This window comes from Rhea pennata, chromosome 12 (assembly GCF_028389875.1).
Source record: "Rhea pennata isolate bPtePen1 chromosome 12, bPtePen1.pri, whole genome shotgun sequence".
Lineage (NCBI taxonomy): Eukaryota > Metazoa > Chordata > Aves > Rheiformes > Rheidae > Rhea > Rhea pennata.
This window is the reverse complement of record NC_084674.1, coordinates 12,813,060-13,030,572: the sequence shown is the minus strand read 5'-3', so window position 1 is coordinate 13,030,572 and position 217,513 is coordinate 12,813,060. Positions and strand designations below refer to the sequence as shown.

The following is a 217,513-nucleotide window of genomic DNA, read 5'->3' as shown; positions in this document are numbered from 1 at the left end:
ATGTTTTTGGTGTAACAAGGGCTTGTTTTACTTGGATTTTATCTTTTCTGAAGCAGCTGCCCTTTTCTGAGAGCTCTGTGCTAGGAGTTTCCCGGTTTATTGCCCATGAAGGAGTATTCATGACTGGCTGTTGGATGGTCATGAGAAGGGGACCTGGTGAACAGCACTTGAAGGGGTTGTCCCTGATCCAGTGGGATACTTAGCGCAGACAAGTCAGGTGCTGTATCAGACACTGTTCGTACTTGTCTCTGGTCAGTAGTGACCTGCATTGGTTTGACCTGCTGGGTGACAGAAGTTGGAAGCTCTCTGTGTCCGCGTGCGCTTAGGCTGTGCCCTCTGTGTGTGCGTCCATAATGAAACAGCCGCTCTTGTGTCTCTGGGTGGGCAACTGCTCTGTGAGTGCTGGGCAGTGCTGCTGGAGCCCTCCAGAGAGAGGGTGGCCCTCAAGTCACTGGGCACTGACTAGGCAAACTGAAAGGCTGCTGTTAGCTTTCTTAGGTCTGAGATTGATCTTGCTCTTTGATGCGTTATGACTCAGTTGCACATTAACCTGGATACAGACTGAGGAGTGTGTGAATGGATGGTTTAAACATTATGAGTTTGCAGGTAATGAGAATATCCACCGCTGAATTTAGGGAGTGACAGTCCACGGGGATGTGGGATCTCTCTGTTCTGGTGTGGGATGGAAAGGTGTCTCTATGTTCTGGTAAGTGGTGCTGGGCACTCAGGGGCTGCTGGAGTTGCAATGGCTCTGGTGTGGCAGTGTGCTGCTTCTTATTTTTCTTTTTTTTTCTTTTTTTTTTCCCCCCTTCCCCCTTTACAAGTTGGGATCAGTTTTGTGTTATTTAGATCTTGGAACTACCTGAGCTAGTTTCTGTAATGGACAGCAGCTGAGGGATGTGAGTGACACTTCCTCAGAAGGCATCAAAAGGATGTTATTTTTTGCTTCCTGTGACCTCTTTTATCTATTGTCTTGGTAATAGAATCCATTGTCAGAGTTTGATGTTTATTTTCTTCAAAGGGGGAGTGCCACTGTAAGTCAAGATTAGCTAAACATTGCATTAAAAATAAAGCACGGCTATTAATTTAATGGGTTCCTCATTGCAACCATCGTAAAACAAGTAAACAGGAACTCTGCCAGTGCTGCCATGCATTCCCCCTCTGAGCAGCTGAACCAAGGGAGAGATTTGAGTTTTTGCCATTTGATAAAGCAGAGTGCAAGCGCGGCTTTTTAAAAATTCATTATTTCCTTTTCCTTCAGTAGCCTTTTTAACTTCTGAGGAAGGCTAGCTGGTTACTGCAACCAAACTTCATGGTTTTTAATGAGCTGGGGGGGGGAGGGATGCCAGTTCGGGATTTAGTTTAAATTGTATCAGCCAAAATGAAAGCTTACAAAAGGCAGAGAAACTGCTCTTTATGGGCTGCTTCAATGAAATAGCCTTCATAGCCCCTTTAATCCTTATTTACTTATTTTTCTTTTGCAAGCCTTCTTTGTGTTGAAGGCTTTTCACTGTACTCCTTAGCTTCCAGTTTGCAGTTTTCAACTAACAATAACTTCCATGGATTGCAGTTTATTGGATTGAATGGATCAGTGCTGTACATCTGTGATGGCTGGCATTGCACATAGACTAAGCCTGGCGTCCACACGCATTGCAGGTTTCCGAAGCCACCTTTTGCTGTGTGATTTATGCTTGTTCCCAAGCATGGCTCTGCAATGTCATCTCTGAACCTTTGGTGGGAAGGGGCACAGCAGAAGGCTGTGGCAGTTGGCAGGCAGGCTTGCCCAAATGTGGGGCACAAGCTGTGACCAGTAGACTTATGTGTGTAATAGGCTTCTTCCAAACTTGACTCAGGTGCTTGTACAGCGCCACAGGATCTTTAAGTGAAAGAAAGTACAAAAGGACAAAATGCTCATTTGTTATTTCACTACTACAGTCTAATTGTTTTATGTAGCTCCTTTTGGTGCCCTGAGTATACATTCCAGACTTGGGGACAATTTAGAAAATGGAATACCCACAGTAATATATTTGAAATGCTGCATGGCTGCTTTCCCTAACATCCTAATGAAACCCAGCTATGACATCTGTGTGCCAACAGTTGGTTCCACCCAGCCACTGTTTGGCCAGACTTCCCCACCACCAAGAAAAATTAATTTTGCAGTCTAAGGAAAGGCTCACCGATTTAGCCTGTTGCTGAACAGAGAAGAGAAATTACACTTCCAAGTCTAAGCTGACAATCTTTTGGAAACAACCTCAGACAACAGGGTCTGGTTCTCCTCCTCAAAGACCAAAATGTAAGTCCTTTTCAGAGCATGCATTGCTTAATCCTGATGTAAAAAGTTCTAGTAGTATTGTTCAAAGTGATTTTCAGCTAATGGTTGGAGTACACCTATATAGGTTGTAGGAATCTGATCTCAAGGGGACAGTGTCTGAGGTAAGCATGGCATGGTCTGCGTCAGAGGAAAGGGCTACATTTGCTTTCTTTGTGAGAGACTGGCCAGGTGTTTCAAAATACAATTCTGCTGCTGCTAGGTAAAAGCCTCTGCTAAATAGTGCAAGGAACTGCATTAAAAAAATGAGAGCTGTGTGCATACCACAATTTAAAACCAATTTATATCATCTTTCTGGCCTCTGTGGTTCCTTACCACCAGTGTTTTCCATGAGGTCCAGACTCTCACAGCTCTCTGCAAGAACCCATCGCCACTATCAACAAGGGAGGTTTTAATAAGCTGTACTTGAGAATTGTGCTCTAGATCTATTCCTAGTCACACCTGGGACTTGCCTTAATGCTGCTACAGACTTTGTGGCATTCCTGGGCAAGTAGATCACAGTTTAATAGCAACTGTTCACAGGAAATCATACTGCCATACTCAACCTGAAAGAAAATTAGATCTTAATAAGGACTAAAGGGGGGTTAAAAAAAAGACAAAAACAAACAAAAAAACCTCTGAAACCTGGATGCCTTTAGCATTAATTGAGAATTAATGCAACAAAAAGCATGATACATGGCTCATCCTTGCTACCTGTCAGTAGCGCCCACTGAGCCAGCCTGTGAGTCAAGATTCCCAAGGGACAGGGGAACAGGTAGCACCCTACCTCCCCCTGGCTCCTCCAGCTGCTCTGAACATGGTCCTTGGAAGAAGCTAAGGTGCTCTGGAAAATAGGGCACATCTGGAAGGGTAGAGTAGCTTTGAGATATATGGTCAGGGAGCCTGGAGGGAGCAAAATGATGGGGACTTGTTATGAGAGGAATGAAGGGATGGAAAGGAAGGGGCAGAAAAGAGGGAGGGAAGCATCCTGACAACTGGCCCAGGGCACTCTTCTTTCTGCTCCTGCCTCTCCTTGCTTTGGCTGGTCCAAATCAGTTATTTTCATTCAGCCTTGTAATCTTAGGTTGAGTCATTTATGAGGTAAACTGTAATCTTCTCTTTTGTAGCCTCACACCCCCACACATCCTCCCCCCAAAAGCTTTCCAGATTTTCAATTGATATCAAAGCCTACCTAAGGACTGCAAGAGAAGAGCCTTTAATCTCATTATGTCTGTGTCTAAAAAAAGGTATCCTGGCCCGGTGTTGAGTATTGCCCATGCTGAGTTTAAGGGTAGAATAGTTTATGAGAGAGCAGGGGAAGTGCTGATGAAAAAGGAGTAGTGGAAATGTACCTTTGGTTGTTAATTTGGAGAAAAATAACAGCCTTGTTTCTGGTTTCCTAAAACTCCTCCAGGTCCCAAGAACTTGGATTAGCGAATAATGGCAGGTGAGCATGTCAGAGTTACACAGCAAATTAATTTACCACATGGACTTTTCTTCCATACTCATGGCACTGTGTGCAGTGAATTAATTAATGTGAAGGTGCCCTTAATTAGACTAAGAAGTTCTTAATTGCAAAGCCATTGACGATTTTATTGGCCCTTACTGCTGACAATTGGCGGAGATACTCCATTACTCCGGGAGTCGGACGTGGACTTTTGGAGAAGGCTCATGTAGTTTCTCCCTTTCCTAAAAATGCTTTGTAGAGTATTGAGTCTGAATTCCTGTGGTCCAAAGACTGGTATCAGTTAAGTGACTACTAGAGGAATAGAGTTTCTGAGCGCATCTGTGCAAACTGAAAAGCAAAGTGGTTCTCCTATTTCAGCCTCCTTTTCTTTTTTTGTCTGAGTGATTGTTTGCATTTTATTAATGCCAATAACATTCTAGTTTGTGCAGTTAGTATACACTTTGATATTTATACTTATTTATTTGTAATATCCAGACTTTGTACTGTCTGGATTAATCCTCAAGCTAATCTGATGCTGAGCTATTATTGCAACAATTAAATATACAATTTGACATTCATGCTATACCTTATGTTGCTAATTTATGTAACTCAATTTATAAATTACATAAACTAGTTACATAATTTACCAATTGTAATTTAAACAATCCTTATACTGGGAATAATTTACGCTGAAGACTCTTGAATAATTTTGCAATCTATTCCTAAACAGCAAGTTTAAGTAAATGCTTGCTGGTGTTGCGTTTAACTTATTAATCACTCAGTTCCCAGATAATCTTTGGGGCCTGTGTGTCCTCAACTGGGCCATGCAAGCAGGGTCAGATCAGCTCCGAGCTCTGTGTTCAGTTTTTGCCTTTCCTAAACCACCCGCCTGGGAATGATGAATTTGCCCCGGTGCCCCATGGAAGCTGGGCTGTAACAGGATAGGCCTGCCTGGAAATCCCTGAGATCTGGTCTCATGAGAAAAGCGTGAAGACCTGCTGTGTGCAGCCTCCTCCAGCTGATCGGTTGAGGTCAGAGCACTATAAAGAGTTTATTTCCAGGACATGCAGCCTCGACGGTGGTTTGGATGGACACTAAGAGCTGCCACTTGGCTCTGGGCGTCCCACTGAGGGCAGCTGCTGGTCTTCCCAAGAGCCAGCCTAGTGGTGAAGGACCTCTTCATGGGTGGTGACTGAAGAATGTTAAGTGGGACAAATCCTCAGGAAACCTCTGCTTCCTGACTGATCCAGGCTGTTGGTTAAAGGGAAGCAGGTTGCCATCTTAACCTCACAGCACCAATGTGTTGAAAAGATGTAGTGAAAGGTCAAAGAAAACCCTGCATGTTGGTTCAGAGGCTGTGCAGTAACTGAGCAAGCATCTTGCAGGGCTTCCCCCAGGAGCAGGCTCCCCCTAGGGCAAGTCCAGCTGCTGAGACCCAGAGGAGGGTGGCAGTGTTTGTTGCTGATGACCCAGTGGGCCATGGACCAATAACAGGTGATTTCTGTCATTCCGGGTTGCATAAGCCTGGATGTAAGGCAGTGCAGTTTGTCCAGGGGGAGCACTGCATGGAGCTGAATCTGATGGATTGGCCTGCTGCGAAAGTCACTAGAGCTGCTGCTGTTCAGACCAACTTTCTCATCTTCTGTTTCAGCAAACCCCAAAGTCCGCTTTGTGGCCTAAGCAGCTCCTGTGGCTGGGGTGTGGTGGCCATCACTCACTCGTGCAGTGCTCTTTCCTTGCTCTGCAAGAGCACCTAGTAGGGCTGATGGTGGAGAAGATGGTGACAGCAAACTAAAGGGGCATCAGGGTAAAGAGAGCGAAAACAGAAAGTGCTTGGCATGCAGGCGGGAAGGCTCATGGGGAAAGCTGAGCTGCCGGGCAGGAGCAGAGAAAGGAGCCACTGGGAGAGAAAGAGCTTTGGAGGTGTGTGGAGTTGGTGGGGCAGAGATCATACCACTGCAAAGATACCGGGATCTGGTCCTGCTTCTCAGAGGGGCTCTCAGAGGTCCTGAGGTTGTGCCACTGGATTCTGTGGCTATGCAGGAGAGATGTCTGGGTGAGGAGACCAGCCCTTCCCAGGGTTTTGAGAATGAAACCTCAAAAAGCATTACCGGATCCCTGCAACATGCCTGGATCCCCACTGCCCAGCTCGGAGCAGGTCTAGCCCCATCTGACTTAGCCCAGAGAGCACCTTCCTCTTCAGCAGCTTCTGCTTTGCCCCTGGCAGCCCCTGTGAGACACTCAGGAAGGAGAAGAGTAGGTCAGAGTTATATTTGTCAAGGTGACCTCAATGTCTCAAGCCTTAATAAACTTGCTTTGCACACTGTATTTTCACCCTGCCAGGACCTGACCTAGCTGGTGGAGAGCAGAGAGGTTGGGCCTTGGAAGCAGCTCACTGTCACACAGAGAAGGTGTTGAGATAAAGAGACTCTGGCATCAGGATATGGAAAATCAGTGCAGCCCCTCTGTAGGGTGACAGCGAGGCTCTCCAGGTGTCTGGGCTGCTCTGAAAACCTGTACGACCCCTGAGCCATCACCCAGTGATGATGCCCCGAGCACCACAGGTGCCAAACGTACAAATGAGATGTTGGGCAGCACGTGGATGGCGGAGATCGTGCAGCCGTCCCAGCTCCCGTGCCACTGCCGTCCCCTGCCCTTAGCTCCGGGACATCCTGCGGCTTCCGGTACCCGCTAACGCGGCCGCAAGGGACCATCTCCCTCTTTGCTGGGCCTGAGGCCCCTGCTCGCAGGGCGACCGCAGCTCATCCCAGCTCTGCCGTGGCCCCTCCTGGGCTACCTACCAATTAGGCCTGACAAATGAGTTATTTATATGCAAACACTTCTGCCACGCGCACGAGCCAGGACCGCACGCGTGCCGCGAACGTGCGCCGGCGGACCCAGGACGGCACCGGCGCCCGTAATCATCTGCTGCGAGCCAAAACAATTAGGAGGCTTTGCTCTGCCGTCCTTCCCTCCCCCCTTCCTCTTCATTGTGCTTGGCAAAAAAAGGTTAATTAAACTCAGAAAATATCCTTTTTCTACCCCTCCTAAGCATGAGACTGTTAATTTTCTCTTTATATTTGTATTTAATTAATTCCTGCAAAGGCTCCAACTATATTTTTTTGGTATAATTTCTTCCTTTGTCTCTCCCTCGCTTTCTCGCATTGTTAATCCTTGCATATTCAGTTTTTTCCCCTCCCTTTTCCCCTAGATTTGAAATTCTATTACCATTTCAGACGGCAGGCGTTTGAAGAGAAAATTGAATACCCATCCAGCCTTGATAAGAAGGGACATTTGGTGCTAGCGGTAATTTCTGAAGCAGATTTTCTCCCTCCCCCCCTCCCCCGGTACAGTGGGTTTTACCCCCCTTCCCTCGCCCGTCAGCCTGGCGCCCCGGGCCCGGAGCGCGGCCGGGCCCTGCCGCAGCGCCGCACGCGGCCCGGGTCCCTTGGCCGCCGGCGGGGGCCTCTCGGCCGGGCCGCGGCCCCCAACCTTTCTGGCAGGCGGCGCGAGATGGCACTGTGGGGCCGCGCGCGAGCCCGCGCCGCTTTTCCTCGGCTCCCGGCTCAGCTTCGGGCCAGAAGCCCCGGGCGAGAGGGCCCCGTCGCCTCCGCCCGCGGGGGAAGGCGAAGGATGGCCGGGCCGCGCCGCGGCCCTCGGCCCGGGCGCCTCGCTTCGCCCGAGGCCCGGCCCGGCGCGTCTCGCTCGTGCCCCGCGTGGCACGCGAACCTGGGTCACGTCCCCACGCGCCGGCTGAGGGTTTAATCTCTGCGATTTTATTCTTATCGAGCAAATGTTTAAAATGCAATAAAGAGAAAATGAAAAAGCAGGCGGCGGGCGCCTTCGCGGGCTGGCGAGCGTGCGAGGGGCGGCCGTGGGGAGCCGGGCGGCCAGAGGGCACGGGGGGCTCGCGTGGGGTGTCCGGCTGGGGCCGGGGAGCGGCTGGCGCCCTGCGGAGGTGGCAGTGACGGGGCCACGGAGGAAGAATGGTGCACCCACGCGGCGGGGGGCGAACGCGCCCACACGGCGGGGATGGCGGGGGGCGAACGCGCCCACGCGGCGGGGATGGCGGGGGGCGAACGCGCCCACGTGGCGGGGGGATGGCGGGGGGCGAACGCGCCCACGCGGCGGGGGGATGGCGGGGGGCGAACGCGCCCACGCGGCGGGGATGGCGGGGGGCGAACGCGCCCACGCGGCGGGGGGATGGCGGGGGGCGAACGCGCCCACGCGGCGGCGGATGGCGGGGGGCGAACGCGCCCACGCGGCGGGGATGGCGGGGGGCGAACGCGGCCCCGCGGCGGGGGGATGGCGGGGGGCGAACGCGCCCACGCGGCGGGGATGGCGGGGGGCGAACGCGCCCTCGCCGTGGGGGATGGCGGGGGGCGAACGCGCCCACGCGGCGGGGATGGCGGGGGGCGAACGCACCCTCGCCGTGGGGGATGGCGGGGGGCGAACGCGCCCACGCGGCGGGGGATGGCGGGGGGCGAACGCGCCCACGCGGCGGGGGGATGGCGGGGGGCGAACGCGCCCACGCGGCGGGGATGGCGGGGGGCGAACGCGCCCCCGCGGCGGGGGGATGGCGGGGGGCGAACGCGGCCCCGCGGCGGGGGGATGGCGGGGGGCGAACGCGCCCACGCGGCGGGGATGGCGGGGGGCGAACGCGCCCTCGCCGTGGGGGATGGCGGGGGGCGAACGCGCCCACGCGGCGGGGATGGCGGGGGGCGAACGCGCCCACGCGGTGGGGGATGGCGGGGGGCGAACGCGCCCACGCGGCGGGGGGATGGCGGGGGGCGAACGCGCCCACGCGGCGGGGGATGGCGGGGGGCGAACGCGCCCTCGCCGTGGGGGATGGCGGGGGGCGAACGCGCCCACGCGGCGGGGATGGCGGGGGGCGAACGCACCCTCGCCGTGGGGGATGGCGGGGGGCGAACGCGCCCATGCGGCGGGGATGGCGGGGGGCGAACGCGCCCACGCGGCGGGGATGGCGGGGGGCGAACGCGCCCACGCGGCGGGGGGATGGCGGGGGGCGAACGCGCCCACGCGGCGGGGGGATGGCGGGGGGCGAACGCGCCCTCGCCGTGGGGGATGGCGGGGGGCGAACGCGCCCTCGCCGTGGGGGATGGCGGGGGGCGAACGCGCCCACGCGGCGGGGGATGGCGGGGGGCGAACGCGGCCCCGCGGCGGGGGGATGGCGGGGGGCGAACGCGGCCCCGCGGCGGGGGGATGGCGGGGGGCGAACGCGCCCTCGCCGTGGGGGATGGCGGGGGGCGAACGCGCCCACGCGGCGGGGATGGCGGGGGGCGAACGCGGCCCCGCGGCGGGGGGATGGCGGGGGGCGAACGCGCCCACGCGGCGGGGATGGCGGGGGGCGAACGCGCCCTCGCCGTGGGGGATGGCGGGGGGCGAACGCGCCCACGCGGCGGGGATGGCGGGGGGCGAACGCGCCCACGCGGTGGGGGATGGCGGGGGGCGAACGCGCCCACGCGGCGGGGATGGCGGGGGGCGAACGCGCCCACGCGGCGGGGGGATGGCGGGGGGCGAACGCGCCCACGCGGCGGGGGATGGCGGGGGGCGAACGCGCCCTCGCCGTGGGGGATGGCGGGGGGCGAACGCGCCCACGCGGCGGGGATGGCGGGGGGCGAACGCACCCTCGCCGTGGGGGATGGCGGGGGGCGAACGCGCCCACGCGGCGGGGATGGCGGGGGGCGAACGCACCCTCGCCGTGGGGGATGGCGGGGGGCGAACGCGCCCCCGCGGCGGGGGATGGCGGGGGGCGAACGCGCCCACCCAGCAGAGGTTTCTTCCCTATTTGCGAGGGTTTTGCAGCCCGGGGCCCGGCTGGGTGGCAGCGCGCAGCCGCCTGTGGCCTTTCTCGCAGGCGGGTTAATGACTCTTTCCTGGGTGGATTATTGAAGGGGTCAGTTTGCCCTGGGTATTTGCTGATGGCTACAAGGCTCGTTGAGGCGACGCTGGGCCGGGTCTTTTCTGTCTTTTGGCCACTAGCGACATTTGCCCGTTGGCCTTGCGCCCGCAGCCGCCGGACGGAGCGGGATGAGCCGGTGTCCCGGCGCGGAGGGGGCAGGCCCCCGGGTGGGTGCCCACGGGCAGCGCCCCCCTCCTGCACCCCAGCGCTGTCCTGGCGGCCCCCTGCTCCCGGCCACGAGCAGCCCGGGACCCCCGTTCCTGCGGGCACCAGCGAGGCTCCGGCCCCTCCAGCAGCAGCGGGGCGGCACCGCTCCTTGCACGCGCACGCCACGTTAGGAACCAGCTTTGGAAACACATATTGACATTAAAAAAGGCCCCTCTGTACCTATTAATTGAAGTCATTAAATTTAATGGGATGGTTATTGCATGTTAAATAAATACTGGCTAATTATGAAAAACATATTTGCCAAGGTTTAACTATAGAAAAGATGCCTCAATTACATGGTTATTAAACCTCAAAAAATATACACTTTTAATAATGAAGTGACATTTAAATAACATACATTAACTGTCTTATTAAATGTTGATTCTCTTCATATTTGAGGACTTTAATTTAGAGCATTTTCCCTGGCACTAACTGTACTATGCATCATTAACTGTCTTTCACTCATCATTTTGTAAACTTTGTTTTTTTTTTACAAACAGGCTGAAGTGTTTGTATTTGCTTCGGTCCTTCCAGCTCCCAGCGCTCCCCTCGGGCAGCAGGGATTTGCCAGGGAAGTGTGCACGAGAAAGGGATCTTCTAGACTTGTTCTTCCAATTGCTAAACCCCTTCTTAAGGGTGGGAACCCTCCTCCTGAACCTGCCGTGCTGCAAAAGCCCAGGCAGCCGAGCTCCTCAGGATTTCTGGCACGTCTCTGTTGAAATGATCACTCCTCCTCTCTCTTGTTTTTCCAGATTAAATAAGTTTGATGGGAGTAGCCAGGAGACAGAGACCAGGAGAAGGAGCATGATTTTGCAGTGGAAGTGCCCGAGTGGTGCTGGAGAAGGAGGCAGGTTTCTGTGTGTGCTTCTGAACCACGGCGTGACCTTGAAAAGCCCCATTTCTGGGTGCTGGCACCTCTGCCGGGGCCGGTGCCTGCTCGTGGGGAGGCTCCTCCGCGGGGCGCCGGGCGCCCGCCAGCCCCGCTGCTCTCCAGGGCTCCCTCCGTGGCCCCGGCGGGGGCGCAGAGCGGGGCGGCGGCAAGTAACGCAACTGAAGGGCTTGCAGCCAGGCTTCTGCTTTAATGCAGTTATTGATCGCGTTGTACACGTCAGGATATGATTTAGAAATCACTCTCTGAATCAATTAACAGTCCTGCTAGTACCATAAGCACCTCTTTTAGTTAAAAGCACCCCTCTCCGTCACTTCCCTCAGATGCACACCGCTGCCATCCCTGCTCTGCCTTTCGGGGGATTTGCTCTCCTTCCTGACGGAATTTGGGTCTCTCCGTGGCTGGCACGGACCGTTTCGGGATCTCCCGCAGGCAGCTCTGCTGGGTTTTCTGGGAATCGGTGCTGCCCCGGCTGCCTCCCGAATGAGCCATCATTTACAGGATGTCAGCGAGCCAAGGCGCATCGTCTCCCGGACCCACTTGTAATGTTTCCTGCGTCCGCGCCGCGGTGGATGATCTGCGTTTGGGAGGCCCCGGTGGGCAGCAGCGTGCACGGAAGCACTTCATTAATAATGAAGGAGTTTGGTGGCCGGGGCTGGCAGCGCCGGGGCTCTCCGGCTTCCCGCGGGAGCGGGAGCGGGGCCGTGGGCCGGGCTGGGGCAGGGTGAGGGGCAAGCTCGGGGGGGTGCCCCTTGCGGGGTCACCACGGCGAAATGGCTCGTGGCCGGTGCACCCGGACGCCCCTGTTGCGCCGAGGCTCCTGTTGCAGCACTGACACCCAGAGCTCCCGGGGCTTCTTGCAAACGCCGGCCCCGCTCTGTGCCTCGGTTTCCCTGCCTGCGTGGAGCAGGACGGGGACAGGGCGGTGTGGTGCCTGGGAGCTTTGCCCCGCCGCGGGGGCCAAGGTCTCTTGGCCAGCGGTGCCACTGTCTTGCAGCGCCGGCTGTCCCACTAGTCACGGGAAAACCAGGATTTGGCACGCGCGGGAAGGAAGGGAGGACCGAGGGGCCCACGCGGCATCGGCTCTGCGGGCGCCTGCGCGGACCCGCTTGGCTCGGCCCGCCGCGGAGGCTGCGGAGTGCTGCCAGGAGCGCGGCGCAGGCGGCAGCGGAGCCAGCGGGCGCGCGCGCCAAGGCGGCCGCTCTCCCCTGGCTAGCTGGAGCGCGCGGCAATTGCCACCGCCGGGTGGGGACGAGCCGGCCGGTTGAGGTGGCTCCTGGAGGGACGAACGGACAAGAGGGGCCTTCAGTTGCCTGTGGCCGACGCTGGCTCCTGCTTGGAGCAAACACTGCGCGCAGGGTGCGGGCCAGCTCGGCGCGGCACGGGCGACGGGGGCCCTTGGGTGGCTTAAAGGGACGCGGCTCCTCCAGCTGGGCAATGCGGGGCTGCATTGGTCGTTTCAGGGGAGAATCGGTGCTTTTGAAAAGTTTCTTGCTCTGCAGCAGGGTGATGCGTTCGCTTAAATGTCCCATGTGACAAAATACAGGTCGGTCAAAGCGGTCTGTTCTGGTAACCGTGAACCTCTCTATTCCAATTTTGACTTGTTCAATGTTGTGGAATTTACTTGAAAAAGGGAAATGAAACATCCTTTTAAAATGGAGATATCAGGCACTGCTCTTCCGAGCCACAGTTCTTCAACTATGTCAGAACAATTTCCATATCCTTCTTATTGTTTATTGTAACGATGAACTTTCTTCAAAAAGGGGTGTGTTTTTTTTTTTTTTACTGTAAACCCTTTAGCAAATCAACATTTGCTGATGGAAAAAAGTTGAGGGGAAAGAAAAAAAAAACCCTCTGAGTAGTTCAAGGCTGAACAGCTTTGGATTTTTTAAAAAATCTTTTTAGGTTTTTTTTTTTTTTTTTTTTTTTTAGCTTTTCAGTCATCTTTTTGTTCTTTCTGAATTCCTAATGACAGGCGCAGGTGTATGGAGGGAAGTCCGAGGCAGAGTGACATGTTGCGCAGGGATCACGGGCTCCTTGTGTTGCCAGGAGGCCGAAGGAAGATGTGGGAATAAACACAGCTCAGCTCATCGTGGGCGCAAAACTGAAGCCTCGACGCCATGGGGCCGAGCGCCGCTGCGGGGCATCGAAGGGGGGCCGCTGCCGCCGTGCCCGCTCCCGGCCCGGGGAAGGGGAGCCGCGGGCTGGCAGCGGCCGCCGGCGCGAGGCGAGGCTTGCAGGAGCTCCTGGGGTGTATTTTGTGCAGCCGAACATTTCTGCCTCGTCAAGGATCGTGATGCTTCCCAGGGGAACTCAGGGCTGCAGTATATGCAATATAACATCCCTGTATAGGGAAATTGTCTTAAGTAATGGTTTCTGTTTTTTTTTTTTTTTTTTTTTTTTTTTAATGGTATATTTATCGTATCTTTTATTGGAATAGAATTAAAACAAAATTAGAAACTAAAATAACTTTAATTACGAAGTTCGTGATTCAGTATGTTGTAAATCCTTCAGCATAATATTGTGCCATAAAAATGCTATTTTGTGATAATTATTATTATTATAATTAATGTTCCTTAATTGCTAATGTCGCAGGCATGTGTTATCTCCCAGGTTTTCGTGCAGTGTCTCTGAAGAGCTGCTCCACGGGGGGATGCCGGGGTGGATTCCCGGGCGGACAGGGGCTGCGGGTACGCGGGGACGTGGCAGGCGCCCGCGCGGCGTGCAGCAGCTGCCAGGTTTTCCACCATGGGAGTTTCCATCCCGTCGGTCAGCGGCGCAAGGGCTTCCTGGGTAGGAGAAGGCGGTGTGCAGCAAAAGGGATAAATATTACAAGCGATTAATAATGCTTCTCTCCCAGACCTGCCTGGGGCCTCACACGCCCTCGTGGCTTTTTGTGTGCGCTCCCTCTTGCACAGCGCGAGGATATTTTGGCTGGGGAGGTGAATTCGGTGGATAGCTCTGCCTCCCGATGGGGTCGGGGTGCAGCCAGCCACCTTTCTCTCTGGAGCGAGTCCCCCCCTTGAAGGCAGTGCTGCTGTGGCTGTCTCGGCTGCAAGTTGTGGCCCTGCTGAGGGGATTTGGAGGGGGGCAGTACTGGTTGGGGCTGGAAATCACCCTGATTTCCCCAGCTCCCTGCAGAGCCGCTGTTAAGCCCAGGCAGGCTGGGGAGCACCTGGCCATGCCCACGCAGGGAGGATGAGCCCGCTCCCCGGAGCCCCGTGCCGGCCCCCAGGAGCTGGGAAGGGGCTGTGCACCGCCTGCCAGTGAACTGGCAGTTCCAGCCCTGCCCAGAGCACGAGCAATGCTCCGCCGCTCGCTCCGTCTGTGGCCACGGTCACCTCCCTTCGCTGCCTGCTGCCTCCGGTTCCTCTTCTTTCAAGGTCTTTGCAGGATCCAAGATGGTGCAGGAGTTGCACCCAGTCCTTGCAGTATCACTGGCCGTGTGGCAGCCCTATCCGGCTTAGGGACAAGGGGTTGTCACCAACAGGCTGGTGGGGGACAGGATGGAGACAAACATCCCACAGCAGGGAGAGACCGTGTGCACTGAAGTAGCTGCCATGGACGGGTTTGGGTGCAGGGAGCAGCCACAGGACCTCGAAAGAGGAAGACAGCTTTCATCGGTACCGCTGACCTCTTCTAATTCAGCGGTATGTTTCTGCTCCTGTTTAATCTGGATCACCTGGCAGAACGGGAGCACCGCTGGCCCTGCCTTGGCCTCCCTGGAGAAACGAGCGCTGCCAATTAGCGCGGCCCGGACACCCGCTGCCGCAGACACCCCGGCGGGACCGGAGCCCCGGCAGGTCCCGCTCTGCCCCATGCCGGTGCCGTGCAGGGCAGGTGGCCTCACCATTTCAGGAGCTGCTGAGGCTGCTTGCGGCTGCCCTGCTCCGGCAGGGAAGTGTCACACAGCTGCTCCCGTGTATCGCCTGCGGCATGTGGCCATTGGAGCTCAGGTACCAACAGCCATGGGATCCTGTAACCACCTTTTCCCACAGGCTGTAGGATCTCTGAGGGTTTGTGGGATCCTATAAACTCCTTCCCGTGGTGCTGGCAACTGTGGAGCTCAGGCTGCGTTTGCACGACGGCTGAACGGAGGCGTCCTGTGCAGCGTGATGCTTCTTTATGGGGGGGTCCCTTCACTGCCCCATGCACGGCCCTGCTCCTGCCTCCGGGCCTCCGCTCAGCCTGTGAGTGGCATTTGCTCATCATAAATCAGCCAGCGTTGCTTTGGACGTGTGTGATTTGAAGCGCTGCCTCTCTAAAGAGGCATTTGGGCTTGTAGCTGCCTGGTCTTTGAACGACCTGTGGCCAATTTCAACCAGGCACTGGGAGACTTCACCCGGCTCTCCTCAACCCCTAACCTTGTATGCAATCCCACTTCCTCTCTCAGCCCCAGCCACTGTTTCCAGATAACCAAGGGTGAATTAAATTCCCTCATGGCACCAGCCGAGAGCAGTGCAATATGCCAGCCTCGGGAGCTGCATCTCTGGAATGAAAATGAAGAGCAAATAGGATGTGGTAGCCTGTGCTTTCCTAAGGGGCCTGGCTCCTTGCTGCTGTCTCCAGCAAGGCAGGAAGATGCTGGAGGGAAACAGCCTCCCTTTGGGTCCAGTTCCCTTCAGCTTTTAACACCAGAGCCTGCAAAAAAGCAGCAAACACTGCAGCCCGCAGGGCTGTTCTTGGGGAGAGATGCAGGGCGCGAGCGAGGGGAATGTGCAGGGGAGAAATGAGCCCACCTGCAGGGAGAAGGGGGAGAGGCAAGGGCACTCCAGTGCTGACCACTGCTTCTGGCCCTTTGTAGCCCTGAGCATAAGAAATAAGAAAGCAAAGCTCCTTTTCCACTGCTAGGAGCTCAGCCAGGCAGAGAGCATCCAGCGCTGGCTGCCTGCGTGGAGCCAGCCTGGGGAGCGTTGTGCCAGGAGGTGGTGCTCTTTCTATTGACTAAGCCCCAGCACCTCAAAGCACTGAAGTACTCTTACAAGTGGGATGTGAAAGTGGTGGGATTTATGCTTTGAGCAGATTTGGGCTTAACAGCTCTCGTTAACATCATTTATCAGATTGGAGGATGCTGGGAGAGGAGTGGCGCTGCTGGTGCCTTGCAACCAGTGGATGGAGCGACAGAAAGCAAGCCTGGGTCCCCATGTCGCCTCAGGCCCAGGTGCAAGGGAGGAGTAGTGAGCGGAAGGATGGAAAATGCTTGATGCCAAGTGTGTGAATTTTTTATGTGACCCAAAGGCCTCACTCATACCAGCATGAGGCTGCCTCAGACCAGCTGAGAGCGGGAAGGCATGAAAACAGCCACCAAGCCACCTGCTTCACAGTGGTGAGTATATATGGGATGAAGCTGAAACCAGGATACATTTTTAATGATGCAGCCAGGGCTGAGTTTCTTTAAATAAGACTATACAATGACTATGTGCTCTGTAAGCTGTGTAGTGCACCACAAATGCATTATTTACAGCAGCTTCTTCCTTGTCCGTTTTAATTTTACATAGGCACTGGCAAAAGCAAAGGGACTCCTCGGCGTCTCGTGGCCACTCGCCTGTCCCGTATGACAGAGATGCGTTTCTGAATGGCCAAGGGGTTTGGTGCTGATCCTTCCACTGACTTGAATCCTAGAGGAAACAGCCAGCCCTGGAGATGGGGCATGATACCTAGAACTAGAGACAACTACAGCAGCTTTGAATACACAGGGCTATGATCCAATGCCATACTTTTCCTGATGCAAAGCACAGCTGGAAAAAGGCAATAGGGAGAACAAGGCCCTTTTGGTGCTGCTGATGCATCATCTGATCTTTACAGAGTCATTGTATCTCTTCTCTCCATGGATGAAATGATGGGGAATGCTCTTAGACCATTCCAAGTGTCCCTTGCCCATAGAGCACAGCACCTCTCTTCCTGACACTTGTGGAGGACCAGGAAGCCTTTGTGAAGAAGGAATTTACACATCTTATCCTGAAGGTGAAGGAAAAGGTGAATCTGCTCTATAAAAAGAGTCTGTAGCTGGACCTGGCAAGAAAAGAAATAGAGTAGGTGGGAAGGAACAGCACCGTGGTGGGCTACAGCATCAGGGAAAATGGAGGGTGGCTCTGAAGAATGTGGCACGTCCCTCTGAGCACCTCCAGACCAGGAAATGGAGATGATTCCAACCTCCTGGAGGCTCAGCCGAGGCAGTGAGCCATGACTTTACCTTGCTGTTCAAACCTCATTAATTTCAGTCAATATGTGTGGTGCAATTAACACGGGTCACTTTATACCTCTCTTAAAACTGTTGGTCAAACTGTCCTGCATCTTGCTATCTCCGCAAGACTTACGGTGAAATTCTGTCCACCTAAGGTAAATTGCCACAGAAGCTAATACAGGTAGCCATGATGTCCAGCAGCATTGCTAAATGCCACCAGCATAAAACATGCTTACGATTGCACTGCACCCTTCTGGAAGCTGCAATCAATCAAAGCAGCTGCATAGTCTCCATTGGTTTATCTTAGCACAGCTACTGCTGAATCTCCTGGTGGGGTAGGAGTTCTGGAGCAGCGGAGGCTGAGGCGGTGATACTATGTCCACAGTCTTTGGAGGGTGAAGGAGGTCTGTGTCTGCACAGACTCTCTGCAGAGCTGCAGAGTCGGTAAGTGACTTTCTCTCTTACCTTCAAAGTTGCCCTGATTTGAAGTCAGGCCTGTCTGCTTTTGGTTCATGCTGTGCAGGGAAGCCTGGATTTAATTCATCAAGGGATGTCTGATTTACTTAGCAGGGAGCCCTCAGACTGCTGGGTGGAAGCACGAAGTGGCTCGAATGTTTGTGAGCAGCGGCAAAGGTGGGATCGGAGTCCAGGAGCTGACGGACATGAGGCTGCTCTCCCTGGCGCTGCTGGGCCTGGGAGGGTTGAGATGGCAGCTTGATGGCTTGGAAAATAGGCTGAGATGAAGGAATATCAATACGGAGAGAGAGCTGTTCTTGCCGAACAGCCCCAGGGCAGCTAACGTGAAATGCTGGTTGTCTCAGAGGAGTTGACAGGTGTCTACATCAGGCTTCCTGCTAATTAAGCGCTGCTCTGAGTCACAGGCTAAGGGATGAACGAGCTGGGAAGAAGGCTCAGCCTGTGCAGGTATGTCCAGAGGGGATCTCTGCAGGTTTCCCCCCTGCACAAGGGAAGGTGTGTGGAAACGGCTGCATGCACTTGTCAGCTGGCAGATAAACCTTCATTGGGACAACCAGGTCTCTTGTGAGCTTGAAATCATTTTTTAGAAGAGCGGAGTGAGCTCTCAACCACTGTCTCAAACATTGCCTAAGAAGTGTCTTCCCCCAGCCCTGCAGCAGGGTCCTAGTCATCCTTCTCTGGGTCCCACCTGTCAGTACTAACTCCCAGACCTCTCGCTGTGGACTTAGAGGATCTTACAGGAATCCTGCAGAGCATTTCACAGAAATACAGCTCCCAGTAGCCATCCCACCAAACCACCCTGAGGAAGGACCCTGCCCCTGGTCAGAGGGCTCACTGCTGCCAGCCTGACATGGCCACTGAAACCAGGGTCCTCTCTGGCCTCTCTTTCTCCTGATACTCCTCCCTCTTTTGCAGCGTCCTGTTTCACTTGGTAAAACTCTTGCTTCACGATCCGACACAGAAAGGGGAGCTTCTTGCTGTAATTAATGGCAGCGCTGCCTGCCCACCGAGGCCCCTAATAGAAAATTCCCCATTTCAAGGAACATAAGCACAGCAGGTGTGGAGGAAGGGCCGCTCCATCAGCGACACTTTGCAGGTGCCTGCCGATCCAGAGGGCATCCATAGCAGCAGGCGCAAGATAAAAGTCACACTGGCAGACAGCGAAGTGCCTTTCCTATCAGCCAGGCACGGGAGAAGGAGGAGCACGTGCTTGCCTGGTGACAGCCCCCCTGCTATCCCAGGTCCCTTCCGCATGTGCCTCTTCAGTGCCTTTTGCCTACTGGCCTACTTGCATTTGCAGCTGCAATCTCTTGAAAAATGGCTCTATTCATTACCCGTTTTAATTTCACTCTGGATCCCCAGAGCTCTGCAGACACGTTGTGTTATCCTGGCTGTCAAGGAGCTTAAAGAGCTGCTGACGCCTCCTGGAAAACTTTGACAAACCCTCTGTTTGGACACCGCGCTGCCTCCCCAGCCTGTCTGCCCAGGCTTTCCATTCCCTGGTTCTTTATTAGTAAAGATGTCGGTGAGGACAGGAGGAGAAAAAAAAAAAAAAAAAAAAAAAAAAAAAAAAACCCACCCGTCACTGATGTTTGTGCAGAACTCATCTGCTTTTGAAGCCTCTTCTCTTCCAGTGAATGCCTTGGGATTTCAGTGGACAGAGCTGAGCTCTGAGAGTTTGGGTGTGAATGTCCCCAAAGCCCAAATATTTGTTGCAGGCTGTTCTCTGGGCATGTTAGATTATGCAGAGGTAAAGGCCTCTGGGATGAGATCATTGAATTTCTCTCTTCCATAAGCATTACTGCTCAGAGCAGAGCGTTTAAACCTGGAGTTGCAGATTCTAGGGATCCATTTTTAGATGGTCCATGAGACATAACCCAAAGAGATGCCTTGTGTGTGAAGACCTGTATGCACTGTGCAGGAATCTGCATTCCCAAGGGGAAATTTTTAGCAGTCAGAAATTGAAAACAGTTGAAAATTGTGAATTTAGCTGCTTATTTTTAGTCCCTCTGCACTCAGTTGGACTGGATTAACCCAGTGAGCTGAGTGGAACAGCTTCCTCATCTATTCTGGCTCTCTACCGCGATCTAATCCTCTCCCAATTAGTTTCTTTTTACAAAGTAGTTGTCAGGCTGCTTTTAGAGAACAAAATGCCCCTTGGTCTTTTTGGTAACATAGGAAAGTGCACCAGACACATCGAGAACAGATTGTCTCTAAATGTAATTTTGGTCAAAGTTCTGCGTAAGAAGTGCAGAGTCAGCCACATGCTTTCAGCATAATGAGAATGAGCCAGCCGAACTTGTAACCTCTGAGGTTTTGGTCCAACTGAGAACAGAGTCATCTTCTGCTACAAATCCTTCCTCCCAGCACCCTGTGGAGCTCTGAAATTTTGAGTGCCTTTGAGGTGCCACTCAAGCCAGCTGTCTCCAGGGCATGCAGGAGCACGGCTGAGTCTGTCAGTCCTAGGTAGTTTGTCAGTTAAAGAGGGATGAGTATGCACAAGGAAAGGGGAAAACAGAGCAATTAAGGCTCCATCAGAGGCAGGACAAAAAGGCCAGGCTTTCCAGGCTAATGAGGGCCCCTTTGTAGGAATGAGGTGCCCAGATCCTGGGAGAAGCCAGGTGAGTGACAAGTGTGTCCCCTTATTCTCAAGTGTTCCTGCTCCTGGGGCATGGTGTAGGATGAGCCCTTACACTGGTTGCATGAGCTTTGCAGACTGCTGCAAGCCTGAGGCTCCTTCCCACCTCATATGAACCCAGGAAAATTCCCTGCCATGCACCCGATCCCTCCCCAACTCCTGCGCTGGGCTCCTGGTGCGGAGGCTGCTTGTTTTTTCTCGCAGTCTTTTTTTATTCCTCTCTCTCTAGGGCAGCCCCTCCTCAGAGGATTCAGGAGGGGGCTGCTAACTGGCTGGAGGTGTGATGGGGAGCCAGGACGCCTGGGTGCTTTTCTTAGCTCCACCACCTTGGTTTTGCTCGTCAGTGTTTTGACAATCCATCACTCTTTCTTCAGCAAGAATAAATTGTTCTGACTTCCTTCCCACTGGTGCTGAGCAGAGGAGAAACAGGGAACTGTCTCATGCAGTTCTCACAGTGGTGGCCCGGCAGCTGGTGCCTGCCGGGTTGCTGCCTGGCCAAGGGCTGGATGATCCTGCCCTGTGCACAAAGCAGGGAATCCCAATGAGAGGAATAATTTATTGCCTCTCCTCTTGTGCCTGCAGCACAAGATAGTAGCCATGAGACCAAGGTGCCCGTGGAGCACTCCTGAGAGATAGCAGACTTAAAAGTGGTGGTGGGAGATTGCTTGAATATCTTTTCCTTCTCTATATGTTTAAGAGGTTTCACTGTCTCAGTAACTCCCCCAAGAGACCCTCTTTGGATGTGAATACCTGACAAGTTTTTAATGTGAAAGGAATTCACTAAATTTAGTCTCTTGAAGGAAAAAAAAAAAAAAAAAGGAAAAGGAGAACTGTTCCTATCTGGGGGAAGTAATCCAAACCCCAGCCACTTCCCTGCAGTCACAGCTAACTGATTTGTTCTTTTCTCCTCTGTCTCAAAAGCTTTTATGTCTGGGCCCCATGTGTGTCTCTGTGCACAAATAAGAGGTGGGAGAAAGGCAAGCATCGATGCTGGCATCTTGAAGGGAACGTGCCAATTCCCAGTTTCTCCCAGCCTCCACAAGGCAGATGATGACGAAATTAGGGCAAGGGGAAATATGAAGGAAGATCAAATCCAAGGATACGGACCCTATTTAGGTGGGTAGGGACCCGCTATCTGAACAACAGAGATGTTGTCTGTGCTTTTGAGTGGGTTCAAGCAAGGTCAGTCTCTCACACAAGCAGTGTCAATGTCCTAATAACTGAGGACAGGATGTAAAGAGCACCTTTACTGTGACACTTACCTGAGTTACCTACTTTCCACTACATCTGCTCTTTCTAGCCCTGCTGGAGCCTCCTAGGACCCCTTTCCTTCTCCACTCTGGCTGCTTGAGGGTCACTAGGGGCTTCCAGCAACCTTTGGCTTTCCTTCCTTGCTTTCTCCCCAAAACTGGCAGCAGGCTGTGCTCTCCTTGATGGAAGAGGTGTCCTGATCTCCATGGCTTCATGCATTAGTTATTCACTTCAACCAGGGTATTGAGCTGTGTACAGGTTCTTATCTATTGGTGCATGTGGAGGCAAGCATGCTTGCTCAAACATCGGTGAAAGAGGTCCCTGTGAGCATATTTGCTTGTCTGTGCAAGGTGAGTACATGTGTTAGGGCAGTGCAGCTGATATGTGGTGATGACTCCTAAACTTCAATGGTAGGTCTGAGCTGGAAGGGCAAAGTGTGTCCCAGCAGCGTGGCTACTGATCTGGCTGGGTGGCTGCACCAAAGGCAACCAAGACCAGGCTGAACCAACCATCTCTATTTATTGTTCCAGTGCCTGGAAACCCTCACTGCCAGTGCTCTGCAATCTGGCCCCGTTATGTTGGGAGCTGTAGGTTTCTGTGCCTGCAAGGTCACGTGTGTGGCCAGCAGCTCGTGGCCTCGGCCCAGGAAGAACTCACCCGTGTGGCTCCCCCCATGCTTCAGCGAACCAGCTGGGGTCCTGGTGAGGTGCAAGTGCCTGCGACTCCGTTTCCTGGCAGACAGATCTGGACAGAGCAGCTCCGTGCCGTTTATATCCCAAACACCACTGATGAAATCAGTGGGGGTGTAGTCCTGATTATAAACACTTTATTTATTTTTATTTGTCTATAAAAAGGTCACTTCCCATCTAAGAAATGACAGAGCAGCAGAAACACAATCGCTCATCGCCGTAGGACTACAAACCCATGCCGGACCCTGTCTGTACGCTGGGGTGCAGAGGGGGGCTGGGAGGGAGACGGGCAGGTCTCCGGGATGGGGAGGAAAGGTGGGAAAAGGGGGCACCGCTGCTGCACGGGAAGGGAAGTCGTTTCCAGGCTTGATAAGAGGGAAAAGCAAGGGAGAGAGAATAAAGGGGGACAGAAATGAAACTGATAAAAGTGGCTGGCCTGGACTCTGTTTTAAAAAGACAAATAATCAACTTAGACTATCAATTGATCTTTTTTTTGGCTTTTATTATTTCTTCCCTTTGTAATTTTATTTTTTAAGCTCAGCTGATGCGGTGCCAGCAGAAAGATGCTGAACTGACAACTCTGGAGGGTAAAGTCCTGCTGGAGGGAGGCTGGGAGAGGAGGGCGGCCCTCTGCGCTGCCCAGGCAGAGGTGATTGCTGCTCCCTACCACCCTCCCTGCAAGGGGCTGCCCCAGGCCACTGGTCTGTCTGTCTGTCTGTCCTCATGGAGGACAGGAGGGGGCAGGAGGCTGCAGCCCAGAGCAGGGCCCGAATGGCCACAGGGTGTGAAGGGGCGTCGGGACCTAAAATGGCCGCAGGGCCTGAAGGGGCCTCGGGGCCCAAAATGGCTGCAGGACGCCGTGGCATGGGACTGCTGCCTGGTGAGGCGCAACGGTGAATATTTCATCCCAAATCCTCCCTCTCACCCCCACAACTGTTCTGAGGGGCAGGAACGTTGCTGCTGCTGTTGTTTTACAGGGGCCATGTTCCCAGAGCTGCCTCAGCGCCCCAGCATTGCCGCTCCGGCGCGCACGGCAGCAGGCCGGGGACCCTGCTGGACCTGTGGGGTGAGGAACCGGGGCACCGCTGCCCCTCTGCTCCGGTGTCCCCAGTGCTGTGGAGATTCAGCACGGGTAAGGTCCCACGTGCGCACCGTGGTGGCGGTGGGAGTAGTGGTAGGACTGGTGGTGGTGGGGACACCCCGCTGCTACTGGGATTTACTCTCTCCCACCGCGGCAGCGCAGCCCCACCCGCGCCGTGGCCGCTTTTAAACCGCCTCCCCTCGCGCATCGCCCTTTTAAGGGGGGGGGAGGACAGGGCGCCTCCCCCGCCTTCCCTCTCCCTCCGCCTCCGCGGCGCAGCGGCGCGGCCGAGCCGCGGCGCCCCCTGGAGGCGCGCACGGGCGCCGCCGCCCCCTCCCTCCCTCCGCGCCCCCGCGGCGGGGCGGCGTGCGCGTGCGCGGGCCGCGGGGGCGCGCGCGGCGGGCGGGCGTTCCGTCGGGGCCCCGCGCCGCCGTCCCATTCATGCGGGGCAGCGGCGGCGGCGGCGGCGCGAGCGAGGCGGGCGCGGAGCCCCGGGCGGCGGCGGCGGCGGCGCGGGGGGGAGGGCGGGGAGGAAGAGGAGGAGGAAGACGAAGACGAAGAGGAGAAGGAGGAGAGGAGAGGAGAGGAAGGGGGGCGGCGGCGGCGGCGGGCGGCTCGGTGTGGAATGCAATTATGGCTGGCACGGCTGCGGCGAGCGGCGATCCAAGGCGTGAGTAACCCGATTGCAACTTTCCTCCGCGGGCGCGGTGCGCGCATCTGCTTTTTGTGCGTGCTCGGGGCGTGGAGAAGGGGGAGGGGGTCGGGATTGCGTTTTCCCCGCACCCTCTTTAGAAAAAGGGGAAAATAAATAAAAATCAGGCGAAGCGGGGCTTGCCCGGGCAGGGCAGTGCCGGCCCGTCGGGCTGCGCCGGGCCGAACCGGGCTGGCGGGGCCGCCGCGCTGCGGGAGCGCGGGGCGGGCCGCGGCTGCGGGGCTGGGGCGAGCCCGCATTGCGCTCCGAGCGGGGCGTTCGCGGGGCGCCGTCGGGGGGCTCCTGGCCCTGGGGCAGCGCCGGCTCGGAGCGCCGCGGGCTGCAGCCGGCGGTGATTTTGGGGCAGGCGAAGGCGTGCGGGCGGAGCAGCCCCCGCGGGCTGGCGGGTGCCTCCGCGCGGGGCGCAGCCGTGGGGCCGCCCGCCGTGGGGCTCCGCGGGGTTTGCTTCGCGCAGCCGCTGCCGCATCGCCCGGAGCCCGCCGGTACGTGTCCCCGCTGCGTGAGCGGGCGCCGGCGGCCGCGGGGCAGGACGCCCCGGCTGGGGCTGGCGGCGAAGCCCGCGGAGCCTCCGCGGTCGCGCGGGGATGCTCCGCCGGGGCGGCTCGCCGCGCGGGCTGTCAGCCGCGCCGCGAAGCCTTCCCGGTGCGGCGCTCGCTGTGTACTTCGGCGGAGGTGCGCGGCGCCTCGCGTACCGCGGGTGCGGTGCCTGTGCCCGGGGCTGCGTGCCGGTGCGCGTCCCGTGCCTCGAATGGTAACGGTGCCGTCTGTCTGTCTGCCCGCCTTCTGTCCCTCGCCCCTTTCCCTTTCGTATATCCGCCCTGCTGATGCCTGCAAACGCACACGGGCGGCTCCAGTGTGCTAGCGAGGAGGGATTTGCAAAATCTCTGTGGCACGCTGAAATAAATCCCGAAATCCTTTCTTTTACCGTGTCCTTCTTGCGGGGAAATTCTTGTTTCTGCCCCGGTGGAGTGCTGGTGTGTGTGGGAGCCCGGGGAGGAGGGGTGGTGTGTAAACAGGACTTAACATGAAGGTCACTGGTTAAAGAGGAGATGGATGGGAAAGAAAAGACAGGCATTAACCTCACTTGTTAGCTCCCCCCTTCCCCGTGCTTTAGGGAGGACAAAACAAAAGCAGAACCTGCTAACGCGCAGATGAATATTCATGATCCTTCTCCTGTGCTCTGGGACGTGGAGGGGAGAAAAGTTGGGGACACGAGCCGCGTTTTTGAAGCTGCTTTTTCCTTGGGCTTGAGGTAAAATCCATTCTGGCAGAGCGAGGTCTGTATCGGAGTGAATTATTAGCCTTTTTCTTGATTTTTTTTTTCTTTCGTGAGAGGCTGCAAAAAAAAAAAAAAAAAAATAAAAAGGAAAAGGAGACAAGGCTATTGACTACATCAAAGGTTATCCATTTGAAAACACCATTTTCCTCTGAACAGCGGCTAATTGCTTCCTGAACAATCTCAGGGTCTTTTGTATATACTCAGTGGGTAAAATGAGTGACTTGATGTATCTCTCTCAAGACACTGGAGACCGAATGCGGTAGAAACATAGAGAAGCTGGGGAAATTCAGTGGGGCAGAAGACTCTGGGATGATGTGCAGATAATGTCTTAAGTGGTTACCGAGAGGGAAGGTTTTTGCTTCTGCCTGTTTGCCTCGTCTCAGTCTTCTGATATTAGTAAATTATAGTGCTGGCAGCAGCGAGACAATACCGGGCTGTGTGGGTGGTGAGGAAGTTTAAATTCAGAATATGCGATCGTACGGCAGGGTGAAATACAGGCAAAAAGGGACGAGGATACAGCGCTTCCCAGTCCCGATCCATGTGTGCCTTGGAAAGTCCCCATGCCGACCCTTAGGGAGAAGCCGTCCGCTCGGATTAAGTGCGGGTGGACGTGCATGGGGATGGATGTTCTTCCCTGATGGAGTTGTAGGGAAGCAGCAGCTGGGGGCGGGTTGGGTCTTGCACCATTTGGGGCTGGGCTTTCTGTGCTGCGTTTGGTACTCCGAAGATTAGTTTCGATGGCATTTTTCTTTTGTTAGCACAGCAGTATTGGTACTTGTATCACTTGTAGCTGGAGCTCTTTGGGGGGGAGGATGGAGGCAGGCCTGAAGTTTACCCTTTTGGCCTTTTTTTTTCCCACAAATTGGAAAGATTTGGAGTCGAGCACCGGAGTGGACCTTTGTGCATGTTTGGGCTGTGCATGTAGCCACAGAAAACAGCCCCGTGCCCCTGTCTGTAAAACAAAGCGCTTTTCCTGTCGGAGGCAGAGGGCCCTGAAAAAGATAAACAAACTCCTCCTAACTGTATCAGGGATGGGACAGAGGGACATGCAGGCTGTTTAGCGAGAGCGCTGCACTGCTGGAATGGAAGAGGGTAATAAAAGCCGTGCTGGCAGGCAGGGCTGCCTCCCCTCCTCCATCCCGAGCCGCGCCAGCCGCAGCCCCCGCTGGGAGCCGCTGGGGCCGGCCCCTGCTCTGCTCGTGGGGTGAAAACGGCAGGCTGGGCAATGCATTTCAGTAGCATTACTGCGTGTTGCACGTCCGTTGAGCAAAGAGAAGAGTGTGGCCCTGGGATTGGTCTTAATGAAGGAAACCTGTAGGTATTTATTCTCCAGGCTCGGAGCAGGTCGGGGCCTTTGTTGCCATCTGACTTGCTCCCGGCTGTAGCGTTACCCGCCGGCGGGAGCTTGGCTCAGCCCCGAGCTGCGAATTTCCAAACCGAGGAGCCTGGTGCTGCAGTGCTCGTGCTGTCAGGCTCTCTGCAAAGTCGGGGGAGTCTTGCCTTTGGGAGCAGACCTCTGCTGCGTGCTGTGGTGTTTTTATTTTGGCCACCTTTGCGTCTCCAACTGAAGCGTTCAGTGCTGCAGTTGCTTGCGTTGGTGAGTGAGTTGGTCAGTCGTGCCTTTTGGCACACTGGAAGAAGATGGACCTTGGGGAAGGCAAGGCAGCAAGGGTGCTGCTGTCGCTCTGTGCAGCAGTGGGAAGGTGGGCATGGGCTCCCTGCAATCTCAGGTTTTGCACTAACTTGGGACCTGGACTGGTAGGACATATGTGTGCAGAGCTCTGTGATCCATTAGCGTTTGCTCCAAATTGCGTCATTAGGTATTTCTGAGCTTTATAGAAAAAACTAGTGTTCAGAGTGCTTCTGACTGGTTTTTGACTAGTGACCTGCCTTGTGGTGTGCCACACATGCGGAGGAAAGCCCGCTGTGCTGGGAAACCCAAGTGATTGGGTGTTCAGTTCAACGTGGCCCTGGGTTCCTGCCCTGTCCCAGTTTTGGGCAGGGGCCCGTTTCCCCTGCAAGGTGCTGTGTGCCTGTGACTCCATAGGAAATTAGGAGGAACAGGCGTTTGCCAGCTTTTGGTGCTGGGGTGTCTGGTTGTTTCTTCTAGGGCTGTAGCTGTAAAATGTTCTAGGCTGTACTATAAAAAAATTCCCACTACAAATATGATCTCTAGGGAAGGTGTTGGTGTGTTTTGATGCCATATCTGGCACACAGCCTCAGCCCATGCCTTGTCTTAGTTCTGGCAGAGCAGAACAGCGCGTGTAAACGCCACAACGTGTTCCTCCAGCTCTACTTGGAAGTTAGGTTTGAGCAAATGTCATGTGTATCATGGAGGAGAAAGCTCGAGTCAGTAAATAAATTCTGATGGCGTCTGTGCCAGGTACGGGCAGATATGGCTCATCTTCCCTGCTCTCGGTGTGTTGTGTAGCCAAAACACACGTCTTCGAACCTGCTGGTGGGAGCACATCCAGGAACCCAGACGGTGTCTGTGTTGCTCTTCAGAGCATCCATTCCTACGGTTGTCTCCAGCCTTTGTTCCAGGGGGAAGTCACCATTTAAAACCTGAATTAAAAACACTCATAAGTTTATTTTCCCTTCGGCAAAGGCTTGGCACGCCTTCTTGTTGCCTATGTGCTGAGATGTTTGAGTCTGTAGAACAAACTCCATGTCCTGACTGTCAAGCTTGCCCTCGAATATAAAGGCTTCTGCTCCTTTCTCCTCTTAAACCTCCTTGAGTGACAAGTGTGACATAAGGCAGACTAATTCGGATGAACCCTCTCTCCTGAGGGTGAACGTATTCTGGAGTGGCCTGGCCTTTGCAGCAAAGGGAGCTGCGTGCCCCCTGCTCCGTGGGTTGGTGCTTGGTCGTCTCTGGGGTAGGTTTTGGGTCCTGGTACTGAGATGCAACATGCTGCAAGTGGGACAGGTCCTTGCTGCATCCAGCTGTCTTCTCCGCTTGTTGAGCGAAGCGTTGCAAGGGCTTTAGCTGGAGAAAGTGCCTGGAGGTGAGAGCATTGCAGCAATACGGGTGACAGGCTGCGTGCTCCGGGGAGCCCGCTGTGCGGGGACCGTCTCCTCTGCGTCCGTGGGGCTGAGCAGCCGCCCGGCTATCTGCTGTCTCGTCTCCTCCCCAGCCTCTCCTGCGTCTCCCTGCCGGCAGCTCACAGATCGGCCTCGGGGCACTGGGAGCGTGCGCTGTCTCGAGTATCCCGCAATCTGCCGGTCAACTTGGCATGGAGACCGAGCTGTAGTAGTAATCCAATTTGGGCAGTTTAGCTGCACTTTGCTATCGGTGCTGCTGGCCGGAGCTCGGGAACTTTAATCTGGCTAATGACCCCGGCTTTGGGGGCCCAGCATCCGATGACCATTTGCTTGATTGGGTTTTCCTTCTCTTGGGCTGCGGAGGATGGAGGCAGGCGCTGGGGCACAGGGGATACTTCCAGGACCTGCCCGTGGTGTCAGGGGCGCTTCCCACGTGTGGCTGCACGTAGTGACAGGCAAGTGAGAACGGCATAGATGGACTTTGCAATTTTGCTTTCCTTTCAGCAGTTCTCTTGTTCCGCCCTTCTGTTTTCTGAGTCCTTCCCCCACCACCCCGCTTTCTCTTGTAGAGATAAAACCTTTCTACCAAAGCTGTTTTGCAGTGTACTATTATTTTCAGAAATGCTCAGCCAAGAAAAATAAAGTCTCTCTCTTCCTTTGGTTGCCTACTGTTTAATGTACAAAATACAGGGGTGGTAATTGCATTAAAATGTATATAATTATACTGGAGGGAAAAAAAATCTTGTTAATTGCACGGGTGTTTTGAACTGATAAATGTTGAGTGATTCATGTTTTCTTAAGAGTTCAGTGAAGCAGAGCTGCAGTCCAGCGTACGAGGGGTTAGGAGAGAGGCTTGTTTTAATACCATTAACAGGAAGTCGGCTTAGATCCTTGCTGTCTGAACTGACTCCAGTGTCTCTCTATGCCTTGCGCTTTCTCCCCGCTTGTATCCGGGGCCTGATCCTCTGCGATGTGGGGCCTCTGGCCCCAATCCAGGCAAATCTTGAAGCGTTTGTGTAATTGTAGAAGCTCTGAGAGTCCCTTTGCCTTATGTGCTTAGTTAAGCAACTGCTTGTGTGTCAAAATATTCAGGCTCTTGCAGAACCAAATCCCTTGCGAGCGGAGAGGCGGATGCCGGTCGGTGCCGATGTTCAGGGAAGAAGTTTCCCATGCGATGTAGGTGCCCAGATGCCTGCTGGCTTCTTTCATCTTGTCTGCGGCCGCTGGTGGGAGCGGGTGCTGCTGGTGGCCGGCTCTTCTGGCAGGGATGGGAGGAGGGATTATCTCGTGTTTCAAATGACTCTGTGCAATGCAATGCGAAAGCCACATTTCCTTCTGCAAATGCCGACCCTGTTAGAGCTGCAGATAACATCTAAGGTAATTATAATGGCAATAAGTTGTTTGCTTTGTGCATTCAGCAGTGCTTTATATATAGGCCGTTGTTCCAGTCTTCCTGTGCAGACTGTTAGTTTCAACAGGGGAAAAGGAAAACCCAAAAATATTTTAGGAGTTTAAAAATAGTCTTGGAGCTTGGCTGGTGCACAGGGGACACTTTGCCGAATAATTTTCCCCGTTAGTCAGAATCCGGCGTTGCAGCCCTCTGAAGGCTTTGCTGGGTGGTGTTTGGACCTGCCGTCTTGTTCTGGCCTTGCTGCAGATTTGCTGTCTGACTCTGGGAAGCAGGAGAGCCCGCGAGCTGGCCTGGGTTTTCGGCTTTTGTGTCTCGCTCGGTGGATCGGGCTGCCTCGTGCCTGAGTGTTGATGGAGCCAAGGCAGGAGCTCAAGCTTGGGAGATTGTGTATTTTGCAGGGATTCGTCCTGGGCCAACTGACCCTCCCTTTCTCGTTTGTAAAACCGGGGTAGTGGTGCTTAACCAGATCTCAGGCAGACTGTGAGGCTAAGCTGCACGGACAGCCTTGTGAGAGCCTGTGGCAAGGGCAGGAGGGAAGGCCGGAGATTATTCCCGCTGCAGAAGGGAGAGCGTAATTCCCTCGGCACGTGGCGCTCTGGTAAGGTGAGCTCTGGCGTTTGTAGCTGGGAAGCTCAGAGCTGCCGAGGCCTTCATAAAACGTTTAAAATTCATTCTCCCGTGCAGCAGTGTCACACTCCTTCCACCCCCGTCTCCTGCTCAGTCATTTTTATTCCTAGAAGTGCTGGCATGCAAACAGGATCACGGGCTGTTACGCGTCAGCCCGCGGCCGCTTATCGCTGGGTCCTGCTCCTCCAGGACTACATCATTTCCATCGACGGTGCGGGGGGCTTTGCTCGCTTTAGCAGGACAATAAACTGTCTGATGAGCTCTTCAGAAGTCAAGAACCTGTTTTTCAGGCTGATGTCATTGGGAAGAAATGGGGGAGGAGAGACGCAGGAAGGCAGGCGGGTGAGAGATCAGCTCCGCTTCCCAAGCAGAGCCTGCGCTGAGCCACCCGTGTGTGTCGGCGAGCCCGTAAAGCCTCCGGCAGGCCTGGCTTAAATCCGCACGAGCTGCTGATTTTTATTATTTGTGTGGCAGCGGTGCCCCTGGGCTGGCTGGCTGGCGCACACGGGAGAAGTCCTGCCCCGCACGGTGTAGCACGGGGAGGGGTGGTGGGATGCACGCGGGACTCGTGTGAGCTTGCACGGGGCCGTGCAGGTGCTGCAAGTGCCCCGGCTGCCAGGCCGGAGCTGGGGCTTGGTGCCACGGGGCGTCTCACCCCTCGCTCGTGCCGTGCCGCGGTGCAGAGCCGAGCTGCTCCCTGGCTGTCTGCAGGGTGACGTCACTTGCTGAAGGCACCTTTCAGCCGCTTCCATTAGCAGAAAGTGAGTTTTTGGCAGGGGATTGGCAGGCAGCAGAAAATGCACACGTCCCCTCTGGCCAGGACAGCTCGCTAAGCGCGGGGAGGCAGCTGGGTCCTGGACGTGTTGCATCCACGCTTCAGAGTTTGCTTTGGCCAGGTGTGCTGGGGTTAAACCCCCCCCCCCCCGGTCCCAGGCAGACACGCTCTCGGGTGGAAGCGTCCTGGCGCGCCGTGTCCGCGTGCGGGGCTGCGCTGCCGCTCGGGGCTCGCGCCTCTTTGCAGCGCTGCCGGCAGGAGCGCGGAGGGCAGGCGCAGCCTTTGACTCTGTGCATGCGTGCGCCTCGCTGTTTTTATTGGATACTCGCGGCCCATCCTGTGTTCGAATGAAGCCTCTGTTAGTCGCTCAAAGCAGAGTTTCCCCTCTGTTTTGTTGCTGTTGGATCGCTTTCAGGCGCTTCTCCCTCTCCGTTTCCTTCGCTGTCCGTCTCGCTGTTGAGCGAGACGCTGCTAGCTCTTGGGCTGTCTCACTGCTCCCAGGTCAGCTCCACCTTGGGCAAACAAAACTCGGAGCTGTGCAGAGCCAGGACCTTTGAAATGGAAGCAGCTTTGAGATCTGGCTTGCCTTCCTAGGGCCCTTCTCCGTTGGTTTGCCCAGCGCTTCGGGAGCAGTGAGCCGGGCTGGGACAGAGCCTGCTGCAAAGCGATTGCTTAAAGGAGGAGGGGGGCGAACGCGGGGTCTCGAGGAAAGGAAAATCGGATTCAGCTTGAGGGTTAGCTAGGGGTGGGGAGATCGCTTTTGGGGGAGAGGAGAAGTTGGTGGACCCCTAGCTGTTCTAACTGGGCTGAAGCGGGCTCTGCGCGCCGGCGGCAGCGCTCCGCTCGCCACGTGACTGCAGGAACGCTGGTGTCAGCGCGGGGCTGGGCAAAGGAGCGGGAGGCTCGGCAGCAGCCCGGACTCGTGCTGAATTAAAACAACGCCGGAGCCGCGTCGCCCTGTCAGGAGCAGGGCAGATCCAGCAAACGGAAAGCCTCCGGTCCAAGCCCTTCGTTGGGAGGCTGCTCGGATTGGCTCTGAGGTTTGGGGAAGGCAGAGCTCTCCCGCTGGCTTTGCGGAGGCTGGGATCGCTGTGTACCGGGTAGGTTACAAAGTGGGGAGGCACGTGCATGTGTTCAAGAGAGAGAGAGAAAAGGCCTCCCCGGAGAACCAAGCTGCAAGAGGTGTATCGATCCGAGGAGGGGAGAGCCGTCGGCTCGTGCCTGTGGCTGCCCTGGCTTGGTAGAGGCTGCAAAGCAGCAGAGTTGGGGAGCGGGGAGCATGTTAGCGTGTGCCTGGCAGCGCGGTCCCCTGGGCCTGCGACGGAGCCCGGGCGGTGGGGCCGCAGCTGGGCTGAGGGTGCTTGGTGGTAGCAGCCCGAGGGGCTGCGCTGCTCCCACAGCTTCTCCCCGAAGCTGATCTTGGTTGACATGAGGGGCTGGTCAGATCTAGGGGAGGGCAAAGCTATATGCAGGGCAAAGCCTGCCCCCAGCTAGGCTTTAAGGAGTAGAGCAATACAAAATAATAAAAAAAAAAATCCTACGTTGGGGGGGGGGGGAAATGGCATGTGATATTGGAGCCACAAGGCAAGAGCTGCAGAAGCAAAAGACGGGTTGCGATTGCGGCTTTGTGCATGTTCCTTGGGTGCTGCTTTTGCCTCCTGACCTTTCCAAAATGAGGCTGTTGAGGGAGCCGAACCGTTAATGAGCTAAGCTCAAAATAGCTGGGGCCTCTGGGAAGCACGCTCTGCTCCTTGGAGAGGTTTGCCATGGCAGGGAGCAGGCCTGCTGCAGAGTGGTGGGACAGGGAGCCAGGGAAGGGGTGCAGAGCCCAGGAGGCTGCAGCCAACCCCAGCTGCAGATGTACTTTTGGGGAGGCAATGTGCATTCAGTGTGTCCGTGAGCTGTTTGGAAGCTAGGTCAGCTAAGGGAAGGAAACTGGTGGCAAGAGGACCTCTCTTGTTGAACTTCTCTGCAGGCTGTTGGGAGATCTGGCTTGCAGGTCTCCTTCTGGCTCTCTGTGGGTCTAGTGGGACTTGAGGTGACCTGCCAGCAGGGCTAGCTTTCAGGACACTTGCACAGTGCAACAGCCTGGTAGGATGTGTGAGGTGCACATAGTTTGCCCCATGTGTGTTGATACTTTCCATGAAATCCTGCACCCTCTCGCAATATTCTTTGCTTTGCTCGATTTGGGGCTGGGCTTTATCACCCCAAATCCTTCTGATCCGGAAGCAGGAGCCAACGCTGTTCTGCTGCGTATCTTAATTCAGGTCATTCTGAGCCCCCTGTTTTCTGCGGGCTCCTTTCCCCTCGAGCCGAGCGCTCAGCCTGCCGCGCGTGGCCTGGCTGCCTTGTTAGCTCCCCGCTGCCTGATCCGCGCGCAGGGCTGCGGCGAGCGCTGCGCGGGGTTTGGCTGGTTTGGGCTTTGCAAGCAGCGGGCTGCAGAGATCGTACCTCCCCGCGTGGATTGCGCCGACGGGCTCCGATCGGCCCTCAGTCGAGATGAGATGTTGTGCGCGCAGCCCTGGCTGCTGGCGAGCGTCGTGGCCTCACGAAGCGGGAGGGGAGGCAGCTGGCTGTGCCGTGGGCGGCTGGTTGGCCGTGGGCTGCGTGTTGGTTTCCATCTCGAGTATCAGACAGTCCTGGTCTTCATGGCTTGGCTACAGATGCTCAAGGGAAAAATGGGATGCAGTTTCCTGATGGGAAATACTTATCCAGCTTGTGGGCTGTATGAAGCAAACCTCTTGGCAGTCCTTCTGGAGCCCAGATCTGCCTGTTCTTTGATACCTAGGCGTGACCTGAAGATAACGGAAGGGGCAGCCACTGAGATGTGAACATAATTGGGGGGGGAATATGAGTAAGAGTGTGCCTGGTTTCCATGGAAAGGATAAGTGCTGCTGGCTGGACTTGCTGAAACTGTCCTTGCTCTTTGCTCTGCCTTGTAATGTTGTGGTGTGGGGAAGGCCGTGTTTCTATCTCAGAAATGCTCATGGCCCTGCTTGGGAATGGTTTTCTGCAGGGCAGTGTACAGTCTCTTAAATGTGAGAGCAAGTGGTAGCCTCTAGATCAGTTTTTCTTGGTACGATATGACTTCTTGTGGAGAGCTGGAGAGGGGGAATTGCGTGCTTGAGAAAATGCCTTCCCCCCCCCCCCCCTCCTTGCTGCTAATTCTGTTATGCCCCTTTGGCTGAAGGCTCAAACCTCTTCATGAGGTCCCCTTGAGCAACAGATGACTGCTTCTCCATGTTGTGTTTCTCAGACAGGACAGAAGAGGTTCAATTACTTGCCCAAGGCTGCGTAGGAAATCCTGCCAGAGCTGGAGCGGAAGCCGCTGTGTCCACATGCGATGGCTCGGCAGGACTGCTGCCCTCACCCATGCCCGTGGGATAGCAGGAGACCCAGGAGGAAATGAGAGCTCTGAAGACCCTAGAGATTTTCCTGATACATGTGATTGTAATTGAGATTGGAGTCGGGCTGCTTCAGAGCTTGCCATTGATTTCATCAGGGTTTGGTTTGAGCCAGGGATGAGATTTGTAATGATTTCACTCACTTGCTAGCTGGGGAACAGGAGAGAGTTCCCTAAGCAATTGTTTTAAATTAATGTGTGTGGCGAAGGAAGGAGTTAAAGTTTAGCCTTGTTGCAGATGATTGCATATGTAGTACAGCTCCTAGCTCTGTAACACCACCAGCCTTTTCTTATTGTTGCAAGGCTTTTCCCAGGCAGGCAAACCTAAAAATATACCAAATGTATTGTGAGACTGACTCTCCTGTGGCCTGGGGCTTTTCTCTTCTCCATATAATCACCCCCCTCTCTTTCTCTCCCTTTTGCTAATTATTGGCAGCCAGGCAGCTCGTGCGTTTGAAGATGGAGCTGGTTCCTTCTCAGACCGTTTCCTATCGCTGAAAGCAGCAAGTGACTCAGAGTGATTATAGATAAAGACCCATTAGATCCCATTTCTCCTGTCCTTCAGGGGGTCACTTATGAGGATTTTCATTCCCATCGGTTCTGTCTTCCAGGCTTTCTTCCAAAGCGCTCCTCTTTAGCGAGACTGTAAAACTGTTGGGGCAGTTTACAGTCATATCTCAGCTCCTCGAGAGCAGTTTCTCCTGGAGCAGAAGGATGTTTTCCCAGTGCTAGCGCTGTAGGTCTGCCTGCGGCTCCAGTAGTCATCCAGGGCTCACCCAGGTGTGTGCCGTTGCTGATGGAGTGGATGCTGCGATGTGAGCCCGCCAAGTGAGGGGGTCTCTAATGATGTTCAGCTCATCCGCCTGCAGCCGTGACAGTGGGAGAGCGAGCTGAGCGCATGCACGAGGTGGATCTGCGCTGTTGCGATCATCAGTGTGCTTCAAACTGTGGCTTCAGTTGTTCTGGTGGAGATTGCTGTTTTGTAGCATTGTCACTGTTGCTGGCTCTGGACTCGCTCCCCGAATGAGTGGAGAGCTGGTCCTTAATGCTCAGTCCGGTCTTTGCCTTTTAAGGTTAAGTTTTTTTCCATCCCAGTTGTCCTGCTTTGTGCTATCAAAAGTGATGACTGTTTCCCCAAAGCTTAATCTCCCGTCTCAAACCCAGGTTTCTGGCTGCACAGCAGGATTGGGAAGCCACAACCTCAGGGGAAGGATGGTGCAACCCATTTCCATCTCTTTACTAGCAAGCAAGTGGGATGCCGGCATTTGCAGGGCAAGGCAATGGCTTTTTGATGAAAGGCTCTTTTGAAGTTGGTGTGTGTGTGAGCGTTGGCCGCAGCGAGGCCGGCAGAAGTTCCTGCCCAATCCAGTTCACAGAGCAGCTGTGACCGGCGTCTAAAACAATGTAGGCCTCTTCCTCACTTTTGAGGTGAAAGCACTAGCAAATTTCCTTCCCAGCATGGGATAAAAGGGACTGGGGTGGATTTGGTGGTTGTGCAATTGCATTGTCAGCTTTGCTTCTGACAGCAGGTTTCCCGAGATTTTATATGTATATACGTACATATATGTATATGCATATATATATGTATACACACACACACATACATATGTATTCTACATATGTATGTGTGTATGTGTATATATATGTATACATGTGTGTGAGAGAAAACCCTTTGTGTACATGCGAAATAAGTACAAGCCTGCCGTGCTGTGCCGCGGGCAGCGCTGCCCGTGTGCGCTGGCCGCTCCGGGTTGCATGGCCGCGGGCTGAACCGGCCGTGCACAGGGCTGCTCCCTGCTGCAGGATGTTCTGTGCCGTTTAGTTTGCTGCCCAGGCGGCATAATGGGATGTATTTTTAGGTCTGTTTGCGTTGCTCTTCGAGCTGGCATTCGTGCACAGCCCAGGCTGAGATCTATTATTTTAATGCAACCCGTTTCAGGCCTGGGCTTGGCTCCAGCATGTCTGTTCGGAGATTTCCATGAGTTTTGGTGGCCGTGTTTCCAGCGCGGGATCTCACTTCCTGTAGGCGAACTCATGCAGTGGGGAGCTGGGAAATCAGTCCTCGAAGAAGACAGCAAGATGTTAATCCCAGTGGCCTGTGACATGCTGGCGTGCGGCCAGAGGAGAGCTGATGCTGCCCTGGGACCAGGGTTGCCCTGGTGTCTCTGCCTCAGGATGAGATGCAGCTTGGGTGCAGCTCTGCCATGATTGAAGTGTGGACCTTGCTGCATGCCAGCCCTGCCATTAGTTGTGCTGGGACTTCTACACGGAGCTGGAAGCAGTGTAGGAGAAGGGAAGTGGCCTTTGGCCAGCGTGACTCACCTCCCTGGCCACCCTCGCAGATACTGCTGGGGCAAAATGGGGCTGTGCAGGTCTGTGCTCTGCAGGGCTGCCTTCTGCCTTCATTGGCTGTGGGGGTGACCCCTGCTTTAATTTGACCCAGGTCTCAGGAACCCAAATCATTTCATACAGAGCAACGCAAACAAACCAACCTTACATTTTTTTTTTTTTTTTTTTTTTTTTTTAACACTGATTGCTTTCAGCAGATCTTACTGGGCAAAGCCACTACTGGTGTCAGGGCACTGGGACAAGATCTTGCTGCTAAAATATATTTAGGACCAGAAGTCTCTGTGGAGTTCTGCAGACTATCATCCGTCTGCTCTCCGCTCACCCCAGTTCTGCCTCGCTTTGCTTTTGTTCCAGCCCCTGCGTAATAGTTCCCTAAATTAATTTGGGAATCTCCTGTTGTGCTTTCTAACCCTGTTTTGTCACAGCAGTCTGACCTTTGGCTCTCCTACCAGCTCCCAGAAATAGAAGCGATGAATAATTAGAAATGCACTGAGAAAATGATTTCCCTGTCCTGCTCCCTTGTCCCAGCAGAGCAATGCTCTGGTTTGGTGTTCCCACACTATAACTGTGCTCCTGCTTCTGCCTCTGCTGCCTTTCCCTATTTCTTTTCCTCTCTCTGTGGTGTGTTGCTGGTGCATAAATCAAGTTTCATTTAGATGGTAATCTCCTTGCGACAGTGTTTGCTGTATTGTTTCTCTCCCCACGCGGTGCAGATAGCGCTGTGGTTGTGCTGTGGTTTGCTTTTGGTTTGAGTCACGTAAGCCTCATACCGCTCTTGGTTGCTTGTCTGTCTGTCACTCTGGGGTCATGGGCTTTGTGCAGCCCTGTCCCTTGTGGCTGCTTTGCCAAGGGAGTGAGACCTCACCATCCCGTTGTGCTTCACCTGCCTGGGCTAGTTGCAGAAAATCACTGCTACGGGGGGCTGGGTTAGATCACTTGGTGTATGGGCATGGCTGTCATCCCTCAGCTGATCCTTTCTACCAGAGTATCCTTCCTGTGTGCACAGAGAGCTGCTCTTGGGGCTGGGCAAAAGGGCTGGCGAGAGACTGATTATGTTTCCGGGCAGTTTCCTGCCCAGCTCTGGGCTGGGGCTGGTTTGGATTCGCAGCCTTTTCCCAGAAGGGTAAAGGCTGCTCTCACTCTGTCTCCAAAGCTATCGTGACCTATTCCCATTCCTGGAATCCTTTTTTTTATGAGACCTGGCTGCCTCCCTGCTCCTTGAGCAGAGCTCTTCAAGGTCTACTCAGCGGCCTCAGGATCTGTCTGGCAAGTCCAATAGCACAGTTAAAAGCTGGCTGCCCTGCTCTGCTCAGCTTTCTGCTGTGCTGGCCATCAATGGTGCCCTCAAGTGAGGTGCAACCCTGCCTTTTTCATGTGCAGAGCTGATGGTGTGATGTTGGCTGTCTTTTTAGTGATTTGCCTGGTGAATTGCCCAGTCACCAGGTCCTGGCAGAGCCAAGCAGTCAGTCACCAGGGGCCATATTTCCTACCTGTGCCACTCCCTGGTGGGAATCAGCCTTATTGTGTTGAGCCAGGAGCAGATTATCCCTGTATGGATTAAGTCAGAGATCAGTGATAAGGAGAGGGAGGCTCTTCCCCCCCCCCTGTTTTTTGAGTATCTTTTGTTTCCCATCCTAGGTTTGACAGATAAAAGGCTGAATTAGTTTCCTGGCTGCAAACCTTTGGAGTGATGGTGTCCACCCCTGGGTTGATGGGCCAAGATATGGTTGTTAGGAAGAGCTGTTGACCAGAAGGGCAGGTTGCACAGTCATGCTCCCCAAATCAAACATCAGCCCAAGAGATGTGTTTGAAGGTGCTGGTGTGTGAAGGTATCTGTGGTGCCAGTGGACACCCTGTGAGCCCATTTCCTCTCTGATGCCTGTGGTGCATGGATGTGTACCAGGGCACTCAATGCTCTCAGCTCCCAGCACCTTTCAAAGATGCCTTGAGATCCTCTTCTGTGCAGTGGCTTGAGCTGTGTTTCCTACACCCAGTCTGGGCAATGGAGATGCAAAGGATGGAGCAACATGCTGGTGTCCATGGTGGACTGGTGGGCGCAGCCTGCTTGGGCTCGAGTCTCAGTTCCCCTCTGCAGACTCAATTTGTTTGAATAGTAAATTGATGCCATTTATGTCTAATGAAAAATCAAGCTTTTTCTTACTTTTCCTGGTTCTTGCCCCCCAGTCCCCACCCCTCTAGCCTTTAGTAAAAGCAGTGTCATCTCAGTGGCCAGCCGTTCGGTGCGCTGAGCTGCAGTTAAGCTAATGGTGGAACAGGATGTGGGCTGCATGCTGGGGGAGACCTGGAAGTGCCCTTGCTTCAGGGCATGGTCACTGCTGCACTTGAGGGGCTGGACACAGATTGCCAAGGAGATCCGCTGGCTTGGTGAGAGGGCTGAGTACCCCTCGGTCTGGGGAAATGTCTCTGCAGGTGGAAGAGGGCGTTCTGCAGTAACTGTGTGGGTTCTCGTGTGCTTCAAAGCTGGGAGCAAACCAGGTTTTTGCATGTGCTCCTGGTGGCGTGATGAAATGGGGCAGGGGCAGCCAGCTTGCGTCGCAGCTAACGGCTTGTTAGCAGCTGATCCCTGGGTAATGTTTCAGAGCTGCCAACGGTCTTAAAAGCAGGCCTGGCGTGCAGGGTCAGGGCCGGCTACGCTCCGCGGAGACATTTGTATGCAGTCAGCGTGCCGGAGCGAGTCGCGAGGCCACTGTCTGCCGGGGATGTGTCAGCACGGTCCAGCTAGCATCTGCAGGGATGTTCATAGCGGCTGCTGCTCCTCCCAGGGGGGTTGGTGGAGCGGAGAGCAGGGTATGGCCCTCTTTGGAGAGGGAGTTGTGCTAGAGGTCAGGATGGTGAAACAAAGCAAATGGCAACTTTCTGGTTGATGATATCAGGAATATGCTGTGTGTAGGAGTGTGTGCGCATGCGTGTGCAACCAGCTGGAGTTGTTAGCATCTCACAGGTTCCCCTGGTCCCTGCATCTCTGGGTTTCCTTTTCTGGGATAGAGGATAGTGGGGGCATTTTGTTATATTGCCTAGAAGAAAAGCATGAAGCAGCACAGTCTCTGCTGGCTGGGTGGGAACAAGCTTAATACCGTGGCAGGAGTTGCAGGAAAGCCTTCTAATCTCTGTTTTGTCTTTTTCTCTCTAGGGTTGACCAGATTGGCAGTGCCCATGATGTCCTGAATGCAGAGCCAGTGGAAGCAGAGGAGACTGTGTCCTGTTAGCTCCTCCTAATTCCCCCATCCCTTTAGTTTGGATTTGTTTCTATTTATTTTGTGGCTGGGTTTGGACACGGCCTTGGCCGGATGTGACACTGCTGCAATGTGGCTTCTTTGGCTCAAGCACCACTTGTCTGTCAACATTTGGACCCTGCTGCTCTTGGGGAGCACCTGGCTACCGCTGGCGGAAGGCAGCCCCAAGTCTCCCTTTAGGACTTTCCCAGTTACAGACTGGAGCTTGACACACTTGGTGGTCCATAACAAAACTGGGGAGGTCTATGTGGGAGCTGTCAATCGGATCTATAAGCTCTCCAATAACCTGACGCTCTTGCGGACCCATGTGACAGGGCCCGTGGAGGACAATGAGAAGTGTTACCCTCCGCCCAGTGTTCAGTCCTGCCCACATGGTCTGGTCACCACCAACAATGTTAATAAACTGCTGCTGGTGGACTATTCTGGGAATCGGCTGATCGCTTGCGGCAGTGCCTCCCAGGGTATATGCCAGTTCCTGCGGCTGGATGACCTCTTCAAGTTGGGCGAGCCTCACCACCGCAAGGAACACTACCTCTCCAGTGTCAATGAGTCAGGCACCATGTCAGGGGTTATCATTGAGGTACTGAATGGGCAGAACAAGCTCTTCATTGGGACGCCCATTGATGGCAAGTCGGAGTACTTCCCCACGCTCTCCAGCCGCAAGCTGATGGCCAATGAGGAGAATGCGGAAATGTTTGGCTTCGTCTACCAGGATGAGTTTGTCTCCTCCCAGCTCAAGATCCCCTCAGACACACTCTCCAAGTTTCCCACCTTTGACATCTACTACATCTACAGCTTCAGCAGTGAGCAGTTTGTTTACTACCTGACCTTACAGCTGGACACCCAGCTCACCTCGCCTGACTCCACTGGAGAGCAATTTTTCACCTCCAAGATCGTCCGCCTCTGTGTGGATGACCCCAAGTTCTACTCGTACGTGGAGTTCCCCATTGGCTGTGTGCAGGATGGCATCGAATACCGCCTGATCCAGGACGCTTACCTGACCAAACCTGGCAAGACTTTGGCCAAGTACCTGGGCATCTCAGAGCAGGAGGATATCCTCTTCACCATCTTCTCCCAGGGCCAGAAAAACAGGGTTAAGCCTCCCAAGGAGTCTGTGCTCTGCCTCTTCACGTTGAAGAAGATCAAGGATAAGATCAAGGAGCGTATCCAGTCATGCTACAGAGGGGAAGGGAAACTCTCACTGCCCTGGCTCTTGAATAAGGAATTGGGCTGTATCAACTCAGTGAGTTCATGCTTGTCTCTACCCCAGCCAGTCTGTCTTCAGTCCCTGGCTTCCAGACCTCAGACCCCAGACCCTTCCAAGTTACCCCTCACAGATCTGTGTGTTGAAGGGCTTTGCTGTAAGATGTGGTTGGTGTGTGTGTGTTGGCAGTGTCTGAGGGAGGTACTGCTGATTCCTATCCCTGGTATCACCAATGTCTTCCCAGCCTTGGTTTGTGGCCCTTGACTATCATTAAGTACCCTGCCTGAGTGCCCACACAGGTTGATCTTTGCAGATTTGAGGAGACGAGGGTACTGTGCTCCTTCCCGTGTCCTTTTCTGGGTTTTGGGTGCCTGGTGGTGGGTCGCAGGTGCTGTGAGCATGTGTCCTGCCTTCCCTGCCTCCCTCCTCTCTGCAGTTCCGGAGGAGACAGCTAACAGCTGCCTGACAAAGTAAAGGGTTTGCTATCAAGAGCACTGGGCTCACAAATCTGATTTTGGCTTTGAACTAATTCAATTTTGGTGGAAAATGATGAAATCGTTACACTGCTGCCTGTTGGGTTGCACAGCTGCTGACTCAGGGAGAGAAGTTGCCTCCTCCCACGCTCTAGATGTTCTCCTGGCTTGTCTGCCGCTGCTTCCCTTGGCAGTACTGTGTTTGGGGAGGGGGCTCTGGCCCTGCTGCAGCCACCTGAACAGGGAGTGAGCTCAGGGCCTGGCTGTTTCTCTATCTAATGTGAGGAAGGCTGCATCCCTGGCAGGCTGTGTTCTGTGCTGCAGTGAGAGGCTGCTAGGAGGTACTGGTGGGTGCTTGGTGGCGTCTTGGTAAATCTCAGGAAAGTTCTTGTTTTGCAGGCAAACATCGTGGGATGGAGGGAAAAACAGTGGCTGCTTTGGCATCCATGCTGGATGCAGTGTCACATGCACAGAGAGGTCGTCTCTCTGCTGCTCTGTGGCACAGGCCATGAAATCCTGTGGGGTTTGCACATCCTATGCTTGCACTTCCATTCCAGATAACTATTTCCTTGGCAGCCCAAGCTAAGAAACATCTAATTCAGCAGCTGAACTGACTTTTTTTTCCCTTGGGTTCATCTCTCCCTGGCTGTTCCTTTCTCAGGGTGCTTTGCTTGCATGCCTTTCCCCTGCCATGACTGGAGTTGAAAGGGGAGGAAGAGGAAGGACTGTGCAAGTGGAGATTCATCTGCTAGGAGAGTAGGAATGGGCACTGGAAGTTGCTGCTCAGGAGCTCTGATCGCATCGCACTTCAGAAAGATTGGAGCAGGGCTGTGTGTGGCCTGGACCCGAGGTGCAGGTCTCGAGCTGTGCCACATAGATCGGTGACCCAGTAGGTAGTGCTTGTCTCCTTGAGGCAGTACTGGGAAGCACGTGCCTCTTCCCAATTGCTTCATTGCTGAAGGTGCTCTGGTAGCGCGCTATTTAAGACTGATGGCCTGGCCCTGTTGTGCTCTTTAAGCATACTTTAATAAGAGAGAGGACAAACTTGTTTCCTGGCCAAAACCCAGCTCTGCAGCTCTTGGTCCCCAGTGCAGCTTTGCCCAACGTTGTATTTCTTCTGCCTTTCCTGTCTTGAAGAGTTATGTTTTGCTGTGCACCACTACACAGCTCCCTTGTTCATCCCAGAGGTAGCTGCCTTTTCACAGTGGCTGCATTACCCCATGCACACAGCGTAGGAGCCGCTTGGCAGGCACCTCCTGAGGATCTCACAGCGTCAAACATCTGTCATGCTCATGCTCTGTACTGGAAGCACCAGTTCAGCCAGGTATCGCCTTTGTGGGGAGAGTCTAATTTCCATGTACGAGTAACCCTGAGTGCCCTCTATTTCCTGTAGATCCTGAAGCTTGTACGGTCACAACTGCTGCAGTCAAGGCTGCAGGTTGAATTAGAGACCTCCAGAGGTGGTGTCGTAAGTCTTTAGCTGGCTCATTCTGGGAGCGCCTGGCTGATGTCTAGGTCTTGGAGAAGTTGTGGTGGGGACAGCTTGTGTGAGAGAGAGGTTTAGGTAGAGCCGTCCCCAGTCTGCCCTGGGAGATGGGCATGGGGGGAGGAGCAGTCCAATTCTCATGGTCCTGGGGATTTACCTGGACAGTGTGGCTATTCCTATTGCAGGGTGTGTGTGTCCTAAGTGGCTGTTGGGGCCACTGCGCCAGTCCCTGTTTGTGGGGTCCATCTGCTTCTGTTTTGGAGGTGGTTTCATGTTAGTAGGGGCCTACAATGGTTACCTGTCGGCCCAGGTGGCCAGTTCCTCATGAGTAATTGAATATCAAGGTGCTCTTTGAATCCAATAGAAGTGGGTCTTGCAGGGTTACCATGTTGCAAGGCAGAGGGAGAGCAGGTGATGAAGGGCATATGTCTGTCTTGCAATGGCTTCTGTGGGTGGGGAGCTGCAGATACCGAAGTTGCAGTGGTCGAGTTCACACAGGTGGTGGTTCTTGCTGTTGAGTTGTGCTGCCAGCTAGACTGAACTGGGGAGGTGCTGCTTTCTGCCAGGTACCAGGCCTGCCTTGGGGGCCAGGTAACATTTGCTATCCCAGCACCGTCCTGCGTGCCAAGCACAGCAGGGAGAGGATGGCCCCTTGCTGTGCTGAGAGCAAGCCAAATCGGATCCCACAGAGTGTGTAACCTCTTTCTGGCAGGAATCTCTGTGCCCCCAGTAAAATGCAGCCACCTCTGGGATGGGTAATGGCAGCTGACAGATCTCACAGTGATGAATGCTGGTCAGAAAGTAAAGGGCATGTTGTTTTCTAAGGAGGTATATAATGTGAATTGCGAAAGTCAGTAGTTTGGGATTTACACCTGAGCCATATGGAAAATGTCCCAGGAGCTCTCTTGCTCCTGATCACAATTTATGGTTTAAAGTCTCCTTTGGAAAGTCAAATAATGCTAAAGCCTTATTGCTTTAGCTCAGCAGTGGTCAGGGGGAGGGATTTCTCGGTGCTGTAAAGTCAAACTCTTGAGGACTGGTCCTCCTGTGTTGGCATGAGTGGATGAAGGTGAGTTTTGGGAAGTCGTTCCTCCTTGGTTGTAGTCTGTGCTGACGGTACGTAGGGGTCGCCTTCATCGTGTGTTCTAGCCTCTCCTCTGGACAAAAGCTTCAAGGCGGCAAGGGTTGAAACATCTTGGGGAGTGAGGGAGGCCTTTTGGTTGTGCTGCTAGGACCCTTCTTCCTCTGTTCTTATCCCCATACCTCCTAAGCAGAGCACCAACCCCCGAGGCTGGCCACAGCTGCCATGACAGCGAGGTGAACTTTGGGATGCTAATCCCAGAGTGCTGCAGGGCAGCTTGGATTTTCTGGAGCTTGTGTCAGAGCCAGGAGGAGAGGCCGCCAGACTTGGCAGAGCACTCAGGAGATGTTAGCAGTTCCTCTCCGGCACTGGTGAGCCGAACAAACTTGGTGGGGGGACCTCATTCCAATCTCTTGTTTCTCTCTTCCCTTCTGGGAACCAGCAATCCTTCAGCTGGAAAGAAAGTGAGCAAACTCTGGAAGGAGGCACTTTCTGAGCAGGCTCCTGGCATCCTAGCCTGGGTATCCAAGAACTTTCCCTACCTCTTTTGGGCCGGGGAGAAGGTAGCAATACCTACTCTATAAGGCTGAGAGGGGGTCAGCTTACTGCCTGGGCTAGAAATCCCCCCAAAATTGAGGCAGAGCCCTCCAAACCCTGTTTGATTGCCCAGTGGTTTTGGCAGGGAGTGCTTGCAGAGATTGTCTGTTAACCCCTTTGGTGCTGAGACTCCTCATTCAGGTTTGTTCAGACCTATGCACAGGTCTCTGTCCGTATGCAGAATGGGTCACATGCACACAAGGGCAATGATGGGATCTTATGGGACCATCTAGTCCATTCCCTCTACCCCAGCTGCACTTCCTAAATTGTTCCTGAGGCCATGTGGAGGTTTTGCTGTTCCTGGAATTTCACTGAGCGTGGAGAGAACAGGTATTTGATCTTGTGTAGCCCAGATCTTTGCTTTATTTGTGTAATGTAGAGACCAGAGGAATGCATGGCCTTGGCCAGATGTGCTCAGGTCTCCCCATCATGCCCTTATGTCAGAGGTAGGGAAGCAAGGTTCTGATCTGGCAGTGCGAGGAAAGTGCAATGATTTTGGTGAGTTGGAGCCAGAGCAACTTTTTTCAGGGTCAAGTGGAAATTTGCAGCAAGGGTGGGGTTGAGGATTCCCAGAGTACTTGAATTGCCAGAGCAACTATCCTGTGGCTGGCAAACAAAGCTGGGAGCAAGCACGGGCTCAGCCCCTGGAGATGCCCCTTTGGCGGGGCAGTGCCACTGGATGCCAGGCTCTGGCTTTCAGCATCGGTTTTGCCACAAAGCGGCCCCTGGCAGATAGGTGAAAATTTCCCCTGAGAAGACAGTGGGAAGGCAGGTGGTGAATGACAGGCACAGGAGGAGGGGGAATATATAATAATATTAACTGGCAAATTACTGACCAATTAATAACGCTAAATGGCATGAATCTCGCCTCTCCTGTCTGCTCCCTCATTGCTTCTGTAAGTGGGCTTGAAGGGAGGCAATGAGACAAGGCATGTCAAGGAGACAGCCCGCGTCTGGCCAGCACTGCTTCTGCTCTGAGTGTCTGAGGCGCCTGGTTTCCTTGCTCCTTCAGCCTGATTCCCGGAAGAAATCTGAGTTTTCTGACCCTCTTTCGGAGAGGTGGTTTGATGCGGGTAGAAAAGGTAGGAGGTGGGGTCCTTGGGGTATCTTGTGGCTAGGGACAGCTGACACTGGTATCGGCAGCTCCTTGCTGCGTCAGATTAATGCACTGAAATTAAAAAAGCAAAACCCAACCAAACAGGAAAACCTCCTGGCAGTGGTGTGAAACTCTCATCCCTGCAGAGCTGCGCGCAAGCTGAAGGACACAGCTCCCAGGGTGGTTTCTGTAGTATGTCCCCACGGTGGGGTGAATTGGGAGGGTCAGCCTCTGGTTGCTTAGCTGAGGGACCAGTGAATGCCTCGGCGCTGCTAACCCCAGTGTGTTCCTTACCTGGCCTCCCCGAGGGCCTACAGCGTGAGGTGACAGCAGAGGTGACAACTTTGCCTGTCCCTCCCTCTCGCATTTTGCCATGGCCGGTTCGGTACTGTAACCCTCCTGCTGCCTCCCTCGGCCCAGCCTTGCAGTGGTGCCTGCCTGCACTTCCCTAACGAGGCAGTTTTCTGTTAATGAGCTAATTGTTGGCGTAATAATTTATCGAGGTAGTGCTGCATCTTGGTGGTGGGCGGGTGCTCCGTGTGGCCCTGGAGTGCAGCTGTATTTGTCATTTCCCAGAGAGTTTGTTGAGACAAAGCAGAGTGAAGTAAACACATAAACATTTATCCTTGTGCATATTCAGCAGCTGATGAGATTGGGGAAGCTGCGGAGTGTGGAGAGAACAGAAATTGCATTGGCTGGGATGGGCTGCTGGGGCTTAAATACCTTCGCTGGCCACGCTCTGGCCCCCCTGGGGCTCAAGCTTGCCATGAACCCCTTTGCTGCTGCTCTTCTCCTCGGGGCGGTGGTGCAGGGGGGACCCTGCTGAGATGGGTGACGTGCAGAGCAGAGCCATGCTGGGAGCGGAAGTGGGCACCTTGCCTTCAGGGTTGTCAGCGCCTGGGCATGTGAGCCTGGGTCAGCAGGACTCCTTGAGCTTCACTGGGGCTACTGAGTTGTTTTCTTGGGGCTGAGACTGGTGCATTTTTCTTTCTTTCTCTTTTTGGATCTTATCTGAGGAAGTGGTTTTCACGTGTCTGTGCTGGAAGGTGCAACCTCCTCTCTAATGTAAGGCAATAGCTCACCAGCTATTAGTGCTCTCTAGTTTAGCTGATTTAGCCTGACTCTGGAAGCATGATGAAACATATGCCAGTAAACAGAGACTTTTCTCTCTCACCTCACCTTAAGGGCTAAGCCTTTTTCAGCAAAATGCCTGAAGAATCACAGAGATGCAGCTGTGTTATCAGCTCATACATTTCTTCATTCTTGCTTCATGTTGGGGATTATGAATTAGCTTTTGGTCACATGCCGCTTCCTGAGCAGAGTCGTCTTAGTGATTGAACTGGGAGCTCTTGTGCCAGGGAGCTGGCGTGCTTTGGGAGCTCTGGGGGGTTAATCTGTAAGTCTTTGGCTACCCTAAGAGTGGTGCATTCTGAGGAGGCAGAAGGGAGTAATTACAGGCTGCTAAAGTTAACTCAGTTTGTTGCTGGAAAGATGAATTTTATTGGATCTGCTGTTCTGAAGTTTCCAACCTCACAATGCAGAGGAAGATCCATAGCAAGCCGGCTGGTGGATATGTTGGCGAGGACTCTGAAAACCTCAGGATTCAGACTTGAGAGATGCTAATTTCCTTTCCCCCCCTCTTTCTGCAAACTGATGTAGATTCTTCCAGTTGGAAGGATCTGCCCCCTTCTCCCCACTCTTGGTGCATGCTGCCCCCTTCTCCCTGCTCTTAGTGTATATCTTGCACAGTATATCTTGTGTGCTTGGCTTTACCCAAAGGCATCTGAGTTTAGGCAAGGAGGTGAAAAAGGTCATACAAGGAAAGGAATTACTCTTTGGCCATATTCTAAATTGGGTGTCCCCCCAAAAAAGGAAGTTAGAATAACTGAGCAAGCAGAACAGCACTTCTGCTGCTAAGAGGACAGCATATGGCTAATTCTTGATTGCCGCTGTGAGCGGGACTGTTGGCCTTTGGGTTAGCCCCACGGCATGACAAGGAGGCAGAGGCAGCCTGTAGCTGTAGCAAGTGGTGTCAAACTGAACCAGTGCTGGCTGTGAATGCGTTGGGCTTGGACATAAAAAGGCTTGCTTTTCGTTCTTTTTATTACCCCCCTCTGTGTGCAGGATGCTCAATTGCTGTGCACCCAGCTCTGGGGGATGAAGCTGCACATGCTGACCTCCCCTAGCAGAGCCTGCAAGTGCCGGTTCCTGTGCTTGCGCAGAGCTCCTACTCAGTTTTGCAGTGCTGCAGAGGGAAGTTGGTGTGAGCAAATCTACCCACCTGGAGACTCCGCTCTTCCTGTGTCATCCGTCATGTAGTCTGTTTTCATTTTGATACCTGTTGGGTTTAATTGATGATGTCCACAGCCCTTTGAAAGGGTAACCTTCCCCTCCTTTTTTGCCCCTCCAAGCAAGCCTCTACTATGCTCCTGCTCTTCTTCCATGTGGGCACTTGCTCTATTTTGGTGCAGTCAGGTGGCTTTTTAGCCTTTTCTGAACCTGCTACTCCCAGAATTCAGCATTTGGATGTGTGATGGAGTCCTGCTGGCTCAGCAAGTGATGTTGCTAGTTGTGCACGTGGGGTAAAGCATGCTGCTCTAAACCTTTGTGGGGGAGGCTTGCCATCATGCACTTTTCCACTTTAACTGTGTGATACCAACTGGTATGCACCTGGGGAGCCTTGCCAGCACTGAGCCTGTTGCGAGATATCTCAGCATGCCTTGGTGCAGCAGCTGAGTGGCCAAGTCCTTGTTTAACAGCTAGCTGCAGGGGCAGCTTTTCTCAGAGCTTTCTCCTGGGGTGTTAAGTGGTCCTGGCTGTGCTGACCTTCAGTTTCTGGGGAATGGTTTCCCTTGCCTGGACCTGTGCCAGGGGGTAAAGTCATGGGGTTGTTGCTTTCAGCAGTTGGAGCCATTTAGTGCATATGTGTATGTGGAGCTTAGGAGTTTGACATTTTCCCATATGTTACATGCACATGCTGTATGGATTTAAAGCCCCTTGGGGACAGGAATGTATTTAGAGGCAGTTGCTTGCCAAAAACCTCTCCCCTTTAAATTCAGAATTACATAAGGAATCTCTTGAAGCGGAAAATCCCATGGCCCAAGCAGGCTGCCTATCCTAGCGCCTGTGCTTTGCGGTGCCTCCCTTGCAGCGCTAACCTCATGCCGTCACTGAGGCCATCAGGGTTTTTGCCAGAGCTGCTCCTCATCTGGGACAGGTTGTGGGCTTCTCGGGGTGGATTTTGCTGGTTCTGATGGTGTCCAGCAGCATGCAGCTGTCTTCTGGTGTGGGACCTCCAGAGAGGCTAAGCTCTCCCACCTGATGTAGCTTAGACCTTGGGCTGCCTTGGAGTTTGTGTCCAAAGGCGCCACTTCTGCTCAGTGGGTCAGAGTAGCGCAGCAAGGGTGTCAGGCCTGGCCTCGGATGGAGAGACTCAGACTGAGAGTGTGCCATGGAGAAAGGTCATGAGCTATGATGTTTCACTTGAGCCATCCGAGCTCTCAGCTGTTCTGGTCCTGTCCCTCCTGCCTCCCTTCCCACTGTTGCAGGTACCTGTGGGCTCCCTCCCCTGCTTTGCCTTGCCCTGTAGAAGCCTGAGCTACAAACCTCATCCTGAGCACCTCTGTCTGGCCTGAGAATGATGCCTTTGAATCCCCAAACTCTCTAGCAGGGATAGTGCAGCCCCTCTTTGGCAGCGCTCAGGGGAAAGGAGCGTTTGGGAAAATTGCCCTACGTTTGTCTCTGCCAATTCCGGGCACTGCCTGAACCGCAATGGCTTTTGGCTGCTGTTCCAGCGCTTTTGTAAAAAGCTTCTCCCGGATCCGCCAATGCAGGAAAGTGTTTAACCAACACGAGCTGATGCTGGCAGGGGAGCCGCAGTCCAGTGGTGACTGCCAAGCCCATCCAGGTGCTGCAACTGGGTGAGCCCAGGAGTAGATGCTCTCTTTGGGGTGCAGTGGGAAAGGGGCAAGGCAGTGCAAAAATATGCATTGACGTCCCCAAAATTTTCCTGTGGGAGGAGGAAGAATTAATTGGTTTGGTAGGTAATGTGCTTGCTGGAGGCTTTGCTCTGTGAAGTGAACCTCTTTGAGGAGCCGTGCTTAGTTTGTCTTGGCACCTTCTTGGCTGGGAAGTGTTTTGTCCCTGGGGGAGGGCTGGGACGTGGTGTTTAGCCACTCCCGCCTTGTTACAGACCATCTTGCTTTGAAGGTAGCACCAGGGTGAGGAGGGAGAGAGATGTGTATGCTCACAGAGAATTTGTACTAGCCTAGCATATTTCCAAGACCACAGCAACGCCGCTGTCGGACGTGGGCTGTGATGGGTGCGACCGGGGATGGAGTAGGGATGGTGTGCTGGCTCCCTGCACCCAGGGCTGAGGACAGAGAACAGCTGCGGCTCCGCTTTTGGATGGAGAACAGGTTGTTTTGCTGCTGCTTTGTGGCTGAGGGGAGCCAGTCTGACTAGTGCCTAGGGGGTTTGTGCCCAATCCTGCAAACATTACTTTGCAAATAGTTGCAGCTGTGTGTGTGTCACTGAGGGCTGAGATCTGGGGAGTTGCTGCCCCTTTCCTTGTTCAGTAGCCTGCTCACGTGAAGCAACCCAGATGAGTAAACCCTTGCATAGACATTTGCCTTGCTGAGAGGGCAAGCAATGAAGACCTGGGAGTAGCTGCATGCCCGGAGAGAGCTGAAGGGCTGGCTCTGCTCACCAGCTGCCCCATTTGCCCATGGCGCCAGGGGATTAACACACAGGATGTTGAATTGAATTGGTGGCTGCTCTTCCCTTCTGCTGAAAGCTGATGTTTCCTCAAGTTCTACTTGAAGCAAGGCCTGCCAGCTGTTTCAAAGTACTTTCTTCCCCTGTGTAGGGAATTGCCAAGGGTGAAGTCAGGGTGGATTTGCCCTGTTCTTCTCCACTGCACTCTCAAAGCAGTGTGCTCTGTGCAGTCCTGAATGCAATGGCAGAGAACATGTCAGAGAGCAAGCCAGTATGATATGGGGGATGGCTGATGCTGTCCCCAACTTCCCAAGAGCAATCCTCCTTCCTTTCTCTAGCACCTTCCCTGCTCAGTGCCCTTGCTGAGCTCTCTGCAGGGAGCAGTGTCGCCCCTGCTGAAACGTGATTGCTGCTGGGGGAGAGGCAAGGAGTTGTGCTGAATTTCCTGTGTGCACATCTGTGTGAAATGGTGCAGTGAGTGCCTGGGATGAGGATAAAAGCTGGCAGGGAGAGTTTCCAGACTGGTGCTACGCTGTGCATGAGGAGGCCTGGATGAGTTTAGCACAGGGCACTGGTGCGCTGCAGCGGGCTGACAGGGCCTCTGGCCGTGTGTGATGCCTCTCATCCCAGGGCTGAGATGCGAAGGGGGCAGCTGAGCTCTAGTTAGGCTGAAGTCCTTTCTGAAGGTGTCTTGTTGGCAAAGTGAGATGTTAAATTTTCACCTGGGGCTATCTGGACAGCCCTGCTGGGGTGTATAATTAGATTCAGCAGTGATTTGAGCTTAGGCTTTTTTAGCCTTGCAGGTTTGGCCTATTTTATAAAACCCTAAAACAATCTCATGGGGGGGGGGGGGCGGGACCAGCACTCGACTTTCTGCAGCGGCTGCCTGGCAGGCAGCAGCTCTGAGCCTGGCTCTCCAGCTTTGCCTGGAGCATGCTCCTGCTGGGATGTGCCCGCTGCCCAGAAGCTTCCCACGAATGCCTCTGCACCTTGCTGTGCTCTCAGCTCTCTGTGGATAGAGTTAGTGAGCTTGGCAGCCTACGGGGCATTCAACCATGGCTCCCCCCAGCTCTGCTAGTGCTCAGATTGAGCTGGAGGCCCACTACCTTCATCCTTCTCCATCCCTTTGCCTGCCCTGTATTGTGCCTGCTTCATAGGCCTTCAGATCCTCTTCGCAGACCTTCTCTGTTTTCTGTAGTATCCATATAATGCCTTGCACTTAGGGAGGAAAGTCTTGGCTGACACAAATGGCACTGGATAGTGGGAGAGCTCTTGCAACCTCTCCTGAGGAACATTGGGGGCAAGGAGAGGTTTCAGGCCTCTTTTGCCTCTTGGCCATCTGCACTGAGTTTAGAAAGTTTAGCCCTTAAGACCAAATCTTCTGCTGCTCACTATCAATGCTGCTTGGGTGTGTCCAGAGTGCTTTGCATCAGTGCACAGGGAATTTTGAGGAATCGCAGTTCATGCCTTGTCCCATCCTTTTATCTGTGAGCTGGATGCAAGGGGCGGGGGGAGTGGGAGCAGGCAGACTCTCATATCTTTTGGAAAACTACTGACAACCTCCTTTCTGGCCTCAGGCTGAGAGCTGCTAGGGTAATTGAATCCACAGGATGCAAAGAGTATTGAAGAACTGGAGATACAGAATTGGGGCAGTGGCTGTTCTCTAAACCAGCCAGATCAGCAATCAGCTCCAGCCCTGTCAGGAAGTCTGGAGAGCAGGTTGCTGAGCTGCTGGGATGGCTGGGTGGGCAGGATGAGGGAGGGATGGGGGAACACATCAGGGCTGGGGAGGGAGGTGGAGGCATTGCAAGCTAGGGATGTTTCAGGGGACATAGGACCTTGGTGGAGCTCTGTGTGTAGATAGCAGCTAATGGGATGGTGGTGGGAGACAGCTGACAGGCACTGGGGAGTTCAGGCCACTGTTACCTTTCCTCCTGCCCTACTTTTTGTAGCTTTTCCTGCAACTGTATCCAAAGGGAACGGGCCAAGCCTGGTGACTAAGGTGGCCTCTCTGCAGGCACTTACTGCCTGCAACATCCCCATCTCCCCAGAAGTGCCTTCTGGGCACTTGGCTGGCCATACCTGCAGTTAATAGGCAGCTGGCTTTTCCTGGTGCCAGGCTGCTGTTTGCAAAGCCTTCGTGGCCCCCTGCCCTATCACCCTGTGGGAAGGGAAGCCTGTGTGGGCTGCAGCTGGCTGTGTTGTTTTGGCTGATGCCTCGTGCTGCGCAGCAAGGTGATGGAAACCTCCCTGGGGCTGGCCTGAACTGGAGGCTGCAGTGAGTCCTTGGGGGCTCCCATCACTTCCTCTCTTCATCGTCGATCTAAATCAACGTCCCAGTCACCCCCTTGGTGCCTCCATGCTTTATGTAGTGTGTCAGCATATTGACAAAAAGCTCATCTCTCCTCTGTTCTCTTCCAACAGCCGCTGCAGATCGACGACAATTTCTGCGGCCAGGATTTTAACCAGCCGCTGGGTGGAACGGTCACCATTGAGGGAACTCCGCTCTTTGTGGATAAGGAGGATGGCATGACCTCGGTGGCTGCCTACGATTACAGAGGACAAACCGTTGTCTTTGCAGGCACACGAAGCGGGAAGATCAAAAAGGTAGGACGCCTTGAGCGATACCGATGGGTGGGATGCTGTGCTGTGGTGACAGAGGGATGTGTGGTTGGCTAGCTGGCCCCTCATAGATAGGACTGTGCTTCCTTCATAGCAGGACTTGATGTGTTGTGGGTAGTGAGCAAAAGTGCTGGTGAGTGAGAGTTTCCCATTGCTCTTTTCTGCTAGTCAGATTTACTAAACCTCTGTCTTCTGAAAGGGTTATAACATAGGGAAATCGAGTCCTGACTGGTGCTACATCAGTGTGCATCTCGTCTCTCGGGGTGCTGGTTCATGCTGCAAGTGTCACGGGACAGGTTCTGTCTGTCCGGGGCCAGAGTGCTTTGCCATTGACCTGGAAAGGGTCAGCAAAGGTGGGTGCTCATGACTTCATGCTCTTGATGTTGATGGAAGTTTCTAGCCCAGTGGCAGTGTTGGCTTGTCTGAAATGGGCAAGATGGAGCTTTTCTTGGTTCTTCTTGGGCTCAGAGTTTCCTCATCTGCTACCCTCGGGTCCTGAATTTGGTTGAAATGGAGGAAGTAGAGTCTAAATTTGGATGTCTGACCCCAGTTGCAGGAGAGTGGTGCTCTTGGCTGAGGTCAGGGTGAGCTGTGCTCTACTACAGCTGGGATTTTTCTGATCCAGTTAGGTTTTGTCCTGGGCTTCCCCATTCCATTTGAGCTGGCTGTGAAGTGCCATGGCTTTGGAGGCCTGGATATGTTTCTTGAGAGGCAGCTGGATGGGGAAGGCTGTCTCTCCTCTGCTCTTGCCCATACTGGTAGCATCCTTGTGTTCCCGTTGCCGTGCCAGGTTACGGCTGCCTAGACAGCCCGTGGTCGAGGAGAGCCCAAGGGCAGACAACCTTGTGCCACAAACAGGAGCCTAGCTAGTCTGATCCTTTCCCTTGGCAGGAGAGCTCTCTTGGGTGGAGCGAGGTGATGCAGCCCACTTGCCCTGAGCCATCTTGTGACGTGGGGGAGACTCCTCTTCCATTACCCCACTGCTGCACAAAAGGCTTCTTTGTTGGTGGCAATTAGCAAATAGCTCTGTGTGTGTGTTTCTCTCTCACTATCTCCACGGGGCATGGATTTCCTGTTATCATAACATCGTTCCTATAATTACAGCTGTACATGCCCTGTATAAACACAGCTTGCATTAACTGCATCCTCAACCAGGCAAAGGCATATCGAAGGTCCTGGCATAATCCCTGCCAGAGGCAGGAAGATCAGGGCTTAGCTGGAGAGTTGGGCCCATTTACTCCTGCTGGAAGAAAAGGTGGCTTATGGGGCTCTCCAGCACCCCATCATGGGCAGAATGCCCTGAATTTTAAACTCTTTTGTGTCTTAAACTTTTTTTTTTCCCCTCCTAATCCTAGCTTTTAAAAATACCCGTGCTCTTGGGTATTCAGGTGTTATATTAGGAAAGTCCTAAGCTGTCCTGGAGGCTTTCAGTCTCTGAGTGAGTGAGTATGGACATGATCCATGGTTATTGATTATTCCTTCAGCCTATTTGCTCCATGAGAGATGTCAGCATGGCTCTCTCTTTTTACTTGGGAACCCCAAATCACCGGGGTGTCTGGCAGCAATCAAGAGCAGGACACAGCTCTTGGCTCCTGCGCCTCTGCTGTGCTGGGTCGCCCCGGTATGTCCAGCTCCCCTTGCTGTGTTTAACCTGGGCCACTGGCCTGCGAGCAGCCCTTTCCGTCTGACACTCCCCTTCGTCCCCAGCAGAAAAGGCGGAGGAGAGGAAGCGCCTCTCTGCCGAGGTGCTGGTTTCTGGTTCAGTGGGTGAGGAATGCAGCGGCTGGCCCCAAGCCAGCCCAGCACCGGCCAGGGAGAGTTTTTAATTCATTATATTGGTGTCAGGCTGTGAGGGGCCAGTGTGGGGAGGAGGGGGCAGCTGGGCTGTGGGGAGGTCAGACCAATGTCCCCGCAGGGTCTCGGTCCTTCCGGCAGCACGCACACGTGCGCTGAGCTCAGCAGGGCTGACAGAGGCCCCGTCATCGCCAGCCCCCCTCCCTGTGTGCTGACAGCCAGAAACAGGCGTTGGACACAGCATCCCGGCTTGATGTCTCTGGGCAGTGGCTGGGAAGGGGAGGTTGTTTTGAATGTCTTCGATGAAGTTTGGAGCATTGGCCTGTAGCCTTTGAGAGGAAGGGAGCAGCCCCCTTGCCTTGCCTTGGGGCCAGGAGCAGGGACCAAGTGCCTATTCTCCAGCAGAGCAGCTCCTATTTCAGTCTGAACTGCACACGCTCCTTGGCCGTATCTCTTCCCTTCCTCAAGACAAGAGCTTGTGAAACACCTTCGAAGGGGAAAAAAAGGATCCTCTCTGAGCAGGGATACTGTTGTTTTAGTCTGTAAATGGAAAACTGCAGCAATGGGGCCTAAAGTTGTCAGATTTGGGTCTTGAGCGCAGGACTCCTGCCTAGCTGCCCCGTGCTCAATGCAAGGCAATGTTGCTTTTGGAAGATCATCTTTGCAGCGGGGTTTCTGAATCCGAGGTTTGCTCTCCATCCTGAATCCTCTGCTTTGCTTTCTCTCCTTTTACTTCTTGCAGTCTCCAGGGTGCAAGGGAGCTTGCAGCTGGCAGGAGCACCGCTGATGGCTGGCTTGAGTGCATGTGGAAGGCAGGGAGCTGACGGAGGCAACTTGTCCTCCCTTCCTGATTGATAAAGGATGTGAAGGGACTGGTTTTGTGTTTCTGGCTGTCTCTCCTGCTATTGAGCTCCAAACTGGAGGTTTTAAATAGCCTGTGCCAGCATAAAGGATGGGGATGGGAGGGAAGGAGCATGTGTAGGAGGAGGGTTCACAAAGCCATGGGGACAGTGTTACACTTCCAGTTCCTTATTTATCTAGAGATGCTGGCAGTTCCTTTTTGCATGGCAGATTTGATCTTTCTCTCCTTCCTTTTTTGCCTCCTTTCTTTCACTTTTTTTTTCCCCTGGCCTTTGCAGCTTCAGAGCTGCTTCCAAGGGGGTTGTATAGGGTAAGTGCATACTCTGGGACTACACTGTTGCCTAGGTACAAGGCCAAGTCAAGACTGAGGTTAGAACATTGAGCCCATGGGCTTGAGTGGCCCATCTCCCAGAGACCTTTTCCTAACTTTGTTTTTGCTGATTTCTGTCCATCACCAGTATGTCTTAGTTCTGTAGGGTCTCTTAGTGGCTACAAGGCATGTGCTGTAGGGCACAAAGAAATGAAGCAGGAGCTTGTTGGGGAACAAAGCAATAGATCTCAACCCTGTCTTAGCCGAGGGACTCCAGGCAAGCTTTGTAGGTTTGCCCCTTACAGGTGCCAGGGTCTTGCTTTGTGGGCCAGCTTGGTACATGTATCACAGCTTGCGTAGGTCCCTTACTTCAGACAGAGAGAAACCTTGACCCTGATACTCGTGAGGAGGGTGGATTCTAGTTGAACTTTGAATCTGAGAGGAGGAAGACCAAGAGAGAGATGAGCCTTTAGTCCTGCAGGGACCTGGGGCAGTGTATATCTGTTTAGCAGAGGATACCAAATCTGGCTTTAGGGAGACCCATTTCCCATGTCTCTGAGGATACCCAACCGTAGCAGCCTGGATCCACTGGGTTGTGCATGGGAGCTGGCCCTCAGGGATGTCATCTCTTGGTGCTGTCTTTAGGCCCAATCTGAGAGGGAGGACCCAGAGAACTTCCATTTACTGTCCTGCAAGGATTTGTACAGTCTGTGATGCTGAGTGAGGCAAGGAGGCTGTGCAGGATGGAGGTGTCTGCAGCCCCTTTTTGCAGGGCATGGGATAAAGTGCTCCTGGAGCAGCATGGATGCTCTCTGCCTTATATCTCAGATCATCAGGACACAGTCTTCCTGTGCCCACACTTGTCATGGTCATCTTAGCCGTGTCAGGAGCAGAGCCCATGTCAAGATGCTGCTCCTGGCCGAAGCATTTGGGGTGACCAAGTCTCCCATAGGGAGATGGGCATGGAGATGCTCCATGCGCCAGCTGGAGATGGGAGCACGGTGGCCTGGTCCACAGTGACTGGCAGTGCTGTTGTGTCCATACTACCCTGACGTGTACCTTTACTGGCTTTGATGTTGAGGGACAGTGCTGTCTTGTCCTGCTTACTGTACCGCCATTGCCTTTCCCCTCTGGTGGGGAAGGAGAGAGTCATGCACTTCTGGGACGGGATGTCAGGGCCTTTCAGAGGGCTTTCAGTTTCCAGCCGTGGGGTGTTTTGGGGAACAGTGACATTGAGTGGCCTGGAGGTGGTGCATGGGATGGAGATGGCTAGAAACCTTCGTCACTGGCAGAAGTGAGCTGCCAGAGCAGTGCAGGCTCTCTCTGCACCTCGTTTCAGAGAAATGGGAGCTGGGGCAGTACCTGCTGGCAGAGAGCGGTAGCTAGGTGGTGCTGCTGGTGTCTGGAGCACTAGAAGAAGGCACAGTGCTTTGGGAGGGCTTCAGCAGGTTTTGGGATGGGTTTGGAGGCAAATCTACTTCCACATAGCTTCAAGTGGCTTAGAAGGCCCCGAGAGGAGAGCAGAGCTCTGCGATGGTGGGATGATGACATGGGAACACTTTACCAGCTCCGAGTGCTGGGCTGGTGGCTGCTGTCACCCAGAGGCTGAGGGGGCTGGAACTGTCCACTGTTGTGACCTTGCGGGAGGCTGCCTGCTTGGGCCTGGAGGGCAGGCAAAGCGCTGCCTCGGCAGTTACCTGATCTTCCCCGGGAGCCCTTGCAATCAGAGCCTGCCCTGGCGGTCTACGCTATGGGAAGGGAAAGGCCCTCCAGTGTGGGGACAGAGCAGGTTCTGCCCTGGGAGAGCCTTGCGGATGAGTGAGCTTCAGCTGGCAGGGGAGCACAAGAAAGGGCTGCTAATGTGTCCCCAGCTGGAGTTGGGATACCTGGTATAGGTTCAGCAGGAAGGAGAGTGCAAAGTTACAAGAGGGGTTGGAGGTATGGGGAAAAGGGATGCAAAACCAGAGTTTAGCCCTGACTGATACCTGTGCAAGTCCAGTTTGGAACCCCAGGCTGGTAGGGAAATGCCCCTCTTAGACGTCTGTGGAGCTGGAGATATTTCAAAGATGTCTAAATGGGTAGAAGCCCAACCCAAGGTTTTCATTTGAGAGGCACAGCCAGGAGCTGGTCCTTGAGTTGGCTTCAGCGAATGTTTGTAGGTGGTAGGTGAAGAAACCTCTTCTTGCTGCCTTACTGCAATGCGTTTGGGCCCTGGTGTTGGGAACAGCGCAGCACAACAGTGACAGTTCAGAGAGTGTTGCTGTGTCTGTGCAGTGTTGGGGGTGAAGGTGAGCACTGAGGACACAGGGCTGTGTGGTGGTCTACCTCCTTGCCGTGGGACTCCCAGTTCTTCCTGACATCATGAAAAGCCGAGTGGGCAGCAAGTCTCCTATGGCAGGACAGAAGGGTGCTGGCAGGGCTGGCTGAGAGGCTTTCCAACTGCCTGCCCATCTTTTGGCAGTGATCATAATCCCCTCACTTATGAACGATCAGCCTTTCCCACTGTCCCCTTGGCAAGTGCCTGCATTTGGCTTGGCACCACTGGGTGGTTTTGCTCCCCTCTTAGGTTTCTCTGCCCTCCTGCTGGTCATCAATGCCTTTGCATGCAGGTGGAAGGGCGGCTGTGCCAGGGCCCAGCAGGCTGCCTGCCTCATACCACTGCATGTTTGACAGGCAGCTTTGGGGGTGAGCTCTGTGTTCTCACCCTCAGGGCTTCTCTTCTGGGGTTGGGTTAGACTCTACAATAAAGGAGCATTCTGCGAGCGATGGTGTCTCTGTGCAAGTCCAGGAGCCATTGCAGGGGACAGATGGGTGCTCTGTCCTCCCCATCCCCAGGAGCCCTGTAATGGATGCTGATGTGACAAGGGGCACTGGTTTCCCCAGCTGGGCTGGGGTAAGGTCAGGGCAGAGTCACTGCTCTGTCTGGATTTTCCTTGGATGGCAGCTCCCCTGCCCAGCATTTGTCCAGGCTGCTGCATACAGACAGAGCCTTCCTTTGTCCCCCGAAAAAGCTACACGAGCCTGGTTTCCTTACCATATCTCCCCAGCCAAGCTACAAACAGTTGCTGCTATGAGGCTGGGGCGTGGGGCAGCACCTGCTGCTGTCACAGCTGGAGCCCGTCGCCTCTCCTTGGCGTCCCCGACCTGCCCTCCTGGCCGTCTCCCTGCACCCTGGGGCCTCTCTTTCTGGTGCTGTGCATGCAAGAAGATTGACCAAAGTGCACTTGTTACTGACCCATCCTCCCACACAGGAGCCTGTCTGCTCTGCCACAGGAGCTGGCTTCAAGGACAGTTTGGTTAACAGGTATTATGTGAAGCATCAATGATGCAAAAAGTTCTGTCCCGTAGGGTGTTGAGGGTAAAGCTGAGTTTGGAGGAGTCTAGGGAAGGGAGACTGTAATTTGGGAGAAAAAGTCATTGTAAGCCCCAGCCAGCTGGGAAAACAGGGGACCCAGTGTAAGGGTAAAGGTACATTTGCAGAATTGGGGATAGGCTGCTGCAGCATGGCAGCAGAAGGGAGCTGTGGGCTGGGACAGGGAGGAGGCATTGGGTGGGATGGAGATCTAGGACCACAGAGATGCTGAGTGGGTTATAGCACTGGAAGATGTGGCAGTCTGCTTTGTGCTTGTTCTCTGCCTGCGTACTAGGCATGCGGTTATCTTTGGATGGCCTGAAGTTATGCAAAGAGGCCAGGCTCGGAGGGCCCTCTGCTCCTCGTGCTGGCTGCCCTCTGCCAACAGTCACAGGACTCTGTTGTCTAGGGAATTCCTGCCACTGCCAGGGTGAGTAATGTGGGGATGACTTCTAGCACACTGCCAATTTTGGATGTGAGCCATTTCCTATCAGTTCTCTAGCCTCTGCTATCTGATGGGGTGTCCGGGACATGTTCTTGCACGCTGTGGTATAAAGGTTGTTAGGAATGTGGAAGTGACAAGAGGATATGAGCTGTAAGCATGTTGCTGTGGGGACTTCCAGAAGAAATCTGTGCAGGGGAAGCAAGGCTGGATTCCTAATGGCTGACTCGTACTTGGAAATCACCAGTCCTCACTTGACATGTCATCTTTTTATTGGGCAGTCGGTTTCCCCTGGGTTGTCTTTCCCATTAAGGTCCAATGAACAAAAAGCTGCTTGTATAATTGCAAATCAGAGTGCTCAGTCATGTGTTTGAAAGGCACATTCAAAACTGCACCTGTAGTTGCATCTTAATGTGTATGTGCCAAGGACTTGGTTTCGTATATGCGCAGTGTTGCAGGGAGAGAGGGAAGAAGGAACACATGGGAAAGCATGTGCTGGTCAGTGCAACAGCCCCCATCCCAGTAATTGCTCCGTTGCTGTAGCATGCACCTTGGAGCCTGAGGGACCAGGCTTCCTGGGAGCTATAGTCTGGAGTCCATGCTGGCCATGGCCTGGTTAGCCTGCCATCTGCTCCTTGTGCAAATTAGGCACTGCCTTAGGGCCTTTGCTAAGCTCTGGTATGGCCCTTGTGGGTTGTCCCAATTTTGGGTGCTGCCTGGTTATTTTTGAGGAGCAAAATGAGCTTCTCTCAAAAGCTGCCAGCTGGGCCTAATCTCTCCGTGGTTCTTGGGTTGCTGCGGTCCCCTGCGATATAAATGAGGGAAAGGAGCCTGCTTTGTGGGGCTGATCCCAGCCATCTTTGTGCCTCTGGCAAGGTTGCTGCCCCTGCTGAGGGGGATTAAACAAGAGAATTAGTCAGGGCTTTGGGTGGTAATTTGGGCCCATTGTGGTGGGACTTCAAGTGACCTCTCTGGGGCCAGTGGTGCAGAAGTGGGTTGGGAAGGGTCTCTGTGGGCTTGTGCCTGCTCCTTTGCAAACAGCTACTTCATATGATGCCCTGCATAGAGGAGAGGGGGATTGACCTTGGCAATAAATGAAGGAAAAGGAGTGATTTTTGGGTGGGGGTGGTGAAGAGACATGCAGAGAAGGGAGGATGTGAGCTCATGGACTTGGAGAGCATTGCATAGTTCAGCTCTTGGTGTGTTGGGGTGATGTGTGCTGGGGAGACAGGATGAAAAGAGCCTGCCATGACCCTTGCCATCCATGTCTACTCCTCTGAAATAGGTTTGTGCCTCTGTGACTTGTGATCTTGCTTGCTTTAATAATGACATGGAAAAATAGGATGGCACCTCTGAGCCTTCCCTGTCCCCCACATTAACTTTGCTCTTGCTGCTTCTGGGCTGCTCATGGGCTGGAAGAGCAGCGCTGGGGTGGCTGAAGCCTAGTGGCTGCAGCTACCTCAGGCAGCAACAGGGTCCTGCTCAGGGACTCATTCCTCGCTGGGGAATGACTTGGAACCAGGCATACTTTTTATTGTTTTTGAAATGAGAGCTGGGATGTAGTGGAGAAATTCTGTTTACTCACAGCTGCCTTGTTCAGTGGGGACAGTGTCAATCTGTTTTCATGACCATGCAAAGTTTTTTTTTTTTTTTTTTTTTTTTTTTTTTTTTTTTTTTTTTTAAGCCAGACTGAGTTTCTGGCAGCGTGGCTAGGGAGAGGTGTATCATGTGGATGTGGTGGGCATATCTCATTCTTTGTGGGATGAAGAGTTTGTTTTATTTTTATTATTATTAAACTCTTACAACCATTTGCTATGAGGTTGTGGCAACACTTATGGCGAGCACTGCTCTCACTTCCCTGGCAGTGGGCTGGCATTTTGCCCCTGCTGTCAGGTTGCTCTGGGTGCTCTGTTGTGCTATTGTGAAAAACAGGACCATATTATCTTTCTGTTAATGGGATCTTGCCTGCATACAAAGCCTGGTCCCACAGGGGGTTAAATCCAGGTGTTGGAGGATCCCTTCGGCAGGCCCAGGGATGAGGCAGTGTGACCAGTACATCCTGGCTGAGGTGGTGTCAGATCGAAAGTCTCTTACGTGGCCAGCTGAGCTCTGATTTTTGGAGGATGTTTCTTTGTCTAGATCTGGCTGTCCGGTCGCCGCTGTAATCCCTTTAGCTCTCTTACTTGTTCTGAAACCAGATGGCCTTGGGTGCTAACGCATTAGGGAGCGTCTGTGTCGGGAATCTGTTCCCCCCTGGAGCTCTGCTCTCTGCAGCTTGTTTATTCTCTCCCACAGAAGGCACAGCTGAGCTGGCCCCGTGTCTGATTTCTTTGGCTTCTCTGCTTTAATAATAATAAAAATAAAACAAATAAACTCTTCAAGCTAAGTGGGTCATCCCTGTCCCTACACAAACATAGGACGGTGTTCCTCTCCTGTCCTGGCGAGGATCAAAGCACTCCCTTGCAGCCCCTTGTCCTGCAGAGGGAAGCCCTGGGTGGGGAGGGAGCTGCGTGAGTGCTGTACTTTGGGGATCCAGAGGTGCAGCCTGTAGAAGTGCTCCCACTGTGTGGAGTTATCTGCACCTTAAAAATCTGGAGAAGGCCGCTGAGGTATACCCGCAACCCTTGTCCTGTCTGGCAGCATGACCGCAAAATCAATGCTGTGAAGTTTAGCAAGAAGCTGGGGGGAGCTGAGCTCCAGGGCAGGGTGGAGGGATCAGTTTGGAAGGAGGAAGCTGCTGGTCCTGTGCTTTGCAGGGATTTCCTTTGTTGCTGCTAGACTCCTGTCTGGTTTTCCCTTGCTGCCTGGGGCAGGACTAATGTTTTTCTCCACTGCTTTGTTTGCTTCCAAGAAATGATTTTTTTTTTCTTCTAGTGTTCTAAAAGCAAAATATTTTCCTATCATGAATGGCCCCACTTTCTTCTTCCCCCTTTTTCTAGCTGTGCAATGAGTCAGTAATTATCCCCTCCGGGTTGGTGGGGCATCTGCTAGTCATGTGCTGGGTATCTTGGCCGCTGGTTCCTTTGCTGGCTGCGGGATTAACGTTGAGGGCTTCTGAGCAGGAGATGGAGCTGTGCCCTTCTGCTCACCCTGTCTTCAGCAGGGCTGCATCCCCCCCAGGGAGGCTGCCTGCTGGCTTTGGGAGCGTCTAGTGACCTTAATTTGTCTTGTCTGAGCTCAGTGGTCGTATAGGTCCCTATGAGTTTGCATAGGTACACGGTGAGGGCAAGACCTCCCCCAAAGACTGTGTGCTGGTGTAGGCATGTCCAGACTGATGCCTCGGAGTGAAGTAGTAGTGAGTTGAAACTGGATTACTAGTTTCAAACTGGATGCCTTGCTCTTGGGCAGGCATAGCAAGGGAGGGGCTCCTGGAGGTGAGGATAGATCTGCTGGTACTTGTGTGGAGATCATATTGCTGTCTTTGGGGAGGCTTTGCAGCTCTTCGACTGCAGGGGTCTGGTATCCACCACCCTGGTGGTCCCCAGGGCAGTAGGGTGGGGCTAGCATCAGACATATGAATACAGACCTTGCCAAAACCAGCTCTTCTGGGCCACAGATGTGCGTGTCACTCTCATAGGTACAAGGCAGTGTTTGGTAGGCATGACCTGGTGAGGATTACAGTCTGTGTGGGCCTGGAAGTACAAGCCAGAAGGCTCCCTGCCCGCTGTGGGCACCATTCCTTGTCCCCACCAGCCACGCGGGTCCTTCCCCATCACCCTGTACTTAGCGCTAATGCAGCTTAAGGGGCTCCTGGCTGAAAATGGGCTCGTTGTCTCTCAGCGCGTGAAGTCCGGCTCGCAGAGTGTGTGCGGAAAGGCTTAACTCCCCTTGTGACCCTGCTTTCTGCTGTCCTGCAAGGAGCCGCCCCTTGCAAAGGCGGCTTTTGGCAGGGGCAGCTTTTGGGCCAAGGGTCTGTTAAGCCTGCAGGGTGAACCTGTGACCATTTAGGGCTCCTTGAGCATCTCATTTTTTCCACCACATCCAACTGCCTTGCCTGCCTGCATTGCTGCCTCTCCCCGGCCCCAGGGCATGTTTGTGGGGTTCCTGCTGTGCTTTGCTGCCCCAGTTGAAGGCACCAGTCCTGCTGAATGCATAGTGCGAGGGTTAAATGTCTGATGCTGTACCTGGGGTAGGTGCTGCTGAAACATGTTTGCAACAGCCTGGCTGGACACTGCACTGTACGTGGGCCAGGGCTCACCATAGCTCTGGCAGCGTAGCCTGCTTGCACTGCCAGGATAGCCCTCCTGCAAGAGGGTGGCCTTAGTGTCTCCCCTTTGTGCCCCTGTGCTCACCCTGGGGGCACAGATGTGCTTGGCCCCGGGGATGCTGCTTGCCTGGCCCTGCCGGCTGTGTCTTACAGCGCTCATGTGGCAGGAGCCTCGCTGCGTGGCTCTTGCTCCTTCTGCGTGGTGGAGGGCCCCGAGGTGGAGCCCAGGAAGCCAGCTGTCCCTGTTGCACAAGGCCCTTTTGTTCCTTCTGCCTCGTCCCTCTGCCCTTTCCTGCTCTGTCCCCTCCCTAGGAACCCTCCTCTCCCCCTCCCCACAGTGCAGGCAGCTCCTTTGGGCTTCTGCAAAGTCGCTCCAGCGCCGGGAGGGAGATCTGGGCTGTGGAGCATGCATCTGCCTTTCTCTCCAATCAATAGCAATAATTTTATTGGCATGACAAGGTAGCCAACGGTTGCCAAAGTGAATCCATCAAATACCTCTTGGCGGCTCCCCACCCCCCTGAGAGCTCTTGCTGGAGTCTTTTTAAGTGCTGGCTGTTTTAATCAAGGTGGAGGCTCACGGAGTTGGTGTGTTAAGTCGATGGGGTTGGGAGGAGGGAAGCAGAGCCTCCCTTGCCCGGTCCGTGGCGAGGAGCGCGAGGGCCGCTTGCTTGCGCGTTGCCTGGTTCCTGCTAAGGAGGAAGAGGCCCCGTTTGCCGCTCGTCGGCGTCTGGCTTTGTTGAGCCGCCTGGCTCCGAACAGGATGTTTCATTGTTGGAGGAAACAATTAGAAATTCATCGTGAACCGTTGGCCTCTGGGATCGCTGATGGGCAGCAGGGCTGGGGCTGGGAGCGGCTGCTGGCTCCCGTCCTCAAGCGTCTCCTTGGGAGAGACCCCGCGAGGGTTTGGGCTCCTGCCTTGTCTGGGATGGGGCTGTCCCCACTTCTGCTGTCTTTCATGCTTCTGGCTTTGCGAGGGCTGCGCCGGCTGCTTGTGCAGCCCTGAACCCCGCTCCCTCCTCCCGATGCCCCAGGCCTGTCGACTCGCGGGCTGTAGCTTTTCTTCCCATCTGCTCTGTGCTCAGCACAAAGCCGGCAGGTGAAGAAATGAGGGAAAGAGGGCTCCGAGCCTGGCTCCCTGCCTGGCGGGGATGCAGCAGCAAGCCCTGCGAAAACCTCCTTTGCAGAAAGTGCTGATGGTGCAGGTCTCCCCGGCTCCCGCGCCGGGGCGGCTGGAGGCAGCGCGCCGCGTCACCTCCATCCATCAGCCCGTGCCGGCTGCCGTGGGAGCTGGGGATGTGTAAGGTAACGTCGCCACCGGGCTTCACCCAGACACCCTCCGTGAGTGTCAGGGCAAGGTGACTTTTGTCAGGGGCAGGGATGAGCTGAGCCCTTGAGAAGCTGCCGCAGGCTCCTCTGGCCAGAGCAGTGTCTCGGTTCGGGGACCAGGGAAGGGCTGAGGCAGCTGGTGGGACCTGGGCGGGCAGAAGGCAAGGTGGGTGCTGCGCTGGGAGGCTCGGGTGGTGGTTGGTGCCGAGCCCTGCTGAGCGAACGCACCAGGCCCTCGCCTCCCAAATGCACCCTTTTTCCATGTGTCCCCGGAGGGATGCTTGTGCCACTGGGGAAGGGCGGATGCAGTGGAGGGAGCTGAGCAGCGCATGACAAAAATAGCACGAGGGGTCTAACGAGAGTGAGGGATGTGGGAGGGTAGGATGACGTGTGCCCTGCGTGAGTGATGAGGTGACATGAGATGGTGCTAGGAAGGGCCTAGACTGACTCCTGTCTCACCAAGGGGTATGTGTGGCTGCGGGGTAGCAGCAGGACTGGAATAAAAAATGATCTTTTTTGCTAGATGAACAAGGTGCTGGGTGAAAAGGTGGGTCTGTCCTTCCTGGGGATGGAGGGAAATGGCAAAGACCCCTCATCTTTAACTGAGCTGCTGTGTGTGAACTTGGCTTTTGAAACCCCCCAAAAAAGGGGATCTTAGGACAAACACCACTTCGGCAACCCTGCGAGCATCCTCGCACCCGAGGCCATGTAAGCCGGAGCAGAGCCTGGTCCACGGGGCCGCTCGGGAGCATGAACGGCATTGGCAGGAATGCAGCAGCGTTGCCTTCACGGCCTGCCCCGGCGCATCGCCCCATGCCCTGGAGCCCCTCCAGCCTGGCAGGGGCCGTTGCCCTGTTTCAGTGGAAGTATGGCTGGGAAAGAGAAGAAAGAGCCTGCGGGTGCGTGCCCCCGTGCGCCGTCGCTGTTACTGCTGCCGTTGCTGTGGGACTGTTTGCAGCGGTCAGAGGCAGGGCTATAAATCAGAGGTGGCCTCGGTTCACTAGCGCCGGGGGAAGGAAGGAGCCAGGCAGAAGAGCTCCGCGTGCCCTCGGGTCCTAGCGTCCCACCCTGCACCCGCTCTTCAGCGGGCCCCTTTTAGGCCATGCTTTGGGGTCACCAGTAGGGATGCTGAGCCCTCCCTGCCCCCCAAACCTTTTGCAGAGGTTCATTGGGCTGAGTATTGGGCTCTGTCTGGAAAGGGGATATGCGGTTTTGTGGGATGCAGAGGACTGACTGCTGGGAAGTGTGACCTATAGCAAGGCAGGAGCCAGGGGAAGGACAGTGGTGGGAATAGGTTGAGGGGAGAAAATGGCAAGAAGATCCAAGTGTCTTAAAATCAGGATTTGAAAAACGGGATTCCCCAAAGTCTTTTGGGGCTGCTGCAAGACAGAGGGCCTGGTGGACTGAGCTGAGGACGCTTTTCCCATCTTCTGGCAACCTGGGACCATACAGCTATGGGCAGGGGTCTGTCTTAGAGTTGGGACTTACCGTCACTGGAACAGAGAGCTTTGGGACTGAAACACTGTCCCTTCCACATTGACCTTAGCTGAAACCTGGCAAAGGGAGGTCGGGACAGGGTGGGGAAGAGGTGTGGCTTGGAGACTGGGGTCTGGGGCAAGCTCTCGAGCTTTGTGCTGCGAGCAAGCTCTGTGGTTTCCCTTCCAGACGGAGGGGTTAGCTTGACTGGCAAAGCATGAAGCTGCTCAGCATTTATCTTCTGCATCGGGGTACCAGGACAGGGGCAGAACGATACTGTGGCTGTGGTCTCCTGCCTCTGACCCCTGTTCCACTCTTGAGAAATGGGAGCACATCTCCTGCTGGAGACCTCTGAGGTGGCCCCAGGGGGATGGATGGGGTGGGATGAAAAGCCACCCCATTGAGATGGAAATGAGGGAGGAGGCCCCAGTTCTGTCAAGTCCCTCCTGTTAGAGGCATTGTGTCTATTCACAGGCTTGAAAGCAGACTAATTTTGGCTTTTCAGGTGGGAGAATAGCTCCTACCTCCCACTAAAGGGACCAGAGAAAAGGGAGGACGCAGGGGAGCCCCACAGCTCATCAGGAAGGCAGCAATTTCTGAGGCAGGGGTTTCGGCTATTCCCGGGGTGGAAAGGGCCAGTGTTGGTATCCAGCCTTGCCTTTGTGCAGCCCCATTAGCCCAGATTAATGGTGCCTGAGGAATTTGCCCTGATCCATGGCTCGCTGGAGGGAGGAAATCTGCGCTCCGCTGGAGCAGGGAAGCCGCCTGCTCTGCCCCAGCTCTCGGCTTCCAGGGGCAGTGCTGCTGTCAGCCCTGTCCATTTTTATTTAGCTTGGGCTGCCCCACTGGGAGCCTGGGGAGGTGGGTGATCTCGAGGACTGAGGGTGGAAAAAGCAGTGAATTGAGAGCTGGGGGATGCGCAGGAGGTGCTGGAGCGCGAAGCGCTGTGGGTCTGCACTGCCGTATCTGCGTCTCCACGCTGCAGGTGAGCTGTTCCACCATCCCGCTGGGCTGCAGAATGATCCATACTGGGAAGACTGGGAAGCTCGCTGGAGGGTGGCCGGCCGCCGTGGTGGCGGGGAAGGAAGGAGGCCTGGCTTGGCACCGCGATGCCCTGCTGTGGTGGAGAAAGCCTGGCTTCCTGCAATTTGTGGCTAATCCAGACCTTTGCCAGCAAGTTGGTCAGGGCTGAGCTGATTTTGGTGTTAGCTGGGTCTGCGTGTGTCCCAGCGCTGCCTCAGGTAGAGATAGCGAGGGCTGGGTAAGTCAGCTGGCCCTAATCCCCTGTGGCCTGACTGCTGTGATCCTTGTGGCAGGTGGCTCGGGGGCCTCCAGGAAAAATTGTCATAAATCAAGAGTAAGACAGTAGGAATGAGGGATGCTGGTCTCAGCTGCCACTTGGCGGTCTTGGCGGCCGCTGGAGCCCATCATCTGTCCCTGTGGTTTGGGCATGTGCAGGGGTCGTTCGTTTCTGTTGCACGAGTACAAATGGGGGGCAGGTGCTGGGCACATGTGCTTGGCCCCAGAGAGCTCGGGATGAACTGAAGTTTGGCCTCCTTTATCTCCTTTCCTCGTTTAAGTACAAGTTGCGCTTCTCTGAAACAGAGCGGGGAAAAGATGTTAATGACTGGGACTGGTAGGAACAGCCAAGGCGTCAGGATAGGTGCCCCGTAGGATCACCAGTGTGGGATGAACTGTGAAATTGGAGGAGCTGGGGTGTGTGGTCAAATGCGTATAATGGTCCAGGCCAGCGCCAGGCCCCTGGAATTGCGGTTCGAGACATGGCCCCTCTGTTTCGCCTGGGGACTGCAGGATGGAGGCACAGGAGCTCAGCCTCGGCCTGCTGGGAACTGGCAAAACGCGTGTGGCATGCTGTGATTACAGTCCACAGGGCCACATTGCTCAGCCTTGATCTTGTCTGGGTCAGACTTAACCTGCGCAGTACAATGCAAACAAACATGCGGATCAGGGCTGCGCTGGTAATCCTGGTGTGCCTCTCATGCGCGCAAATACCCGAGAGCCCCATTCGTCAAAGGGCAGCAGAGCTGGGGACGTGGCACCAGGGTTTAGACATGCTGCCCGCATAAGGAAAGGAGTCTTCCAGCCTTAGGAGACATGGGTGCTAATCCTGGCTTAGGCCACAATAAGGATAATACTTAGCATTTTATATGATGGTGATTCATGGTGAAATGACTTTGATGGGTTCTCGCTGTAATCCCTTGATTGGACGCCGTTGCATGGCTGAGTGTAGATTGGAGCAGGCTAAGAGACCTGGGATTGTGCTGGCAGGGGAGAACATCTCAGATAGAAGAGGTGAGGGTGTAAATGCCCCAGAGTTCAGAGGATAGACCACAGGAACAGTGTCCACCTTCCAATCCCTTTTTACTCAGAATGGAATCGTTTCAGATTCTTACTATTTTCCCTCATTTTTTCTCTTCTCTTGTGTTTCCCCACATTCTAAAGCTCAGAATACTTCATGTTTTTGTGCCCCAGCTCCACATCCTTCCTCTGCTGTCCTGCCCTTTTGTGGGTCCTTGAGGTTCATGTATCTCATCTCCGGCTGACTGGAGAAGCTGACTTTGTGCGGTGCGCTGACTATACCTTCCTGCCTTCTGCAGCATCACTGTTTGCTTCTTAGGTGAGAAGAAATACGAAGATGCAGGCACAATTCCAAGTGCTTTCAAGCTGTGAAATTCCCCTGTAAAACCCCACTTAGCTTTCAAGGAGGTCGAGATGGGAAAGGGAGAAGGGAAAGGGCCTTTGGTTGTGTGGAGGAGAGCCAGGGCTGCAGTGAGACACGCAGCAGCGGGTGTGAAGGGTGGTGGGAGTGCTATTGTTTGGGGTTTGACGTGGACTTTGCAGCCCCCAGGCCCTTTCCCTGGGTGGCCCATGTAACAGAGCTGTTCTTGGCACCTCTCCTGCTCTTTGTGTGCCCGTGGACCAGCCACTGTCACAAAACACCCCCCTGGCAGCTAGAGCAATTGTCTACATGGGAGGCAATAGTGGGAAAGTTTTACTTAATGGATACTTAGTTCTTTTAATGCAATTTAGCAGCTGGATATAAGGAAGAGAGCCAGCATCATGTGACAAGCTGGGTCTCTGCAGATTGAGAGTTTGAGAAAGAGAATAGACGATGGGCAGCAACCCTGTGGTCTCACGAAGCACGGCTGGATAATCTGGTAGTGCTTTAATTTTGTCACACTTCGTGCTCTTGAGGGCAGTGTCTGTCAATTGCTCTGCGCAGGGCCAGGCCTGATGAGACAGAGCTGGAGCACTGCGTAAGGTCCCGAAGAGCTAGTGGAGTAGAAATATAATAGGGCAAGGTAGCGCTGAGAGAGCTAGTGTTGGGGGAAGTGTCGTCTTCCTGGAATAATCTGTGTAAAAATGAAGGAAACGATGCCAGGCTGAAAGAGCCCGTGTGTTTTTTATTAGCTTCAACCACAATGATGTATTTCGGATTACTCTCCTAACATTGATAAAATTACCAGACCTTGAACAAAGAAAAGTCTCCCTGACCTTGAAGCTGTTCGTTCACTCTTCTTCATTTCATTCCCCTCAGCTGAGGATATGGGTCACTTTTGGGTGCTATTTATAGTCCACTTCACTCGAAAGGCTTTTTTAACGAAGCGAAAGGTTGTCACCTTTGTTTCTGATACTGCAGAGAGGAGCTGCTCAAGGGAAAAAGAATAAATGAGAAATTTTTTGAGAGAGTTCCTGTTCACAGCAAAGCTTTGTAATCTGGAAAGATCAAAAAGCCTTGGATTGCTGAACAGAATTCCTCATGTGAATGTAATTACAGGTTTTGGCTGCCTGGAAGGATTATTGCCTGGTGCTCTGCGGTGCTGGTCCAGTGGATGAGTAGGACAGTGTATCTGATCCAAAATGGCAATGCTGGTACTTGCTGGGCAGCTTGGCTTGCTTCTCCCACGTCTGGCATGATTGGCTCCTGTGAAAATAGTGCAAAGTTGCTAATTGCTCCCCCCCACCCCCCAAAAAGGAAGATGTGGCCACACTGCCCACCTTTGCTGGGACAGCCAGCCCAGAGAAGTGACTGCTGAAGTGGCATCACCTGCCTCCCGGTGCATCGCCCTTCTCCGGCCTCATTTGTAATTGACAGACTTGTTGAAACAACAAATGTTGCTGTAATTTAATTTTCAGACAAACAATAGTCCGGGGACAATGCTAAATTCATGAAACTGGCTTAATGTGATGAAATTTAATGAAGCAATTTGTGTGCGATCGTGGGCGCTGGCAATGCGCGGGGCTTGTGGCTGTACGAGGCTCCCCCCAGCCCTCCCGGCTTTCCTGCGGTGCTGTGTGCATCTCTTGACTTCCCCCTTTGCCGACGGCGAGTGTGCTGGCTTTGTGCAGGATGGCTCAGTTTGGGGGCACCCAGGGGGTTACCCCGTCCCATCTTGCCTGTCTAAACTCCTTGGTTTGGCCGGGAGGGGAAGGGTTAATGAGACTTTCCTGGGGACCATCTGGGGTTGAATGGGAGGGGGTTTGCTCTCTGCAGGTTCTGCCTTTCCTGATCATTGCTTCCCCTTATACTCTTTGCGCCAAGCCCCAGGGCATGGTGTTTCCTCCCTCCTCCCCTGCCAGCAGATATGCTGCCTGCTGCCAGAGCCAGTAGTTCAGGGCAGGGCCAGGGAATTGCCTTCCTTGGGACTGAGGCATGGGACTGGCCGTGAAAGGAGGGTTTTGCAATTAATGGCAACCAGTAAATGGCTTGTGGAGATTTTGTTGCTAGTCTCCCACTCCTTCACCCCTTCTGCTCTAGGGCGGACCCCTTGTCCTACCTGGGGAGGTAGGTGTTCAGTACCACTCAGCAAGGAGGGCAGCAGGCAGAGCATTGGGGCAAGGGGGGAGCATTTTGTTGTGCTGGCTTTGGGGTGGAGGCAGGTGTCTGCAGAGCTCTGCTGCAGCAGGGCTGAGAGCCTCCTCCTTGGGGAAGAGGAGACCCATGCTGAGACTGTCTCCTTTATGCCCCAGCCCCTGCTTTGGGGTGCCAGGCCAAAGCCCCAGACCCTCTCTGTGCCCAGCTCTGCCGGGGCTCGCTCTCTCTCCTGTGCACATGGCACTGGCTCTTTCCAGCAAGGGTTGCTTCTGGGGACACCCTGGGGGTTTACTGTTGTTCACGGGGCTATTAACTTTCCACACTTCCTTTGTACCAAGGGGTAATGCTTCTCTCAGGTCAAAGAGGAGAGCGGAGAGGGCATCAAGGCAGGGCTGTGGCCTGAGGGCAGTCCAGGATGGGAGAGAGCCAGTGTGGTGGGGTTGCTGGTCATGCACTGCAATGTTGGTGCTTGTGCTGAGATCCAGCTCCCAGGAGTGTGAGGGAGCAGGGGACACAGTGCCGTGATGGGTGGCTGGTTGAGGGGAAGGTACTCTGGGCTCCAACAAGATACGTTCTGTGGGACTGATGGTCAAGGAGCTGTGCATGCTATCAGAGGGAGGAGATGATCTTTAATGCTGTTTCCTCCTTGGGGTGGGTGATGGGGCAAGTTTTGAGGCTTGAGGAGGAGGGTGAGGAGAGCACAGTCTTGTCTTTGGGAGGGTTATGGTTCACAAAGCAATCGAGAAGAGGCAGTTGGAAGGCAGAGAGCCCGCTTCTTCTTCCAGAGGCAGCTTGGATTTGTGCTACCTAGCTGGAGTCCCTCAGGCACCTTGGGACCAGTAATGCATAGACTTCTGCCAAGTCCCAAGAGAGATTTTCCTGCTGTTTCTTTCCCCTTGGTGATTGACAGAGCCCTGTAGATCTTAATTACATTTCTGCATCCACAGAGCAAACCTTTTGCTGCTGGTAGCTGGAGGCTTAATGCTTGCAAAGCTGCTCGCTCAGTTGGTTAGCTACTGAGGCAAGACGCTTTAGAGGCTTTGTCTACACTCACATTTTTGGGGAGAACTCGATGTCCTCTATGGCTGCAACAGCAGGGGTGCAGCGAGGCCGAGCAGAGCCCAGCAGCCGCGATGTCCGGAGTGCTGGAGGCGTGCGGGTGGGAGCTGGAGAAGGGGCGTTATTAAACGGATGAGTGTGTGATTTTGCTGCGGGCTCTTCTCAGATGTTGCTCAGAGAGGAGGGAGAAGGAGACACAAGGATGCAGTCTCCTTCAGTGTGAGAAACCAGGCTAGGGGAGCACTGGCCCTTTTCTTACCTGCAGAGATCCTCTCCAGCTCTCTTGCTTCCTCCCAGAAATGACCTCTGCCAAAAACTGGGCTCCGCCAAACTCGCGTCATCGGTGGCGCCCTTCCTGAACAGGATTTAAACTTAAATTCCATGGAAAGACACTGCTGCAAAATCCTTCCGAGGGCTGTTCTGGGGTGGGGGTGGGGGTTCAGCCAAGCTCGCAGCCTGTAAAGTGCTTTGCAGTGGAAAGTGTGATGCAGCAGCTTTCCTGGTGGGTGGCATGGGCGCCTCGGCGGCTGGGCAAGCGCCTGGCTTTGCCTCAGCTCATCGGGTTTTTTGGGTTCCATTGATGCTGATCAAAAGGCAACTGGCAGCTGTTACATGAATCACAACTGAAAAATTTCATGGAGGAGAAATGCAATGCAGTCCTGGTGGGTTTTTTATATATGAATATATATGTGCGTGTGTGTATATTTTTTCCCTTTAAAAGCTTCCAAAAATAGGTCTGTGTCTTAGTCAGGGTGAGTATATCTGTAATTAGCTGTGGAAAATGGCTGTCTTAGCAAGGCTTGCACATGTATGCTGCTGTTCAGAAAAGCTCTGCTGGGCGAGGAGGTCAAGGTTTCTGCCTTGTCACTCGTGGAAGCAGGGTCAGGACGGAGAGGACATCACCTGGCACGGGGAGCGTGCGGGTGCTGCGTGCCCCCAGGGCTGGCCGCCTGGTGGGTAGGCTGTGGGGCAGAGTGGCGTGATGGAGCAACAGCAGCGGAGGGGACAAGGGAGGCTCACGTGGGGTAGCGAAGCTGCCGAGGGGCAGACTTGTAGGGGAGAGTCGTTTGGCTGCGTGATGCTCTGTCCGGGCCTCTTGCTGTATCCTGGTCGTGGTGCTTGCCCAGCGTGGGAGTTTGGTAAGCGTGGTGTCAGAGCGCTCTCGGTTCGATGTGCTGGGGTTTCGCGTGGCTATGGGACCTCCAACGAGGCTTGTTTCAAAGTGGTTTCCAGACAGTGGCAACCTAGGGTGTAAAAGTTGTAAAAAAGCCCTAGAAATATCAGAACAAGCTTGAGTACTGCCAGTTTGATGGGCCTGGCTGCACTGCCCAGGCCGGGGTGAGCTGAGAGACCAGCTGCTTGCTCTTTCCCGTAGCCTGTGGATGCCCAGGCTGCTGGGATTGGGGAGCACACGAGCAGGGAAGGAGGCATGGGGCCTTGAGTCATTCCCGTGGCTGGGGAGGCAGCTGGTGCTCACACACACCCTGAGAAGCACCACGTTTCCTGCATGTAGAAGAGCAACCGGGCACATCCAGCCCGGGGATGGCCCATGCTTGCGTGGTGGTGTCCCTGGATCCTGCTGGGTGCTCACCTCTTCCTGGGGCGAGTTCACATGCTGCAGGTTGGTCTGAGTTGGATCAGTACTTCAGCTGCACGCATCCAGCAAGGTTAACTCTTTTTCCTGCAACTTTTTCCTCCTTTTCTTGCTTAGTACTTACCTCTGAGCCTGCCCCCGCTTCCTGCAGCCCCAGGTTGGGCCGCCGCACGGGACTGCCCATGCTGGAGCAACACTCTGCTGCTGCGTGAACGCTACTGCCAAAACGCTGCCTCCGTCCTCTCTCCGCAGGGGGAGAGGGGTCCAGTCAGCTCGGCTTGCAGAGCCGGATCAGGTGCGCCGCAATTACCCGCTCCGAAGGGAGCAGGGGGTGCTAATCGCTGCCGGCAGGCAGGCGGCAGCGCTGCCAGCGTCCCGGCTGCGCCTGGAGCCGGCGCGTTGCCCGGCGAGCCGGTGGCAGCCTCGGAAGAAGCTGCTGCTTCTGCTCCGCAGCCCGCGCCAACCGAGGCGCCGCAGGGGACGATTTCCACCCAGCTCGAGGGATGGGAACTTCCCAAATTGAATTCTCTGCTTATTTCCCCAGGGTTTGTCTCTGTTACTCTCCCTCTCTTACTGGTATGTTTATGAGCCTCAAGGGATATGTTTTTACGCTCAACATTTAAAATTAAAGATGTGTTTCTCTTTAGCAGGTGAGATAAACACTCCATGTCTTAGCTCAGGGTTTCCTTCCTGCCTCTCCTTCCCCCTCTTAAATCTGTGTAAGAGAAACTCAAGGACTGTGAGTTCGTAGTTAGAGCAAATAATCTGGGAAATGACGTGCCTGGGCTTTCTTCCCAGCTGAGAGGAGAGTTTGGTTCGGTGTTAAGAGCAGGCGCTCGGGAAGCAGGATGCCTGGGCTCTTTGTTGTGTGATCTTTGGCGTCTTTGTCCAGTGGTGGCTTATTTCAAAAGAGGTCAAAAATTACAACCTTTTGCATGGGGGTAGAGGAGCAGGGATTGGAGATATTGTGGCAAACACCAAGGAGAATCTGCTTGCCTAAACTTCAAAATAAAAGTTGAGTCCATCTTGGTTATTCAGAGTGCCCACAGGATCCAGCAGCATGGCTCATCTAATGCGGGAGGATTCATTAAATTGCAGTAACTCAATCATACATGTGAGTACCAAGGCTCAGCATTACTGACTGGAGTTTAGCAGAATCCTTTTCAGGGACAAAAATAGGATTCTTTGGCCCCTATGTTTGAGAGGCTCTTTCTGGGCTGGTGCTTATGAGCCCGTGGTTCCCAGGAGAGGACTGCAGCCACGTGCACCCTGCGCTCTGTGCGATGTGCTCGTCAAGCACAACCTCCTATGCCTTGTCTGTTCCTCAGCCCTGGATCCTGGATGTGGAGACCACCAGTGTCTCAGGTGAGAGGTGTTAAACCCTGGAGGGGACTTGCTTTAGGCTCCTTCACGAGCCGGAGTCAACATCTGTTGCATCCATTTCCGATGTCCTTTCTCTCCTGTGTCCCCTCTTTTATCCAGCCTTGTCCTTTTGAGCCTGACATCTGCTAGCACAGGCTGTTGAAACAAGACCTATACTTCATTTTTGGAAATGGAAGTCATTTAAAAGCATCCTCCAATCCTCCTCGGTACTGTATCTGTCCAGATGGCTTTTGGTGCCTCTCTCTAGCTCTCTCCAGGGGAACAGAACTGCTCTGCTTACCTCTACTTATTTTCCTTTCCCAGTTGTCCTGTGTGCTGACATGTGTGAGCCATGTCTTGCTGCATTGCTGCAAAAGGCTTGGATATAAATTGCGCCCAAATCACTGAGAATATTGTTTAATAGAGTTGGTTCTGTTTTCTTTTCTTTTTTCTTTTTTTTTTTTTCTTCCCTGACTCAACCCTACATTTGCAGCTGGAGATAGGTACCATGTACCTGTAAAGCAGTTGTATTTTTGTGAGCTGAACAACTGGTACAAATCTAGTGAGGTCTAAATTAAGTTCTGTGCTCCTGCCAGAGCTGCTGCTCTATGCAGTAGTGCTGAGAACTGGTGACTCTCTTAGGGCAAAGCTTTGGGGTCAAAAATGTTGTTTCTGACCCTTTAACCTCCCTAACTCTTGTTTGTGCTTGTGAATGGAGGAGAGAGAAATAGAGTGAGAGAGAGAGAGAGTGTTTTTTAACAGTTTGAATTTTTGATGAAGTTTTTCATTGAGAAAATGATACTTTTATAGAAAAAATAAATTGCAGGAAAAGTTTGTGTTGTTAAATGTCAGGAGAGTTTCATGGGTGGTTTGAGTGAAGCCCATTTTTAAAGGTTCCCAGCAAAAATGAAAACTTTGGCCTATTTTGACCCTCACCAAATAGAAAAACTTCAAAATTTCTGTGTGTGTGTGTGTGTGTGTAATGTTTAAAGGTTTTTCTCCTCAGTCTAAGCTGGTTAAACAAAAGCATGTGTTTCCTTGGCATGGTTCCACCAAGGCAGCTATGGTGGCGTGCAGGGCTGAGGAGGTGGCAGAGGCGCCTAAGTCCAGGCAGGTGTCTCTTTTTTGGCAGGGCTGAGCTTGATCCCACCGTCTTTGGGAGGGTGACTGTAGTCAACTTACTTCTGCCTGGGCCTCGAGTGTCTCCTCTGTGCAACCTACAGATGGTGATGCCCCCAGCCAAAAGGAGGAACAAGTGCTAAATGTTTGCAGAGTGCTCTGATATCCTCAGGCAGAAGGTGATAAAGAAAGGGAATGGAATTAATGCCTGGAAGTTACGTTATCACCTTGGCTGCCTCCTCCTATGCCTGTCTTCTGCAGCTCTTGCTCTGCGACCTGTTTGTAACCCTGCTATGCCTCTTGCTTGCGAGAGGGTCAGAAGCAAGAGGTTGCAAGGGAGGTTGGTATGAAAAATATGAGATTTTATGGGAGAGGACTGTGTTATGTTTTTCGGGGGAGGATTTCTATCCCCATGTGTGGCCTGAAACTTTCCTGGGAAGCTGAGACCGTGTGGCCGTCCCGGAGCTCTGTGCACCCGAGGAAGCCAATTCCTTTTGTTTTCCGCCTTCCTGGCGCAGTGGTACCTTCAGCCCCCGCTGGAGTGCTTGGTGCTGGTGTGTTTTTCATAAAACCTCTTAATCACATACAGGATGTTTCTGTTTATTCAAGAAATGAAATCACACAAACAACCCACCCCCAATTTGGCTTTTGCGGAGTATCAGCTGCTTGACCCCAGTTCTAGGCAGAGCTGGAGAAATCCTCCCAGCTCCTCCTCCTCCAGCTTTCGGCGCAGGAGCCAGGGGAGGCCTGTTTGACAAGAGCGTGCGTTTCATGTTTTGGACATGCCCTGGAAAGGAGCCCGGCACCGGGGATGGTTCCTTGGTCAGGATTAGATTAGGGCTTGGATCTGGGCTTGAATCATCACTGGGGTTTGTGTTTGGCCGAGGCAGCGTCTCGCAAGAGCTCGGGGAAGAGCAGCCCTCAGCATTGCCGCAAGGCTTGGAAGCCTCAATAATGTTATTGTAGCCTTGAGCCGTGGCCGGACGGGATCCAAACCTGATTTCTTTGGGGACTTGGCTCTAGGGAGACTTGAGTGTGACAGGAGGTGCTGGCTCAGGCCCTCTTCTCACAAGAGTACGATTGTTTTTGAGCTGAGCTGGCTCTGCATGAGGCTTGGAGGTGATTTGGAGACATCATTTCATTCCTGGGCACTGAGGTTGTGTGTTTTTGTGTTCAGGATCACAAACGAGTTAACCCCAGGGCTCCCAGCCTTAGATAGGCGGCTTGTAGACTTGCTGCTGGAGTTGGTACCCTGTCACTGTCTTTTGCTTCGGGCTTCATCCTTTGGGGTATTAAGCGGAACAGGAGCAGGAATGTGCCAGAATGGCTTGAAATAAAACCCTGACTTCCCCTGTGCCTGTTGCGCACATCAGTCCCATTGCTGTGGTTACCATGGCAAACCAGCGGGCCCGTAACCCAGCAAGAATGGAGTCTGCATCGTGCTCCTCAGAGTTTGGAGGAGCACAATCCTCGGAGACGATTAGAATAATTTAACAAGCCATTAACGAGAGCAGGGAAAACATTGGAGGAGTTGGAGAAGGGTCAGGGAGGGGGCGCAGGGAAGCAGGGCTGGTTTTTGGCAGGGAGTGGGTCACACTCGCAATCTGCTTTCCTTGCCTTAGATGTGTTACGAAGTTTTTGAGGTTGCTTGAAAAGTGTCTGGGGATCGATGGCAAGCCAGGCAGGCTCTGGGCCAACTCTCAGCTAAACATGTTGTTGTGTAAAATTGTAGTCAATTAATTTAAGACCTGCCAATTTCAACTGCAAAGCGCTAGGAGGTTCTGTCAAGTTTTCAATGGGATAAAAAGGGAAAGGGGGGATTAGTTTTCAGCGCTTGGAAGGGCAAATAGTGATCCTCCACCCAATCCTGCAAAATATCTCTCTGCTCCTTTTGGTTTTGGTGAACTTGCTGCCACTGACATTAGAAGTTGTTTTTTAATGTCTGTAGCAGTGATGATGTTGTTGTAGCTGGGGTTGGCTTAAAGACAGCAGTGAGAGCAGTAGTGCAAGATGCTTATTTTCATTTCAGGATGGTGCCTGTTGCCTGAGGAGACGTTTGCCTGCCGTGGTCCCCTTTGCCGTTGCCGTGTCCCTCTCCCTGGCGTGGCGGGGCACATCCCCTGGCTGGCACGCCGAGGCGATCTGCCCCGTAAGGACTGGTCCTGCCAGGCTGGCCTGGCCCTGTGCTGCAATCCCGGGGAGATGCTCCAGCTCCCCGGCTCCCCATCCTGAAGGGTGGAATAATCTTTCGCGACAGGGTGCGGCACTGCGGCGCCTCGTCCCCCCGAGATGGGCACGTTGCCCCCTCGGGCGGAGGAGCCCTCCTTTCTGCACTTGCAGAACTAAACCTGGGGTCTGTGCGCCAGCAGTTCCCTGCCCTGAGGAGGGTCTGGGCTCACGTTTTTTCTGGTCTTGCCCTCCATAACGGCGCCCTTGCTGTGGCTTCACTCTGGATTTCTCTCCACCGGGGCATTGCTGTAGGGTGTAGAAGGAGGCAAGGAGGAGGCAAGGAAGCCTGTGAGCACCAGGTTGTATTGAAGCTAGCAGAAACTCCAGCTGTTGTTTTAATGTGTTTGCAGAAGGCTTTATTATGAACTTGTTTCTTCTTTTTTTCTTTTCTCTTTTCTTTTGCAAGGGTGCATTTGTGTACAACTGTGAATTAGCTCTTTATTGTTATTTTTGTGTTTTACAACTTAGCGAGACTTCTGAGAAGCCTCAGCTCTGAGTAACAGTCATGAGACTTGTGAACGGAGCGGGGTTTGGTTGGCTCCTGCGGGCCGCCCGCAGCAGGGCTGAGCTCCCAGCCCCGCGGCAAAGGAAAGGGAATTTGTCCTGCCCAGGACTTGTGCCTCTCCGGCTCTTGGCTCTGCTCTCCTCTTTGGCTTCTCCTGGTTTGTTTTTCCATCTTTGCAAACGCTTTAGATTTACGTGGGTGAGTGTGCTTGCGCCTGTCCGTCCATGATCTCATCCCTGGGTTTCTGCTGTAGCTGTTGCAATGGTGCTCTGCGCACTTGGGACCTCCTCTCTGTGCAGTGGCTGTTGCCTTAAAACTAGCTATTGAAGGGTGCAAAACCATCTCTCTAGTTACAATAAAACATGTAGCTTTGCCCTTTGAATCAGATGCATATTTCAGCCCCGAGGTGGCTGCAGCTCTGTTTTGCTGGTGCTTTCTGCACCAGGGCTTTGCTCTAGCTTCTGTGCTGCAGAGATGTGAGACGGAGCTCCTTACTGTCCCCCAGGGACTGAGAACTTACTGCCCGTCTCTTCTGCTGCAAGAAGTGAGTTTGAAGATAAGTATCTCTGGAGCAAGCTCTGCAGCTTGTCACCATGCTCTGGGTCTTGCATAGTCACCACCTTTTACATACTTCCCCAGAATATATTAAGGGTAATTTCCTCTTACTTCATTGGGAGCTTGTTAATATTTCACTGGGACTCAGGAGCAGCCTGCAAAGCCCTCACTTCAAAGGAGGGCAGCTTTCAGCAGCTTTTCGTTTAGCTTTTGGTTTCACCAGCTTTCGCTATAACTTGTTCTGTGGTTTAAAAATATGTTAAAAAAAAAAAAAAAAAAGTATCCAGCAGCTGAGAAAGCTGAGGCAAAGCCTGTCCCCTGGTTGAGCTGGCGTGCCGAGTCAGCTGCGGGGCTTGGGCAGGTGGGGAGCTCAGGCTGGCCGAGCCGGGCCTCGGGCAGATGCTCAGGAAAGTGCCAAGCCGGCATCTTTGGCTCTGTGGGCCAGAAGATGAATCAGCTGTTTGCTTCGGAAGGGCATAGCTTTCCCCAGCAGGGCCTTGGGCTTTTTAACCCCTTGCAGTATTGCAAGAGCTGAGATGTCATGCACATGCTTGTGGTTGCTGCAAGTGTGGAGGAGGCTGGTAGGAAGAGCTGGAGTGTGACTCTGGGAAGAAAATGTCCACTTTTCCTGCACTGGCGTTTGGGGAAAAAGTCAGTGTAGTAGAAGGAGTAGGAGTACCTGGATTCCTTGCAAGCCAGGCTGGGTTTGAAATGACCTGGCCAAACTGAGCACAGCCCTGCTCAGAGCAGAGGCTCTATCCTATTGCTGCCACTGGTACATTTAGGAAGGACTTGCAGCTAGTTTTGAGATGGGTTTTTCCTTCTAAATGACAAGAGCATCACACTTTTGGGGAATGACTTTAGGAGGTTTTGGGGGAATTATATTTGCATGATCATGGACTCCACAAATCGGAGCTTCTGAAAGGACCAGAATTGGGCCTCCAGGAGCAATAACAGAATTACTGCATTGCATGGGCGTCTTTATGTGTTTTTTAAACCGTGCCTCCTAATTATAAATAATGGCTGTGATATGAGATATGATTATGATGAATGGTGATTCTGTATTCTGCGTGCATTAGCGGCTTTAACCTTGCCGAGGTAATTATGTCTCATTTCAAATTCTGATACTATTTATTTGAGGTTGGGGACTGGGAATTTAATTTCTACCGCTTTGTCTTTTAGTATTATTATTATTTGAGAAGGATACCTTTGCAAAATTGTTTTTTAATAATTCCCTCCAGTGGCAGCACAAGTTTATTAATATTTTAGGGGCCTATGTGGAGATATTTTAAAGATGTTTCTAAAGGTAGGGAGAGATTGGGGTGTGTAAAACAAGGGCTAAGATGTAGGAGAGGAAGTCTGTTGGAAGGAGGGTTCGCAGCTTCGTCTCACTCCTTTTTGAGGACGGCACGTGGTGGTGTGACCATCCTGCTGCGACGTCCCTTATGCTCCTCTCGCGGTGCAAAACCGCTTCTGCTTGAAGAGCCTGCTAGAGCTATGAGCTAATTCAGATGTTTGCTGCCTTCCTTTTGTGCGTGGCTTTCCCTGCCCCAGGCTGACCCTCCTGTTGTCCAGCACCTGCCAAACTGCTGCCCTCCAAGCACTCAAGTCGCATGTTTTCCCGCAGCGCGAATCCTGCTCGCTTGCCTGTCTCAGAGCAAAGGGAAGGTGGCAGAGCTGTCATCACTTGTCCCAGGAGCTGCGTCCGGTTTGTCCCGTTGCCCTGGCTGGTGCGAAAGGCTGGGAACGATGCTGTGTCCGTAGGGAGCCAGCAACCAGGGCAGGGGGGCCTTTGCATTGCCCTGGCGTGCAGGGACAAGATGGGGCTGGCAAGCAGAAGCTGGCTGCAGAGATTTTCAGGCTTTAAGGCGGTTTGTTAAACTTACCGGCTCCTAGAGGAGCAAGGACTGCTTTCTTTGGCCATCTTTCCTCCCGTGCAAGGTCTCCGGGCAGCAAGGCAGGAGCAGGCAGGGCTGCACCGTCATCCTGCCCGTCCCTCGCCATCTTTGACGGCACATTTAATTAAAAATCAAATCAACCTAAAGATTGCGCACGTGACGCTTAATCAGTTTGAAGTCTCTGTGAGAATAAAGTAATTATACTACTCGTTTGGTTACAGTAATTAAAACTTTAATTAACATCATTTCCCACCCCTTGGCCTCCCTCTACAGTGCCGATATGCAGGCGCGTGGTGGGCGCACCCTTAAGCCTTGCGAGGGTTTGGTCTCGGGACGAAGTGTGCTGTTCGCTGGGAGTTGTGGTGGTCCCATCTCCTTGTCTCTGCTCCATCTCTTTCCAGCTCTATCTCACCAAGCAGCTTGGTGCGATTTCAGTTTTCTCCCCACCTTGGGTCACCACGCGTGTTAACCCGGTGCTGCCTTGCTGAGCGAGAGCTCGCCAGCGCCTTGTTTGGGAGGGACCTGCCGGTCCCTTTTGCGTTCCTGTCTGGCCCGTCTTCCCATCCAGGGAGGGTGGCCGGTGCCTGCTGGCATGCCGCACGCAGGGACGAGTGATTGACAAGGGAGAAGCCGTCAGGAGAGCCCGCTCGGGACGTCGAAGTGCAAGTGTTGAAAGCATGTGAAGGAGAGTTTCCACCAGCGCTTCAGGCCAGCAAGGGCTGATCATGCTTCATGTTTGCACGTCTCTCGCCAGTGCCAAGCTGTCAGGTGCCAATCTGCATTTCTGGTGTCTTATTGAAAGCAGCTCCTTGGACATCGTGCCGGGAAGTAGCAGTGCCTGGCAGCCTCCGCATGAGATCCCCTGGCAGCCTTTGCCGTTATGGGGAGATGGAGATGGTGGCAGGTGTTTCTCAAAGCTGTTCTGAGAATTTGTTTCTGAGCGTGGCATGTGCTCCGCTCTTGTTTGACGGGAGCCACGCTTGCACAAAGCAGTCCTCGAGCCCTCGTGCGGGGGCGCTGGCTGTGCGCGCAGCGGTTGTGCGTGCCGGAGACGTCGGAGGAAGTTAGCCGGGCTCTTAATTTTCCATCTCGCCCTTGCGTTAACACTAATGGCAGGGGTTATTACCTAAATAACACAAGTATTCGCGGGCAGTCTGTCTGAGCTGGGTGCTAACCACGGCCTTGCTGTGCCGATTTGGCCGGTCTGTCGCGCTGGTGAGCCTGGGTCAGCTCCAGCCCCTCGGCACCCGAGTTTGTTCCCCCCACCCCGGGGCCGTGCGGGCGAGTGCGCCCCGCGTTAGCCCATGTGTTCTGCGTTATCCGATGTTGTCCCGCTTCCCCGTTAGGCTGAATACGGGAGGGCTGTCGGGAGAAGCGGAGTGGGGGGTTTTGCATTAGTGCTGAAGGAAATCTGTACGACTGCTGTGCAGAGAATATCCGTGCTATGTAAAAGCTGAGCTCTTAAATATCTCAAGCAATATCCTTAGGGAAAGCAATCTCTATATTTAAATCTTCTCAATCTTCTCAATCTCTCCTTCGAAATTGCTCCTATCCACAGACTGAAGAGGCTAATTTTCATCCTGTTTTAGAATGGAGAGCCCACTGCAGAGAAGTGTTTCTCATCGCTTCCGAGTTCTGCGCGATGGGGAGCTGTAGCCCCGTGGCCCCACATCTTTTCATCGGCTTTGTAGGGCTGGGGAGAAGGGTATAATCTAGTGAAAGATGCGGCTCTACGGAGCATGCTTTGGGTTAGAGACGCTGCTGAAGGCCAGAGGTTTTGAGTGTGAGAACAAAGCCTTAAAATGCAAACGAAATGTCAGAGCAGGGAATTTAACAAACAATTTAAGAGCTCAAGTTGGAGAGACGAGAGGGGTCTGAGTGTCTGTTGGCGGGGTTCGTTTTGAAGCAAAATATTTGCACGCGCGCTCTTTTGCTCTCAGCCTGAAGCCAGATTTAGCTAGATCTTATCATCAGGAACACCTACCATGGTGCAGTGAAAGATATTTTCCTCTAATCTTGGAGGTGCTTATGTCTGAGGGCAGGGGCTCTTTTGGGAGGAAATGGAGACCCTGGAATTCTGATCTTGGCATGTCAATAGCAGAAATGTTGATTTAAAGGGGGGGGGGGGGGAAGTGTGGCTGTAACTTTCCAACTCTCTCCTCATGTAATAGATTACTTTCCCATGAAAGTGGAGTATACATTATGCAACCTATAATTTTGTCTTTGAAGTCGTAAGAGATTCGGTATGTCCAGTTCTGCTGCCTGTGCTACATATTAATATTTAATTTTGTCAGTGTGCCATGTGTTATTTAGACCCTGATCATTTATTGCTTAACGGCGTCTCCTGCACCGTTAAATGTGATTTGTCCACTGAGATAAAAAGCCGAGACAGCATAGATCTGCAGCAAGAAGAGAGCTGATCTGTAGGACGGGATCAAAGCCTGCGTTAAATAGGTGAAGCTGAATCTGCCTTGCACAGTCAGGGTTGTCCTTCTCCACATGGGTGGATGTGAATGGGCAGTGGATTTAGTTCACATTATATACATTTACTGAAATGTATTACTGCAGCAAATGGCTTTTGGATTGTACCCTGTGGAAATAATGGTTGTTGCACTTACGTGGCAGGAACTGAATGAATTGGGAGCTGCTGAGACAGGGTTGTGGAAGGTTTCAGAGTTCACAGGGTTATGCTGCCTGAACGTAGGGCTCCAGAGAGAAATCTGACGGATGAATAAATCTCGACTGCAGCCCATGGTGCCTTGTGCAGCATTCCTCCCTGCAGCTTACAAACCCGCTCTGTCTGTTCAAGGTGATGGGGAAACAATCCCAGGAAGGCGGCTGTTTGGGATGATCTGTGGCTATCACTGGACATACTGGTTATTTACCATTTAGTTGTGTCTTCTCTAGACATAGAGTTATGCTAAATAAAACAAAAAGAAAAGCCCAGAGGAAGTGAAACTCAGAGCCAGCACAACAGGGGATGTACCTTTTTCCCTGTGTGACTACTTCACGTGGGCCATGCGAGCTTCACGTGGTCGCCTCTGCCAGAGCAAAGCTGTGCCTTTCGCCCTGGGAGGGAGGTTTGGGCTGCAAGGAGTTAAGCAGGAGGCTCTTGGTGGGAAGCAGCTCAGGAGGAGTGGCACATCTGGCGCATCTGTCCAGTGCTGCCCACCTGGTTGCAATTAGAGAGGTGCTGGGATTCGGGTGCCACATCCTCAGCGTGGGCTGCTCTGGGATCCTGGGTGCACTCCTCTCCTCAGCAAGGTCAGGATGCAGGAGATGTGGGATGTGGGAAGCCAGGAGTGGGGGTTAAAGAGGGATGACTAGTCCCGCTCCCCACTACGGCTGTGGCAAGTGCACTGGGAACCACGGGAGTAGGCCACTTCGGAGATGGCCCTTCTGAAATGCAGGCTTAGCATTCAATCTCTACGTGGCACTAGTTTTGCAAAGCGCAAGGATCAGGGGCTGCAGGAGGGCTCTGGCCCCATCCTTTGGCAGATGAGCAGGGCCTGTACCCACCGGCGATCCCCTGGCTGCCCAGAGCCGAGCCGCGAAGCAGGCGCTTCCGGAGGTCTGTCGCTCTGTAACCTCGGGGATGCTGCGGGGGCTTTTCTGTTTACTAGCTCCTCTCTGCGGAGGGTGGGTGGCCCCTTCCCAGTCCCCAGGAAGCTTCTCTCTTGCTGCCTTGTTGTTGCAGGAATCAGGAAGGAAATAGCTATTTTCCTGAAGTTGAAGGGGGAGGAAAGATCAGCTGATCGCCGGCAGTGTTCCAGCGCGGGGAGCCTGTCCTTCCCCCATCCTGTTGCCGCTGGGTACTGAATCCTTAACATGAGAGCTTTCTTCCCAGAGACTCCCTTGGTCCTTGAGGTGTTAACTATGAGCTTTCAGGAGCCACATGTTGGTCACGCGCAGTCCGACTCCTGTGGGATCTGATGTCGCATTGTCGTAGCTTCAGTAAAGCCGGAGTCCTCTGGAAAACAGGGCAGCAAAACTTTGAATTCCTACAACAATAGATAAACAGAAGAAAAACGATCTTTATTTTTGTGATGTGCTCTGTCCTTCACCGCTGTCACCCGGGGCACCTTCCTACCTAGAGAGGAACAAATGAAAGTAGCAAAAAAGTCCCAATCTGTTTTGCCATGTACTATATCTGTGTTTTGCAAGGCCAAACTTCCTTCTCTGTGTATTACCTGGACCGTACACATCCCTCCTGCCTTGCTGTGGCTCAGGAAATGATGTGACATGTTCACTCTGTGTGCACTGCTCTGCTGGGAAAGCACCGTGTGTGCAGTGGAGTGTCTAGAGCCAAGGAGGAGTTTCTGTTGGATGTGCATTGGGATAGTTATTTCTCTGACGATGCTGGAGTGGACACGCTAGGTATGAGTGCAGCGCTCCTGGAGAGGTGGGTTTGTGCTGATCCTTGCCCCCTCTGCAGGGCTTTGGCTTTCCAGCCACTGCTGTGCCCTGGGGACATCCTTGCCCTTGTGCAGCTGAGCATCACCCTTGCTGGAGAGACCCATCATGCTGGAGTGAAGCTGTTAACTAGGGTCTTTTATCCAGGAGCCCAAGTTGGTTTTCTTTAGCTGTGAAGTGCCTTAGAGATAAAGCCCTTGAATCATACCCAAGGTGCCACAGGAAGCTAGTGAGATGTGCGGGGCTGGGTGCTGCGCGATGTGCAGGCTTCATGCCCAGGTGCATCACGTTGCTGTCACTTGGCCAAGCGATGGAGGCTGAAAAACATCCGAGGCGGGGGAGTTGCGTGCCTGCCTGGGCTGTGGTGCTGGTACTGAGGAGGCATCCTTCTTCTCTGCCCACCCTTCCCTGTGCCACACGGTGGTTCCTGTTGGGTCCCTGGCAGCCCCAAGGGTGAGGGCTGTACATTGATTTGCTTGTCAGAGCCCCCCTACCTCCTCTGACTGAATCAGCTCTGAGCGATGTTGATTGGGAAATAATTGCAATGATAATAGAGATATTTTGCTCCTGAGTAACTAGACAATACAAACCAGGCACCGAGCCAGGAGAGTTTTGAAGGGCAAAGCTGAGAAATCAATGGCTCGAGACCGCGGGATTAGCTGTTGGGCTGGGGAGGAGCGGGGGACGGAAGTGGGGTGGCTAACGGGGCAGCGGCGTGTGGGTTGCTCTGCCACCACCCTGGCAGTTCCCATGAGTGAGGGCCATGAGCAGTGCTGCTGGCAAGCATCCCGGCAAGGAGGTGTCTGGAGAGCGGCTCGGTTGGCACCTCTGTCCTGGGACCCTCGTCTTGGAGAGCCGGGGAACTGGACTGCTCTAATAACAATTCCCACCAACCTTTTATTTCTGCCAAGGGCAGTTAAGATCTGTGTTGGGCAGTGCTTCTCTGTCCTACTGCTCATGGAGCAGTTTTGGCTGGCCTGGTCGGTCCCCGGCCCTTGCTCCCCTCGATAGGCTGCTGTGCAGGGGTCTGATCAAGGTGACAGCTCTCTTGGTTGCTCTGATGTTTGAGGACTTCCCCCAAGTGGGTAAACTGTGTTATAATCCCTCTCTCCCCATTCAGTCACAGACAAGGGAAGTGACTGGTTTGCTCCCTTAGATGTTAGGAGGAAGCCCAGCAGAAGCAGATTCCCCTTTCTATCTGTAGTGTCACCCCAGGGAAAAGAGATTTTTTTTTTCTTTCAATTGCTTGTTCAAAGTGCAGAAACTTGGGTGTCTTGGCAGCTGGCACCCATCATATGCCCCAATCCATGCCCTCCTTCCCTCCTTAGTGTTGAAGCGAGCTGAGGCACGGGCTGAGGTTCAAGGTCCAGGCTGATGTTGTGGGGCTGCAGATGTTGAGGTGCTGTGTGCACGTTGTTGCTGTGGCACACGGAACCGTTGGTGCTGGGGCAGCACCGGGTTACTCCTTGGCCGCCGTGCAGATAAAACAGCAGAGACCCTTAATAACGTGTGCTTCAAAACCAGTTAGATTAACCAGCATCACGTCTGTCAGCGTTGGTGAGTCGTTAGAATTTGTTGCTGTTATAAGCATTGATTTAGATTGAGTATCTCCCTGTTTTTTTGCTTTATTATACTGATATAATTAAAATTCCAATATTCTCCGGCTGACGGCAATGTAGGGCCTGGGACGAAAACCTTGCTTATATTAATCTTTATGAAATGAACGAGTTTCCCTGAATGAAAGTAGATGGCTTATCTCACCCCCTTTTCCTCGGTGTATTATTGATGAGGAAAGAGCATCCCAGCCCTGCGCGAAGGGCGGATGCCGAGGTCTGCTCTGGTCTGGGCCTCCTGCCTGGAGATCTTTGCTCCTCTGTGAGCAGCCTGGAGGGGCAAATCAGCACCTCCTCGCTCCGCTGGACAGCCTTCTCCTGCAGGAGTATGTGTTAAATACCCCCAAATACCAACTTTCAACCTCAGAGCTGTTGGCTTCCTAAGGCGTAGGTGATTTGGCAGACCAATTTTGCAGTCCTTTTTTTTGCCCTGTGCTGTATCTGGTCAGGGTGTAGCAGGAGATGGCATCTGAGACCTTCACCAAAGTGCTGTTGTGAGTAAGTGGGGGGGGGACACCACCAAGCCCCAGGCACATGTGCCGGGTGAGAGACCGGGACGGCTCCGGCCGCCTGTCGGGGCGGATGCATTCCTGTGCGGAGCAGCTGTCGGAGCCGGCGCCGGAGAGGGCTGCCGGTCCAGGGTGGGGGGAGCGAGGTAGCCTGGCTCCCGCGGCGCAGCCGGCTCCCTGCCCGCTCCGCATAGCTGGGATGTTTGCGTCGGGATGCAGGGGCTGGTGGCGAGCCCGGCTCAGGCTCATCCGGGGAGCGGGGCTGCAGGAAGGGCTCTCCCGGCCCCTAACCGCTCGGGTCGCCGGAGCGCCTTTGGGACGATCCTGCCATCGCCACCCGGGAGCGAGCCCTTAGGAGAGGCATCTTAAAAGCTTTCTCCCCTGGTGTCACCGCCTGGGCTCCGCTGTCCCCGCGGCCCCCTGAGGACAGCTGGCGCAGCCCCGGTGGCCCCGCAGCTGCTTGCCGACCCCGTGCCACTCGACAGCCGGCCGGCAGCGCTGGCTTTGGCCCCCTTGGCCGTGGCCCCACGCCACTTCCCTCCCTCCCTCCCCGCCGGGCCGGTGCTCGCTGAGCGGAGCGGGGAAGGGGCATCTCCATCTGCCTTCTCCAGTCGGCCTGACGTCAGTATGGCAAGAGGAAGAGGAGGCTGGGGAAGGGGAGCTGCTGTGGCCGGTGAATGGGAGAGGAGCTGGCTCCCTCCATCACCCCACGGGGAGCCCCTGAAGCAGGAACCTTGTTTTAAAGCTCTCGGCCCCATTTAGATACCGGAGATGGCTGCAAGGATGGCAGCTGCCACTCTCCTGGGGACCTTGGCTGGGCCCTGGAGCCCCTTCTCCAGCCACGGGGAGTGACCCAGGGCTGGCTGGCCCCACTGCGGGGTCTGCTCCCCCTGCCTGGCTGCATGATGGATCCTGTGGTGCGCAGGGCATTGGATCCGCTGGGTCCGGTTTGTGTCCCCCAGCTCCATGCATCAGCACTCAACTGAGTTGGCCCAGGCCAAGTTTCACTGTAGAGAGGGAAAAGCTTCAGTCCAGGTGCTGGATTCTGCCCTACATAGGTCCATATGTGCTCTGATATGGAGGAGATACACCTACAGCACTCGTTGGTCCCCTCCTCCCATTTGTGAGTGCTGAAGCTGGAACTGGTGATTGCAAAGGAGGTGGAGATACTTTTCATCTCAAGGGACAGCTGTTCAGATCGGTAGCGACCAAAGCTTGTTCTTTGTCCCGGCTAGGGCCGGGCTGCAGGGCTGCTGTTGCTGATGGCTGGGAAGAGGATATGGGCAGGAGGGAGCTGGGATGTTGGCTAGGATGGTGGGACAGGGAGAGCCCTGTCTCTGGACAGGGAGAGTCCAGCACTCTTTCCTTGCAGCCTGTTTTGTGAGCCCTGTTTCATCCCTCTGACCAGCCTACATCCCTGGACGTCTGCTGGGGCTCGGTTGCAGCAGCAGTGCTGGGTTGTCTGTTGAAGGTTTGCAAGGGACTTGTGACTCGCTGTCTCCTCCAGCAAGTGTCGGTGCTGAGTGTGGCCAAATGGGAGCTTTGGGGGAGAGAAGGGGGAAAGCTTTGAAATGCATTCCCATAAATAAGCCCTTCTTTCGTGTTGCTTGTCAATGTGATGCGAGCCCCGTGGAACTGGAAAGGGTCCCCGTGAAAAGGCTGCAAAGTGTGTTTCAGGCAGATAAGTCCTTGCCTTTGAAGTGTGGAAGGCGGGTGAAAGCGCCCTCCTCTTGTAGCTACTGCCAGCCACTGAGAATTAATCACAGCCATGTGCAGATAAGAGTACAAAGCCTCGCTGAGCACTTCTTGTGCCAAGAGGAGGAGTCTGCGGGGTACTGCTGGGGACCAAGGATATGGGCTTGAAAGCCTGGATGGTGAGGGAGATAGCCTGGGGTGGAAGAGCCCCACAGAGGGATGGTTGGGTAAGGAGATGCATCTTCCTGGTGGGGGACTTGCAAGAATGTAGGAATGTGGATGGCACCAGATCATCCCATGATGACAGTCACTGTGCACCCTGAGCACTTGCTGCCAGCAACGCTTCCTTGCAAGGAGCCTGGACCCCAGCGAGGCTCCTGCCAGTGCATTCTAAATGCAAAAACGGCTTTGGCGTGTTTGCAGCCACTTTGCCTCCCTGGCTGTGGTTTCCCCTTCTCCACCTGGCGTGTCTTTGCCTGGGCTGAGCTGTAAAGCCCTGTCCTCCGCCACGTTCCTCCTCCAGATCCACTGCCAGCGTTGGGTGGCCGCCAGCTGACGGCAACTAGGGCTTGGCTGGTTGTGGCTGCTGCTGCTCATTCATCTTGGGATGCGCCTTTCCAAAGCGCAGGCCTGGACAAGTTCTCACTTCCAATTTGTGCCCGTTGCTGCTGCCTGTAAGTATGTTGATAGGTTTTTCCCCTTATCGGTTTGACAAACGACTGTCAGTTTAAAGCTAACAAAGCTGATTATGAGCATGTCCTGAAATGGGGAGTGTCTTTGCACCTGGGCCAGCCTGGAAGGCATCTTGCTGAGGGGGAAAGTACACTGCAATGGAGGGAACTGTCTCTCTGTTTTCTTTGCCCTCTGATGCTTTCACTTCCCCTTGTGTCTCAAGCTAATTTGAGGTCTCTTGGAGTCTTGTAGGATGGGGAACAAGTCTTGTGGGCTGGGCGGCGGAAGTGTCTAGAAACAGATGAGAAAGTTAAGGTCAGCTAAGTGAAGTAAATTTTGCGTTTGAAATGCATCTGATTAGCCTTTCTTCCTCCCACAATTGAATTTTCATCCGTGATTGACGTCTTGTCTTGTGTCAAGTTGTAAGCTCTTAAGGGCAGAAGTTGTTCACTAGTGCTTACTTGGAGATGCCCAGGTCCTAACAGAAGCTTTCGCATGCTCTGGCAACATGCTTTGTAAAGGAAGGCTGAGATCTGCAGGGGAGCGTCTTGACTCAAGGCAGAACATAGCTAAACTGGTCTGTGCTGCTGACCTACTGTGGCCCTACATCGCTGCATGATTCTGAGCAAGGTGACGTGATTTTTGTTGTTCGCCTCCAAATTAGCAATAGCTGTGTGGCATGGAAAACTCTCTTTTCTGGCTAGGAAAGGAACATCCTCAAGAACTGCAGTTCTGCCAGGCAACTCTTAAGACACTCTTGTATTTTGTCCTGAAGACTTAAGAAACCTCTGCAAAGCTCATAGACTCTTTCTGATAATCCTATGCCTGAATATTTTTGCAACAGTGCTTGGACATATGTCATTGGGTTGAGTTGGCTGCAGGGTAGAAACATCAGCAGTTTCAACTGCATGTCCCAGGGATGTCTCCAGTGTAAGGAATGGTCTTTTTTTCTGTAGAGTCACAACTAGGCTCCTCCTGCTGTGGTTCTTCAGACTGTGGACTCCCTAAGTGCTCCAGCTGTGCTGTGCCTGTGTTGCACCCCTCAGTGCACCTTGACATGGCCCTCATGTTACTTCAGGGAAGCTTTGAACTGGGAAAGTGCTTGGTGTCAAACGACAGGAGCCAAACCTTAAGCCTGTTGTCCAGTTGCGAGCAGCTTGTAGCTCTACTCCCCATCTTCCCTAATTCATTACTTTCTCTGGGACACGTGTCACCGGCTGTATGGAGTCAGTTATGCTGTCACCTGGATGCGCAGCAAATGCAAGCGGCTGGGAAGCTGTGGATTTGCATTGAAGGACTGGCGGCTAGGGGTCTTTCTTCCTTAGCTTTCTCAGCAATTATGTGAATATGGTCTGTCCTGGAGCCTGAAAAGTATAAATGGGCTGTAATCAAAGAGTCAACACAGGATGCAGGAACTGCTGTAGTACGACACCAGGGCATATCAGTCCCCTGGGCCCTCTCGTCCCATATCCCACCTCCTTTCCCTGCTTCTCCTGTGGTTGCTGTGAGCATAATCCCACACTAGAGTGCTCTGAGAGAAGGCGTTTCCTCCCATATGTAGCATATGCACCATGCAAGGAGAGATCTGGTTACCCAGAGAAACTCCAGCTGCAAATGCTATCAGGATTGCAGGATATCCATTTCTGTCTCCCCTCTAGCACTCCTTACAGTCCTCATCTTTGCCAGGAGTAAAGCAGCTGGCTTAGCACTGCCCATGTGGATTTGTCTCTCCCCCAAGGGTCATTTTACTTGCAGGAGCCACCTGCACTCTTATGCTGGGCTGCAGTTGTTGCTTGGTTGTGCTTTCACTGGCTGGATCCTGCTGCCTTTTCCTGCCTCAGTAGTAAAAGTTCCTGGTTCCTGTGGGGCTCACGGAAGGGGAAGGGCCGTGAGCTGATGCAAGGAGTGAATGTGTGTGGGGTGAGGGAAAGTAGGGCCGTGAGAATATACCGTGATCTGTGTATTAGGTTTCAGGGATGTCTCTGTCTCTTAAACTCTGGTCCTTCTGCCTCGAGGTAGCCTTGCCAGATGCAGCTTCTCGCACAGAGCCGGCTCTGCTCACACCTGCCTTGCTCCCTCCCTGGGGAGAGCAGGAAGCACGCTTCTGGTGCGGTTGGGGCATGGTGTGGGGAGCTGGGAGCATTTCTGTCCTAACCTCTCTCTGGGCCTCCTTTCCCTGGGCTGGAAAAGCTGAGGGAAAGTGGAGGAATTTGGCGATGGTGTGCTGTGTGCAGTGTATGCTGGGTTGCCCAGAGGGAGAGTGCACAGGGAGGGCAAAGGGTTTATCGCCTCGGGGCCATGTCCACCTGTGGTCATTTCCCTGATCATTTGCAGAGGTTCTCCATGGCTGAACTGGGAGGGGGGAACTTTTTGCAAAGCTGAGAAAGCAGAGATGCCTGTGCACCTCGTGGCATTGCACTCCCTCCACGAGGCTGCTCAGCTTCTTAGGGATCAGTTTTTCAAACTCTCTCATTTCAAAGTGAAATTTTGCTCTGTGCTCCCCCAAATTAAGCTTTCACAGAAGGTGGGACGGGTTCTCATTGCTTCTGCCAGTGTGGGGACAGCATGCCACCTGTGACAGCTTTGTTTTAAGGTGATTCCCTTAAGCAACTAACTTGTAATTTCTTACCTCTAGTCTCCTCCATTTGCATGATGAGACAGCAACCCAACTTCTGTGGCAAGGAGGGGTGCTCTTCTCATTTCTGTAGGGTGCCACTGCACCATGTTGGCAAGTGGACTGGAAAAATCCCAGCCTTGATTAAGTGCCCAGCCTGCCAGGGTTGTTGCAGAGAAAGGGGAGAGCTGGGAGAACAGAGGAGGAGCTCTGCTCATGGCCTTGGTTGGAAGAAGGCAGAGGTTGCATTGATAAGGTCTGCGCCCAGACTAAACCGCGTGGGCGTGATTTGTTCCCATCCAGTTTTGTCTCTTAAGTGTGTGAATCGCTCGTGCCAATGACTGAGTGACCATGATGGTTCTGATACCCGTTCCCCCTAGCACAGATCATTGCTGAGCAAAGGTGACTGCTGGCTTCTTCCTCGGGATGGGAGGCATTTCTTCTGCACCTCTCCTCACCCAGGAGCAAACCAACCCACTTGGGGGGAGGGGAGTGTAACTTGGAAAGAGTTATTGCACTGGATGGGGAGCCCATGTGTGCGGCTAAAAGGGTCTTACTGGGCTCTAGGTCAGCTCAGTTTGTTGCCCCAGACGCCTTGTGCAAGAGGTCTTGCAGCTCCTCACACATATCCTGTGACGCATAGGTGAACGTTTGTGTGACAGAAGGAGGGTGTCCTCTGCCTCCTTCCTCCTGCTCCCCGCACAATGACCCTTTCCTTCTCCTCTGCACCTTGCTTTTACTGTGCCAGGTAGAACTTACCCCTTTCCTGAGGATTTATCACACAGCTGCTGCTGCCCGCAGTGAGGAATGGGGCTGGAAGGGGATAGCATACATTGCTCCTGCTTCCTCCATCTCAGCCTAGCCCGGAGGAGCGCGGAGGCCTGACCTCTCTCCCTTGGGGCTGCTTCCAGCCCCCTCGCAGGAAGGAGCGTATTAAAGCTGCTGCCTGCAGCCTGCTTGCAGCCGGCTCGACTGAACTCGCACGAGGCAGGCAGAACGAGGGCAGGAATTCTGAGCGAGAAATTAGTGCGAGTAATTATTAGTATTGGGTAATTATATCAGCGTCAGGATGAGGAGAAAGGTTAATAGATTTTTTTTTTCTTTCTTTCTTTCTTTTTTTTTGGTAATGTCTTTTCCCTTGGGTGGGAAGGGAGTGGGGAGTGGGCAGGAAGAAGCACATTTCCGAGAGGGGCTGCTCTGATTAAATTACATCCTCTCCCCCTTCCCCTACCCGCTAAATACCCCCATTCCCAGCAGGTGGAAAGCGTATGTGTGGGGAGAGGGTGGAGGGAAGTGCATCTCTCTGAGCTGTTGTGGAGAGAGCAGTGGCATGTTCTGCATAGGATGCATGGGCTTGGAGGAAACCACCGTGTTACAGCCCCCAACAGTCCATCCCATTTATGAGACTTGGGGTGGGCAAGTTCCCATCAGGCTGATCCTGTTGGAAAGCCCGTAATTGCAGGGGTTTGCACCTCTGCCCGCAGGGATACAGTCCCTGCAATAGTTTGGCACAAGGAGCTGGACCTGGCCGTCCTGTGAGGCCAGGGAGGAACAGCTTGGGAGGTTTGTCTACAACGAACAAACTTCTCGACCTCTAAAGCTCTCTCCTTGTCCTGCATATTGGCCAACCAAGAAGCAACTTAATTTTCAGATCTTTCAAATTTCATTACCCTAGACCTCAGCTGCTGCTTATCTACTGTCTCTAGAGTGTCCTTTTGGGGAGAAGAGGTGCCAGGTGCTGGAGAGGAGACTTCATATGTGTGCACATCTGGGGGTAGCCCTTTACCCCCTCTTAGCTTACCCTGATGTTTTACGGTTTGGCTCCAGCCCTCTTGACTACAATGATTATTTTTAGGTTCTTCCTGGAGCCTCAAATTAACTGGAAGTGCTTTGTATCTGTTGTTTTTTTAATACATCTCTTTCCCAGCACTGCGCGGTGCAATAATGTAATGGGGAAATTACCCCGCTAGTTAAAAATTACTGCCAAGTGTGACATCCACCCATAGATCTATTTTAAAACCAGGGTAGAACTATATTGATCCTCTGTGCCGCAGCTATGGCCCATAAAAGGGTTGGAAAGGTGCGTTTGTCACGTTGCCATAGCAAGGGAGGGAGCTGGTTCCGCGTTGGTGGGAGGGTGGGCGTTCCTGAGCTGGGATGGTGTGCAGCCGAACTGGACTCCTGCCCCGGCCAGGGGAACCACGTGTATGACCGCCGCAGAGGCTGGTGTGCTCTCAGGTGCTGGGAGTGCATTGCAGCAGCCTCCCCTGTCCCTGGGCTGTGCCGTGGACCTCAAAGAGTTATACCTGGCCCTGCAACCCCAGTCCTTGGGTCCCGCTGGGAGAGGGCGGCTCCTTTGCTCGCTGCTGCCAAGGGCTCATCGCTCTCTGGTTGCTCAGGGGTCTCTTTCTTAATTAAATACATTTGTTTTGTAAAACGGCCTAAAAATAATCCAGGGCTGGTGCATGCAGGAGGCTGGCGGTGAATCAAAGGCGCCGCTCTAATTAAACGGGCCCCGGTTTGTTTGTGAGCCGCATACATTTCCATGCTAATCAGCTGCACACCGGGATCCTGCTTTCCCAGCCCCGTATCCTCCTGATTGGGAACTATGCAAATGCTGGTGTCTGTTTATTGCAGAAGGGGAACCAGGCTGCTGAGGGGCTGGGGGAGGTGGCTCAGGAGGGCAGAAGGGGTTTGGTAAGGCTGTGAGGTGCTGGGCCCTGGGAGCGTGTGGGTGGATGAGGGCAGCGCTCTACTTCTTGAGCTGGTCTGACCTGCTTCTCGGGCACTGTATTCCTCAAGGCCACCCCATGTCGGAGGCTGCCCGAGTCCAGGGGCTTCACGTGTGATTGCATGACTGGGAAGCATCTTGCTGGCGATCAGGTTACGGCAGGTAGTGCTTCTGAGTTTGGCCCCTCCTTGGGGGGGTGACTCCAGCCCCGTGGTGCCTCATAACACGGTTATTGCCGATAGTGCGAAAACAGTATACTTGGAAAGAGCTTGAACATAATTATGAGCCATAAGGGGATTAGAGCATTTGCCACGTTCCTGCTCAGGAAATGAAGGCACTTTCTGAATCTCTGTTGACCCTCAGCTTCCTTGAAATGCTCTTGACTTCCCCAGTTATGAGCCCAAGTGTTTCCTTTGGTGGACGGGGAGACACGAGCCCTGCCTGCGTGCGCTGCGGTGTCCTGCTTGGACAGGACTCTGCACGTGTGCTGTACAAGCTGCTTTCCTTACAGCCATGGCAAAATTGGATTTGCTGTTTTGCTGCAAGTTTTGGGCTCCTCCATGCCACATTGATAGTTGGAGGGACTTTGGAAATGAGTAATGGAAAATGTAGGGTAGCTGTGGGGGGGAATCCAGGGCAGCACAGAGCGCAGCATGGGTGGGCGCAGTGCCCACGACCAAACGTGAACATGGTGGGAACGGAGGGGACAAATGCGTGCAGGGGAGCGTGAGCGATGGAGAAGAAAGTATTGCAACTGAGGTTTTCTGCAGAGCGTCAGGATGTTTACAAAGTCACTGCTGCTTTAGTGTCTTGTGGTGGTTGTGACATTGCCCCACCAGTGAGCGGTAGCAGGACAGCATCCTTGATGGGGCACGGGGCAAGCTGCAAGTCTGTGCTAACCCCCTCTCCTCTCTACGCAGATCCTTGTGGACTTGCTGGCTGACAGGAAGCACCAAGCGCTGCAGTATGAAAACGTCGTGGCCCATGAGGGCAGCTCCATCCTGCGAGACCTGGTACTGAGCCCTGACCGCCAGCACATCTACGCCATGACAGAGAAACAGGTAAGGGATGGGCCTGGGGGCCAGACCTGAGGCACCCAAGCGTGGGGATGCAGTCGGGCTTCGAGCAGCGCCGCTGAATGAGCGAGGTGACATGGGAGTGACGTTGGGCTCTCCTAGCTTGGTGCCTAGATTGTGGTCCCAGCTGTGCCTGTCCTGTCCTGTGCACTATGCACATTTTTTGGGCAGTTCCCTAGAGGGCATCTGGCCGTTTCTTTCCGAGGTCAGCAGCTGCCTGGGAGCTAGTGGAAGCAGCCGGCCTGGCTGGGCAGCCCAGACAAGAGCACTCTTAGCCTGGGCACTTCGTACTGTGGCTTGATGTGAGGACTTGGCACTGCACAAGCCTGTGTGTCTGTGTGCATCACGTCTGGGAGTGCGCGTGAGCATTTATGTTCACATGCTTTCCCCATGCGTGCTTCCTGCCCCCCGGGCTATTCCTCGCACTGCAGGGGCAGGGAGAGTGGCCCGCCTTCCCTGCTGTGAACTGGACTGGCAGGCAATGAGTCTGTCAGTTCTCAGCCCCAGGCCTGCATTGCAGCACGACTCTCCAGCCCCTCTTTTCTATGGAAGGGGGGAGACAAAGCGACCATCAGAGCTGGGACGTGCTAGCTCGCTAGGCAGGGCCTGGCTTGTCTGTGGCAGGGTCCCTGACTTGGGGCTGAAAGCACCATCCTCCTGAGCTTTGCTGCAGTTTGTGTGAGGAGGGCACTATGCAGGGATTCACAGAGGTGGGTGCTGTCCCCAAGGCCACCCCCTCACCCCATGTTCTGTCACTTGCCCACCATCAGCCACCTATTTCCAGCTGAGCTGCTGGAGTTTGCTGCTACCCAGATGCACTGCCTGTCTCTCCCCAGCACTGCCTTCACCCTGTTGTCAGTCCCTGCAGGGGCTGCTCTTTCCCTCTGATCCATCGGTGTTTCTCCTGGGGCCCCGTCCGTCCTGCTAGAAGGTCACTCGCCTGCCGTTCCCGAATGGCTGTGAAGGGCAGGCGAGATGCTGATGTGGCTCCCTAGGCTGCTGCTCCGTGCAGCTCTTCCAGCTGGCCGTGATGAGCTGCACGGCACTGAAAACCCTCTGCCCTGGCCCCTCACCCCAGCCATATGTGCCTGGGGCTGCGTTTCCCCAGGAGCCATCTGCAGCTTTGGGGCAGGTTGTTCCAGTTCCCTTGTGCAGAAATCCTGCCTGGAGGCACCAGCTCGGAGACGGGGCACCGCTGCTGCTCTCCTTGCTGTGGTCCTGTGCCCCAGGCGTTAATTGTTAGCAGCAGCTGCTTGAAATCCCCATTCCTCTGGGACCAAGGGCTGTCTGACCCTTCTTCCAGTTAACTGCTGTGGAGAGCTGGTTTCCTGCTGCGAAGGGGGGCTGGAGGAGTCGAGCTGGCTGTAAACCACCTCCCCGCTCCGGCCGTGCCCTCCCGTTGGTGGCTGAGCAGGCCTCTTGCAGATTAGCAGGATCCCCTCGCTCTGAACGTCTTTTTCTCTTCCGGGGCGGATGCTTGTCTGCCTTGGGAGAGGAGGGGACGTGGCATTTCTCCAGGCAGGCTGGAGTCGGCACGCCTGGCATTTTGAGTGGGGCTCGTGACGAGCGGATGGGAGAGCAGCCTGAGCTGCTTGGTGCAGGGCAAGGAATGAGATGGCTTAAAGAACCGGGAGCAGCTCGCGAGCAAGTGGAGAGGCTAAAGTGGCTGAGGTGCCCCCAAATTGCTGCGTGCACACCTCGGCCCCTGCCTCCAACCGGAGGTACAAATCTGATCCAGATCAGGCCCAGGTACACAATTGCCATTCTGGCTTACAATAAGAAGCTCAGCCAGGACTCACAATAAGAAGTTTTAGATGGTTTTATGTGAGGATGCATGATCCCGGACCTGCCGGAGAGCCTGCTGGTACGAGTTAATCCATCAAAGGGTTGTGAACACGTTGGAACGGGTGAAGCGGGTTCACACTGTGCCTGAGCTTTGTGGTAAGAGGCAGTGGTGTTTTTTTGCATCCAGTATTAGGAGTTGTCACGCTGGATTGACTGTGTGGTCAAACCCTGGGCTCAATCTGGTCGTGTTGTTAGAGACAATGATGTTGTCTTCTCACATCCCTCCTGTTTGCAGAGGAGGAGGAAGCCAGAGACTGACCATGGCAGGTCCCCACGTGTTCTCCAGGGAGCAGAGGACCCAATAGTGTGTTTCCATGCTCCCATCACCAGTTCTTCAGTTTATAATAACCCCAGCTCCCCTGTCTGTCTTTTTGGGCAGCTTTGCTGTGGGTGAATTATTCTTGTCCAGGAAACTTTGAGAGTGCCTGTGTAGCTCACTTGCAGTCACAGTCAGATTGCTCATCTCTGCCCCTGACATTTGCAGCACAGCGTTGCCTGCGTCGACAGCGTGCTTCACCTGCCCAGCCTGCTGTGGGAACTGCACCCAGGGGCAGTGGGGTGGCCAGGGCATGATGGACTCCAGAGCCAGTCGTGTTTTGAGGCAGCGGTGCTTAAACCAACTGTCTCTGCCTGGGACAACACATCCAGGCTGTGTGCAAGTGCGCCTTCATCTCGCAGTGTCTCCGTTCATCTGTCTCCTTGGGTGAGGTGTGTGTGGGTGGGACTGTGGTTGAACCTGGAGTGCAAGACATCTCTTGGCCGCTGGCCCAGGGGTTTGGAAGGGAGAAGGATGCTGGAACAGAGCTTTTGATTTGTCTAGACAACCCCAAGGGGAGAGCAGAACCTTTTCCTTCCTCCTCCCAGTTCCTGTTTCTGGTGTGCTAAAGGAAACCTGATGCTTTCCAGGTGAGGCAGAAACTCGGTTTGGATTTGAGAGGCTCTGAAGTTCGTTAGTATGGTAATGCTGTGCTGCCCAGCTCAGAGCGAGGTCTCCCAGCACTGTGTCCACTGCTTTCCCACTCTTCTTTGGTCCTCTTCAGTAGCTAACAGCATGGGGTTTGGAGTGCATTGCAGCTGAACCCTCCCTGAAACGACCCTTCCTGTGCCTGGTGCTCTGCCAAAGCTGGCCAGGACCTCTTAGATTTGAGCATCTTGCTCAGCGGGCAAGCTGGGTTGGGCACAGGTCTCTGGCTGTTAAAATGAGGGAGGTTCCCCAGAAAGAGGCTGAGGTTGGGAACATGTAGATAGGAAGGAGCTAGGTGAAATCTGGGAGGCTGTGGCTGGCTAATCTGCCTTCTGTATAGCTGTCCTGGGCTGTTTGTCCTGGCCAGGCCAGCTGAGCCTTCTCTCCATGGGAGAGACGTTGAGCATAAAAATTTGTTCCAGAGAGGGGATTATGCCAAACTGGATTTTTTTTTTTCCCACCAAAAGGTGCTTCAGGAGCTGAGACCCAGCAGTTCCTTGTGCGAGGTCTGCTGGGAAGGATCTGCTCCAGACCCCTACCTCCTCCCCTTGTCACCGTTTGCTTGTGGGCCTGCAGCAGTGTGAGACAAACACATGGGAAAACTACAGGTGTTCTCGTTAGTATGCAAACTGGAGGGTACTGATTGGGCGGCTTTATCTGAGCCCTGTAGACATCGTGCTGAGCCCGTCTCCTGCTGAGCTGGCAGGAGGGAGGGTGGGTGCCCCGGGCTGAGAGCAGGCCCCTTTTCTCTGGCTGCAGTGATCGTTTTAGCTTTTGGAAGAGAAGTTTGTGGATGTTAACGAGTGATTCCTGCCCTCTCTGCACCTGTCATGTGGGAGCAATGGGGAAACTGAGTCACAGAGCGAGGGCCCTGCCTGGGCAGTCGCACTGGCTGAGCAGGGGGCTCTTTCCTGGGCTTTTATCCTCCCTGTACCCTGTTCTGCTCTCTAACTCCAGGCTCTGCAGCTGTCTGCTGTGGGAAACAGCTGGGTTTGGGACCCGCGGCTGCACGGAGCCTGCGTGTTAGCACAGCCAGGACGGCGTGTGCTGCGGTGCTTTGCTCCGTGTGATGCTGATGCGAGCTCCTGGGCACCAGACTGGCTGTGTCCCTTTGGTCCGAGCCCGGCAGTGGGCTGCGAGCCCGGCTGTGCGTACTGGGCAGGGCGAGCATCACGGTGGTGCTCGGAGCTGCACGCGCCGGCGGAGGGGTGGCGTCTGGCACTCCTGGTGGCCTCCTCTCTCCCTTGCCCTTCCGATGATGCTGGTGGCCTCCTCTCTCCCTTGCCCTTCCGATGATGCAGACCACTTCCCAGCTTTGTAAAACCCCCCTCTTCTCCTCCCCTCTCCTTAAAAAAAGCAGCTCTCCTGTACGATGGTTTGGTGTTATCAGAGTGCTGGTGGAAAGTAATTAAATGAACAGTTGTAACGGAGCTTGAAGGGCTGGAGGAATGAGGGGATTTTAATCAAATCTGGAGGAGCAATTAATAAAGAAATTGTAACCCTTTCAGAGCTGGGCTGGCTGTTAGCTGCGGGGGCACGTAGCAGGCGAGGCGTCGGGAGCTGGTGCAGGGGCTGCACCATTGCAGCCTGTTTGCTGAGCTCCACGAAACTGTGAAGATCCAGTGACCGAAAGAGCTTTATCGGGGCAAAATTCAGCTTGGGATTCGGGCATCATAAGGCCTTTGTGTGCAGAGGCCTGGGAGGTCCCTGCCAGTGGCAGAGCTGCTGGCACCCAGGTCCAGGGCACCTACAGGGCTCTGGGGAGAGCAGGCGGTGCCCTTGCCTCATGGTGGAGCTGGGGCAGGATGTCCCTGGGCACGTGCCCTGCTGCGATGCCGGGTGCCCCACGTTGACTTCGCCCCATGTCCATCCTCCGTCCATGTTCGAGGCCCATCCTTTTTGCACCGCTCTCCTCAGTCCCGTTCGACTCCCTCTAGGGCTGTGGGAGCTGCAGCAAGCCGACGCGTCCCACCGCTCGCTCCCCGTTTTCCCGCAGGTGACGCGAGTGCCGGTGGAGAGCTGCGAGCAGTACGAGAGCTGCGAGCTGTGCCTGGGCTCCCGGGACCCCCACTGCGGCTGGTGTGTCCTCCACAACGTGTAAGTACCGCCGGCTCGGCCGCCGGGGCTTGCTGTGGGCCCCCCAGCCCCGCTGGCGGCCTTGGGGAGATCCGCCCCGGATGTGGCTCCGGGCCCTCGGGCGAGTCGCGGGGATGGAGCCGTCCGGGGAGTTTCTGCCTGCTTCCCCCCTGCTCCGCCGAAACGGCGATTTCTGCGTCGGGCTGGAAACCGCGGCGGCGATGAGGGCTGGGCGCGCAGCCTGCCGCCGGCGCCTGTGGTTAAGCTGCGGGGCCAGCGCGCCCGCCGGGATCGAGGGGGTGGCTGAACCGCAGGGGCCTGAGCCCCCCGGGCCGGGACCGAAGTCACCGTGTCGCTTCAGAGGGGAAGCGCAGGCAGCCCGTGCTCGCCGCCGGCGCCTGCCGCGGCGCCCGGGCTCTGCTAACGGCCTCTGAGGCGCTGCGAAGCTGCGAGCAAAGGGCCCCTAATCCCCCGGGCGAGCTCCCGCGCCCGGCATCCTCGTGCGAAGAAGGAAGACTGAAGGTGAAGGACCCAGAAGGACCCGGCGGCAGAGGGACTTCTCGGGTGGGACAGGAGCAAGGAGCCTTTGCGGGAGCGCGTCCCTCCCCGGCTGTTGAAGCGCGTGGAGGCGCTTCAGCTAAGTCCGCTGGCTCCCGCGCACCTTTTGGGACCCGGGCGAGGGCTGGCAGCCATCTCTGCTCCTTCCTGGGAGAGAAATTGCTCCTGTTTCAGCCCGGCCCACGAGGTGCATGCGTTGTTTGCTCTCCCTCTCTGTTTTGCCCACGATTTAATTGAAGCGCTTCCCGTAGCGAAGTACTGTTACCGCAGAAGGTGTGAGGAGCTGTTTGCTCGTGCGGGGCAAGCGGTGCGCTGCAAGGCGCTGCCGGCCCGGCTGGGGAGACGCTGGAGCATCGCGGGCTGCCCTCCAGAGGGACGGGGAGGAGGCGCGTGCGCTTGGGAGGGACGGATGCTGCAGGGAAAGATGAGAAGGACGTCGGCGTTGGGCTCGGGGCAGTGATTTGGGAGCCCAGCATGGGTTAAGGGCAGCGGCGGAGAGGCTGGGGAGGTGCCTGGGGTTGGCTTCCTGGACGTGCTGCGGTGTGGGGCGATGACGCTCGATGGCAAACGGGCGCAGGTAGGGACGGCCAGAGCTGCGCCGCTGCCCCACGGGGGCTCGGGGTCCTGCAGCGCGGGGACTCCCTGCCCGGGGAGGCTGCCGCCCTCTCTCGCCCCTCTGAAACCCAGCCCAGGACTGAGGGGGTCCTCCTCACCATGGGGCTTTCCTCCCCTTCCAGATGCTCGCGCAAGGACCGCTGTGAACGGGCGGATGAGCCCCAGCGCTTCGCCTCCGACCTGCGGCAGTGCGTCCAGCTCACCGTCCAGCCGAAGAATATATCGGTCACCATGTCCAAGGTCCCGGTAAGCTGCTTCTCCTGCTCGCTTGCCTGGCCCAGGTACGTCCTGACCCTGTGGAGGCAGGTGACTGGGAAGGTGGTAATTAAAAATAAGTGAGGAATATTCAATGAAAGAGAGGTCTGATACAAAGAAAATGTAATAAAGTGCAGGGGACTGATGAAGGCTGGCCTGTTGCTGGAGGGAGGTAATAGAGTGGTTAATTACTGTTCAGAAAAGACATAACTGAGCAATAAATATTTCTGCATAATATAAATAATGACATAAGGATTGCCATACTTAGGCCAGAGATCCATCTAGCTCGATATCCTGTCTCTGACAGTGGCCACTAGTAGATATTTTGGGATGAGTCGAGGATGCATAACTTTTTGTTTTGCCTGTGCAAACAGAAAGGATGTACTTGCATGGAGTATTTTCCAGACCATTAGCGATGTAAAGAGAATATGAAACTGCATATACTAGCAATAAACTTTTGAAAACTGCCAGGTCTACATGTCTAGCACTTAGGAGTCCTGAAAGAGTTGGCCAAGGAGCCCTCTGGCCTGCCTGTAGATGCAACTTTGTAATAAATAAGAGAATATTGAGAAAAGTTCAGTAAGCAGAAAATGTGCTCATTTTTTGTCCATATGCAGAAAGGGCAAATGAGACAACCCAGTGGTTAGAGATTGCTTATTTTGGCATTAATTTTAGGAAAACTAATGGAAAAAAACTGATACAGGATACAACTGATGAAGAATTAAGGATATGAGTATAATTAATGCTATTCGATGTGATTTTATGTCCAAAAACTGTATTTTGTTCTTCGATGAAATTATGACTTGAGTTACAAGAGAGACTGCAGGGATGTGATGTCTCTAGACTTTTACAAGGCATTTGACTTGGTACAACACAACATTCTGATTAAAAATTAGCATTATACAATATTGATAAAGCATGTCTTAAGTGGATTAAGACCTGGCTCTGTGACAGATCTCAAAAAGTAGTTGTCAGAGGGGAATTGTCACTGAATAGAAATATTTTGAAAGTGCTTCTGCAGGGACTGGAGTGCAGTGCAACTTCCCCTTAACATTTTCATTGGTAATATGGAAATAAATGTGAAATTGCTGCTGCTGAGATATGCAGAGGATGCTGAGACTGGCGGGGTGGCACATAGCTGTGAGGATGAGATTGCTATATGGAGCAATTGGGTTCGAGTGGGACTAGTTTACCAGAGAGCGAGTCTTAATATTGCCAAGCATGGAGTTAAACATCTGGGAAGAAGACAGGCTCCCAGATGCTCTAGGAAGTGGTGGCTCTGGAAGAGCTCCCTGGCTGTAACTGGGGCACGAGCCCTCCATTTGATGCCCTGTCTGTCCGAAAGGGCTCCTAATGCTCTTTGGGTGGAGCTGTGAGTTGGGAGGCTTTTTTTTCTCTATCTGTGATTATTTGCATGACTGATAGCAGGGTATGGCACAGAGGTCTGATATGATTGACGCTGGGACACTGCACTCGGGCTTGGAGTCCACCTTTTAAAGGAGGAGGCGGCAAACCTCCTGTAAACATCATGTAAATGAGTTGAAGGCTGGAGAAAATGCTTTCCAGTGAGAGACTTCCAGAGCTCAATCTGCTTAGCTTATCAAAAAGAAGATTAAGGGGTGACTTGATTACAGAGTATAAGTGCCTTTACAAGGAGCAAATATCAGGGACTAAAGGGCTTTTTAATCTCTCAAGGAAAGGCATAACAAGAACTAATGGCTGGAAGCTGAGACAAATTCAAATTAGAAATAAGGCACGCATTTTGTAAAGGGAGAACTGCTGACCCTTAGAATGAATTTGCAAAGGAAGAGGTGAATTCCTCCCCTCTCGATGTCTGCAGAAGTGGATGCCTTTCTCTAAAATATTCCCTCACCAAACACTGTGCTTGCTCTTTGTAGAGAGGTGAGATGTAATGGTTTGTGGTGCAGGAGAGGGCAGAGGATGTAAGGTAGTGATTCATTTGGTGTTTAACCTGTTTAAATCTGTATTCCCTCCTTGAGCTGGGAGTTCATGGATGTGGATGGTGCTTGCTTTTAGCCTGCAGCAGGTCCCCCTTGCTAGGTATGGGTGATGGAGGTAGAATGTAGCCCTGAGCTTCTCTCCTCGCTGGAGTGGCTCCTGTTGGACGCTAAGAAGTCTCTGCTGTTTGCTGGTTCCCTCTGTGATGCTTTTGCCTCTCTCCCCAGCTGGTTCTGGAGGCCTGGAATGTCCCAGACCTCTCAGCCGGAGTTAACTGCTCCTTTGAGGACTTCACTGAGTCGGAGAGTCGCATCGAAGATGGGAAGATCTACTGCAGCTCTCCCTCTGCCAAGGACGTCATCCCCATCACCAGGGGCCGTGGTGAGCCTGCGTTGTTTGTGCCCTGGGAGCTAAACAGAGCCCAAGGCAAACCTTGCCCTGATTGTTGCCCCAATTGTTGCCCCAGTAGCCAGACGCAGAGGAGGACTGGGAGAGGGATCTGACAGTCTTTCTGTGACAGCAGCAACCCTCAGCTTCAGAGCAAAAATGAAGACAGGTTCTTGGGATATGGGAGGAAAACCATGCTGCTGCTCGTTGGGGACTGATGCTTGTCTTTGATCTGCCCTCGCCCTCTCCCATGCTGTCAGTGCAGTTTCTTGCTAATGGTCCATGTGCTGGTCCTGTACACCCTGAGGCACCTGACCTTGTTTCCCACCTACAGACCATTGCCAGGTAGATGTAGGTTTTTCGAGGGGCTCTAGGGTACTCTGCTGTCCCCAAAACTGTTCAGCTCCCTTCAATGCTGCTAGCACAACCTGAAGCACCTACCTCCCTGTCAGCACATTGTAGTAGGCAAAAGGGGCATAGTGCTGTGCCTGGGCTCTGCTGACCTGTTCGGCAGCTGGATCGGTATGGGACCCTCGCTCTTTTCGTTCCTTGATCTGGGGGATTTTGTTAGTTAACTGGGGTGGATGGAGTTTGTTGCCCAGCTGCCTCCAGCCCATAATGGGCTGTGGGCTAAGTGCTGGGCTGAACATTGTGCCCATTTTGATGCCTGTTTCTGCCTTGCTGTCTCCCAGGGGACAAGCGGGTGGTGAAACTCTATCTGAAATCCAAGGAGACGGGGAAGAAGTTTGCCTCTGTGGATTTTGTTTTCTACAACTGCAGCGTCCATCAGTCGTAAGTGCCCTGGGCTTCATGAGCACGCTCTGGGGAGAGGTTGGTTGGGCTACATGAGACTTGGAGAGAGAGATCTCAGCTTCGAAGCTGTTGATACTGTAAGAGGAAAGCAGAGTCCAGATAGTGGGGTTTGCAGTGAGAAACCTCCTCCTTTTACTCTGTAAACTGGGACAGTGATCAGAGAGACCACAGCTGCATTTGGGCACATGGGAACATGTAACATCAAGGCAGAGTCTCACTTGTAATGGACTTTGTTTGGAAAAGCTTTGGAAGAAACAGGGAATTTACTGCATTGCAGACTCTAGCAATCCATGTAACTGAAAATGCTGAGCATCTTATTCCTGGAAACTTGTTAAGAGGAGTGACTTGGCTATGCAAAAGTAAGGAGAGCTTGTGTTTTCCTATGAAGGTACTCACTTCCCAAGCTTGCTGGAGTGCAAGCTGGAAAATTATAGCAACACCGAATGGAACATACTGCATGTTGTGGGGCATATACCCAAGAATTTCCTAAGCAGAAGTAATTATAAATTTGCTTTCTTGTCAGACTGCCTTGAAATCTACCTATGGGTTTTTAGGCAGCTTAAGATATGAACATGGTAAAAATAGAAGAGGTATGGATTATTGATGTGCTGTCTTACGCACAATGTCTAAAGCCCCTAGTAGCTAGCTCCAGATTAGGGGCTGTGGACAGTGGGTTTGAACAGCAAAGAGACAGATACAGTGTGGAAACTTTAGAGGAGATGCCGGGGTGTGTTTGGGCAAAGACACTTTAGCTCAGGAATGTGAGCGATTCTGTGACCCTGCCAGAAGCCTCCCACGGATGGTGACGCTCTGGCTAATCAGTAATTTCAGATAAGCAAATGTAGAATGATCTCTTTTGGGCAGCTTCTTACAAAGAATCTAGCTTGGCTCAGGGGGTTTGCTGGGGCTCTGCTACAGATGGCTTCTTCAAAGCATGTTCAGCGAACAAGCTGTATTTAGTGCTTTGATCAGGGAACAGCTTGGGCACCTGCAGCCAACACTCTGCCTGCAGTGCCGAAGGGGATGCGTCCAAGGAGAGCCCAAAGGGCTTTCGTTCGCGTGCCTGACGAGGAGCAGTCTGCCTGCAAAAGGCAGACTTGGGAATGTGAAGCCTGGAGAGCAGGCAGGCCTCCAATGGCTTAAGGAAGGAATGGCCCCTGCAGACTGTTTGCACCAGGGGGCATCCCTCCCAGCCCTGGGATGTCTGCTCTGCCTGCTCCTTGTGCAGGGGGCAGATCTTTGCTCTGGGGAGATCTGTGAGGGCGAGGAGAGAGGGAAGGAGTTTGCAAACTTGACTTTCTCACTCACCTTGACTCACAAGATGAGCTTTGTCTCCCTTCACGTTGTGTGGTTTTGATAACACCAGCTCAGCTTTGGCTTGGGAAGGCTGCATGTCATTGCTTTGCAAATCAAAAAGCCAGTGTGACTTCTATTTTTCTAAATGAAAGAAACAAGACTTTTAAGTACAAATAGCGTCAGGTATAGTCCAATCAGGGCCACATCATTTGGGTCCAGCGGGAAGAGCTGGTGAGGGATTTGGCATTTTATTTTACGTGCTTCATATATGAGCACCCCCCCCCCACCCCAAACAAACCTACAACAAAGAGCCCTGACTGATTTATTACTGCGTTGATGTTTAATTTTGGATGCATTATTTAAAAAGGCTAATTATGGATGCATTAATATTTATGGGCTCCGGTTGGAGCTGATAGAAAAGTCCATGTTCTAGGCTGTTGAACATTATTATTATTTTCTTTACGTCAAGGATTTTAATATTTGGAGGCAGTTTTAACTTTGTGACCTGCAATCAATTCATAGCCAAAGAATATGACAATATCTGGTATGATGCAATACTTCTAAATACCATTTGCAGGCAGGCGTCTTTAATGGATCTCTTTGGAGTTAATAGCCTTTCAGATCCAGGTTTCATATTTTGCGGAAGAAAATCTATAAGTCAGCCTGATAAATTCTGTATTAGGAACAATACGCTTTTCCACGAGGCTAATGTTTTTCCTGTGGAGTTCTCCGATCGCCATGCATAATGCTTTGTTTTTATATTTGGGCAGCTTTGTTTAGGTTGGGAGCAAGGGGCCTGTGTATTAAATCATTTCTCAGCTGAAGACAAAATGTTTAGGAGAGATTTTCAAGTCATTATGGAAAGATAAAAGAATCGTAAACCAACTCTTCCATTGGTGTAAGCTGGAGTAACTCCAGGGAACGCAAGACAGCTCTACCATTTACATAGTGTATAAAGAGAGTTGCATTGCCCATATGCTTGGCTTCTGAAGGTAATATGGGGGAGCAGGCCAAGGGAGTATCTTACAGGTAAATCCCTTAAATCCCTCTTTTTTTCCCTTCTGTTATTGCAGTGCTCTGCATTGCCACCCAGCGTGATGGGACATGGCCTCTCACTCGTCACAAAGCAACGTGGCCCTTTGTGACCGTGGCTGATATGTCTCCATAGGTGATCTGTAGGTGACACAGAAAAGGTGCAATGCCTCTGCAAATGACGTAGCAACACGGAGAGGGTGTGCTAAGGTTTGGTGGCATGGAGAAAACTAGTGCATCTGAAAACCAGTGCTGCAGAGCAGCCCCGAGGCTGCCTGGGAACTGCTGGACAGCAGAGCTACCAGGAGTGCTGCTCTAGCAGCTCTGGATGACCAAGTGAAATGAAGCAGTGCCTTGCTTCTAGCTTTACTGGATTAAAAGAGTGAGCAGAGAGGCAGAGCTTGCCATGATTGAAAAATGAGCGAGATTTGTTTATGATGAAAACAAATCACTTTCTGTTAACTGTAGAGAGGACGTGCCTTGCACCTGATTCCTGCTGCAGCCTGTAGGAAGGCAGAGATACAGAGAAGGAGACAGGTGGGGAATATGTGTAATAGCACCTTTTTTGGAAGCAATGTGTCACCTTGTTCCAGTTAGCAGACAGGAATTTCAAAAGACTTCAGAGGCCTGCTAGTAAACACAAGATGGTTTGAGGATGGAGTTAAAACGGTGTTTTATAAAAGCCCAGTGAGTTAAGCTGTTTAGACCTTGTCAATATTGGCCATGCTGCTTTAAGAAGGAAAAACTGTAACAGAGTCTCAGAGTGACTCTGTTCTTCGTTCTGCTTTTTGGAGAGGAGTCACTGTAATACTAAATACCAGAGCCCTTTTTGCATGTCTCAGTACAGATTAGCTAGTTCTGGCCAAACTGGTGTTGACTGTTGACAAGGTTGTCCCACAGCTTATTTTTCAAGGTCAGGCCTGTGGTGTCTAGTAGACTGGCTGGGAAAAAGCTGCTCTATTCTTTGAAAAAGTTGCAGCAAGATAAACTGGGTGGCCGCTCGCTAAACCGAGAGGAGCGCAAGGGGTTGAGGGAGACCAGCGCAAATGCTTGGTCTGTATGCTGTGGATGTGCACAGGTCAGCAGGGACTGACCAGGAAGGGATCAGGTACATCTGAATTTCTTAGCAGGGGACTTTTTGTTAAGGGCAGGCAGGTCAATATGAAGCAGTGTGTGTTGGAGCTGCCCTGAGACCACTGTTAACAACTCATTAACTAAGGAGTGTTTGATGCAACACCACGGCCTCTTGGAGATGTTAGTAGCGTGTGCACCCACATGGTGTGCAGAAGGAAGACCAGCCGCTTGTGTGGCAGCAGTTTTCCTTCTGCTCCAAGTCACTTGGATAGCTTTCTAGGGGTTGCATCCAAGTACCACGTCCCTGTCAGCCTCAAGACTCTTGTGGGGCTCAAGTGGACATTTGCAGGCTGTGCTTTCTGGCATCTTTCTCCTGAAGGTTTGTGTACTGGGGAGGAGGTGTTTCTGGGAGAGCCATCCAAGGTGCATTGAACAAAGGAGTGAAAACCTGGAGTTTGATGCAGAATAATGGATCCCTTGCAGAGAAGGACATGGGTGTTGAGTGGCCAAGGAAAACTGTGAGCCCCTGGGGCTGGGAGCAGAGCTGGAAGTGTGGGCTGGTCATCAGATCCGGGATGTAGGCTCTGCTTTCTGTGATGGAGGACATAATAGGAAACCCCATGGCAGAGACCAGTATGGATTCCCTTGGGGGTTGCCTATGGCGCATTGATCAAGCACACGCTTTTAAAGACCACTCTGAGGCTTTGATAACCTAATGAATCAGCCTGTGTCCAGAAGCTGCATGAGCAGATGTTGAAGTCATTTTTGTAAGCATTAAACTCCCTCTTCAAAGCATTCTCTAGGAAATAAGTACCCTTTAAAGATAAAGACATAATGCCGGGCTCCCTGAGTGACTCTGGTAGAGCCTGCGATTGCTGGCAAGGTAGATGAGTGCAAAATCAGCCTTGCAAACAAGCCAGGAAATCCAGAGAGAGATGGAGAGCCTGGAAGCGGAGGCTGGAGGAGTGCTTCAGGAAGGGGAATTCCTTGGGACTGGAACATCACAGCTCTGTTGCAGGGGTGGGGATACCAGCTGTGAAAGCTGGAGGATCTTGGAGGGAGTGCGCACTGAGATGTGGAAATAGTTCAGAGCGTCCTTGTCCAGCCTGCTGTCTCCAGCAGAGACTGACACCAGCTGTTTCCAAGGACAACCATAGCGTATTTGTTCCCGGTAATTCCATGTTTGCTGTCTGGATTTCCCCTCTGGAAACTCTGCCTAACTCCTGTTGTAGTCTATCTTTTTGGTTTTATGCCAATATGGAAAGACTCCTGGGAAGGGGCTGGAGAGGGGTGAGGAGGAGACCTTGTAGTTCTGCCTCACCCCAGTGACAGTTGTGACACCCAGGTTCCATCAGCGATGGGATGTTGAATTTCTTGAGGGTGCTGTAAAGACCAGAGCAATGGGGAAGAATGCCAGTGGCTCTCACCCTGACTGAAGAGATGTGAGCACAGCTATGTTTGAATAGAGCAGCCCTGTCTCACAGGCTTTTGGTATAAGTCTCCATTAGGCAAATGGGATTTTAATGCATTGCCCAGGGGCTGGGGGAGCAGTGTGGCTGTGTGAAGGAAGATGGGTCCGGGCTCCTCGCTGGTGTGTGAATCACTGCAGAGCCTGCTGGCTGCAGTGCTCCCAGCGTTCAGAGAGTGTGTCTCAAGGCCTCCTTGAAGGCGGTGGGACAGTACCAGTCCTCACTCCGCACTGCTTCTCACTGAAGACTTGCAGCCTTGCTGGCTAGCTGTGTCTATGCCTCTGCATGCTGCCTGCGGTGGGATCAGCAGCTGATTACACACAGCCTGGTTGCTTCTCTGCAGGCCCAGTGTTACTAATTTCCTGATTCTTACAGATGTGCTTGGTGCTTTCTTTTTGAAGGCGTGGACAGATGGCTGCAAGCAGTTGAGTAAGTGCATCTGAGTAGCCACCTCTGAGCTGTGAGGCAGTAGCAGATCTGTGCATACTCCTAGGCTAGGGCAGGCAGAAAATCCTGTAGGACAGCAACAGAGATCACTCAGGATAACCAGTTTTGTGTCACATTTGTTATCTGCTGGGAGAGCTGATACAGTCTGGTTTTGTGTTTCACTCAGCTTCGGATGTGCAAGGGGAATTATTTGTTCCTGGAGATCTTAAAAATCAGGGACTGATTCTGCACCTTCTAATCAGAATGTGACGTTGGGCTACCCTGAACCCACCCTGCAGTGGCTCTAGCATGCCCCACACATACTTCTGGGAGAAAGGCCGTTGGTGAAGGTCAGCACAACACAGATGGAAAATCTTTGGGCTAGCAGGAAAGGGAGCGCAGAAACTTGGTGGCTTGAGATGGGCAGAGAGGGTGGGATGAAAGGAGATGACAGCTGGTCTCCCACTGTGATAGCTTTCCTAGATTTGGGGTCCACCTCATGTCCTGCTCAGGAGGAGCAGGGTTGCCACCAGCATGTGGCTGTGGTCTGCCTGTAGATGTGTGTGTGTGTGGGGCACTGGCTGCCCATTGCTGTCACCCTTCAGGATTTCTGCCTCCTTTTATCCCCCTTTTCAGGGTCAAATAGATTGATATAAAGCCTAAATTGCTGCCATTCAGCCTTTCACCCCTTCCAGCTGCTGTTCCAGATGCAGGCTATGACGGAGCAGAATATTCACTAAGGATGTCTCTTCCTTGCCAAGAGAAGGTCTGAGGAGCAGTTTGGGAGCTTTTAGGCTGTCTGTGGTGTGTGTACGCAGATGCTGTTTCCATCAGCATTGTTTATAAATTCCCTTCTCAATGAGCTTCCCTTGTTCTGCACTTGATGCCGATGAACTTGCCCCCTTTTCTCCTCCCTGTGGTTTACTCTGTGTCCTTCCTCCAGAAAGGCATTGCTCCAGGCTAAGAGCCCCAGCGTGCGTGTGTGTGTGCATGCGCGTACAACGCTCACATTTCCATGTCCCAGCCCACAGTAGTTATGTTGAATACATAGATTATTCTCCTACCTTGTTTGTTCTTCGAAGGCAGCTTAGGGAGAGGATGGAGGCAGTGGGAGCTCACCTTTAGTCACCCACTCCTCTCTTTCCCCTCTCTCCCTCCCTCTCTTGTTTGCTTGCTCAGGCTTATCTCACCCCTGTGGATGCCTGTTTTGCTTTCTGCCTTCCCCTCTCTGCGCTCCAAGCGCTGAAGAGCTCTCAGCTCTTTCAAGCCGGAGATAAGAGAAGCGAACTGACTTGTTTTCCAGACCGTGCGAATGCCGATGTAATAGCAAGGCATGCATGGCATGCCTGAGGCTAAGAGCAAGGGAAGGTGAATGAGGAATGAGCTTGGATGTGGAGTCCTACTAGCTTCCCATGCTTTGGATCAGACATGGAAATAGTAGCAATATTACTGGGGTTATTAGAGTTGTCTTCTGCTCACCTGCCTAAGGGTACTTTGAGGAAAAGGTCCTCTGAAGCCACCCCGGCAGGTCTGGGCTTATTCTGCAGTGACCAGCCTGTTAACCAGATACCAGAGATGTTCTTAATGTGCTGCTAAATGCCCCTCTGTTGTCTTGTCTCCCCCTTTCTACTGTTGGTTTTGTGCATCTGTGTTAGGTGTTCATCTAGGAGGACCTCAGCTGTGAGCAAGTTTGTAATTGGTTTTGAAATGAAGGAAGCAGCACTAAGCTTGTAGTGGCTTTGGGGGGCAACTGTGGAAGGTGTGGGGAGGTTCTAATGTTGTCCCCATGCTACTCAGTGGTTGCCCGTGCCCCTTCCAGCTGAGTGGGGAGCTGCTGCTGTGGCCTGCAGGACTATCTGCTCTTTTTAGGTGAGGTTCCAGCAAGCGTGGGCTTGATGTGGTATGGACAACTCTGTGCAGAGTGATGAAATCCTTGTCTGAGGCTCTCATCACTCTTGTACACATATAGCTGGTGGATCTAATGCTTCCTTTTGCCCAGCCTGAACTCCTTGCTGGCTTAGTGTCTGGTTGTGTGGCACCTGGAAGGGCTCACGGTGGAGAAGGCAATAGAGATGTCTGGGGAGCAAGTTATGGGTTCATGTCTGCACTGCACCTCCAGTATCAGGTTTTTTTGCCTGGCTGGGCTCCTTGCATTCCCAGTATGTTTCAGGGAGGGGGACTTCAACACATGAAGGAGAGACTCCCTCTAATCATCAGGAGTGATGAAAGCTGCTTAGGCAAGAAGTGATGAGGGAAAAGTGCCTGACCGTGGGAAGGAGAGAGACAGCACAGATGGCATCATGCTGCCGAGCAACCTGCTCCTGTGTTGGGAACAGACAGCAATGACAAATGGACACGCTGGGGATACAACCCCAACCACTCCATAGAGCCTGACCTTGAGCAGACGTGCCTGGCTCTGAAGCATGCCGGAGAGCTCTGCCTCTTCTTTTTCAGCAGGGATCCGATTAGACCTATTTGCAGGAACTTGTTCAACCCGATGCCTCTTGCTGGAAGATGTGTCTCCTGATCAAATCAGTTTTCCGTTCCCTTAAACAAGACAGTCAGTTTGCCTGCTTCTTGAAGCTATAAAGCAAAACTTGCAGACCACAAAGTGAGGTGGCTGTAGAAAGAGCCTTAAGAGAGTCTCGAAGCTCCTGTGCTCCTGGGAGAGGGGGTGTTAGCTTAGAGCCTAATCAGCAATATTTACATTTCAGAGCTGTTTGCTCCTCCACTAGTAAGGATGGCACATAGAGAGGGGGCACAATTGCAATCACGTGTCTGTGTTTGGCATGGTGCATGATAGCACTGCTTCATCACAGTCTGGTGCCTTTAGGGAAAGAGTTGCTGGCTGGGAACAAAGGGAAGAGCTCCTGTCTTTTTCTCCAGGACTCCTGAGTTTTGACAGTCCTTCAGGGAGCTCACAGGGGGAGCAATGTTAAATCACCCATGCCCAAGGCAGCAGGACCAAAGCACATTAGAACTGGGGTTTAACCATTTTATTAACACCTAGGTACTAACTTCCTTGGTACTTTACAGAGTCTTTAGCCAGCTGGGTTGTGCTCACTGAGACACACTTTAAATGCAGAAAAGATGCTGTGGCGTGAGACTTGTGTGGCAGTGAGTGTACTTACAATTACATTTGACAACCTTACGGCAGATGGAAGGCTTAGGCTGAAATGAGAGTGTGAAAACTATCTCCAAGGACTATAGCTTCAAAAATGACTTGGTTAAGTTAGAAGCAACATGAAGGGGAATTAAGATGTGGAGATCCATACACTTAGCATGGTGGATACTTGAAGGATAACCTAAGAGACATTAGGAATATGCATCTCGTTCGGTAAGTGAAGAGGCTGCCAAGAGACCAGCAAGAAAGTACAGAAGCTGATTGGCAAAGCAGACCCTCAGAAATGCTGGAGGCTCACCTGGCAGCATGAGTGGAGCACCTCTTTTACAGAGCTGACCATTGGCTTGCAATCACACCCTTATCCAGCACCCTTCTTCTCCATTTAGGACAGCCCTGAAAGCCAAATATGATTTGTCTTTGACCTCAAAAAACTGCAGGGCTGAGGTGCATGGGCTGGTGAGTGGCCTGGGCAAAGGCAAGGCTGAAGTCAGATTCTTCATCTGAACTGCTTTGAAATGCCTCAAGTGATGGCAGAGGAGAGATTCAGGAGTCTTTTTTTTTTTAAAAGCCTGAAAGACCCTGTGGCTAGAAAATAACTCCTGAGGTGCAGCGCTTGCTGAGGGTTGATTTTATGTGAGGATTTCTGGTTATACCATGATGAGTGACTTGCATCGCAGCGACGGCACTTCTCTGGGGACTTACCCTGCTGAGACTTGTACGTGTTCCTCTTTTGAATGACCTTTCTGTGGTTACCGTACTTCCGCTAGGATTAACCTATGCTTTCACTGCCGTATTGCCTCAATATCCTGGATTTGTCTGCCTCCCCATTGCTGCTTGAGCCCTTGCCATGAGGATAGGGGGTAGGAACAATCCTGCTGCTTTGTTTGTGTCCTTGCTTCCCCCCACCCTCCACACCTCCCTCCATCAAAGCAACCAGAGATAGGAGGCTATGGCTGTGCTTTTAAGTTGAATCTCTGCAGCTGAAATAAAATCGCATATATTTGCATAAGGAGCATCTCAATTAACATATTTGTGGGTAAAGCTAAAAGGGCTGTTCATTTGGAAGTGAAAATGTGAGCGAAACATGGAAATGACTTCCAGCCCCCTTTGCAAGCAGCTTAATTAAATATTTCCTTAGTGTGTGCACATGGATTTAAGAAGCTATTGCTGTATATGTAATGGTGTGTGAAACTCCAGGGCAGGGAGCTGTGGCCCTGCAAAGCCCCAGGTGTGCATTTGCACTCAAAGCTGTCTGCACCTTGAGCTGACTGCCGCGGCGGCTTGCTCCTGTGCCTTCCCCACACCTCTGAAGTGACAAGTCTGCTGCCGGGCGAGGGATTCAGCATGCTAGGTCCCTCCATCTGATGAAATCACTTTTCAGGAAGGTTGTCTTTCTGGTGCTTTATATTGTGATACTGTGTTTCCCTTGTCATTTCTCATGAAGGTAAAGGCAAAACGGTAGTGTGGTGATTTAGAAGAGGGTTCTGGCCGAACAGGGCTTCCTGCCTCCCACAGGTGCTGTGTTTAGGAGAAGGCCTTGTCTTTAAATATAATTGCTTTGGGCCCAGTTCTGGTCCTAGTAAAATCAGTGAGAGCAGGAAGAAGCCTTTTAGGGAGATGAGCAGTGCTGATGTGGTTTTTTGGTCTTGTTTTTAAGCTAAGGTAGTTGTTTCTCTTGCCTTGCAGCTCCTGCATCAGTAGCTCTTCCTGTGTCCTAATCAGGAGGACAGGCTTGGTTTCACAGGACACGCTGCCTTTTGCAGGCTTGCCCCTTGAAGCCTGGCTGCATTAATTCTGGGCTTTGCTATCTTGGGACAATGTCGGGAAAGGATTCAGTCCTCCTTGGCAGTAGCTCTTCTGGTGTCGCAGTTCAGTCAGTCCCTTCTGCAGAGGGTGAGGGCCTCCGAAGCTGCATGCCCGACTTGGCGCTTGGGCTCCATGGTGATGGGGCTGGATGATCTGCCCTTGCTGACAGAGATACCTCCTGGGGCTTGGGCTAAGGTGGCCTTTGAGAGCATTTGGTGAGTTCATGTGACCCTGCCTGGAGGAGGGAGGACATTCTTTGGCAGGTTCAACTGCGTGCTGCTAAATGATGGTACTACCTGGTACAGGCAGGGCTTAATGCCTGGCAAACCGTACTAGCTGGTGATATCTGGCCCTAGATGGTATGAGCACATAATGAGATTGATGTGCTATAGAGTTACCCACCTCTATGAACTATTTGTTGTGAAGCAGAGGAAGTATCATGGGGACAATTTTTGCCCAGGCTGCTTGCTATGTGGCACGAGCAACAATTAATACTATCATATAACTTGTCTTCTGCAACCTGAACTTCAGTTTGCCTCATTTTTGCCCTCTATCTGGCATAGGCTGCTGTTGTGGCCAGGAAGGAGGGATGTGAGCCCTGGGCTGCTGGAGAAAGGCTCCAGGATGCCAGAGTGCTGCTCACTGTGATAGGTCCCAGGATAACAGCAAGAGGAAGGAGCAATGGACTGAGCTGGCCCCATGGCTCCTTTCCCCATGTGGGTCCCTCTGGAGGGGCTGCTCCCCACTGCTCAGAAAAAGCGTCTGGCCTGCAGTGCTCGTTCCCTACCCGAGCTGCCGGGCGCCGCTGGCAGGGGGGTTGCAAGGCAGAGGAGCGCGGCTCACTGGATCAAAGCATGCCTGAGCTCAGGCCCTGAGGAGCTGCAGAGGGGAGAGCGGGATATGTACACATGAGCATGTAACACAAAGAGCCCAGAGAGGAGGCTTAAGAGAGAGAGAGAAATGTTTCAGGCTGGAGAGAAAGGGGGTGGGAAGCAAACACACACACAGCCGGCGAGGGGCTGTGGATGAGGGGGGCAGAGGGAGAAGGTCACACACAATGTATTGTGAGCAACTGAAAGGCACTACAGTCCTGAAATGTTAATCTGACCCAACCTTTAGCCAATTATAATTTCCCTCTCAATGAGCGTACATTAATCTGGCTTTTTCTCCTCCTTTTCTCTGCAGTGGAGAGCCCTTGTTCTGCCTGCTCTTGCTAAAATTGCCTTTCATGAAACCAAAATAAAGCTCCCAAAGTCTAGAGCTGAGCCCTCTCTCAGGCAGGCGGGCGGGCGAGCGGGAAGGGAAGGGGTCAGCTTGCCAAATAGATAGGGGGGGTCACGCAGCCCTGCCACAGCCCACGCGTGAGCTCCATGCTGGCCAGAGGAGGAAGAGCATGGCCAGCTGGGCTGGCACGAAGGGAAGGAGGAGATGGGAACACTGTGGGCTCCATAATGGCTGTGGGCAACCTGGGGAGTAAAGCATGGTGGTCCTGGATGCTCAGAGGTGGGGGCAGAGCAGGCTGCTCCCATCCAGATAACTGTTGCTTGAACAGCCCTCAGCCTGCTGCTGTATGTGACCAACCTAGAAGGCAGTCTATGAAAGGCCTTGGGGGGTCATTCCTGCCCCGTGGTACCCTAACGCTGCCTGCTTCGCTCTCTCTGCAGCTGCCTGTCCTGTGTGAATGGCTCCTTCCCCTGCCACTGGTGCAAGTACCGCCACATCTGCACCCACAATGCTGCTGACTGCTCCTTCCTGGAAGGGCGCGTCAACATGTCTGAGGTAAGGTGGCTTGAGCCGGGTCTCCTCTCCAAGGTTGCCTGGGAAGCAATGAAGGAGTTGAGGAAAGAGCTGCTGGGATGGCATGCTAGTGGGGAGAGTCTGTATTCATTGACAAGCCATTGCGGGGAGACTGCTTGGGAATTTGGGCTGAAGTCAGAAAGCACTTTAGGCTGAATGAAGTGAAAAACAAAGACATTTAATTGTTTCCCTTTAATATTTTTGAAGGGAGCAAGCTTGAACTGTCATTACTGAACAACTAGTTTTCAGAGAGGGAAAGGTTTAAAACTGTAAAACAAATCATTTGACTACACCTTATTTCTACTACTCTGCTAAGAAACTTGGATTACTTTTGTTGGGATTTACCTTATGCAGGATCTGTGCCACTGACCTGGGAGATCTGTCTCTCAGTGGGCCCTTGCAGGAGGTCTTTCCTTCCAGCCTGCCCCAGCATCACTGCCTGAGCTTCTGAGCAGATGCTGTACAAGTTCTTGAGCAAGAGCTGCAGGGTGGTAGGTCCATCGCAACCAGGTTGCCAGTGCTTCCTTTGCCAGCCTGTATCCCTCCCCATTTTCCTCCCTGCATCATCCCATTGAGGAGGCTTCAAAGTCCCTGCTAAAACAGGGGGGACCTTAATCTTTGCTGTGCTCTCTGAGGGCTTCCTTTTATTGCTGTCTATAGTGGAGGATGACTAGGAGTTAGCCCAGCTCTTGATCTCTGTGGTTTGCTGGGGGTAGGGGTGAATGCAATATAGGGAGTCAGTACTCTCTACAGTATGCTGTTTGGGTTCATTTTGGAGAGGTCTGGCAAAAAGCCTGTGCTGATCTGGGTCCTGAAAAGAGAGTTTTGGGGAGGAGATTTTCATTCCCTTCCCCACCAGACTCCTGGAAGGTGACTCAGGTTGGTGTCCAGCAGCAAAAGCCCCTCCTGAGCATGCTGGTCAGTACTCACAGTCTTTGCTGGAGGGAAATAGTTCTCTCGTTGAAGTGTTGAGGGGTATATACATGTGGTATGAACTTTGAGGAACCTTAAGAGTGCTACTCCTGTTGATTTCAGTAGAACCAGGATTTTGCTCTGCTAGATGCTTTCTTGAGGAAGTAGGTAAAAGGTTGAAACACCTGCTGTAAAAGTGGTTTGAGCCTAGCAAAATATACCTTTGCTATAGCCGGATGACATACCCTCAACCCTACCTTGTCTGGGCTGCCAAAGCAAAAATGAGTAGGTCCTTCCTGACCCCTCTGGGTCAACTGATGAGCTGGAGTTGGTGTTAGATGAGGTGCTTTTGTCTGATGGACGCACTGATTTAAAGCAAGGCAAGTTTCCCTGTTTGGGGACTGAGATGACAAGACATCCTGAGGTATCTCTGGGGCAGTGCTGGCATTTCCCCTTTGCTTCCCTCTTCATTTGCTTGAGCAATTAGCAGTATTTGGGAGACAATGAGTCTTCATGAGCACAAGGCTGATTGTTTATCACAGACCTGAGCTTAGCCTGGTTTCCAGTCGCCTGTAAAAGGATTGAGTGGAAAGGGCCCTACTGCCTGATGTTTGCCATCAGGAACAAAGCCATGTACTGTCTTCATGGGGATGGTTCAAATGTGTGTCCTGGAGAAAGCATTTGTCCGAGTCATCTCAGAAAAACCTCTCAGAGGCTTGTTGGTCTCTGAGCTCTGACAGAGCTTGTATCATATCAGCCTCCCAAGCCAGGACAGGGGCCCAAGAACAAAGGAGAACAAGAAGGGTTTGTCTCCATTTCACAGATCATGTGTGAAGGCAAGCAGCTGAGAAGTCCCTCAAGATCTTTGCTGGTTTGGCTGGCTCTGAGAGAAGGCTTTCCTGGCTTAGGAGGAGCAGTAACTGCATCTCTGAGTAAATCTTCAGCTTTTATAATTTGTGTCTTCTAAGGTCTCCCTTTGTCTCAGTGGAGGCCTGTGGGCTTCTGTTTGCCTGTGTGCTGTCCTCCCTGTATCTCCAGGTTTCTTTGTTGCACTTGGCACGTGCATAGAGTTAGATGGATCCCTCTGTGACTGAGGTGCCCTCAGCTGTATTTTTCACTTCCCTCTTGGCTGTGTCTTTTTCCCTTCTGACTCCTATCTCTGTAGCTGCTCTGGGCTCCTCACTGAAACAGGTCAAACTCCCAGCAGGGAACAATTAATTTTTTCCCCCTTCTTTCCCCCTGCCTCTTTCATCATTCCAGGAGCTAGGGCCCTCCAGGAGGGGACTTGAGAACCGGGCTATTTCTCAGCCAGAACCCAGCCACCAGCAGCACAATCACTCTTGTGCCAGGGAAGGAATGCACGTGACAAGGCTGAGCCCTACAGATTTTCCCTGTTTGCCATGGAAAGCCAGAATGCCTGTTCCTGCTGTCTGTCTGAGGGGAGTTGGCTATGTCTGTGGGGGAACAGTCAAGCTTTACAATCTCAGCCCGTCTGATACTTGGGTGCTCCCCAGTTCTGTGTCTCCATGGACTTCAGGGGCAAAGGATGTGGATGGTGTCCTGCATACGGCTGGGCTGGGATCTCACTGTGATTGTTGCTGTGAGCATGGAGCTGAGCAAAGCCTTCTCTCAGCCAAGTGCATCTGGAGAGCTGGAAAAGCCCGACTATTGCTCTTGTGTGTGGGTAGGTGGGGTTGGCACTTGCCATTTCTGCACAGCGACAAGCATTGAAAATGCGACGCTGCTTGTCAAACAGCCCCTTCTCTCCCTGCACAGCCTGCGTGCATGTAGCTGTGTGGGTTGTGCCATGTCCCTACTGCAGCTGAAGTCAGCACACTCTGCGCTGATCCTCTTGGACTTGTGGATACGAGAGAGCAGTGATGGCTTTCCTCTGCCTCTTCCATCATAAACAGAGCTAAATTCCAAGTTCTGGCATGTTCTCTCACCTTCGTTGGGGTATTACCAAGCACAGGGGGTGGCGTTGTTTTCATCGGCACTTGACTGTGCCCCAGACAGCCTGTGTGATGTGCAGGTCGGGACGAACCCAGCTCAGCAGCCCAGTACAAGGGGGAATTATGTCATGTGAGCACATTAGAAAAAGCTGTTTTCTCCCAGCTTGTGCCCTGAAGAAATCTGGCGAGGAGTCAGCCTGTCCCAGGCAGCATGGAGCCCTGTTCTTGAGGTTGCATTTCCAGCCAGCTCTGACATCACTTCTGCAAACAGAGTGCTCAGTGCTGGCGATTCCCAGACCACTAGGTGTCTTGCAGCTTTTCTGCATGCCTGTTCCCGTAGTGCTTGCTTGCCGAGGGCATGGCGGGCAAACTTCTGAAGCTCTTCCTCCTTCCCCACAGAGCCTCTGCTTATACCCAGTGGCATGTCATCTTTGAGACGCATGCACCTTTCCCAGAGGACAGAGCTTGTGAACTTGTGTCACTTCCAAGCATGGGCAAGCTGTCCTCCGGCAGACCTTTTGGTCACAGTGGGACTTGGAGTGGTGCCTGGCCTGAGGTTTGGAGAGCCTGGCTCAGCTTGTTTTCACTTTGGTGTGGCCTCAGCAGTTCCTGGCAGGAGTGGCAAGATGCCCTCAGACCAGCTGCTTCTGTGGGCTGTGTTTTCAGACTGGGGTTAAAAATCATGGCCCTTTCCTCATCAGGCCTGGTGCTGAGGACACTCCCAAACCAGAGCAATGCAGCCAAACCTCCCACAGAGCCCAGCGAGTGGGTGGGGGTTACTTGGTGCCAGACCATGGCACCACTGGACAAATTAATGGTAGATGTTCAGCCTGATCCTGTCTGTGGGAGGATGTCTAACTCTAGTAGTTATTTTAAGCAGAATTTGGTCTGTCTGCATTTCAGCTGGTTTGAGTGTGGTGGGTATTGGTCAGAAAAGGCATGGAAATCTCTTACTACTAATGCTTAACTCTGTATCTGCTGGTTTCCACTGGCACCTGCAGTACAGGCAGAGTTACTCAGTTCTTTCTGGAGGTGGAAAAGTAGGTGTTCTGCAGGAAACCGCAAATGGCAACCCAGAACACTGTCCTGGGCATGCCTGGGACATTACTGTGGAAGTGCATGGATAACTGAGCTCTGCAGAAGTGTCTTTTTGTGCCAGGTCTGTTCCAGTGGATGGAAAAATGCAGAACAGGGTGCGGACAGGAGCCACTGCTCATCTGAATGTGCCTGGGAATGGCAGCAGCAGGAAGGATGTCCCTGCTGTCCAGCTGCTGTGGCTTGAGACCCTTGCACTGTGGAGTCTTTGGTTACTTTAGATTCCCAGAGATCTTTGTCCTCTGTGGCTTTCTCTTGGAGTGAGATGTGCGAAAGGGTTGATGAGCACATTAGAAGAAGGGAGCGTGGCTGGTGTTTGTGTTACTGTTCCAATGTTCCCGCTCACAGTTCCTAGGGGTGGCTGAGGATGTGCTCAGTAATTGAAACTGAATTCTCCTTTACCATAAAGCTGCTCTCCTGAGATAATCCCTGGTGTCTGCTGATACGGAGAGTGAAAGGCTGGCCTCCTGCAGGCACTAAGCATATTTGTTCAGTCTAAGCGAGTTCAGTTCATGTTTGCTCCTTGTTTCCCCAACTGATGAGAATTGGTGAGACCAAGAGGACTTCGTGGAGAACCCCAAAGGCCTTAGAGAAGATTGCCCTTTGACCTGGCTAGGAAGAAGTCTGATCTTCAGGGTGCGTAGGCAGCTAGAGCAGAAGGGATGTCGATGAATAACTCTTCATAGTGCCCAGTGAAGTCTGTCCATAGTGCCCTTCGCAGTTCCCGGGGCTGTGTACAGCAATACCGCAAAGCTGCTGTCCTGGCCCATGCAGCTGCAAGCACCCTTGGGGTAAGCACCCCAGCTGAGCTGGAGCCAGGGTCCATTGTCCCTGTGCCTAGCTCTGTGGATTGTCCGTATTCTGTCCTGGTGGCCAGGGGCCTGCCTCATATGTGAAGGGGTAAAGCCTGCTGGAGAGAATTGGACTCAACTGGCAAAGAGACAAAGTAGGAAAAGCGCCTGTTTAGAGAAACTCGTGAAAGTGGGGAGTGCGACAGGAGGCGAAGAGGGAAGATAGATGGAGCTGAGCAGAGAAGCTTGTTCAAGGACGTGGCCATGGGGATGGAGGTGTTTGCAAGTTGGGGGGGGATGGAATGCAGCAAACATGAGCAGGGAGAGCTGGTGAGAGCAGTGGAGAGAGTGTGGGAGCTGAGGCAGGGGGAAAGCAATAGCCAGAGAGAGCGAGGGGGGAGAGACGGAGGGGAATCAGGCAAGGCAGCGGGGCAAATGGAGTGTGTCCTACCCTGTGGCTCCTTGCTGCCTGTGACCCCAGTCCAGCCCAGCCCCAGCCTGCCTTCATCCTCTTCTCTGCAGATGATGCAGCCTTGCAACTGTAGCTGGGAGCTGCTAGAGAAAAGAAAACCACTGCAATTACATCATGGTATGCACTAAATCTTTAACTCTCAGAGCAAATTTAGACACTCTTGTAAGCATCTTTATCCAGCTAAAAATCCAGTTTTAATGGGAGAAAATCTGAGATTTCCAAGGTTTGGAAGGGTGGTGGTGGTGGGGGTTCTTGCTTTTGTGCTCATCCCATCATTTTATGACTCCCCAATCCAGGGAGCTGGGTCAGAGAAGCGAGTCAGTGTTTACTGAGGGATTGGGGAGCTTTGTGGGCTGTGCAGAGCGTTTCCAAGGGAGTTCAGTGACAGGTGGTGCCTGGGCAAATTTTGTCTGCTCTTTGAATTGATTTTAGGGTGGCGAGCTGTCTAAATGCCCCTCTGCCAGCCCTGCGTTTTGAGGGAGAGCCGCAGCCGCCCTGGCCTGCGGCAGGGAATGTGGGGACCGAGGGAGCCCTGTGCGAGAGCCCATGAGCACCAGGTGCTTCCTGTTTTGGAGCAGGCTGAAATTTTTGCTGGATGAGACACTTCTGCCAGCAGATGCAGGACATGTGACATAGCAGGAGGACTCAGCTCTGGCTCAAACAGCTACTCAGCGAAACAGGCCCGCGTGCGGGAGAGGCAAGCACGTGCCCGCTGCTCAGACTGGCTCTGCCCGGTGTCCCATCCAGGCACGGGGAGCTGGGCACCGTGACGGTGCCTGACATGGGCAGTGACGGCGTTGGACATCTTGGCTGTGGAGCGGTCCTTGGGAGCAGCCAGGGTAGGATGGGGTTACCTGAATCCCCGGGCAGGCTGAAAGTAGCAGCTGTGGAAGAATGAGGCAACGGTGGTGTTTGTCCTGCTGGAGAGCGAGCGGAGAGTTCGTGCTCGCAGAGCCTGCGCGTACCCTGCGGGGACAGCGCGTGCCACCCGCCGCGTGTCCCTGCAATGCAGGGAGGGATCGAGCAGGCAAGGACGGCTCCGCTGGCAGCGCTGCTCCGGTCCCGAGCCGGGAGCCGAGGGCGACCCGCCGCCTCGCTGCAGCAGAGACGGCTAATTATAAACCGCAGCCGGCGCGCGGGGCGGTTTCTAAAAGCGGGTCGGCGCCCTCGGCCCCGTGCTGCGGAGGGGGGGTGGCTCCTCCGCGGGGGCCGCGCAGGCGGTGGCAGAGGCGGCGCTGCAAGCCCGCTGCCTGGCCCCTCGCGGCCGCCGCCGCGCCTTTCTGCTTTCGTTTTCTTTGGTGTGTTTGGGGGACAAATAGTTTTCTTCCCTTAAAAATATGCCTCTTTGGGGAATACAGGCTGAGAAGAACAGGAAATTTAAAAAGTAAAACCAGTTGGGGTTTTATGTCAGTATTTACTAAATGAAACTGCTTTTTTTTCCCCCCCATTCCTATGTGTTATTTTATAATTACATTAATCCTGTAGTCTGGGATAAAGACCATCTCCCTTCTCGATTAAATGCTGCCCAGAAAAAAACAGGTGTTCCGTAAGTGCAGTGAAGTATTTTGGCCAGCCTAGGATTTGGTCTGTGGAGCAGCGAGGAGTAGGGCTGTTTTTTTCTTCCAGAAAAAACTGAAAAATGAATGATTGAGGCTAATCTTTAGAAAAGGTATGTGGGAGGTATGTGGGTAAGGTGAAGGAGGTACCTGGGCTGCGTGAGGCTGGCCACGGCCAGGGGAGGAGCTGCCTGTGGCTCCTACTGCGCCCGTCTTACGGAGCAGCACGGGAGCAGTGGGGCAGCTGCGGAGAGAGGATGACCCTTCCCCGGCCCTGCTGCTGGTCCCTGAGTGGTGGTAGTTTCAAAAAAACACGTTTTTTCCCCTGTGCTGTTACTTACAGCCGACACTTCCAAGAGTAGCTGCCTTAGGTGAGAGACCTCAGCTGGGCCCTGCAAGGCTGGCGTGGGATTGCATCAGGCTATTGCTGCCAAGGTGGCATCCTTGGGGGCCCTCGAGCTGTTTTTCTGCCTGAGCTTATTTATTTCTGTGCTCACCTTGTGTTCTTTGCACTTGAGGCTTGGGGGCTCCCCTAGGAGCAGCGCAGAACCAGCAGCTATTAAAAAGCTCTGAGCTTTGCCCTCCTGACGGCTCCTTCCCTGAGGAGCGTGGGGGCCTGGCAAGGCGCGTCTGAGCTCCGCTGTGGGGCTCGGTGGCCTTGCCTTGCTCCTGAGGCCATGCTGCTCAGCATCTCCTTGCAGGAGCGGCTGTGCCCTTGCTGCCCCAGGGCTCTCCGTGGGGTGTGTTGGTGGCTTCTCAGCAGGCAGAGCTGGCTGGCGCGTGGCTGGGCTCCCCTTGGTGAGAAGCAGCTTTATGCAGATCCTGAAGCAGGAGGCACCACTCCTCCTTTTGCAGGGGCTGAGCTGGCTTTTCTAGGTCAGCTGTGCTGGGAGAGCTGGAGCCAGCTCTGTCACTTGTTCAGTAGGATGACGCAAGTCATCTTCAGGAATTGCAGGGATGCCTTTAGACATCTCAGCAGGTTGGTTTGGGTGCATGTTGCCTCTAACTGGCCATGTGGCCATGGTTTCTCTCATGTTTCGGATGTGATTGTCACTGAGGGCTCTTGAGATGGAGGATTACAAAGAGCTTTTGGATTGGGGCAGCTTGGCAGAGCTTTGAGTGCCTGCAGCAAGAGGGGTGTCTTTGACCAAGCAGCAGGCTGACAGGGAAAACAGGTAGGAGCAGAGGGCACTTCTGAAGGCTATTGTTCTGCAAAGTTTGCTGCAGAACGGCATCTCGCCACAGAAAGGCGTTGCAGAATGTCACCTTTTTTAAAAAGAAGGGGGTGGGGGGTGGGAGGCTTTTCTACCCATTTGGAACTAGGGAAAATGGAGGCTCTGAAGGACACAGAAGGTCTGAGATGATTCTGATAGTGCATATCCCAGTAGATGTTAACTCTGAAACCTACTGACAGCAGTAACAGTATTAAAACCTCTCTCATTACCAGTCAAACCTGCAGCTAATGTGTTGCAGATCGTATAGCTGATTCTTCTCCCCACTTCCTACAACCTGGAGGTCTCTGGATTGACCTGAGCTGAGAAAAACACCAAATGGCCCTGTAGGCAGTTCCCTCTTTGGTCTCTTCTTCTGTGCTCAGTACTTTGACCACTGCAGCCATGAGACTCTGGGTTGGTTGCACACAAAGATTTGCTCAAGTTTATGCTCCGGATTGCCTGTTGTGGTCTTTTCCCAGGTGTTCTGGTGCTGGGGGGAGGTTTCAGTGTCTTTCTGCTTCATGGATTGCCCGTTGTTGTTCTTGCAGGACTGCCCCCAGATCCTACCCTCCACCCAGATCTACATCCCTGTGGGGGTAGTAAAACCCATCACCCTGACAGCCAAGAACCTGCCCCAGCCGCAATCCGGCCAGCGCAACTACGAGTGCATCTTCCACATCCCTGGCAGCACCACTCGCGTCACGGCCCTACGCTTCAACAGCACCAGCATCCAGTGCCAGAACACCTCGGTGAGTGTGCAGCTCTCCTGTGGCGGGTAGGGGTGCCGTAGGACGGCGCATGGACCTCCTGTCCTCGCTGATTCGGCTGGGATCTCCAGCAGTAGCTTGTGTGGGGCTTCCCTGCTTAGCGTGCACTTCGTTTCCAGGCTGCTCGTTCCTGCCATGCCCCGGGAGTGCTGGGCTCCCTGGCTTGCTGCAGAGCTGGGTTTCGTTTCCCTCTGGCATGACTTGGTGGGCAGGTACTGGAGATTTCGGGTACTTGTGGGGCCCATGGAGATCTCCCAGCCCCTTTTTGCCCCTGTACTCAGTGCTCGCTCACTGGCTCCCAGCTGCAGGGGGTTGCTGCACAGGGTCGTTCTGGACAGGATCAACACCTCAGTCCCTGGACCAGCCGTTACCCCAGGGGAACCCTCCTGGCTTTAGGAGCACTTCGAAAGAAATTTGCTTTTGAAAGCTGAAGAAAGTTGCCTGGGCCAGAGCCATCTGGCCTGGACATTGCAAAATCTTGTCTCCCCCACCCCTCTGCCTCCCTGCCTGCTCTTGGTTTCCCCTAATGCCAAATGATCCCACTTTACAAGCCAGCACCGTCTTGGTTGTTCCGCTTTGCACACACACGCTGCTGTTTTCACACCTGTTCCCTCGTGCCTCCCGGCACAGCGAGTGCTTTCCCTCCGGTCGGGTCGTGCAGCGCTGCGTCCGTCCCGGGCTCCAGCCAACGGCTGCGTCATTCCCCCTGAGGCTGCCTGCTCTGCATCCCAGCCCCGGCGGCGCGGCGCTCCTGCCTCTCTGTACCCGCGGCTCTGCCGCTAAGCTCTCTCCTGCAGACTGCTCTGCCCTCTGCTATTGCCTTGTCCTTAAGCCCTTAAGTAGGGAGGCGTTTTGTGGCCCCCTCTGCGAGGTGCATGTGTGCGCCCCGTGCCACGTGGTGAATCCTGTGCAGGAAGCGCCGAGCCTGTGAGCAAACAGATCTGAGGTATTAATAGCCGTCCGCTCTAGGGAAACGGCGTTGCTCAGCTCCTCGGTTGCCCCACTGGGCTCTGCACCGACCTTTCCTCATCTGCATGGAGACAGTCCCTCCCTTCTCCCTCTGATTTAATCCTTTTAAAATTTGTTTTCGATCACTCACCCTGTGAAAGCTCATTTGCAGCCTCACACCAGCGCCAGTCCCTGCTCCCCTGTCCTTCAGTGGCATGAGTGACATTTAGAAGCCATTGAAGATTGGCCTTGGCTCCCTCCCTCCTCCTGTGTGCTCAGGCCCCCCTGGGGTCCAGAGGATTTGGCCATGAAGAGCATCCCGAGTCCTCTGCCTCACGCCCTCTGTGCTACCGCCAGGAGGGTTGCTTTGCTACCAGGGCTCTTTCTCTGCAAAACATGCCATTTATTAGCAGCAAAAATACTTCTTGTCCAGAATGGCTGGGCTCCGTGGTGGAAATATTTTAGGTGGATCAGTGCTTGCCCTGGATGGTAACATACCCAGCAGTGCAAAGTGCAAGCTCCAGTTCAGAGGCTTGTAGTAGAAAGATGCTGGACTGGAGAGGGGTCTGCAGAGGTCTGCTGGAAGAAGCTGTTCTTGCGGAGTGGCGTGAGCAAAAGTTTGTTGTCTTGTTCCTGAGTTTGGGACAGGGAGTCCAGGAAAGAAGTGTGTTTGAGTGCTGCAGTGAGGTCTGTCCGCCAAGTTAACTTGGCTGACAGTCTGCAGTTTTAATCTCCAATTTTAACTGCTTCCCTCACCAGTGCTTTACCGTGTGGATCTGCCCCTGGATCCCATTTTATCCATCTCCCAGAGCTCATGCTTCGTAGTCTGACTTGCAGGAGTTCGCACAGTGCAAGCTCGTGATTCAAGAGGGACGTGATGGATTTCTGCTTGTGTTTGCGAGAGATGAATCGTCCGTCTCATCACCATAGACATCTCCAGGATGGGGGTCCCGTCACTGCGGTCTCGCTGCTACCAGTAGCCGAGCTCAGCTCCTCTGTCTGTATTGCAGCCATGCGGGAAGTATTTTGGAGGTCAGCCGAGCGGCCGCTTTCCCAGCAGGAGGGCAGTAATGCCAAATACCTGCTTAGCCATCTGCAGGCTGTTACTGCAATGCACTCATGCCTGCGCACGGCCTCCTCGCAGCCCCGTCGGCTCGGGGAGGAGGCCAGGGGATTGTGCCGCCTGGCAGCACGGAGGCTTTGGAGGAAGCATTTTCCTGTTGCAGAGGGTTTAAGAAATGGGGCCTCTTTGTCCCCGTGAGCCTGTCCAGGCTCAGCCAGGGGCAGAGGTGCTTTAATAGCCTGCAAGCCAAAACCATGTCTGCCCTGGGCAGGAGCTGTGGTAAGTCTGGGAGGAGAGCGGATGTAGGTTCTGGCACCCCATAGGAAAAAGCGTCGTTTTCCTGTGCTTGCCAATTTGCAGGCCAGACTTGCATCCTATGAGTCGCTCTGTTAAGGTCAATGGGATTAGTCAGCCGAGCCCAGCTCAGCACGGCAGGGTGCCGGGAGATGAGGCCTCCCAGCTCACGCGAAGCAGTGATGCCTTTTCTGCCCTGACCATTACCCATGGGGAAGGGTCCTGGTGGGTGTTTTGGGTGAACTGAGGAGCAGAACTGGACTGTATCCTCACGGGGACATTTATGGTGCCCCAGTATCCCCAGGAGGCCATTTTGAGCTGGTGCTGGGGGTGTCACTGGGGCAGGAGGAAGCCAGCTGTGGTTTTCCTCCTAATACAAACCTTGAAGGGAGAAGCAGGCTGCTGCTGAGTGACAACATTTCATCCCTTGCAGTGATTTACTGGTCCCTGGCCCTTCCACTTTAGGGAGATGTCTTGTGAACTTCTGCCTTTGCTTTTGCAGAGCTGTGGGGCCACTTCATGTCCTTGCCCCTTGGCCGGCTCAGACCACCCCTCCTGCTAGGTTTCCCCTCTGCCCTGCGATCCTGAGTCGAGCAGGCAGCTCTGTCTCCCTGTGTCTGCCTCTTCCCCTTGGAGATGCAGTCAGCTAGGCATGTAGCTGGGAAAGGATCAGAGGCTTTAAGTAACTGAGGGGAGGGGTGGACAGTTGCGTTGGGGATCCTGGATAATTTTTGGGGCTCATTTTTCCCCAGTAAGTTTCAATTTGCAAGCCAGAAGGAGATGCAGTAGCAAAAAGCTTTTGTGTTTTCCACATCAGTGCTGTAGCTTCCAGCACTGGTGTCATGAGCTGCACAGCCTCTCTAGCTCTTGCCCAGAAGGACTGGTTGGCTTGTGAGTCGCTGGGCACTGTTGTTTCCGACTGTATGGAGATGCTCTCCGTGCAGGATTCAGGTGAAAGGTGCCTTCAGCACTGTCTGTTTGACCTGAAAGTTGCCAGATGCATCCTGAAAGCAAAGCAGGATGGCTGGAAAAATCAGTGACGCTGCAGGTTATGTGGATATGGGAATGGGAGGCAGCAACTCTGTGGTGCTGAGGTTTCAGCCAGAATTCTTTGTTTTCAGGCACAGGGTAGCTTCACAGAAGGAAGAAAAAAGTTTTGGCTTGAAAGAAACTGTCTTTACTTTCAGGGTCTGCTTGTCTGCTTTAATGTTTGAGGGCATTTAGCCAGGCTGCTTTATAGTATGAGTGATTCAAATTCACCCTTCTGTGAAACTTGTCTCCTCCCTGTCTTTTTTGCAGTCCATCTGGCTTGTTGATAGCACTTCATGCTTTGTGTGCCGTCATCCTGGAATGACCCGCAGGGAGTGGGGTGTCAGGGTGCAGACACTGAGCTGGTGGCCCTGGCTGCTTCCTTGCGATGGGTGGATTAGACTGGAAAGCTCTACTGATGTCTTCAGTTTTGATCCGTTTTTCATGTTAGGAATTCAGGTCTTGGCTGGTGTGGAAGACACTCTGGTGAGTGAAGAAGTAGTGAAATGATGATATCCTTGGAGTGTGGAAGTGAGAAATTGATGTCCTTGATTCAGGAAGGCATTTAAGTGTTTTGTTTCCATGAGTTCAATGGGATCTAAACAAGAGGTTAATTACCCTGCCAAATTAGGGATGCTTCCCTGAATTAAGGGTGAACGGAAGGAATAATAAGTCAAGTCCACTTAAAACTGTCTTTAGTTTTAGTAAAATGTCTGATGACGTTTTAGCACTCTGAAGCAGGGATGTCTTTGTTAAATATTCAGCAGTCTGTTCATTAAGGTTTGAATGTTGACTATAAACATTATATGAGACGCCCAACAGACCTTCAGTAAACTCAAGGGAGACCAGGCTTGGTGTTCCCCATACATCCCAGGTCAAAAAGCAAGCAAAAAAAAACCTTTTCTATATCTCCACTTAAATCTCTTTCTCCTCCTCGAGAGTAAAGCAAACAAAACCTTAAAGACTTTCTCTGTATGTTACAAAGAAGCAAATCAAATCAAATCAAAAGATTGTTTTCCAGTAAATTTTAATTTTTGCTAATTACTTTAAATCTTTTGGAAGCAGACATCTTCAGGTTTCCTTCCTTGCAATGGAGATAAATGATTACATATCAGTAAAGCTATGCAGTAACACCATTGAATTTCACTTCCCAAGCAACCCATAACTTTGCCCACTCTTTCCATCTGCCATCCCTATAAGGAACTTGTCCTTCCACCTGCTGCAAAAAGTGATCACTTTCCCTTGTGGAAAGTACCATAATTTGGAATCTGCAGCACCGCTTGTAACAGGAAAACAGGTATTCAAACAATTGACTTGATCAAGTTAAATCCTAGTACTGGCAAAATGGCTACAAGTGATCTCACTGTCAAGGACTTTACTTTTTCTCTTGAGGATGTTCCTCTTAAGGCTATAATAGCCTAAGAACTGTTCTTTCCCTTTAAATATAAAAATAAGAAGAATCCTGATCTCCTTTCCATGAGTATTTGAGTTTGTTCTCTCAACACTTCAAGCCTCATGCCTCAGTTATTTCCCTTTCTTTTTTTAAAAAAAAAAGCCACATGTGGTGGTGAGCAGCTGTGTCAATGCTGTGTCTCCCTCACAGGTATTTTCTCGTCAGATCCCTGGCAGGCACCACCTGAGGCTTGCCTGTCCTGCCAGATGTCGTCATCTCCGTCCCCTGTCTTTGCCCCCATGAAGAACTGACATGGGGCTGGGATGCTTTCCTCCCTATTCCCTGGTCATCCAATGAAGAATGCATAACTGACTGCAGAACATCTAATTTGTGTGGGGCTGGTGTGGTTGGCATTTCTGCAAGTGTTTAGGAAGACAGAGGTGTGTGAGTGAGTGAGTTGATAGGGTTATGTTGTTCCTGTGCTCATCTATCAAACCTATCATCACAGGTCCTCAGGGAACTTGTTCAAGTGTTGCTCATGCCAGATGGGGAATGCTGGTCCTGGAGGTGACAGTGGAGCTGGGTGTGGAGAGGATGAATGAGCTGCCCAAGAGTGGCAAGAGCAGTAGGCAGCCGCCAGGAGTCCTAGGGGCACTTTCTTCTCTTACAGAAGACCCTCACGATACCCAGGTGTGGTGGAGATTGGAATGCCCGGTTCCAGACAGGGTACTAGATTTTAGGAAGGGAGGCAAATCCTGGCATATATAATATATATATATGTATATATATATCAGATTGGAGCCTGGGTGTTAGTGACCCAGTCCTAGGATCTTGGGTTTTTTTTTTACACCCTGCTGAATTTTTTGGTAGGATGAATCCAGGTGAAGAAATTGAATATGATGGTGGAGGAAAGGAGAAGACCTACATAAAAAGAGCAAAAGGAGATACAGAAGCAGTCCAGGCATTGCTGTCAAGTTGTGCTGTTGTGTATATGACAGGATTTTACTAGGTCTAGTGTATATTTATAGAGGAACATAAATCATACACACATGCTCTGTTCTGAGTGCCGCACACCTCCAGTATATGTATCTCTAATTAACCAGCTATGGAGAGGGAAACAAGATTGGAGTCTACAACCCCAGAACCGCTCACCAACAAAGCTGTGCTCTCTGTCCTAGCAGTGCCTACATTTATCTTTCCTGCAGCAGTGTTTAAAGTGAAAAGGGAGTATCAGGAGAGTTTGATAGGATCCAATTAAATTCCAGCAGATAAAATAATGATGAATTGCAGTTGAGCCCTGGCGAGACGCGATGTACATTACTGCCGTCCCCGTAGTGCGAGGAAGGAGTTGAGGTCATCAACTACAGAAAAATAGGACACAGCTGCAGCCAAACCGTTCCTCCAGAAATACAGTCCAGGGGGATGGTGCATGTGAGAGGGAGGGGAGGATCTTGAGGTAGTGTTTGAAAGGAAAATTTGGATGTATGGGTTTGTTCACACAGCTCACAGTGGGCATGGGAACAACCCCTCTGTTGCCTTTCTCCTGGTGCTGCATCCCTCTGTTCCTTCAAGTCTGCTTCACACAGGTTATATCTCCAGCACGACAGCTGCCCCATGGCAAGGGATTTGGTGTCCTCTGGCAGACAGTGCCTTGCAGCTGGGCTAGGTAGGGCTGGCATCTTTGTCTAGTCAGCATGCAGCCAGTGGTGCCTGCTGGAGCACCCTGAAGTACATCTTGGCAAGATCTGCCCCCAGATTTTGAGTGCATGCTCTCCCGGTGCTGGGCTGGTGGGTATCTCCAGTGTGGGATGCTCCACAAGGATGAGTAGACATGAGAAGCAGAGCTGGGAGAAGCACATGGGGTTGTCAACTGTTACTTAGGAAAATCTTGGATATAACTTTTGAGCGAAGAATCTTGAGAAAGGCTTGGCAAGGAGGCCTCTTGCCTGAGTCATTTCGCTGGAGAACGGAGCCTTGCTGGGAATAGCCATGTCCAGGTTGGTGGGGCTGACACATCCATACTCGGCCATGTGGGTAGGTTTTTCCAGAGAGGTACAAAAAGGCTGCTCCTGGTTAGATAAGGAGCCAAGGAGCTCATGCCTCTGCTGCTGCCACCTCACTTGATGACATGTATTCTCACATTCCCTTCTGCTGGCAGTGCCATGGTGGGCAAAGAGCATGTTTTTCCATTGCAGCAGCCATTCATTTGCTGTGTAGGCTGTGCCTGTGACTGTTTGCTCCCAAAGCAAGCTTCTTGTTCCCATACCACATCCTCGAGACAGCTGCTATGGTACCTCCTGCTTCGGTACAACTGAGGGTTCCCAGGTCCGTTTGCAGAGCACAGCATGGTGTTGCAGCGAGGCTGCTGCTGTGTTTCGCACCAGCCCTGGCCTCTCATCCCACAGCTTGTTACAGATTGCTGGCAGCCACAGTGATTGATTAATCAGGATGTTAATAAGTTAAGTGTTTAATGGATGTTGAGCAATATGTTAGCAAGGAACAGGGAGGAGCCAGTGTGATGAGACCTACTAGCTGCCCCGGGGCTCTTCTTTGGATCTCATGGGCTGCAGAGACCTGTAAATAACCCCTGAGTGATCTGTATCTGTCAGGCCAGGTGGGGCAGGCTGTGGGGGTCTGGTGGCAGAAGGGTTTAGCAGTCTGGGCTGGGGGCCAGGAGACAGGAACTAAACCCTAATGAGGGCACTGACTAAGTGGATAGCTGCCCCTTGCTTCCCTCATCTGGAAAAGGTCAGTAAAAGGCACTTACCTGTTAATCAGGGTGCAGAAAGGGGAAGTGAAAGCTTAAGGCTGAGTTTCTTAAAATGCAAAGGTTTCCTGGGTAGATGTGCAAGTACTAGACCTGTCAGGTAACTGGTTATTACATTTAAATGCAAATGTTATTTTGGATTTCCAAACCTCCCCAGAAACCATCTGTGCCAGCCCCGCCACAGCACCGGTGACCTGCAGTCCTGTGGGCGGAGAGGAGCATCGTCTCTCCCACGCTCAATGCTGAGTTGCAGCAGCAGCAGCTATCGTTAGATGGTGGCGAGGGTGCCTGATCCGTGGCTCGAGGTTGGCCAGCAGCATGATTCCTCTTTCAGCTTGCCCTGATTTTGAAACTGGAAACCACTTGGAGATCTGCTGTCTCATCAGGTGGTGACCCGGTTCTCCACTGCTTTTCCTGGCGTGGCAAGTTACACCACGCAAAGCCACATCTAGTTGTAACCATGTCTCTTAAGCAGCTACTTTGTGCAGAGGTAAATGACAGGTACGAAGCCGGGGTATCAGCCTCCATCCTCCCTAATGTCCAGCCTGTCCCTCTTGTTTATGGCTTGTCCCTTGGTGCTGTGGCATGAGTTCCTACTGCTAAAGCAGTCACCAAATGGTCTTGTCACTCCTGACTGGCCTGCTGCACTAATTAAACCTGAAACTTAGGCCAGCCCCAAAGAGGACAAGCCCAAGAAGGAGCAAGTAGGGGGATTTTCCAGTGTGTAAGAGGGTTAAAATATTTGAGGGTATGAAGAGGCTCAGGGGAGTGAGAGCAGGGGGGAGGTTTTGTCTGTGCCTGTATAACACTAGCATGTGGCCGTGGTGCTGGCTGTCTTCCTCGCTGTGGCTCCTGTGTGACTGCCATCCCTTGCTCCCCACCCTGTCCCCAGGCTTTGGGAGGCGGGTTGTACCTCTGCTTTTCTGTATGTGACCTTCCCAGAGGAGCTGGGGCCGGTCTGGAGAGGCAGAAAAACCTGGCTTGGCTTCATGGGGCTGAGTCACGGAGGAATGGGGCCAGCATCAAGCTGGCTGGGTGAAAGCTGAGAAACCCGCTTTTGTTGGAGGGGGAGCTCCTTGAGGTGGCCAAAGGAGAGAAGAGCCTGTGCTTGAATATCTCTGGACATCAGGCTTTAATCGATCGCAGCCTGGCAGAGGCCCCCTTCTGCAGCAAGAGCTGCTGGGCTTGGCAGCCAAAGGGACTGGGGAAGCAAACAACTTGGGGGGTTCATCCCAGATTGCTGGGATAACCCTGGGGCCGTGCGGCCCAGGAGTAGGCTGTGGTCCCCGTGCGCCTGTAAGTGGTGAGATGTGATGCTGCATCTCAACTGGACTGTGCGCTCTCCCACTAGCCCAGTGTCAGGGAGCTTTGTGGCTCTACATATTGAGAGTTACTTTGAGAATTAGAGACTGATCCAGTGGATGCCAGCTTCCAAGATGGTGGAAACCTGAGCCCCTATGGCCACAGCTCTGCCCAGGCAGAGCAGTAACTTCAGCTCCTAGCATCCTGCAGGAACTTGTGATGGCCTCCAAGCTGTGGGCCTGCTCCCCATCTCTATAGGCCAGGTAAAACGCAACTGGTGGACATGCACGTGCTGAGGACACAGTTTGCATTGCTGTCCATGTTCCTGCGTGATCCCACAATGTGAATGCCTGCCAGGAGAACAGCATATAGTCCTGCTTGCCGTTTACCTCCACACAGTCTTGTGCTTCAGGCTGCTTAAGCAGTGACCCTCCATCTGCTCAGGTTGCTGCAAATTCAGTGTGCTTAGCACGGGGGCCTGGAGGGGGAGACCTGTCCTGTGAGCCAGAAGCAGTCTCTTGTGCCTGTTCCCTCCTTTAAAAACTTGTTGCTACCTCAGGACTGGCACATGAAGAGTTAATAGACTCTCTGCCTCTCATCCTGTTCTTCTTTCCCCACCCTCCAACCCACCTCCCAGAAGAACTAATTTCCAAAAGCAGCCGGGGCAGAGAGATGCAAATAAGTGTTTTGGACAGCTGCAGGCTGGATGCCTTCCCAAGATGCCAGGGCCCCAAATGAGACATGTCAGAGTACAAATTGAAAATGCCAATTTCACTTACGCTGCCACGTGGCTCGTCACAGCTAAATTCTGCTCTGGTGCCGATGCATCCTCCCCAGCACATGCTCCCTTGTGCTGCCAAGGGTCTCCACTTGCTACTGCGAGTCTGGCTAGCCCCTAATTGTGGTCCTGTTGGGAATGTCTTTAGCCTCTGGCTGATTGAAAAGGTGGATGTAGGATAGAAGGAAGTGAACAGCCCGGTTCTGATTGAGTCTTCACAGAACCAGTGATGGGGCTGTTTGCTGAGAAGACAATGTGCTATGGAGAGGTGGCTGAAAGTCCTCTGAGCCACACTGCGTAGTGCTGTGCCTGGAGAATGCTGGGAGCCTGCGTCCGTCTGTGTAGCTGAGCTGTTCATAGAGAAGTGAGCTCTTGGCAAAGCTTTTGGGTTCTTGAGAAAAGGATGGGTTTGCACTGGATGTTTCATGCCTTTAGCAGGAGCAGCCTTCCTCCCTAGTGAGGACTGTGTTTTGGGGTCTTCCTCGCTGCATTTTTGTGGAGTGGCTCCTGGGCATAGGACCATCAGCCAACAGCTGTAGAGGTGTAACTCAGGATGAGATGTGGTTGTTTGCACCTTGTGGGGTCAGAGGGATTGAGATGTGAGTGCGTTGGTGTAGCCATGTCTCGTCTCAGATACGTGCACAATTTTTGTGCGCTGCCTGATGCTGGATTGCAGCTTGTGATGCTGCCCAGGTGGGAGAGATTCAGCGCTGGAGGGACTAGTGTATGATGAGATGAGGACATAAGTGTGTCTCGCTTTCCACAGCTGCATGGGCACGCTGGCTTCTCCTGTGGGCTGTACCTCTGCCACCTCTGGAGCTGGTGGAGCAGACCAGACTCACTGATGTTTTCTCTGGTGCTAGCAGAGGCTGAAGCAGGGGACGAATTTACTTTATGGGGCAGCAATTGGGGGCTGTTCCTGAGGAGGTGCTGAGGCCACCTCTTCTGGGTGGGTCACCAGTGTTGCGAGTTTCATAGCCTACTGAGTGGTTTTTGAGGTGAGTTATTTCTGTAGGCAGTGGGACTCATGTCGGAGCGAGGCAGGGAAAATCCTCTTCTTTTGGTAGTGAGGGACAGTGGTAGGGCTTTTGCTTAGGCGGGGCATGGACCCCAAATGCCTTTGGCCTTATGTTGAGTGGGATTGAAAGGCCACTGCCATAGACCAGTCCTCCTCTTGCCTGCCCCAGCAGTGGCCAGGAGCCAACTACCTCCATCCTCCTCTTCCTCTGCTAGATCACCCAGCACCTGCTGCCCTTTGGTTAGCCCCAAACCTGCTGTTCTCCCTGGCAGTGCTCCCAGGCTCTTGGCCCCTGCTGCCCTGACTGGTAAGTGAGGGAAGAAGAATATCCATTGCCATCTTTCTTTTGGCAGGTTCTGTGTGTCTTAATCCCTTTGCCTGTTGCCGAGTGCTCCTGAACCAGGCTTGTCTGATCTGGGGTGGCTCACCACCCACATCCTTGAGCGCTCTGCCTCAGTTTCCCCATTTCTTGACAGCACTGAGCTCCTTCATAACTGGAAGCTTGGGGAAGCCACTTCTGCTCTTGGGGTGCTGGGAACTGTTCATTGGCATTAGAGTAAGTGATTTTGCTTTGATTGCTGCTGGTCCAGGGTCAGCCTCACTGCGGAGGCAAACGAGGCCGTTGAGAAACGAAGGTGAGGCCTGGACAGCCGGGGCAAGGGATGGGTGAGGGGAGGAGGCGAGGTCCAGGCATGGCTGTGAGTTTGCCGAATGCCTCGTTGCCTCTGGAGCTGGGAGAGTGGAGAGGCAGGGTCTCAGCCTGGGCCAGCCGCTGCCCGAGTGTCTGCGGCTCCCTAACAAACTCCAGCAACCCATGAATCATTCATTTAATCTCTCCTGACACGCCTGTCATTTTCTCCGGAGAGGAGCGGAGAATCTCTTGCCGAAGGAGGTCATTAGCTGTCAGGGACGGTTCCGACTGCCTTCCTGTCTCCGTATCGATTAAACCTCTCCGCCTGCATGCGGAGGCTGTGCGGGGAATATTGATGGGGCTGCCAGGACTTTGGCTCAGGTTTCAAGTGAGGGAGAGAGGATTTGGGTGGGGAGGAGGTGCTGGAACAGGAGCAGCTGTTTGCTGGAGCTTGCCACTGTGGCTGTTGGACCTGGCACCCGCCGAGGACTGGCACAAGGTGGGTTAGGTCACTGATGCTTTTAAATGGGCAAGTGGATGAAACTGGGTCTTCCCCTGGCCCTTGGCTGGGCCTCTGCTGTTTTGTGCAGCTGAAGGGTAATTTATCTTGGTGCTTTTCCCCCAGGTCACCCTCATATGCCGCTGCCTCACGGCTGCAGAGAGCTGGGCTGCAAGCCTTTGCTGGCTGCATATTCGTTGAGCGGGGAGATGTGTGGAGGCTGTGCAAGCTGGGAGAGGGATGCCCTGGCACTGCTGGGGCTACCTGGGCTTGATCTGAGCCTAGAAGGGGAGCTGCCCATCACTGGGGCAGTCTGGAGTTGCTGCTGGGGAAGCTATGCTTACCAGAGCTCAAGAGAGGAAGGAGCAAAGGGCCTGCTGGAGGTGGGTCCATCAGCGTAGCGGTAGATATTGGAGTCCGGGAGAGGAGCTCATTGTGGGGTTTGAGAATGTACCAGATTCTCTGAATCCGGGAGACCTGGATTCGTCTCTGTCATATCTCTGCTCATCAGCAGCCTAAGAGCAATGGGAACAGGGACGGTGGTGTTGGTGGTAGGAATGAGGAGGGAGCAGGTGCAGCCAAAGGCCCTTGAGGGAGTGCACACCGATGTTGGGGAACATGAGGGCTGAGGGGGCCCCAAGGAGACAGCACATTGCAGGGATCTTCCGAGACCACCTCAGGGGCTGTTGTGCCACGCTTGCTCCAGCCTGGCTCTAGCCCACCCCTGGTTACACGGCTGTGACTTGATGCAATTCATGTAATTTGGGGCTGCTCTTGAAGCTGGAGACTTCCTTTGCACAGTCACAGTGGATGTGGCAAAGGATTTAGTCCCTTCATGGAGCTCCAGTTTCTGGTTGCAAGGAGGTAGATGCGTGCTTCAGAGGAGTTATCTGTTTTCCCCACTGCAAGTGGCAGCACTTTCAGACCTTCGGGTTAGTGGATTTTTGGTCTATTTGGAATCCCATTGGGTTCTTTTCTGTTTTATTTCTTTGTCAGTCCAGCCTACTGGTTTGCGTGTGCTGTGTCCAGTGCTTTGGCCAGTTGCTGTGTTAGGCCTGTCTGTCCCTGGTCAGGCAAGTCTGAACCAAGCGTCTGTCTTGGCTAACAGAGGAGACATCCTTGTTATGGTCTCATACGCCTCTCTGTGCCCCTTGTTAGGGTGTATTGCTTTGCCGTTTAACGGGCTCTGCTTCCTTCTGTCTCATTCTGCAGTATTTCTATGAAGGCAACGACATCAGCGACCTGCCGGTCAACTTGTCCGTGGTCTGGAATGGGAATTTTGTCATCGACAACCCCCAGAACATCCAAGGTAAGTGCAGGATGCGACGATGCGTCGGAAGGCAGCCCCGTGCCCCCCACCCCAGTCTCAGGTTGTGTCAGTGCAGATTTTCAGCCTATTTTCTAAATAAGAGCCTTTTTTCTACAAGAAGCCCAAAGGCAATCTGCTCTGCAGCCATATTGGATTCAGGGTGTTGGTGTCTCCTGGCCATTTGGGGGTTTCCCCTCTGTGGGCTGGTGGCTTTTGGCTGGTGGCTGTGAGAGCCGGTGCTGAAGCCGTGGGACCTGGGGGCCGCGCTGACCTGCCATGCTCTGCCTGCCCTTGCAGCTCACCTGTACAAGTGCTCGGCTTTGCGGGAGAGCTGTGGCCTCTGCCTCAAGGCTGATCCGCGCTTTGAGTGCGGCTGGTGCGTGTTGGAGAAGCGCTGCTCGCTGCGGCAACACTGCCTGGCCTATGAGAGCAGCTGGATGCACGCCAGTAACGGCAACAGCCGCTGCACAGACCCCAAGATCACCAAGGTACGTGGGGACAGGGGAGGACAGGCCCTGCACAGTGGTGGCCGCACAAGGGGACCGGGCTGGGATTGTCAGTGGGGCTCTGGGCTGGCACCTCGAAACGGTTGAATCCTGTCAGTGTTTCTGTCTGAGCATTTTGGCTCTCAGGCCCTGTCTGTTCCTTGTCAGCTCTTTAGTTTCTAGGGCTAAATCCACTCTCTGTGTCCACGGCTTGCATTGACTTTCTGACTTGTTTCTGGAGTTTCCACCATTCCTCATACACAAGGATGGAGGATCCCAGGAAAGCCATGGATCCAGGTTGCTCCTCCTCTTTTTGCTGTGCTTGCTGGGGTTGGTAGTTTATCCTCTGTGTGTCTCTGACAGCTTTTATGACCTTCATTTAATAAGATTGTGTATATTAATGTTAACATGTCTGTTGGGCCTGGCTCCAAGTGCATTAGGAAGGATTGGTAGGTAATTCTATTCGATATGTTCTATTTACCCACGGCTTCCAGGCCAGGCAGGCCTTGGCGGTGTTAATTACCAGAGTCTTAGCACAGTATCTAATCTATTTGGGTTTCAGTGTCTTATCTGATGAAAGCTGGAAATGAGAGTCGTGCCTTTCCCCCAAGCCGCCTGCCTCTTGCAGGTTACAAGCACTGCAGTGAGTTGGATGAAAGCCGTTTGGAGAAGAGGAATGCCCCCATTGGCACACCTATGCCTGCCAAGAGTCCTGCCTGCACGATGCATTGCCTACAAAGAGTTTTCTTCCTGTAGTGTGCTGGGGCGATTTTAGTACTGGTGGCACGATGGACTCTGTTCCCTAGGAGAGCAGGTTTGAGCCCTAGGGCTTGCATATCACAGGTCTTACATCCTGTGAACAGTGAGTTCAGTGGCTGGTTTAGTTTTCCCCTTGCTATGTGTGTGAGGGAAGCAGTCTTTACAGACAGAAAAATGGAAGCAGAGTATGTGGAAGTGAGGGCGACCTCATGACTGCTACTGTGTGTATGGAGCTGCTGCAGGACACCCTCATCCCAGATGGTTTGCCTCAATGGTTGGGTTGAATTCCCGTAGGCCAGCCCTTCGCGATAGTGATAGTGGGTGTTGTGGGGGCTGCGTCATGCCTGGGATGGCCCAGCCCTGCTATGGGGCCATGGTGGAGCAGAAGAGGGACCTCAGGGGAGCATGGCAGAGGTTTGCTGGTGCTTGTCTCACTGTAGGCAGCACCGTTGCACTCACAGGCTCTTGTTTTCAGGCCTTGCTTTTCCAAAATGACAAGTTGGGTGGTCATTTTGAATTTGGAGAGCTGAGGAGTTGACCCTCCCAGGCAGCTGAAGTGAAGGCAGCAGTGAGGTAAACACATCCAAGAGCAGTCAGTGCTGTAGGAGCCATTCACCCTGTATGGGGGCAGCCTGACTGAGGAGGGTGTGCATGAACCCTTAGGACCTGGCATTTGCAGAAGGTGCTCTCCCACCTAACAGGGAAGGGAAGAGGATTTATGTGTTTGTTTACCCTTCTCCTCTGATCTGTGGGATCAGAGGTTTCCTGAGCATCGTGGGGTCTTGCCAGAGTTAGGAGCCCAGTCTGTCAGTGAGGACTATGCCTCCTGGAACAGCCTGGTCTCAAGAATGGCTGTTCATTGAGATGCTCTACAGGAAAAGGCTGTTAACGGTTTCAGTGGGGAACCTGGAGGAGGTTGAGCCACCACTGGCACTGAGCTCAACTTGCACAAGTGCTGGTGCTGGTCCTGGCTGGGACAACAAGAGCACTTAAAAATAATTTTGGGGCCTCCTTGGTGCTGCTGACATACTGGGGATGATGAGGGGGGACACTGGGGCTGCTTGTGATGGCTCCAACCCTGAGACTTACCTGGGTGTCCTGGAAGGGAGCTGGGGCTGTGAGCTGCAGGCATCAGATACTACACCTGCTGCCCACAAGCCATTTCCAATTAGCTAGTGGTGTCTGGCCTTGATAGCAGGCTCTCCAGCCCCAAATGATTTGGAAATTGTTTCAGTAATTGGAGATGTGGCATAAATGGATCTGGTAGCAGGTAGGCTTCACCTCTGTTCCTCTCTGCTTAGTCCTGGGGGCAAATGTCACCTGGACAGCTTGTTTGGATGTGATTTGCTGTTGGTCTAAAGGTCCTCCATCAGCCTGCAGGCAGGAGTGTTGCTGCTGTTTTCCACAATCCCTGTCCTGCACCCAGGAATGCAAAGCAGGGTTACAGACAGACTTGGAAACAGTCAAGAGAGGAGCCTGGCTCAGACAGGGCAGCAATGTGTTGGAGGAACCCTGTTGGACACTGCCTTACAGTGATTTCAGAAAAGCTTGGAGCCCCTTTACTGGCCTAGCAAGCTGGGGTGCAGACATCTTCACGAATGGGAAGGTGGTTACACTGGCTGGGGATTACCACGGTTCTCTCCCCTCCCCTTGTCTCAGTCATACCCTTGCTCATTGCTTGGTAGTGGTGAAAAGCAGACCCCAACCTCTGCCAAGTCATGGTCATGGTGCTGGGCTGTGATCTGCAGAGTGATGTCCCTCCTTCCTGGCCAGGCTGGGCTCTCCTACCCTCTGCTCTCCACACCTCCAGCCCAGTGCCAGTCGCTTGAACCGGGAGCGAGCACACCGCTTGTGCAGAAGCTGTTTGCCTGTCGATTTGAAAGGACCCTGTGAAACCAATTAGAAGAAAAGCAATGTGTGTCAGAGCTGGAGCTGGGGGGTTTGAAGGTAGAGGGAGGAAAGGGGAGATTCGAGGTGGACTCTTGAGTTCCTCCCCAGCTCCCTCCTCTTGCATGGCTTGTTTAGCAGTGACCTTCCTGCGCTGTGTGGCGAACGGTGTCATTTCTTTCCTGGGCTCGTTTCTCCCTGAACACGTGGCCCTTGTCAGGTTTGCCATGGAGGGGGAAGAATCTAACATACTGGAACAGCTTTTAACACTTACTTAAAAATACCAAACAAACAGCTGCTTCTTGCCAGCTGCCCCAGCGGAGCTCAATTGAAGGGGAAGAATAAACCCGCTCTCTTGCTGCAGCTGCCTTAATGAGCCCTGATACTGGACTTCAGCTGCTCTGGGTTTAGACAAACAGCAACGCCCTGAAGCCCTGAATGGTTTTGTCGCCTTGTAAACTGTGACTCAGGTACTATGATTGCCTTGGGCCTGCTGAGAGTTAGTGGGCCCTGTGGTCTGCGAATGGGAGCCTGACCTGGGGTGCTGTTACCAGCTTTGCTGCTGACCTTGGGCACGTCCCAAACTCTCCCTCTGTCTGCAGCAGCTGGTTAGTTGCTCCAGCACTGCCCAGTGCTGGAGTTGTATAGAAAGGTGTTGGGCAAGCGTGCTGAAGGGGGTAAGCCAGGTGCAAATCTGAGGAATGATGATTAACCCCAGAATGGTGCTCTCTGTAGCCTGGCCTTGCTTGCAGAGATTTGCTCCTGTCTCCATGCAGTCCTTTGGGACTGTGGATGGGGGGACAACACCCATTGCTGCATGTCTCCCTCTCTTTCTGCTCCTCTGTCTTTCCTTGTGTCTGGGGGTGACATCTAGGAGCAAAGGAGGACATCTAGGAGCTCCTCCTGAGCAAGAGGGAGGTACCCAGCAGGCTCAGGCCCCAGGGCTGCAGCAGCCCAGATGGCCACGGAATTGTGCTTGCTTTGTTGTAGGGTGAGTCTGCCCGTGCTGGGTGTTTGGAGGTAGAAAGGGGTGGTTTCTAGTGGAGAGTGTGCATTTACTGAAGAGCCTCCTGTTGGGGCCTGTTGAGGGTTAGGATATACCTCCCAGCATTAGAGGACCTAGCAAGAGAAGAAGAAGGTTTTGCCTACATCAGAGTGGTCCTTTCTCTTGTGTGAGGATGCACTTCCCTCCCATCTGGCTGGGCTAATCCAGCCTTGGTTGCTCTCTTCCTAATCTGCGTCTGGCAACTGCCTTTTCCCTTACCCTCCTCTCTGCCTTCGTGTTGCCAGTGACCCGACCTCCATCTCCTGTCACCAGCCTAGGTGCACGCAGCTCTGCCATTAATTCTGGTTAGAGCTGCAGGTGTGTGCTGGACCCCGGGGCCAGTGAGATCTGGTGTAAAAATTGCCTGTAATTACCTTGTTAGAGGCAGTGGTGGGCTTGTGCCTCTCTGTTCATCTGTCATCCTGCTGCCTTTTGTCAGGCCACACCTGTCCACTTTATCGGGAATCATCCTGCTAAATGAGGCGTGTTGCCGGGGCAGAGGTTTCCCTCCCTCCCTGGCTGGCTTTGGCACTGGTTTTGCTGGGAGCTGGTTGGGGTTAGCAAGACTTGTTTGCCCCCTTCTTCCCTCTGCCTCCCTCACAGTGGGTAGGAGGGAAGGGCTCTCTGCAGAATCACTACTGGTTTTGCAGTGGAGGTGATTTTTCCTTCAGGGACATCTTGGAGCTGGAGACCTCATCCCCAGGTACTTGGGACTTGTCAGAAGGGACAGATCCAGACACTGGAGCACCTGACACCTTGGCATTTATTATAATTGAAGGCTGGGTAAAGAGCTGTTCTTTCCTCACACGACAGCCTTTTCCCCCATCCTTGCACTTTGGGGTCTTATGGGAGAGGTGGCTGGAGTCTGGTCTGGTTCACAGTGTAGGCAACAATGTGAATGTCTGCTCTTTGCCACTTGGCAGGGAACTGATTCACCCAGTGCAGTGGTCCTCAGTACTGCAGCCAGCAGACCAAATCACTTTGGTCCTGTTGGTGATGTGCTCTGCTGTCTCCTAGCTGTCGCCTGAAACAGGCCCTAGGCAAGGAGGGACGCGTTTGACCATCACCGGAGAGAACCTGGGCTTGAAGTTTGAAGATGTTCGCTGGGGCGTTCGTGTTGGCAAAGTGATGTGCATCCCCATTGAGAGCGAATACATCAGTGCTGAGCAGTAAGTACCCTGTGAGGGGTGGGCACACGCTGCGCCTGGGAGCTTGGTACTGTGCTCCAAGCTACCTCTGTATCTAGGGGACAGGTGCGTTTGCGCTTGGCCATTGTCCTGGCCACAGAAAACATGGAACTGACCAGGCTGGACTGGGAGAGGAGCACCAGGCAACTCTACTGGCTCTGGGTGGTGGTGAGGAGCCCAGGGGGGTTTTGGGGAAGATCTCCCCAGGGCTGACAATAACCAGCAGCCACCTCCTTGGTTTCTAACTTACCCTGTTGGCTGCTGGGACATTAGCTTGGTGTCAGATCTGTCCTTTATTAAAGGTGGTCCATCCCTACCTTGGTCCAGGGACGGTCTTGGTGCAGGGGCACTGAGGGCTCCTTTCCTGCATCCTTTAGGATTGTGTGTGAAATTGGAGATGCCAGCCCAAGCAAGGTGCATGATGCCCGTGTGGAAGTGTGCATCCGGGACTGCTCCCCCAGCTACAGGGCCATATCACCCAAGAGCTTCACCTTCGTGGTAAGGCTACGCAGGATCTCCAGGCAGAGGGGGAGGTGATGCTGGGCTTTTCGGGGCCAGTATCTCTCTGAGCTGCTGCTAGTTGTGTTGTTTTCCAGATGAGATGGAAAACAGGCCACTTCATCATTATCCCTGGGCAAAGCTGCAGATGCTTTGGGCAGGAACTGGGTCATTCTAGTTGAATTTCTCAGAGGCATTCCCTGCTCTGCCTCCTTGCAGCCCTCTTGGCACTGTCAGCCCTTAGCCTCATGCCCTACTGTTGTCAAACAGCACCCTCTGCTTTGCAGTGAGCAGCTTCCTGGTGTCCCTGTCACCTGCGCAGGTGCTCTGAGACTGGGGTTTCGGTCCTCAGCCTTTCAAACCCCGGGATTATTGTTTTCCTTTGACAGACGCCCACTTTCTCCCGAGTGATCCCAGCCCGAGGCCCTCTTTCTGGTGGCACATGGATCGCCATCGAAGGAAGCCACCTCAACGCTGGCAGCAACGTCACTGTGACTATTGGGGGACGGCCCTGTGCCTTTTCGTGGTAAGGGACGCTGGGGCATGGAGAGCAGAGGAAGCTGAGAGACAGGCAGCTCCAGAGATGGTGGGACCCCCAGATACACTGGTGGCAGGGAGCCTGTGCTGGGGAGCCAGGCACCAAATGAGAAAGCTATCCCCCATTGGCGGCTGGAGGAATTTCTCCCTCCAAAACCTCTTTGTGTCAGAGGCTCCTGGAAGAGCCCGAAGAACGTGGATTTTTCTCTAAAAGCACAAAGCCCTGAGGCATGAAGTGGATAATTTTTAGATTAGGGATGATAATGGAGCGGCTCTTTAAATATTTTCCTGCGGTAATTACTGGTTATCAGCCCTAATCGCTGCTGTTTGCAGCAGCCGCGCAATGGGAACGCTCAGGAGCTGCTCAGCCTTTTCTGGCTGCCTTTTGTTTCGTTTCTTTATTTATTTTTTTCCTCTCTCTTTCCCCCCAGCAGCCTCACAAGGGGAGAGGGAATCAGGATGAGGCAGAGAGCCCAGCCCAGCCCCTTGATGGATGTACTTGCAACCTTGGCAGCCCAGGGCTGCACTGACAGGCTGACTTGTGCCCTGCTGCGTAGCCAGGGATGCCGATCGTCTCCCCAAGTGTTTGATGGTTTTTGCATTTCTGCCCCCAGGAGGAGCGCCCGTGAGATCCGCTGCAGGACACCACCTGGCCAGAGCCCTGGTGGGTCCCCCATCCTCATCAACATCAATCGGGCAGAGCTGAGCAATCCAGAGGTGAAGTACAACTACACGGAGGACCCCACCATCCAGAAGATCGATCCTGAGTGGAGCATCAACAGGTGAATCAAGGGGAATCACAGCTAGCTTGCGGGGGAGTGGAGGGATGCAAGGAGCACTCTTCTCTGCATGGCTCTCCAGGGCTGTTCTGTTCTGTACTCTTCAACACTCCTGCAATAGGAGCTGGGCCATGCTCTGGGGACATCATGAGAGGATTGTAAGGAATGACTTGGCACCACGTCCCTCCTAACTCCTGGCCTGCAGTGCTCAACCTGGCAGGGGGCAAGAGCAGAGAGTGCTTTGGAGCTGCTTAATTTGAGCTTGACATTTGGCGGCGGTGAATAAAATTAAAATATTTCCCATTGGGGGATTTTTAAAATGTTTACATATTTTTCTAAAAGGTTTGAATTGGCTGGAGAAGAGGCAAAGGAATCCATTAAGCACTAGTGCCAAGGGAAACCTTCCCCAGGGTGTTGATGAGGAGCGAGCTCCCCAGGAGCATGGCTAAGCTCTCCGGGACTGTGGGCTTTTTAATGCTGAGGGGTGGAGAAAATCCTGCAGGGACCAGCCTGCCCTGTTGTCCACTCCCAACATGGTGGGGAGAGTAGAGAGGACCTGCCCCTAACGACGCTCTCCCATCGCAGACTCTTCTGTTCCTTTAGTTGAAAGACTTGAGAGTTGCTTTCAGACACCAACTGCACGGTGCACAGGCCAGGCAGACAGAGTGGGATGTTTGTGTTATTAGGTAGGGTTTTTATCTCTAGCTGGCCCCCAGGTTAGCTGAGATGATTCAGTGTTAGCAAATGCCAGATCCTACCAGCTGTGGTGATGTCTGAGTGGAATAAACAGGTCCTGGGGGCAGTAAGGTGCACACAGGCTGGAGCAGATCACAGTTTGGGTGGCGATGACTTGTGCTCCCATCTCAGAGCTGGGCACCCAGTGCCACAGCTACTTCTCCTAACCTGTCATCTCTGTGCCTCTAGTGGTGGGACACTGCTGACTGTGACTGGCACCAACCTGGCCACCATCAAAGAGCCCAAGATCCGGGCCAAGTACTGCAGCTCTGAAAGGGAAAATGTAAGTGATGCTGGCTGAGGATGGGACTGAGAACTTGGGTCAGAGCATGAGGAGGAGGGATCCTATCTATCTGCAACACAATGTGTGAAACGCATCCTGTACCCCATCAGGCGTGATGTCCTGATGAGATTGTGTCCAGGGACTGCCACTAGAAGAGAGATACCCAGGCAGTGTCCCACTGCAGAGCCTCAGCCCTTGTGCTGCCATGAGAGGTGCTTGAGATCCAAGTATGGGAAAATGATGACAACTTTGTAGAGGTTTGTGGGATCTCTGCAGGACTGTGACAGAAAGATCCAATCTGTAGCAACCTTTCACCTACCATCCCCTCATGCTTCCATTGCAAACAAGAGTCTCTCCTTGCCCCTGGAATGCAGCTACTTCTAGAATAGAATGTGGCACCTGCTGATATAACAGGGCATGGGAAAGGTGAACCAGAGTCTTAAGTCCAGTGTCCAGAGACTGAGCACAGCTGCTGCTTGCAGGAGATCCTTGTGAGGTTAGATGCTGATCTTAGCTGCTAGGAGCCAGGTCTGATCTCCCTCTGTGCCTCCTGCAGAACTGCACCGTCTACAATGACACCACCATGGTGTGCTACGCGCCCTCCATCGATAACCCTGTACGGAGCCCTCCGGAGGTTGGCGACCGCCCAGATGAGATTGGCTTTGTCATGGATAACGTCCAGGCCCTGCTGATTGTCAACACCACCAACTTTGTCTACTACCCAGATCCTGTCTTCGAGCCACTCAGCCCCACGGGGATGCTGGAGCTGAAACCTAGCTCTCCTCTCATTCTCAAGGTAAGGAACCCTGAACTCTCAGCCCCAGCCCTCCTTGGCAGCGTGTGCCGTGTGCCCAGGAGCAGAGGGGTGGGAACATGTCCCTCAATGGAGAGGACTTTTTGTCATGCACTGTGAGAGCATGAATTTGGTCCATGAATAGTATTTCAAACATTCCCTGTTGTATGAGAACCAACAGACTCGTTCCCTGTTCCCTCAAAGGGCAGGAACCTGCTCCCACCGGCTGCTGGTAATTCCCGCTTGAACTACACCGTGCTGATTGGGGACACTCCATGCACCCTGACAGTCTCTGAGACCCAGCTGCTCTGCGAGTCGCCCAACCTCACAGGCCAGCACAAAGTCACGGTAATGCTAATGGGTCAGCTCTCTGGTGTTGAGGGCTGGGAGATGGAAATGCAAGGTTTCTCATGGAAGATGGGACTGTCCCTTCAGTAAAGCATAGCAGCTGGGTGCCCTGTCTTTATACGGGCGCTGCTGCATCCCTCATCTGAGGCTCCCAGTGCCACTGGGCTTTCTCAAATCAGGACTTGTTAGTCTGTGCCTACATAGGAGCAGTCCTTAGGAGCTCTTCTTACTCCCTAGGCATCTCTCTGCCTAATTACGTGTTTGGTAGGACCGAATACTTCCTCCCCTCCCTGGCATGCTCAGTCTGGCATTACTATGCCCTGGGTGGCCCTGGTTGTCCCTGCCAGAAACCTCCCTTCCCTGCTGGGTGCCAAGACAGAGCTGGTGCCAAGGCATCTGGGGTTTCCCTCCCCTTCCCCCCAGTCCCGGCTTGTGCTGTAAGTAAGACTCTTTGTTTATCAGGTTGTATCACAGCAGTACTAGCACTCCAGGTCTGCCCGGCTTCATGCAGTTGAAAGGGACCTGGAACAGTCCCCCCAGGCTCCCCATCCGTCAGGGAACTCGCTTTACATCCCATCTGTTATTGTAATGTTGTTTGAATGAGACATCAAGCTCTGCCTGCTCGGTGCATGCCTCAGCGGCGCAGCAGCCTGTGTTCTGCAACCCATTAAAATGTGCCGTGCTGCTCCGGACAAGCTCCCGGTGTGGCAGCTTCTGGCGTTTGCCCCCGCACTTGCTGCCATCTCCCCTCACAGGCCCGCTGTCACCTTGCTGGGTCATATCAGGTGGACTGTGATATTTCTCTGGGCTCTGCTGCAGCTCAGTGAGGCTCTAGGGGACATCCTGCATTTTTCCCGTCCCTCCCCTGGGCTTGAAAACCTCCCCTGATTCCCAGCGTATGTGAGAGAGCTGCCCCGTGCCCTGTGTTTTGTCAGCAAGACACGTGCCCCCTGCCTGGGCACTGAGACGAGACCCTTTTTCTTCTGCATGGCTCAGATTAAGGCTGGAGGATTCGAGTTCTCCCCAGGGACATTGCAGATCTACTCAGACAGCTTGCTGACACTGCCCGCCATCATTGGGATCGGTAGTGGCGGCGGTCTGCTCCTCCTCATCATCATCGTAGTCCTCATTGCCTACAAACGCAAGTCCCGGGATGCCGACCGTACCCTGAAGCGCCTCCAGCTGCAGATGGACAACCTTGAGTCCCGGGTGGCCTTGGAGTGCAAAGAAGGTGGGTGAGCTTTGGCCCCTCCACTGGTGGTACACTGAGGTCAGCTGGCCCTCGGCCCTGGAGTTGAGGGCCTTGTATCGGCTTTGGAGGGCAGCTAGGGAGGCCATGGGCACCCATGTCCCGTGAGATGCCATGTGTGACTTTGAGGGCTCCCCTGTTCAACTCTCCCCTCCTCACCTCCACACCCCATGCCTATAGGGGCATCCCCCCTGTCTTGGTGCTAAGGAATGGGCTGTCACAGGAGGAATGGGCCAGTGTGCATGTCACGCAGGTCCTGCATTGCATGCAGTTGTCCCTTATCCACTTCGATTAGCAGTTTCCTGTTTCCCATCTCCACCCTCCTCCTGCTCAGTCCCTCCCTAAGCTGTGCGCTTCAAGTTGTGTAGGGCAGGGCCTTCTTGATTTCAGGGTTTCTTTCCTCACACTTTAACCAATCCACTAATGTGCAGATCTTGGAATCTCTTGTACCACCCTGAGCCTTTGTGTGCTCTCCCCCTTTTTCCTGCTGCTATTCAGAGAGGGAACAGGAGCGGCCCAAGCTGTGTTATCAGAGGAAGCTAATTCATTTTGGGTGGGATTTGAGGATTTTCCAGTTAAGGAATTCTCCTTCATTTCTCCAAATGTGAGAAAAGGAAAGAAGGAGGGTAGAGAGGGCTGTGTACAAGCAGGCAGTTGGTCTCTCATTATATGACAGACCGATGCTGTGAAATTGGACAGAATTCCTTGTACGATCCTGCTGATAAAACTAGTTGTCCGTTATCCCCTGGAGCTGGCTCCTGAGGCCCTGACCCTGCCAACCACAACCAGCCCAGAGGCTGTGCAAGGAACAGGCATCTAAAGCAAGATAATAATAAAGAGAAAGAAATAAAACCTCTTTGCTTTACCAAATCCCTATCCCCAATATGCATGTGGATGGCAATAGTGACAGGGCGAGGGGAGGGAGCTCGTGGAGGGGATGGTGTCTCATCTTCCACAGCTGACAGATAAAAGGATCTGCTTTTAATTAAAAGGAACAATCTCTTCCCTGCCTTTTCTCTTTTCTAGTCCCACTAGTTACAGATAAGATAGCACGCCTTTCAAGCTGACGGTTTGTTTTTTCTCATCAGGCTGACGAGCCTGCAGTCCTCTGCCTTGCTTTCAGCTCCCTTTAAAGTGCTGTTAATTTGATTTTTCTGAGGGTTTTCTCTCCCCACCCCTTTCCCTGGTGCATCTCTAGGACTTCTATCCCATCAGGTTTTCCCTGTAGGTGCAATTAAAGGTTCAGGACCTTCCCCCCATTCCTTTCTCCTGGGAGCCGCAAATGTCTCTGCTCTGATCAGGAGATGCTGCGCTGGGTGTGTTCAGAGCTACTCTCTAGTATTATTTAGGTCAAAATGAAATGAGAACATTCCTGTGGTTTAAGCTAATGCTTTCTCTAGAAGCTATGGCTGTGCTCAAGCCTTGCCAGTCCCAGCTGCCCACAGGACCTTTGGGATCCTGAGAGAGGGGTATTCAAGTCCTTGGGACCTGGCAGCAGGACTTGGTGGTGCTGTTCTCAGTTCTGCCACCTGATTTACCACCTGATCTCCCCTCTCTGCTGCTCAGTTTCTCCATCTGTAAAATAGGGACAGTGATACTAGCCTGGCTGGGGGAGAGGAGGGGGGGGTGTGAAGCTGATTCACACCAGGAAATTGCCTTGAGGGTCATCTATCTCAGGTGCCACGGAGAGCAGCAGAGGCTGGGTGGTAGTGCTGGGCATGGAGGAGCTGAAAGCAAAGGTCAAGCGTGGCTGGGACTTAAAGCCCTGTTACTTAATTCTTCTTTTTCCCTGCTAGCCTTTGCTGAACTGCAGACTGACATTAACGAACTGACCAACGACCTGGATGGGGCTGGTATCCCCTTCCTGGATTATCGCACCTATGCCATGCGGGTTCTCTTTCCGGGAATAGAAGACCACCCTGTGCTGAAGGAGATGGAGGTGTGGTAACGTGTGTCTGTCTCTCTCTCTGTCATATTTCATGTTGGGGATGTGACTCTGGGATGCCTGCCCTGGAAAGGAGAGGTTATGTGGAGTGGTGCTGCTCGTCTCCCTCCATGGCAGGTTGCTCTCTCCTTTGAGCAAGGGAGAAGGATGTCCTTCATGTGAATTGGTCCACACAGCAACCTTCAACACTGTGGGAATTTGGAGCTTCCCTATCCCATGTGCTCAGAAGTGCCACCTCCCTCTCTTGAGCTGCTAGGAAGGATCTGAGCTTCATGGACCCTGTCTCCCTCGGTCATGAAAGCCCCTTGTCAGTGCTGAGTACTGCAGCACCTGAGGGTGATACAGGAGGAAGTATGCCCACAAGAGTTTGCCAGGAGGAACACAGACTGGCAATGGCAGGCAGAAATATCCTGTTCCCATATCTGAGCTCTTCTAGATACAGGGAGTGAGCCCACCCTGAGGCACTGGAGAGGGCAAATAGCAGGGAACAGAGGTGGAGTGTTTTGGGGATGTTGGGTAAAAATAACAAAGAAAGGCAATTCCTGGGCTGTCTGTGCTTGCAAGGCCTTCTGGTAGGCTGTTGCCTTGCAGCAGACGTTGAGGGAACCTAGAGGCTGCAGTACTGGGAATATACAGCCGAAATTGTCTTGTGCAGGTGGAGGTGCTGGTGGAGCCCACCTGGCCTCTCCGGTCTGCGTTGCTGGGAGTGCTGGACTTCCGTCCTGGCTTGCTTTGTGGTGGTGAGGTCCTTCTGGAAGGACATTTCTCTGGGGGCTTTCCCCAGGTGCTGGTCAAAGGTGTGTCTGCCTGGGTGGTGAGAGGAGAGCCCCGGCCTCTCTGACTCTGTCCTACCCTTCCTGTCTCTGTGTGGCTGTAGCTTTTGGTTTCCTAGGTCAATGTGTGCCATCCCCTTCCCTTGCCGAGAGCACTGGCCCTTCGCTACCACCCTGAGCAGGGCATTGCTTTTCAGTCTCAAAGCACCGTGACACCCAGCGATACCTTTTCCTGGGGCTGTGCAAATCCAGTTTGTATAGCCCGCTGGGCTGGTGCCTGCAGCCCATCTGCAGGAGCTGAAGCAGGCAGTGCTTGCTCAGAGCTGCAGCATGGAGGCGAAGCCTGTGGCTCCTGCCAGCATGGGCATAGTGGTTTAGGGACATCTTGCTGCCCTTAGGCTGTCTCGTCGTCCAGCAAGTGGGCTTGGATGCCTACCTGTTCTTCCAGGTCCATGGCAGAAAGCATCTTGCCATGTGCCAGCCAATGTGAGTGCAGGCTGGCCGCCAAATGATTGCTGTGCTCTCTGACATTAGTATCAATATTTATATTAATATCATTGCTGCTGTCATTTTCTACGGCACTTGCTTTATTCAATTGGGTTTGTTTGATGCCTGACCAGCCACTTATTTCCAGCAGACTTGTCCAACATCATCTGCTTCCCTGGCTTTGTTTCCCCTGTGCAGAACCCACCCGTGCTGTCCTTCCTCTGCTCCCCAAACCAGTTCCCCCTCCTCGCCTGGCCTCCCCATGTCTGTTTAATTTAGTGCATGCAAGTGCACAGCAGTTGGCTTTTTGTTTGCTGGGGTAGTGAGGCCGCCCTTGATTGGAGAGGTGAGGAGGGGTGACCTTAGCTTCCCCTTGCTGCTGACCTGGCACAGTAATTAATGTTGACGTGGGCTTCACAATGTATTTAGGAGAAGTAATCAGCCCTGGTGCAAGATGCATGGTTACAGATTACAATACAACAAGCTCTTACCAACTGCGAGTGCACATGCTGATGTTGTAAGCTAGTGTAGCTAAAGCGAGGGGATCTAGCCCTCTGCCTGGCCTGTTCCTGTAGTCTAATCTCAGCTGTGGAGGCCATGGGGACCCTGTTTCCATGGATTTCCCTTTGCAGACAAGGCTTGCAAGCGGCTCAAGCGGTACCTCTGGTGTGATGGCCAGGGACTAGTGCCCTGGGTGTGAGAATAGCCCTCCTTTGGTATAGATCTTCCTGTCCATGCCAGGTTTTAACCTCAGCTCTGCTTTTGCTCTTAAGTTTTTTCCCCAAAGGGCAAGGGGGAGGTACCGACCGTGAACCTCCCTACGGCAGAGCCTGGCCTTTGGGACCAGAGCTGATGTTGCTGTGCTGGTTCTCCATGCTAACCTGTCCGGGGAGGACACCCTGGTGAATCTACCTGTCTGGGCCAAACTTAGCTCTGCCTCCCCTCTGGAGAGCCATGTCCACATTACCTCTTTGGGAGACTAGGACCTGGAGGTAGGGTGAGTGAGGCTGGGGTTTCAGTTCTGCGTGATAGCTAACTTCCCTATGGAGAAGTGCAAGGGCTACTGCTGTGGGATCCAGCTGCTCTCCGAAGTTTCTGCTTTCCTCCGGTCTAGGGGCAGATGCTTGGCTCCTGTGAAGCATGGGCAGATTGAGGATTTGCTACCGCCTCCTCCTCCTCCTTCCCTGCAGTCAAAATTCCTGGGTAGCGTTTTGGGCCAGCACTGCGGAGGCTGCTGGCTGGCCACACTCACAATCGGTCTGCGCTTGCTTCCGGCAGCTCCGCAGGGACCAGCTTTGCGGGAGCCCCAGCAGAAGGGAGTGAGAGCTCATACAGAGCTCTGTGTAAGGAGCATGGTAGAGGGAGGAGGAGCAGGAAATCTTTTCTGATACGGGATCTTCTCCCAAGGGGAGAAGAGTGGAAACAATATCAAACTAGATGTGGCAGAGCCCTGGAGAGGAAATTACAGTGGAGTAATTTTGCATTGGCCATAGGAGTGCAGGGGGCTGGGCAGAAGTTTGTGGGTTTATCCCACTTCCAGCTCTCCAAATTCAAAACATCCCTGTAGAGAAAGTAAACAGGCTCAGCCTTGTCTGGGAAACAAAGGGTTAAAGTTGTGAAGGAGCAAAAAAAGCCCAAAAGAGATTAAATAAGGCAACTACAGTTGTGTAAGCTTCATATAATTTAATCAGGTTTGCTTTTATTTGTCTCTTTACTCAGAATGTAACATTAGCTATTGCAAGTGACGGGAGGGAAACAGCACTTGCTCAGGCAGACGCTAATCCGCAGCCAAGTATTAAACCATCATTACCAGCTCCCTTTCTCTTTAGGTTTGTGGGGGGGAGGTTCATTGCTTTGTGAGAATTTAAGCCTGATTAAATATTTAATTCAGTATTGTTCATTTATTTCTGCTAATGATCAGCAAGTTAAACACGGAGCCCCAGCCAGGCAGGGAGGCAGCGTGTCTGCGTGTGCGTGTGCGGGGTGAGCTCAGGCGTTGCCGGCGCCAAGCCTGCTCGTCCTGCCTGTGATGGATATTTTGCCTCCTCTCGTGTTGCCTGTCAAGGCCCCGATAAGAACACTTCTGTCGGACAGGACCAATTCCCCAGCTTATCGAGCTCTGGCTGCTCCGCTCGCTGGGAAGGCAGCTCTGATCGGATCATGCCATCTGATCCCTGCGTCTCCGGAGGACAGCGCTCGTTCTGTTCAGCAGGCGCGTTTGTGCTGCCGGTGCTGCACGGCTCCGTGCGAGTGGTGGCTTGCTCTTTTGTCCTCTGCTCACCGTTGGGTGCTGAAGGGAGAAAGCCCTTCCCAACCCTCCTCTACATGGCCTTGACCATCCCTGATGTAAGCATGGGAGTGCCTAGGTGTCGGGATGCAGAGCTCTGAAACACTCCAGTCCTCATTCTTCCAGGCTTTTCCAGTGGATCTGGAATGTCTCCAGGACAGCCACGGTGCTGGAGCCAGCTCTGCCAGCACAAGTGTACCAAGAGTGTCTTCAGAGCCAAAGAAGACTCCAGGGTCCTCGTGGATGGGGACAGCCTGTGCTGCCAGGGCACTGCTGCTCCTGGTGTTGGGGCTTGTGTTCCTGTGCTGCGCTCACCTGGCTCTTGCGATGTGAAATGCCTTTGCAGTGGGGACGCGCTCAGTTAATACAGGAGCAGGCAGTCTGATAGTTTGATCCCCAGAGGTTTAAGACAGGGCAGGGAACTATTGATGCTGCTTAACCTCAGGTGCTGGAGTCAGCAGTGTCAATGCATCAAGATCTCCATGTAGTGAGGAGTGAGACACTGCTGGAGAAGGTAACTTAAAGCACTTACGTTCCTATCAGGACATTATCCTCTGAGCTGTGTTAGAGTAAGTGAAGCTGTGTACTTGCTCATGTGTTGTCCATGGGAAGAACCCCAAAGGCAGAGAGTTGTCATGGGCCCATCTCCCTCTGGGGACACCTCAGTGCAGTAGGACTCTGTCCCCCAGATACTTTCTGTCTGTGAGGGTGCTGGTGACGGTGCACTCTTCACTGTGACCCTTGGGTCCATGCTGTGGAAATGCAGAAACAACAAGGTGACAAGGACTGAGTGGGAATTATTATTATTATTATTTATTATTACTACTGTTGTTCTTGGTCCTGTGGGAATCATCAGCTGTTTGGAAGGGAGAAGTCACAACAGTGAGGAATTTCTCTGAACTAAAGAAAGACAATCCAAAGTTTTGATTGAAGTAAAATGATTTGATGTGTCAAAACCCTGTTCTTCATTTTGAGTTGATGTTTTGAAATGAAAAGTGTTGTTTTGTCTCCAAATATCGACATGAAATGAAATTTTTCACTTACTCTCCCAATCAGGAAGGCAAGGGGAAAAAAATCATTAAAATTGACATTTTACCACAGCGAGTCTTTTATTCAGAGGAAACCATCTTTTCTAATGGGAAAACGCGATGTGTAAAAAATGTTCATTTCTGATAAGAACTTTGGTCACTGCTGACCAGAGCTGGGCTAATGAAGGCAGTGTAGAGATGAAAGGATCCCAGTCCAGTCCCTGCCAGGCAGTACAGAACCAAGTACATCCTGAAATACAACCTCGGCCGTCTCAGAAGTAAGAGTGATATTTCAGTCTGTGTCTAGAGTGGTGGAGACCCAGATTTCCATTACTGCTTGTTTCTCTGTCTGAAATCCATACCCCAAAACCAGACAGTTGTGCTGTCTGCAGAGCTCAGTATTTTGGCCTTACTTGCTTTATGAGTGGTAAAAAGGGGCAAGTGCTCAGTCTGCAGTATCTGAAGGGCACATTGCAGGGTCTTGGATGAGACTTGACCTTCTTGTTAGTTGAAATAGAAAATTGTATTTTTTTTCTTCTCAGAGATGAAGTGTTACATGTGAGAGAAGTGCATGTGTGTGGTGTGTGCACGCACACATCTTAGGGGAAGAGTCTTTGTATGCAAGTGTGTACACGGTAGTTCCGTGAGACTGTGCTGCTTGGCACTTAGCATGGGTTATACATTAGGTAATGCTTCTGGAAGAAAGTGAAGCTGTTTACTAAAGAGGGAGCTTAATAGTACAGAGAGAGTAAATCCAGCTTCTTTTTTACACTTTTTCATACCCCCTAGAGAAACAGTATTCAGAGACTTTGTGGGGCAGCAGATTTAAAGCTCTCTGTAGAAAGTGCCTCTAAAGACAACATAGAATGAACTGTGGTGCTCACTGTGGCAAGGTCCCCGGGAGGTTGCCTGGGACAGGGAGGAAGGGCTGTGCCTTGCCAGCCTTTGCTAGCACCTCCCTTTCCATGGAAGGGACCTGAACCTTCATCTCTGTGACATGAGGCAGCTGTTCAGCGACCGGGGTAGAAGGCCAAGACTGTCTCCACAGATTGGAGAGACTGGGCATGCTGGCTCCCCCTGGCGATAATTCCCCCATGTCCTGAAGCACCCATGGCAGCTGCTGCTGGAGGATGCTGTGGGAATATCTGATGTATTGATTGGTATTTCTGGATTCCCTATGGTATATTTTGTGATGTCTTGGCAGGGCATGTCCAGATAGGTGTTTCTAAGTTCACCATGTTGTTGCAGGAGGAGAGTGAGTCCAGGTCTTGTGAGGCTCAGCCACCACCATCTCATTGCCCTTGTGCTTATCAACTGACTTTGCTCTATCCTTGCAGGTACAGGCAAATGTGGAGAAGTCCTTGACCCTCTTTGGGCAGCTTTTGAACAAGAAACACTTCCTGTTGACCTTCATTCGCACGCTGGAAGCGCAGCGGAGCTTCTCCATGCGGGACCGCGGCAACGTGGCCTCCCTCATCATGACAGCACTGCAGGGAGAGATGGAGTATGCCACGGGAGTGCTGAAGCAGCTCCTCTCTGACCTTATTGAGAAGAACCTGGAGAGTAAGAACCACCCCAAGTTGCTCTTGAGGAGGTGAGTGTCCATCCAGGAGGCACAGGGTGCTGTGGGAAGGTGGGCAGTGGGGGACAGAGACAACTGCCTTACAGTGCAACCAGTCTGTCCACTGGTGTCATTATGGGTCTCCTGTAGTTCCTCCAGACTGGCTTCTTCAAGCCAAATCTGCTAGCTGGTGTGTGCATGGCTAACCCTGTTTGTGCATGCACACAGATTGGGGTCCTTTAGGGATGCAGTTGGTGATGCTAGTGTTGGCTGTGGCAGCATCTGCTGCGTTGGACCCATGGTAAAGCATTTTCTTGCCTCTATGCAAGTGATACTTAGCGATGCTGTAGAACGAAGCAGGGGTGTGGGGACTGGGACCACCCTGTCCGGCCACGTGGATGTGCAGGTGCAGCGCTGGTGAGGTTTTTGCTCCAGTTTGGCCCATATGGGTCCACACAGGCTCAGGTGGTGGCAGCGACGGCTCTGCGGCTGATGGCTGCGTGGGCTGGAGCGGGGGAGATGCTGGCTGGTGTCAGACACTGCAGCGAGGCAGCGCCTGTCACTGCAGCAACGCTGCTGCCTGCGTTCCCCTCTCCAGGTGATTGCGTGGCTCCCTGCATCTCCCAGCACGTGAGGCAGCTCTTGCTTTTCCCCTCACCCGTGAACAACCTCGCAGCAGCCTTGTTGTTGGCGACTCTTAGGGGAGTCCCTCCGTGAGCTGGCCGTGGGCAGCTCCTTTCCCTGCTGCCTTTTGGCGCCTGCCCACCTTGCAGGGCACGCGGGGGTTTTCCTGTGAAAGCTGAGCGTATCCTCGCAAGCAGGGAGTCTCGCAGGGGCTGGGGGAGAGCGCGAGCAGGAGGCAGTGTGCCAAGCTCTGCCATGCGTCTGCCTCGCCCATCAATATTTAACGATAGCTCTGAGCTCTCCTTCATCATGGGCTGATGAATATTGAAAGATACACCGAGTGCTGAACAAAAACAATTAATAAGCTCTACCAGCCCCGCTCGAGGCCGTCCCTGCTATCCTCCTCTCCCCTTTGCATGCCGTGCCATGCCTCCCGATCTCTCTGCTGCCGCTGTCCTGGTACTGTGAGCCTCCAGGGGAGATGCAGCAACACTTGCACCCCTCTCCCTGTGATGAGGAAGGCTCAGGGCTATGACATGACACCAGAAAACCTTGAGGGAAGCAGGATGTCTTTCAAACGCCAACCAGAATTCATGGCAGGACCAGACTGGACAGAGCATGTTGGGGAGATGTCTGGAGAAAATGCAGGTGCAAGCGGTTCCCAGTTATGTCCCAGCTATCTTTCCTCAGCCTGTCTCTTTAGGCACATCTCTCTCTGCTTCACTTGTCAGCTACATTCAAAGGGTAGTATGAGGAACCCTTAATCTCTTAGTTATTAGAAATGTGCCAGGGAGGGGGTGTGGAATAGATGTGCCTGGCTGTAAAGGGAGTGGGATCTGGAGATGCTGACCTGCGTGTCCTCCGTTGATGCTCCCCAAGCGCATTCTGATGCTGTTCCCTTCTAAATATCCCTCTCCCGTTTACCCGTGACAACCAGCTTCCTTGAAATATTAAAACTACATTTTCAGCTCCTGTGTCTCTCAGAGCATCACAAAGCTGCTGCCATCGGAACAAGACTCTGGAATGAAGCAAATCAATAAAATATAAATAAGAGGCAGTGCACCGAGGCCAGCAGCTGCGGTGCCTGAGCGGTGGGAGCAGCACGAGGGCAGACCCAGCAAGGGCCAGGCGGCCCAAGGAGGGTTGGGCCCAAGCAGTGTTGCTCAGGGACCCATTGCAGATGGAGCTGTGGGAGGCTTCAGGCAGGCATGAGATCTCCGGGCCGGAACCTTACTTGTGCCTCCCCTCATAACATGTAAGAAAGAGATTTTGCTCTTTCTGGGCCATGTCACCGAGCCAGTGGAGTTCAGGACAGTTCTTCCTCCATCCCTTTGATTAGCCCTGCTCTTGGGTGTGAGAATGTACTTACTCCTGCAGCAATGGGATTAACATTGATCTAACTGGAGGAGCTGTTATTTATTTTGTTATTGGATAATCCCTCCATCGCTGTGGCATCTGGCTCTATTGCAGATGAAGACAAACATCCTCCGAAGCCTGGGCTGTGGCACTGGCTCACCGGAGGAGCTATGGAAGCTGACTTGAGATGATTATTGCAGGCTTGTCCATAAAGGACCTAGTTTGGGAGCAGGGGAGGATGTCTGTTGAATAGCTTCAGTCCACCCCCTTCCCTTGGCTTTCTCCCCACGTCCTTTTCCTTGTCTCTTTTCTTCCCCTTGATGAATTAATCTTTCCTGACAGGGTGCAGGAAGGCTTCTCTCCTCTAGAGGCTCAGGTATTACCATCCCCTAATAGTTTAAGGAGGACTGAACTATTCCAGAGAGGGCAGAAAGGGCTAAGTCCATTAGCACAAGAGAAAGGTCCGTGCAGCCCCAAGGTTGAATGAACTCTGGGAAAGTGGATTTTCTACCCAAACCATCTGCTGCCAGGAACTGTTCTGTCCTGTCTTCCCTGCTTAGCATTGCCATTATCTCACAGGGAGGCCTCTTGGTGGCTCTGAGATTTGGTTTCTTTCTGTCCTTTTTTTTTTTATTTTTTTTTCTTTCCTTGAATCGACTCTTTTCTCTCCGTTCCCCTGGTGTAACAGGAATGCGACTGTGCTCTTGAGGTCATTAGCATTACTTGTGCTTTTGTGACCATCTGCATTTGAAAGTGGTAACCTGATGATTAATGGATGGATAAGCGGAACAAGAATAACTGGAGAATTTTAAGAGGGGCTAGCTGGTGTTTTTATTTTAAAAGGAGTGAAAGCAACTTTAAAAATAATGGACTTGTTAAGGTGAATTTTAATCCTGTGGCAGCGAGACCAGCCTGTGGTGCAGATACAGACACATTAAGCAGTCCTCATAGGACCGTGTGATACACTTGGGTCCTGTGTCATCTTCAGCTCCTTCTATGCCTGACCATCTCCCCCTTGTCACTGAAGCACCACCACCTTGCAGTCCCCACACCCTGTTCTGATCTGCTGCACCTAACGCTATTCCTGCCTGACCCTACTCTTCCTCCTAGGGATACAGTGTCTTTGCTAGTATGGCAGAGGCAGCAAGCTGAGAAGTGGTGATGTGACATCATCTCAAGCTTCCAACCGTTGACTGTTACTAATTTCTCCTTTTAATCCTCTTGTTTTCAGCTGAATTAGCACTGAGGATAAGTTTGACCTAAAACATTGGGGTTGAAATCACCAGATCTAAATCTAGTGTTCATTTTATCCCAGGCCATGTGGGCTGCAGCCTTTTGAGTTGATCATCTCTCAAAAGACTCGCAGAGGTCCTTAATACCAAAATTTGAGCAATAGCTGCAGACACCAGTTCTCCATGGACTGCTGCCCTCTGTATTTTGCAGGGCTTTGCGTCCCTGCCTGAGAGCCTCCAGATCCAAGGGCAAGGAAGCAGAGTGGAGCTAGGCTGCAAAGCCTTGTCTCCCAAAACTTCACCACCACCACTGAGAGCCAGTAACCAGATGTCCTCTTCTCATCTGGTGATTTTTTTTGAACAGACCTTGCACAGAGAGCTGGACCAGTTTGGGATGGGGAAAACTTTTCTTTATCCCTCCATTGTTCATGTTGATTGTCCTCCTTGTTCTGCTACTGTGTCCTGGGCTTAGAGGCTGTAAGGACCCAATGCTACTTGCTACTTTGGATCTTGCTGGGAAATCCTATGTGACCCAGTAGTGGTGTAATGGCAATGCTGGCCATTTCAGGACAGCAGTGTCATTGAGTGACGTAGGCAGAGCAGCAACTTCCAGATGGGGGAGAGGAGTTTCAAGCTAAATCAGGCATTTGCCAATTTTGGAGGAGGTGCTCTTGTCATGGGAACATAGGTTGGGATCTGATCTTTCTTGACAATCTCAGCTCTTCCTTTCAGGTCATGCTTTTCCTTTACTGGGGAGCTTGAAGTAGATTTACTGACATTCATTCAGCTTGGGTTTCTCATACAATCCTTCTTTCATGGAGGAAAGTGCCCATTTTCAGTGGGACGTGATAAAAGAAACAAACTTTAGAAGCTACTGGGGGTAGGGTGTCCGATGGGCATCCAGTGAATGTCCACAATATCATTCTCAGCTCTCTCCACTTCTCTAAATACGCTGTAGACCAGTTTGCTTCTACTTCCTGGAGGGTTGATATGGCTCAGCATTGCAGATGGGCAGGCTTTTCACTGCCCAGCTCTTTATGGGTTAGCAAGCACTATCTTTAGATCTTTTTCATAGTAACTACGAGTTTTGCTTTCTGCTTATGCCCCTTTGCTTTCAGTTTCCTGCCTTTCCAGGTCTGACCTTTTAAAGCCAAAGAAAATTTAGCCAAGGTCCAAGGCTGAGGTTGCTGTGGGAAACATCAGAGACCTTCAGTATGCTCTCCTGACAGCTTTGTTCTCTGCCTCCTCTACAGAACGGAGTCAGTGGCAGAGAAGATGTTGACGAATTGGTTTACGTTTCTCCTGTACAAGTTTTTGAAGGTGAGTTTGGGAGCGGTTGCTAACCCAGTGTGGAAGGGAACATGGGTTCCTGTCTCGCTGCAATGGGACAGTGTGTTATGCACATGGACTTGATCTGTGGGAACGGTGTTTTTCCTGAGCTCTGCTATACCCTAATGGACTACAGATCACTTCCAAGTCTTGGTTTTCTTCCTTTGTTTCTGAAATGTGATTTGTGATTCTGGCTCACCTTCTGGGGATGTAGCTTGAGACTGAGAAATAAAATCCAGTCCAGTTTGCTTAATGCATAGTGTTTTTGAGATCTTCATGAAAACAGTACATTTAGAAAGACTAGATTTGTAGCAACTCAGCTGAATACTTTATGAGTGGATTCGCATTCCCCCCTCCTTGCCTTTGCCTGTGTAATTCAAAGGGAAAAGCCTCAGGATTTGGTCCCTCTGCAGACATGACTGTGGCTGCAGGATTTTTGCTGCTCATTTGAATTGTAGTTTGATGTGCTGCACTCTCTAATTAAAACTGCTGCTTTTTTTCATCTGTTTTTTGAAACTGAGGCACTTTGGTAGGGGAATATCTTCTCCCTCTTGTCTTTGCTTTTGCTGTTTATTCCCCTCCCAAGGCTGCCACTAGTGGTCCTGCAGGTTATATTGCCATAGCTGCAGCCCGTGGATACCCAACTCTGTCCTTGTAGTGCTTTGGGATCAAACGGGCTAGATGGACAGTGTTTGTGGATTTGCTACTGGTTTGTCAATCAGCAGAGAAATTTCTTGGGAACTTGCCTGGCATCAGCTCAGTGAGGCTGGGTGGCATGCAGCCGTTTTTGTGGGATTTCATCCCTCATTAAGATAAAGAGGGTTTGAACCATTTCCAGCCAAGAGATGAGAGTGAGCAGGAGACTGTGCAGAACTCAAGTGATTGTCAACAAGAGGTGATTTATAATATCACTTACATGCACTTGGCTTTTTGCCTCTATCGAGGGATAGCCTGTATCTATAAAAATCTAGCTGTAGCATGCAGAGGAGATATCTTTCCAGGGGTGGAGGGGAGAAAAGCTGTGCCATTCACAGGGAGATTTCAAACTCCCTGCATCCTCTTCATGCCACAGTTTTTCCTAGAGGGGAATCCCTCCCCCTTGCTATGGCTGTGCCAGGTATAATGAGTTAGGACCATGCAACCCACTCCAGGAGGCAAATGGGCTGAGCAAGGGGTTGGATCCCCCTTTGGGAGAGATGATGGGTGATGTCCAGGGAGCAGGTGGGAGCTGTCAGCTCAGGAGGTGTCACTGGATGTGCTTCTGCTGGTGACCTGCTCTGACAGTGTGACAGTAGTAGAAGGCCTGGGTGACTCTGAGGGATCCAAGAGACAGAGAAGAATAGCTCTCATTGTGGCTAAACTCCCTTAGGACCTCCTGAAGTGGGCAAGAATGCGCCTTGGCAATGCAAAACACGACACATGTTCTTCTGATGCTCAGAGGGGTCTTTGCTGGTTTTGTATGCATGATCTGACTATCTTGTTTGTCCCTGCCAGCCTGGGTCCTTTGTTAAGATCATTGGGGCATCTTAATCTTGTTTGGAAGCTGCTTTGGAGCAATTAATTTACCATTACTGTCCTGCATCGATGGTTGTATGGCCCTGTCCTCCTTCAGAGAGTGCACAAGCACATTGTCCCTGGTGATGTATGTCTGAGAATAAGGAGTAGCAGGAAGAGAGGACATGAGGATGAGACCAGGGCACCTTGTTTTTGCAAAGTACTTGGCTAAGCCAAGGCATTGACAGGGAAAATTGCCCCTAGCCTCTGTGGGTTAGTAGCAGGAACAAGAATCTGATTGAGGTATGTAATTATGGGAGGAATATACACAGAGGGCTTGGACGAAGCTGCTGGCAATAAGATTCGTTATGCTGGGGATCACCTTTCCAGGGAAGTGATTGAAACTTCATTGCTTCAGTCACTCAAGTTAGACTGGAAGAGACTTGAGGATGCGTTCTTGATCTTTCTTGGGTCAGCCCCACCACAGGAGACCCCCACAGGGCCTTTTTCATCTGTCTTCTGGTGATGAAGATCACAGGTGGTAACAAAAGCAGAAGAAATCCGTGCACTGGATGGAGCAGGTATTGTAGCAGACAGTTTGCCAGCAGGGAAACATATGCCTTGCACCAAACTGCGGTAATTGTGCATGTAAATGAGGCAGGCGGACGTGCCTGGGTCCATGTGTGCCCAGCTGCCAACTCGCCTCTCAGCAAACCCGCCTGTGTGGGTGCCCGGAGCTGGACTCGGCACGCCGCTGGGGAGTTGCGCAGCCCAGGCAAATCCAGCTGTGCCACAAGGAGAGCTTGCCTCATGGCTGGTGGCAGAAAGGCTGGGGACCCTGCTCCACGAATACCCTCTGAGTGGTGATACGGAGGGGGCAGCCCTCCTGGGCAGCTCCAGCATCATGGGAGACACAGAGTGGCACAAGGTGGCCAGTGGCTCAAGCACATGATGTTCCCTCCATGTGTGGCTTGGCAGTGTGGATTATGTTCAAGGGCAGAGGTCCAGGCCTTGCTTCTCCCTTCCCAGGGCCTGAGATGAAGGCAAGGCAGCAGCTTGCAGTCAGCAAAGCCTGGCACTTTCACTGGGCCCTGTAGTAGCATTTATCAGACTCTTAATGAGACACCCTGGGGAAAGGGAGAGGGATAAATTGAGACAAGCACTGAAAAATGCACAATATTAGGTGCCTGATGAGCTAAATCTAGTCAATAAGACACTTTGAGTGTTAGCTGGCTCGCCTCAGCCTGCCTAAGGCCGCTCCCCATGTATCAATACACGTGTGTGCATGCGTCTGTGCTGTGTGCGGGAGTTGGTGCAGAGTCGCTTCTTCAGCCACTTCCATGGAGAGACTCCCCCGGGGCCTTGCTCCTCAGTTATTCCCTCTGGAGGTGAACAAATTCTGTCCAGGGGCCAGCAAAGAGCATGGACGTAGCTGTGTTTGGCTTTTGATCAGCCAGCAGGGTGGCCTGTCCCAGGCCTCAGAGGTCCCCTGTCATATCTCACCCTGTGAAGATCATCGTGGGCCTACCACCCAGCTTGGGTCAAAAAAACAGGTGCCAGTTTCTCACATCCTCTTTCATTTTGATGGTCTCTGGCTGTGTCAGGGACATATCCTGAATTGTTCTCCTCTGATAGCAACTCAATTTGCTGTGGCCTATGGCAGCATCTTGGTCTAGGTCCTTGAGGGCCACCAAGGGAGAGCCCACTTCACTGCTCAGTGCTCTTGATCCCTCTGTGCTCTGCAGTGAGGCCGAAGCCAAAAAAAAGTTATGGCCCTGTTGAAGATACTTTATTCTTGGTTCACCAGCCACTAAAATGAGGTGAGAGATTTTTAGGGATAGTCTTGAATGCCACAGTCCAGCCAGCTGGCAGCAGACAGTGAGGTTTGGAGTGAGGTCTTGGAGGTGGGCAGGATGTTAAGAGCAGGGACTGGGACAGGTGGAAAAGCCAAGTGGAGAGAGGCTGTAATGTGGAAGATGTGCAGTATCAGGAGAACAGGGCAGCTGTTCGCATTGAGATGAGGGTACCTGACAGATTGGAGGGAAACCAGGATCCACAGAGAGATCCTGGGAACTGCATGAGCAACAGAAAGTCCACATGGTGCTGTGGAAGTGACTACGACTGCTCATACCTGTTCCCTCTGGGGAGGCTGTGCAGTCTTGCAAGGGCACAATAAGGCCAGATCTCACCCCCGAATCCAAAATGAGGTTTATCCTGTGTCAGCCAGGCCAGCATTTGAGCAGTGGAAGAGGTAATGCTGAGACACAGCTGAGGAACAGCTGGATTCCCAGTGGTGAGACCAGGCCAGATTGGTAGATCTCTTGTGGTTCACACCCTCCCTGTCAGCATTTGCTGTCAAGGGCAATGAGAGGGATGTGTGATGCCAACCAGACCACTGCTCAGGATGTTTTTTGAAGGCAGTTCGCCCTGGTAATGGGTCCTTTCAAACACCACACTTCTATGCAAAGCTGGGTACCAGGGCTGCCCAGGAGAGAGGAAGTCTGTGAGCTGAGAAGGGAGCAGGGAATCAAGATGTGACTGGGAAAGCTGTTCCAGTTCTGTGCTTCATCTGTGCCACTTTCCCCTACTGGAAGTTTTACTAGGAGCTTTTGTAAGCAATTAAAGGAAGTGACTCCTGGTCTTTATTTTGTGGCTGGAGTAGCTGGCTTGGGCTGCTACGGGAGCACCATGCAGGTTTATTGCTTTATGGTCAGTCTGGTGCTTGCACATTGTAAGACAGTTGTTAATAAGCAGTGTAGCACCCACCTTGGGTCTCTGTCTCCTTCTCTCACTTTTCCAAGCTGACTTAATGAAGCCAAGTTTGCAAATGAAACATAATTTCAAAGACAGGCGTGTTGTCGGAAGGTCTGGGGATGATGTATGCCTGTTCCTGCTCGTTAGCAGCTGTCTCTTTAATTACCGCAGATGCTAACGAGATGCTAACAGCATATGGTGACAGGGAGAGCAGCCGCACTTTGCACCAAAGAACAATTTATTTGTGAGGCGGCTGGGAAGGAAGGATGAGGGCTGGTGGGGTAAAATCTGTTGGGATTTCTCCTAGTCCTCTCTGCTCCCATGTTATCTATTTTTCCTGTGAGGACTAACACCTATATCTGGAAGGGCACATTGGGATGCGGCTCAGGGAGAGGTTTGAACCCTGGGTGATAAAGGGGTGTCACTTGCCAGCCTCCCTGTGTCATCCTCACCCACCCTGCCTGTGGTCAGAGCCTGGCTGGTATCTCCAACCTTGACACGTCCTTGGCTGTTGCCAGGATGTTGCAGATTCAACATTCAGACTTCGTTCCTGAGGAGCACCTAGTTTTGGTTCCTTACTCCCACCTAGGAGATCAGCACTGATGTGGCTACACTGATGGGCTAGAGCTGGCTCTGACCGTAAGGGTTTGGCAGCGGGAAAAGTGTAGGTAGCAAGTGGCTTAACTGTAGGGAAGCTTGTTGCCCAGTCTACTCCATCGTTTGGAGGCTAAGCGGTAGGGTTGTCAGTGAATTGATCTCTTGCTTTTCCTTCCCATTGCATCTGGCTGGCTGTGGCTAGCTGTTGTGTGAAGAAATCTCCTTTGACCCTCTGCTCACAAAAGGCTGGGCACTTGTCAGAAGCCAAAACTGCATCCCTGATTTCTGGGGGAGAGCCTTCAGGCTTTCAGGTCTTCAGGTGTTTTTCTCAGCTTTGCCAGGCCCCTAGCTCAGAGAGAATAGTTCTTATTCCATACACAGAAAGTCCCCAAACCCAACATGCTTGACACAGCTCTGCAAAGTCATATCCATCTCCTCTTTGATCTTAGAGCAGCTTTACTGGTCAGTGGCCCTGAGTTTAACCTTTTTGGTTTATTTTTTCCTTGTGGAATGAGTAGGATTCATCAGTGAGTGTCTGTAAATTGCTGGGAAACTGGGTCTATGGGTTTATAAGCAAAGGGATAACCTTTACCTGGTCTGGAAAGAGAGGATGAATGATTCAAGGGAAGAAGTGAATCTATGCAGTCCTTGCAGTCATGGTCAAAGGTTGGAGATCATTTATAAATCCACCTATAGGGCTTTGTCCTGCAGGGACAGAGCAGGCTCTTGTCACTGTGGTTCTTCTTGAAAGGCAAAACTGGTGCCTGGCATCTTCTCACCCCTCTCTCTTCCTCCCTTCCACCCCCTGTTCCATAGGAGTGTGCTGGGGAGCCACTCTTCATGCTGTACTGTGCCATCAAACAGCAGATGGAGAAAGGACCCATCGATGCCATCACAGGAGAGGCTCGCTACTCCCTCAGTGAAGACAAGCTTATCCGGCAGCAGATTGACTACAAAATGCTGGTTAGTGCAAGCAGGAGCCTTACCAGTACCGGTTCTTGCTGAGACCCCTCAGTTCAGTTATTTAACAAGGTCTTTGAGGCAGCCAGAATATTTCACAGAGAGCAGTTTGTCTCATTCTTCTCTCCAGCAGTTTTGAGCTGCCTCTTGCTCTGTCTGCATGGTGCCTGACTCAGGTGGGGTCAGAAAATGGGGCTGTTGCATGGCAAGGTTCGCTCTTGCCATGGAGCTGAGAAAGCTGAACACAATTTGTGTTCCCCTCCCCAACTCTCCTGGCAAACCCCATGACACTGAGAGACATCGGGACAAAGATGCTGTCAAGTACAACTGATATTTGGACCATCAAGTCAGCGGCTCCTGTTGGGTGGAGGTCAAGAGTTAGAGTCTTGAGATTGCTGTCGGTCATGAAGGAATACTCCTTCTCCTGTATCAGCTCTGTCCAGCTGCCTGTTAAGCCAAGCTCTTTCCCTGGCTAAACATACAGCTGGTTGTTCTTCCTGTATCTTTGCCTGAGTTAAGAGCAAGGGTCACGTTGTTAGGGAACTTGTTACCAATATCAAGTTTTTCCTGTCCAAAACTGAGATTATCTGACAGCCTTCCTACATTATCTGGTGCTCTGTCCATTTGAAGACACACCTTTGGAGGGATTGGGACTGCTTGTCTCCACCTCTGCTGTTCAAGAAGTAGAGGCAGGATCTCCTCCCATGGCTTCTGTGCCTGCCTCTACAGGCTAGAAATCTCTCTATGCATGGACTTTGTTCAGACTAGACAGGTTTTTGGTGATTTAGGCATGGTTTGCTGGCTCCCCTTGGATGCCTGCATTGGCACCATGCTGCCTTTCTGGGGCTGGTTGGAGATTTAGAGATTGAAAGGAGAAAAAGGGAGCAGGAAACATGCTGTGTGCCTGCACCTCCACAGTGGCCTGGGGATGAGAAGATAGGGACTATGGATGCCTGTCCTTGGATCTGCCTTTGCAGCCAGTGTGTAACCTCTGCTAACACAAGTCTTTCTGTTCCCCTGTGCTGCGCAGACACTGAACTGTGTGAACCCCGAGAATGAAAACGCCCCTGAGATTCCTGTCAAGGTGCTGAACTGTGACACCATCACACAGGTGAAAGAGAAGCTGCTGGATGCTGTGTACAAGGGAGTGCCCTATTCACAGCGACCCAAAGCTGGAGATATGGACCTGGGTAAGAAAGAGGCAAAGCACTCACCTATGAGGAGTGCCAGAAAAAGCACTCAAGTGCCAAAAAGCGTTCAAAGCAAGGCAGAGAAATGTGAGTCTCCTACAGGACATGCCTGGTGGGAGGGACCATTGCATTTATGCTTGTCCAGTCTGTATTGGCTAGGATTACAGTGCTGGTGCACACGGGGAAATCTCCAGCATGAGGACCTCTAGGATGAGAGTGAGTCCTACAAGTAAAGAGAATGGGGAGAAGAGATACCTCAACTCCAGCTGTGGTCGAGGGTGTAGTGTGAGCTGACTGAAGACCAAGGAGGCCAGAAGTACTTGAGAACAATGTTAATAGTCCCGTTCCTGAAGGAGGGGCAGGAGGATGGGGAAGAGGGGAGCAAAGAAAACTCAGTTGCTAGACTCAAATTTATGCCATCTTCCCTTGGGTACCTAGAGATGGCTTTTGCCTAACACCATGTTGATAGTCAGCAGTGCTGGGTGCAAAAGGTGATGGTAGGGCTCTCTTGTTTATGGTGAGGCCTTAGCTTTGTGCTCCAAACGCTTTGCTAACCATAAGCCTTTTCCCTCATGGGGCCAGAGTGGCGGCAGGGCAGGATGGCCCGGATCATACTGCAGGATGAAGATGTCACCACAAAGATTGACAATGACTGGAAGAGGCTAAACACCTTAGCCCACTACCAGGTAAGGCTGTCCATGGCACAGAGCAGTGAGCAGTAGTCACCTGCTCACTGAGAGCTTGAGCCTCTCCTTTCCCTCCTCAGCTTGGTCAGAGCTTGGACCTGGTTTTCCTGACCATGTTGCTTGTGCAAGGATGTGGTCAGGAGGTCTGCATGATCCTCGTGTTTGTGGTCTGTCTGTTCAAAGAGGCACTAGATGGGGCATCTTCAGGACTGTGATCCTGAAGAGCTGTGTCTTGCTCTGCCATTTTCATGTCAAGGTTTCTGGTGGATTCATGTTTTGACCCCTGTCTCTGAGCTGTTGCAGAGGTAGATACGCAGGTCATCTTTGCTGGAGGCAGAAGTCCCTGGGATGGAGTGCAGTGCTATTCCAGCCATGGTGGGCTCAAAAAGCTGATGGTTTCTTTCTGCTGTGGGACTAGTCCTCTCCTAGCTGTGTGCATCTCCTGGGGTCACAGTCTGCTTTTATCATCTCTGCCTTTAGGTGACGGATGGCTCCTCAGTAGCCCTGGTGCCCAAGCAGAACTCAGCATACAACATCTCCAACTCTTCCACCTTCACCAAGTCCCTCAGCAGATACGGTGAGTGTGTAGGGAGATCTAGACTGTGGTCCCTGGTGTACTGGTAGCACGAGGCTGGGTTTGCAGGCCAAAGGCATAGGGGAGATGACTGTAATTGTAGCTCAATAGAACAAGCTCCTCCAAACCCCTAAACTCTCCTGCATCATGCTGTTTTTTTCTGTCATCACAGAGGGAGCAGATACTCGGGGAACCATCTCTCTTTGCAAGGTGTTGGACCTGGGGGAGAGAGTCACGTGTCAGATGGCTACTGCTAAAGGGGTTCTCTCCATTTTATTCCCCTGAAATCTAATTCAAATAGGCATGGAAGTGCTTTGCACTTAAATGAGCATAGCTCAGGGCTCCATGGAGTGTGCTGTCCATGTGTTTCAGCCCTAGTCTGGAAGGGAATATTGTGGTCAGTGCAGACTATTGCAGGAGGTCAGACTGTGATCCTAACGTCTCCGTGCTGGAAACAGAGCAGACCTCTGCAGAATCCCTTTCACAGAATATCAGATGATCCTGGCATATGTACATCAGCCAGGATTGAATTTAGCCTGACAGGCTGTGAGGACAGTCCCCAGCAGAGGTCCCAATTCATGGTGATGCCCAGCACAGCTGAATTTGGAGGCTGAAGGCCATGGCTTGTATTTCATGGCTGTGACATGCACTGAAGTCAGTGCATCAGAAGCGAAGGGGAATGGAGAGGCTGGAGGTGAAATGGAGGTCAGTAGGGTAAGAGAGTTTCCTGCTGTGCTTGATGCTTGCAGAGAGCATGCTGCGGACAGCTAGCAGCCCTGACAGCCTGCGCTCACGGACCCCCATGATCACACCTGACCTGGAGAGCGGCACCAAACTCTGGCACCTAGTGAAAAACCATGACCACATGGACCAGCGGGAAGGCGACCGGGGCAGCAAGATGGTCTCTGAAATCTACCTGACCCGCCTGTTAGCCACCAAGGTATAGCACAGAGACCCCAAACTACCTCCTGGCTTTTGAAATCTTGGTGGGGAGGGGTAGCAATTCAGGTTTTCTAGGATTGATAAGCAATTTTTTTTTATTAGACTTCAACAGAGAAGGAGCTTCTCTCTTGATCTCAGAGCCTTCCTGAGCTGGAGGTGATGTCTTTATGTATCAAACCCCTCAATGAATATTTCTTGAGTGGTTTTTACTATTTGCTTTTTACACTCTTTGCCGCTTCCACTAAGCAAAGCGGAGCTGCTTGGGGCAGGCACCTCATCCTCTATGTTTGAGATAAAGCTGTAAAATCAGTGATGTAGGAATGGTGATTACCTACGGCATTTGGCATCACAGCGGGTTCCACTTCTCTCAGCACAGATAAAATCTTCTCTAATGCAAGGCGGGTGCTATTTGTCTGAGATCACCCTAGAGAAGAGTGGAGGGCTGTGTTGAATTGCAGGGGTTGGTGTAAGTCAGCCCCTCTGTGACTTGGCTCCCTTTCTTACGGGACTTGAGGGTTTGTTCAGTTATGTTTGTATTCTGGCTTTAGTACCTTGATGGGTCCCAAATAAACACCTTGATGCACCATACAACCACTTGGTTTTTGCTCTGCATGGGGTTTTTATTTGTATGCTTTTAGGATGCCAGATCATGCAATGAGGGACGAATCTCATCACTAGGGTTTCTGTATTCCATTATAAACCACTGAGAACCAGTATGATTGCACTCGCTGTACTGTGCTCCTGTTCAGGTGGTAGAAAGAGCAGTGAGATTAGTTTAAAGGCCAACACCAGTACTCATCTCTCTGCTGGTGCTGGGCACTGCTGAGTGGCCCTTCTCTCTTTCTTCTTCTCAGGGCACCCTTCAGAAGTTCGTGGATGACCTATTTGAGACCATCTTCAGCACAGCGCACCGTGGGAGCGCACTGCCCCTCGCCATCAAATACATGTTTGACTTTCTGGATGAACAAGCTGATAAGCATCAGATCAATGATTACGATGTCAGGCACACCTGGAAGAGTAACTGGTAATGGAGAGGGGCAGCAGGATGGATAGCTAAAGATATCACAGCTAACCATGCTTCTTGCCCTTCCCAAGGGAGCATAAATATGCCTCTGATTGCCTCTAGCAGTGACTTGGGATGAGGGATCCCATGTCTTTGTATTTTGGGTGTGGGTAAATCTCTTGTATGCCTTCCTGTAGTAAGACAGAAATCCCAGGAATGTTATGCTCCCTCAGCTGTTACAGCCCACTGTCCAAGGCACCACACTCCCCCTTATGACTGGAGTCTGTTGAGGACTATGGTAGTTCTCTCACCTTGAGACAGTGAGGCTAGGCTCCTTGGTCCTTTAGGTTCCTTTAGAGATGCCAGCCTGTATTCTTGTCTTGACTGTCCTAAAGGTGTTTACCATGATCTCCAGTCATACCATAACAAAGCATACCATAACAAAGTTAGTGCAAAGCCATGTGTGCATCCTCCAAAACCTAGCCTGCAGACTTCACCCATCAGCTCTGTTAATCACTCTGAAAAGTGGGGAGGAGCTCTTTATGAGACCTCAGTAAATACTGTGATGGGGCCAGGGCTCATGTACGTGCTGGCTTGTGCTGCACAACCCCCCCCTCGGCGTTCTTCTTTTCTGTTGCCTCACTGACTTCATCTCTCTGATCTTGCCATTACTGAAGACGGGTATGTACATTCCCGTGTCTGGCATTTGTTAAATGGCAGCCAAATTGCTTTTGTATAGTTCAGTAACTGTTGGCAATTAGCAGGGCAGGAAAAGAAACATTTTTAAATGGAGATGTGAGAGTGTGGAAGTGCTTGGAACTGATTTATAACTGTGCTTTCTATATTAAAAGAAGGAGCGAAAGGCAAGGGAGGAGAAAAAAAGCCCCATTCCGCAGGGGCTGGGCATGCAGGCTCCTGCATACTAATGCCTGTGCTTATCTCTGGGCACTAATTCGATGTGTGGAGCTAATTTCTTGAGGCCATTCCCTTCACAAATGAAATATGTACATGCACCCGGTACCCTCATTAGGAAAGTCCTAGGGAACGAAGTGTGTTTTGTCTAAGATAAAAGCATTCACTGGGTGTTGCTGCTGAGGGATGACAGATCTGAGAGCACTTTAATGGGAGGAGGCCCAGAAATGCTCCTGGGAGAAGAGAGAGGGGCATGAGAACGGGGCATGGAGCAATGAAGAGTGTCACGTATAAAAATAAGGCACAAACATTCAGTGTGAGGCTGACCATGAGACTCAGTGCCTCTACAACTGAGAGATTTTTTGTACAGTATCTGACACTGCCTAAATTCTCCTCTTCTAGTAAACGTGCTAATGAGTCCCTTGAGGAGCCCAGTTAATCCCCTCCTCCAGCATGGGAGATGTGTGAAATGCCACAAGGCATTTTAGACACGATGACTTACGTTAGAAAAGGAAGCCATGCCAGGTTTGGCTGAGGGGCTCAGCAAGGGTTATTTAATATGAGTGGATCCTCGAAGAAGCCGCAGTCTTTGCTGCCCTCATTGGCGTTTTGAAGTGTTGGCAGTGCTGAGGAATCTCTCTGTGCTGCCTCTTAAGTGCCACTCTCCATGGGTAGCTGTGACCATGTCATGATGGGCAAAGGATGTGGTATCACAGTGGAGCACAGGTGAACCCAGGTTGTTTGCATCCCTGGGAGCTGAGAAAATGAACCTGCCAAATTCTGAGTTCTCATGAGCTCCTCTTCTGCAGTTTGAGATCTGTGTGCTAGCTGTAGCACTTCGTTCAGGTACTGATGCCTGTTTCTTTCTTCCCTCAGTCTACCTCTACGTTTTTGGGTGAATGTGATTAAGAATCCCCAGTTTGTGTTTGACATTCATAAGAACAGTATTACTGATGCGTGCCTATCCGTGGTGGCTCAGACATTCATGGACTCCTGCTCAACTTCTGAGCACAAGTTAGGAAAAGACTCCCCATCCAACAAACTACTGTATGCCAAGGACATTCCCAACTACAAGAGCTGGGTAGAAAGGTGAGTAGACTTGACAGTAGCTCCTTGCTTTACCTGCAGGACTTGTGTACATACCTCGTCCTCTGAGGACTTGGTCTTTGGGAATACTCTCAGCAGTTGTCTGATGAAGGACCATATTAACACTGATGGAAGATGATCTTCTTGCTTGGGAGTTGATGCCTTCTTGTAATTGAGTTCTGGAAAGGATTTGGAATGACTGTTTGACAGTACCATTTATGATTTTCTTAAGGGGTACTAAAAGCAACTTCCATCATTAGGTTGTGTGATGTTTTCTGTTGTAAAAACTTATCACGGTCTGTGCTAGAGAATTGCTAACACCTTCCTTGATTGCTTTTGAAGAGCAGTAAGAAGAAAGCCTTGGACTAGAGAAGTGCCTTTTTTATACCATGACAATACTTCCAGGTTTTGCTGAAACGATTGAAAATTACCATTTCCCATCTCTCATCCACCTGTACATCTTGCCTGGCATCTGATGAAAGCACATGTTCTGAGGCAATGCCTGGGCTGCTGCCTCTGTGTCGAGGAGGAGAGAAAGAAGCAGGTCCCGCAACTCCTTCCAACACCCTTCATTTACTATTAGCTGATGAGACGCATCCTTTTGTCCCACTGAATTAATGCAGTGCTAAAGGTTCAGAATTTGAATGCTCCTGATTGCAAATTGATACTCTCAGGCATAATGCTGTATTTAGCTTTATCCTTTTGGGAGAGAAACCTAGGAAATGTCCTAAAAAGCCCTCCAAACAGACCAACTGTTAAAATGTTACTGAGTTGCAAAGTGGGACTCTATGAGGCTTAAGAAATGTTGTATTTGAGATTGCTGATACAGCTTTCCTTTGTGCTGATGAGTAATGCTCTAGGTCATGCACACTATTTTACTAAGGATCTTTGGTGCCTAGACTTCTTTCAGTGCCTAAACTGAATGTGCATTGGATGAAATTAAAGATGCCGAACCAACAATAAGCCTCATATTCTCTAGTTTGCAAGCATGAGGACTTTGTAGCCTAAATCATGTTCTTTGGATGTTTGCTCGTACACAGTTATTTTTGTTGCACCATTGGCATGCCTGGTGCTTTGCAGGCAGGTAAAAAGACAAGATTTGTCCCTAGGGGATGATATGACTTGGATCAGAAGAAAAATGTTCCTGAGATGTGATGGGTAAGATGAGAGATGAGCTGCATTGTAATGTGAGAAAGTTCTTTGCAGGGTACTGGGGGGATTTGGAGTGGGGTCCCTTAGGAGCATCACAGACTTCACTGCCTTTAAGCACAAGGTATATTTTTCTGACCTTGCCATCTATATAACAAAAAAACTCAGCTCTGCGTGTGCCCGGAGAGAAAAGTATAAAACTATTCCAAAGCAATTCATTGGTCTAGACATGCTGTATCCCTGGGGAGAAGATGGGAGATCTAACTGGTGACAGATGTTACTGTCGTCGCTTACTGCAGAGTAAGAAGGTGCTTGGATGTGCTGCTGCTGAGTGTGGAGTAAGATCCCAGAGGTTACAGAGCAGGAAGGCAGAGTTGTGTTGGGTAAGGTGTGACTTCCTATTCTGGCTAAGTGACTGCATTTCCCACTTCTCATCTGCTCTGGGGTTTTACTGAGTAACTGGTTGGTATTTCTGTCTTTGGCATATTTGTCATTGCACAGCTTTGCAGAGGCAGGATTGTAGTGATGCGAGGGTGGCTGAGTGGGACTGAGAGTCACAATAAAAGGTCTGTCTGCTGGCTTGGTTCAGGCACCAGCTGAAGAAAGGGCATCCTGCCAGTCAGTCTGAGGCATAAATAACATGTTAAAGGGCTTAGAAGGTGGGAGAACCTGGGGAAACCCAAGAGGACTGCTGCTAGGGTCACTGCAGTGTATGGACTGATACGTGTCTACTGGAACAGTTAGTCCTGACTGTCATCTTGGTTCATGCAAGTCATATATATTTCTACTGAGAAATTATTGTTTCCTGTCATTCTTTGTGTCGTAATAAAACCTGGAACATGCAAATGCTTCATTTTACCTGGAGATCCTGTTACAGCAGCCAAAAGCTCTCTTCCTCAGCAGGAATATGTTCATCATATGAATCCGTATCTACCATGAGTCTATCCCCTCAAAAGTCTTCACATGCAGAGTAACCTTTGTAAAAGTTAAAGGGTGACCAGGAGGATCTCTACGAGATTTCTTTGCTAATCAAAGCTGACTGGAACTAAGAAGTCTTGGGCTTTTTGTCCCTAATATTCCTCTGGATAGATGGAAATAGTGTCAACTTTATGAGAAATCTTCATGCATAGTATCTTGAACAGCCTAGTGGATTGCTTGATGCCTGGTTTAGTTAGAGATCCTCTGCTTGGGCTATGGCTCTCCTTTCTTCTGAAACCCTCTGTCAGCATCCAGGATATCTTTCTCATCATGTTCTCAATATGGCTGAGCTTCCTTGTAAGAAAACCTGCATGGGTATTTTATCACTAGTTGAATTCAGCAGCATAGGATGGAGTGCATCTCATATTCATCTCCTCAAGTGGTCTTGTTGCAATTTGCTTTTATTCAAGTGCTTCAGCCATCTTCCACCTCACTGTTTGGCTGATGATGCTAATGATGCTAATCACTGTATCAGAAAGTTTATCAAGTTGTTTGAGGAGTCATGAAGAGTAAAACAAACCTGGGAGAGACTGACGCTGTGTTTCCAGCTTGTGGGAGAGGGAAAGGCTGGTTCACTGTGAATAGGATTTATTTTTCAGAAGAGGCCTGTGGACCCAAACCTAGTTCATAAAGGACCTCAGTCTGTCCTCTGAGTTTGCAGATGTGAACATTGAGATCTCAATGATAAAATGGTGTCTCATGTCTTTAAGAAACAGCCCTAATGAAAACACATTTAAAGCAAACACTGTAGGCGCAGTCTTCATGGGTTTCCATGCAGAGAACAGCTAAGTAGTCACCAAAAAAACTCAACTTAATGTTGAGATATCCTGATTTTTTCCTTTGGAGATAGAGGTACCTTGAGGATCAAGAAGCATATAGCCACAGTGGAGGTATTTGTGTGGCTTGCACATCAGTGTGTTTGTCAAGGCTGTGGAGATGCTTGTGCACAGTCTTGTGTGTAGTGTGTGCTCCCTATGTGGGTGAGAGCCCATCACCACTGCACTGATGTGTCTGCTTGGTGCATTGCTCCTGCTGTAATGGGATGTTGAGGCTTTGATTCCCCCCAGATTTTGATTAAACAGTATGTTCTGTTTTTCCACAATAAACCCAAAATAAGCTGTGTTTTGGATTTCCCGGTATTTGCTGAGCATATGAGTGAAGCAGCTAAGGGGATGGGAACACTAATTTTACGATGTACTAGGAAATTTAAACTAGTATCTTGTTTATAGCAGCCATCAGAGAAGGAAAACAGAATACCTGGCCAAAGTAATTTGGTCAAGGAATGCCATAAGACATCAGAGCTGATGGAGTCCTCTGTTGCCCAAGATCTTTTGATGTCACAGAAGTTTCTGAAAAACCTTGGTTTTCACTAGAAACTAAAGCTATCGGTAGCTCTTTGGTGTGTTGTGTTAACTCTGCTGGGTCCTGCAGGCTCCAGTAATAGGCTCTGTTGAATGCCTGTTACTGAGGAAGATGTAACTAGAGAGAGCTCAGAAGGCATGTATAAATGCAAGGATTTTATATGAAGTTGTCTTGTGTTCATGCACTGAATATTGCATTGAATATGATGTGTCATTGCTGGGTTTAGTGGCATGCTAAACTCAGGAGAATGATAACAAATCCTTACGTGTTGCTGCAGGTGCAAAGGATTCTGGGGGATGGGATTTGGTGGCAAGATACAGGAACAATGGGACGTGAAGGAGGAAAACATGCAGTTTGGAAAAGGGTGGGAAATCCGCTGGAGCAGCTGCAGCTGGCCCTGCAGTGTGGTCAGCTGGCTGCTCTCAGGGCTGGGGCTCGGTGGGTGGGCTCGGCCGTGGCTCTGCCTCTTGAAGCTCTACCTGCAGCATGTTGCTAATGATACTGACCCTTCTGCAAAGTGCTCAGAAAACCTATCAATGAATGGCAGCATTATAATGAGCAGTAGCTGTATGTGACTGCTCTGAGACAAGATGCTCCTTGCGTTGTTTCTCCAGAGGGTGTTCTCGGCAAGCATTGCAGTGGGGCTCGTCCCCATATGCCTCTCCCCCTTTCAGACACACTGTTCTTTTTCTCCCACCTCTCCCTTGTAGATATTATGCAGATATTGCTAAAATGCCAGCAATCAGTGACCAGGACATGAGTGCGTACCTGGCGGAGCAGTCGCGGTTACACCTCAGCCAATTCAACAGTATGAGCGCACTGCACGAGATCTACTCCTACATCACCAAGTACAAGGATGAGGTAAGCTACAGAGGTGTGAATGAGGGGTGTCAAACCTGGTCTGCAAGCCCCATCCATTTTCCTTCATTTCCACTTACTCATCTTTTTGCTGCAGAAAAATACTCTGTGAAGTATGGGTGGGGAACTTGTTCCGTGTCTATGTTTGGACAGCCATGCCTGGTGCAGGAGGAGGGTTTGTACTGAAGATTTAGGTGCCCCTTGTATGTGTTGCCTTTGTTTGAGGGGATGGAGGAACATGCTTGAATTGTGCTGTCAGACTCATCGTAACCTATTGGTACATGCTTTTGCGCCTGACTCAGAGTGGTCTCTAGAGGCGGGTGGAGATCGTGCGAAGGAGGATGAAGTCAGTGGGAGCAGAGATTGGGGCTGCGTGAGGGATGATCTGGTCAACTGCTCTGACCCTGCTGTTGCTGTCCCCTGACCCTCAGCTCTCCATCCTCCCGCTAGTGTGGGCTGCCTGACCAGCTTTTCTGCTAGCTCTACTGCCTGACATGCAGCTCCCCCTGCCCAGGCCCTTCTTGAGTGCATGTTGTCAGAGAGGTAGTGGTTTGTTCTCATATTTTCTGCAGTAAGTAATGTGGGAAACACCTACTTCTTTTCCGGTCTGAGCAGTTGGCGTGTGAGCTATGCGGGGCTCCAAAGTTAATAGTATTAGCTCAGTGCGCCTCCCCTCCCTGCCTTTTCTCTCTGCTGAAAATGACCTTGTGCCACGGTGGTAGTGACAGCACAGTGATACAGGCATCATCTGGTTCTGCTCCCTGGGGATGCTAGCGGATGTGGTGGCCACTTCAGTGGTTTCTTTGCAAACACTATTAGGAATGGTTAAAAACCCCTCTGTTGTGATTTATACAAATTAACTTCGTAAAGCACCACTCCAGTCCACACTCTGCATCTTTTTATTAAAGCAATAAAATCTATAACTACACTAAAATATGGGACTATATGTATAACATGATAATATAGATTTTATTTCCCCAATAAAGCTGACTGACGGCTGTGTTCAAACGGTAGCCTATTTAGATGACAGTACCAGAGCATCTTTTCACTTAGAGAGAGAGGGCCTCATTTCCACTGCAGGAGAGCTGAGCCTGAAGGAGTGGTTCACTTTGGACCCTGCAGCAATTCCGTGAGGTGTCCCAGAGGTCCTCTGTGAGGTTGGAATTTAGGAAGTTGAATGGCAAGTCATAGCAGAAAAACACCTACTGTCTTAAAGATGGAGATGGGAGCATGTCTGCTGAAATCCCCGTGGAGCTGGTTGCCTTGCATGCATGAAGCGCATGGCCTCGGTGCCAGTCAATGCCACTCACTCCCTCTGGCTCGCTGGTGGGAATGGGGGACATCCTGGTGCTCAAGGAAGGGGCTGTGTGGCTGATGACCATGCTGGTGGGATCTGCAGGCCGTTCCTCAAGCTCTGTGGGATGGCATGTCTGGGAGACTTTGGCTCTGTGTAGTGGATTAGTCATGCAGGCTTTTGAGAGTGGGGTTGGAATTTGTACGACAGCTCTGTGGCTGCCGTGAGGGTGGGAGAGGCTTGGAGGATCTGGCTGAACACCTACCAATCTACCTCTTGGCATTAGGCAGCCTTACCTAGGAGAGGGGTTGCTTGGGTGGCTGGACAAGGTTGCTCCTTGGTGGCGGAACTGACTGCCCCAGTGACGGTGTTAGGATAGGGGGCAAGGACTTGTGATGGGGGCAGAGGCAACAGAAGCTGAACAGAGGCTACGCTTGGGCAGAGCAGGGAGCAGATCTGCTCGAGATGTGAAGCATTATGGGGTAAGTGGGTGATGCAGAATCGTGTGGACAAAGGAGCAGGGGTTTGTACCTGCTCTGTCATCCCTCAGGTACTTGCTTCCTCCACACCAAAAGTCCCTGGGGCCTTAAACCTGGGGACTTGTCCCAGGGCGAGAGCAAGGAGGGGACAGCGTGGCATTAACAAGCTGCTCTTCAGGGACGCAGCTCCAATTCTTGCCCGCTCACTGCCGCCTGACATCTGTTGAGTGTCTCACTGTTGCCTGCTCTCAGAGCATCACAAGTGTGTTCACAGCTCTCAGGAACTTCTTTTATTATTTGTAATGGGATTAATAAATCGCAGCTGTTCCCTTTGTTTGTTTTCATTCATTCATTATCACAATTATATGCAGCCCAATTGCACCCTCTTTGATGCAAAATGGAGAGAATAATTTTTCCTGTTGTTCAGTGCAATAATACGCTGTCATTGGCTGTGAATGAAAATCATAATTAATTTTCATTTGGGTACTTGCGTCTTGGTAATCAGTGGTCCTGGCTCCTTACAGCAGGTGACAGACCTGGGTCTCTATACTCTGCACAGATTTCCTTTTACTTTATTGTTTCCGTAAGGATGAGATAAGAGAGGACCAAATAAATGCAAGGGCAGGTTGTGAATCTTTCAACACCTAAGCTTCCCATAATATGTAGCTGTCTTACCAGGAAAGGCAGAGGAGGCAGACGGTGGGAATAGACTCCCATTCAAGTTCTCGGACCAATGTCATTTGATTCCAGCTCAGCCACTTTTAAGACACGTGGCATTTTGATTTCTACTGAGTATTATTATAGTTACTTTATTCCCTGTATACTGTGATGGCAGACAGTAGCTACATACATTCAGGACAGGGGAGTGTCTATGAAGGCAGATTATACTGGCAGAGTCTATGAGCTCTTGCAAGTCCAGCTGCAGCCCAGGGTTGTTGCTATAAAGAGAAGTAAATCAGATGTGCCTGGCTCTCTCTGGCATGCTGCAGTTGGAGGAGTTTTCCCTGCTGTAGGAGCTGACACTCAATGCCAAGAGTTTTGGCTTCCCCCCTTGCTGAAGCAGGGTTGGTAGCGTTGCTCTCCGTAACTGTACGTGTGACCAGCCCTTTCCAGGTGTTTCCACTTCCCCTGAAGTGTGGGACAGCTCTCACTGCCCTGACAGACAGGGAATAGTGTGGTCCTGTCCCGGAGAGTCACACAGAGCGCCAGAGCCTTTCCGTGGCCAGTGGCTGCTGCATCTCCGCACGGAGGCTGCTCCGCAGCACGCCTGCGCGTGGCTCTGCAAACCTGCAGGCACTGCAGCAGCTCTTAATCAAAGAGAGTGGATTCCCCATTAAGAAGTTACCTGTAGGGCTCCTGATGGACTTTGCCTGCCTCCCAGTAAGTCTATTAATTATACAACAGTTTGTTTCCAATTATGCAGCCAATGAAATGGTTAATCACGTCGCCTTTGACGGATGCCTTGATATTTAATTGCAAAAAATTTGCTCTCTGGACTAGCTCACCCGAGGAGATGAGATTTCTGTCAGGTTTGTTCTTTTTTAAAATCAGCTTTTCTGCTCTGCCGGCATGATGTTAGTGAGACAAGACTCCTGACTGCTGGGAGGGCAACTACCCCTTAGTTTTCTGCTTCATTACTCCCTTTTGCCCAGTCTGACTCTTGTCTTCCACCTTCCTGCCTCAAGTCCTTCCCCTGGACCTCTGGGAAGGGCAGTGTCAATCACGAGGCAGGGTGGGGACCATCCCTCCCACTCTGCGAGCTGTTGTCCCAACTAGGAGCTCCTTCTGAGGGAGGCGATTTCAGTGGAGGAACATCGTCTTCTGACATTTCTGGTATCGTGAGTGTGTTCCTTACTCAGGACCAGGGTTTTGCTGCCAACAGCGGCTGAAGCCTTGTGGATTTGTCATGTCTTTCTGTGCTCTAGTCCCTCTGCAGAGCAGCCAGGTCCTCTCTGGGACCTTGTAGCTTAGTTTGAAATACCCCTCTCTAGTGCAGTCATGGAGGTGGTGGGAAGGTGTTATATTCAGGTTTGGGGGATTTGCCCCACATTTGAGGCTAGGTGATTGGTTTTTTTCAGTTTCCACTCACACAAATTGGTTTCTCACTTGCTGCAATCAGCAGCTCCCTGGCAATGCTGCAGCCCGTAAGGGATCCCGGGAGGCTCTAGGTGTCGGAAAGCAGTGCTCAGGGCAGCGTCCTCTGCCTCCCGAAGTTGGAGCCTGCTCTTTCCCACCATCTCCCCTGGCTCTGGTAGGCACAGGAACGAACCTGAGCTGCTTCCTTTGGGACCCACATCTTGATGACCCCTTGTGCTGTTCTCGGTGGCCACCCGTGAAAGATGAGGAGTTAGGAGCGGATCTGGGTACAAGAGATTCTTTCTCATCCTTTCCTTCCTTTCTCTCTCCGCTAGATACTAGCTGCTTTAGAGAAGGACGAGCAGGCCAGGAGGCAGCGGCTGAGGAGTAAGCTGGAGCAGGCGATCGACACAATGGCCTTAAGCAGCTGAAAAGGCCGCGGCGGCTGTGCCAGCTTCCCAAGCAGCGGATAGGCAGAAGAGAGGGCCAGCGAGCGGCAGCAGCAGGATACTTTGGGGCTGGGGCCAGACGGACCCGCGGGAGCTGTCGCACCTCGACACACTTCCCACGAATGAACAAGGAAACCTCGCGCTTTAGCGGAAAAATCCCGATGATAGCAGCAACGACAATTAAAAAACGAACAAACAAAACCCAATCCAACCGGGATGCACCAGAGACCTTGCAAGGAGGAGGAGATGGGAGCCACGTGCCGCATGGACCCGCTGGGCACCCCGTGCAGGCTCTCTTTGCCCGGGCAGTACCCCTGCGCCCGCGAGGCAGGAGGGTTGGGACCGCGGGGCTTTCTAGGACGGCATTTGGATGTTGTTGTTACTTTGGTGGAGGGAGGGTGGGTGGGCTCCTATTTTTACTGTACTTGACTTGCTCTCCCTTCCTTCCTTCCGCCTAGCTCTACCCCTCTTTTCCCTCCCTTTCTCTCTTTTTCTGTCTTTTCCCACCTTTCTCTCTCTCTCTCTCTCTCTCTGGCCTTCTGCCACTAGTGTTAACTGCTATATTTGCACAATTTACACAAGACAAACAAAAAATTTTAATTTAAGGAGGAAAAGAAAGTATAACAAAAATGGGAGGGGGAAAAAGAGTCTAAATTTTGCAACAAACTAACGAAAATGATTTAAAAAAATAAGCTAAAGGACTGATGCTGGGGAGATTTGGGGGTGGGGGCAGTAGGGGTGGGCAGGAAAGGGAGAAATCCCTGAGCTTTGATATTTCTTAAAATATGTCCTGTGCCATGTTTTATTTGAATGTTGTTTAGTGCAAAAAAAAAAAAAAAAAATCAAAAAAAAGTGGGAGTTTTGTTAGCTGAATAGATGCTTTTATTTAAATGCTGCTCGAGTGGTTCTGAAGGTTATGATCTGGCTGAGTAAGATCAGAGAGGAAGAAAGGTCCCGAGGTTTTTGTCCCAAGGGATCACTGAGGGGTGATCAGTGTTTTGTGGAGCTCATCCTTGTTTTCTCATTGAAGTTGCTGTGGGGTGGTCCAGGCACTGAGCAGCGGCTCAGCCTGGGGTGCTGCCATCAGCAGCCCTGCGGGGGGCAGAACCTGGGCACGTCTGCCACAGGCTTGGGGCTGGAGCATCCCAGGCCTGCGAGGTACCTTTGTGGCTGAGAACACTCCTGTTTTCCGCACCTCCTGGTGCTTGGAGCCCAGGGCAGGTGGTTGGCAGTGCTCATGGTCAGAAGAGGCTGCCAGTGACTTGGGATGGGATGGGTTGAGGTGTGGAGCCAACCTGGGGAGGTCTCTGATGGAGAGGCAGCCTAGTTTTTTGGTTTTACCCATCTCCCAACATCCCCATGAGCTGCCCAAAGCCGAGCGCCTCCTTTGTAGGTCCCATTGCTGCTAAAGCAGCCTTAATGAAGCCCCTGCAGGCAACACGGCTGTGCCAGCAGCTCCGATCAGGACCCCAGACCCATGGTCCTCGCAGCACCGCCAGGCGGGCTCTGCTGTTTGAGGCCATGGGAGACATTAGTCAAATACTGCTTTCTTTAACAAGGAGTAAGATCTGAGGCTTGGGGAGCTGTCAGTCCCACGCTCTTCCTGTAACTAAGCCTTAACCCGCAGCAGCCTAATAGTCCAATTAGAAGCAGTTTTGACAGGAGCAACTTCAACGGATTTGTTTCAGGTTAGGGCAAGCAGATCCCTGGAAGAGAGAAGGGAGGGACTGGGCTGAAATTTTTGACTGCATGGTTAAAAACTTTTCCTTTTTTTCCTGTCATCTTTTTGTGCTGACGTGAGGGGAAGGGACCAGATCCTGGGGGAAGATGGGTTAGATCATTACTGTTTCTGCAGCAGTCTTTAGGAGATCTGCAGTGCCATACCTCTTGCCTGCTGCGAGACCAAGGTGTCCTGAGTCACAACACGGGGATGTAGATAGCTCCAGCATCCCCAGGAGCCTAAATTTCCACAGGATTTTCCACCTAGGATTTTACCTTTCTTTTCTCTGTCTTTTCATTCTTTCTCCTTCTGTGTCTCTCGCTGTCACCCTGTCCCCCCTCTGCCCCTTTGCCCCTCTGGGGGTTGCTGCCTTCTGTCATTTCGCTGGACACCCAGGGATGTCCCTCCTGCAGCCATCCCCTTGGAAACGGCAGATCCTCATGGCTTTATCCTTCACAGAAAAAAAGCAGTGCAGAATGTTGCCCAGGTGACCAAAACCTTCCAAAAAAAAAAAAAAAAAAAAAGAGCAAACCATTTCCTTTTCTGAGAGCTAAAGTTGCTGCCTGGGCCAAGGCAAAGAGGGGGCCAAACTCTGTCAGAAATGGGTGGCTGTGTCAATCAAATGGAAAGAAGCCCAGCTGATTTCTGTCCGTTCCGTTAAATTACAAGTTAAGGATGGGGGGAGAGGGAGAAATAATGAAGTTTTTAATTAAAAAAAAAAATAAAAGTGTGTATATATATGTATGTGGTTACAATCTAATTCTCGTGCCCCAGGGGGGTGCTGTATAGTTAACTGAAGGAGAATCAAACCAATATAAATATGAAATGAATTTGCGCAGCCAGTTAAAAAAGAAAAAGAAAAAAAGAAAAAAGAAAAGAAACCCAAAAAACAAATGGTCTGGAAGAAATTTCCAAGCGTTTCTCACCATGCAGAACAATCTTTTGAAGCCTGCACATCTCTCATTATGTTGTAATTTTGTTTGATTTTGTTTTATTTTAATAAGGAGGGAAGGGAGAAAATGCTGATTTAAAAAATAATAACAGCAAAAATGTGTTTTTAAAAAAAGTAATAATTGTTTCTCAAACCTACGAACTCTGAGCTGTTGCTGGATTTCTGAGAGCTGTGGGCTGTTGCATGACTGTGCTAGATTTTAGTCTGAGTTGATCTTTTTAAGAAACAAACAAAAAAACCCCATAAAACGAAAAAACTGCAAGTGTTGAATATTAGAGGTTTGTTTAGACCTGTTATCTATTTTTTTTAATTTCAAATTAATTTGTCACTTTCTTGTCCAAAAGAAGAAGAAAAGAAAGACTTCAGTTGTTTACATCTCAAATACGGTACTTGGAGAGCCTTTAAGGACAGCTGTGTGTCAGCGGACCGTGCACCCCGGGTTTGTGTCTGCCGCTTTTCTCACGTGAGGGCTGCTCAGCCACTTTGGTGGGAGGAAATCCTCCCAGGAGGTCGCTCTGGGCTGTGGTGGCTCACTCAGTGGATCCTTTACGAGAGTCACTGACCCAACAGCGGAGCTTTGAAGAACATCGCGATGCTGGTTTTGGTGGGATAGAGATGCTGGTCTGGGTGGGTGGCCAGGGGTGCTTTGGTCTGTGGTCTGGGAGAGATGCAAGGAGGTTGGCCTGGAGTTTATTCCTAGTGCTGTTGTCTTCTGCACAGTGTTGTCAGGTGTCGGGGAAATGTCCCCAAGGAATGACACTGTGTTGGTAGTCATTGTTTCAAAGTATTTCTCTGAAAGTACCTTGCGTCCTACCTGCTCGGTGGTAGCGATGTCTCAGGGAGCTTGGGTGGCTGTTGATGGAGCTGAGCGTGTAGGTTTTTGGAGGTGGTTGAGAGATAGTGGGGGCCCTCCCAGGTGGTAGTCTGAGAAGATGGAGGCTCGTTGCCAAAGACAAAGTGTTTCCCTACAAATTTCCTCCTTGGAAAACAAGGGCTGGAAGCATGGTTATATGCATAGTGGGGTTTTCCTGACCCTTCTCTGGCAGTGGACACAGTGGATGCTCTCGTGGCTGTGTGAGAGGAACGGGTGAATTCATTGGTTGTTGGGCTGGGTTTGGTTTGATTTGGTTTCGTCAGCAGAGATGTCTTGGCTCCAGCTCCAAAGGTCCCATCTGGGTGGGGAAGGGTTGGCTGGGCTGGCGGAAGCTGCAGGTGTCACCTGCCCTTCACTGGCCCTCAGTGCCTCAGTGTTGGCCAGCGTTGGGCCCCCCCCCGCCCTGCTCTTCCCTCCCTGTGGAGACAGCGAGTGTCCAGCACTGTCCGTATCGTGGTCCCAACCATGGGCTGTTTCAGTCCTGCTCAGTTCCTGGGCTGGCGGAGCAGGAGCTTTGGGGCGTTCGCCATTTCTTCCACCAAGAGACTCGGTCAGGACCTCCTCAGCGAGGGGCAGTGGGGCCTCTGGAATCTCCTTGCTGGCATGAGCGGACAGTTGCTCTGAAACACGCTTTGTGGGGCGGGTGTTGCTCTGAAACATGCTTTGTGGGGCGGGTGTTGCAGTGCCTCAGCCTCCAACGCTTCTTGGTGCTACCTTTGCCTTTCACCTGGTTACCCAAAGTCCTTAATCATGCACCAGTCCCCCCAGCTCCCAGCAGGCAGCCCGTCCCGCCTCCTTACCCTGGCTGGGGAGCAGCTGCCGTTTAATCCTGACGGGACAAGGAAAGAGAAAAACAGGGTAGGGAGAGCCCTTGCAGGAGCCCTGTCCCCAAACCACCCTTGCATCTTCTCAGCAGGGGGTGTAAATGCTGAGAGGAGGACAGACCACCAGGACCACAGATGCTCTCCCTGGGCCAGCAGCAGGGTCCCTCTCTGCCTCCCTCTCTGTGCTCACGTTGCCTTTTCTTTTTGGTTTGAGGTTAAAAAAAATAAAGTGCAGTCCAGTTCTCCCCTTGCCTGGCCCCCTTCTGTCCACTTCTCCAGGGTCCCCTCCAGTGGGAGCCCCGTGTCCCCACCGGAGCTGGGAGCAGCGGGGCGGGCTGGAGGGGCCCCCACCGGGGTCTCCCGCTCCGGGCCTAAGCGCACAATTAGCTGTCCATTAAGAAATCAAGGGGAGGGAGGGGGATCTAATAGCAAACCTGACGAAAGGCAGAGAATTTTAATAGTTTTTAAAAATTAAGGTAAATGGAGAGGAAAACAAAAAAATCTGGAGTCCTTATTAACTTTATGTGATTATTTCAGACTTGAAGCAACAGGCCAGCGTGTCTGGTCAGCACCCTTTGATCGTGTAAATATCCTGCTATTTCCTATTTTAATGTTCTTCAGATTTAGTACTTGTAAATAAACACACGCATCAAGGAGAGATTAAACATTTTTGCTAAAGCCGGTGTCTTGCCTGGGTCTTTGGGCACAGCATGAGCGGGAGGAGCGGGCATCCGTGGGCAAGGGCCGGCGGGCTGGTCCGCCCGTCTGTCCGTCCCCAGCGGTGGTAGTGCAGGGGTTTCTCTTCGATGGTGCCAGGCCTCGTCCTAAGGGAGTGGTGGGCTCGAACCCCCCGAGCGGTGCCGGGGGCCGCTGGCGGGCAGACCACGAGCACGCCAGCTGCGCTGCTGCTTTTTCCGTCGGGACTCCCACTTCCAGGGCCAGTCTCTAGGAGCGTCTGGGATTGGCAGATTTGTCTGGCTACTACAGATCAGAAATGCATCTTTTCTCTGCATTTACTGTGTGTATAAGATGGATATTTTCCTGATTTTTCTGGATTTTTCCTACTCTGCCTTGAGGAAACCATCAGAGGCAAGTATTAAACATCCACTATTTTAGCTATAACACCACTGAAATGAAGAATGTTTTGATCTTTTTTTCTTCTCTGAAAAAGAATCAATTTCTCTTCCCAACTTCCCAAACATTAACCTTTAAAAAAAAAAAAAAAAAAATCACATTTGAATTGAGTTTTGCTCAGGTTTCTGGATGGATTTAGGCCAAGGCAACTGGAAAAAAAATAAACTCCCTCAACTTTCTGAATTTTGCCAAGTTCTGTGCATGCCAAAGGGCTCTAGGAAGGAATCTGCCAGCACTCCTCCAGTGACCACAGTGGAAGTTGCTGAAAATCAAGAATCAGGCAGGTGAGCTCTGTGCTTTGTACGTAAACCATATTTAAATAATACTTCCTAAAGATTTTTAGGCTAGCACCTAGTATAGACAATTTGTGTCCAAATAAGTAAAGTGTGGCAAACTTATGACAATTTATGATATGTCTGAAAATACCAAGGGACTTTGCCTGTGCAGAAACATGCTGTTTTTCTGGGTGCTGACCCTACCAGCTAGCAGACCCCTTTGGGGTCTTTCCCATGGGATGAGATGCTCTCCCCATAGCATGTGGCTGGGTATCCCTGGGACGCATCCCGGTTGGAAGCGTCAGGGGGATGCTGCAGTCCGGCTCTCCACAGCCCCCCTGTGGAGCAGTGCCGTGGGGCACGTGCGGGTCCCTTCCCACTCCCATTTTAATTTTCTTGCTGGAGGACCCTGCATGCCTTGGCCCATTGCTGTCTCTCCTGCCCATATTATAAACTGCTGTGGCTCAGCCGGGTAGTGTGTTACCAAGCCCGGGCTGTGCTCCCTGTTAGAGAACAGCTTATAATTGCAACTACAGCACCCAGTCAAGGTGGTGTAAGGGTTGCAGCAGCAATATTTAAAATGATGGTCCCTTGCCTTGCTCCTCACAAGCCTCACTTCATGGAGGATGTGAATCCCAGAGGCAACGTGTCCCACCACCATCCCCCGGCAGCTATTTCTCCCGTGTGGCCATACCTAGTGTCCTGCACTAACCTGGCCGCCTGCTCCCTGGAGACAGTGTGACAATGGGTGGCCTTGGCTTGAGGCAGGCATCGCCTCTCAAATGCTTTCCTCTGCCTCACTGAGGAAAGCTCTTGTGGCCTTTCCTTTCCCACTGGTTCTTGGAGGAGCTCCATGGGCAGTGTGAAACTTGTCTGGGGCATGCTGTGATCCCAATAAACCCTTTTACTAGAGCTTACTGCTTTGCTCTGAGCTCTTTGCAGGTAGGATTTTCTTTTTTATTTTTTTTTGTTGCTCTTAATATTTGCTCCATTATTTTACTAGGGACTAGAAGCTTAAAAACCTGCTGGTTGGCAAAATAAATAAATATCTAATATTTCATGATTGCCAGGATGTTCTTCAATAGAAATTGCACCAGTTTTTCCAAGGAGTAAGAGCTCTTGGCGTGAAGCCAGGGCCTCCAACGACAGCTATAAATGTCTTTGTTTGCCTCCTAAGTTCTAGTGCAGAGCTAAGCAGAAAAAGATTATCAGGGCCTGCAAAATGATTGTGTAATCCACAAATGCACTTTATTTGATTAAATGATAAAATGTGAACCTTCAAGCAATAACATACACCACTGCTGCCTGAGATACAAGTAATCCAGTAAATCTGCAGCAGCCACTACTACAGCAGCCCAACGAGCAAGATGGGGCTGGCAAGCACAGCTGCTGTGGTGTAGTCTCCACTGGGGCTAGCCTATTTCTCTTTAGCTGCCCATCTTCCTCAGTGTACATCTAGATGCTGAGCTCCAGAGTCAGGCCCACAGTGGCTAACTCCGAAAGTCTGGAGGATCATAACTTGTGAGATGCCAGCTGCCCCATAATTTGGGATCCAGGTGAGTCGCTTTGTTTGTGCATGGCACATATCAGACTGCAGTTGTCTGAGATGTTAAAAACTCTGTGGATGCACCCCACTGTGCCTATGTTCCTTCAGAGGGAGCTACCATGAGCACACCCTGCTTCTGAGGGCTCCAGATCTGGAGATCCCTCTTGAGGACGGGCTTGGTGGAAAACCTAGGAGCAGACCTCAGTCAGGGTTTTGTCTGTGAGGCTGTTATCCCTGCATCACCTTCGTGGCCTTGCATCTCCCCTTTGGATCTCTGTGGTCCCTTGGAGATGCTCTCTAGCCTTTGGGTCTCCCTTGGTTGTAACTCTTCCTTTGTCTCTGTTACGCACTCCATGGCAAACAGGTCACATAAACAGATAGATGTCTGGCTCCTGTAGGAAGAGATATTCATTCAATGTCATTTTTTCCCTTGAGATAAGGTGGATAGAGGACACTGGGATCATGGTCTGTGGTGTATAGACATGTACACATTTCCTTGGGAAGGCACTCTCAGGCAGCTACACACACGTGGGTTGGCAGGAAGATATGGGAAATTATGAGTAATGCTTGTGAGCAGAAATGAGGCCAGCAGAAAGGTCTTTCTGAAGCCCACCTTTCTGAAAGCGTCACTTCCCAATGGCCTGAGCACTGCGAACTTCTCCAGCCCTCAATGAGCTTTGCTTCCTGAGACAAGCAAGCTTGCCTTTGGGAGCTTAACACTTGCTTTACCTGCCACTGAAATCTCCTGGTGCTTGTTTTCTCACGGAGTTGCCACGGATTTGCTCTGAGCCTGAGGAGCTGAGGGCCAAGAGGCTTAGCTGTTAAAGATGGCATTAGGCTCATCCTTCTCTTTGGGCTTAACCGAAAGATCAGACAGGAAAAGCTTGCTGGTTAATGAGCTCCAGAGCTCGGGAATGCTGACTGCCTGGCCCGGCCAGGAGCAAGGTGCTATTCCAGCTGTTGATGAGCCTGTAATTCGCTAACGACCAAATCCTGGCTGCTTGTGCACAGACAGCCCCAGGCCACTTATTCTTTTCTCCCTCATCACTGTATTGCCCTGAGGCAGCCCCAGTCCCTCTCTGACAAGGCTACAGAGCTGTGTCCCAGTGGCTGGCTGGTGAAGGGAGCAGCTGGGCTAATTGGGCTGTCCCAGGCATGTCACTGCCTTGCCAGCTCCACATCCCCCTAGAAAGGGCTCAGGGGTGCCTGGTGCAGCTACTGCTCACAGCAGAGAAGCTTTCGGCCTTACCCACAGCGCTCATTGACCAGAAGCAGATAAACCTTAAGCATATGTACACACACACACACACAATTACTGTAACCTTATATATAAAAAATATATTATCAGTTAAACCAAACTGGAATATTAACATGTTGCATGAGAAAGGCTAGGGCAGCATCGCACGACTGTGCAAGGAGAATGATGTGATGGGGGGGTTTCTTCCCACTCTGAGGTGGTGATTAAGTTTCCTCTGAGCTGCTGGGGAAAAAAGAAAAAAAATCCATAAATTGTGAAGGCAGTAAGGGCTGAGCAGAGTAACACCCCTTTCCTCACCCTGCTTGGACTAATGAAAATCACAGCCATGCTGGGAAGCAACCAGTTTATGTTTGTTCTTTGCTTTAAATGTAGCGGTAAAATGCACACAGTTCAAGGCTTGGATCAGAGGTGGGATCATTAGGAGATGGCGGGCGATGGCTGATACACATTAATGTGTGATGAGCACTCAGAGCTTTGAGCTTTTTTTTCTTTTAGACTGAGGCAAATTATTACTTCAGGAAAACGACTGTCTCCCTTGGTGGAATTAAAGCTGGGGCAAGGGGGAAAATTGATTTCTTTTGAATGTTACGTCATCAGATAGACAGCTCTGGCAATGTGAGCTATCCTTCCATGCTGAATGAATGGGTGGTGGCACAGTGAACATGTTCCTGAACACTGTTGACCTCCTCTCACCTCACTGGGGAAACTGAGGCATGAAGCAGCAATGAGAGCTGCCCTGGTCACGTGCTGGCCCCTGGTCAGGCAGGAGGGTGCTGCTGGCCTCCTCCTCTCCTTGGCAGGTGCTGTCTCCTTGCAAAAGTCCTCTCTCCAGCACATTGGGCAATTGCTTCCGGTTTCTGCTGCAGTGCCGGTGGGAATACTGCCTGCAGCACTGAAAGGTGCCCACTTTCCTGAGGCTCCTGGCTGCTCTTTGGAGCAAATCTGTGGCTCCACCAGCTTTTGGTTACCTGAGCAGGCAGCTAGCATTGGGGTTGCAGTGGCCAGGGCTAGAGACTGTGACAAAGGCTCTGTGCGATGAAAGTTAAAAGCAATTTATCTCTCCACAAGGTGGGTTGAGAAATAACGTAGGCATCTTCCCTACTTTAGCCCCCATTGACTTGCTTATCCAGTGATTCATGACCACGTGGCTGGCTCAGGTGGTCAGTAAAGTCATTCTAAGCCGGGAGTCCTGCTGGGGTGCTGCTGTGACCTGGGAGAGTGTCACTTCTCCAAGGGTTTGGGTGTGTATGAGGTCGGGTCTGGTCTCTTTCCATGTCTTATGTCTAGGTATTTGCCCAGGAGCTGCAGTATCAGCACCAGTGCAGATTTGAGCTGGCCTTCTCCTCCCTCTGCTGGAAAGAAGCAGAAATGTCCTAGTCCATCCTTGGGACCTGTTTGGCACACCCACAGCGGCTTTTCGCCGGTGGCTCCCACATACTCCTGGGCCCAGGTGTAGCGATATTCCTGACTCTGCTCAGGTCCTGTGGTGCCTGCAGTAAGGTGGCCCCTGGTGAGTGACAGGGCCTGTGAGGTTGTTTTAATACTCGCCACTCATGGACCGCAACTCATGCTGTAAAATGGATCGTTAGTTCACAGCCCCCACTCCCTCCCTTAGTCCCAATGGGGGGAAACTGAGGCGTGAGAGCAGAGCTGCTTCTCAAGGTCGTGCAGAAGGTTGCAGCTGGGGGGAAAAAAACGCTAGCGACCCATGCTGAAATCACTAGGAAACACACTTTGTTATGGTCCCAGATGCCTGGGCCGCTTTGACTGTCACACTATCCTGAGCCGGAGTTTTATTTCTTCCCCAACCAGCCTTTTTTCTTTTTTATGAACGAAATTCTCCCTTCGCAGCTCCTATTCTCTCAGGGGCTCTTCCACTCAGTGGTAGCCCAATTTCCTTTTATAGCTTGTACAATGACTGTCCTAATTACAATTAAAACTGGGAATGCTCTAATCAAGTCTTTTACTATTCTAGACAAACTCAGAAAATGAGTAAAATTAGTGACACACAGAAAAAAAAGGCAAAAAAAAGAAAAAAAAAGAAAAAAAAAAGAAAAATAAAAAAAAGCCTGTGTGCTGGTGCTGATGCAGATAGAGTTAAACAGGGCAGAGCAATTTTGGTGCTCATCTGCAGTAATTGGCAGCAGGGAGGAAGCATGGGCAAAGCTATGTGGAGCAGGGCTCACTGCCTTCCCTGGAGGCTTCTCCATCCTTGTGACCCTGCTGCTATCTGGCCACATTCGTTTGAATAATCTCCCCCATGAGTTACCATAGCAACAAAGCCTTTTGATGATGAAAAAATCCAACACCAAGAGTTAATCAGACCCTAAACCAAAATGAGGTTAAAGAAAGAGCAGGGACTTGTGAACACTGTGGTCACTGGGGCAGAAGAAAGGCAGCAGGCGGAGAGTAAATAACAAGTGAGGGAGAGGGGTTTAATGTCTACTTTGGCTTTAGTGTAGGGTCACAGGGATGCTTACTGTGATGGGAAATCACTGGGGTAAATTTTCAGGCTCCATAAATATATATATTTATGTTTTTCCAAAGGGCTGAATGATTTTACTGCCACACTCCATCACAACTTGTGGTTCTACATACCGACCTTAGTGAGGGACCTAAAGCTGCTGTGAAGAGGAAGGTTGGGCACGTATTTCAGCAGGTCTAAATGAATATGTGGTCCTCAACCAGCATGCTGTGATGGGATGTGGCCTTAGGCTGAAGCAGGACTTGCTAGAGCTGAACGTCTACACATGTTGATGGGCTGACTTGACATATGTTGTCAGTTTGGGTGAGTGTTTGATTGTGTTACTCCCAACTTCTTGAATCAGACATATACCCATAATGTGGAGAGCTAGGCTCCCATGTTTTTGTGTTTTAGAAAACCAACTGAAGAAGGACTTAAGGTTACATTTCTTCTTTATCTCTTCTTCTTATAAAAAAAATCTGTCGACTCAAACATACTCTATCTGTGGGCAAGAAGGCTGTCCACCCTGGATGCAGCCCATGCTGAGTACTTGGGCATAGCAATGTCTACGGGACTAGATGAACCAGCTGCTGCTTTGGGCAGACTGTGGCCTCTGGACTCCCTCCTCTTGCCACAGTGAAGGTGGAAGCAATGCCCTGCTGCTCCTTTCTGTGTGCAGAGTATTTATTGGTGCAAGCTTCAGGCTCGGACATCTGAGAAGAAAAGCCATCAAAACAAAGCATTTGGTTTATGGTTTCAGGTGAAAGATAGAGTTTGTGAGACTTGGATAGCATAGAGTAAGTTTGTTTCTGGACCACATAAAGGCTGCAGAGGTACAGTGGAGACAGAGCTGAGTAGCTATGCCCTTTCTGTAGTTTGCTGCTCAGCTAGAGGTACAGTTCCTGTTTAGACTCTCACACATGATGATTGCTCCTGTTATTGCCTCCTGCATAGCTGGCCAGTAAAGGAGAAGGTTTGACTTCAGCGTGAACATGGTTCCCAAGGGCCTGATGGAAAGAAGGGAATGAACTGGGGTTCAGAAAAACAAGACCTGGAGAGTTATTCCTATCTTTGGACACCAAATGGTGGAAACTGGTACCTGCAGTGTGAAGACATCTTTTTATACTAGTGAGAGCAGTTGCTCCTGGTTGCAATGGCAGTAGGGGTTAGAGTTACAATGGCCAGGATTTGGAAGGCTCCTCTGATTGTAGGGTTTTGCTGAGGTAGTGTGAAGGACAGTGCACTTCTGGAGAGGGGGTATCTGGCTTCAATTTTAATATCAGGATGTATGTGAAATGTCTGCTTATGGTGAGTATTAGTACTACAGTCATGGCTAGGATTGAAAATAATGAGCCTTCAGAGAGTCTGCAGAACTGGGTGGAAGAGAAGAGCTCCCAGAAGAGCTGAGTTCATTGCTGTGTCTCACACGGCCTGGTACCCTGCTTGTCAGATAATTTAGTATCATGAAAAACAGCATTTCAGACCTACTCAATGCATCAAAATATCTTCCCTATCCCCAGTCAGCCTCTAACTGATTCTTTGAAACAATTGCAGTACAGATTAGCCCTCTACCTCATCAGCATAAAATAGGGCTTCCCCAACTTCACAGTCAGCACATTTTTCCAGCTGACCAAACTAAATCTTCTTTGTTGCAGTTAAATCCATTTTCTACTGGTCCTGCTCAGCAGAGACATGAAGACCACATTGCTCACTACCTGCTGACAGATGCTGGTTTTGGATGGTCCTCTTCTTTTTTTTTTTTCTTCCTAGATCTAAAATACCTCAATAATCTTTAGCTTTCCTTGCTTGTCTTTATCTTGGAGAGATCTGGAGATTCAGCAGCAAGGCAGCAGTCTTGGGCAAAATTTGTGGCCATACAGCCTTACATCTTAAAGTTTATCTGTCTGCAATCCAGATAGCGGAGTTGCAGGACACATCCCTCCTACCCCTGTGAGGGTGTAAGGAAATGGCTCCCTCAACAGCAAGGCAGGTTGAAGTCGGGCACTGATTCAGTTCTGTTGTAATACATTAAGAAAGAGCTGGTGGTTCTTTCCACTCCCCTCCCCCACTCTCCATCTTTATTACTTTGTTAAAGTACTTTCAAGTATAATACTTACATTTTATAGGTCTGAAGCATGAGATTATTCAATTTGCTTTATAGGCCCAGTTTGATAAATCTACTTGGAAGCTTGCTATGTGGTAATTGAAATGCACTGCCTGGTGAGGAGGGAATTTCTGCAGTGGCTTCAGCCTTCGTTTCTGACTGATGATGTCCTGTCACACGTACAAGAGTAAATGAAACGTGCTGGGCTTTATGGCTCAGGAACTGCTTGAGACAGGTGGGTCTGAGTGGGCCAGGAGATAGGAAAGCTTCTGGGACAGGGCACTCAGAAAATGTCAGCTCCATGTTCCTCTTCTTGTTCTGGCCTTTCTGACCTGACCTGACTCCAAGAGCCATCATGCTGATGGGGTTCAAATTGAGGTTACAAATTACATTGAAATCAAGATGGGAAAGCAGCTATGACTTTCACTGCCTCTGTGCTCCATTGCAACAACGTACTCTAGCTAGAGTTTCAGCTGGAATATAGGGCAATGTACAGTATAAGCAGCCTCTTCCCTGCTACCTTTGGTGTGGAGTGGTTCCCCTCTTCCTGTGGCAAGGGAGAGTTGCACCGTTGCACCTCTCCCTAGGCAGCCTCCTGAGCCAGGGTTTGCAGTGCTGCTGTGCCTGTGTACTGGGCTCTGAATTCAGGGAGCAAATAGGCATTGCTTAGAGAGTCTCATCTCAGTCTCCCCTCTGCCTTAATATTTATATTGTCACACTCTTTCTCCTTGTTTCCCACCTCACTTTCAGTCTTTCCAAGCCTCTTTCACTTAGTACTTCTTTGCAATATGTCCAGTCAGGTTTGGAGCAATCTTTTGAGCAATTACAGGAGTCTATTGGGCTCGCAGCTTGTACGCCTGCTTGACCTTTATTTCCTTGCAAATGTATTTCCCAGTCAATCTACTTATGTCAGACCAAGGTTCTTCCGGTCCAGAAATGGCAAGAGCTCTCAGAAGGGCAGCGGAGCCCCAAATGCACATGGTTCAAATGCTGAAGAGAACCTGTTTTCCTGTTAAAGAGGGGCTCGTGCACTGGTAAACCCCTCATCAAATAATATTTGTGTGATGACACAACGCTCGAGGAGATGTGGTAAAAACTAACAGTGCAAAAGCTTGCAGGGGCTTTGCAAACATTTGGGTCATATTTCTTAGGGCACCTTGGCTAGAGGTTGTTATGCTATGCATTCAGTTGGAGTCTTTAATCCAAATGCTGTTGGAAATTTCCTCTTACTGTCCAACAAAATATGTCAATGTTACGCTTAAAGCAACACTGATTCAATGTGACACCAAATACTTTCCAAAGCTGTGGAAAATGTTGGGAACACTGGTGATCTTTTATTGACCAAAAGATTCGGTTTTGGGTAAAAAGATGCTGATTTTTTTAAAATGAGAAGTTTGTAAAACACTGCAGTCAGCTCTAGGAAGGACCTTACTAAATGGAATTGATCAGGTATGAAGGGACATGAGTGTCCAGGTTTCTGCCTGCTCTTAGATTCTGGGGGCAAAAAGCAGAGTTTAGAAGGTGTGCTTTAAAGGCATTTTTTTTAAGATGCAGCTCGGTGTGATCGGTCCTTCCAAAGGTCACCAAAGATAACCCTTTCTGTTTGTTCCCTGCTCTCTCTGACATTAGATGTAACTAGGAGATGCATCCCATAAAAGTGCATCCTGACTTTCCCACCACTAGCTGAGCTTTGTATGGCAGCTGGAGGAGTGATTATACTCTCAGCTTTTTGTTTCTGTTGGAGATATTGCCCTTCATTTCCTGTTTTAGACTTCATCCCCCAGGGCTGTTAATACAGCATTTTCCAGAAGGGCTAAATTTAAAATAAATGGAAGCATATTATATTTTTGGCTCCAGTAGGTAGAACTGCACAACACTGTGTTAATTTTTGCCTGCTTTCTCTCTGCACAGACTATGTATCATAGGCTGTCATTGTATTTAAATAATAAAGCAGAACCAGGATTATTTTGTACACTTTTTTCTCCTCTCTGATCTCCCCATTGAAAAATGCATGGAAAGCAACAGATGTTTCGACTTTGTAGCTTGAACCTTCTCAGCTGTTTGAAGATTTGATGTAAAGTTCTTTGAACATCAGTTTCAGAGGAGATGCTCTTAGTAACAGTTGCCATGCAAAATTCATAATTAATGAAGATTTCAGGGTTATGGTGGGTTTATAAAATGCTATTTCATTATTATTACTATTTTGTACTTTTGTAGTAAGCTGGAGAAGCAACATTATCCAACTAGAAGAAACAGAGTCAGAACTGTACCCCAGCACAGTGACATTGAATCAGGATACCTTCTCCAGCTTATTTCACTCAGTTGTGTCAGAAACTCTCTCTGAATATCCAAGGGGTATCTGGATGCTGATTAAGACTGGGTCTGCTGAAAGGCACCTTGTAATTATTTGCTGGGGTTAAAGCACCTACCTGCTGCCCGCTGTTTCAAAGCAAGGAGCTGATCTAACTTGGAGGACTGGATTACCCTCTAGTGGTTGCAGCTTAAATAAGAGAAGGGAAGTGTTTTTCTACAGATGTGGCTGTTGCCAGTGAAATGCTCGTTCCTAGGGTGCTGGTTGCAGTTTAGCAGTCAAGCCATGAGGCTGTAGGGGGTTGGACACGAGCGCTATGGGACCTACTTGATCCCCCACTTGCTGTTTGTAGAGCGATGCAGATGCCTGGATTAGCTGTAGTGCAATACCAAGAGACTACTTGGCTGTAGCATGGTCTTTTTCAGGAGATCTCACTGTTTGGGCTGGTGGGCACACCAGAGCAACTTTTCCAAGCCACTTTTGGGGTGTCTAAAGTGGATGGCAACGTCTGTGCAGGCAGTCTAGCAAAATCCAGGGCTTGGGCTGTGCTGTGGGCTTTTTCCTGGCTTTCCCACCTGTGGCTCCTTAGCCACCCAGCAGCCACTCCAGATATCTCTGGTGGTGAATGGGTTCTCTGTGTCACAGCAAGAAATGGAGCAGAACCTTTGTTGTGCTGGCCCCAGCTGTAGCACCCTGCATAGCAATAGTGGATGTGCCCCTGCCTGTGCTTTCCTGGATTTCAGGAGCCTAAATGAGGTGTTTTCATTGGGTCTCCTGCTATTCTTGATTTAGGCGGGTTTGGATTCAGGGCAAAGTGACTATCCCCTAGCTTTAAGGTTGGACATCAGCTGTGACATTGTGGTGTACTGCACATTAAGCTAGCTGGTAGATAGGTCTGTGTATTTAGCTCTGATTACGCTAGTGAGCGTCTGACTGTCCTTGGCATCCTGGGGATGCAGAGAAGGATGGGGAGAAGCAGAGACTCAGCAATGTCAGCAATGACCAGTGATGCTCTGCTGCCACCAGCAAACCACCACTAGCTGCCATGGCAGAGGCGGTCAAGTCATGTATTTAGTTGGTGTCTATTGGATTTTCCTGCAGCTACAGTTTGTGCTACTTATTGTGACATATATGAGAAACAGTGATTTTGGTTTGTTTATATATCTGATGTGGAGGATCTCTCCCTGTTGGCATCTGACCCTTTCCCCTCTTCCTGATGACTGTTTTTCTGTATCCCTAGAGTGAAGCAAGAGGAGGTTTTTAGGTCATAGGGTTGTGAGCTGGGCCGTGTTGGAGGAGGAAAGGAGTGAAAACGCAGCCAGGCCAGCCATCAGGAGAGCTCTGAGGATGTGCCACTCTCTTTGCTGCTAATGCACCAGGACATCATGGCAAGGCTGTCCTCCAGCAAAAGAGCTGCAGCCTCTGTCATGTCATCACCATGTTGTCATGTATCCCAACTGCTAGCTGAACCTCAGTGGCAATGGAGACAGAGTGTTCAAGGCAGCAGAGCCATGCAGTCTCTGGGTGGCACACGCCTGCAGACGTGCTGTGTTTTCTGTCTAAAGAGCAACAATTCCAGAGCAGGCGGTGTTTTTTTCCCTTGGAGGTGAGCAGAGAGTGGATGGAGAGTGTGGATTTGCCTAGCCCTCTCAGACCTGTGACACCTCCAGCCTAGCTGGATTTTCCTCTTAGTTATCCACCCAGAAACTATTACCAAAGTGTCTGAGAGTCTGTGACTCCAAACTGGGCAAGACATAGAGTGAAAGTGATGCAGAAACACTGAAACGTACCTCCAGTGAGAAATGTGCACTGATCCCCATATGGGCCACTTGTTTGAGGGCTGGACTAGATGATCTCCAGAGGTCCCTTCCAACCTTACCAATCCTATGATTCTATGATCTTAGTTACACCTTACACACATTTATAATACATCCTTGTTGACAGATGAGGCAAAGTCTTGGAGGTTCTGGACACAGATAGACATCTGGGGCTTAACAGAGCTTTTCCCCACCCCCGGCACTGATATTTCACCCTCCCTTTAGGAGGACTGGCCCAGAAACCTCTGAGTTGAGCACCTGAGAATTTGAGGCATTTCAGAAGATAGATCTACACTTTTTAACAGGTCCTGAGAACAGACTGGTTCAGTCTCCAGGAAAAGTAGAATCAGCCTCCACACTCTGAACTCCACAGCTGTAAGTTGTGGGCTTGATGAATGGTTGAATATTGCTGTTCTGACCCTGTGCTAGGCTCTCCAGAGCAGTGTTAACAAACCTTTGTGTCAGCACATGCTGATATAGGGAGTAGCAATGAGATGCGAACTTCAGCCCACCTGGAAGGACTTGATGCTCTCTCCTGTGCCGATGTCAGTGCAGTCCATTGCCATGATGGTTTGGGTGCTGCTGGCAGACCTATCTTCCTGCTCTTTCTGAGGGAGAAATATCTCTGCTAGTGCTTCTAGAAGGGAGCAAGGAGGGAATGCGAGAGTGTCTGCAGCTGGGAGACTGTTCCTGGCAATGGAAGAGTGTGTCTGGTGGTTGGCTTGTGGGAGGTCTGGGTTTTGTGTTTGCCCCATTGTCCTTCAGGGAATGAGATGCAATAGATGCTGACATATGTGGAGCTGCCAGACTCAGCTTGTTATCTGTACCCAACATAGTGGAGTCCTCCAGGGCTTGCTGCCTTCCCCATCTGACCAGTTTACTGGGCTGCCTGCGTGTGAGGGGCATCATAGTAGCTGTCATCCTTTTGCTTCTTCCTAGACTAGCTATTCAGCTCTTGATGCAAACATCTCTGCTCCCCCCTTTTTTTTCACCTAGAGGCTGATTGGCACCTTTTCTCCTCTCTCTAATCCTTCCTTTTGATTCATCTCTGTTGTGGAGCTGGGCTCCAGCTTGAGCAAGGAGGAGGTGCTCGCGGCCTGGGCCAAGGAACTGTGAAGGTTTAGGAGCTCCTTTCCTGTCCAGGGTGGAGGATTTCCCCACAGTGAGCAGATCTACTGGGGACACTAGCACTGCAGAAGACCCCTCAGGCAGCCTGGGCTCTCCTGATGGCAGAATGATCCTGGGTTACTGAGAGGGGAGCTGGCACTGCCCTGTGCTTACAGTGCTACCTGAGCTAATGGCCAGGTGACCTCCATGTGAGAGCAACTGCTTCCAGAGCAGCTAGCTGGCTCCAGGGTTGGGAGGATGCCGACACAACCAGTCTCTGATTTTAGTGATGAGAGGGGAACAAAGCCCACAGAAATTGGGCCCATTCAGAAAATCAAGCAGGTCTGATCCATCTCTCCAGATGTTTGGAGCAATATTTGCTCCAGATCTAAATGACTTTGGAGATAAGAGGACTATGAGCATACTAGTAAAGTAGACAGGGCCAGAGCTTGGGTCCAGATCTGTCTCAAGGTTGTGTTTTGTCTTTGTTAGTACACTCCTGAGCACATTTTGGGGCTGATCCTGGAAAAAACAACATTTTCTCAGGCCAGGCACTCTTTGGGCGTGTCACGGACCAGGAACTATTCCCAGAAAGCAGTTTGGATGAGGTCACTATGATTTTGGAAAAGGGGAGGAGATTTCAGCCATGTGAGCTATGCTATACATCTTGCCTTGGGCCAAAGAATGGTCCTGCTGCTGCATTTTATTTACTTGCTTTTAAATTTATTTTTATTTATAGGTATCTCTGGTGTACTACCAAGAAACATATCTGAAAACTCAAAAGACCTAGATTTCTGAAGTGGGAGCTCCATGCACATAACCACCTTCAATTGTTTCTAGTGAGAAGTCTCCACTCTCCCTTCACTCCTTAACCCTCTCTGTTTGGCCTTGACCTGCTGAGCAAGCAGAATTTTGTGGGAAGGCAACCTTCCATCGTTGCAGTGGGTCACCTGTTCCCTCTGGCGTGGTGCAACAAACTCTACCTCTTCTCACCTCTGTACCCCTCCTTGGCCTCTGCTATCTTGCGACTGCAGCAGCCCTTGCTGAATCTCCCATCTCAAATAACCCAGTGTGGCAGATGTGGCCTCACAGCCCTGACGGGGCTCTGTGCTCGGCAGAGAGGAACGGCTCTGGACTCTAATTCAAGCAGACAGATTGAGGTCAAATTCACCCTCCATGCAACAAGCAGAGAAGGGAAAGGAAAAGGAGAGGCTGAGCATGTGTGTGAGGTGGGGAAGAAGGAGGACAAGAGCTGGGTGGGGGCTTGGGAGGTGAATGCTGGGTGCCCAGGGAGAGCTGAGGTGGCACCACCTGTCACGTATGGCTGCAGGAGGTACTAGCGGTGGTGAGGGGTGTTCACAATGTATTTAGCATACAGAGCAATGACAATCTAATTTGTGTGGCTTGTGTGCTGGCACTGCTGAAGTGCCAGCTGTGAGGTGAGACGTAGCATTGCTGGGCACATTCCTACCAGCACCTCGTGCAGTTGTCTCAGCTTTGGTTGGCCCTGTGCTGCTGTAACCTAGATTGAGGGAAGTGTAAAGGTGTCTCTTTTGGACTAGGAGCAAGTGCTAACTAGCCAGTGCTAACTGTGCCTGACCTTGTTGAGCGTCTTAGGAGTCAGAGGAGATCAGGAGCAGCCCAAGCATTGGGGACCGAACTGTCTTTTCTCACATTGAGTGCTGGATGCTGGCTCAGAGCTGAAGAGTGCAGGCCACAAACAGGGGAATGGAAGCTTTTATTGCTAAACTTCCCACTGTGGCCAAACCTGGTATGTCCTACCAGTGCTGACTTCATTTACAGGCTCATGAGGGATACTGGCATTTTGCCTGTTTTGGTCTCTGAGGTGATGGATGAGCAAGTGCTGAATTTGCCCCGAGGCTAAAAAGCAGGCATCTCTCCTGCAGCAGATGCTGGGCCAAACACTGCATGGAGGTGATAGGAGTATTAGTGTGCATCACAGGAGGCGGACGTGTGATACAGCCATGCAACACACATTCATTGGTTTGGCAAACGACCTTAAGCAACTCCCTTGAGGGGCAGAATGGACGTGGGTAAGCCAAAAAAGCAACTAACTCCCCGGAGCAGCTGAGAAAACTCTCTTTTCCGCTTCATCTCTGTATCAGCTGTTCTGGCTGCTCACATACCCCTTGCTGCCCAGCAGCACGTAAATCCTTGTTGGCAGGAGAGCCAATGCAGCCTGCTGCAGCCCGCCGCTCTGCCTCCCTCCCAGCACCTGGGTTTTCCTCTTTATTAAGCCTTGCTGCCAGGCCTAACGATTAGAGAAGAGCAACTAAGAGACGAGCAGCTGGAAGAGGATTAAATCAGCTCATGTCTGCTATTTCATGGTGCTTTGGAATTTGCATGCCATGTCATGAATGCTGGCCACTGCCAGTGCAGCAGGGCTTACAGCTCTCCTTGGTTCAGATCTAGGCTGTGGACTTTGGTGTGGAGGTTTTTGCCAGTGCTGTAGAGTAGAAGGGAAAAATTATATAGAGCAGAGAAAGGGATAAAGGAATAAGGAAAAAAAAATCCCCCAACAAATGAAAGCACTGGATGAGTAGTCTCCTCTTGCAGGGTTTTTGCTTGTTGCAAAAAATTGTAGTATATCAACTCATCAAAAAGACCCTGGCACAAAGAAACCTGGATCTTCCAAAGAATGGCCTTCCCCATAGCAGGAGTGTAGAGAGATGACATTTATTAAGACGAACTCTTTGTTCCCTAGAAATAATTGAGCATGCTGTACTTTCTCCTATTGCTTGGGGTGGAGGTGGTTCCATGTTCTTTAGGTCCAGATAGGATGATGTTATTAAGAAGGTCTTGAGCTACTCTGAAAGCATCTGCTCCCGGTTGCTAATTCTCAGATACGTCTAAACTGTGCTATACTCTGCTGCAACTGAACTCTTTCCCTGCTTGCCATGAGAGACATGGAGGAGTGTGTTGTGCAGCTGAGGTCCCCATCAGCTGCTGGGACCGTGCTCTGCATGCTTACATGTCTGAAGGTGTTGTCTCCAAGGGGTGACAAGCTCAGGATGATGGGAGATGAGCCAGAAGCAGCACAGCTCCAAGGGCTGGGCCGTTCTGATGCAAATCCTATTAATAGTGGAGAAGGATGAGAGGGAGAAAAGTGTAGAAAGAGAATCAGTTCCAGACAGAATATATATCTTTTTGCCTGCTTCCCAGGAGACTTTTGAGAGTCTCAAAGCAGCATTTCACATAGTTGCTTGAGTAGAGCTGTTCTGAATAAATAGTTGCATTTCAGCAGTGGAGATTTAAAACCCAGGTCTTGGCAATATCTAGCTGCTGAAAATCCCTTGATACTTTTCAGAGTAGTGGGTGTGTTAACCCCAGTACCTTGGCTAAATTCCCAGCTGGGAACCACCGCATAGAATCCCTTCCATACTATTTGTAGGCTCCATCTTAAAAATTCTTTCTTTATTTATTTATTTTCCCCTCAGCTGCTTTACTGCTCTGGTGATTAGAAACCATAATTTTGAGCTTAGGCATTTTTCTGGCTATTTTATAGCTTTGTAGTTCCATTGCTTTTTTTCCTTGCTTGATAACTACAGCCAGGATGAAGAGGGCAATCACGTCTCCTTCAGCAGAATAAACTATATTCTCCTGTCCCCTCTCTCACTCACTGGTTATTCTGGCAGCCTTTCTTTGCATCTGTTCTTGTTCTTGAGAGTGAATGACCAGACGTTTATATTGCCAATTGGATGATGCTCTCCTCTGCTGTAAACCCTTGCCTGCGTATATCATAGGATCAAGTTTGCCTACTTTGTAGCTATATTCCATTAGTCAGCATGCACTTGCCTATGACAAGCAGCACTTTATCCCCTTCAGTCATTTTCAATTGATAATTTCCCCATTTGTAGTAGAAATTCTTGGTATGATCTTGAAAATGACACTATTTGTTTCTAGTGCTCGAGCCATCCTTGAGCTGTGCTTCCAGTGTGATATCCACATTGTCTTGCCTGTTTTTCTTCTGCTTGTCACGAGCCAGCTTCTTTAGTTCACTAGTGAAAATGCTGATTATGGCAAGTCTCAAGGCTGCTCTTCAAGGTACTCCCCTGAAAACCTCCCTGCAGCTGAACTGTCACCTTCCCACTCAGTCTGCCACTGCCCCTCCACCAAATCCCATACTGGCTTTATGTTGCCTGTGCTAAGCTTCATCCTCTTTACCATAACAAATTGCTTCCCCTCATGGCACTGTATCAAATGTTTCACTGAAATACAGACTTTCCATTATCTAGATGATCAGTTATTAACAAAAAAGTGAAACAAAAATGAAAACATTCCTCAAACAAGATAGTCTGGCATGATCTGCATTTCATTTCCTCTCCCAAGTCTGATTCCTTCCTTGCACACTGTGGCTTGGTAGCTACTCAGATTGCTTTTTCCATCCTTTGCTGTAGGTGATGCATTTTCTGTTCTCCACCTCCTTAGTGATAGATTTATCAAAGTCCTTTCTCCCTGTCCTCTGATTTCATGGGCTAATTCCCAGGACTTCTGGCTGGGAGCTACCTGGCTCCTTTTCTCGATCACATGAAGAGCCTGGAACTTCTCTTCCATCTCAGCTATGGTAAGCACTTTTGCCATATTAGTCACCCAGCTTTGTTCATACATTTACAATCATTTTCCCGCTTCAGAACTGCTGAGAAAAATTCATTTACTGTTAGGGCTCTCTCCCCCAATCCTGCATCACAGCACTGCTTGTTCTGTCTTTATTATCTTAGTGTTGATTTGCCTGGAGAACCTTTCACTATTTGTTTTAATATCCTTCACAAGGTCTAACTTAGTTTGACTTCTGGCATTTCTCGCTTTATCCCTATACTTCTGGCCTCTAAAACACTGATTTTTTTGCTGCTCAGACATCCCTCCTCCTTCTGTACTTTCTACTTACTCTTTTTATCCTCATTACAATAGTAATTCCAGCAAGTTGGGAACTGCTCCTTCAATACTTTTTTCTTGCTTGGGATGCAATCTCTAGGGAGTTTCTGAACCTTTGATTCAAAGACATTTGAGCCTTTCCTGTATACCCAAGACCTGTATTTGCCCTTTCGAAACCAAGAACCTTTAGATAGCACTCTACTGTTGCTTATCCATCTGTTTTGTTTAAACTAAGTCAGAAAAAGCAGAAGTTTAAAATAACTCTGCCCAAGGATATTTTCCACTTCCAGCTTTTCCATAGCATTCTTACTGCTCACTGATACCGAGCGATAACACTATCATTTCTTGGTGATGCAGCTACTCAACGTTGATGTTGCAGTCTTCAAGCACTGCAGTTAGGATGTGTAGGCTGTATTGGTGTAGCTTTCGTTTTTTTTTTTTTTTTTTTTTTTTTTTGCTTTGTTTTTGAAGTTAGTCGCCTAGAATGAATATTTCCTGGAAGTTTCTCTCTCTTTCTAACTGTGTTAACAAAAATCTCTGTGGCTATCCAAGCCTGCTGCTACATGGAAGACTTCTAGCACTATCCGAAGAGAGCTGACTTGACTTTTTTTTGTCTTTTTTTTTCCAGGTGGTGTTGGCCCCAGCTGATCATCTGTCCTTTCATGTGTGCGTCTTTCATCTGTTGCCTTGCTTAAGATGTTGCTGCCTCTTTGCCTCACCTTTCCTTAGTGAAACAGAGACTTTGGTATCCATGCTTGGCCAGATTTGTTGCTCCACTTGGTTTCTATCACCTTTCTTCCTACCTTTTCAAGGGAGTATGTGAATATTTCAATGCATTCCATTTTGCCATCTCCCTTTTTCTAGCTGAATTTGATGTGGATGGGAACAGGTTAGATTCATTAACTGTATCATCTAACTGATTCCTGTTCTCTGTCACTGTACCTCTCTTCTTTTCTCTCTACCTTTTTGCTTTCTGTTGTCGTTACCCATTGCCGTTCTTGTATGTGCTGGCTTATTCAGTTTGCTTATACTTGCAGTTGTACCTTATTCTGGTATGTTAGTCCCTTTGTACCATCTCCCTCATTTACCTAAGGGAGTCCGTGACAAAGTAAGAGATGTGACCATAACTGCTGAGCAAGTGCCCTAAGTAACGGTGCAATTTAAAACAAAGAGCCCTTTTCTTTTCTTTGACTTTTTTTTTTTTTTTTTTTTTTTTTTTTTTTTTTGGATTCAGCTGTTTAGGATGAATCAGTTTAGCCTGCGCATTGCGCTAACAACCCCTGCCATGGCTCAGCTTCTCTAGTCTGATGACCAGGCACTAGGTAACCAGCAGCTCCTGCAGCATGTGTCGCTCTTGCTAGATCTCTATGTATCTGTGCAGAAACAAGTTTTTCTCTGAACCTTTCCCATAATTACCTTCTTTTTATTTTCTGTAGCATACTGTCAGTGTCTTCTGGTCTCTGAGCCTCTTGGGACTTGAGGAGAAAACATGAGCTGATTTCTTCTGGAGAGGGAATGAGCAGCCTCCAACTTGCCAGCCTGGGTGGATTATCTTGTCCTCTTGGTTTTAATAAGCTGCACAAGATTAAAGAGCAACTGTGGGTTAGACTTTTTTTTTCTTTCCCTGGGTTTTAACTTGGCACGTAATTGATGAGAGAACAAAGAATTCTGGGTCCTTGTTCACCACCGCCTTTTACATTGGCATTAGCAGTAAACCTATTGGGGAATCCAGCCTGCAGATAGGGACTATGGGGTTTGTGGCTTTGAAGGACTTACATGTTGTTAAACATTTTGCAGTGTTTGAACTGTTTATATGTGTCAGATTTGTTTTCTCCCCCCTCCCCTCTGCTCCTCTCCACTTCATCTTCAATGTCTCCCTCACCACAAAACGGATTCAAAAAATACATACACTTACTAATTTATGAGCTGTGGTCAATGCTGCGGGAAGAGAGACCTGGAGGAAGAGGGGGTTTGTGCATGTACCAGGGCTGTAATGAGATCGGGGGTGGGGGAGGCTCTGAATTTGGACTCTGTTCCTGCTTTCGCTGAGATACTTGATCCTCAAGCGAATGAATGTAACAGATGACAGCTTCAGCTCTCTAGTTGCTTAATATTTCTATGGATGATTGATAGCATAGTGTACAGGACCTTCAGACATAAAGATGGACAAGTTTAGACCACAAATATCCTGTGTTTGACAGTGGCCAACAGCAGTGCCTAGAGGATGATATGGGAAGAAAGCAAGCCCAGCGATGCTTGCCTCGCTTCCCTGAGCTGCCCATCGCTGGAGGCAGACAGTGCTGCTGTTTGTCTCCATGGGTTGCAAGAAAGAATTTCCTTCTGTTTTTTTCTTTTTTTTTCCGAACTTTATCACAAAAAAATCTGCAGATGCTCTTACCTGGCTTGTAATGAGTTCCAACTCTCTCAGTTAATGATGGAAAAAAATGGGGTTAAAAAAGACTTCCTTTTCAGCTCATTTTTATGGAGCAATATGGAAAGGCAGTGTTTTTCAGCATGGTGGGTGGCTGTGGTATGTTGGCTTCTGTGCTGTAGAAGCTGCCAATACCTGGTGGTTTAGAGTAGTATGAGGAAGCTAAGATACAGGGGCACTGACAGCACAAGGGCAGCTCTTGGCTGGCATCCCACAGGGACGTGGATGGGAAGCAACATCTTCAGATGGGGTAGTGGTGCAAGGTGGTAACTCCCTCCTCCTTCTGCTTTTTCAGCTGACATCTTATAGAGAAAGGGAGCCTGATGAAATGTGTCCCTTGAAAGATCACTGACCTAGAGCTAGGGGAATGTCCTGAACACTGGCTCACCTCACAGAGGAGCCTTGTGGCTCTCTAGAGTGTGATGGAAATCCAGCTGTGATGGGAAGGATGAGGAGCATTGCTGCACAGGAAATGCTTGGCGCTCACGTATGGGGCAGTGTTTCCTGTTCTCGGGAGTCACAGGCAGCTGGGAAAGGTGGGAAGAGGGACCTCCTGAAGCTATCATCATTGCCTCCAAGCTTTCAGGGGTTTACTCATGATAATATAAAGTTAACACATTGCAGCACCAGGGCTTTCCAATCCTCCTCTGTCTGTGCTTCTCTATCTCTGCCTCCCTCTTTCCTGCCCTCCTCTCCCCTAGCCAACAGTGCTAAATATTCAAACACAGTTAAGAACATATAGATCCATCTCAAGGAAAGATGGGGTCAGCAGGAAGAGATCTGTGTGAGCCAAGTCTTAATGCTGGTCCTGTGTAGGACAGAATGAAACTGGCCCTTATTACTATCCCCACTTAACTGATGTAACTTTTGTCTGTGTCAGGGGGTGACTTGGCAGGGAAGATGCATCCCCTCTGACCCCATTTGGCGACTGCAATGCTAGAAGGTACAGGTGCTGAGTCCTGCATTGCTAATTGCATTTGCCTCAGTTAGAAAGCAAAAGATACTAAAACTGATGTAATGTGGAAGTGTTTTGCTGATTTTAAGTGTTATTTGGTGGTATATTACTGCAGCCCCATTGGAAGTTCGCAAATGAGATTGATTTTCTTGCTTAACCCTTACCCCTGTCCCGATCACAGAAACTGATTTTGCTTCTCACGAGTCCCATGGTGCCCTGGTTTCTGGCAGTCTCTGAATATGCAGTTTGTGACTAAAGAGTTGTTCATGCTGGGTTGCTGCTGGTGGCTTGTCCAAGAGCTGAGCTTGCCAGCCTGTTATGGCAAAGCCGTTCAGGAACATAGCAGCACTGGACAAAAAGGGTTTGTGGTTGAAGGGCTTCTCAGGGGAGCTTAGCTGCTTCTAGTACAAAAAGTGCAATTAGTGCTGAGGCATCTGGGTTGTATTACGACTCTTCTGACACATGGAGAGTCATATGGATTTTTCCAAAGAGATGTAAAAACAAGAAGGCAGGTCATCATTTGGCCTTTCTGATCTCAACATGCATCCCATTAACTAAAAGAAAAAATGTTGCAGGAAATTTGTGAGTTGGCTCAGTTGCATGTGGGAAAAGATAGAAGTGGAGAAAAAAGTACTACTTTAAATGTAACCTCCATATGCCCATTTAGAATTTAGTAAGAGAGTTACCACATCACTGGTAAATGACAGCTGGTTATTAGAAGCATACGCTGAAGCTCTGGATGATCTAAAGGCAAATCTAATGCTTAACTATTCATACAACTGTACATCTGCTTTTAATAATGAATTTTAATTTTGTTAACATGCATTAACTACCTTATTAAATCAAAATAAAATGGGGATCTTACTCTTAATGCAAATACACAAAAAGAGCCCAACTTCAAACCCTACTTCCCTGGCTGTATCCCATGTATCTTGGATAAAAATGTGTCCAAGGGTAGCTTTAACCCAGAGTGTTATTCTGGCATACTCACAGAAATGTAATGTTTTTGCTTTCTAACCATTCTTCCTTTTTTTTTTGTCTTCTACATTTCCTTGCTTAGGATCCTCTAGAGTTCCCATTGTGTACCATGCACATCATGGACAGGAAGTTCAGTCTGTGTTTGGAGCTATTTGCTCTAGAAATAGGCAAGTTTCTGCTGGCTGCTTTTATTGCCTCACCAGATGAGTGAGGGATCTGAATCAGATCTTCAGACTGAAACAACCTGGGTTTGGGCAGGAGAGAAGTCTGCACTAAGAGGTGTAGACTCAGTCTGTTGTGTTTTCTGCTTTCCATAACGACAGACCGTGATGCTTTTAGCATGGTGGGAGTGTTCATGAGCCCATTATGCTGGATGAACACTGCCAGAGCATTTCTGCTGCTCTCTGGATTTGGAAACAGATTTGCTTGGATTGGTCTCACCCTCTGTTTTTCTCTGCCAACCTCGATGTTTGAGCCAATGTGTTTGCACAGAGTGTCAGAGGCAGTGCTCTGAGATGGCTACTGGTGGCTACCATGTGGGCAAGAGGCGTGTGATTACCTCCCAGCAATCTGTGCTGGTGACTGCCAGGGAGAGAAAGACAGCAGAGAGTGGCCCTCAGTGCTTCCATGTTATTCACTTTCTTTTCCCACCATGTGGTCTGTTCCCCTATGTTAACTCCTGTGACCTCTCTCAGGTCCTGCATGGGGCAATGTGTGTGTGACTTGCGCTTCTTTACCTGTGTGGCGCCATCATTATCCCATATCCCATCTGACTGTGCCCTGGTTGTAGCTTAAAATGGGAGATGAATTCTTTGGTGTTAGGTTTTTGGGGTCGTTTGGACACCCTGCTTGTCCCTCTCCAGCCTGGAGTGGTTCAGCAGCTGCTGCCTGGCCATGTGGCAGGTTGCTTGCGCTCAGGGTCAGGGTGCTGCCTTGTAATCATGTGAGTATTTAATACTACCCACTCTGGTTCAATCAATTTTCCTGTTATTTTACTTATTCAAATGCCTCCCATTAAACAACAAAATTATTATGGGAATAAAGAATGGGATGCCTCCCGCAGCTCTTCTTTGTCCCCATCCTGAGACTGTGCCCTGTAAAGGGTGGTTTGCCTGTGTCTTGCTCCACCCCCTTTCCAGAGAAAGCTGCTAATGTGACAGTGTGTGCCAGCAGACTCTGGACCTTGCTGAGGTGAGTACACGCAGAAATGCTGGCCTTATTGGTCCCTACTTCCGTCTACCCAGCAGAGCGGAGAAATTGCCTGTTACCTCAGGTCGATTTTTCATGCACTCCTAAATTGCTTTGTATTGACACGCTGTCAGAAGCGGATTGTCACATTAACCCAGCCAGAGCCGGGCTGGGGTTTGCAAGCATGTGCTGTTGGACTGATATCTTTACATGTCGAGGGCAGGCTAGGGGGACTGGTGGCATACCTGAGTCCTTTCCCTCTCCTTGGGTTTGCGAAGATGTTTTGTGGCAGTTTTTGAAACACAGTAATTTATGGAGCAAATAAGCCAGTCAAATGCAGCGCTCACCATAGCCTCATTTCTATGGCTGCTTTTTGTTCCTCTGCCTTGCCTAATGGTTAGAGCAGAAGAGTGACCTGCAAGATTGATGGGTCCTCACTCTAGGTACGGTGTCCACTGGTCGGACCCCTAGCTCTGTTCCCCAGTGAAGGTAAACGATTTAGTGAAGGGACCCAAGGTTTAAAGGATTGGTGTCCTGCTCTACTCTGGAACATCTCTTTGCTTTCCTACCTAGCTTTCCCTGCATACTCTTCATTTTATTGCTACCTCTTCTAGCTACCACTTGCAGATACATAAAGGGATCAGCTGTAGCACTCAGCTAATGAGCTGAGGTCGGGGTGAAGCTGAGGAATACCATCAAAGATCCTGAAGATGGTGAGTAAAAGGATCTGGGAGGAGTGTACTCACCTTTCCCTGTAAGCCCAGGTGCAGAGAGACTCCCATTTCTTCCAGCCAACTTCCTAGGTGACATGTAATTTCTATAGCTTCCCATTCCTACTCCTCATGACCACTTCCATTTCTGTAATAAGATTCCTCCACAGAGATTAGCAAAAGCCTCTTGAAGTTAAAGTATACACCACCCACTTCATTTCCATTGTCTGCCATGAAGCTAAGGAAAAATCTAATCCAGCCCTATGGGAACTGACTGAACTCAGCCTCTGATATCAAAGCTGCAGATAGCCCTCAAGCAAGCGGCATCTGTCCCTCGCTGATGAAGAATTTGATTTTTTTCCTGAGTCGTGCTTTCATAACACACAGCTGAGCTAGGGAGAGGATGGTGCCTCTTTATAGACAAGAGACTGACAAAATTTGCTGATGTTCACTTGGGAATGCTGCGTCTGGGTAGCAGGATTCTTGTGCAGTTCCCTCCCTTCTGCCTTCCTGCATCTTCTTGATGATGCAGATGATGAGAACAAATCTGTTGTCCCTGCCCTCTGAGGTTTGTGGAATAACGGACCCTTTTGACAGAGGCATGCTATACCTGCAAAGTAAAGTAGTTTTAGTGGGCTTATTTGGATCCACAGAACCCCTGCTCAGCTGCCTCTCAGTATGGCTGCTAACATTTCCATGTTTCCAACCCTCTCTGAGTACCTACTCCTGCATGTTGCCAGGCCCACCTCCATCTTCAGCATGCTGAACACATCAGTGGTACCTTATGCCCAAGCAGCATCAGGGTTTATATGTGCACTCTGTGCATGTTTCCTTGCTGGCAAGGCCCAGTCCATGCAGCATCCTCAGACTATGGCTCAGAGATCAGGTTCTGCATAGGCAGAGGAACGTCTTTCACTCTTACAGAATGAATAGCTTAGTGGCCAGAGCCCTCCCCCATGCAAACTCCTCTTTCTCTGCAGGAGACTTAAACCCATGTCTCCCATCTTGAAAGGAATCCCCCAGTTATTAGGACGCTCTTGGTTTGATGTGGCAGGGGAATCCACTCTGTCTCTGCTATTTGAGCGTTTCCACTTTGTGGGAAATAATTAAATGCTATTTAATCCCAGAACTGCAGAAAGGGAGTAAAAATAAGTAGGACTTAAAGCACAGTTGCTCGGTCACTCACCTGGAAGTGAGGGAGTTGTGGGTTCCTCTTCAAGCTCCAGTGAATACTTATATAAATTAAGCTATGTAATCAACTCTCCTTCTCTCTCTCTCTCTTTCTTCAGCCCAATGAATATTACTCATTTCATGCATAGTGGAAGAGACTGAAATTCCTAATATTCCTAATATTATAGGAATAATATGAGAATACTTGACTAATCTCAAACTTTTATTCATTATTTGAGGTCTTTTTTTCCAGTTCCTTCATCTTCCAGACCTGGAAGGGACCGGCCCACTCACCAGTCCAGTGCCCTATCCTCTGTCAAAGTTTACTCACATTTGTCTTCATATGAGCTAGGTTTTGGTTGCTTCCCCAGTCATTCCCATTATGCCTAGTTTTGCCTTTCTTGCCAATAACGGTTGCAAGGTATCTTCTTATACATGAAAATGTCTGGGCAGAGGCAGGAAGAACTGCCCTGAGTCATTTTTGCAATGACCGTTCATTGTGCCCTGCGAACCCATCCATGGTATGGGAAAGGTAGCAACTTTGCTGAGGCCATTTGGTCGTTCTTGGCTGAGGTTGCAGGTATCAGAGCCAACACAAGAAGTGGCATTTAGCCAGGCACATGCTTTATCTGGTAGTTTTGTCCCTACAGCCCACTTTACATTAATTACCATGCTGCTGATATGTTGGTGAGTTACAGTCTCTACTGCCCTAAGCTACTTGGAGAACAACAAAGATGACAGATTGCATTTCAGACCAGGAGTCCTCCCTTCCAAATCACTTCCTTTGCTATCCTCTCTGTCCAATTTCTGCATCTAAATGTCTTCGTCCTTCTCTGTGCCTGGCACAACTGCTTTATCACAGATGAAATCCATTCTTGCTATGTGTAATATTCCTTGCTATTTTCCCTCTTGATTTGCCTTTCTCCTCTCATATTTTTTTTTTCTGTTCAGCCTTTTCTCCTTGTTCCAGAGCTCCCCTTCCTCCTGATGTGTTGTGACTGAGGCTGACTGACAGCACTTCATGCCTTACACACATCTCCGGGATGCAGCCCAGGATCTGTATTTGAGAGCAAAGTTGCCAGGTGGGAGTCTCTGAGAAGGGAGTCAAAACACCATCAAGCCTATTCTTCCTGAGAAGAGTGAAAATGTCACTTGGAGCCTGCTGATGCCAGAAAAGACTCCTGTGGCTCACAGGCTGGGTAGGTGTCATCCTGCCCCATGAGTACTGGAACTTGTCCTCAGCCTCTTTGTACAGATAGGCCAAGGATTGAAGGGAGCCATGGAGAATAAACTTCACTACCCTGCATTTGCAGTGCTACTTTCAAGCTTATGTCAAAGCTATATAGCATGGAGCTAGCAGAGGAGTCATCTTCTAGGGCCTGATCTTGAGTGGGAGTTGTTGTTGCTTCGTAATGACAGCAGTGACTTGCACACGGATATTTCAGAAATACTGCAGCTTGGATTGAAGGGTTCCTGACTTATACCACGAAACCTGATTTTCAGGGTCTGCGAGAGAAATGAAAGGTGGAATAAACCCATGAAAGACAGAGGAAAGTGTCTTTGAGAAAATCCTTAGCACAGACGTTCTTAGGGAGGTTGATAGCAGATCTGTGCCGTCAGATTGCACCCAAAGGATGCGCTATCTGTGGAGGCTGTGTTTCAGGTAAGTTGACAGAGGAAGGTGAAACATCAGGGACAAAAAAAAAAAAAAAAAAAAAAAAAAAAAAAAAAAAAAGAAATTTGACTCATGAGACCTCCTTCTGTCCCTTCTTCATCACTTTCAAACCTGGAACAGGTACAGACGTGCTAGCCAAGCTCTGGGTAGAAATACAGCTCTGAACTGCTTTGCTCAGCCACTCTGTTCATCTTGTCTTAGCCCTGCCTGGGCTTTCAGGTTATTACTGGCATGTGTGAGAGCATTTTCAAAAGAATGGGCTCTGATGAACCTGCACAGAGCTATAGCTCTGCTGGGGATGAGGGAAGGGAGGACTGGC

At 51.7% G+C, this 217,513-nt stretch overlaps 1 protein-coding gene across 2 annotated transcripts; it reads left to right on the top strand.

Annotated features, from left to right (window-relative positions):
- The first annotated feature begins 23,670 nt into the window (after positions 1-23,670).
- On the top strand, positions 23,671-185,543 carry PLXNA1 (plexin A1). 2 transcript variants are annotated; one of them, XM_062585859.1, is made up of 32 exons: positions 23,671-23,764; positions 39,847-41,192; positions 53,027-53,209; positions 97,318-97,458; positions 102,279-102,379; positions 103,654-103,777; positions 105,973-106,126; positions 106,825-106,924; positions 118,837-118,951; positions 127,510-127,710; positions 140,663-140,759; positions 141,057-141,247; positions 145,953-146,104; positions 146,500-146,620; positions 147,010-147,146; positions 147,772-147,939; positions 148,861-148,954; positions 149,511-149,750; positions 149,952-150,095; positions 151,092-151,326; positions 153,141-153,283; positions 159,201-159,457; positions 163,890-163,956; positions 169,627-169,773; positions 170,801-170,960; positions 171,543-171,646; positions 172,127-172,223; positions 172,970-173,160; positions 174,017-174,186; positions 175,954-176,166; positions 180,363-180,513; positions 184,695-185,543. In XM_062585859.1, the coding sequence occupies exons 2-32, from the start codon at positions 40,020-40,022 to the stop codon at positions 184,788-184,790; spliced, it is 5,667 nt and encodes a 1,888-aa protein (XP_062441843.1). In that variant the 5' UTR covers positions 23,671-23,764; positions 39,847-40,019; the 3' UTR covers positions 184,791-185,543. The 2 variants fall into 2 exon arrangements, with proteins under 2 accessions (XP_062441843.1, XP_062441844.1); XM_062585860.1 differs by lacking the exons at positions 141,057-141,247; positions 146,500-146,620; positions 147,010-147,146; ... (15 more) ...; positions 180,363-180,513; positions 184,695-185,543 and having other exon boundaries at positions 145,953-146,039.
- The last annotated feature ends 31,970 nt before the right edge of the window (positions 185,544-217,513 follow it).

Bases quoted from the DNA above. Each gene is read 5' to 3' on its own strand.
- PLXNA1 (XM_062585859.1), top strand. From the start codon at position 40,020: ATGTGGCTTCTTTGGCTCAAGCACCACTTGTCTGTCAACATTTGGACC. The intron at 106,925-118,836 runs GTAAGTGCCCTG...CTCTCTCTGCAG, and splicing joins AACTGCAGCGTCCATCAGTC to CTGCCTGTCCTGTGTGAATG. The intron at 150,096-151,091 runs GTAATGCTAATG...TGCATGGCTCAG, and splicing joins CAGGCCAGCACAAAGTCACG to ATTAAGGCTGGAGGATTCGA.